This window comes from Saccopteryx bilineata, chromosome 6, assembly GCF_036850765.1.
Source record: "Saccopteryx bilineata isolate mSacBil1 chromosome 6, mSacBil1_pri_phased_curated, whole genome shotgun sequence".
Taxonomy (NCBI): Eukaryota; Metazoa; Chordata; class Mammalia; order Chiroptera; family Emballonuridae; genus Saccopteryx; species Saccopteryx bilineata.
The window spans coordinates 125118290-125368901 of NC_089495.1; the positions used below are offsets into that span (position 1 = coordinate 125118290).

The 250612-nt window shown below is 51.5% G+C and overlaps 3 protein-coding genes, 1 long non-coding RNA gene and 2 other non-coding genes across 8 annotated transcripts; 3 read left to right on the top strand and 3 right to left on the bottom strand.

Annotated features, from left to right (window-relative positions):
* Nucleotides 1-15432: 15432 nt before the first annotated feature.
* On the bottom strand, nucleotides 15433-18679 carry SOCS3 (suppressor of cytokine signaling 3). The gene is made up of 2 exons (XM_066236698.1): nucleotides 18384-18679; nucleotides 15433-17810 (listed from the first exon to the last, which is right to left on the bottom strand). The coding sequence occupies exon 2, from the start codon at nucleotides 17723-17725 to the stop codon at nucleotides 17036-17038; it is 690 nt and encodes a 229-aa protein (XP_066092795.1). The 5' UTR covers nucleotides 17726-17810; nucleotides 18384-18679; the 3' UTR covers nucleotides 15433-17035.
* A 12228-nt stretch (nucleotides 18680-30907) lies between these two features.
* On the top strand, nucleotides 30908-31014 carry LOC136309716 (U6 spliceosomal RNA). The gene has a single exon (XR_010726368.1). It is a non-coding gene; the product is annotated as a U6 spliceosomal RNA (small nuclear RNA).
* Nucleotides 31015-34066: 3052 nt separating this feature from the next.
* Nucleotides 34067-82131, top strand: PGS1 (phosphatidylglycerophosphate synthase 1). The gene is made up of 10 exons (XM_066237600.1): nucleotides 34067-34206; nucleotides 46389-46578; nucleotides 50781-50858; nucleotides 53223-53322; nucleotides 54604-54793; nucleotides 56902-57080; nucleotides 58932-59453; nucleotides 68412-68560; nucleotides 73974-74102; nucleotides 81438-82131. The coding sequence occupies exons 1-9, from the start codon at nucleotides 34073-34075 to the stop codon at nucleotides 74091-74093; spliced, it is 1662 nt and encodes a 553-aa protein (XP_066093697.1). The 5' UTR covers nucleotides 34067-34072; the 3' UTR covers nucleotides 74094-74102; nucleotides 81438-82131.
* DNAH17 (dynein axonemal heavy chain 17) lies at nucleotides 81283-187720 on the bottom strand. 2 transcript variants are annotated; one of them, XM_066237599.1, is made up of 80 exons: nucleotides 187376-187720; nucleotides 185991-186184; nucleotides 184623-184815; nucleotides 184289-184388; nucleotides 183936-184021; nucleotides 183636-183761; nucleotides 182806-182958; nucleotides 182548-182634; nucleotides 180200-180367; nucleotides 179811-179927; nucleotides 175256-175521; nucleotides 174381-174576; nucleotides 171969-172115; nucleotides 169050-169158; nucleotides 168040-168143; nucleotides 166231-166371; nucleotides 163850-163993; nucleotides 162659-162829; nucleotides 160559-160813; nucleotides 159338-159507; nucleotides 158545-158767; nucleotides 156939-157055; nucleotides 156759-156845; nucleotides 151064-151216; nucleotides 146476-146724; nucleotides 145102-145224; nucleotides 143707-144054; nucleotides 143518-143609; nucleotides 142997-143123; nucleotides 142078-142230; nucleotides 140693-140818; nucleotides 140492-140599; nucleotides 139268-139399; nucleotides 138874-139034; nucleotides 138186-138342; nucleotides 136964-137068; nucleotides 134791-134948; nucleotides 134212-134350; nucleotides 133759-133986; nucleotides 133263-133400; nucleotides 130153-130285; nucleotides 127674-127801; nucleotides 126831-126979; nucleotides 123191-123473; nucleotides 122938-123111; nucleotides 122511-122718; nucleotides 121878-122043; nucleotides 121163-121265; nucleotides 120461-120608; nucleotides 119995-120086; nucleotides 118455-118616; nucleotides 117035-117199; nucleotides 116675-116866; nucleotides 115033-115299; nucleotides 113644-113805; nucleotides 111703-111936; nucleotides 110951-111115; nucleotides 108592-108687; nucleotides 108227-108444; nucleotides 106016-106223; nucleotides 105665-105780; nucleotides 103999-104191; nucleotides 103483-103718; nucleotides 102800-102922; nucleotides 100490-100694; nucleotides 99765-99929; nucleotides 99410-99550; nucleotides 99123-99293; nucleotides 98225-98347; nucleotides 97397-97590; nucleotides 95482-95630; nucleotides 93966-94093; nucleotides 93026-93253; nucleotides 91031-91222; nucleotides 87162-87341; nucleotides 86621-86803; nucleotides 85089-85271; nucleotides 84118-84261; nucleotides 82745-82970; nucleotides 81283-81530 (listed from the first exon to the last, which is right to left on the bottom strand). In XM_066237599.1, the coding sequence occupies exons 1-80, from the start codon at nucleotides 187718-187720 to the stop codon at nucleotides 81283-81285; spliced, it is 13377 nt and encodes a 4458-aa protein (XP_066093696.1). The 2 variants fall into 2 exon arrangements, with proteins under 2 accessions (XP_066093696.1, XP_066093694.1); XM_066237597.1 differs by having other exon boundaries at nucleotides 182548-182637.
* Nucleotides 103699-106021, top strand: LOC136309463 (uncharacterized). Of its 2 annotated transcripts, XR_010726272.1 has the most exons (4): nucleotides 103699-103932; nucleotides 104019-104207; nucleotides 105214-105391; nucleotides 105757-106021. It is a non-coding gene; the product is annotated as an uncharacterized lncRNA (long non-coding RNA). The 2 variants fall into 2 exon arrangements; XR_010726271.1 differs by having other exon boundaries at nucleotides 104019-105391.
* A 25124-nt stretch (nucleotides 187721-212844) lies between the features above and the next one.
* TRNAT-GGU (transfer RNA threonine (anticodon GGU)) lies at nucleotides 212845-212920 on the bottom strand. The gene has a single exon. It is a non-coding gene; the product is annotated as a tRNA-Thr (tRNA).
* Nucleotides 212921-250612: the final 37692 nt, after the last annotated feature.

The following is a 250612-nucleotide window of genomic DNA, read 5'->3' on the forward strand; positions in this document are numbered from 1 at the left end:
AGTTATGAGACAGAGGGCTATGGGTGCTCAATGTTTATAACCCACAAAGCAGAAGTGAGATGGGTGAGATTTCCCAGTTCTCCCTACTCCTTTCCCACCCCTTCTCACTCTGCCCCACCCCTACCCCATGTGGCCCTGTTCTTTCCCTCTCAGAAATGAGACCTGTGATTTTCCCCAGTTACCCAAGCCTGAGAAAATATCTGTCTTTAAAGGAAACTCGATGTGTAAGGCTCCTTTCGGACCCACACGTGACCTCCACCACCACATTTGGATGGAGCAACTCCGGATTCCCAGCAACTTCCACTTTTAATTAATCGTCAATTGATCACACTTCCACTTACACGGGGCAGGCAGGCTTGTGAAGACCCTAGTGTCTCTGTCAAGAAGCAAACTATCTATTGACAAGTGAGTCAAAGCATTGATGGCTCTTACTATTTCATAAACCAGGGTGTTGGCACAGCTGGGTTTCCCCTCACCTTGTCCAGCTTGCCCTGAAAGATGGAAGGAGAGGGCCCTGGGGAGAAAGTGGTTTCCTCACTCTTCCTGGGACCACGTTTGAACCACACTTTCTTCTCTCGCTCACCCAATCACTTGCTCACAAGATTTCCACCCCAGGCTAGGAGGCTTTGTGCCTATCCTTTCCTCCACCTCTGGCGCTGACTCTGGCCAACCCAAGGAGGAAACAAAACAATGCGATATTCACGAAAGAATTGGCAGTATTGCTTTCTCTGGGGAGTGAGAGAGAAATGGTGCATGTGCTAAGTTTCACTTTTTATTCACATATAATTTAATTTTTATTTGTTTTAATTAGATCAAGTATACATTTAATATACACATGCTTTACCAGACACAGATATTATGCAATAATTTGAAAGAAAAAGAAAGGAAGCTAAGGGCTGTAAACTAGGGGTGGGGTGGGAAAGGACCTAGGTGGAGCACCTGAGGCTCCAGGGCCAGGGGACATTCTGGGCCTGGGCGCTGGTCTTACCACCTTAAGCAAGCTGAGTACCCTCTCCCAACGGCAGATTCCTCATCTGAACCAGGTAGACTGCTGTGTGGACTCTCCCTCCTTCCTCCTCGCCAATGGGGTGGAGTGCTGGCAGGTGGAGGCCTGGGGCTGTAAGAGAGGCAACATCTTGGGCTCCACCTGAGCATAAGGGATCTGTCTGCATTCTTAAATTTTTTTATTTATTTATTGATTTTAGAGAGGGAGGAACGAGATGGGGGAAAGAGAGAGAGAGAAACATCAATTTGTTGTTCCACTTATTTGTGCATTCATTGATTGATTCTTGTATGTGCCTTAACCGGGAATTGAACCTGCAACCTTGGCATGTGGCAATGATGCTTTATCCAACTGAGTTACCTGGCCAGTGCCAGTCTGTATTTTAACAAGATCCAAGTGTTTCACACTGACTAAAGTTTGAGAGGTGCTGGGTAAATGGCATGCCATATTTAAGACATCTGGAGCAGATTGCGCTGGGTGAAAGTTGGGGCTGGGTGAATGTACATCCCCCACCTTCTTCCCTGAGCCTTCAGAGACACTCTCCTTGGGAACTTTTAGTTCTGGAGGAAGGGTTTGAGTTAGACAAATAGAGATTGAGTAGCAGCTTGCATTCTGATGATGTTGCCTATATTTTGTCTCCTTAGACAGTGGACATGGGACAGACTGTAGGTACTTTTATGCTGGCTCACAGATGTGGCCCTGAGGAGTCCAACAGTTGGTCCTAAGGTCACAGAGTAAACCCAAGGGGACCTGGGTCAGGTGTGCAAATACCTCAGGCTTTTCCATCAAGCTGAGGCCACCCATGGAAGTGGTCTCTCCCTCTGGTGGGTCAAAGAATCCTATGACCATCAGAAGGGTTTACTGGACAGGATGTGGGGAAAAAAACCCAACAAGGGATTGGAGCTTGGTGTCCTAAATGGAACATAAAATGTGAAAGTTTAACAACTTTTAAGAGTATTTTTGGGGCACCCACCGAGAGGTTACAGTCAGGAAGGGCAGGCCAATGGAACAGATGGGGACAAAGGCTGTGCCCAGACAAGCACAGGGTGCTGGGAAGATCACCCCAGACAGAGAGGTGGGAGCAGAGAATAGAGAGGCTCACGTGCCAGCACCTGCATGGTGGACACTGAAGGAAGGAACACTGTGGCCACAGGCTCTGGGACACTATCAGTAACCTAGCACCAGAGAATGTTCGCGGTTTAGGGAAGGGCCTGGGTCTGGTCGAAAAGGGGTGGGAACTGAACACGGCCTGGGTGGAAGGTGGGGATAGAGGGGAGGAGGGGAGCCCTGCCCTAGGGTGCCCTCTGTCCCGTCCGCATACCCTGCCGGGAAGCCCGGGCCCCAGCTGCTAGCGCCGGCCGGCCCAGAATAGCCTCCCTTCCGGGCAGGGCTGCCCCGGCCCGCAGCGCCAGCACTCGAAATAGGGCTCGCCCGGAGGCCCGCGGGCGGCGGGCGCGAGGGGCCGCTCCATCTCCGGGATGTGCACAGGCTTGGGGACCCCGGGCGCGCGGTGGGGACCTGGAGCGGGGACCCGAAGGGGGACCCGGGGACCCAGGTGGAGCGCAGGCCAAAATCCTGGAGCCGGGGCCCGGAGGGGGCAGGGGGCAGGGGTCGGGGTAGGGGCCGAGCACCAGGGGCGGGGAATCGGGCTCCGGGACCGGGTTTAGGACGGCGAAGCTGGGGGCCAGGATCTTGGGCGCAGGGCCAGCTGGAGGCGGCGGGCGGGGCGCTGACCTCACTGCTTGTGAGGAAGCCCGACCGGGGCCGGCCGCGCTGATGGAAGGACTGAGGAATTCGCAGCTGGCGGCACGGTGGGGCGGTTTTCTGTGTGTTCCCTTCCCCTTTACACGTCGCCGGGATAGGAGCGGTTGCCATGGGCACGGGCAGGCTGGGGGACTCAGGCGTGCCCAAGAGTCCCGCGGCAGGAATCTTCCAGCCCCACCTCGGCACCCTGCTCCGGCCCGTGGAGAAGCTGGAAAAGCGGTGTCGCAGTCAGCGGCAGACCTGGAGCCAGCTGGGTCCGGGAGGCTGTAGAGTGTAGACCCACCTCTCGCCGGTTACCCGCTTACCTCCGTGGACACTGAGGCTGAGCGAGTTTAAAAGGCGTCTAACCTCACATTCGGCCTGGGCAGCCCCACCTCTCACCAACCAACCTTCCCCCCACACACTAATCTCCTTAACCAGCCTCAGTTTCCCCATCTATAACCAGCGATTAATCCTATCTATCATGCAGGGTTGGTATGATTAGAATAATTATGTAACATGGCCTGTGCTCTATAAATGGGGTCCTCTCTCTCCCCTTCCTCTTCAATCAAGGCTGGGATCAATTAGGCCTTCCTATGGCACTATCCTGTGCCCTCCCCCTTCTCTTCAGCTGCTGTGCACCAACAACACCCTTGCCAGGGCCTTCCCTTCCCCCCTCCCATAGGGTTACCTTGAAACCCGCTTCACAAGAGGATAGTCGGAACCTGCAGGAATCCCGGGCTGAGGTCCAAGAATATTAATGGAGGGCCCAGTCTGGCTGAAGTGAGTCAGCCTCTCCTAACATTAGTTGCTGCTTCAGCTGCCCTTTGCTGGTGGTTGCCAGGATAAGGTGGCCCATGGAAATCTCCGGGAAGATCAGCATGTCCTGGGGGTGGGGTCAAGAGCCCATGGGTGCACCAGGCTGAGAAGGGGCTCTGATCCCTCCCTCTCCTCCTCTATGAAAACCAAAGCTTGGACTAGACCAGGAGCAGTGGTACCCCATGTGAGGAAGGGCGGGCCTGACTTACTGTAACTGCCTGGCTCAAAGCCTGATTGTCCTGTGGTTGGGCAGGCCAGCCAGAGAGGGGCCCTGGTGTAGTAAGAGCTGGATCGCTCCATGTGAGAAGTGGAGGAGGACCTCCCTGCTCTCCCAGGGACAGTTAGAGACCAGGTAGGGCTTCCTGGATGTTGCCAAGACTTCTGCTTTCTCCCCTAAGCAGGTCAGGCTACCACTTAAATGCCAGATTACTTGCAAAAAAGAGAGTCTGTCCAGGGTCCCAGCCCCTTCCCAGGAGCCTCAAAGTAGCCAGTGTTGACAGAGTGAGTACTCACTACCTACTAGGCAATGTGGGTGCTCACTCACTGAACTGTCACAACAACTCTAGGAAGTGGGGACTGTTTATCCCCATTGTACAGATGGGGAGCAGGTTGTTTTGAGACCTGCCTGGGTCTCCTAGCTGTGAGGTGGTGGATGTACCCTGATGAAAATCCAGGCTTGGATTCCCCACTCCCTCTGGTCTCCTGACTGTGACCAGGAAGAGCCTGGGACAGCCCAGCTGACCACCCAGGTGCTGGAGCCCCACCCCCAGGCAGCTGCTTGCTTGGTACTCAGCTGACTTCCTGTCCCTGGAAGTGCAGCTTCGGGTAAGCTGGGTCAGGGCAGTCCCCTTCCTGTGGTTCAGGTAAGAGCATAACCCAATGCGTTCTTGGCATCCTTCCTCTCTCTTTTCCTGGGCTCTAGAAGTCAGATCTGGGTCCCCCAAAGAGCCCCTCAGGGCCAGAGGTTTGTCCAGAGTCCCTGGCTACAGGTGAGGGGCAGCGTCTGCAGTGAGAATGGCTGCAGGCCCTGACTGAGGAAGTGAGAACCTGAGAGCTCTCAAGGACCACCTGGAGGCTTCTTTCATCAAGCCCCCTCTCTGAGATGATGAAGATGCAGTGATAAAAGGTGCAATGATAAAGCCTCTTAACATCATATCCCAGCTCTCCCTAACCTGAATTTAAAACGTATATTTGAGGGATGTAGGCTGCTGAGCGCCTGTGTCCACTTCACCATCAGACTTCCAGGGCTTTGCAAAGAGCTGGCTGTTGGGCATCCCCTAGACTTTTCCCTAGGTGACATTGCCAAGGAACTGTGACACTAGCCAGGTTTCCCACACCAGCCCCATGGCTCCACATCCGCCCTTCCCCTTGCCCATGGATTCTCCAAATACGCTTTGCAGAAGACGCTCATTCTTCTGTGAAGAGTCATCTAAGGTTACTAAGACGGCAGCTCTCCTCCAGAGACATGCAGAAAGCATCCTCGCAGCTAAATGAGGCCGTGTCTGTGGAGGATTGGGTCATGCCAGGCAGGCTACAGACATGTGCTCCCTCCCCAGGAGGAACTGCCCTTAGCTCTGAACTTTGCTCAGCCATTTGCTAGGTTCCATCCATGGGAAACTTTCAACCTGTCCTTTGCTCAGGGTGCCTTTCATATAAAGGGGCATGCTACTTGTCCCTCTGCTTGAGAGCAAAGGAGGACACATTTTTCAAGCTCTTCCTGGAAGATGCAAAGGAGAAAATGTTCCTAACTAGAGATCCTGCAGGACCAACCAGCAGTACTGGATTGAGCAGTGCCCCCCAAAATCCTTGTCCATGTGGAGCCTGTACATGTGACCTTATTTGGAAATAAAGTCTTCACAGATGTGATTAGTTAAGATGAGGTTATACTGGATCAGTTTGGGCCCTAATACAATGACTGATGTCTTTACAAGAACAGGGAGGTCCTGGCCAGTTGGCTCAGTGATAGAGTGTCGGCTCAGTGTGTGGAGGTCCCGGGTTCGATTCCCAGTCAGGGCACACAGAAGAAGCGCCCATCTGCTTCTCCACCCTTCTCCCTCTCTTTCCTCTCTATCTTTTTCTTGCCCTCCCGTAGCCAAGGTTCCTTTGGAGCAAAAGTTGGCCCGGGCACTGAGGCAGCTCCATGGCCTCTGCCTCTGGCACTAAAATGGCTCTGGCTGCAAGAGAGCATCACCCCAGGTGGGCAGAGCATTGCCCCCTGGTGGGCATGCCAGGTGGATCCTGGTTGGGTGCATGCAGAGGTCTGACTGTCTGACTGCCTCCCCCTTCTAATTTCAGAAAAATACAAAAATAAAATAAAATAAAAATTTAAAAATTAAAAAAAAAAGAATAGGAAGATTTGAACACAGACATATGAGGAAGACAGCCGTGTGAAGTGGAGGCAGAGACTGAGTGATGTTTCTAGAAGCCAAGAAATGCTAAGGATTGCAGCAACCACAAAAATCTGGGAAGAGGCGGCCTGACCTGTGGTGGCGCAGTGGATAAAGCGTCGTCCTGGAAATGCTGAGGTCGCCGGTTCAAAACCCTGGGCTTGCCTGGTCAAGGCACATATGGGAGTTGATGCTTCCTGCTCCTCCCTTCTCTCTCTCTCTCTCTCTCTCTCTCTCATTCTCTCTCTCTCATTCTCTCTCTCTCTCTCTCTCTCCTGTCTAAAATGAATAAATAAAGTCTTTTAAAAAAAATTTAAAAAAAAATCTGGGAAGAGGCAACAAAGGATCCTCTCCTTGAGACTTTAGAGGGACACCTTGACTTTGGACTTCCAGCTTCCAGAACTGTGAAAAAGTCAAGTCAATGTCTGTTGTTTTCAACCCCCTGGTCTGTGGCCCTTTGTTACTGCAGCCCTAGGCTCCTCATAGAGCCACCTGGTGTCAAAGAGAGGGCAGTTGAGGAAAGCAAGAAGGAAATGCAGCTGGCACATAACACAGAGACTCCGAAAAAACTGAGGAGGAGACAGGAAGGAATGCTTCCTCTCAGCATCTTCCTCTCACCCAGAACAGGAAACCGTGGACCCAGAAGCTGAGTGTTGCCTATTGCTGCTTCCCTCCTCAGCAGGAGTGTGCAGCATTGGATGACAGGTGGATGGGAGGTGTCCGGTCTTGCTGGTCCCAGGGAGGCCCTTCCAATAACAATAATCTTGGACATGTTCTTGTCTCAACCTTACAACTCGTGAAGCAGCTTTGTCTGAGATCCCCATGTATAGGATAGGAACCAAGGCAAGTTAATTAAGTAGTCTGCCCTCTGTCAGTCCGGGGCTTCTTGGTGGGGTCAGCAGACGCTGATGCCACAGGAAAGGATGCTGATGCCAGACTGCCTGGGTTTGGATGTTTGATCTGTTCCTGGCCAGCTGTGTGACCATGAGTAAGTCACATTACATCTGTTTCACAGTCATCCCTCTCCCTCACTAAAAAAATGGAACAACAATAAGACCTAACTCATGAGTTGCTGGAGAAGGAAATGAGTGTGCATGTTTCTAGTACTTGGCATATCGGAAGCCTGACCATATAAGTCTGAAATAAATTAGACCCAATGGCCGAGGTCCTTCTTCCTCCCGGAGAGGGCTGCAGGATAGAGAATCTGAGTTACTCTCACTCCAGAGGCCAGGGGCAACCAAGACCAAAAACAGTCTCATGTAGCATTTGTTTGTTTCTCATAGACCTTTTTAGAGACCAGCAAGGAGGGGCCCGAGACCAGGGAGCCGAGTCCGCTGACAACCTGGGCAGGCTGATTTAGTTGCTTGAATCCCATCTCTGAAGCCAAGAGCACTTTTGATCCTAGTCTAGGCCAACTTTCTCCTCCCAGAGGAAAACTCGGACCCAAGCCATCTCTTCCACCCTGAATCCCAGCTAATTCCAGTTAGCTGTGTTGCTCACAGTGGTAACCTAGACTGGTGTGATTCACCGTCATGTATCACCCCATAGAGAGGGACTCCACAGTGCATATCCAAGGGATGCTACTGTCTGACTCATTTACAGCAGGAGCTCAGAATGTGCTGAAGAACACATGCGTGCCGCAATGTGTCCACCCCATGCATGTCCAGGAAGTCCTCTAGTCTTCCCTGGCCATTTCCTCATCTTTCTATTGGGGGCCAGCTCCTCTACCTGGGGTTTGGCCCTTTTAACAGGCTCCTCCCCAGATATCTCTCCTACCAGCCAGAGTCTGGGCCAATGGTCCCATGGCCTTGTACACTCTGCCCAGGTTGAGAGTCCTCCCCTCCTCACCCCCAGGATTGGCCAGCTCAGTCCTCATCCTGGTGTGAGTACAAGGTCTTTTGCCGAAGCTTGGCCCCTTGGCTGACCTTCTCTCAGCTCCTTCTCTTAGACTGAACAAACTTGGAATTGTGCCTGTGGGAGGGCCTGGCCGCTCTCCTGGTCTCCTCCCCTTCGCTCCAGGGATCTGGCCCAAGCCTGGTCAGGGTCCTTGCTGAGTTCTCAGTGAAACCCTGAAGATGGCCCGAGGAACCCAATGGGGAAGCCCCCATGTGCAGAGCAGTATTTCATAGCCAATGACTGTTCCCACCCACACTGGGCAATGCCGGCTGGGCTCCGAATATCTTTTGAGTGGCTTCCTGTCAGGCCAGGTGCCAAGGGACACTGGAAAGCTTGGAGAAGCCACCCTGCCTCCCTCCCAGCATTGGCTTCTCTCCCTCCAGCCTCCTTTTCCAGAATTTTGTAAGAGAAAGGAGAGGTCATTTCATCCATCCCTTAGCTTCCAGAAAGGCCAGTTTAGAGCAACACTGGGGTTCTCTGAGGCTTCAGGCAAAACCCTGCACACTGGGTTGGCTTGAGGTCTTGCTGGAATATCCCAGGGAATTCTACATCCATTGAAACCACCAACCCTGAACAGCTGAGGCTCCCATTGCTGGAAGACAGAATGACGCTGATGATCTCTGCCACCCACCCGAGGTCTGGATGGGTGGGAGGCCAATCCCAACAATGTCTCCCAGGGCTGAGCTGGTTTCTGAAGAGAGGCAAATGTGGACTCAGTCACCTCTTGGGTCCCTTGGGGAGCCCTTCATGGTAGCTGCTAAGGGGAGGTCCTGAATGCTGGACTTCTGACACACAGATACAAGCCGCAGTGAACAGGGAGCTAGGTTTGAAGTCCATGGAGCAGTATTCCAATTCTGCTTCTACCACTAATTGTGGGCCTTGAGGCAAGTCTCAGTTTCCTTTGCTCCTTAGTGTGCTCATCTGGAAAATGTAGTGTGGTCCATTGTATCTGCCTCACTTCCATCCAAGGCATGTAGGGAAGAGGTGACGAGATAACATACTAGGATGGGTTTTGAAAAAAACCCGAAAAACATAGAAGGTCTATTTATGCAAACATAACATACAAAAAGGATGCCTGTTTACTTCCCAAAGTAAAAAAGTTGTGAATGATTTAAATCATATTTTAACGACTTCTGAAACCCCCTTATTTAGACACGTTTCTTCTCTGGTACGGCCATGGGTCAAGTGGATGGGGGTGGGGGGTGGGAAGGCTTCTGCTGGGTACTCCCCCCACTCTGCTGGATTTTGTGAAAAACTTAGAAAAGAGAAGATCCAGTGTCTGGTACCAAGTAGGCATTCAATAAATAATTGTTATTAAAGAAATGAATAAGAGTGAGTTTCTCTCTTCAAAGAGTTTGAGAGAAATCAGAGTCAGTAACACCATGTGACAAAGTGATAGCAAATAGCACAGGAGAAGCCTTCTAAGGGAACAGAAGTCTCCAGGACTCTGGGAGTCCTGGAGGGCTTTAGGGCAGAGGCAAGAAAGGGAAACGAGGCAGCCTAGAAAGAGAAGCAGAATTCCGAGAGGGGAAAAGGCTGTCTGCGCAGGCAGGGTAACCCTGACATGACCTGGCTCATGGATGAGCAGAGTGAAGCATGCAATGGGCAGGTGAGGAGATCATGATGGGAGGAAGTTTGTTTCCCAGTGTGGGGTAAAGCGGGTAGGAGTTGAAGAAGATAAATGTTGCACTTGGGTGAGACCCTGAAGCTTATTGGAACCTACTTAGAGGAAAGTGCCAAGGGGAACCAGCATGGTTCCTACGGGGATGAGCTGTGTGTGTGACATGATGCAAGCAGTATTTTTAGAAAATGAGTCCAGCATGTATGTACCCAGTGGGGACATACCAAACTTCTTGAAGTTCCCCAAAGATTTTTCCCTTTTCCGGATCATTTCCCTGTTTCTGGTCATTAGAATGCCCCACTGTCCCATGCCTGCCAAGGGAACACCTGCTGTTTTGCCTTAGCTCAAGAGTCACCTCTGCTGGAAGGCCACTGTAGGTCATTCCTTCTGCCCCCCCCACCCCCGCCCTGGCCCGCTGTACCTTGTATACCATTTTATTTTTATACCCACTCCTTTTTAGGATACTTCTTGGTTTTCTTGTCTGGTTCCCCTTTCAGACTGTAAGCCTATTGAGTTGGAATGTTTCCTGGTTGGCACTGATACCCAGCACTGGGCAGTGTCCAGAACAGAGGACCTACCTATGATGGTATCACCTGGGGTGCTGTTAAGGCAAGCGTCAGGTGCCACTAAATGCACCCTAAAGTTCAGAAACATCGCAGCACCCCTGTCACACAATGTCACAGGACACCATCCACAAAGATCACAATCTAAAGAGTGCCCCCTGGAGTTGTGCAATACAGTGGCCTCCTGGAGGACCAGGTGGTTATAATTCATGTCTCTACCTTCAATATCCTGAACTTTTTTTTTTCCTTTTTTTCACTTTTCCAAAGCTGGAAACGGGGAGGCAGTCAGACAGACTCCCGCATGCGCCTGACCAACTGGGATCCACCTGGCACGCCCACCAGGGGGCGACGCCCTGCCCCTCTGGGGCGTGGCTCCGGTGCATCCAGAGCCACTCCAGCGCCTGAGGCAGAGGCCACAGAGCCATCCCCAGCGCCTGGGCCATCCTTGCTCCAATGGAGCCTCAGCTGCCGGAGGGGAAGAGAGAGACAGAGAGGAAGGAGAGGGGGAGGGGTGGAGAAGCAGATGGGCACCCCTCCTGTGTGCCCTGGCCTGGAATCGAACCCGGGACTCCCGACGCTCCACCACTGAGCCAACCGGCCAGGGCCAATATCCTGAACTTTATAGCTCCTAAGTAATGTTTTCTGTATGCAAAGAAGATTTGAGATTTAGGGGAAGGGAGGTGAGAGAGAGGAAATACATTTTCTTGTGTAATGTAAATAACAAACTTGCATCCTGTTTTGTTTTGTTGTTTGTTTGTTTTTTCAAGTTTAGGTTTTTAGCCTCTTTGTCAAGTTGGGCCGGATGACTGCTATGAATACCGGCAGTGATGGCATTCATGATGATTGCATGAAGTTTTAGCATTCAGAGCCCTGGCTTCTTTTCAGGAGACAGCTGGGGGGTGGAGGCTTGGGGTGGGAAAGCCTCAGATTCTCTCTGCCGCATAGCCTTCCAGGCTACTGCTGTTGCTTAAGGCCATGCTGCAATCGGATGCTCAGGAGTAGGAAGTCCAGAGTTCTCCCCGATTCTGGGAACAGCTCCCCACCCCCTCCCTGCACTAGCTCCACCAGCAGTCCTCATGACAGTGGGTCAGGCTCACCCAAGTATTTCACAAATGCCTGGCCTGTTCCCAGCACTGCACAGCTGGGAGGGCTCAGATCTGGGTTGGGGAGGAGAGCCACCCCCCCCCCCCAGGCCCCTGTCCTCATCATTGGAGAGGGAAGGGCTGCACTTGTCCATGCTTGCCACAAAGTGGGTGGTGAACCCCGGCCTTCCCTCCCTGCTGACTTCCCAGTTCAGCTTAGTCAAAGTTCAAGGAGGAACAGAGGAGAATTCAGGCTTGTCTTCTCCGAAGGCAGCAGTGGTCTCAGAGTCACCTTGGTAGCCGTTGAGTATTGAAATTCCTGGACTGTCCTCAGGGCTTCTGATTCAGAAGAGCTGGGGTAGGTAGGAGTCCAGGCATCAGTAATTTCATCCACTGCCTAAGGGGCCTGCAGGTGGTTCTGTACATTCAGGGGCCTGGCAGGGAAGGGGACCTGGGCCTTGAAGAGTTCATAGTCTAAAGCTCTGGATTCTCAGGACCTCTAGTTCTTTCCAACCAGCAACTTGACCTTGTATTTCAGGCCTCAGTTTCTCCATCTCTGAAATGTATGTGTTCTGACTCCAGGGCAGGGTGATCAACTGTAACTGTCCTGATTTGCTGGACTTTCAGGTCTAAACTGGGACAGTGCTGGGCAAACCAGGACAAGCTGGTCATTCTACCTGAGGGTGAGACAAAATCGCAGATAAGTGATATACTGGAAATGGGACTTGAAGAAGCACCTCTGCGGCACTATAAAGAGCAGTCCCTGTTATTTATATATTTACCAGTAGTTTATTGTCTATCACTCCCACCAAATCTCACAAGAGTAGGTTGAGCGGGGCCTTGTCTTGCTCCATAAGCAGTTCCCTGACACACAGGCATTGTTCAGTAGATATTGGCTGAGTGACTAAATGAATGAGTGAATGAGAGACTGCGTGGCAGGGGACTATGTGGTTGCAAGAACAGGATCACTGGATACGAGTGTTGGTGGGTGGGGGGTGGGGGTGCGAGGCCTCTGCTGGCCTGGAGGGGGAACTCCGCTCCTCTGGGAAGAGAAAACTTGATCCACTCCCAGCCGGGAAAGAGTCGATGCTTTCTGAGCAGCCTCCCCTCCGAGGGGTCAGTGACCCTCAGTGACGAAGGACTCCCTCCCCCCAGGATCCCCGGGCGCGCTGGTCCACCCTCTCTCCTCCCTCTCTCGCTCCCCCCCCCCCCCCACTCCACTCCAGGGAGGTGCGCCTGGCAGCCTCCCCGCCCAATTTCCTGGCACTGGGCTGAGAATAAACAGCACTCTGCGCCTGTAATCCCGTTGCCATAGCGACCGCGCTTTGCGGGCGGCGCGGGGGGCGGGCTGGGGGTGTGGCCTGCCCTACGCGCTGCTCGGCTGGGTGGTGGTGGCGGTGGCCGTGGAGGCGGTGGCGGTGCGGGCCTGGTGTTGCCACCGTCCGCGCTCGGCGTGGACATTCTTCGCGTATATCCGCCAGGGCTTCTGCGGTGTCTGGGAAGTACCTCTTCGTGGCAGAGGGCGGCCTTGCAGCGACGCGCCCGCCCGCCCTCGGCTGCCCAAATGGGAGGGGCGGGACGCGGCAAGGAAGGTGTGCTCTGGTCCCAGCTCTACCCACCGTTAGCCTTGGTCTTCCCGGTCCTTCCCTGTGCACGTTGTTCCCCCCACCCCACAGACTTCTGTCTCTACTTAAGACTCCCTGTGTGGCTCTCTGCCTCTCCCCGTCGCCGTCCCTCCAACCCCCCCCCCCCCCCCCCCCCCCGCCACTCACTCCGATGGCGTCCGCTCCCAAATACCCTTACTCAACTAGTGCGGACATATTTTCCATCTTGCGCCCCTGTCGGGGGGCCTCCTTCCCTTCCTACCCCCAGAGCAGGCCTTAGATTTCCCATTCCAGGCTTTAAGTCCCAAAACAGCAACACCTGAGAAAGGATAGGGCCTGTTGGGGGTAGATTCTCACAGAGCCAAAAGCTGCTAGGGCACAGGGCTTGGGAGCAGCGATCTCCCCACTTCCCAGAGGCCAGGAGACCCCAGCTGGTCTCTTCTGAAGGTCCGAGCCATGGGTACCTGCTGAAGCCACAGGGAATTGTCCCCACGCTCTGCAGGATGCTTCTCAGCAAATCTTGGAACAGGTGCACTCCTCTGGCGCCAGAATAGAGGGCCCCCCATTAAGTCCTTTGGAGGAGGGGTGTCTGCCCCTGAAAGAACTGGGAAGTACAGAGAGATTTTGCCACTGGGAGGGTGAGAGGAGTAGGGACAGGTGGAGGAGCCCTGCTAGGCAGAGGATCTAAGGGAGGGATTCTTGCTTTGCTATTGCCACTAGCTTGCTGTGTGAGCTGAAGCAAGTTGCTTCCCTTCTATGGGACTGTTTTTTTGTGTGCAGAACCAGAGGGTTGCCCTAGTCTGTGGACAGAGACAGAGTCAGAGATGGGGAGAGACAGTAAGTTATGGGAAGAAGGCTGGAATAGGCACCAAGGGAAAAGAGTGGGGGGTCTTCCTGCCTCTGTGTTCAGCCAGGGGTCTGGGAGAGCAGCTTCCTCTGGGGCCAGAGAAGGCCACTCCCTTTAGTTAGGTACCTGTGAACACTGGACATTCTGGCTAAACAGCTGCCTTCTGGGGCAGGACTTGGTGAACTCCAGGTTACAGGTGTCTTGGAAGGCAAAGGGTGGCTGACTGGTAGACCCCAGGGCTGGGAAGAGCCTGCCAGTTTCCCAGGCTCTTATCCTCCCAGGAGGCACTGGGGACCCAGGCCCCACGGGGTTCCCTCACCTGACCTAGTGCTTTGGGAAGGTGACCTTATATCTGAGTCCCTGTTCCTAGTTGCAGGGGTGGTGGTCTCTCTAGTGTGGTTGCTACACGCTCTGTTCACTCAGCTAGCCTGGCCCTTGCTTGTCACTGTATTTTCCTCAAAAGGCCAGGAATTGGGAAAGAAAAAGGACTTTATTTTTTTTATTTTTTAAATTTTTTTTTTTAATTTATTCATTTTTTTAGAGAGGAGAGAGAGGGAGAGAGAGGAGAGAGAGAGACAGAGAGAGAAGGTGGGGAGGAGCTGGAAGCATCAACTCCCATATGTGCCTTGACCAGGCAAGCCCAGGGTTTCGAAAGAAAAAGGACTTTATTTACTCTCAGTTGCCTGTTGGACACTGATTCTTGGAGCAGCTTATTAGGGACCTGGCATTTGTTTTAGGCATCTGCGGCTCACAGATGAGGACTTAGCCTCTGACTTGAGGACAACAGTCATTTTTCCAGCTGTCAGGTCTAGGGGGTTGGGGTAGGAGGAAGCATGGAAGGAAAATGCCACAGAGAAGATATTTTTGTTTGTTTTTTAGCAGAAGCCTAGTGCTGAAACTTGAGTACTAGTAATGGAGTGGTACTCACCTCTTCGCTTTGCAGGAAGCACCCACCTGAGAGCAACCCTGAACATATACTTGGTGCTTAGGGAGGCAGAGTCCATGGGCTTTGGAAGTAAATGCTCCTAGGTTCAATCCTGTGTCTTTCCTACATTCCCAAATGGTTGTCCTTGGGCAGGTTGCTTAACTTCCATGAACCTGAGTGGCTGCCCCCACTGATCTGACAAATATTTACTGAGCACTGTCCTAGGCAAGTCCCTGCTCCCATGAATGCACAGTTGTGTCTGAGACCATGGGGGTGCTAACACCTGCCTTGTGGGAGTGGCTGGGAAGGTTATTCCAGGTGGTGTCCAAGTGCCCAGGGGGTGGGAGTGACTAAAAAATAGATGAATAGATGAGTGCTCTTCTTGGGAGGTCCTTGACCCCATCCACAGCTGGGGCTGGGGATCCTAGGAATTGGGTGGAGAGCTGGAGGTGTAGGGAGGCAGTACCTCTGGGGACGGCCCCACCTGCCTGCAGGGTTTGCATTGGAACTATCCCTTCCCCTTACCTCCCATGAACTCCCCTATACTGAGGTCAGGGGTCATCACCAGGACCCTGTAGTCTGGGCTTTCTTGGAACACCTCCCTGACAAGGGCCTCTAATAGCTCAGAGCCTCTAAAAGCTTTGACCACAGCTCAGCTCACTCCCTACAAGCTCTTTGAAGTGCTTCCTTTGAACTTGCTTTGCATATTCTGGTCAGATCTGAATCAGACTAGCAGGAATTACCCTCTCAGTACAGTCTAGGTGGCTGCCAGAGCTTGTAAGTGACGTGAAGAGGAGTTTGAGGATGCCAGGGCAGCAAGGGGACAGAGCCAGGAAGGGTGATGGTGCCCTCCCTCATCCCCTCCTGTGCAGAGTGTGGGTATGGGTGAAAGAGAAAAGGCCAAGGGAAAAAGGCTCAAGTCACATTTTTCATTAAAAAATAGTGCTCTTTATTATAAATTACTGAAATGTTTCCTTTTGAATATAAATATAAATATGTGCAAAGTTTGACTTGGACTGGTATTTTGTTGAGTTCAAGCATCTCCTACCAGCCTTGAAGGCCTGAATGGGGGGAAGGGAAAGGACTAGAGGTGGAATCTTTATAAAAGACAGAGTGATTGAGGCAGATTGTAAACATCATTTAAAAAACAAAACAAAAATCAAAGTAACAGAAGGAAAAAAACCACCCCAACACACAGCTGCCCCATCCAGACCTATACCTGACATAGAAAACTTTGTATTCCTCCCCCCTCCCCCCCAAAAAACAGTTCCAGGTAATTCCATCCTGCTACATTCCTGTAATTTTCACTGATCAGTGCTATTGCAGAACCAGCCAGGGTGGCAGGGGCCCTGGCCTCTTGATGACTCCCTGCATGCCCCCCCCCGCCCCCCCCCACTACCAGGTGAGGAAGGAGTGCTGTGCAGGGCCTGGGTTCATGCGGGACCTGGTAGCTGTGCTCTGGCCAGGGCCCAGGCACCATGAGGCACCTGTGACAGGTCAACAACAACTGGGCTAGCATTTTTCCAGTGCTCAGTTGAAAGGTGCAATCATCTATCTTTGTGCCCACCTCCCATGATGACTGGCCAGCTACCTGTCCTCCGAGAATCCCTTGACCTCTGCCTGGATTGGCAGAGTGTGTGGCTTCTTGTGTGCCAATCCCTATCCATGGGACAGGGAGCATTTAAGGCAAATCTCCAAACCAGACATAGGAGGGACAAAGTAGAATCTTCCCATCTTCTCTAGCCAGGGTCAGGGGTCAAAGATGGCTCATTTCCTACATTTCCCCCACCCCCAACTCCAGGGGCTGGAAGCTATAGCATGAGGAGAATAAAAACTGACCAGCCTGTCCATCCCCCTTAAAACGGGGGAAGGGGCACTCAATGGACTCTAGGACCTGTGTTTCCTGGTAGCTGTCCTAAGGAAGAGGGAGAAAAATGGTCCCCCCTTCAGGTCACCTCTTGGCTTTCTCCCCAGAGCCAGGGGAGGAGCACACAGCCACCCTCCTCACCTGGGCTGGGCAGCAGGAATGGCCACTTCCTTAGCCAGCCTGCAGCACTGGGCCCCTCTCTCATCCACCCTTTCCCAGGCCTGAGACTTGCTCAGGGTTAAAGCCATGTTTAAAATCAAATCAAAGAACAAACAAGTTCCCTTGGAAAGTTCGCAGATTCCCTGGCAGTTCTCACCAGTTCAGCACTCCTGCAGTGTCCCTGGTCTTGAAGTGCATGGGAGAGAGTCAAGGAAGCTAGGAACCCGAGAAGAGAACCAATCCACTGTTACCACTACTGTGGTCCCACCAGGCCATCTGGCTCCTCCAGAGAGGCTGGAGTGGGGGAGAGGCGCTCAGGTGACACTCCCCCCTTTTCCTTAAACACATTCCAGGTCCTGGCTGCCCCAGTGGGGGGGGGGGGGGGCAGAGGGAGGGGCTTGTCCACCCCTGGCTCACCCAGAGCTGCAGGACTCTCCAGGTTGGATTCTTGTGCTTGTGCCTTGTGCCACTGAGGAGAGGAGACCCAGGCCCCTTGCCCCGACCCCTGCCCTTTACTCATTAAAGTGGAGCATCGTACTGGTCCAAGAACTCCCGAATGGGTCCAGGCAGCTGGGCGACTTTCTCATAGGAATCCAGGTGGCCATTGACAGTCTTCCGACAAAGATGTTGGAGAGTGGCCACGTTGGAGGAGAGTGGCCTGCTCAACACCAGAGGGATCTTCTCGCCGCCCGAGTAGATGTAATAGGCTCTCCTAGGTGGGTTCCCTGGGAGAGGCTGGGCTGGAGGCTGTTCTGGCGCCTCGGAGGTGGGTGAGGAGGATGGTTCAGTCGGTGGCAAGGGGAAGGAGGGGGCGCTGGGGGGCGGCATGTAGTGATGCACCAGCTTGAGCACACAGTCGAAGCGGGGCACAGGTTGCGTGCTTCGGGGGTCGCTCTGCAGAGAGAAGCTGCCCCCCTCGCACTGAATGCGCAGGTTCTTGGTCCCCGACTGGGTCTTGACGCTGAGCGTGAAGAAGTGGCGCTGGTCCGAGCTGTCGCGGATGAGGAAGGTACCGGCGGGCTCTGCGCTAAGCAGCAGGTTCGCCTCGCCGCCGGTCACGGCACTCCAGTAGAAGCCGCTCTCCTGCAGTTTGCGCACTGCGTTCACTACCAGCTGGTACTCGCTCTTGGAGCTGAAGGTCTTGAGGCGCAGGCTGGTGTCCAGGGGGCGGCTCATCCCGGCGGCGGGAAACTTCCTGTGGGTGACCATGGCGCACGGAGCCAGCGTGGACCTGAACGGCGGCTGCAGCTGCTCGGTAGCCTCCGCACAGCGGCCGCTACCGCATCACCCGGGGCTGTAGGGAGGAAGGCGTGAGACCCGTCAGTGCCGGGAACTCTCCAGCGCGCCCGGCCCGCCCAGCTCCCCTGACTTAGCAGAGTGGCTGAGGCACCCACTGGCCCGGAGGCCTTCACCTAAGCACCTCGTTCCGTATCAGGCACCCCGTGGAGCCCGGCCAGCTCTTGTCCCCGCTGGCGGGGGTCGGAAAACCAGATAGCCCCTTCTCCACCGCGCACTGGCAGGGCGCCGAATGGGAAACTCAAGCGCGGAAGTTGGGTCTCCAGTAGTGTGGCCGGGGTGGGAAGTAGAGAAGGGCCCCCGGGACGCTCTGGGCTCCTCTCAGTCCGGAGGCTTCGGGTGGCGGGGACAGAGAAAGAAATTTGAGGTATGGGGGGGCGATGGACATGAGAAACCCAAGGGACCCCAGTCTGGGTATTCCAGGAACCTGGGATCTCCGACTTCCATCCGCTCTGTCTCTTACCTAGTCTCCTCCCTACCGGGAAAGACCCGGGAAAGGGAGGGAAAACCGGGAAAAGCTCCTGGGACTAGCAAGGGCCACCTCCCTCCACACCGCGCTTCTCCTTCCTACCTGATCCCAAACTGAAGTCTCGGGCCTTGAAGCTGCGCCTCCTACGGCCCCTAAGATGAGTCGGCGGCGCGGCGGCCAGCGGTGGCCCACGTTGCGCCCAGATGTTGGTGGCAGTGAAGTCCACAAAGGGGCCCTCGCGCGTTCGTCCCTCGGGCTTCGCCGGGGCGCACGCTCTGTCCCCTGCGCACCCCCGGTTGTCCCGGCGGAGAGAGGAGAGGGGCCGCGGGGCGAGCTGCAGGCGGGCGGCGTGTGGGCTGGAGTCGTGGTGGTGGCAACAGCAGCACGAAGAGTCCGTATCGGAGCCGCCGCGGAGGCCGCGCTCGCGGGTATATACGCGGCGGCTTCGCCCCGCCCCGCCCCCCCCCCCCCCCATTCCAGGAACCGTGTGGCTTCTTGTAATGTTTAGTCACTACTCGCAGCAATGAAAGGCTGCGCGCCGAGCGCGAGGGAGGGGCCGTAGGCCGAGGGCGGGCCGCCCGCCGCGCCTGGGACCCGCAGAGAAGCTCACCGAGACAAAGCGCGACGCTAGCGGCCAGGGCAGCGGGCGGGCGCAGCGCCAGCCCTAGCGGCGCGTTCCTGGCAGCGGCCCCTCCCCCGCGCGCGTTCCGCCCCCAACTTCTCATTCACACTTTCCCCCCTCCCTTCTAAGAAGGCCTGTTTCTGGCAGAGGCAAGGGCACTGCTTTGTGAGCGCGGGCAGTTCTAGGAGGCCGAGCGGGAGAGGCTCCCGGCTCCCCTTTCCTTCTCGGACCTCGGAGACACCCCTTAGCCCCCACCCGGGGCCGCCCGAAGTCCCGATCGCGGCCCCAGGAAGTCCCCACCTGCCGCAAGGGAACTGGGGCACCCCAAAGCCAGGCCGCGAAACTGGGGCCAGGTCTGGGAGCTGGAGGGTGTGGGGGCGCGCGACAGTCAACTGTGTTCATGTCCCCGAGGCGAAGCCTGAGTCTCAGGAGGGGACGCAGCTTGCATAGTAGCTGTCCGGCCTCAGCCCGTGGCCAACCGCCAGTTTCTCTGCTGACGCTGACAAGTATGCCACCTCCCACTAAAACAAAAACAAACAATAACCGCTATCATACATCTTGGTCTCCAAACCTGCGTGGTGCGGTGCAGGGCCGGCCAGGTGCTCTTCCTCCGCGGGACTGACCCGAGGACTAGCGATGGCCGCACCCCGCGCCGCGCGTCCGCTAGAGGGCGCCCTGGGGTCTCGTAGGTGTAGTGGAGTTGAGCGCTGCTTCCCCAAAGCCCTGGAATGGAAAGCGGAGGTGCCTGCGGAGAGGCTGGCTCAGGAACTCGGGCGCTGAACGTAATGAGGCACCGAGGAGAAGTCGCATCAGTCTGGAATTAGACAAGGAAATAAAAGTACAGCACGGGAGAATTTTCAGAAAGCAGTTTTCAGAAGTTGAGCCCACTTCCAGATGGCCTAACACAGCCTATAATGTGTTAGGCCCCACCTCTGAGTGTGAGGCTCTGCTCTCTCCTGGGATGGGGGGTGGGGTGGGAGGGGTGGGGGGAGGGTCGGTGAACTTGGGTTTCAGTGTGATCCAGCTGTCTGGTTGTCCACATCATCCCTTCCTTTCCAACTCTCTATCTTCAGATGTGTGGCATTGGAAAAGGGGGCAGGGCCCAAAGCCCACAGCCCCTGCGTTCTGAGAGATGTCTATCTGTCACTTAAGCTGGCTCTCAGGTGTTTGGAGACAGATTGAAAACCTTTCATCTTTCAAAAAGCTGGCCCTGGTTAGCCCAAACCACCCACACCCAGACAGCTTGGGAGTCTAGAACATGGAGACCTGGCCCCTTTGCTTCTGGGGGAGTCAATAGGACCTCACAGCCTTTCCCACGGTGTCTTCAGTCTGCGCCATCACGACTCTTGCCCCACAGATGTAGGGGGACTATGTGAGATTTGGGCAGCCTCTCTGAGATTGTTTTGCTATATGCAAAATAGAAATGGTAACCTTTTCCCATCAGAGATCTGAGATTAAAAAAAAGTAAGGTGGCGCAGTGGATAGAGTGTCGGACTGGGATGAGGAAGGATCTAGGTTCGAGACCCCGAGGTCGCCAGCTTGAGCGCAGGCTCATCTGGTTTGAGCAAAAAGCTCACCAGCTTGGACCCAAGGTCACTGGCTCGAGGTCTGCTGAAGGCACATATGAGAAAGCAATCAATGAACAACTAAGGTGTTGCAACAAAAACTGATAATTGATGCTTCTCATCTCTCTCTGTTCCTGTCTGTCTATCCCGCTCTCTGACTCTCTCTCTGTCCCTGTAAAAAAAAAAAAAAAAAAAAAAAAAAAATCAAAAGTGCTATAAATGGAAACAGTTCATCCCAATTCTCCCTTCAGGTTCTATTAGAGAGCAGTAGCAAGGAATCTTCTTGTAACTTCTGCAGCAGGGGAAGTTAATTTATTCAATACACTTCACAAAAAGTGGGCTGTCTGTAGCAGGCATTATGCTGGGCATTGAACTATAAAGGATGAATAAGACCTGGTCTTTGCCCTCAAGATGCTTGCGGGCTAATGGAATGGATTCTCCTTCTCTCCTATAATCAGGAGTCCATTCTTTATCTCATCCATTGATTATTAGGAGACTGCACCATAACCATACACTTCTGTGCTGAGCCTCATGGGGAACAAGGAAGACTCACAAGGAATAGCCCTTGAGTTAATGGATGAGAAAGTGCTTTGTAAATTATAATGCTCTGACACGAGTCAGGTTCATTCATCCATTCCACAAACCCTCATTGAGTGCCTGCCTTGCCAGGCATAGGGTGAAGTGATGGGAAGACAGAGTGCCGGGTGAATCCTGTAGGGAGACAGGCAAGGTGAGAGACACGGGATGTCCCCACCCCCACCCCCAAGTGATGAGTGCCATGAGAAAGGGAAGGCGTGGTTATGATCCTATGAGACTGTGATAGTTTCTTTTGGGGAAGGAGGAGTAGATCAAAGTGGGGAGAGATAAAGAGGAAGAAACAGCCCTGGAGCTCTGGTAATTCTAATCTGGTTGGAGAGACCTCTGAGACAGGTAATTCCTAACATCAAAAGTGTGGTATCAAAGTGAGCTGAAGCTCTGCAGAGGATCAGCAGCAAGGCTGCATGGCTGGGAGGGAGCTGAGAATGAGCCAAGCGTACAGGGATGATTTGGAGAGCAGAAAGGAGAGGCAGGGGCAGCAGGCATGCCCAGGATCCTGCAAGTGGCTGCCCAGCTAGAAAAGAACAGGTTAGTAGGAAGTAGACTGGTCTCCGTGCACACTGATTTAGGAGATTGAACTGCTGTGTCAGCTCTACTGCCCAGTAACTGTATGGCTCTGGGCAACTTACTTCCCCAGCAGTGCCTTGGTTTGCTTACTTGTAAAATGGGCTGATAATGGGTACCTACCAGTAGTTGTGAGGACTAAATGAACTAATGCGTGCAAAAATGCTTAAGAAAACATGTCTTGCACATATTAAGTGTTCAACACACTTTAGCTGTACTTATTTTGAAAGCCCTGGGGAGTCTGTGGAGAGAGCAGCTGGGACCACTAGAGCAGTGGTCCCCAACCCCTGGGCCGCAGACTGGTACCAGTCCGTGGGCCATTTGGTACCGGTCCGCAGAGAAAGAATAAATAACTTACATTATTTCTGTTTTATTTATATTTAAGTCTGAGCAATGTTTTATTTTTATTTTTTTATTTTTTTAGATTTTATTTATTCATTATAGAGAGGAGAGAGAGAGAGAGAGAGAAGGGGGAGGAGCAGGAAGCATCAACTCCCATATGCGCCTTGACCAGGCAAGCCTAGGGTTTCGAACCGGCAACCTCAGTGTTTCCAGGTCGACGCTTTATCCACTGCGCCACCACAGGTCAGGCGCAATGTTTTATTTTTAAAAAATGACCAGATTCCCTCTGTTATATCCGTCTAAGACTCACTCTTGATGCTTGTCTCGTAAGTTCGACAATTATATTTAAAAATACCACAGTTTTTACGCCGGTTGCATTATTTTATTTTGTGCATTTATCCATCCCACCCTAAAGGCCGGTCCGTGAAAATATTTTCTGACATTAAACCGGTCTGTGGCCCAAAAAAGGTTGGGGACCACTGGCTTAGAGGATAGACATGGCCATGAACATCTTTCTGTTTTGGAGAGCTATCTATCTCCTATGTAAGATACATGCCAAAAGTTGCTTGTCGTTTTGTTCAACCAGCCACCAAGTTTCTGTTTGGCTTTCTAGTAGCTCCAGGGGTTTCCAATCACTTTTGGGATGATCCCAACCCCTCCATGTGTATCTAAGGCTCACTGCTCCATTTCAGCCTCATCTGCAGCTTCTGATCCATGGACGTCTCATGCTGCAGCTACATGGAGCTCCAGTTGTCTCCAGAATGTTCTCCACACCGGGGTCTTTGCATGTTCACTTCCCGCTGGGTGAACTTACACAATGTATGGCCAGAAGCTGCCGCCATCATGGCCATGCACATGCAGGTTCTCATTGGATTCCGGCAGATGGTAAAGAAACAGTGGAGCCAAAAAATGGTGGGCCATTCCATTTATTAAAGTCTTGTACTGGCAGACAAGCAAACAAGCAGAGAAGACGGCTTCCCTCTCATTCAGAGCTCCCAAAACCCCGGGAGCATTCTCCGGTTCCACAACCCAGAAAATCTTTGGTTCCTCCTGGAATCCAAGGCCCCACCAGCCTCAGCAGAGCTCCCAAAGCCCCTGGGGGGGGGGGGGGGATCTCTTCTCCAGCAAACATTAGCGATACAATGGCCCCTCCCAAGCAGGAAGGTGTAATACGCAATCTGCTGCCCTGAGGGCAAGCACGGCAGCCTTTCACAGACCACACACATGGCGCTGCCCAGGCCAATAAAAGACACTAAACTTCCAGGGTAGCTCTTTCTACATTGACCAACACATCTGATGATTTGTGTGGTGAGAACCTTGAGAGAATGGGCATATTTGATGTTTTCTTTGTAAGCCTAGAATTTGGTACATAGAAAGAGCTCAATGAATTATTTATGTGTGTGTGTGTCTGTGTGTGTGTGTGTGTATGTGTGTGTGTGTGTGTGAGAGAGAGAGAGAGAGAGAGAGAGAGAAAGGGACAGTGATGAGAATCATCAACTCAGTTGAGGCACTTTAGTTGTTCACTGATTGCTTTTCATATGTGCCTTGACTGGAGGGCTCCAGCCGAGCCAGTGACCCCTTGCTCAAGCCAGCAACCTTTGGGCTCAAGCCAGTGACCATGGGGTCATGTTGATGAGCCTGCACTCAGGCCAGCAGCCCCAGGGTTCTGGACCTGGGACACTGATCCCAGGTTCATTCTCTATCCACTGCGCCACCACGGGTCAGACCCAGTGAATTTTTAAATAAGGTCTTGGATTGATTTCTGTTTTCCATCACTGTTAGATACCACTGTCTTTCCCCTAGAATAGCTTTTGGTTTCTTCCCACAGGGCTCAGGAGAGGCTGTGTAGATAGGATAGAGGGTGGGTGTGTGGATGGCAGAGATTAGTAGGCTGGTTTATCTGAAAACAAAGGGAGTGAAGACTCAAACTTTACTGGAAAAGTTGGGGGAGGAGATGCCGGGCCAACACAGGACACACTCCCAGGGACCCACTTCCAGGCAAGAGAGGTGCCCAGACCAGAGCAGATCATCTTGTTTCTCACCATCCCTGTCTGCTGGGGGCTCAAGGGGAGAGCAGCATTAGCAAGGTCTAGCCTCTCTGCCCTCTCCTGCTCTTTTCCTGACAAAGGGATTTAGGAGCACTCCCCACCCCCATCTTTTCCTAATCTCTCCCTTTGCAGAATTTCTATGAAGTCAGAATCCCATTTCCAGGCAAAGGTGCTTGGTCATAAAGATAATAGAAGTTCATTCACGGTGGAGGGGAAGTACACAGTGGTTTTAGCTGCTGTGGGTGCCACTTACTCATAGTGTGTGACAGATGGTGAGCTCTTCCCCAGACCTCAGAGATAGGAACCCTGGTGCCCAGGGACTGCTCATGGGAAGCTATGGTACAGTTTGGTGAACTCATACTTGCTCTGACATTCTTCTGTCCTCCAGCCAGCCCTGGGGGTGGACGTTAAGGTTGTCATTGTTTGGTGGCTAAGTTTGCAGCCAGAGGAATTGGGAGGCTGGCCTCAGACCACAGAGTTGCTCAACACCAAGCCCAGGGCCCCCAAGGTGGGCTTTCTTTGGCACAAAGAGGTAGCTTATGTTCAACTGCCCAGTGGTCTGATGTTACTTATTTCACACCGACTGGACCAGTTAGTTGGTAAGGCTTGGAGATACTGACAGTGGTGGGAGAATGATCTGGTTCCTTTTCTCTGAAGCTTTTCATGTGGTGATGGTGGTTAGAGGGGAGGCACCAGAGGCAGGGACGCCTCCCTTTCCTGCTCTCCACGTGAAGGTGATGCTGAGGAACCTGCACCACCCCTGACCTTGGAAGCCTGGATGCCTGTTGCCCCCAGTGTGGCTCATTGGGCATCAGGGCCCTGAGGCATCTCAGCTACTCTCTGCTGAAGCCCTTGTCCCTCCTTGGCAGCTGCTATGGCAGAGATGACCTTTGTGGGTAGAAGTCACACAGCAAGTTGACCCTAATCTCTGTCTTTCCCATTTCAGACAATGCTGGGCAGCTGGGCAGGCAGGCAAGGCTGGGACAATAGCTTACCACCAGGAAATGGCATTCCAGTTTGCAAGCCTTTGTTATTCCTGCCTGAGGGACCAAGAGTTGATGAAAAGGTTTGCAGCTAGGAGTCTGTGAGCAGTGGAGGAGTTCTTTCAAGCCTGACATCCAGGCCCAGCCGGCCTCTAGCATTTCCCAGAAAAAGTTCTGAGGGAGGGTAGAGAAAACACTCCACCAACCTACCCAGCCACCTACTGGCTCTGCCTTCTCAGATTCCTGTTCCCTCTGGGGTTGAACTGGGCCTGAGCTCCCTGATCCCGACTCCGGAGTGGGAGGAGGCATTCTTCCATGCTCAGAGTGTCTGGGGGTTGGGAGGGGGTGACTCCAGGAGAGTGCAGCGAGTTTGAACTGTGTAGGGTACAGAGGGAAGGGGAGGGACGCTTCCTCCTACTGGCTCTATGAGGAATTCACATCTGGTCCAAGTTTGGAGTTGGGGGGTAGAGAAAGAAGGCAGTTAGTTCCAGCCAGTTATCTCCCCTGACCCCAAACCAACAAACGTTGCTCTGTCTGGGGCTGGGAGAGGATAGTCTCTCTGCCCTGAAGGGGTGCTGCGCCTGCCTGTGACTTCACACCCTGGGAACAGACACCAGGGTAGCGGGCAGTTCTGGGAAGTGAGGCTGTGGTAAACCATCTGGGCTGCAATGCAAATGAGGCCTGGCCTGGTGCCTGGAGCTAAAATGGCAGTGTCCAGGAGAAGGAGAGAGCCCAAGAGGGGGTGAGAAGTGTGGCTGGCTCCCGGGACCCGTGCCCTGGGCTCCAGATGCCCTTAGATGGGGAGCTAGGGGCTGATGGGGGACCCGCTGGATGCACCTGTCTTGTTTGCCTACAGTAGACCAGAGGGCAGGGCACTTGAGCAAGGCAGCTGATGCTGGGGCTGCACACACACGCACACACACAGGTGTGACCTCCATGTGTGACACCTCTAGGATGGTCCCTGGCTCCTCCACATTGCAAAGAACATATGGGCACGGACTTTGTCATGAACTGACTTGGACAAATTCAAAGGGAAAATTATATTCCATTTTTCTGGTTCCTAAAGTCCCCAACCAGCCAAAATGGCAGAGAAGGGAGTAAGAGCGGGAGGTGGGAGTCACCATCAGGGACAGAGATGAGGTTCCACAGTGTGACACTGGGGTGCCTCTCCTGTGCTGCACTCACGGGGCCTTACAAGGTGCACTTCAGACTGTCTACACCCAGGCTAGGGAACTGCCCACTACAGTTGTGAACAAAGTGCTGGTGGCAGTCCAGGTTTCTGGGGCAGGTTGACCCACCCAAAGTCACTTTTTTAGTTTTATTTTTGCACCAGCAGACCTCTCATCAAAGTCCTGTTTTTATAAGGAGAGGGGAGCCTGACCAGGCGGTGGTTTAGTGGATAGAACATCGGACTGGGATGCAGAGGACCCAGGTTCGAGACCTTGAGGTCGCCAGCTTGAGCGCGGGCTCATCTGGCTTGAGCAAAAAGCTCACCAGCTTGGACCCAAGGTCGCTGGCTCAAGCAAGGGGTTACTCGGTTGGTTTGCCTGGTTTGCCGAGTCAAGGCACATATGAGAAAGCAAGCAATGAACAATTAAGGTGTCCCAAGGAAAAACTGATGGATAGAGACCAGCAAGACCCAGGCACCACATGCAGAGTCCTCTTAAGCAGGTCCTGCAGGCTGTTTACAGGCGGGAGGAAGACCATCAGGCCTGAGCACAGGTGAGTGCCATGGGGTGGTTCCAGGCTGGCATACCTGCGAGATCCTGGTGGACTTGGAGAGGCAGGAGGGTCTGGTGCCGGGGAGTTGGAGAGTGCCATGGGCAGAGAGCCAGACAGCCCCTCAGAGACATGCTGGCAGGGGTGAGTTCAGCCCTGGCCTCCCTCACACCGCCTGCAGGTGCTTTGACAGCAGTGCAAATATTGGGGGGAAGGTGGAGGTGGAGGTGCTGGCTGGCTCAGGACAGTAGGATTTACTGCCAATCTACATGAAGCAGGCGCTGGGGAGTCTACTGTCCTCCCCCCCCCCCCCCCCCCCGTCTCACCGTCTCATACTCCCAAGTCACTTCTTATTCCCCTGCAAGATTTATTTTAAAAAACCACTCATTCATTCATTACTTTAAGAGATAATTATCGAGCACTTACTAGGTGGAGCACTTACTAGGTGTCAAAGGTGGAGCAAGGTGTCTGAAGTTTATCAATCTGCTCTTGCAGCTTAGATTTTTTCCAGAAAGGCAAGATTTGATCACAGTTGATGTCACAAGTAGTTAATTTGTACTGCACTAAAAACAGGAAGGAGGAGAAGAAGCCTGCAGGGCTGTGGGAATGCATCATTGGGACCCAATCTATTGGGGGACAGAGAGGGAATTCCCTGAGGAGGTGACACACACAGGCTGATGGGAGCTGAGCTGTGGAGAGGTCACCTCCCCTCCCCAGGCCTCTCAGCTCGTAGGTGCAGCAACAAGCAGGGCCCAAGACCACCAGTGTCAGGGTGCCCGCTCTGCCACCACATGTCCTTTGTGCTGGTTTCTCCTGCCTCATTCTCCCACCCACCCACTGAAGTCCTCAGCCCCCTGCTTCCAGGTTCAACCTGCGGGGCTAGGAGTCCAGAAGATGAGAAGAGTCTACTCACTCCAAACGTGGAAGGTGGGTCAGGCACATTCTCTGCCATCTGGAACTATGTGTAAACGTAAAATGTGCTTTACAAATAGGCAATAGAGTCCCATGGTTCAACCTTCAAGAAGTACAAACAAGTAAACTGTGAGCTCCCATTATTACCCTGCCCCCTGTGGTGCCTGGGATATTTCTTTACAGACCAAAAGATGCTTGCAAAGTGGTATGCCACAGGAAGAATGCAGATCAAAGAGGCGTTGGTTGGCCTGTACAGAATTTTAAGAAAATGTTTGAGACAACAGTTAAAATCCGGACATTTTCACATCCACATCTGAATTGGGAGCTTTCTTTGGAAAAATCAGACGATCTGGCATCAGTGGCAGGTTTCCTTTGGTTCTTGAGATGGGACACGGGCTCTAGAGCTCATCACAGGCCCACCCCCAGGAGGACTGCTCTCCCCCCACCCCTCACCAGCACTCCCTTCTAGAAGCTTTGGGCATTGACGCAGCAAGCCTACCAGCCTCTGTCCTCCCACCTTCCCCTCTTTAGGCTAAAGGGCAAGAAGGACAATTGACTTCGGGGGATTTATTTTTGTCTCCTAAACTCCCGGAAATTGGAAATAAATCAAGCCTGGGCCTGGGAGTCCAGAGCCCCCGTCCCACCCACTGGGGGCCTGGTCTGCTTGGGGCTTCATCTCAAGCAGGACTTGTCCACATCAGGTTTCAGATGCTAGCCTGGGGTCACACTGCCTTTTGCTGTAATTCCCGGTGAAGGCTGGGCAGGGGGCTGTTCCACTAGGAAGCCCTCCAGCCCCTGGCCTCAGCCACCCAAGTGAGCCCCAGGGAGCCGGGATTCCCTGGGAGAGAGCTGGCCAATGGCCGCTGTGTTTCCCCCACATTGGGCTGCTGGGTCAGAAGGAGGCAAGGAGGCACGCAGCTCCTCGCTGGGGTGGTGCTGGCTGCCTGCCATGCCACAAGAAGCTGAGCTTCCCCTGAAAATGAGAGCTGCATTTATCTCTTACCAGGACAGAAACCAACCAGCATGCTCTGCCCAGGAGGCATTTCCAGAAATTTGGGCTCTGGCGTCTTGTTGATGAAATGCCAGCTGATCCCGGGCCTCTCTGCGGCCAGGGAGCCATTGTGCAATAGGTGTTTTGTTTTGCAGCTGACAAGATTTTTTGACATTGAAAAGTTTAAATGATAAATATGAGACCCTTTACAGGCTCCCACCCCTGCTGGGGAAATTGCTGATTTGAGCTTCAGTGTTTGGCAAATTTGTTCTTGACAACCTTCAACTCCTCCAGCCCTCCCTGCAGTTACTGGTGACTCAGGCCCCTGGTGCCAGAAGACCTCAATCTCTCCCAGCTTTGGGGCCATTCAGGGTAAGCTGTTTTCTAAAGCAGAGAATGGCAAATTATGGTGCATGAGCTGGCCTACTGTCTTTGTAAATAAAGTTTTATTGGAAACGCAGCTGCATTCATTTGTATCGCTTATGGCTGCTTTGCTCCAGAGTTGAGTAATTGCCATTTGGCCCACAAAGTGTAAAATATTTACTATTGGGCCTTTTAAGAAAATGTTTGCCTGGCCTGACCTGTGGTGGCGCAGTGGATAAAGCGTCGACTTGGAAATGCTGAGGTTGCCGGTTTGAAACCCTGGGCTTGCCTGGTCAAGGCACATATGGGAGTTGATGCTTCCTGCTCCTTCTCTCTCCTCTCTATCCCTCTCTGTCTCTCTCTCTCCTCTCTAAAAATGAATAAATAAAAAAATAATTTTAAAAAAGAAAGAAAATGTTTGCCAAGCCCTGCTTTGAGGGAACAGCAGGAAGGGCTGGGGTCGGGTCTTAGTTTTAGGGAAAGGGCCTCAAGGACTGGAAAAGAGGAGGGTCACTGAAGGAAGGAAAAGAGGAGGGTCACTGAAGGAAGGAAAAGGGCCTGCGGCCTGAGGGGAGAGAGACCTAGATAAGCCAGTCCCAAAAGGTAGGCCTGAGCTGCCAAGTTAGCAAACATTTGTGAAGCAGATCAGTAACCACCCCAGGAGGCTGAGCCGCCTCAGGGGGAGAGCACAACTGGACTAGCTCCCTACTGCAGCCTGGAGGCTCTGGAGTTGACCACCTCCTGCCACACATGTGTTTGTTAAACCAGCATCCATGGAGCCCATATCAGGTGCCAGGTTCTGTTCTGGGTGCTCAGAGAACAGGAAGCTTTAAGAGCTCACATGGGGGTGGGGAGAGGGAGACAAAACACACAACAATCAACAAATGAATAAGATTAGATCACAGCAAATATCGGGAAGAAAATAAAATTGTGTTATGGCTGGGAAGGCCTTTCTAAGGGAAGGTCAGAGCTTGGAGGATAAGCAGAGCTGGCAGAAGACACTTGTAAGCAGAGGGAGGGTACAGCTAATGCAAAGATCCCAAGGCAGCAACATATGTGGGGAGTGTAAGGCTGGTGAGGCCAGGCAGAGACCAAGTAGAAGAGTAGAGGGTGCGGTCAGCAGTGGCCCAAGGCTGCTTTCATCCCATCCTGAGTACCTGGGCTGTGATCCCTATAAAACCAGAGTACACTCCTCTGAAACAGCTGATCAGCCCCCAAGTCAAAGTGACCAAGGAACATTTCTGGTCACTGAGCCAGAGGATGGGCTGGCCAGCCTCATCTTCCCTCTTGAATTTGCTATCAGCCCTTTGTTGGGGAGAGACCCTTGCTCACAAAGCAAACTAGGGGAAGAGGGTCCTTCCTTTTGCATTGGCAGGATTTTCAGTTCAGGGAAAATCCTGAATCACAGACAGTGAGACATAGGCCCCTGGCTCAGGATTTCCTGGTATTTCCTGCCAGGGAGACCAGACCTGCCATCAAGGGCAGCAACCCACCACTCCCTGACGTCAACTCTCTGAATGGGTTTCCTTTTTCCTTTTGGGAAGATGCAGTCTCTGTCATCAGTCCATCGACCCTGTCATTCTAACCCTGGCACCTCCTGTTTGTGAAGAAGCAAATGGACTAACGAGAAGGCAGTGGGTGAAGGGGACTCGGCTGATGGGCTTCCGAGCCACCAGAGGGTCTCAGAGGACAGATGCCTTCTCCAAGGTTATCAAGGTGTGACTTGACTTGAGGACCCCCAGCAGCAGGAGTGGTGTCTGCCCAGACTGCTCACCCTTCCAAGCAGCATGGGGGGCTCTGAGGCTGACTCTCTGGGGCACCATCCTTATCTACTTATTATCAACAGCCAAGCTGATACCTCCTAGAGGAAAAAGTGTTTGGGCTGTCATCATGTAAATGGAACCATTAAAAAATTGCTCAGTGCTCGCTTCGGCAGCACATGTACTAAAATTGGAACGATACAGAGAAGATTAGCATGGCCCCTGCGCAAGGATGACACACAAATTCGTGAAGCGTTCCATATTTAAAAAAAAATAGATTGCTCAATCTCTGAAAACCATTATTTAAAATTTTTGCAATCTCTAAATGTGCATGTTCTGGGGCAAAGTTGTAATTGCTTCACTCTCGTTGTAGCTCTGACGGTTTCAAACTAGCCCTGAAGGCCAGAGGCTGTTAGTGTGTGGCTCAAAAGGCATGGGGTCATTGCTTGCTATTTATTTATTTATTTAAAAAAAAATTTTTGTTTTTGTATTTTTCTGAAGCTGGAAACGGGGAGGCAGTCAGACAGACTCCCGCATGCGCCCGACCGGGATCCACCCGGCAAGCCCACCAGGGGGCAATGCTCTGCCCATCCAGGGCGTCTCTCTGTTGAGACCAGAGCCACTCTAGCGCCTGAGGCAGAGGCCATGGAGCCATCCCCAGCGCCCCCGGCCATCCTTGCTCCAATGGAGCCTCGGCTGTGGGAGAGGAAGGAGAGGGGGAGGGGTGGAGAAGCAGATGGGCACTTCTCCTGTGTGCCCTGGCTGGGAATCGAACCCGGGACTTCCACACGCCAGGCCAACGCTCTACCACTGAGCCAACTGGCCAGGGCCGCTATTTATACTTAATGTAAATACTGTCCCAAATGTAGTCTCACAATATGTTGATTTATTTGAGATCAGAAATTCCCAGGGTGTCAGTACTATGATTGTCTCACTTCATACCTCACCCAGCAAAGGACCATAAGCAAAGAGAAGCAGCCAGCTCTTTTCAGGATGGTTAGGGTGCTTCTGTGGTCCACAAGGTGCTCACCACTGGGCATCATGGCATAGCCATTCAGCAACTTGACCCTGCCACTATCCTGTTCCAGGCACTGTGAAAAATGGAACCATGAAACAGATGGTTTCATTCTAGTTACTGGAAGTTAGGAAATTTGATGATTCACCATTTCTGACTTGGAAGAGTTGAATGAAATTCCACCTTGTATTTGTAAAGCTATCTAAACTTAATGGAAAAATTGAAATCAATTTGAAATACTCGTTGATTGTAAACAATTTGTAAATTCTTGAATAGCACCAAATAACCAATGTTAGCATGTTGGTGTATTTGCATTTAATCTGTCAGACATGCCCTCTTTTCCCTTTTTAACAAAACAAAGTAAGCTCGCCTGACCTGTGGTGGCGCAGTGGATAAAGCATCGACCTGGAAATGCTGAGGTCGCCGGTTCGAAACCCTGGGCTTGCCTGGTCAAGGCACATATGGGAGTTGATGCTTCCAGCTCCTCCCCCTTCTCTCTCTCTGTCTCCCCTCTCTCTCTCTCTCTCTCCACTCTAAAATGAATAAAAAAAAAAAAAAAAAAAACAAAGTAAGCTCTATACCAGTGGTCCCCAACCGTTTTTTTGGGCCACAGACCACTGCTCATACTACTCTTTGGTAATTTTTTTTAAAGATTTTATTTATTCATTATAGAGAGGGGGGTGAGAGAGAGAGAGAGAGAGAGAGAGAAGTGGGGAGGAGCAGGAAGCATCAACTCTCATATGTGCCTTGACCAGGCAAGTCCAGGGTTTTGAACTGGCAACCTCAGCGTTTCCAGGTTGACGCTTTATCCACTGCACCACCACAGGTCAGGCAGTAATTTGGTTTTAACCCAATGCCAACAAATGTTCTTCTATAACAAATATTCTTTAAGAACATAATTTTTTATGGAAGCATAGCTTTCCAACATAGTGAGGTACTATTATTCATGTGACCAATTACCCCATTGTTGTGTCCATGGTTTTGATATCATAACAAATGCTGAGATGAACATTCCTGTAGGGAATGTGGATAATTTGGTGTAAGTGGAATTTGGAATGTTTTGTATACAGTGTGTCGGCAGCCTTTTAACCCCCTCCCCCCCAATAAGTAGGAAATGGTCATTTCCTACAGTTTTCCAATTTCCAAGTCCCAGCCCACGTGGGTCCACCAAGGAGTCACATGTTACTGATCATAGTTAGTTTTTCCACCTCTCAGAATTCTGCAACGTTTTTCTTTTTACAAGTTAGCTGCAAAAAAAGTGTTCTTGGCGGTAGGGATGAACTCTGTTGGTCAAATAAGTTTGTAAACATGATATATATGTTTGCTCGCTTGTGACTTATAATGGGTGTGGGGGACAGGCTATAAGCAGGCCAGGTTGTTGTAGCCTGAGGTTTGGTTTTGGGACTAAGCTTTTCCCCACACACTTGACTGATTGTATGATCTGGGTGGTGCACTCTCATGAGAAATCCAATTATGCCTTGGATAAGTGACTTTGTATTGGAGACTTCCTTGTTTGTATATTGGATTAAGGGATTTTGGTTTTCTACACTATAAAGTGGGACAGACCAGGAGCTCAGACACACAGTTCCTGCTATCACAATTGCAGGGGCTCCCCTGATCCCTTGCCCTTCATGGGAAGAGCTGGTTTTCTGCTTTTCCCTTGTCTTCTTTTGTGGTTTGCCTGTCTTGGTGAGACACCAATAAATAGGATGGCCCCCCATCCTCTGACTCCGCCATTTCTTTATCGCCTGCCCGAATCCAATGGGAACCTGCATGTGAATGGTCATGATGACGGCTCCTGGCCTTACAAACTCCTTCAGCTTATCGGGCCACAGAACTGTCCCTTCCCGGGCGGGGGCTGGTGACAGCAGGAGTGTCCTTTGCCTGTCTGTATATTGGGGCTGCTCTGTACATCATCTGGGCGGCAGGACCAGGGCTGACAAGGTGAGAATGGCCTCGCCTACTCGGTGGGGATTTGCCGTGGTCCGCGCATGGAGTGAGTCAGCGGTCACCTAGGTTTGCACAGGTCTAACCCACACTTCCAGGCGGAGGGGTCCCTCGGCCTCAGGTTCAGTTCACACTGGATAGTGGGGTCCGAAAGGTAATGTCCCACTTGTGGATGCTGAGTCAGGGGGATGCTTCCAACGCACACCTGTGGCTACTTTCCGCCCCGCCGCGGACGGGGAGGGAAAACCGAGGCTGCGGGGGCGGGGCCGCCTCTAGGCCGCTGCCCGGGCGCGTGCCGCCCAGTGTCCGCGCGCTGTTATCAATAAAGTTCTCGCGCGCCGGAAGCGGAAGCGACGAGTCTCCATGGCGGCGGCGGTGGCTGGGCCAGTGTTCTGGAGGCGGCTGCTGGGTCTCCTGCCTGGGCGGCCCGGGCTGGCCGCGCTCCTGGGGCGCCTGTCCGACCGCCTCGGCAGGAACCGGGACGGCCGGCGCAGGAGGTGAGAGGGGCGGCGGGGCGGCGGGGCGCGCGCGGCCGTCCCCGAGTCTCCCGCGTCCCCGCGCCCCGGTGCCCGGACCCACCGTCCGCCCTCCCCGCCTCGGCGCCGACCTGCCTCGGAGATGGGCGGCCCGGGCCTACCAGCCTGCCTGCGCCCCGCGGTGCCCAGAGGCGAGCCGGTTTCTGGCCGCGAGCACTTGCCCTGGGGCGAGTTGCGCCTGGGTGTGTGCGCTTGGGGCCGGGGCTGAGCTCAAGTGTTGGTTTGGGCCTCACGGTGTGACCCGTCTGGTCGCGGGAGACTGTTGGAGCTCGGAGGGGATCTTTTCCTTACATAACCCCGCTGCGAGGTAACGGGGCGGCGTGAATCAGCCCTGCCGGGATATTGCGGGCCAGCGTTTCTCACATCCTGCGGGCGAGGGCTGTGAAGCAATCCTGCGTCAGTGCCACTGTGGCAGGGAAGAGGAACCACTCGAACCCCTTTTCGTGCTTTTCAAAGGGCCTGCGTCCTGGAAAAGCACTGAAGTGGGTTGTGTAAATGGTGAAGTAGGCTTTGAAGCAATCTGTTCAGGCAGTGGTCTTTCAGAGTAAACACTTGCCAAGAACATGCTGACCTAAGAGGCCTGCTGCTATTGCTGAGATTAAAAAAAAAAAAAGGTGTTTTTTTTGTGTTCAAGTACATTAAAAAAGAATTAGATTCGAGCCTTGCATTTGATCCTTAGGTGGAAATTTTTTTATAGAACTGTACCCTTGACTAGAGTTCGCATTGTCTTAGATTTTTATCTGTGCTACTTGGGTGAGATTTGACCTCCTGGCCTTGGGTACCAAGATCTGTGGTCCAGGCATGTGTGCTGATTCTAGGTATGGAAAAGAACGTAAACTTTCTTTGTATTGGGTGATGGTGGAAGATTTTCAGCAAAAGAGTTTGATGTAGGGGAACTTTTAGGTGACAGAATCAGGATAGGATGAAACTCTTGGAAGCCCGTTGATCAGACAGGCTTTTTAAGGTTCATAGCAGTGCACCCAGTGGGAGTGGTAGCGGCCTTTCCATTTTCTGTGACTGGTTCTCAGTAAAAACCAGTCCATTCCAGTGGGTAGTTGAAGTCCGACGACTTTGACATCTTGGTGTCAAGGTATTGAGAAATCTGGTTTAACATTTCAAGAAATACTCTCTCCCAGAAGATGTTTAGACTATTTTGTCATTTCCCTGTATGTACTTAAAGTATATGAAAACCACTTCATTATTAATCATTGTTTAATATGGGAGTTGATTACTAAAGGAAGTTGGATAGTCTACACAAATTCTTATAAAAAAGACATTCTGCCTGACCAGGCGGTGGCGCAGTGGATAGAGCGTTGGACTGGGATGCAGAAAGACCCAGGTTCGAGACCCCGAGGTCGCCAGCTTGAGCGTGGGCTCATCTGCCTTGAGCAAAAAGCTCACCAGCTTGGACCCAACGTCGCTGGCTCCAGCAAGAGGTTACTCAGTCTGCTGAAGGCCCGCGGTCAAGGCACATGTGAGAAAGCAATCAATGAACAATTAAGTCACAACGCGCAACGAAAAACTAATGATTGATGCTTCTCATCTCTCCGTTCCTGTCTGTCTGTCCCCGTCTATCCCTCTCTCTGACTCTCTCTCTGTCTCTGTGGAAAAAAAAAAAGACATTCCTCTTTTTTTTTTTTTAAATTTTATTTATTGATTTTTAGAGAGAGAGGAGTGAGAGAGAGAGAAGGGGGAGGAGCAGGAAGCATCAACTCCCATATGTGCCTTGACCAGGCAAGCCCAAGGTTTCGAAACGGCAACCTCAGTGTTCCAGGTCGACGCTTTATCCCACTGGGCCACCACAGGTCAGGCAAAAGACATTCCTCTAAGTATTTCTTTTGAGAGGGGAGTGGGCATTGTGTTGGTGGGGATAGTCCAAATTGACTTCTCAAAGCCCTTTTTGTAAATAGTGTCAGTGGGTGCATTGAATGTGGTCCTGTGTTTCTTTTTGAGTAAGCTGAGAGAGGCATTTTTTTATTCCAGGTCAACAGTTACACTAGAAACTCAGTTAAATCACAAAGGCAGAAGCACAAATGTCAGAAATTTGTTTTATAATCCTTGGAAACAGTGCCTGTTCTTTGACCAGTGTTGTCACCTTACTGTAGGTTCTGACCCTTTTTCGGTTTGCAAACTTTTTTTCCGACTCTCTGTGGCCGTGGTGGTTGGGGTTACTCATGTCTGCTTGGCCACACTCACCCTTGGCTGCCGGTTTCATTTCTGCTCCTTTGCTCAGCTGCACCTCCCAATTCCTCATTCCCCGAATGAATGTGGTTTCTTGTAATTCTGACCATTGATTCATTGATAATAGTTCTATGTAGTCATGAACTGAAATTCTTTTAGAGTTTAGCCTGTCAGCCTGACCCAGCTGTGGAGTGCCTGGTGAGTCCTCGTGGCTAGGAGGATGGCGGTGCAAGGGAATGGCTCATTCAACTGCAGTGGTTTTCATTTAGTTCAGAGACAGCCATTGGGACAGAACTCTTAACATTTCCTTTAATTAGTGATCCAGAAAATACTGTTGTTGGCTTTGAAGCAGGCACCTGACTCATTATTATGGACTGCTGGATTCCTTCATTTGGCATGTGTGTGTAGAGCACTGCGATTCTGTGCTAGTTCACTAAGAAACAAAGATAAGATATAAGATGCGCAGACCCTGCCTGACCGGGTGGTGGCGCAGTGGATAGAGCGTCGGACTGGGATGCCGAGGACCCAGGTTCGAGACCCCGAGGTCGCCAGCTTGAACACGGATTCATCTGGTTTGAGCAAAACTCACCAGCTTGGACCCAAAGGTTGCTGGCTTGAGCAAAGGGTTACTCCATCTGCTGAAGGCCCACGGTCAAGGCACCTATAAGAAAGCAATCAGTGAACAACTAAGGTGTTGCAATGCGCAATGAAAAACTAATGATTGATGCTTCTCATCTCTCCATTCCTGTCTGTCTGTCTGTCCCTGTCTATCCCTCTCTCTGACTCTGTCTCTGTCTCTGTGTCTGTAAAAAAAAAAAAAAAAAAAGATGCTCAGACCCTTAAGAAACAATAATAGTAAAGATAAAAAAAGTCATGGCAGTACCTAAGAGGCACACCTGGAAGTCACAGAAGGCTTCCTGGTAGTGGAGATCTCAGAGCCATGAGGTTTTTTTCCCAATTGATTTTAGAGAAGGGGGGGAGAGAGAGAGAGAGAAAGAAAAAGATCAATTTATTGCTCCACCTATCCATATACTCACTGGCTGATTCCTGTATGTGCCCTGATTATAGAACAGATCCACAACCAAGGTGCATTGGAATGATGCTCTAGCCAACTGAGCCGCCTCACCAGAGCAGAAGGCCATGTTTTTGGAAAGTAGGAGTAGACTGGGTGAAGAATGGGGAAACAGGTGTTTCAGGAAGGCTAATGAGTGACGTGGGTTGATGGTAATAGCAGGGATTGCATTTCTGAGATTCTGCAGGTTCTGAAACCATTTCCAGTAGGGAAAGTAGGGAGAGAGGAGCTGGGAGCGAGCCAGTCCTCTGGGCCAAGAACCAGGGAGGCAAGTGCTGGCATTCTGTGTAGTTTATTTTGCTAATGGTCTAGACCAGTGGTCCCCAACCCCCGGGCCGCGGACCGGTACCAGTCCGTGGGCCATTTGGTACCTGTCCGCAGAGAAAGAATAAATAGCTTACATTATTTCTGTTTTATTTATATTTAAGTCTGAACGATGTTTTATTTTAAAAAAATGACCAGACTCGCTCAGTTACATCCGTCTAAGACTCACTCTTAATGCTTGTCTTGGTCACGTAATACATTTATCTGTCCCACCCTAAAGGCCGGTTTGTGAAAATATTTTCTGACATTAAACCAGTCCGTGGCCCAAAAAAGGTTGGGGACCACTGGTCTAGACCCCTGGTTGGCAAACTGCGGCTTGCGAGCCACATGCGGCTCTTTGGCCCCTTGAGTGTGGCTCTTCCACAAAATACCATGTGCGGGCAGTACCTCGATAAGGAATGTACCTACCTATATAGTTAAAGTTTAAAAAATTTGGCTCTCCAAAGAAATTTCAATCGGTTGCACTGTTGATATTTGGCTCTGCTGACTAATGAGTTTGACCCCGACCACTGGGACTCTAGACCTAAAATAGGGCTGAAATGAAGTCAGGGACAGTGGGAACAATAGAGAAGGCCTCAGTAGAGTCAGCTTTGATGGGGTTGGGCAGAGGGGGGCATGCTGAGGAGGTAGGATTCTGACTCGGGTGACTGTGTGGATGGTGTGGCATGCTTCACTAAAACAGTAAGAAGGACCAGGTTTGGGGGCTGATGAGAGAGGGTGGGTATCCAGGTGCACTTAGTGGAGGTGTTCAGTTGACTATGGCAGATCTGGAGTCATCAGACTACGCAGAATTGACTTGTTATTTGGAATAGATGAGAGCTAGTGGGAAATGTGTCAAGAGGGCGTTTGTCATCGTGAGCTTGCCTGCCATACAAGGAAATATTTTTTTCTGTGGCCTCCTTAAAAAAACTGTTTTCAATTTGAGCTATATGTGCAAAGTCTTTGTTTTTGAAACAAGTCCTATTTTCTCTATTCTAGCTGTGTGTGTGTGTGTGTGTGTGTGTGTGTGTGTGTGTTTGCTGGGGGGGCTGACTTCTGTGAGTTATAAGAGGGAAACATAACTAGTAGATTTGTATTACATTTTCTTACATTGTGACGGCAGATCAGCATACTCTTATTCAACTTGGTATTAGTTTCTGCTCTGAGGGACCACCAGATTTCCAGAAATTACTTTTTCTTTGAACTCTATGATGCTGGGACCCAGTCCTCCTTACTCATTAGAGTTTAGTAGGGTCACCTCTTGGTATATTTATAGCAGTAGAATAAGTGGGAGGAGGAGATTTCAAATTAAAGTGTGATTTTCCCCGAATGATTCAAATCTGATTTTGTGGGGAATTAAAGTAAGATTTGCAATGGACTGATTTATAAAGTGGAGCTTTATTATGTTAATACCAATTTGCGTCTCCCCTGAGCCCACTGCTGCTGGCAGTGAGTCCGGCTGGCTCAGTTGTATGGATAGACAGACAGAAGACAGCGTAGGATGGAGCCTGGGATGGACCTGTTCTGGTAGATAATCCCCTTGTAAACACATGATCTGATTAATGTAATGAGTCCATTTCAAGGCTGCTGGGAAGTCAGGCTAGTCAAAGCTGCTTGGATTCCCAAAGCACTGATTGATTGGTTCTTGCCCAGCACTTTGATAGGCCTCGTGCAAGTGACTGGCTGAGGTGTGGTGTGGTTTATAGTCTAGATTTCTGGCCCGTTGATGTAATCATCTTCCTTTTGGGCAAATCCAAGAAGAGGCATCTGGCCAGTGCATGGCCAGCTGCTGGCAGCCTGGCTGCTTGGGCTGCACTTGTTGTGGAAGTTCCATGGGCCTGGGTCCGTTGTAACCTGTGGGAATCTGGTAATCTACTCACTTCCCTGGCAGTTTGGGTCTTGCGTTAGTCAGGAAGGGCTGCTGCTGGCCCAGGGCTCCAGGAAGTACGGTACATTCAGGTAGTTTCTTGAGCCTTTCTCAGGAAGTGCTATGACTGTTGCTCTTTTCTCATTAGTTCACTTTTTTTTTTTTTAATGTTTAAATGACTGAGAGGGAAGGGTGGGTTTTTCTTAAAAAAGTAGTTTCTGAAAATATGGCAGTCTGGAGAGCGCAGTTTCTCTTAAAAACTGTCTTTTTTTACGAATTTGAAGGGGACCCAAGTCACATAGTCTATACCATGAATCTTTTTTTTTTTTTTGGGTGGTAGAGACAGAGAGAGGGACAGACAGGAAGGGAGAGAGATGATAAGCATCAATTACTCGTTGCAGCACCTTAGTTCATTGATTGCTTTCTCATAGGTGCCTTGACTGGGGGGCCACAGCAGACTGAGTGACCCCTTTCTCAAGCCAGCAACCTTGGGTTCAAGCTGGTGAGCCTTGCTCAAACCTGATGAGCCTGCGCTCAATCCAGTGACCTCGAGGTTTCGAACCTGGGTCCTCTGCATCCCACTCCGATGCTCCATCCATTGTGCCACCGCCTGGTCAGGCTGTACTATGAATCTTATCTTAGAGTTCCCGAAGGCTCACAGAGCTTTTGACCGAGGCTCTGAGCCCACAGAGGGGGACAGTTAATGCCCATGTTCCATACAGAGGCTCAAAATCCTGCACTGTCCAGCGTGGAGTTGAGGTTAGCATCTGAGGACAGTTTTCTGGCATCACTCTATTCTTTGTTCAGTGTCCCATGCACACTGTTTTGAAAAAACCCTAGTAGACTGGCCTGCTTACTGTGTCTCACGTGTCTGCACTGACCACAAGGAGCTCCGTGAGACTCAGGTCCACTGTTGCACATCTGGACAAAGGAGAAATGCTGGCGGTGGCCATATTTTCCCATGGGTATGGGCAGCTTCAGTTTGGTAACCTGGAGGACTCCTGTCTGCCATGAAGAGCAGCACTGTCTGTGTCCCTGAGGCTCCCTGGAGGAGGTATGCCTGGAGGATCTCAGCTGTGGCTCTGCTCTAGCTGGCTCAGTGTGGCGGACTACTCTGAACTCACATCCCATGGCCGTCCCATGCCTCATGAGGTGGGTGGTCTTCATTGTCCTGTCTAGGGCCAGGTAGGCATCTACTTTCCTCGCTTAGTGGTGGCCCTCAGTCCAGGCGTTCAGGGACAAGAGCATCAGTACGCACTGTCCTTAGTCAAGGCAGCTTAGATGTGGATTCCTCTTGGTAAAGATGGGAAGAAGCTGCCGTCCTCTCAGCACCCCCTTCCTTCATACTCACTGTGCCCCCTAGAGTCACCTGGCTACCCACTCCCATCCTCTCACCCCACTCCCCAAAACCCTCTCTGGTGGTAGAATGGAGCCCCAGGTCAGAGGTCCTTGGTACTTAGGTCCAGTCCATCCCCCAGTTCAGGGAATTTGCACCTTCCAAGGGAAGCCTTAAACCACATGGCTGAGTCTTTACCCAAGTCAGGTGCGCTGTGGTTGCTAGAGCATGCCCTTTGGAAAGGATGCCAGTCCCATTTCACTGTAGAATTGCGGGCTAGGGGTCAGTTTGTATTGTTTGTTTGGAATTTGAATCCTGTTCCCAAAACGCCTCTGACATGCCAGAGTATGGAGGGGGCCGACAGAGAACCCTGGCCCTGCACTTTCTCCTCCCTGTGACTAGAAATGGGGGTTAGTGGTATCGAGAAGGGGTGACTTGGGAGCCCAGGTGTAGATGTGGGAATTGTGTGTGTGTACATATGTGTGCACTGTTTAGTTCCCTAAATGTGACTGTGCCAGGGCTGTATGTGTTTGGTAAAGTGAGCCCAACTTCCTGCCTCCTCAGATCCGTGGGGTGAGGTTTCTGACCCAGAACATGAGGTTTCTTAGGAAAGCTCCTTGGAGTGAAGGGAAGTCCTGGTGCAGGTGCTCAGCTCCTGGGGCCCAGGGTGACCGTGCAGTAGGCCTGCTGCGAGTGTGGGGGAAACCTTTTCTGGGAAGATTCCCAGCAGTTCCCTGTTGGAAAGTGGGAACTAAACCCATGGGTCCTGGCTGAGGTGGAAGGAAACGGGTCCCTGAGCAGACTCTGGAGAAGCCAGTGGAGGGCACTTAGGTGGGGCAGGCTGCCTGTGCCCTGCAGTGGCAGGTAGGTTTGACTGTTGCCAGTTCAGTTGCAGTCTCCTGGCAGCTGCCACTGAGGGCCTTTAGAAGACACCCTGCTCTTCCTCGCCCCCAGCACCTTTCTCTTTGGTTATGAAATTGCCACTAAGGTCTGGGTCTCTTCGCAGCAAATGCTTGAAACTTGATTGGCTTTTGGCTGCTACTCTAGAAGGAAAAGAAACCTGTCAGTCACAGATTAAACAGGAAGCTACCAGAAAAAGCCCTCAATAGATCTTGTACTGAAGCCCTGGTTGAACGTTCCCAGGGAGAGCTGCCTGGCAGGAGTGAGACCTGCCAATGGTGGCCGGAGCCCCTCTCACCCTAGCCTGCCAGAGCACCTCTCTCCCAGGCAGGACCGAGGTGGCTGTGGGCTGACACCTTTGTAGACTCCTGGGCTGCCTGTTGAGAACCTTTTGGGCTTTTCTGGTTACGGCGGCTTTGGCCTGTTCCTACTTACTCCTCTCCTTCCCTTTCTGGATCTTGCCAGGTTTTGAAAGCCCATTGTAAGACAGAGTGTGCAGGGAGTTGCAAAGCCTCCCATGTAGCTCAGGAATCACTCAAAGCACAGGGACTGTGTATCTTGACCCTCCTTAGTTAATTTTAGCATTCTCTTGTGTTCTTCCATAGTTTCAGGTGTGTAAGCTTGTGAGGCCACCAGGTTTGTGGGGGGCAGGGACTGTGCTGGCTCTTCATTTGTGCCCTCCTTGGTGCTCAGTAGGTACGTGGTGATTTGGATGGTGGTCCAGGTTTGCACTTGCCCTCTCCCAGATTGCCAAGGAGGTGTTTCCTCATCTTCCTTTTTGGGAGCCTATTGAGTCTCTTGGCTTGCAGGAAGAATGTATGGGGACTGACTGCCTGGGGCAGCAGGTGATGCCAGGTTCCTTTTTTATGGTCCAAGTGCTGATTAGCACTGGGAGGCCAGGCAGTAAGCTGATCTTAGCCCTGTGGGGTTGTCCACCTGAGGTGGACTGTGCTTGATTAGTGCATCTTGGGCTCTGGGCCCCTGTGGGCTTCACATTGATAGGCTCTCCTATGCACAGCTCTCCCATGTCTCTGGTTTTCTGTTGGACTGAAGGACCGCTGCTCTCTGGAAGGTAGCCTGGAGCACAGCAGGATGGCCTACAGTCTGGGAAACTGAAGCAGCAGTCCCTTGTTTAGCATCTAAGCCTTTTGTTTGCAGCTACTCATTACCTGGGAGCCAGAGAAACTTAGCAAGGTGATGCCATTCATGCGCATGTGTGTGCAGTCACCACCGGCTTAGAGACAGCGGGCAAGGACAGTTGGCTTTCTCACCTCTGCCTTCTGAGGCTTCCCAGGATCCAGGGAGTTGGTATCTTCCATGTTGACTAAAGTTTTCTTGACCCTGTGTTGGCAGTGACAGACCAGTGGGCTTTCTGGGAAGCCCAACTGTGGGCCATCTGGCTTCTGTAGGGCCATATGCAAACCCTGGGACGATTTAGCGCTTCATTAGGAGGCAAGTTCCTGTCGTCATCTTCCTGGAATCTGTGGCCTTTCATCCCGCCAGGTGTGTAAGTATCCTTTCCCCTAGTCCCTCTTGGAGGTGTGCAAAAAGGTCACACACTGAGGAGGATTTTCTTTTTTTTTTTAAATTTTATTTATTTTTTTACAGAGACAGAGAGAGTCAGAGAGAGGGATAGACAGGGACAGACAGACAGGAATGGAGAGAGATGAGAAGCATCAATCATTAGTTTTTCATTGCGCATTCTTCATCTTAGTTGTTCATTGATTGCTTTCTCACATGTGCCTTGACTGTGGGCCTTCAGCAGACCGAGTAACCCCTTGCTCGAGCCAGCGACCTTGGGTCCAAGCTAGTGAGCTTTTGCTCAAACCAGATGAGCCCGTGCTCAAGCTGGTGACCTCGGGGTCTCGAACCTGGGTCCTTCTGCATCCCAGTCCGACACTCCATCCACTGAGCCACTGCCTGGTCAGGCCTCAGGCGGATTTTCTTGCTGCAGTTTTTGGGAATTCAGATGAGGCCCAGGTTTGTGAGGGGCATGCTGCAGATGTTCCAATCCCAGAGCAGCAGAGATGTGGCTCCCTAGGCAGGGCTGTCCCCGGAGTCACAGCCACAGGGAACTGCAGGCCTGGGTGCAGTTTCCTGTGATTGGTCCGGCGCACCCAGAGGAGGGCTGTGACCTCTTGAGGAAGATGTGTCCAGTGGGGAAGGGACAATGTCGTCACTGCTGGCACTGCTGGATACAACCTCTCCCCACCATCTTCCTGCTCCAGCTTTTCTCTCCACAGCCGAGTATTAAAGAGAAAACTTGTTTTTACCCTTAAGAATATTTTGTAAGGCCGTGGCTGGTTGGCTCAGCGGTAGAGCATCGGCCTGGCATGCGGGGGACCCGGGTTTGATTTCCAGCCAGGGCACGTAGGAGAAGCGCCCATTTACTTCTCCACCCCCCACCCCCTCCTTCCTCTCTCTCTCTCTCTTCCCCTCCCGCAGCCAAGGCTCCATTGGAGCAAAGATGGCCCTGGCTCTGGGGATGGCTCCTTGGCCTCTGCCCCAGGCACTAGAGTGGCTCTGGTCTGGCAGAGCGAAGCCCCGGAGGGGCAGAGCATTGCCCCCTGGTGGGCAGAGCGTTGCCCCTGGTGGGCGTGCCGGGTGGATCCCGGTCGGGCGCATGCAGGAGTCTGTCTGACTGTCTCTCTGTTTCCAGCTTCAGAAAAATACAAAAAAAAGAATATTTTGTAAATTTTATTTTTGGGGTCAAGTATTGAATTAATTAAAATTTTGAGAAAATTTTTTCTTTTCTGGATCCTCGCCTAAGTGAAAGCCCCATTTATCTCAGTCACACTGGTGGGGGTCTGGTTGCAATCATCACTGACCCTGGACTTGCCCTATGCTCAGGAGCCCTCTTGGGCTCTTGCAGGCAGTGTGGGGGCGGCGTTAGCAGGGCTGAGGCTGCTGTGAGTTATTGTGGCCACTGTAAACCTGGACTTGTTTGGAAACGGCTTAAAGTCTGGGGCTTACCCACAGGCATTGCACTTCTCTAGTTGCTCAGCTAATACGGACTCACGGGAAAACTTTTCTGCAGGATTCGAGTTGGACTCACTTAAAATAGTTGAGAAAATCTGAAATGGGTCAACCCCTACCTCACACTCCTAGTAATTGAGAAAGACTTCTTTTCTTTTTATTAAGAGAGTGAGACAGACAGACAGGAAGGAAGAGAGATGAGAAGCATCAATTCTTTGTTGCGGCACCTTAGTTGTTCAATTGCTTTTTCATATGTGCCTTGACTTGGGGGCTCCAGCTGAGCCAGTGACCCCTTGCTCAAGCCAGCGTCCTTGGGATCCACGCTCAAGTCGGGGACCCCACACTGAAGCTGGTGAGCCCATGCTCAAGCTAGTGACCTCAGGGTTTCAAACCTGGGTCCTTAGAGTCCCAGGTTAATGCTCAATCCACTACGCCAGTGGTCCCCAACCTTTTTTGGGCCACGGACTGGTTTAATGTCAGAAAATATTTTCACGGACCGGCCTTTAGGGTGGGACGGATAAATATATCATGTAACTGAGACAAGTGTCAAGTGTGAGTCTTAGACGGATGTAACAGAGGGAATCTGGTCATTTTTTAAAAATAAAACATCATTCAGACTTAAATATAAATAAAATGGAAATAATGCAAGTTATTTATTCTTTCTCTGCAGACTGGTACCAGTCCACGGCCCAGGGGTTGGGGACCACTGCACTACGCCACCTCTAGTCAGGCTCTTTTTTTTTTTTTCTGAAGCTGGAAATGGGGAGGCAGTCAGACAGACTCCCAAATGCGCCTGATCGGGATCCACCGGGCATGCCCACCAGAGGGTGATGCTCTGTCCATTGGGGCGTTGCTCTGTTGCGACCAGAGCCACTCTAGTGCCTGAGGCAGAGGCCATGGGGCCACCCCCAGCGCCCGGGCCATCTTTGCTCCAATGGAGCCTTGGCTGCCGGAGGGGAAGCAAGAGACAGAGAGGAAGGAGAGGGGGAGGGGTGGAGAAGCAGATGGACGCTTCTCCTGTGTGCCCTGGCCGGGAATCGAACTGGGACTTCCGCATACCAGGCCAACGCTCTACCACTGAGCCAACTGGCCAGGGCCTTTTTTTTTTTTTTAAACTATATTTTACTTACTGATTTCAGAGAGACAGACAGAAATATTGGTCTTTTCCTGTATGTGTCGTGACGGGGGATTGAACCAGCAACTTTTACATATTGGCGATGCTCTAACCAGTGGTTGGCAAACTGTGACTCGCGAGCCACATGCAGCTCTTTGGCCAGCTTGGCAGTACCCTAATTAAATTAATAACAGTGTACCTACCTATATAGTTTAAGTTTAAAAAATTTGGCTCTCAAAAGAAATTTCAGTCGTTGTACTGTTGATATTTGGCTCTGCTGACTAATGAGTTTGCCGACCACTGCTCTAACCAACTGAGCTACCCGGCCAGGGCTGAGAGAGACTTCTAAGGAAGTATTTGAGAAGTATAGCCCTTTGCATGTCTCTTTAACCAGGTCACCATGGCTGCTGTTGGCTCCTTTGCTGTCCCCAGCTGTCCCCCAGGTGCCCTCCTCTCCGTGCTGCCTGTGTCCAGAAGGTGTGCACAGGTTCCAGTGGATCAGAAACCTGGTCCCAGAGTTCGGCGTCTGCAGCTCCCACATCCGTGTGCTTTCTTCCCCCACAGAGTTTTTTGAGCTCATGAAGGTAAGTTGTGTCTAAGGGAGGGCAGGATGGACATTTGAATATGGGATTCTGTTTGGAGGTTTTTGATAGCCACTCAGCCTACTTCCTGTGGGTTCTGCCTGTTGGGTTTCAGCTTTGCAGATGGCTAAGTTGAGCCATGATCAGAGCCCTCCCTGCATGGCTAATGGAGAGTAGCCCAGACTCAGGGTAGTGAGGGTCAGGTCCTGGGTTCTGATTCTGATGGACACATTATTTCCTCTGTTCTGTGGTGAAGTTGTAGCCCACTAGAAGGGAGGTGAGTGAGGGTGAGTACACGCAGCACCACCCTACTGAAGACAGCTGGGAAGAAATGGACCTGGTTCTAGTCAGGGCATGGTAGGCCCTGCCCATGGTGGGAGGTACTTCCAGAACAAGGAGCATCATCTCCGGAGATGTAATGTGCAGGAAGTGAACACCCCTCCTACTCACGAGTGGGATTCGGTACAGAAGAGGTGGCTAGAAGTCTCTTGTTCCATGAAGAGGTGTTTACAGTTAACTGCAAGATTTGAACTCTAGCTTTAGGCCCTTATAATCCACTTTTTTGCTATCTAAAGTTTGTGCGGGAGAGATGTGAACCTTTGCGCTTGAGGGTTCACTCAGGTGTTCATGCCGAATCTAGTTATTTGTGGTTAAACCACTAATTGGAATGAAGTAATTCATCGCTAATTATTGTTTACTAACATGAACTCTCTGAGTTCATATTAACACTGATGTTAAAATTCACGTATGGGAGCCTGACCTGTGGTGGTGCAGTGGATAAAGCGTCGACCTGGAAATGCTGAGGTCGCCGGTTCGAAACCCTGGGCTTGCCTGGTCAAGGCACATATGGGAGTTGGTGCTTCCAGCTCCTCCCCCCCCTTCTCTCTCTGTGTCTCTCTTTCCTCTCTCTCCCTCTCTGTCTCTCTCCTCTCTAAAAATGAATAAATAAAAAAATTAAAGAAGAAAATTCAGGTATGGCCTGACCAGGCGGTGGCGCAGTGGATAGAGCGTTGGACTGGGATGCGGAAGGACCCAGGTTCGAGACCCCCAGGGTTGCCATCTTGAGCGCGGGCTCATCTGGCTTGAGCAAAAAGCTCACTAGCATGGACCCAAGGTCACTGGCTCGAGTGGGGGGTTACTCAGTCTGAAGGCCCGTGGTCATGGCACATATGAGAAAGCAGTGAACAACTACGGTGTTGCAACGAAAAACTGATGATTGATGCTTCTCATCTCTGTTCCTGTCTGTCTGTCCCTATCTATCCCTCTATCTGACACTCTCTCTGTCCCTGTAAAAAAAAAATTCAGGTATGGCCTGACCAGGTGGTAGTGCTGTGGATAGAGCATTGGACTGGGATATGGAGGACCCAGGTTCGAGACCCCGAGGTCACCAGCTTGAGCATGGGCTCATCTGGTTTGAGCAAGGCTCACCAGCTTGAGTCCAAGGTCGCTGGCTTGAACAAGGGGTCACTCGCTTTTCCATAGGCCCCCCACCCCTGTCAAGGCACATATGAGAAAGCAATCTTTGAACAACTAAGGTGTCACAACAAAGAATTAATGCTTCTCATCTCTCTTCTGTTTATCTGTCCTTCTCTCTGTCACCAAAAAAAAAAAAATTGAGGTATGATGAGGTCAGACAGGTGGAATGCTGGGAGGTGGTGGGAGATGCATACAGAGTCATTATTGTGCTGAATGAACTCTGTTCACATGAATGCTCACACACTTCTCACGCTTGTTCTGTGGATCTGCACCTTGCTTAATTCCTGGCTGCTCATTTCTGAACGAATTATGTGTGAGTGTGTGCGTGTGCTCTCTTCACCCTCACTGCTCTGCCTTGCTCGCCTGTCCCCCCACATCCATGTTTGTGTAGCATTGATGCTCAGGCTGTTTTGCTTTTTGCTCTCGCTTTGTTCTGTACTTGACTGGAAGAATGGAAGAATCTGGCTCTTCTTTTTTTTTTACAGAGACAGAGTCAGAGAGAGGGACAGACAGACAGGAATGGAGAGAGATGAGAAGCATCAATCATTAGTTATTTTTATTTATTTAAAATTTATTTATTTATTCATTTTAGAGAGGAGAGAATGAGAGAGAGAGAGAGAAATAGAGAAAGAAAGAGAAAGGGGGGAGGAGCAGGAAGCATCAAGAGAGAGAGAGAGAAAGAGAGAAAGAAAGAGAAAGGGGGGAGGAGCAGGAAGCATCGAGAGAGAGAGAGAGAGAGAGAGAGAGAGAGAGAGAAAGAAAGAGAAAGGGGGGAGGAGCAGGAAGCATCAACTCCCATAAGTGCCTTGACCAGGCAAGTACAGGTTTCGAACCGGCGACCTCAGCATTCCAGATCGACGCTTTATCCACTGCGCCACCACAGGTCAGGCAATCATTAGTTTTTCATTGCAACACCTTAGTTCATTGATTGCTTTCTCATATGTGCCTTGACCGTGGGGCTACAGCAGACCAAGTGGACCCCTTGCTTGAGCCAGCGACCTTGGGTCCAAGCTGGTGAGCTTTTTTTTTTTTTTTAATTTTTTTTATTTTTATTTTTTTTACAGAGACAGAGAGTCAGAGGGAGGGATAGACAGGGACAGACAGACAGGAACGGAGAGATGAGAAGCATCAATCATTAGTTTTTCGTTGCACGTTGTGACATCTTAGTTGTTTATTGCTTGCTTTCTCATATGTGCCTTGACCGTGGGCCTTCAGCAGACCGAGTAACCCCTTGCTGGAGCCAGCGACCTTGGGTCCAAGCTTGTGAGCTTTGCTCAAACCAGATGAGCTTGTGCTCAAGCTGGCGACCTCGGGGTCTCGAACCTGGGTCCTCTGCATCCCAGTCCGTTGTTCTATGCACTGCGCCACCGCCTGGTCAGGCAAAATCCGGCTCTTTTTAAGTGTCCTGATCAACTCCAATGAAAGACTGAGTTTCAACGTGGTGATCCCCTGGCTAGGAGGCCAGACTGCACTGCGTACCTGCCTGGTGGGTGGGGCTGCCAAGGCCTGGAAGGAGCCAGGCCTTTTCCTGCCTTCTGAACCAGGTTGTGGGCTGGGTTTGGCACATGCTATGCTGGGTGGGATGTTCCTTCCCAGGATGGACAGAGTGGCTGTGTTCCCTGGGAACAGAATGCAGCTGAGTCCCACCTGGTCCCCATGCTGTCAGTATAGCGGGGCTGAGCCAGAGGACCTGGGGTTCCGCAGTGGGCAGTCAGGTGGTCTGGCTGCCTGACCTGAACTGCCTGGTGTTTTACAGTTGTCCTCCTTACTTTCTCTTTCTTCATAATCACTTTCCCTGCAAGCATTCATCTTAATAAATAACAAGACAAAGGAAACTTGGGAGATTCTCTTGTTTTCCCAGTGTGTAAGCCTTTTCCCATGGTATGTTTGTAAATTTATCTGGCAAGCTGCCCCTCTTATGCTGACAGTGCCAGCCATGGGTGTGATCCCTCCTTGATGGGAAAAAGGAACACCCTCTTAGTCTGCATGCCTCCTGCAAACCTCGCTGTCTTGTGTGGTGTGCTGCGCTTGGCTCTGGAGCATGCTTCTGTTCTTCTGGCCCTTCCCTGGTCACCTCCTCTAGGGCAGGACTGCCTTGAGTTCTGGTGATGGGGGCAGTTCTGCAGTGACTCAAGCAGGGCTAGGGCGAGGACACCAGCTGTCAGGACTATTGCGATGTGTCATCGTTGAGTGTTGGGATGTTCTGTTTATGTGTCTCGATACCTGTCTGTCTGCATTTCAATAGTAATATGTGCTTATTATAAAACCGCGCAGGTGGCGGTGGCATGGAGTGCAGGTTTGCACCTGCATCCTCCTTTAGCAGTGCTTCTCCATGTGCGTTCTGCATGCCCTGCACACACATGTGCAGGTGTGTGTGGTGTGGTGAGGGGTGGAAGCGTGGCTTGCGTGCTGTGCAGTGACTTGTGTCTGTCAGCACTGCCGTGTAGACGTCTCCCAGGCGTGGTACACAGTGTCCCCTCCTTAGTGGCTGCGTGGTATCTCGGGCAGTGCGGTCATGCTTTACTTCTAGGCAGGGCATTTTAGTGAGGATTGTGGGTCCTGTTTTGTAGGTTCCCATACACATTTTGGACTTGCTTTAAACATTGATTGGTGAAGATATAGAGTAGCTCAGCTTGAGGTGTTGTTTGCCTCAAGGTCACAGTACTATCTATATATTCTCAGCAAACTGTGAAATGGTGATTATGAATTCTGAATTGTCTTTCTTTCAGGGGCAGATAAAAGTAGCCAAGAGGCGGGTAGTGATGGCATCCCTCTACCTGGGGACAGGTCCTTTGGAACAGGAACTGGTAAGGGTTACAAGGGAGGTGGTCTTGGTTGAGCGGTGAACTACCTGCAGACCTTACGCTGTGTTGGGGTGGGCGCAGGGCGGCTCTTTCTCAGGCCCCATCTGTTTCATGGCCGTTCTGGCTGTTGTTGCCCCAGGTACTGGGGTATGTCAGGACAGTGAGGAGGGTGTGGGGAGCCCTGTGTGCCCCTCACCCCGGAAAGGGTCCCTGGCAGCTGTGTGCTAGTCTGGGGCTCACCAGATCTGGCTGCTGCCTGTGTTTGGGTGGCCTGTGAGCGGGGACTGGTTTTACGTTTCATATGATTGGAAAATAGCAAAAGAAGGTTAATAATTCATCCATTTAAAAAGCACACGAAATGCACATTTCTATTTCCATAAATAAAGCTTTTCTGCCCGCCAGGGCACATACAGGGACAGCATATTTCTCATTCTTTCGTTCTTTGTCTCAAAATCAATAAATATTTTTTTTTTTTAATTTTATTTATTTATTTATTTTTTTAGAGAGGAGAGGGAGAGACAGAGAGAGAGAGGAGAGACAGAGAGAGAGAAGGGGGGGAGGAGCTGGAAGCATCAACTCCCATATGTGCCTTGACCAGGCAAGCCCAGGGTTTCGAACCGGCGACCTCAGCATTTCCAGGTCGACGCTTTATCCACTGCGCCACCACAGGTCAGGCCCAATAAATATTTTTTTAAAAAGGTAAAGCTTTATTGGAACATTGCCACTCTCTCCCTCATGTTTTGTCATTGCTGCCTTCTCGCTCTAGTGGCAGAGCCAAGTGACTGTGGTGGAGCCCGCCTGGCCTGCGAAGCCCAGAGCACTTCCTTTCTGGCCCTTTACAGAAAGGGCGTTCTGTCTTCGTGCTAGCCAGTGGTTTTCAACCGCGTGCCGCAGAGACTTCCAAAGTATGGAATACCTGACAGTTTAGTTAGGCACTGACCTCTTTTTGTTGTCAACTTAAAAAATGACAACAGCTGCCTGACCTGTGGTGGCACAGTAGATAGAGTGTCGACCTGGAACCCTGAGGTCACCAGTTTGAAACCCTGGGTTTGCCTGGTCAAGGCACATATGGGAGTTGATGCTTCCTGCTCCTCCCCCCTCTTTCTGCCTTTCTCTCTCTCTCTCTTTCTCTCTCTCTCTCTTTCTCTCTCTCTCTCTTTCCCTAAAATGAATAAATAAAATGTTAAAAAAACAAAAACAAAAAAACCCCCTGAGTTTGCCCCATTGAGGCACATAGGAGAAGTACCTACTATGAGTTGATACTTCACACTTCTCTCCTTTCTCTCTCTAAAATCAATAAATAAAATCTAAAAAAACCCCAACAACCAACACAACAATAGCCATCCAGTGTGAATCAAAATTATACCTTTTTCTGGTCAGATTGGCAAAATGTGTATTTTTTGGTGTGCCGCAGAATTTTAGTAATTAGTTTATGTGCACTGTGAGATGAAAAAGGTTGAAAATTGCTGTACTAGACAAGTGAACTGGAGTGCTGGTGGGCTGTCAGATGCCAGGTCTGCGGCCAGCCTTGTTTCACTTGGACTGGCTGTTATGCCATGCCTGTCACCTGCAGTGGGACAGGCAGGGGTAGGAACAAACAGAAGTCACCAGGCTGGCACAGGGTATGTGGGTGCACAGGCGGACCTGTCAGTTGCATTGGAGTGAGCATGCGTGAGGTCAGCATATTGTCTCAGTCCCGCAGGCGGTTTCTGTGCTGAGGTAGTGAAGTGGGCCCATTGCCCACAGGAAGTGCTGTTCTTGGTTTGTCCCTGCTCAGAAGGCACAGGGAAGAGCCGGGCAGCAACGGGTTAGGGTGTGGGGAACGAGGGGTGGTGGTGGGTGAGCATAAGTGTCCCCCTCTTCTCTTACTCTGAGGTAGGGAGGAGGCCTCCTCTCGTTTCAGGACACTCTTACCACAAGGCTCTTTTGGAGAAGAATGTCATATCCAACCATGAGGAGTAGCTAGTGGGTGGGCTGAGTGTTGGACTCGTTTATTCAGCAAATAGTTACCAGCTGCTCCCATGTGTTGGGCATGGCTGGCCTGCTGTGTCTGGGAGGATGACCTGTGGAACATGTGTGGGAGCTGGTGTCTGGAGGGCCTCTCCAAGAGTGGCAGTGTCCAGACCACTCAGGTACCACACCTGACCCCCACACCGTCTCCCCAAGGCCAGGCTGGAGAGGACGTCAGGTGGTGTCTTCTGATGACCACTACCGAGGGGTTCTCAGATGAAGGCGTTCTGTGGAGTGGGCTTCTGAGTGCTGATGGGAGGGGGTGTTCAGAGGGGATGGTGGGGCATTGGCTGGTGAGGTGATTTATTCTTAATATGAAATCATCTTTCTGGATCTCATACTTCTGTTTCTTGGTAGGTGGATTGTCTGGAAAGCACTCTAGAAAAATCACTCCAAGCAAAGTTTCCTTCAGACCTCAAGGTGTCCATTCTCTTGGACTTCACGAGGGGCTCGAGAGGTAGGTCTGACACCCTCCCCATGCACCCCTGGGTTTCTTCTTTCTGAACTATTGCTCTTAGGAATTACGTTTGCTTCCCCACCCTCAGCACAGGGGAGGTGCTCTGCAGACTGTCTGCTGCCCCAGGGGGTCTGGCTGTGTAAGTCAGGATTCCTCACTAAAGACAACTTAGGGAAAATGATTTTATTAATTGATTATAGAGATAGGAGAGAAAGGGAGAAAAGGGGGAAAGGAGCGGGAAACATCAACTCGTAGTTGCTTCTTGGATGTGCCTTGACTGGGCAAGCCCAGGGTTTCAAACCAGCAACTTCAGCATTTCAGGTCAATGTGTTATCTATTGCACCACCATAGGTCAGGCAAAAAAGTATGGTTTTTTTTTTTTGTGTGTGACAGAGAGAGAGAGACAGAGAGGGGTAGGTACGGAAGGATAGACAGGAAGGGAAAGATGAGAAGCATCAATTCTTCATTGTGACACCTTAGTTGTTCATTGATTGCTTTTTCATATGTGCCTTGACCGTGAGGCTACAGCAGACCGAGTAACCCCTTGCTCAAGCCAGCGACCTTGGGTCCAAGCTGGTGAGCTTTGCTCAAACCAGATGAGCCCACGCTCAAGCTGGCAACCTTGGGGTTTCGAAACCCCTGACACTTATGCTCACCCACCACCCTGGTTCCTTCACGTCCCAGTCTGATGCTCTAACCACTGCGCCACCACTTGGTCAGGCAAAAAAGAGTGTTTTTGACTCCCATTGGCTGACCTGCTTCAGACTGTTTTTGATTTGGGATTTGGATATGTCAACGAGGACCCGTCTTCTGGCTCTGTGTCCTTTGGACTGGCTTATTCTGTGTAGTGGCCTCTGGCGGACAGGCCCATTTCACTACAACATCTTGTCTGTTGAAAGAGAGCTTCCCTGGTGGTCAGGCCAGAGTTTCCCCTGTGGAGCTGGGGGTGCAAACTCAGGGTGGGTGGAGTCATCTGCAGCCAGACAGAAATGCCAAGAGTGAGGCAGGGTGGCACTCCAAGAGGAGGGTGGATGGGAACTGGTGGGTAAATCAGCAGGTGGCTGCTGCATGGGCCACATCAGTCCTGTCCAGAGATATTGTGGGTGCCCAGGACAGAAGTTGGTCTGGAGCTCCTCTGGCTAGAAACAGCACCAGCCAGTGGCCAGTTTGGACAGGCAACACAACTATGGGCCTGCATAGGCGGCCTTACTTTGTTGGGCTGGCTGCTTTTTCCTGGTGTGACCTGTATGTTCATTTTCTTCTGCTTGCCTATGTGTTCAGGTAGGAAGAACTCTCGCACAATGCTGCTTCCGCTCTTACAGAGGTTTCCAGAACAGGTCCGAGTCTCCCTCTTTCACACCCCGAACCTCCGTGGACTCCTCCGGCTCCTGATCCCTGAGCGCTTCAATGAGACCATTGGCCTCCAGCACATTAAGGTGTACCTCTTTGACAACAACGTCATCCTGAGCGGGTGAGGCTTCCTTCCTGCAGGCTCTCCCGTTGATAGTCTCCAGGGTGGGACAGGGAGGGGACAAGCTTGTCCCCTTGAGCCTTGAGAGCCGCTCGTGCGTCGTGAGTCTGATTACCTTCCTCTAGGTCTCCTCGGCACTGTGTCTGCCGTGGACGCCCACAGAGGGTGAGTGGAAGGTAGCCAGGGTGCCAGGACATGGGAGCACCCTCGATGTCCCCGGATAAACGGTGGATAGAGAAGTGGTGTATATACACAATGGTATGTTGTTCAGCAATAAACGTGGACGGACCCAGAGGGCATTATGCTAAGTGAGATAAGTCAGAGAAAGACATGATCTCACTTAGATGTGGAATCTAAAAAAACCAAACAAAATAAACAAAACAGAACTGACCCACAGATCTAGAGAACAAGCTGATGGTTGCCAAAGGGGAGTGGGTGGGGGATGGGAATAAAATAAAAATAAATAAATCAGTAAATAAAATTATATCCTATTTTCTTCATTGTAAAAATAAATCATTGTAAAAATAAAAGGTAGGCAGGATCCCCTGAGCATACACCGTCTGCTGGCCACTACGCCAAGCCCCTTGCATGTGTCACTTAAATTTTCCCAGCTACCCTGGCTAGCACTTCTGTATGGCCAGCAGACGCAGCTGTCGTTGCCGTTCACATGCAGGTTCTCATTGGATTCGGGCAGATGGTAAAGAAACAGTGGAGGCAAAAGATGGTGGGCCATTCCTTTATTCAGGTCTCGCTCCAGCTGACAAGCAAACACACAGGGAAAACACTTCCCTCTTCATTCAGAGCTCACAAAGCCCTGACACATTCTTCGGTTCCACAACCAGGAGAATCTTCTCTGGTTTCTCCTAGAATCAAAGACCCCAACAGTCTCAGTGGAGCTCGCAAAAGCCCCTCAGCTCTGGTTCCCCACCTGCACACCTTCTCTTTCCCTGCCAACATGGCTTCTTTCTCTTTATTCTGCAGTTTCTGCTCCTTCTGTACCTCTTTGCAAACATGGCTTCTTTAGCACTCTGCATTCCCTCTGCTTTCACTCTGCAAACATGGCTTCTTTTTCTTTTCCTCCTTCTTCTCTCTCCTTTCAAAACTTTCTGATGCGAAAACCTCTTCTTCAGCAAACATTAGCAAAACAATGGCCCTTCCCAAGCAGGAAGGTAATTTGCAATTTTACAGACCACATATACCTGGTGCTGCCCAGCCCCCAATGCAGATTAAAAGTGAGCAAACATAAAAATCATATTTTACAAACTTTTTGTGTGTGTGTGTGTGTGTGTGTGTGTGTGTGTGTGTGTGTTTCTGAAGTTGGAAACAGGGAGGCGGTCAGACAGACTCCCGCATGCGCCCAACCGGGATCCACCCGGCATGCAACCAGGGGGCAATGCTCTGCCCATCTGGGGCTTGTCTCTGTTGCAACCAGAGCCAGTCTAGCTCCCGAGGCAGAGGCCATAGAGCCATCCTCAGCGCCCAGGCCAACTTTGCTCCAATGGAGCCTTGGCTGCAGGAGGGGAAGAGACAGACAGAGAGGAAGGAGAGGGGGAGGGGTGGAGAAGCAGATGGACGCTTCTCCTGTGTGCCCTGGTTGGGAATCGAACCCAGGACTCCTGCACGCCAGGCCAACGCTCTACCACTGAGCCAGCCGGCCAGGGCTACGAACTTATTTGACCAACAGCTTCCCTCCTTTTATGCGTGAGAAACCAGAGGGGGGAGTGGGATCTGTGTCGGGCAGAGCCTGCAAAACAGAAAAGACAGAGACAAGAGGGAGTCTCTGTCCTTCTGTGTCCAAACATGGGCACTGTCATTGCTCCGGGACCTGCTCCTGGACCAGCCCCGTGCTGGGGTCGGTGTCTCTTCTCTCAGCTGACTATCAGTGCTGTGAGGGGAGGGCCTTTGCTGATCATTTTCTTGTGTCACTTTTGTGCCACTCTCCCTGTGGTCAGCCTGTTCCTTGTGAGGGTCCTGTGCAGTAGTCGATTGTTGATTGGTTTGTGTCCTGATCTGAGTTGTTACCCTGCTCCTGCTGGCTACCTCAAGACCTGGTTGTAAGCCCGCTGCTGTACCACCTGCCTGAGTCCTCACCTGCTTTCCCCCTGCAGTGCCAACCTGAGTGACTCCTACTTCACCAACCGCCAGGACCGCTACGTGTTTTTGCAGGACTGTCCCGAGATTGCGGACTTCTTCACGGAGCTGGTGGATGCCGTGGGGGACGTGTCCCTGCAGCTGCAGGGCAATGACACGGTGCAGGTTGTTGAGGGCATGGTACATCCTTACAAAGGTAGGGCCCGGGCTATGCTGCCCTCCTGAGCCTGGGGGTGGGTTGGCATGAGGGCAAGGAGAGACCAGTGGCCTTACAATGGGTTTGGGAGGCTGAGGTGGCAGGGCCTGGTTCTGCTTTTGTCACTGGAGCCAGACGAGGTGACTCACTGGCCATCAGTCATGCTCTGCGGGTGAGGGAGCCAGGCAGGAAGGTGGAGCGTGGGCTTTGGGCCTGAGCCTGGCCGGCGAGTGAGAGCCTGCTTGCTCTTACAGGAAGTGTCTGAGATGTCTGCCCTCCTCAGGCCCGCCTCCTGCTGCTCACAGGGGCTCTGAGGCTCTTCCCCCATTGAGGTCTGTGGCCTCCTGCCTGGAAAATGAAACGGAGAGCCCACAGCCTGTTCATTGGCAAATCCTGGCAGCCAGCATTCCTGGGGGCATTCACATTCCTGTGATTCCTGTGGTTGTGATTTCCTGGTGGCCACTGCTGAATTTACAAGTGTCAGTGATGAGGGAAAGGGGTTAACTCAGAGCAGAGAAGAGCTCCTTAGGTCCCACCTAGAATGGAAACATCTGAGTGGCGACGTCTGTGGAAGCCCCATTGCCATATCAGGGGCCCCTGGGCTGCAGAGCTTGCCAGGTCGCTGTGCCAGTCAGCTACCTACCAGCCTGGATGCACAGTAACAAAGCTCAGTAACAGATAGTAAAATTACCGTTACTTTCTAAGTTTTGTCAATACAAAGTGTATAGAAATTTGTTTTCTCTTGTTATATAAACTAGTATCTACATATTAGTCTCAATTTGTCCTTTGGCTCACAGACCCTAAAATATTTACTCTCTGGATGGAAAACATCAGTTGACCTGGCCTAACTTAACAGGCCAGTATGCATGTGGAGAAAAGGCCCTGGCCTTCAGGGGAAGAGGAGGTCAGGGTGCTTGGGAGAGGAAGGGTGACTGGGCAGCTCTGAAGGAGCCATCTCCCAGCGTGAGCAGACAGAGGTGCACGGATGCTCAACCTGAGGCAGCGTAGGAGGGTGGCTGCCCGATGGCTGGTAGCGTCAGAAGCAAGGGACCATGCATGGGGCCATTCCTTCTCTTTAATGCCACCCACACGGCCTCGTGTGTGCCTGTCCTGGCTCAGGCCTGTGCAAGTAGGATGCCTAGAACGGTTGTTCATTGGTGTTTTCAGAGATTCCGCTTTTGACAATGTTTTCGTTCATTCCTGTGTCACTTCCTTTCTCGCACTGAGCTTTGGTCTTTCGCTGTCATTTCCCACTGACTTCTTGAGTTGGATGCTTAGCTCTTAATTTTCTCATCTAATAATAGCAGTTATAGTCCTTTCTTGCTCTTTAGCATGTCTGGATGGCTGCTCGTCACCAGGATCTTATGTAAATTAATATGAGAGTTGGGAGGCCCTCCTGCACGTCACCACCCACATGCCGCCAGCATGTTCCCCCCCATGCTGGTGTCTGTTGACTACTGTGTGGCTCACACCCCTTCTGTCTGCTTGTATTTACACGCCTTCTTATTGATAGATGTCTCGGTGACATCACAAGCATGTGGCTTGTGTGTGTGATCACCGTAGTTGACTCTGAGAAGCCCCCTCCGGTCTTGCCCCTGGCATTATCCCCCACGGTGCCCTCTGCCCTGGTCTCTGTAATCCTCAATGAGCCTGTCCTGTTTAGAAGTTTTTATAAGCTGTATGGACTGGACCTTTCCCCCTGCCCTGAGTGCAGGCTTCGTAAGACAAGGCTGCACCTGTGTTCAGCAGTGATCAGTGTGGCATGCTTGCTTGGCACGTGTTGTGTTCCCTGTGCTGGGCGGGAGTCCAGGGCCTCCATTTCTTTCCCTTCTCTTCCCCATGTCCCTGCAGGTGACCGGGCTGCGTATTGCAAGGCAGCCAACATGAGGGTCATGGACGTAATCAACTCGGCCCGGACCCGCCAGCAGATGCTGCATGCCCAGACCTTCCACGGTGACTCCCTCCTGATGCAGGGAGATGCAGCAGCCGCTGGTGACCGCAGGCCAGCACCCGACACCTGGATTTACCCACTGATACAGATGAAGCCTTTTGAAATTCAGATTGATGAGATTGTCACCGAGACCCTGCTGACTGAGGCCGAGCGAGGCGCCAAGGTTTACCTTACCACCGGCTATTTTAACCTGACCCAGGCCTACATGGACCTGGTCCTGGGCACGCGGGCCGAGTACCAGATCCTGCTGGCCTCCCCGGAGGTGAACGGTTTCTTCGGGGCCAAGGGGGTGGCGGGTGCCATCCCAGCAGCCTACGTGCACATCGAGCGGCAGTTCTACCGGGAGGTGTGCAGCCTGGGGCAGCAGGAGCGAGTCCAGCTGCAGGAGTACTGGCGGAGGGGCTGGACCTTTCATGCCAAAGGTACAGACAGCAGCCCACAGCCCTGCTGGCTCCTCAGTGCCAACAGAATCCTGTGGGCATGTCACCATGTCCAATTTAAGTGCACATCCCTCATGCAAAATCTCTCCTTATGCACCAAAAACTCAGAACCCGAATCATTGAGTGGCTGTGGTAAAACAGGTAGTTGTAGCTCCTCCATAAGTAGGTGATGCACCCTGATTTTGTCTCCTTGACTGTGGGCTTTTGCTGGTGTGGGCCAGGCCCTTCTCAGGGACAGAGATGGTTAGGGATCATGTATGGCACCGAACAACCCAGCTTTTCAGCCTTTTCCTCACCATTGCACTTTGTTCATAACGGAGGAAGTCAAGGCTATACTCTTATAGCACTCACATGGACAGTGCTGCCTCAGAATAGTCAGAGTCCCAGTAGCTGTCTTGTTATAACTTCTCAGGCAGCTGTAGAGTCTTTGGAGCAGCCCACAGGAGGAAGAGTCTCAGGTGCAGGATCTGAGGCCTGGATGGGCAAGTTAAACCTGTGCTTAGTGGTGCTATTGTCATTCGGGGAAATGCACAACCAAGTTGCTTAGTCATGAGTCCAGAGGGAGAGGGAATGGTGCAGAGGCCCTGAGCCATGAATGACATCCATGACCTTTCTGACTTCTCTTTAGTGGTTCAGTGGCCTGTTTTTCTCCTGTGCTGGTTCTAGAGGCTTCCAGAACAGCTGAGCGAGGGAGAAGGGGGTGGTGTTTGCTCCGTCTCCCATCCAGGTGGGGATCCCAGCTGCAGACTGCAGCAGCTCCTTGTCTGTGCTGTTAGACTTGAGGTCATCTTGGAATTCTCAGGTTGAATTTCTTTCTTTCTTCCTTTTTTTTTTTTTTTTTTTTACAGAGACAGAGAGTCAGAGAGAGGGATAGATAGGGACAGACAGGAACAGAGAGATGAGAAGTATCAATCATTAGTTTTTCGTTCCGACACCTTAGTTGTTCATTGATTGCTTTCTCATATGTGCCTTGACCGTGGGCCTTCAGCAGACCGAGTAACCCCTTGCTCGAGCTAGCGACCTTGGGTCCAAGCTGGTGAGCTTTGCTCAAACCAGATGAGCCCGCGCTCAAGCTGGCGACCTCGAGGTCTCGAACCTGGGACCTCTGCATCCCAGTCCAATGCTCTATCCACTGCGCCACTGCCTGGTCAGGCTGAATTCTTTTCTTAAACTTGTGTTTTCATGTAGGCTGAACTATAAGAGTTCCAGGCCGCCCCAGACCTGAGACTGGCTCTCCGGGGATGGGACCCAACATGGTGTTTTAAAAAAACTCCCCAGGAGATTCTAATGCCTCTTGGGTGGTTCCTGCTTCCTGCTTGGAGCCCCATGGGCCTGCTCAGGCAGGTGGCATTGTTTGGTGTGGGCAGGGAGCTGCCCCATTGTACTGATCCCAGCACGTGTCACTGGCTATGCCAGACTGGAGGTCATATGTTGCAACAGGTAGGCTGGCCAGTGGAAGGGTGTAGGAAATATTTTAGGGTTGGCTTTATTATTTCTGAGAATAATAGCAGTACCTAGGGGTAGAGTGTTGGAGACAGACAGCTGGACAGGGAGACAGACAGCTGGACAGTGACTTTCAGAGGTGATGTCTGTGTCCTGACAGTGCTGGCTTCTTGTCTGCCCTGTGGCTCTATCAGTGAGGGGATCCCTGTTGCTTTGGGTCCCCAGACTGGCTTGGCCCATCAGTTCTAACTGTGCTGGGGGTTATTTCCCTGAAGCTACATTGTGCAGTGACTCCCCAGTTACCGTGGAAACAGAAACACCCAACTGGCTTTTCCAGTGTGTCTTGCCTTTTCCCGGACTGGTGTGCTCCTGCCACACCCTCCCTTCACCCTGATGCGGGCGGGCCCTGCAGCCCAGGAGCACTGGATTACTGGGGAAAGCCAGGAATCCCGGGGCATGCGAGTGCATGTGCGAGGGGGGAGAGAGAGAGAATGATGGGGGAGGGGACATGAAGAAGGGGCCTCACCCTAAAGCGCAGAGCCAGGAGTCAGAGATCATAGAGTTGTAGTGAGAGGCCAGGGTCCTTTCCTGCCCAGTGGCTGTGATGAGAGGAGGGTCTTAAGCCAGCCTGCTTCTGGCTCTACTCTTTTTTTTTTTTGGTTTTTTTAAATTTTTTTGTTTTTGTTTTTTTTCCCTTCATTATTTACTCATTTTAGAGAGGAGAGAGAAAGAACGGGGGGGGGGGGGCAGAAAGCATCAACTCCCATATGTGCCTTGACCAGACAAGTGCAGGGTTTTGAACTGGCGACCTCAGCATTCCGGGTCGACGCTTTATCCACCGTACCACCACAGGTCAGGCCTGGCTCTGCTTTTGATGGTCACTTCCCCCACAGCCATCTAGGAGGGATGTGGGCTGTGTCGGATGAGCAGGGAGCCTAGGTGGTGGCGTGGTTGGAGCCACGAACCATTTCTTGACTGTCTATCCTTTCAAGGGCTGTGCTGGGCACAGATGGTGTGTCTATCTGGGTGTGTCTACATGTGGACCCTGAAAAATTCCCACCATGGCTGAGTAGCCTAAAGTACCATGATCCTTACTCAGGCTCCTGAGGACAGGACAGGCCAGGCCAGTCTCAGCTCCTCCTGCGAGCCCCTGGGCAAGGAGAGGAAGCTGGGCCCCCTGTTCGCTCTTTCTGGGTACCAGCATTGCACAACCTGGGCATCGGAGGACTGGCTGTGTGTGGAACCTGCTGGTATCCTGTGAGCCTGGTGATGCAAGAAATCTCTGCATGGTCCCCCCCCCCCCCCACTGGAAGGTGGTCAGCTAGGTGGGGAAAAACAGCCTTGCCATGGGAGGTGACCACACCGGGCAACAGGTGCCGCATGGCAGTGAATCTGGTGACCTGCACAACTGGGGTGTCCTCTGCAGTGTTTTCTGTGTTACTGTCAGGTCAAGCCATGCTGGAAAGGAGTGTGATCGCCTAGACTACAGAGTGGTTGGGCTCCCCTGGCGCACCTGGCCGGGTTCTCAGCAGACTTGAGTATATGTCACCGTTAATAAATTGAGCTGGAGGTCAGATGTCTCAAAGAACCAGAGGAGCCTCCCCTATTTAAAGGCATGTGCTAGAGACCTCTTGCAACATGGTTTGCCTGTTTACTTTTGGTTTAGATTTCTGCAAAGGATGCCTGCTCAGAGCTCTGAGAAGACCTGTGTAAACATGAGTCAGCCAAGAGGTTACCAGACCCGGAGTCTCAGAGCCTCGTCCTCGAGCCACGTTCACCTTTGGTTTAAAGGGCAGGACCTTTGGCAGAGGTTCAGTGTCTGTACAGTGGGGTGAGGGCACAGGTTTGCACTCGGGAGAGAAGGGTGGCGTGCTGTGCCTGGTGGACACACAGCGGGAGTCTTGGGTCCTTGGCGAGGAGAGGTGTCCTTGTTACCTGTAATTTCTGTTGCTGTTCTTCCTGTGTCATGAGGCCACAGGTCTTACCTGCATCTCAGCCTCTACAGAGGCCACTGGGGTAGGTGTGCACATTAGACCTCAGTCAGCTGGCTGCTCTAGGATTCCTGGTTTGTCATTTTCCTGGGGCCTGGCCCTGGCCTTTGCCCACGAAGCGTGGTGGGACAGTCCCTGGGAATAGGGGCAGCGTTCAGACTCCTGGTGGAGAGCTCCAGGAGTGCTGTAGGCAGGGCCTCCACGGTCGCTGGGTCTCTTTTTGTAACATTTGCAGATGTTAGCTGCTGGGCATTGCACTTTAAATATGGTAGCTCATGGGATTAATGTTTTTCTTAAAGCTGAAAATTTGTACCCTTTTGCCTATTTTACTTTATTTATTTTACTAAAGACAATTTGTTAGAGCAGTTTTAGGTTCATAGCAAAATTGAGCATAAGGTAGAGAGATTTCCCATTCTCCCCCTGCCCAGTACCTGCACAGCCTCCCCCATTGTCACCATCCGGCAACAGAGGTGCATTTGTTATAGCTGGTGACCCTGCGTGGACACATCAGTGTTGCATGAGTCCACAGTCTGTACTAGGTTCACCTTGGTGAGCTTTTTGGGGGTTTGGACAAATGCAAAGTGGCACAGGTCCACTGTCACTGTCATGCAGAGTGCTTTCACTGCCCTGACCTCTGATCTGTGTGTCATCACCCCGCCCGCCCCAAGGCTCAGGTTGCCATTGATTTCTTCACTGTCACCATAGTTTGGTCTTTTCTGGAATGTCAGAGAGCTTGAATCACACAGTGTGAAGCCTTCTCAGGTGGGTTTTCCTCACTTGGTAATGAGCATGTAAGGGTCTTCTGAGTCTCCACTGCAGTGACAGCTCATTGTGTTTACTGCTGAGAACATTCCTTTGTCTGAATGTGCCACAGCTTATCTGTTCCCCGGCTGAGGGCATCTCGGCTGCTTCCAGGGGTTCCCCTTTCTTTCTTCTTTCTTTCTTTTTTTAGAGAGAGAGAGAGGGAAATAGGAAGGGAGAGAGATGAGAAGCATCAACTCATAGTTGTATCACTTTAGTTGTTCATTGATTGCTTTCTCATACATACCTTGACTGGGGGGGCTTAAGCCAAGCCAGTGACCCCTTGCTCAAACCAACAACCTTGGCTTAAGCCAGCGACCATGAGATCATGTCCATGAACCCACACTCAAGCTGACAATCCTGCACTCAAGCTAGTGAGCCTGTGTTCAAGCCGTCAACTTTGGGGTTTCAAATCTGGGACCTCAGTGTTACAAGTTGACATTGTATGCACTACGCCACCACTGGTCAGGCCAGGGCTTCCCCTTTCAGACCTGGTCCTGGTGGAGAGGGGCCCAGGGGGCCAGGCACAGAATGGCTTTGTCACAGTTGTAAGTTCTATATCTATGTGTAGGCACACTAACCTCGAGGCAGCAGCTTCAGGGGAGCCCACGTGTGTGTAGGCGAGATCTGGTGGGCTCTGCTTTGTGGGGGGGGCAGCCTGAAGGGTGGAGTGTGAAGCTTGCAGCTCTCCTGGTCTTGCCCAGCCCCAGCCAGCAGCCCCCCCCCCCCCCCCCCCCAGGCTCCGGCCACATCCAGGCTGCGGCCACAGACTTGTAGGCATGCATTTCAAGGAAAGGCTCAGGAAGTAAGTGTGGGACATTGACTTTGATTCATCTGGACACAATGTTGTAGCGTTGGCACTCTGTGTGGCTAAGGCCTGGCCAGGCACAGATTAAGAGATTTCTGGCTCATACTGACAGAGAAACCTGTTAATGATTGTGAGAATTGTCACTGTTTTTACTGCCTTCCCGACAGGCTGCTTGGCACAATGCCCAAAAGTGATCTTGTAGTGAGAGCTGGGCAGCTCCACCCTGTGCACCTGGTCACATGGACTGTCCCCCCCACCCCCATGGCAGGCAGCAGGTGTGCTCCAGGGGCAAGGCCACAATTGCTCACCTGCGACTAGAGCCTGACCGACTTCCCAGCCTCCGGCGTGTTCCATGCTGTTCTGGCAATGGTACAGGTGACTAGGAGAGGACTGTGATGCCTCTTTCCCCTCCTGTTTTTAGTCTGAGAGCTCTCTGCTATTTACTGCAGAATATTGTGGGGGCAGGGGAAGGAAGGGTATGCAAGTTTGAATTGTTCTTGAAGTGATCATTAACAAAACTTCCAATTCAAAGTGTCCACAAGCTCCTGCTTTCAAGCCCCAGGGCATCCTGTGCTTAATTTAATCCTCACTTGTTGGAGGAGGCTGTACTGTTCAAACGGCATTACTGAGTGCCTGCTGTGTGCTAGCAGTGTTCAGAGCACTGGGGTCAGGACACCACACCAGACTCCCTGTCCTCCTGTGGCTTGTAGATAATAAGCAGATGAGTCTGTTCAAAACAGTGTCCTGTCATGGGGAGGGCTGTGAAGGAAACAGAGCAGGAGGGTGTCTCTGAGGAGGTGACATGTCAGGGACAGAAACATGAAGCCTGAGACCATGCTGGCTTGAAGAGCAGTGTGGGGCGGTGTGGTGGGTAGCCCAGTGAGGAGGGCTGGGAGTGGGGGGCGTAGGCCCGGGATATCAGCATCAGCAAGGGCTGGACCGTGGAGGTGAGTGCTGCGAGGGGCCTCTGGGTCACTTGGTTCCCGTCAGAATGAGGCTGCTAAATGGGGAGGGACTGTGGCTGTGAGAGGAGCAGGAACAGGTGTCCCCCTTTCTTAAGAGGGCTCAGTGGGCAGCAGGTTGCCTGGCCCAGAGCTGGGAAGCAGCAGTCTTGGGACCCCTGTCCAGGCACCCGTGGGCCCTATAGCACCCACACCTGCCTCGCCCTAACTTGGCGGTTCCTGGAATGGTGCAGGTGTGAGCAGCCCAAAGGTTAGGCCCTGGGTGAGGAGCTGGGGTTGATGACAGGTTTCTCGCCAGCTGGGAAGTGTTATGCTTCCCGACAGTGAGTTTGTCTGTAGTTACCTGGCTCCTAGCCCGAGGGATGAAACAGCTCACAAGGGCCTCTTGCCCCCCTCTTCCCGAAGTGAACACTCCCAGTCGTGGTCAGGCACAGGGTAGGAGCTGGATGCTCCTGACTGGCGAGCTTGGGTCTCGAGGACCTGGTTCCCAGCTCCTGTCGCACCATTTATGCTCTTTGATAGATCTCAGTGAGAGGAGACTGCAGGGCAGTGGGGGTGGTTGCAGCTCCCCAGCGTGGTCAGCGGGGTAAAAGTTGTGCTACCTGTATAATCCCAAGTGCTCAAGAGGAGTCCAGCCTGGGCCGGGGAGGCTGCGTCAGCAGGGAGAGGAGACAGGATGTTGGTGTGTCTCCCACTTCTGCAGGCTCCTGGGAGGTGTACATACTGTGTAAAAGATACAGTGTATCGGTGACACTCAAGTTCTGTTTTAGGGTGGCGGTTAGGATAAACGGGGGCAGGTTGGTCATGAGAACAGGTTAAAAAGCAGGGGTACATGTAGGGGACCTATGGATGGGCAGGCGATGGCTGCCTGCCCTGACAGCCGAGCCCTAGGCTGCCTTATGAGAGAGCAATCTATGTTTATTCAGATTTTACAAATAAAAGTGCCCATAGAATCAAGGCCCTTCGACTACCCCCACCAGACCCTGTGGTGCAGGAGCTGTGGATGGACAGTCAGTGAGGCATGGTCCACATTAGCTGTAACCATGTCTTCCATGTGAGGGTTGGGCCTCACTCTTTTTTGCCCTTGCCCACCCCTCTGTGAGCAGGCTTGGAGGGTGGGCTGATGAGTGCTGAGTGGACCCAGTGTGTAAGGGGCTACTCTTGGCATCAGAAGAGTTGGGACAGTAATGGCAGTTGGGTGGAGCTTTCTGCTTCTGAGTCTGGTGGAGGCCTGTGCCTTACCCATCCCTCCCAGCTCTAGGCTTTGTGGCCCAGGGGGGTGTGAGCCTGGTGGCAATGTAGAGGACAAGTGTGGCCATCTGGAACAGAGTGCCAGGGCCAGCCTGGCCACCCTGTGGTTTCCCAACACAGGGTAAGGTAGCCACCGTTTGCGACATGGCAGTGGCCCAGTAGGGCAGGACAGTTGATTGAGCAGTGTGCAAGTGGCTTTGATGTGGCTCCTGCATGCGTGTGCGTGTGCGTAAGCATGCGTGTGTGTGCACGCAGGTGACGTGTGCGTAGGTGTGCTTGTGCATGTGTGTAGGGGTCAGGCATATTACAGGAAGAGGCAGCTGAGCAGCAGCATCTCTTACCCAAGATGTTCTTGGAAACACTCTTGCCCTGAGTGAGAATTAGGCTTCTATTTTAGGAGCTCGGTGTGCATTACATGTTGTTCGCTTGTGACGACCATGTGTGGCCGTGGACCTTTTGAAAAGGTCATGTTGGCAGAGGAGAGACAATGGTGTGGGGGTGTCAGGAGGGTTGCCGCAAGCGAGGAGCCCTGTACAGAAGCCAGGTGGGTCAGTCACACTGACACAAGGCTGAGTGTCCTTGGTGCTGGTGAGGGTGCAGCATGGAGGGGAAGGTGGAGCCAGATCTAGGCTCTGACGGAGGAAGGAGTCGTCTTCAGGAGTAGTTCTGACGGTGCTGGGCTGTATGAGCAGGCCCTGGACTTGGGGGAGGAGGCAGAATGGGAGGACAGGATGCAGAGCTGGGGGCCTGCCTGTGCTCTCTTTCATGTGACATGGCAGTTTCTGAGAGGATCCATGACCACCTTTATAGAATGTCACCATGGTGTTTTCAGAGACTGCAAGTTCCCAGGGTGGCTGGACAGCAGCCCACGGCCACTCGGCCATGTGTACTGTGCCCTGCCTCAGCTCTGACTGTGTGTTGGCCTGCCAGCTCCTTTCTAGGGAAAAAGGGAAGCAGTGCTCCCTGGGGTGGGGGTGACTGGCAGGGCCTCTGCGGTTCTCTCTCCATGGCCTCCAGTGGGCGTTGCTGTTGGCTTAGAAGTCTGAGCTCCAGTAGGGACTCCTGGTGCCCATTTGTGTTTTGTCTGTTGTGGTACGTTCACAGGCTGAGATAGGGAGAGTTGTGTGTCCCTCGGAGTGAAGGGCCTGCTGGTCTTCAGGCGGATGCAGGATGGGGAAACCTGTCCTCACCCCATGTAACAGCCCCGTAATTGGTCCCTCGCCCGCCACGTCAGCACCACGTGGCTTCTTTCCCTTGGTGTGTGGAGGACGATGGTGCCTCTGGCTATGGGGCTGAGTTCTAGTGGCTAGTCTGCAGTGGAGGCAGTTCAGAGAGTGGGCCTCTGGATCTTCTAGGACGCCCTAGTAGTGTGGTGGGTGTAACAGCAGAGCCTGAGCCCGAGCGTCACCAGGTTCCCTCTAAGAACCCACTCGGCTTGGAAAAGGCAGTGTGGCAGAGGGGACAAGGACTGTCCCAGTGAGCCACTTGGGGGTGTATGTGCCAGGCTGCCCATGGACCCTGAGGTCTCTGCCCCTCCTGTGGTACCTGGGGATGGTTTGCAGCCTGTCTGTCTTCCCCCAGTGGTCTTGGGGTGGGCTGCTTTTTTCTTGGATTGCAGGGAGGTGTGGAGTGGCCCGGACAGATACTGTGCTCACTCCTGTCTGCATGTTTCCTTCTCCCGCAGGCCTCTGGCTGTACCTGGCGGGAAGCAGCCTGCCCTGTCTCACGCTGATTGGCTCTCCTAATTTTGGGTACAGGTCAGTCCACCGGGACCTGGAGGCCCAGATTGCCATTGTGACGGAGAGCCAGGCCCTGCAGCAGCAGCTTCACCAGGTTAGTTGGGCGAGTGGGATTTCCCAGGGTGAAAAAGGCATAGCTGGGTGCTCAGTACTGCCTGTGTCACTGGTCCCTTAGAGCCTTGGTCAGCAAACTGCGGCTCGCTAGCCACACGCGGTTCTTTGGCCCCTTGAGTGTGGCTCGTTGGCCAGCTTAGCAGTATCCTAATTAAGTTAATAACAATGTACCTACCTATATAGTTTAAGTTTAAAAAATTTGGCTCTGAAAAGAAATTTCATTGTACTGTTGATATTTGGCTCTGTTGACTAATGAATTTGCTGACCACTGCCTTAGACTGTCCCGCTGGGGGCTGAGAGTGAGAGAGAACCGAGTCCTTGACAGTCTGCTAGGGGTGAGGATGCTGCCGCCAAGGGAACCTGTAGTCCAGGGTGGCCACTCCTCCTGCAGGGGCTGCTTCCTGGAGGGGAGAGCCCTGTTCTCCCCTTCCTGGGATCTGAGTACAGCATGGTTCCCAGTCTCTTCTAGGAATACAGACTCACTGTGTAGGGTTGCAAGGGGAGGAGCCAGGCTTGCTCAGGATGTGGGCCCTAACTTTAGGGAGGAGCTCTAGGCAGCATCCTGTCATTTCTGTAAAAGACTGTGTGGGGGAGGCAGAAGAAGGCAGGTGGCCCAGGCAGAGAGACACATAGGGAGCAGTGTCTTTGCAAGGGGAGCCGAAGAAGCCGGAAGAGGAGGCCACCCTTGCAGAGATCCCGGAGGCTGTGCAGAGGGGTTCACAGAGAAGTGACCTCAGGGACTTTGACGTCTCTGCCCACAGATCTCCGTGCCCCAAGTCAGTCCTTTTGCAGGGGCACTTTGGGTCGGTTTATTTCAGAGTGGGTTCATTTGGTGATAGTGTGGCTTGAGTCAGTTTTGAGATTGAATATGGAGGTGGATTCAGTGCCTGGGGGAGTACCAGGCCAGGAGCAGGGCCCCTCCTGGCGTGTTTGCAGGGTCTGGACCAGAGGAAACTTATGGGCAGCCTCTTATCTCCCCACATGTCTGGGGGTGGTGCTTGAGCAAGGCAGGGTCTTTTTTTCTTGGGGAGTGCCAGAGTCTTGGAGCTCTGTGTTGCTCTTTTCGTGCTCATGGCTGTCGCAAGACTTCTTTCCCTGAAGCAGGCGTGATAGGAGAAGACCAGCACTCTCCCTGAGAGCGAGGGGCGGGGCCTGCGAGACCACCTGACTAGCTTGGGCTGGCTCGGCATGGTGGTTTAGACAGGTGATTGAGTGAGGGTGGTCCTCCACAGTCTTCCTCTCCTGTTTCCCTTGGGAGAGGCTCCCACAGCACCTGGTCGGTCTGTACTCTCAGCCATTTGGAAGTTGGTGGAGCAGCCCTTTTCCTGCGCTAGGGCTGAAGGGTGAGGGGCTCAGGCCCCTGCCCTCCATGCTGCTGGCAGGCTAGCGACCCTCTGCCAAGGCCAGAGAAGCAAGGTGAGAGCAACGCTTCCCTGCCAGGGTGGGGAGGCAGCCACTCCTCAAGGTCGGCAGTGGTCTCTGCCCTCGCTTTACACCAGTGGTCCCCAACCCCCGGTCCGTGGGCTATTTGGTACCGATCCACAGAGAAAGAATAAATAACTTACATTATTTCCGTTTTATTTATATTTAAGTCTGAACAACGTTTTATTTAAAAAAAAATGAGCAGATTCCCTCTGTTACATCCATCTAAGACTCACTCTTGACGCTTGTCTTGGTCACATGATACATTTATCCATCCCACCCTAAAGGCCGGTCCATGAAAATATTTTCTGACATTAAACTGGTCTGTGGCCCAAAAAAGGTTGGGGAGCACTGCTTTATGGCAGTCAGGTTTACTTTCTGTTTCAAGTGGAGTAGAGGAGTTGCTGGGAACCCATTAGTTCTTGTACATGCAAGTGTGTATCTGATGGACTTGTCATGCTGTTGAGACTCGGGAATGTAGCAGCGTGCCCATGGGCAGGAACCTGGATGGTGCCTTGGCCTCCTGCATCTGTGGTCCTTTTTTTTTTTTTTTTTTTTTTTTTTTGCATTTTTCTGAAGCTGGAAACAGGGAGAGATAGACAGACTCCCGCATGCGCCCGACCGGGATCCACCCGGCACGCCCACCATGGGGCGACGCTCTGCCCACCAGGGGGCCATGCTCTGCCCATCCTGGGCGTCGCCATGTTGCGACCAGAGCCACTCTAGCGCCTGGGGCAGAGGCCACAGAGCCATCCCCAGCGCCCGGGCCATCTTTGCTCCAATGGAGCCTTGGCTGCGGGAGGGGAAGAGAGAGACAGAGAGGAAGGCGCGGCGGAGGGGTGGAGAAGCAAATGGGCGCTTCTCCTGTGTGCCCTGGCCGGGAATTGAACCCGGGTCCTCTGCATGCTAGGCCGACGCTCTACCGCTGAGCCAACTGGCCAGGGCGCATCTATGGTCTTGACGAGGAAGCCTTTCTGTGGAAGGGGCCAGCTTCCCTTCAGAGGACACTGCTCAGAGGCCCACTGGTGACTGTGTGAGGCTTTTATTCTCCAGTGTTTGGGAATTACTGTTGCGAAATTGTTGGAGCCTTTGTTGACGGGAGGAAACGGTCACGGCCTTGTTGCCTGGGATCTGCCTCCTGTGATCTGGGAATCTTGTCTGGCTGAGTGGGGCCATGTGCCGGGAAGGACCCCACAACCAGGGGCAAGAGGAAGTGGCAATGGTCATGCTCTGGGTGGCCAGCGGAGAATGTGACCGGCTCAGCAGGTTTCTGGCTACAAGGAGGCTTCCAGCCAGGGACAGAGGAAGCCCCCACAGCCTCAGTTCCAGCAGGGGACACTGGTCTCAGGGCAGGCTGGTGCAGAAGGTCCTGACATGCAGCTGTCAGCAGCGGCTGTCCTGGCCTTTCTGCCTCAGCTGCACAGAAGCCTGGTCTGCACAGACTGAGGCAGAACCCCAGTCTAGGAGGCTCTGCCCCTGAAAGTAGAGCTGTTGGTGTGAATTTGACCTCAGGCCAGGACCAGCTGTCTGGACCTGGGCTGATTTGGGGGAACATGTCCCCCAGGCTGGTGCCCGCAGGTCCTGGTGCTGGCTTCTCACCCCACTTCCTGAGTCAGGGAACTGAGCCCACATCCTGGCTCTTGAGCAAAGCTGGGCCGGTTGTGGTCAGGAGCCGCTTTCCCAAGTGACATATTTGGGATATTTTCTTTTTCTTTCCAAACCTGACTCCCTGGGGCTTTTGATTGTGGGAGGTGGCAGTCTTTTCTATGGTGTGGCACTTCTATTCCTTACACTGATATTCCATGCTTTGAAGTGCAGAGATGTGTTTCTAGATAATTCTACCTATATGCTGATACTTTGGGACTGCAGCCTCCCTTAGGGAGGCCTGTCCAATGCCTGATCCTGGGACTGCCTGGCCACACAGCCTCTACACAGCCCAGAAAGTCCCTAAAACCCCGCTGCCCGGGTGTCTGCTCCCAGCAACCATCTCCGGAGCCCTCCTGGGTATGTAGGAAGGGCCCCGCTGGGGTCATATTGGGCACCAGGAATGGGAGATATTTTTATCAGAGTCCAAAGTTCCTCCCTTCACTTAGTACATACAATAAAAACTGACAGCTTCCTGGTTTTGTTCAGAGAGCACAGTTTACCAGTTGTGACCCCAGAAAGGTTCCCTGGAGCAGCAGTGTGACCTAGATCAGCTGACTTCCTTCTGCATCCCTGGAGTGGAGTCAGGGAGGAAACTCAAGGGTTTCTGGTAATTTAATTGAAATCTTGGTTGTGTATTCATTTGAAAACATAAAGCTGGAGCCAGTCTGTGTAGACTGCTGCAAACCAGCCCCCCCGAGACCGAGCTGGCTTGTCTGTCAGGCATGTCAGTCAGGGGTCCAGCTCCTTGCCTCAGCAACCAGGAACCGGGGACCAGAGCTGGGATGGGAAGGTCTGCCAGAGCGGGGGGCTACGTGGACCCAGGCCTGAGACCTTATCCTGTTTTCCTCCCTGGGTCAGGGAGGTTGTCCAGGGACATGCCTTCGTTCTGCCCACAGAGGAGAGCGCCTGCTCCCGTGCAGTCTGGGGCAGCAGGCAGTGTTGTCTGTGGTGCTGCTGGTCTGCAGTGCACAGAGCGTCTTCATAGCATGACTGTTGGGTTCCTGTGGTCTTGTGGGATGGTGGGCAGTTATAGCCAAGGGGATTCGAGGTCCAGAGAGGAGCTCAACCCCTGAAAGAGGGAACGGCACATGTAGTATGATGTTTAAGACAGCTTCTCCTTCACCGATCCTAAACACAGTTTATGATAAGATAACTTTTTAATATGAGAACACTAACATTCATTGGGAGAACTAGAAGACACTAGCTAGTGCTTGGTCCACAAAGCATCGCTGAGATCATGGTTGTCCCCTATCCTTTCCTGTGTGCAGGTGGGAGGTGTAGCTTGTTTTTTTTTTGTATATATATATATATTTTGGTATTTTTCTGAAGCTAGAAACGGGGAGAGACAGTCAGACAGACAGACTCCCGCATGCGCCCGACCGGGATCCACCCGGCACGCCCACCAGGGGGCGATGCTCTGCCGCTCCGGGGCGTCGCTTTATTGAGACCAGAGCCACTCTAGTGCCTGGGGCAGAGGCCAAGGAGTCATCCCCAGCGCCCGGGCCATATCTGTTCCAATGGAGCCTCGGCTGCGGGAGGGAAGAGAGAGACAGAAAGGAAGGAGAGGGGGAGGGGTGGAGAAGCAGATGGGCGCTTCTCCTGTGTGTCCTGGCCGGGAATCGAACCCGGGACCCCTGCACTCCAGGCCGATGATCTACCACTGAGCCAGCCGGCCAGGGCGTTTGTTTTGTTTTTTAATGAAATTGGAATCACATGGCATATGTCACGTCATGTGTACTTTCCGACGTTAAATAAACGTTCTAGAATGTGGGCACCTTGTGGAGTGTGCTGGTTGTCCCATGGGTTTATGGTTCACTGGTTGGTGGACACTCAGGTGCTTCCCAGTTTTTCCTCATTCTCAATGCTGCTGTGATGAAGGTCAGTATGAGCTCAGTCCGTGGCTCTGGGTGCAGTTATTTGGGTGAAGTCTTGCAAGCAAAGTTTTCTGAGGTTCTGAGACCTGCTGCCAGATTGCTCCCCACCAAGGTGCCTACACCTGTCCCAGCAGCTGTGTGCGCATGAGCCCTGCTGGCTGGGCCTTCGCTGGCACTGGGTGACAGTGCAAAAACTGTCTCCTTTAAAAGGTAACCCCCAGTCAGTGAGGGTGAACTCACTTTCTTCCACCAGCTGTATTTCTTCAACTCCAATTTGCCTGTTCCGTGCGTGTCTCAGTCTTAAAAATTTAGCTCTCACACTTCTTAGTTTTTCTGAGGAATGTTTAAAAGAAAACTTACAGGGCAGGCTCAACACGTGAAGTCGGGCCAGCAGGCGTGTCACCTGGTGCTGGAGGAGACCCCTCATTCCTGTCTGTTCCTCTTCCTCAGGAGCAGGAGCAGCTCTACCTGAGGTCAGGTGTGGTGTCCTCCGCCACCTTTAAGCAGCCAAGTCGGCAGGTGAAGCTGTGGGTGAAGATGGTGACTCCACTGATTAAGAACTTCTTCTGAGGATCACAGGTACTGCCTCTGTTGCCGCCTGGCGTGGTGCTCCAGGGACCATTAGTAGGTTGCTTTGCCCCAGTCAGGCTCCTGGAACCTGGCAGGAGCCCAGGGCTCCCGTTTGTTCACTGGTTGCACATGAGTGTATTTCTCTCAGGTCGTGGATGGTCATCAGGTGTTTGCAGCCTGGTGCTAAATGAGGCAGCCCTTTCTCTTCTGTCAGGTGCCTCTCCACTGAATCCCAGGACTGGCCGTGATGGGGTCAGCCTCACAGAGAAGGCCGTGTGACTGTGGGGATACAGAGGTAGACTCTGGGCTCCCTCCTTAAAGCCGAGCATGTGGTGTAGAGCACAAGGCGTGGTAGGGAAGGTGCTCTGCTCAGGGAGGGCCTGGCTCATGGCCTTGGCCAGCTGTGTCTTGCCAGGGGAAGATTGTGTGGCACCCAACCTTAGGGCTACGGCCGTCTCCTTGACGCTTCTATGATGTGCAGTTGGTAATAGGAGACACTGTGCCCACCAAGGAGCCCGCTGTTAGCGGGGGAGGCTGCCACTTTGCCCAGTGAGTAGTCCCAGTATGAACTCTCTAGACACCAGAAGCCTGGGCAGGGTGTGGCTGCCACTAGAGGTTGGGTTCTCTCCCAGTGACCCTCTGTGTTTCTGACCCCTTTCATACCCTGACCTCAGCCCCTCTGGCCCCACATGGGATCAGTCTTCTGGCTCCACTGATCCTGCCACACTGGGGTTGGCAGGTGAGAGTGGTTGGGCCTTTGATGGGTGGGGTGGAGAGAGTGAAGGACTGTGAGGCCAGGCATTCTCAGAGTTGGTGCTCTGTGTTCACAGTGTGGGTTCCCTCGGGTCCCCTTAAAATACATTAAAAAACCCCAAATCCGGCCCTGGCCGGTTGGCTCAGCGGTAGAGCGTCGGCCTAGCGTGCGGAGGACCCGGGTTCGATCCCGGCCAGGGCACATAGGAGAAGCGCCCATTTGCTTCTCCACCCCTCCGCCGCGCTTTCCTCTCTGTCTCTCTCTTCCCCTCCCGCAGCCAAGGCTCCATTGGCGCAAAGATGGCCCGGGCGCTGGGCATGGCTCTGTGGCCTCTGCCTCAGGCGCTAGAGTGGCTCTGGTCGCAATATGGCGACGCCCAGGATGGGCAGAGCATCGCCCCCTGGTGGGCGTGCCGGGTGGATCCCGGTCGGGCGCATGCGGGAGTCTGTCTGACTGTCTCTCCCTGTTTCCAGCTTCAGAAAAATGAAAAAAAAAAAAACAAAAAAAAAAAAACACCCAAATCCCCAGGCAAGGGAAACAAAAGAAAAAAATAAACAAATGGGACTACATAAAACGAAGAAGTTTTTGCACAGCAAAAGAAACCATCAACAAAATGAAAAGAAAATCCACTAAATGGAAGAACATAGTCACCAATGATACATATGATAAGGGGTTAATATCCAAAATTTATAAAGAACTTATAAAAGTCAAGACCAAAAAAACCCACACAATCCAATTAGAAAGTGGGCAAAGCACCTAAACAGACACTTCTTTAAAGAGGACAAACAGATGGCCAATAGACATACGAAAAGATGGTCAACATCACTAATCATCTGAGAAATGCAAATTAAAACCACAATGGAATAGCACCTCATACCTTTCAGAATGGCTATCAATAAATCAACAAATAGCAATTGTTGATGAGGATGTGGAGAAAAGGGAACACTTGTGTACTATTTTTGGAAATGCACATTGGTGCAGCCACTGTAGAAAGCAGTATGGAGTTACTTCAAAAAATTCAAAATGGAACTGCTTTATGACCTAGCAATTAAACTTCTAGGAATACACCTGAAGAAACCAAAACACTAATTTAAAAAAATGTGGCCTGACCAGGCGGTGGCACAGTGGATAGAGCATTGGACTGGGATGTGGAGGACCCAGGTTCGGGACCCCAAGGTCGCCAGCTTGAGCGCGGCTCATCTGGTTTGAGCAAAAGCTCACCAGCTTGAGCCCAAGGTCACTGGCTTGAGCAAGGGGTTACTCAGTCTGCTGAAGGACCACGGTCAAGGCACATATGAGAAAGTAATCAATGAACAACTAAGGTGTTGCAACGCACAACAAAAAACTAATGCTTGATGCTTCTTATCTCTCTGTTCCTGTCTGTCCCTGTCTATCCCTCTCTCTGACTCTCTCTCTCTCTCTCTAAAAAAAAAAAAAAGCAAAAAACAAAAAACAAAATATGTGGGCCTGACCTGTGGTGGCGCAGTGAATAAAGCGTCGACCTGGAAATGCTGAGGTCGCTGGTTCGAAACCCTGGGCTTGCCTGATCAAGGCACATATGGGAGTTGATGCTTCCAGCTCCTCCCTCCCTTCTCTCTCTCTGTCTTTTCTCTCTCTCTCTCTCTCTCTCCCTCTCCTCTCTAAAATGAATAAATAAAAAAAAACTAAGCTTTAAAAAAAATATATGTATACCCTTATGTTCATTGCAGCAATATCTACTATAGCCAAGATCCAGAAGCAACCCAAATGCCCATCAGTAGATGAGTGGATAAAAAAGCTGTGGTACATTTACTCAATAGACTAAGAAGGAAATCTTACCTTTTATGACAGCATGAATTGAAGAGTATCACGCTAAGTGAAATAAGCCAGTCAGAGAAAGACAAATACCATATGATTCAGTTTATATATGGAATCTAATGGACAAAATAAACTTACAAACAAAATAGAAACAGACTCATAGATTCAGAGAACAGACTAACAGCTGTCAGAGGGAAGGGGTTTGGGGGAGATTGCATGAAAAAGTGAAGAGATTAGCAGAGAAAAAACCCTCATAGACACAGACAACAGTATGGTGATTACCAGAAGGAAAGAAGGGTGGGAGGAAGTAGAAGGGGATAAAGGGGGGATAAATGGTGAAAGAAGGAAACTTGACTTTGGGTGGTAAACACACAATACAATATACAGATTATCTAATATAGAACTGTACACTTGAAATCTAGATAATTTTATTAACCAATGTCATCCCAATAAATTCAATAAATTTTTTTCTTCTTTTCCAAGTGAGAGGAGGGGAAATAGTGAGACAGACTCCCACATGCACCCTGACTGGATCCACCTAGCAACCCCTGTCTGAGACTGATGCTCTGCCCATCTGGGGTCATACTTGCAACTGAGCTATTTTTAGCACCTGAGGTGGAGACTCCACAGAGCCATCCTCAGTACCTGGGGCCAATGAGCTCAAACTGGCCAGGGCCTTAAAAAAAACAACAAAAAACAAAAAAAAACACCCAAATTCCCTAACATTATAGAAAGATCATACCTGATTAAAACATCAGCAATTATTTCTTAGTGTCATCAAATACTTAGGAGGTATTTACAATTCCAATTGCCTTATAAGTATCTTTTATTTTGTTTACATTTTTTTTTGTGTGTGTGTGTGACAGAGAAACAGATAGGGACAGACAGAAAGGGAGAGAGATGGGAAGCATCAATTCTTTGTTGCGGCACTTAGTTGTTCATTGATTGCTTTCTTATATGTGCCTTAACCGAGGGGCTGCAGCAGACTGAGTAACCCCTTGCTCAAGCCAGTGACCTTGGGCTCAATCGAGCTGGTGAGCTTTGCTCAAACCAGATGAGCTCAAGCCGGCGACCTCAGGGTTTCGAACCTGGGTCCTCCGCGTCCCAGTCCGATGCTCTATCTACTGCTCCGCCGCCTGGTCAGGCTTGTTACATTTTTTGATGCCTTTGACTCGAGGTGCCGGTAAGGTCTACATCTTGTGATTGTGACATGTCACCTAAGCCTCTTTTAATCTGTAGGCTCCCTCATTTTTCCCCATTGAAGCGTATTTGTTGAACAAACCTTATTTTTGGGGGGTTTATTTAAAACATTTTTTTTTTTAGAAAGAGATTAACTTGTTTTTTTTTGTGGGTTTTTTTTAAATTTATTTATTCATTTTAGGGGGGGAGAGAGAGAGAGAGAAAGAAGGGGGAGGAGCAGGAAGCATCAACTCCCATATGTGCCTTGACCAGGCAAGCCAGGGTTTTGAACCGGCAACCTCAGTGTTTCCAGGTTGACGCTTTATCCACTGCGCCACCACAGGTCAGGCTATTTAAAACATTTTTGTGATCACCTCACTTCATGGGTATTTATAAAGGCCAAGGTGCCCCCTTCCCCATGGGCCTTCCAGGGGTGAGACTGGTTTCATCCCTGCACGTGGCCCTGGGGCTGCTTCCTGTGTCCTTCCTGAGGGCTGGCAGCTCTGATGGTCTCTTCATGGATCCTGTAGCCCACGCAGGCTTGCACTCACTGCTAGGTGGCTGGTTTTAGACCAAGGGCATCTGCATCCTCCCCCAGGGCCAGGCTGCCCAAAGGGTTCAGTGGTTTGGAGTTGGGTGCTGGGCATGGCCACCCTGCCCTGGGGCCGCAGCACATCAGTTAACACTGTTTACCTTCCAACTACTTATTAAATTGTCCTGTGGGACAATTAGACCAGAGAAGCCAAAAGAATGTGCCCAGGCCCTGGGTTTTTGTTTGGAGGGAGTACTCGAGTACTTGTTTTGGTAAATAGTACTCGAGTTCCTGTAGGCTCAGGGGGACCAGAGCAAACCTGCGCTGCAGCTCTGCTTGAGCAACCCCGACTGTTCTCTCTGCTCCATCTCCCTTTAGAGAGCTGATGGTAATTCCCTCTGCTAATTACCTTCAGAGCTACCCTGGGCAGCTCTCCCCAGACCTCAGCACCCTGACTCTCCCAGGCAGTCAGCCAGGCAGAGAGCTGATGCAGAAAGTGACTTTAGATGCAAAGCAGGTTTGCCCAGTCCACTTCCCTGTCACTGTATTGCAGCCCAGAAGTGAATCATGTCTTGGGAAGTTTGGAGATAATTTCATCAGCTACCCACAATATGTAGTATTTCAGGCTCTGAAGGCAAATTTGGGAAACCTTCCCATTTTCTGGTTATTACCAGGGTTTGAAAATGAATTGTTCGGTGGCCACTGGCCATTTTATCTCCTCCTGTCTGAGCAGTGGCTTTCCTGTCCCTCATGGCCTGGAGATGAAGGGCTGTAGTGACCCCTTCTGGCTAGCAGAGGTGGTTGCTGGGCAGCCGGGCTCCTCCGCCCAAACTCTTGCCTTTCTGGCCATAGCCCAATTCTCTGGGCCCCATGGAGGGGTGGTTGAAGTGTTGCAGGAAAATGACACCCAAATGGAGGATAACAGACATCAGACAACTTAATAGAGGAAGAGGAATTTATTAGTATCCCGCGGAGCATGTGGGGTTGTTAGCACCAAAACACGAGCTCCCCGAAGTTAGATTTCTTACATCTTATAAACCTTTTATAGGGTCGGTGTAAGGGTACGTGGTTCCTTTGAGGTCCTATGTGTACCTCGTGGCTCAAGGCGGGGTGTGGGAGTTTTGGCGAGGCAGCAAGGGGGAAAGGGTTCCCAGACCCCTGTCTATTTAGTACGTGTCTCCAGGAGGTCAGTTAGACATCTCTAGATGTGTATGATCTTTAACTGGCTGAGCCAGTCATTCCTGCAGGCCTCTTCTGCATTCTTCTGGTTTCTCCCCTCTCAGAAGGATGTTTTTCTTTTTTCCTCCCTCTGACCGGCTCCACCGGGCCCAGTATTGTTGTGAATTATCAGCCTCAGAATTAGGGCTTCCAGAACCTCTTTACCCATGGTTTGGGTGAGAAAGTTTTTACAAAACTGCTGGATCAAGTGGAACTTAGAATGTGGCCAGATATTCCTAAGTGGCTGCCTTGACTTTGCTTTTAATCCTAAAAATACTATGGGTGCCAGCCTGTGGGCCCTATAAACTGCCTCCCTGTGCTGTTTCCCAGTGTATCTCCTCCTCTTGTCTGCACCCCACACCCTTACCAGCCTCCGAGGGCAGCCCAGGCTCTTTGCTGGAATGGCCTGCATCGGCAGGTCTCCCAGAGTCAGGTCTGTGGCTCGCTGGTGTCATTTGGCTGAGATGCTTCTGGTGGCATATGACACAGCCTCCTACCATGCCCCAGGTCTCAGCCAGCTCTGGCCCAGGGCAGCCCCCAAGTCGGCATCACAGTACCCCATTCCCTCAGGGCAGGAGCCCATGGAATGGGGAGGGATGACCGCTGGGCTACCACACACTCTCCCCACTGGCTTGGGAGTGGGATTCTGCGGCCTCTGTGTGCTGTCGGCTCTGTGCTGGGGCCTGCCTTTCCTTGTAGGGCACGGTGTTTTCCTTACCCCTGTCTCCTGGGCAGCTTCAGGGGCCTAAAACCTGAGAGGCTGAGTGACTTGTCTAGGAACAGGGCACTTGCCTTCCCCATGTCTCTGCAGTCTTGTTCCTAGGACTGCAGGGCATGGAGGAAGTCTCACTGGTTTGGGAGCCAGGGTATCTTGGCATCTGAGCAGCATCCCTGGACTGTTTCAGGGCATGTTTTGACCTGTGTCATGACCCCTCTCCCTTGCCCATCCAGGCTGCTGGAGGTAGGCAGCACACAGTGTAGGACAGGGAACAGAGGCAAAGACGTTGCCCCAGTGGTAAAAAGAGACTTGTAGACACACTTGGCTAAGCTGGTCCCTGAATCTGAGATCATTATTCCCAGTGTTTTCAGCAAGCAGGCTGTTGATGGGGATGTGTGTTAGCTGCATGGAAATGTTGCCTTTGTGGAGTGGGGGGGAGGGGGCGGCACCACCATACCTGAGGAAGGTTCTTGTCTCAGAGAAGGGGATAATAATGCTTTAGGAGGACTGTGTGGTGGCCGCAGCTCTGTCCCTTCATTGGTGGATCATTGGCATGCAGGGGTCAGGCCGAGAGTTGTGGCTGCTATACCCTAACCCTCCCTTGATGCTGCTAGTCGGAAGAACTTAACCCAGCTGGTCCTCTTGGGCAGTCAGGACATGGAACTTTGGTTCCTAGGACACTCATCTCGGCTGCTGGGAATCGGGGCTTATCCCCAAGCCTGTGCCAGGCCCTGGGGGCCACTAGGTACCGAGCTGAAGGCCAGCTCAGTTGACTCAGGCACAACTCAGTTATTTCATTGTTTTAATCCAACCTGCACCCCTTCCTTCATGCTGCCCTCCACCCTTGGCTAGTCAGATGCATGTGGTTCTAATGTGTTTTAATTATTTAGAACAGAAAACAACTTCAGTTCCTATAAAGATGAGTCCTAGTCACAGGGTGGAGTTTCCAGCCGTCAGTTAGGCCTTGTGGCTGGGTCTGGATGGGGAGCGGCTAGACCTGAAGGAGCAGGGCCACGGCCGCCAGGACCCACTTTGATGCCTTTTCTTTGGTCTTCAGGTTAAAGGTCCAGACGTAGGTGGGGCCGCGGATACGTGTTTTGTAAACAGGACACTCATATATGTTCTTGGTCTCCATGCGGTCTACAGGGATGGCCTTGATGAAGATGACAGGCATGGCTGGCGTCAGCTCCTTCAGCCGCGCTTCAGTGATGACTCCGGTCTGGGTGTCCCAGCGAGCTCCTGCAGGACAGTGCTGTCAGTGAGTGAGGGGAAGGGCCGGAAGGGAGACCCCTGGCTTAGCTCCGCCCCAAAGCACACAGGCCAGGTGCCGGGCACAGGAACTGCTACAGATGGAGTTGTAAACGGATGCTACTGGGTATTGTGACAGCCCATATCCCACGTGCACTGAGCACAGCCCGGCACTACCCACTTGGCCCATTGTTCAGATTGTGATGTCCTAGAGCCTCATCTGCCAGCCTCTTCTCAGTGCAAGAAAGCACCACTGCTGGTCCCTGCACCTGTGATGTCTGTGCACATGCAGTGTCTGTTGCCTCTACATACACGAAGCTGTCACTGTGCATATGCAGTGTCCACTATACACAGCTGTCACTGTGCGCATGCAGCATCGTCTATACACGCACACGGAGCTGTCACTGTCTGTGCATATGCAGCCTTGCCTAGACATGGAGCTGTCACTGTGCGTGCACAGGCAGTGTTGCCTACACATATGCACACGGAACTGACACTCTCCTTTATCCAGGCTGCTACTAGTTCCACACTCCCCGGTTAGTGATGTTTACATCTCCTGTCTGTAATTCCAAAATAAATCTGGAGGATGGCTGCCGCTGTGCTGTTTGTGGTGATGTGGGACCCAGAGGACCCTGACACCTCTGCAGAAGGAGTCATGTCACTCACTGAGTAGGACAGACACATGTGGTAGAGTAGTTGGCACTCAGAGTGGGGCTAAGGAAGTGGTTTGCCTGACGGTCCTGTCTGGCCAGGCTGCTCGGGCCTGGCCCTTTGGGCACCAGGACCTGGGCTAATAGGAGGTGGACAGCCAGGCCTCCCTGAAACCTGTGCCTGGGGCAGCAGCAGCTCAGAGAGAAAGTGGGATTTGGACAGCAGCTCTAGCCAAGGGAGGATCCTGAACTCCCCCCCCTCACCCACCAAATGCACATCTGTCCTGGGCTGGCTCCCTGTCCCCAGGTCTGGAAGGAGAGTCCTTCCTCACCTTGAAACAGGAACTCAGATTGAGGGTAAGCCTGCTGACTTCCGTTCCTTCCAAACCTCTTTTTGAGCCGATTGTCAGAACCTTGTCACTGTGTCCAGTCCACTCCAAGCTGCGAGCTAATGGGGCTGCTCTGAGCGCCTGTCCCACCCCCCCCTTGCAGTGCACAGCTGGTGGTTGCCAAGAGCACAATTCTGTAGGCACCATCGACTCTCTCTCTCCTCACCTTCCATGAAGAGCCCATACACATAGGAGCCCTCTCGTGGGGGGGCAGTCATATCCTCCCGGTTCTTCTTGGTCACTTCCACAGACAGACACATCTTGTCCAGCGGCCACTCATTCTTCCTGGCCATGGACTGCATGATGGCAGTGAGGAAGGATTGGGGGTTGAAGAAGCCAGCCAGCCACACTGTGGTGGGCAGGGCAAAGTCTGTCGTCCAAGCCTCGAGCTCCTGGGGAGGAAGACGAGCGGGTCATGCAGGGAACTCTCAGCAGAGCACAGAGAGTGCCTGACAGACCCATCAGAGTAGCTGCAGGCCCAAGACATGCTTTCCTGTCTGGCTCCATTTTTTTTTCTTTTCATTTTTCCGAAGCTGGAAACGGGGAGGCAGTCAGGCAGACTCCCACATGCGCCCGACCGGGATCCACCCGGCACGCCCACCAGGGGGCGATGTTCTGCCCCTCTGGGGCGTCGCTCTGTTGCATCCAGAGCCATTCTATAGTGCCTGAGGCAGAGGCCATGGAGCCATCCCCAACGCCCGGGCCATCTTTGCTCCAATGGAGCCTTGGTTGCGGGAGGGGAAGAGAGAGACAGAGAGGAAGGAGAGGGGGAGGGGTGGAGAAGCAGATGGGTGCCTCTCCTGTGTGCCCTGACCGGGAATCAAACCCGGGACTCCTGCACGCCAGGCCGATGCTCTACCGCTGAGCCAACCAGCCAGGGCCTGGCTCCATTTTTTTTTTTTTTGTTTTTTTTTAATTTTTTTAATTTTTTTATTTATTCATTTTAGAGGGGGGGGAGAGAGAGAGACAGGAGAGACAGAGAGAGAGAAGGGGGGAGGAGCTGGAAGCATCAACTCCCATATGTGCCTTGACCAGGCAAGCCCAGGGTTTCGAACCGGCGACCTCAACATTTCCAGGTCGACACTTTACCCACTGCGCCACCACAGGTCAGGCCCTGGCTCCATTTTAAATGAGGGACCAAGAGTAGGAGGACCAAGGAAGGCAGGCTAAACTTTGGGGAGAATTTGGGAACCCAAAAGAGGTTTCTGCTTTCATCATCTCGCCGCTTTCAGAAGGTGGCTCAACAGATGAGCATGTCAACTGGGCTTTCTGAGCCGTGTTGGCAAGAGCTCTATTTGTGTCACTAGAAGCTGCTTCTGCTTTAAGCCGGCTATTTTCTTCCTTTAGGGGAAATGGCCTACATTGTCAGGCGTCTGTGGGGTGTGGACCAGGCCCTTCTGGCCCTGCTCTGACAAAAGCCAGGCTAGCAGGGGCCTCTAAGCCTCTGGGGGGGGGCACGTTCCCCCTCACAGCCATGCTCCTGTAGGCTGTGGATGGGGTGGGGTATGCTGAGGCATACCTGGAGAACCCCATCCTTACCCTGATCCGGAGCAGCAGGTCGGCGTACCAGGCCGCCAAGCCCATCATGGAGGGGTAGGCTCGGGCCACCCACATATCGGGCACGGTGTCGTAGAACAGAGCCGTGGACAGATCTTCCATGTCAGTCGTGATGGTCAGCTCCCCCTAAGGGACAGAGAAACGGGTACTAAGGGGCCCTGGCTGTGACACTTGGCATGGTGCAGATCTAGTATTTCACAGGCCTTGTTTCACCGACTCTTGGCAAGGCCGGGAGCACCACCCATAAGTGTTGTGAGAATGTTTCACACAGGGTGTAGGTTACCATGGTGCTTTCTGCCAGGGACTAGTCTAGATCATGCAACATCAGGGCGGTTAAGTCTTTTGCAGACCAGCAGGAAATTTCTAGTGGACCAGCAGCAGTCCATGGACTGGCGGTTGAAAACCACTGTTCTGCCTGACCAGGCAGTGGCACAGTGGTAGAGTATTGGACTAGGATGCAGAGGACCCAGGTTCGAAACCCTGAGGTTGCTGGCTTGAATGTGAGCTCGTCTGGTTTGAACACAGCTCACCAGCTTGAGCCCAAGGTCGCTGGCTTGAGCAGGGGGTCACTTGGTCTGCTGTAGCCCCCCCCCCCCCCCCCCCCCCCGGTCAAGGCACATAAAAGAAAGCAGTCAATGAACACCTAAGGTGCCACAACGAAGAATTGATGCTTCTCATCTCTCTCCCTTCCTGTCTGTCCATCCTTATCTGTCCCTTTCTCTGTTTCTCTCTCTGTCTCTGTCACAAAAGAAAAAAAAAGGGAAAAAACCCACTGGTGTAGGTGATTTTGGTGGCCTGTTCTGGATGCCCACAAGTTCAAACTAGGACGTGGACGGGCTCATGCCGACGGGCCTGGGTTCGGCTGTTTGTTTTGCACTTGAGGGGTGAGTCCTCGTGCGCTGGCCAGCCCGCTTCCCGTCTGTTCCTGGGGCCCGGACAACCCATATTTTTACCTTCAGCCCCAAGTTGAGCTCCTTCAGTGAGCGACGCATCTCATTGGTTAGGATATTCATCCGTTCACATTCCTGAAAGGCAACCACTACGTAGGGTGTCTTTTCTGCTGCCTTCGCCATGATCTCGGCCATGTTGAATGCCTCCGGGATCTTCTCGAGGATGTCATCCAGCACGGCCTTCACCTGGAAGTCGGGCCCACCAGCCCTGTCACTGCGCTACGCTGGCAGTTCTGCCCCACACTCACAGCCCCGAGTCTGGGAGCAAAGACAAGTGCGATTGCTGGAAAAATGGGACCATGTCTGACAAGGGGTAAGGGTCTTGTCTAAGAAGCTGAGTGTCCAGTCCCCATTGTCAAGGCCATGTGGCTGTGGCCATGGGAGCATCAGGCCCCCCTCACCCAGTACTTTCAGACATGCATCAGCTTCCATGGCCCTGTGGGATCATCTGATAGCTGTGGCATTGTGACATTGTCCCCAGTGTCGGCTGTCTGCAGGGACCGTGCAATGAGTGGCCCACACGATGGCTGGGTACACTGCCTGCCCATCTATAGGCTTCTGGTGTAAAAATCATTAGACCAAGAAAACAGTCACAGGGCTTAAGAGCACTGAGGGTCTCCCAATCAAGAATGTGTTCTACTTACTGGGAAGCCCACTACTTAGCTGATTTTTAATAGACTGCACCCAGAATACATTGCAAAGTGCAAAGGTGCCCTGGCCGGTTGGCTCAGTGGTAGAGTGTTGGCCTGGCATGCAGAAGTTCTGGGTTTGATTCCCGGCCAGGGCACATAGGAGAAGCGCCCATCTGCTTCTCCACCCCTCCCCTTCTCCTTCCTCTCTGTCTCTCTCTTCCCCTCCCGCAGCCAAGGCTCCATTGGAGCAAAGATGGCCCGGGCGCTGGGGATGGCTCCTTGGCCTCTGCCCCAGGCGCTAGAGTGGCTCTGGTCTCAACAGAGTGACGCCCCCTGGTGGGCAGAGCGTCGCCCCCTGGTGGGCGTGCCGGGTGGATCCCGGTCAGGTGCATGCGGGAGTCTGTCTGACTGTCTCTCCCCGTTTCCAGCTTCAGAAAAATACAAAAAAAAAAAAAAAGTGCAAAGGTGCTGATGCATCCTGAGACACAGAGGTAACCCAGACCAGTGAAGATTTATTAAACGCTCTTATATTCTCTGACCTTTTCTGCTGCTGTGGGCGTTAATGGTTTCTGCCCACTGGCATCATTTAAGCTCCCCTGGAGGGGCTGTCCTGGGAGACCCTGCTGCTGCTCTCTGGGATCTCGGGCTCACACTAGCGCATGCAGACGGTGGCAGGGAGCCTGCCCAATGACCCGCGGATCCCGTGCTCCTCCTTGGGCCCGTGAACCTGCACCAGTGCCACTGAGACTTACTAGCAGGGGTCCACCCTAGAGCTCTTGATTCCAAGGTCTGGGGTAGGACCCAAGTGTGGTTGCTAACAGCTGCTGCCAATCAGGGCACATTTGTGACTCCAGATTCTGGGCCCTGCCCTTTGCTGTCATGGGTGGACCATGAGGCTCCTACCTTCTCTTCACGAGATACCCCAGTGCCGGCTCCCGAGTCTGTCTCTTTGGGCTGCATTTCCAAGACAGTGCGAAACAGCTTCTCCGAGGTGACCGTCAGAAAGCCAATCTCTGCGTTGGGATGCAGGCCGTATAGGTAGGGACTCTCGGGGGGCAGGTTCTCGTTGATGTATTCATGGTAACCCTGAGAAGGGGAAGGATGGTCAGCACGCTGCCAAGGTAGAGCAGTGTGAGCTGGAACTTCCTTAAGAGAATGATCTGCCCACGTCTTGCCCTCGGCGCCCACCCACTGATCCCCTGGCCCCTTCCTGGGCTGCTCCTCTTTCCTCCCCAGCTACCCAGCCGAAGCTCCCTCCGCAGAGGCTGTGCTTCAAACCCTTTCATCCTGGTTCCCTTGCTTCTTGCTCAATTACTGATACAACATTTGTGATTTGAGGCTCTCAGTGGGTAGTCAGCCAGAATACCATTAACCTCTGTGATTCTGCGTCACAGAGTGAGTTTGTGTTCAATTCGTGGCCTGTCCCTGAGAAAGCACTCCTCACCTTGTAATCCAGGTTGGGGGGGATCTGGAACCCTGGGGCCAGCTGGGTCTCTCCCTCCAGCATCTCCGCCCGGATGTATTCTACCAGGTAGGTCCTGCAGAGCCGGCGGTCCCAGTCATCCGTGATGTGGCCACCGTACATGATTTCGCCAAACAGGTAGCGGAGATCATCCCAGGGCACCTGGAGAGGGGACAGAGGCCTTTCCTGCTAACTGCCACTTTCTGTCTGTATTTAGTGTGAGAGCCAGCTCATATGTGGCAGGCCTGTAGGGTCACCTGCTGCCCTCATCCCCAGGCCCAAGGCTCACCTCCTCCCCGTATTCCACCATTCTTAGGTGTCTGACTCGGGTGGCAGGGGACAGCCTCTGGCCCTTGCCCACAGCCTGCTCTCTGTACTTTGTGACTTGGCTGGAACTCTGCCAGTGCCTCAAATCCCACAGGTCCACCCTCCGGCCCCAACTTGCCCCTTTGCCCATTCCTCTTTTATCCCCCACACTCTGAAACTCAGAGCCATCTGTGGCTCTGTCCCTCCATGTCTACTTTTACCAAAGCAGTTTAATTCTACATTGACTGGGTTTTGACTTTTGGCCATGAAGTCCAGTTCATCAGACCTTCAAGTGGGTCTTTCTTCGGATCCCACACAGAGTGCCCTGGCTCTGAGCTTCCTTGTGTATTCCTCCGTCCCAGTGGCTCTTACCCACCTGCATCTCAGGTCTTTGCAGCACAGACCCAATGGGGTGGGCAGTGTGACCTAGCAGACATACTCATCCTGGCTTTCTGGGCCCACAGTCTAACCAAGTGAGCCAGGTAGCCAGACCATGGGCTGTTTATTTCTCCGCTCATCCCACCCTCAGTGGCTGACTTGGCTGTCCTTTCTCGCTTACCTGTTACACGCTCTCCGACTGGGTGCCCGCTCCTCAGCTGCCACTATCCCCAAACATACCATGTAGCCTCCCCAGCAAGGCCGGAGCCCATTTTGCTAGTGTCCACGCCCTAGCGTGTACCAGTCCCTCCCACACAGCCATGCCCCACAGGGGGGCCATGGGGGCCACAGTGACAGCCACGTGGCATTTCAAGTTTTTTTGTTTTTTTTTTTGTATTTTTCTGAAGCTGGAAACGGGAAGAGACAGTCAGACAGACTCCCGCATGCGCCCGACCGGTATCCACCCAGCACGCCCACCAGGGGCGATGCTTTGCCCACCAGGGGGCGATGCTCTGCCCCTCCGGGGCGTCGCTCTGCCGTGACCAGAGCCACTCCAGCGCCTGGGGCAGAGGCCAAGGAGCCATCCCCAGCGCCCGGGCCATCTTTGCTCCAATGGAGCCTTGGCTGCGGGAGGGAAAGAGAGAGACAGAGGAAGGGGGAGGGTGGAGAAGCAGATGGGCGCTTCTCCTATGTGCCCTGGCCGGGAATCAAACCCGGGTCCCCCGCACGCCAGGCCGACGCTCTACCACTGAGCCAACTGGCCAGGGCCACATTTCAAGTTTTTTAGCAGCCACTTCAGTATGAAGTTCATTCCAAAGGTATCAGCATAAAAATTATTGTTTTACATTCTTTTTTTTTGTACCAAGCTTTCTAATCCAGGGTGTAGTTTGTACTTGCTGCGTGTCACATGTGGTTGGTGTGGCTGGTATGGATGGAGGCCAGCTACCCTGCGGGCCTCCTGGTGTGGGGCCTCTGGGCATGCACCCAGCCATGTTTGCAACCGTGTTTTCCCTGAGGGTTGTTGCTTCCACTGCGCCTGCCTGGAGCAGATGTTTACCAAATGCTGGCGAGGTCAAGTTCACTGAATAAGAACTTGTTGCTTAATCAATTGGCTCTTGAATTTATAGTAGTCAGAACATTAACATTCTCTAAGTTGTTTTGTGACAGCGTTTCTTCTCTGCTCAGTTATCTCTGTGTGCTTAGCAGCTGCTTCCATGGGGTTTTACTTATTTGCTGTGGGGGCAGTTGTCAGGCAGAGTGGGCACACCATACTCCGCCTCCCTGGCTCCCATGAGCTGCCTCCTGGCAAATGTCACTCCCCTTGGGTGGGGACAGTGGCCCAATCCCCAGAGACAGATGCCATCAGCATTCTCACACCTGCGATGATTCCCCAAGTGCCTGTCAGACACATCACCAGACCTCCCCCGAGAGTCTGAGCACATCTGTGTCCTAGTCCGGAGGATGGAAGGGCCCAGAGACACGGGCGAGTCTGTCAGTCAGGTTACTTGTTGCCTCCCTGGAGCTGGGACACAGGACAGTTCTCTGTCCTGATGGCCATCCTTACCCTTCTTCCCCATGGCAGGGAGCACACAGGACAGCCTGGGTTCTGCGTGTGCACAGTGGGGGAGCGTCTGAGCAGATGTCTGAGAAGATTCCGGCAAGACCGTTCCTCACAGCAGTGTACCCAGAGACAGCTGCCATGACAGAACTGTGGTGACAGGGGAAATACTTCCCATGGCCGATTTATGTGTGAGCGTTCAGAGCACAGAAAGCCTTCCAGGCTCAGACTTGGGTGACAGCAGTGCTTGAGGGAGGGAGGCGGAGCTGTGTTCCCCCAGGGTCTAGGCTGGTGGCTCCACTGTGGCTGCCTAGGCTGGGGCAGGGGAGTCCTCTCTGGGCTGTGGGCCAGGATGGTGCTTGACATCACAGGTCATCAGAGGCCAGACCCTCGTCAGGCTGCCCCAGGAGCTGTGCTCACTTCTCCTTGGCCTGGCCTGGCCTGGCCTGGCCTGAGGCCACACCTCTCCACCCTCCTCCAGATTCCTTACCATAGCTGGGAAACAGGGGAGGCTCCTAAAACTAGGGCTCCCAGGTCAGGCAGGGCACTTCCCACCTTTCCTCACTGAGCCCCCAAAGCTCGGAGACCGGGGTGTTGTCCCTAGGCTCCAGGAGGTCAGCTAGTGAGGGGCAAAACTGGGCCTCAAGCCCGGGTCCCTGGCCCCAGCACGCTTTCTGTCTGTGCCACAAGGGGGCAGGCAGCTCTGCTGCCCTTCCTCACCCCTCGCTGGGAGGGAGGGGTCTGCTCTGACCACCTACCTTGCTCCCTTGCCCCCAGGAGGTTTGGAGGAGCACTGCTCTTACTGCCCGTTCTCCTGTCTCACTCAATGTTGGATGGGCAAGCCACAGTCCTTGTCGCTGTTGCTTTAGGGGCCAGAGGAGGAACCCAAGTCTTGGGGTGGGGGGAACAGCCCTCTGCCTTCTGGGGCTCACAGAGGCAGGTTCTGGGTGAGCGCCAAGCTTCCTATAAGGAAGGTCCTGAGAGGGCCAAGCATGGTGGGAGACCCACCCAATTCCAGATGGTGGCCAAGCCTTAGGGTCTCTAGTCAGGCCTCTGGGCTGCCCATAGGGGCACAAGCCACTCACTGCTGGGCTTGGCCCCACATCTGTGGTCATACCTCCAGGCCACACTCGTTGCCTAGGCCTGCTAGTTCCCTCACGGCCAGGGACCATTCCTGGAGGGTGTGCTGGCTCTCTTTCCAGTCCTCTGTGGCGCTGTGTCCGACCACACATTTTATTTTCAATAAAATTGGCAAGAAGTGTTCCCATCCTTCCTCTCGTGGTGTCTGGGTTCCATGTCCAGACAGTGACCCAGCATTGGCCTTATTCAATCCAGATCACGCCACCCACAGGTGCTGGGATTCCTAGGGGCATCCCTACTCAGGTGTCGGACACCGGACCCCCGAGGAGTGTGATGACAAGCAGAGATGCTGCCAGATGGCTGGCACCTGTGGGGGGGGGTGGCCGATGTCCAGGTGCTGATCACGGAGCCAGGTTGGCGGGCTGGAGAGGCCCTTACTGCCTTGGCTGTGACTCAAGACAAAGAACAAAGAAGAGAGGGAGGGGGCGGGAGGAAGGAGGATTGAGCAGGGCACTAGCCCCACCCTCACCTTAGTGTTGGCCTCCAGGTAGTTGTACAGCACGTTGATGGAGATGGTGAGGTCCCCATTGTTGAAGGGGTATGACCTGTTCCAGCCCTGGGCCCCAAACTTGCGCCTTTCGGCCACCACAGCATGGAAGTAGCAGAGGGCAAACAGAATGCACTTGAACTCGAGCTCCTTGGTGCACATCTCCAGGGTGTCCTGCAGGGGGCGCACGCTCTGTCAGGAGGTATTCCAAAGCTTTTGCCCACTGGGACCAGGTCCCACCTGCCCACTCTTCACAGGGGATGGGGTGCAGATGGGGGAGCCATTGTCTGCTCCAGGTCTGCAAAGCCTAGGAGGGAACACTTGGAACACTGGCAGAAAGTGTTTCATCACTTATGAGGTATTTACAAGTCAAAATACTGACTTCCTAATAAAATAGTCCCCAACACAGGATCTGTTGGGGTGTACTTAACAAGTTACGAGCATTCCTCCTTGTTTACAGACAAACAGTACCCCACCTTCAGAACAATGGGTTGGGTCTTCCCATCGGGGGCAGGGTGCTCAGCAAGCCCTTTCTTTCCTGGGCCCAGGGAAAAGCAGTCCCAGCCCAAACTGGGATCAGGTTTGTGAAATGTTACTGATTATGCTTAGTCTTTGCTAAGTGGGTGGCTCTTAAACACATGGAGGCATCTGGAAGCTTAGCGGCATCTTTCTTATCCTGTGAGTGCCTCTGAGTGGGGAGGAAGGGCAGGTGGCTATCACATGGCCAGGATAAAGAGACAAGTGCCAGGAGGAAGTGCCCCGTGTCTGGAGAAGGGCCTTGGCTCGCTGCAGCTGGGCGCCCCCGCCCTGGGGACTTGCTCCAGGGTCTCGAATCCCCTGCACCTGGTGAACCCCTGCTCACCACTCTGGTCTTGGCTGTCTCTGCCCAGCAAACACTGGCTTGGATGTCCCCTGTGCCCACAACACCCCAGGGACACTACCGACTGCTTGGAGGGGGAGTGGGGGACCTTGTGTACCTCTCCTGCCTGTGGTTCTCTGTGACTTCACTCTGACCTTGGAAGGTCCCTTAAAAGCCAGCAGGGAATTTTTAGTTGATGAATCAGATAGTTTCATCTATGGTTTTCTATATTAAATCCATCAGATCTAGTTCTGCAGTGTTGGCACAGTGCGTTCTGCAAGTTGGTTGTTAGGTGTTACTGGAAAATATGGGGTTTCTTCTTCAAAAAAGTTTTAGACTCAAACTTGGAGACCAAGTGTGTGCACCCAGAGAGTTCTAGCGCAAGACAGGGTGGCGGGCCCAAAGAATAAACAGTGGTGCTGAGAATCTGCAGGAGGGAGCAAGGAAGACAGGGTGGTGGCTTGGGGACAGGCTTGGTTTGGAGGAAGGACTCGTGAGCCAAGACCCCAGTGGAAATGGAGGGGACAGGTCTTCAGACCAGGCAGGCTGAGGCCCCTGCAGCCCACTCTGGAAGACTAGGAAGCCCAGATTAGCATCCTCACTGAGAGCAGGTAGCAGGGGGAGACCTGGGCCTGGACAGGGTGCAGAGCCCAGTGAGGCCACAAGGAGGGAGAGCAGGGGCTGGGTGGGGGGCACTGTGGCCCCAGCAAAGCTGACTGACCACTGGAGAACTACCCTTGGGAGCTTGGCCCCTGCCTGAGGTCCTTGGTCAAACCAAGGACCTGGAACTGGTTTACCTGTGGACTTGAAGGTCATGACACTGATTAAACATGTGCATTTCTGTTTTATAAAGTGATGGGTTCTCCTACAGTTCTCTACTAGTCTTTCGGGAATATGCTGGCTGTGCAACGCGAGGCGTGTGTGAGTGTGCGTGTGTGCATGTGTGTGTGTGTGCGCTGCAGGCGGTGTGCATGGGAGAGAACCAGAGTGGAGCAACCTCACAGTTTGGAGTCTTATCCTCGGCCCAGGTGCCCAGAGATTCCATTTGCTCTGGGCGCTCGGGGCACTCAGACAAGGAACAGGCCCAGGGACGGCACACAGAAGGGAAGCCACCCTACCTGGGTGAACAGGTCCAAGGCCTTGTGCAGGTTGGCATGCATGCCAGTGGGTGGCTCATTGGTGATCTTGATGGCATTTTCCAGGATGCCCTGGGGGATGATGTGGGACTCGGGGCTAGGGGCAGGCTCGGCACTGATGAACACGCGGTAGTCCCCGTGGCTGCCCGAGCTGTACCGCTCCAGCTTCTTGTCCAGGGTACTCAGCCACCGGGCCACCAGGTGGATGTTCTGTGGCCAAGACCAGGGTTTAGCACCCACCCACACACTCTTCCCTTCCCTGGGTCCTTGGCCCTCTTCCTAACTGCACCTGCACTCCTCACCCTGCTGTCCACCCTTATGGGGCACTGGGCATATGGGATAATTTTAAGAAAGTGACTGTGGTCCCAGAGTTCATTCTTCTGCTCAATTACGTAATCCAAAACTCCAGGCTTTATAAAGCGAGTCCCACCCGCCCTCCGCTGGCATAGGGCTGAGAGTATATGGTACCTATCCCTCTTCTGGGCAATTTGGGTCAGGAAGAAATGACTAGGTGAGGCCTCAGGGATTGAGGTCAGCCTCACTGTGGGGTCAGGAGCCTGGAAGGCCTGGAGGAGTTAGTGGGACAGCCAGAAAGAGGATGGGCTAGGAAGCTGCAGGACCCAGGACGGGGGTGTGCTGGTCCTCCTGGCCTTTGGCTTGGGGGAGCAGGGGTGCTTTGTCACTAGAGTTTTGTGTTCTCTTTAGGAGCTCTCTGGCATAAAGCCCCGTGTCTTTCTCATCATTGAAGAATCCATGCTGTCACCGAGCAGTCTGATACCCGGCTGACACAGCTCTACTTGGCGTGGGCACCTCCCACCCGTCTGTGACTGTGAGCCCTGTGACCCACGGTCTTTCAGGCCAGGCCAATACCCACAGCCTCGCAGTGCGGGAGCCCTCACCCTGGAGGCCGGGGCCCCCATACCTGCAGGATGACCCAGTGTCCCTTCTCTGCAGCCAAATCCAGAGCATTCTCTGCCACCACCTCCTGCCCCTGCCCCAGGGACACATTATGGAGTTTCCCATTGTCAATGGTAAATCCCAGTTTTTTCCCTAAAAGGAAGAAAAACCGGGAAAGCTTGGGGATGATAGAATGACAAAGGTAGAGGTTCTGTGACCTTCAGCTGGGAATGCCTCATGCTCACCCTCCCTTGTTTTTATTGTGGTAAAATACATGCAACTCCAAATTTACCACTTTAAATACCATCTTAACATGCACAACTCAGTGACAGTCACTGTCCACCCCTCTTCCTCCAGCCCCCGGCAATCACTGGTCTGCTTTCTGTCTGTAGATTTACCGATTCTGAACGTTTCAGATAAATGGAATCATGTGACATGGGGCCTTTATGTCTGGCCTCTTCCCCTTGGCATCATGTTTCCAAGGTTTATCCATAGGGTGGGATATCAGTGCTTCACTCCTTTGTCATGGTTGAATAATATTTCACTGTGTGCACGAACCACATCAGGATTATCCCATCATCAGTTGATGGACATTTGGGCTGTATCTGCCTTTTGGCCATTGTGAATGAACATCTGTGTACAGCACTTGCTTGGACACCTGTTTTAATTCCTTTGGGGTCTGTACACAGAGTGGAGTTACTGGGTCACGGATAATTTTATGTGTAACTTATTCAGGAACTGCCACACTGTCTCCCATGGCAACCCCACCAATGGTGCATCAGGGCTCCAGTTTCTCCACCTTCCTCCAATGCTGGCTATTTTCTATACTGCTCGCAAAATATAGGGGATCAGGGAACACGCAGATACTCCAGTACTTTCAGCCTTTTGCATTTTTACCAATGAAATAAAAGTTGGTTTTGGATCTCTTTTGCATAATTGAACAACTTTCTTTGACTTGTCATTTGCTTTTCTGATGTTCTTGTTTAATAAAAAAAAAATCAAATGCTTTTTTTTGGTCCTGGCCAGTTGGCTCAGTAGTAGTGCGTCGGCCTGGTGTGCAGGAGTCCCGGGTTCGATTCCCGGCCAGGGCACACAGGAGAAGCACCCATCTGCTTCTCCACCCCGCCCCCTCTCCTTCCTCTCTGTCTCTCTCTCCCCCTCCTGCAGTCATGGCTCCATTGGAGCAAAGATGGCCCGGGCACCGAGGATGGCTCTGTAGCCTCTGCCTCAGGCGCTAGAATGGCTCTGGTTGCAACAGAGCGACGCCCCAGATGGGCAGAGCAGCCCCCCCTGGTGGGCATGCCGGGTGGGTCCTGGTTGGGCGCATGCGGGAGTCTGTCTGACTGCCTCCCCATTTCCAACTTCAGAAAAATACAAAAAAAATGCTTTTTTTTAATCGCTTCATAATCATTTTGAAATATCCCCTAATTTTTGTGAGCAGTATATTTTTGATAATGACCATCCCAGTGGGTGTGACATGTCGCCGTGGTTCTGATTGGCATCTCCCAGTGACTGAGGCCACACTGGCTGGCTACACTTACCCAGGGCTTCGACGTCTTTCAGGGGATCAACCCCTGGGGAAAGGATGAAGAAGATCGGAGTGGAGGGGCTGCTCTCCTCGTAAGACTTGGAGAACTCAACACTCCGTCCCTCCACAAACTTGCTGCCCATCTTCTCCTCCACAAAGTTCCTGAGGGAGACATGCTTGGTCAGCCCCAAGGGCGGGGGGCTGGTGGGCTATGACCCAGGGGAAGGGCTTTTTTCTGGTGGACTTCCTTCAGCAGAAAGGCCTGCTTTCCTTGTGTAGGGGAGCATGAGGAGGGTATGTGCTCTCCGCCTTGACTGTGTTTGCTCTGGGCACCCCTTGCTCCCTTGTACCCTGCAACCTGCCCCTCCTCAGAGTAGCTGCTGAGACCAGGTGAGAGGCGGTTCAGTGAGCTGATGCTGCCTATTTTCAAAGGCACACAAGGTCACCTGGGAGGGAATACAGGCCGAAATGGGGCTGCAACCTCAGTGCCAGGTAGCTGTGGACCCCGAGAGCCCTGAGTCCTCCTAAGGAAGGGCTCTGTTCTCAGCGAATTCCTGTTTCCCACTCATTTCCTGTTTGCTGTCTGGACAAGGAGCAGCAGGAACAGAATGTGGATGGGTCACTGCGTCTTGGTCATCTCACCTAATGGGGAATGCGGGGTCGGGGGGTGAGGAGGAAGAAAGCGTGAATCACAGCTGTTTTTTGAGGACAGGAAAAGGATGGGATTTACGTAAACACCTTTCTTTACAAGCACCTCTCCATTCCAAGTCCTGGACCCTTTCTATCTCGGTCTCACACACCTTTGGAGCTCAGCTGTCTGTCCCTCTTCTGTGACCACAAGTGGCTGAGCTTAGGAGGTAAAATTAGCAAGATTTAAATGTCCAGTTCAGTCTTTGAAAGGATGGTGGCAGCGTACCCAGGGAGAGCTGCTCACCCTCCGGCAGGTGGCTCTCAATCCTCTGAGCACCTTGGAGGCCCTCCAGGTGGGCCTGTTCACTTAGAGGCCACCCACAGCCCCACTCCTTACCCATTCAACAAGGAGTCTGCAGGTTGGTGCCAGAGCCCCCCACCCCATCTTCACTGTGTGGTTTCCAGACCAATGCTGACCACAGGTGGGAGTGGCTGGGGCTGCTCCTCCCAAGGCCTCCCATTATTGTACTGATTCTGGCTTTTGGAATGAAGTCAGAATGCAGGTGCTATAGGATCCTTGTCCAGGAAGGACTTTCGGAATGTACTAAGTCCTGCCCTGGGTGGGAATGTCATAAATTACTGCTAATGATATTGCAGGGCCACACGGGGACTCCCTGTAGATACATTACTGATGCTGCATGCCATTGGCCTGGGGCCCCACCACTGCCGGCACTGTGCCCTTGGCACAGGCTTACGGAGCCAGTGCCCATGGCATGCAGGATGCCAGCAGCCTGCTGGCAGCTGCAGTTTACACCACAGACAGTGGTGCAGCCATCAACATTTGGGGGCTTTTGACCTCTGGATGGTCACACCTGAAGGACAACTTTTCTTTCTGTCTGCTTGGCTCGTTTGCAGAGAGCTGTTCTAATTTTGTGAACAATTTCTCTGGACTGGAAGCCCCCCCAAAAACGGGAAAGCCAACGCGAGGGAGTCCTTTCTGCCCGTTTCTATCAGTTCCCTGTCAGGTCTGTCATGTCTTGGAGAGGTTCACTTCCTTGCTCAGGTTAGCAGAGGCCAAGGGGCCTGCCGACCACCTCTGAGACCCTGAGAGCTCAGGACTCAGAAATGGAGTCAGGTGGACAGAGAGGGTCCTGCCTCTGTCCCCAGCATAGGCAGCCTTTGGCTCCTCCGGGCCCCATTCCCCTGTGTGGAGTGGAGTCCTCAGAGCCCCGCCGTGGCCGTTAGCCCAGGGTGGTGGGGCAGCGTCCCCTGATGCCCCCGTTTAGCCAGACACTCACTTGACCGCATAGGTCATGCGGTCAGGCCGCATGCAGCGCACCATGCACAGCTTCTGCAACGCTGTCTTGTTTTTCCACTCCTTCGGGAAGATCTCCTTTTCTGGGGCTTCCGACTCCACAAGCTTTTTCCACCTCTTGGCAGATCCTTCAATGTCGTTATCCAGGTTTTTGAACTCATCCATTTCCGAGAGGGCCTGGAGGCAGATGACCCCTCCTGCTTTCCTTACAGAGGCACTTTCCCCCCATCCTCACCCCTGCAATGCAAAGTCCCTTAGGAGGAGCCCGGGCTCTGGGACAAGGATGACTATGGCCTGTTACTAAAACCAAGAGCCAGGAGGTTGACCCTGGGAAGTGGCGGGAATCTGGCGGGAACCTGGGAGGAGGCCTCTAATCCAGGACATGACTCTTGCTGTTTCTCCAGAGGGTTCTGGAATGAGGGTCAGGTTCTGGAATAGGGGTCAGTCTCCTGCAGGGTACTACCTTCTTCAGGTCTTTTTGAACAGAGACATTGAGGGCCCAAGTGTGTGTGCTCAGGAATCTGAGGAATAACCTTGACATTTTGCATTTTCTTGGAAACTGGAGGTAGGGGAGCTTTGGGGGGAGGGGATGACCCTTGGACTCGCCTGGCTGGCTGTGGCTCAGCATGTGGTATGTGGGGACATATGCACGGACCAAGGAATGTTGCTGTGTTCTGTTTGGATAGGAAGGCAGGCGGGCAGCCCCTCACTCTTGGCCTGTCCTCTGAGGCCTCGGGTTTACTGAATGTCATGGCCCATATGCCTTGTGACTGGCAGGGAACGAGGACCCTGCTCACACCTGACCACCAACCTTGATGCCGCCCCATCCTTGATTCTGCAGGAAGTCCACAGGCGACATGACCCCGGCCTTGAAGGGGAACCGCAAGAGGAAGTCCAGCTCAACTGGGTTCAGCTCTTTCTTCATGGACAAGACCTATGGGAAAAAGGGGGCTGCTCAGCGCCCTAGCCATCACTGCAGGGGGGCAGAGAGGAACCCCCAGCCAATGCCTACGGGGCAAGCACTGTCTTGCACCTTTCAGTTGGAGCAAAACTTTGTTTCACCTTGGTTTTAAAAGTCATATATTTTTATATTTTGTGACAGAGAGATACAGAGAGAGGGACAGATAGGGACAGACAGGGAGAGAGATGAGAAGAAGCATCAGTTCTTTGTTGTGGCACTTTAGTTGTTCATTGATTGATTTATCATATAAATCAATATTGATTTATGATATCAAGGTGCCTGGACCAGGGGTTACAGCAGAGCGAGTGACCCCTTGCTCAAGCCAGCGACCTTGGGCTCAAGCCAGTGACATTGGGCTTCAAGCCAGCGACCATGGGGTCACGTCTATGATCCCATGCTTAAGCCAGTGATGCTGCACTCAAGTCCGCAACCTTGGGGTTTTGAACCTGGGTCCTCTGCATCCCAGTCCAATGCCCTATCCATTGCACCACCACCTTGTCAGGCCACCTTATTTTTTCTAATTTTTTAAAAAATTTAAATTAACATAACAAAATCTACTACTTCCATCCGATTAAAGTGGAGCATCCAGTGGCATTTAGCACATTGACATTGCTGTGCAGCCATCACCCCTGTCTAGGTCTAGAACTCATCACAAAGGGAAGCCCTGTGCCCGTGAGCAGCCGCTTCCCACCCATTAGCTGCCGGGCACCGTGGCTGCCGCCAGTGGACCACGCTTTGAGTGCTTTACCTGAAACGTAACTTGTGCCAGGAAGATGAGTTTGTCTCGCTCGAAGAGCCCACGGGCCGTGTACATGTAGACGGAATAGGTGATCTCATCCGTGAGGTTGATCACTCTCTGTTTGACCTCATCAGCGGGGGCGGTCTTTAGGATGGCTTTTTCAAAGACCACGTTGAAGGCCTGGGAACGGAGTGTGGAGCTGGAGACTTGCAGGGCTGCGAGCCCTCCCTGGCGGGTTCCTGCACCCCCATCAGCTGCCCTCTGAGGTGGCCCAGAGTGCGCCAGTGCAGCCGCACCTTGAGGGAGAACTGGTAGATGGGGTTGATCTTATTCAGGTCGTTCAGGATGAAGTACAGCAGGGATGCTCTCTCTGCCGCCGGCCGGTAGTTCTCTCTCGCCTCATTAATTTTAACTTCTGTGATTTTTGCCTCTTGTACCTGAAAACAAGCAAAAGGGGCCGGAGTGAAACCAGCTGGTGGGCAACACTGGCAAGCAGATGGTCCCCTGCCACCCTGTCTGAAGCTCTTGGCCCCTTGGAAGCTGTCCCGGGAGCTTGCAGCAGACAGCCTGGGTGCTGGGGGCCTTTGCCCCTCGTCAGTGCCGCTACCGCCCCCGCTGCCCCCACATGCTGTGGCCCTGGGGACTGTCTACCTTCTCCTCAATCTCGCAGGCCGTGTGCTTGGTGGTCTCCAGATTCTCCACCAGGGCTGTGTCTCCCAGGAAGTTCCCTGAGGCAGCCGACAGACGGGCCAGCAGAGTGTCCTCCAGCTCTTTAAGGACGATCTTAAATTCATTTTGAGACTTGGTGAGGTTTGCCTGCAGGAGGGGCAGAGTCCGGGGGAGGGGGGCCAGTGGTGGGTCCAGTTCTGCCTCCACAGTCTGACCCTGGCCCATGGCCCTGACTCAGACGAGACAACAGTGAGCCTGAATGGAAGCCAGCCAGAGCGGAAGCCATAAGCAGGGCAGTGCCTGCCCCGGTCCCTGCAGCTGCCTGTCATTGCCCACGGTGTGGCAAAGGCTCAGGGACCAGGGGAGAACTGTGGGGCCCAGGATGCCTCTGAGCCATGTGTGTGATTGACCAGTGCTCGGGCTGGCACAAGGCCAATCTTGTGGGGCAGCAGGTAGGTCTTTAGGCTGTCTGGGCCCCACTGTGACTCCTGGTCTTTCACTGAAGCCATCCTTTGATTGAGAATTTTACGTGGGAGCAGCTGGGGAAGGATGACTTCTGTTGTATGACAAAAACAATTCAGTGTGACAAGCCAAGGTACTTGCCCAGAGAAGCCGAGAGCCAGGGAACCTCATGGTGGCCTGTCCCCATTTCTGTCTTTGAGCCAGCCAGCTCTGGGCCACCTGTGGCCGACACCAGGCCCTCGTACCTTCAGCTGCTCTAAATCTGGACGCTCTTTGGCCACCACAGCAGCCAACAGTTGGTCCTCGAGACCATCCCTGGTGACCAGGAAGTTGATCAAGGTGCACTGCGCCTGCATCTCAGGCTTGTAGTGAGGGTTGAAGTACTTGGTGTGTAGGATGAGGCGGAACTGGGGGTGGTACTCCACCTCTTTGTCACCGATCTTAATGAACCTGGTGATCAGTGCAGGAAGGGGTTAGAGGCGCTCCTGGTGACAGCAACACAGACACAGACCACTTTCCACACCAGCCTGGTGGCTGTCCCCACCCAAGCTGCCGCCTCGATCCTGCCTGTCCCTATCACTGCGAAGGGACTGTGACATTCCTTGTTCAGTCCTCCTCTCTGACCTGTGACTGGTCCTTCCATATAGATAGGGACAGACAGACAGGAATGGAGAGAGATGAGAAGCATCAATCATCAGTTTTTCGTTGCAAGACCTTAGTTGTTCATTGATTGCTTTCTCATATGTGCCTTGACTGGGGGCTACAGCAGACCAAGTAACCCCTTGCTCGAGCCAGCGACCTTGGGTCCAAGCTGGTGAGCTTTTGCTCAAACCAGATGAGCCCACACTCAAGCTGGCGACCTCGGGGTCTCGAACCTGGGTCCTCTGCATCCCAGTCCGACACTCTATCCAGGGGTCCCCAAACTATGGCCCGCGGGCCGCATGCGGCCCCCTGAGGCCATTTATCCGGCCCTCCGTCGCACTTCCGGAAGGGGCACCTCTTTCATTTGTGGTCAGTGAAAGGAGCACTGTATGTGGCAGCCCTCCAACGTCTGAGGGACAGTGAACTGGTCCCCTGTGCAAAAAGTTTGGGGACCCCTGCTCCACTGCACCACCGCCTGGTCAGGCTGATTTGTTTTGATCTTTACAACGGTGTTCACTCAACTGGCTCTGGGAGCCTCCACAGAAATACTGGGCCTGGGCTACACCCCAGAGCCCTTACATGAGAAAGACACCTGCGTCCCAATGCAGGTCACCAGCACACTCTGGGAGCTGCCAGCGTTGAGCCAGGTCTGCTGACTCTCTGTGGGGGCCACCTCTCTCTGGCTCCCCATGATGCTCCCCTCTTTCTGGTCAAGCTCACTTTTGGGGACCTAACATCACTCTGTGGGCATCAATATACCTGCCAGGACCTTCGCAAAGTCCAGACATCAGCATGTTTACTGGCCGCTTCTGCATGCACCCCCACATTTAACAGTGGCTCACATCAACTCTGAAAGTCTCACTTTTTTTGTTGGTTTAATTTCTCTATATTAGAAAGGTAACTACAAGCTCAGTGTATCCACCAGTGCTTGGAGAATCAAAATGCGGTACTGAAGCTGAACACCTGTCACAATGGGTGCACCTGGAAAGCATGACTCTGAGTGAAAGAAGCCAGACACGAGAGGCTACATGGTGTGTGATTCCATTGATGTGCATTGAAGTATCCAGAGCAGGCAAATTTGTGGACACAGAGAGCAGGGTGGGGGCTGCCTGGGGCTGGGGGAGGGGACAGAGTGACTGCCCTATGGGATGGGGTTTCTTTCTGGGGTGATGGAAATGTTCTGGAATGAGATAGAGCTGGTGGCTGCACAATGCTGAGAACACACTAGATGTCACTGAACTGTACACGTTAAAATAATTTTAAAGTGAAAGATACAGCCTGACCAGGCGGTGGCGCAGTGGATAGAGCATCAGACTGGGATGCGGGAGGACCCAGGTTCGAGACCCTGAGGTCACCAGCTTGAGTGCAGGCTCATCTGGTTTGAGCAGGACTCACCAGCTTGGACCCAAGGTCGCTGGCTCCAGCAAGGGGTTACTCAGTCTGCTGAAGGCCCACAGTCAAGGCACATATGAGAAAGCAATCAATGAACAACTAAGGTGTTGCAATGTGCAATGAAAAACTAATAATTGATGCTTCTCATCTCTCTCTGTTCCTGTCTGTCCCTCTCTCTCTCTCTCTGCCTCTGTAAAAAAATAAAAATAAAAATAAATAAAAAGAAAGATACAAACAACCTGAATTTTAAAAAAATTAAATTATGTTCCAGATCTGCAAAATGCATAAAAACAGAAAAACCTGACCACGGAGGTCGTCACTGATAAAATGGTGTTGATCTCCCCGACTGGGGTGGGGCCCCACTCTCTCCTTTCTCCCCGCTGAGTTGGGGTCCTTCACAGCTGGCAGCACTTCAGGGAGGCCCCTGCTGCCCACCAGGGAAGCTAAGGAAGTCTCCCACAATGAACCCCACCCCAGGGGGCTCACGTGGCTTAGACCGTAGAGAAGACCTGGAAACTCACTTTCCCTTTTTAATCGTGTTCCTGCCCAGGAGCGGGTCCAGCACAGGATCCACGGTTTCGCCAATGTTCTCAATGAGCAAGGTGTCCCCTTCTGAAATGGCCTGCTCAATAATGTCCAGGTAGCTGGAAGCACAGTGTGGGTGATGCTGAGTGACAGAGGGGCCAAGGGTGGCACCCTTACATGCCCCAGGACAGGTGCCCGAGGTCCAGCAGCCTGTGCACCTCCAAATACCTGTCCTTCCCTGAGGGGCGCTCAAGGCTCCTGTGTGAACTGCCCTGCGGGACTGCCCAGGCAAAGTTTCACACCTGCCAACGACCTCCCCCATGCACCTGGATGACACACAGGGTGGCCTTTATTATGCCCACTGTTCCGCATTGGTGTCGAAATAAACCACACGAGAGACAAGATGAGACAATGACCTGCCTACAGCCTTCTGGTCAGCAAACAGCTAGGTTGGAGTCAACCTGGGCTGGGAGCCCAGGTCAGTACCCCCTCCTTGCAGGAACCACAGGTAATGGGGGGGCAGAGCCCCAAGTTTAATTCTTTAATCTTGGTGTCATTCCCAGGGCCAGTATTTGTATTCGAAAGATCCACCCATCGGTTTAAGAAGTATGAACCACCTGGGTGGGATGCATGTCCCAGCCTGGCCAGCATCCCCCACCCACATGAGTGTGGCGGGCACCTCTTCTGTCCCAGGCGGATGGCTTTTAGCTCGCTCCCATATTTGTTTTTGATCCACTTAATTCCTTGCAGCTGGGCGTCCACAATGAGGGGCCACCGCTCTGTGTTGCACAAGATGGTGGCGTTCTCTGTGGACATGCGATCACTGGGGAGCCCCTGGTTGTTCCAAGTGGCCACGTCTGCATCATCGGTCAGCAGGGTCAATGGGTCCAGACCATCCGTGATGGGGATGGGGACCTGCCAAGGGAAAGCGCTTTCTCAGCAAGGGGTGACGTGGCCTTATTGCTCTGGGGAAATGGCCGTCCAGTGACGGGGTTCTGCTGTTGGACAGTGGGTGAGCTGGCCACTGCGAGGAGAGAGCCACTCCCATCCCCTGATGGATGTCAGCATTGGCCACCCCAGGCCACAGCCTTGACCTCAAATGGCCGGAGTGTCGGTCTGAGAATCAAAGGTGAGATTTGGCCTGGGCCTGCCCTGTGGGGACTTCCCCACATTTCCGAAGTGGTGAGCCACTTACCTTTAACTTGTTTATATAAGGGACCCAAAACTTCTCCATCAGCTCGTTTCGGTGCTTCTTGGTGAAGTAGCCCACATAGGAGACGAAGGCAGAGATCAGCAGGACATCCCCGCACAGGGTGACCCCTTGGAGCTTAAAGTTCTCCACTGACTCAGCCCAGCGGATGTTTTCAGACGCTAGTCCTCCCACCAGCCTGGAAGGGGACCAAGGTCAGTGGGGTCAAAGAAGGGACCATGTGTCTGGTGAACAAGAGGATTGGACAAGTGGAGCAAGGCAGATGTGCCCCCACCGCCAACCTCTGTGAACCCTCACATGCTTACTCTGTTCAGTGGTTCAACAATGAAAATGCTTGGGGGGAAATTTTGGGAAAACAAATGCTTTAGGGAAGCAGAACTAATGCTTTCTGGAGACAGGCACCTCCCCCAGGCCATCTGCGTTGATGCCACAGCTACTGACATTGTGACCACTTCACCCGTGTGCTGGAGTTGCTCCCTGGACACCACTGAGCACACACTCTGGCTAGCAGGAAGTCTGGGTGACAGCCACATGGCCACAGGACAATGCAGCAGCAGAGGGCACCTGGCCCTGTGTACCGCGGGGACTCTAGGTGTGCCTCCTGCCTCTTGGGCCACCAGCTCTAGGATTGGTCCCCCTAGCCCACACTGGCACACCACGTGTCCTGGATCATTGACACTAATTTGTTGGAAGTACAGCTTGTCTGATTTGGCCCACTGGGGTCTGTCCTGAGTGTCATCCAAGTAGCCCTACTTCCTGATGACCCACAGCAAGGTGATGACCCCACAATCTGGGGCCAGTCTCCTGCAGCCCGAGGATCTCCCAGGTCCCCATGTCACACTGACAATGATCACCCAGAGGTCCCCAACTGCAGGGGAGGAGAAAATACAGCCAGAGCCATGGCCTAGGACAGTCTCTGTCTACTGCTTATGCCAGGCTCCCAAGCTCACTTGGGAAAATATGAGAAGACCGCTCTACAGCCATGCTGTCCATGAGGGCAGCCGTGAACCTGGGCTGGCCAGCACCCCAAACGTGGCAGTCTGAGCTGAGGTGGCATGAGGTAAACACGTAAGGGGTTTCAAGGACTTGGGAGTTAAAACAAGCGTATAAATGTTTCATTGGTTGTTCTTATGTTGATCAGGTTTGGGGTTAAATATATTACCAAAAGCAATTTCATCTGTTTCTCTGTACTGTTTTAAGGTGGCAAATAGGACATTTTAAATAACATATGTGGCTCACGTCATGTCCCATGGGACAGCTCTAGAGTCCTTGTGCATTGGACACATGACACAGTATGAGAGGACCCTGCAAGCCTGCACCCAACTCTATGGTACAGGTGACTGGGATGGAACCGAATTCTGCCTGAGCAGGCACCTAGGTAAGTCGGGCACCTGGGATTCTGCACTGTGGGAGGTCATGGAATGCACAGGGGCTCAACCATGGAAGTGTGACCAGCTCTGGGAGGTGGGGACTTGGGTCAGTAATTAGTCTTTCTGTTTGTCCTCATGGCTATGTGCTCAGAGAGTGAAAGCTGGGACATTGCTGCCTCCCCTTGGGCTTATACCTCTTCCTCCAAAGGCCATTTGGTGGGCTCGTTCCTTTCAGGGGGTCTAAAGGACAGGAAGGGCGGCCTGTGGGGTTCAGGAGCTACCTGTTGGCCAGTGAGATCACCCTGTTAGTGGCATCAGCCTCCTGCTGGCACTTGATTTTCTCAGCCGTTGCCTTTTCAAATGCCGACGTTAGGTTGCTCAGGTTGGCGTTGAGTTCCTGGAAAAATGACGGGAAGATCCTGAAGTGGTTGAGGGCAGCAGCACCCTATGAGAGCTGGGCAAGGAGCAGGGCGGCCTTGTGTGTGCATCTGCCCATGTGTGCTCTGCCTCCCGCTGCTGAATAATTCATGACAGCTGCTGTGGCAGCCCCTTTCCAAAGGAGGTATGGACTGTCCACCTGTGGAAGCAGTAGTGGCCTTGCTTGCTGGACCAGGGCTTGCGTGAGCACTCACGGCAATCTTGTTTTTGATCCGGGAGAGCTTGTCCTGGGCCTCGGCCAGCTCTGCATTGGCCTCCTCCAGTGCCTGCCTCTTGGGGGCCACATCGCAGTAGACCTCGTAGAAGCGCACAATGTTAATGCACCAGGAGCACAGGCCTGCGGCCGCTGTGGACTTGGATCGGATGAACTCAGGATCAAATGTCGGGTTGCCTTGGTAGGGCCTGGAGAGGGAACAGGGGCGCTGGCCTAGGGTCCACAGGACGCAGGCCCAACGCCAGTCTGCTCCAGCCTAGGCTCCACAGGGGGTGTGACTGGCTGCTGACCACAACAGACAGTAGTGAGAGGAAGGAGAAGGAAAACAAAACGTAGACTTCTGGACTCTGGAGTGTGATTTGGGATATGAAGGGACCTGGAGGGCGGTGACTTAAGGCTCATGTCCCAGATGCAGGAAGGCAGGCAGGCAGGACTTTGTCCTCTGTTCTTGCTCTGACACAGCCATTCTCATTGTTGTTCTCTGACAGCGCCACTAGGCTTCAGAGGGGTCAGCCACTTGCCTAAAGTACCACCGACAGGCAGTGCTAGTACCAGGGGGCTGTGTGTCATCTTCCCAAACATCAGCTCCTGGAGCTGACCCTTGCCCTGCATGTGTCTTACCTGGGGCCCTGGTCGGCAAACTGTGGCTCGCAAGCCACATGCTGCTCTTTGACCCCTTGAGTGTGGCTCTTCCACAAAATACCACGTGCGGGTGCTACCTCGATAAGGAATGTACCTACCTATATAGTTTAAGTTTAAACAATTTGGCTCTCAAAAGAAATTTCAATTGTTGTACTGTTGATACTTGGCTCTGTTGACTAATGAGTTTGCCAACCACTGCCTGGGGAAACAGGCCTAGGGATGCTGACTCTCCCTCTTGGGATGACACAGCTCAGGAGGGGCAGAGCTGGGGTTCACACGGAGCCAGGTGCCCCCTGGAGCCACCTCACTCCCTACCTGACCGTGTTGCGTCCCCAGCTTTGCGCCCAGTGTCCCAGGATCGCCATGCAGCTACAGCTTAAAAGGCATGATGATGTGGGAGTTACCTTACCACAGAGACCAAGAGAGATGCCAACAAGTGCAGGATAGACACTCCAGAAACTAGTACTTAAAAAAAACACACATCCTTAAGCATCATCAACAGAACTACTTGCCAAAAATATTCTACGGATAATTCAAATTATGATTGACATGTGAGAATATGATTTTGACTGCAGCGGCTGTCCCCTCCCCCTCTGGCGCAGTGCACGCTTGTTTAGGCTGGTGTGTGTGGCTGTGTACACACCGGACAGTGTGGGCAGCGGTGGTCAGGGGAAGCCTGTCATGGGGCCACATTCTACGGTGGCAGAAATGGAGACAGCCTGAATCCCCTGTGGTGTGAGGACAGTGGCAAGATTATACAGCTGTTAAAAATGACATTTCCCTGTTTTAACACAGGGAAAGTGATTTCCCCCCAACAATGTTAAGTAGAAAAACAATAATAATAAAAGCAGAACAAATAATTGCATATACATAGTATTACTTTGACTTTGGGGGGAAAAACACAAAACTTTAGAAAAAGGACTAAAATTCCCTGCTGGTTGGCAGTGGCCGCCCCTGGGCGTGGGCTGCAGGGTCTCTGCTGCCTTTTCTCTGATACTTTAAACTATTTTGTTTATCAAGCACTTTTCAATTGTTCAGGTCTCTTCCTCAACACATGGGAGCTGGGAGATGTTGGGGTCTCCCCTGGGGTCACTGGGGCCATGGGTGTGCCCCTCTGTCGTGGTCAAGCAGCCCCTGAGGCCGAGCTGCTGAGGGGTGCCCAGGCAGGGGCCACACGAGAGGCAGATGGCAGTGTCTGGAGTTCTTACAAGTGCAGAACCTCGTGAGTAGCAGTGCATTGGAATTTATGGGTAAAACCTGGAGGCCCCTCCCCCGTACTCCCTTTTCAAGCCCCCCACCCAGAGGCAGCACTGCCAGCCAGGTCGAGTGTGTCCCTCCAGACGAGGTGTACTTACAGGGGCAGCCAGATTTGCCCGGGCCACCACCCACTGTGTGTGGGGTTCCCACCTTACTCTCCAGCCCAGGACCCTGCCCCAGCCCCAGTGAGTGGGAGAAGATTCCAGGACCTCGCAGTGCTTGGATGTATGTCAGGCTCCCGACAGGACCAAGAACTGTGCTGAGACCTCCGGGTCGACCGAGTCCGACTCACTTGAAGGCCTTCAGGCAGGCCTCGGGGATGTGCTCCTTGTCATACTTCTTCAAGGACTCTAGGAAGGTGTCCACTTTGCCCATCATGATCTTTGCCGCCTTCCAGCTCTTGTCCTTGGGGATCTTGCCCCCGGGCGCAGTCAGAATCATGACAGCGGCTGTGACATTGACCACGGCGTCCGGGGGGGATCCGAAGGACTTCAGCTCTGTCAGGTTGTTCTACAAATGACAGACGGAGCCGACCTAAAGGGGAGACCTGGAGGCCCCTGGTGATGGTCCCAGGGAACCCACTGCGAGTGAACTGACGGCCATGGCCTTGCCTCTTCACTCAGGCCAGGCTCCTCATGTCTCCTTTTCTTCTCTTACCTTATTCAGAGTGTCAAGAGCTTCCTGTGCGGCTAGCAGGGCTGGCTCTGCCTTGGCCAGGTCCGTTTCACAAGCCTTTTGTTTCTCGGTGACATTCTGGAAGGTACCAGACAGGAAAGATCAGTGCAGGGTGGGGGTCTTGTCTGGACAGTGTGTGTAAGGGGGGCGCTGGGCAGGGGCTGCAGGGAGTAAGGAGGCGGTGAGGTGGGGAGCCCTCTGCATGCTCCCCTTCATGCTCATTGAGTCACTGCCTGGAGGCCACCCTTGTCCTCCCTGCCTCCTTGGTTCTTGCCCCTAAATACGTGGGTTGCAATGAGCCAGCCAGGGCAGACTTAGGTTCAGGAATGCGAGCTGTTCCTCCCATTGGCTCCAGTTTCTAGGCTGAAGGGGAGCCTGGGGCCGTGCAGACCAACCCTGGCTATAGACCTTATTGTCTCTGGGGACATTTCAGAGGTACAGCTCATCCTCCCTGTAAGAAAATGAGAGTGTTTTCCATCGTGCACACAATCAGTCATTCATTTATTCATTCATACACTCAGTCATTCACAGTCATGCACTGTCATGCACACACTCAGTCACGCACACAGTCACGCACACACTCAGTCACGCACACAGTCACGCACACACTCAGTCACGCACACAGTCACGCACACAGTCACGCACACACTCAGTCACGCACACAGTCACGCACACAGTCACGCACATAGTCACGCACACACTCAGTCACGCACACAGTCACGCACACAGTCATGCACACACTCAGTCACGCACACAGTCATGCACACACTCAGTCATGCACACAGTCACGCACACAGTCGCACACACTCAGTCACGCACACAGTCACGCACACACTCAGTCACGCACACAGTCACGCACACAGTCATGCACACACTCAGTCACGCACACAGTCACGCACACAGTCATGCACACAGTCATGCACACACTCAGTCACGCACACAGTCACGCACACACTCAGTCACGCACACAGTCACGCACACAGTCACGCACACACTCAGTCACGCACACAGTCACGCACACACTCAGTCACGCACACAGTCATGCACACAGTCATGCACACACTCAGTCACGCACACAGTCACGCACACAGTCATGCACACAGTCATGCACACACTCAGTCACGCACACAGTCACGCACACACTCAGTCACGCACACAGTCACGCACACAGTCACGCACACACTCAGTCACGCACACAGTCACGCACACAGTCGCACACACTCAGTCACGCACACAGTCACGCACACACTCAGTCACGCACACACTCAGTCACGCACACAGTCACGCACACAGTCAGGCACACACTCAGTCACGCACACAGTCATGCACACAGTCATGCACACAGTCACACACACAGTCACGCACACACTCAGTCACGCACACAGTCACGCACACACTCAGTCACGCACACAGTCACGCACACAGTCACGCACACAGTCACGCACACACTCAGTCACGCACTCAGTCACGCACACAGTCACGCACACACTTAGTCACGCACACAGTCATGCACACACTCAGTCACGCACACAGTCACGCACACAGTCACGCACACACTCAGTCATGCACACAGTCACGCACACAGTCATGCACACAGTCACGCACACAGTCACGCACACACTCAGTCATGCACACAGTCACGCACACAGTCATGCACACAGTCACGCACACAGTCACGCACACACTCAGTCATGCACACAGTCACGCACACAGTCACGCACACACTCAGTCATGCACACAGTCACGCACACAGTCACGCACACACTCAGTCATGCACACAGTCACGCACACAGTCATGCACACAGTCACGCACACAGTCATGCACACAGTCACGCACACAGTCACGCACACACTCAGTCATGCACACAGTCACGCACACAGTCACGCACACACTCAGTCATGCACACAGTCACGCACACAGTCACGCACACACTCAGTCACGCACACAGTCACGCACACACTCAGTCACGCACACAGTCACGCACACAGTCACGCACACACTCAGTCACGCACACAGTCACGCACACAGTCACGCACACAGTCACGCACACACTCAGTCACGCACACAGTCACGCACACAGTCACGCACACAGTCATGCACACAGTCATGCACACACTCAGTCACACACACAGTCATGCACACACTCAGTCATGCACACAGTCATGCATTGTCATGCACACACTCAAGTCATGCATGCATTTACTCTTTGGGGCAGGATGAACCCCTCTAGGCCTTTGAGTGCCAAGCAGACAGATCTCCGTGGAAGCCTGGTATCTATAAATAAGAAACAGTTTCTACAGACATGTGCTGCCACTTCTGGAAAGCCAAGCACCTGCCCACCTTGTTGATGACCTCCACCTTGATCTCCTCCTCATCAGCAATGGCCTTCTCTTTGCTGACCTTCTCAGTCTCCACACCCACCACGTGGATCAGCTTATCCGTGTTCTCGTTCTTCTGCTTGAGCTCCGCCTCCTGAATTGCCAGCTTGGCTTTTAAATCATCCACCTTTGGGGGAGGGGGACACACCAGGGGACCAGGGGATGGACAAGCTCAGCACCGCCTTGCATGCTGCCCTCCACCCGGGGGGGCCAGTGGCCATGGCAGCCACAGACTGGCAGATTTGCGGGCCTGTCAGTTGCTTAGGACTCCCTGGGACTCATTTCGATGTACCTTTTCAACTTCTCTAAAGTAAGTGTTTATTAAGCACCTACTGCATACACGGGGTCACAAGGGTCAGACACATTCCCATTGCTCAGGGAGCTAGCCATCAGGGAGTTTGGTGAGGCTGCGGGTCAGCAGTGAGGGGAAGCCAGGGGTAAAACACTCCCTGGGGAGCAAGCATGCGTGAGGCCCCAGGCCTGGCCGGGCAGGGGCAGGAGCATGTCCTGGTAAACAGGAAGGGAGAGGATGGGGTATTCTCCCCCTTCTTGATGATTTCTACCACAAAGAGGTTGCTTGGCTGTTATGACCATCCTTGCCTGGGAGCATTGTCCCAGGGATGGCCTGGAAGGTACACGTAAGAAAAAGAAGTGGCCTGCTAGGCTGGCTCCCTGCACTCCCATCCCCACCCTGGTCCCTGCTGCCCCTCCTACCTGAGAAGCCGTGCTTTGCAGCTTCATGAGGCCATTTTCCAGTCTCTCGATCTTGGCCACCAGCTCCATTCTCTTCTTGGCCAGCAGGTTCTGGTAGAGTTTAATCTGCTCCAGGAAGGTTTTGGGCGTGGTGTAGTTGTAGCGCCTCTCGATGGCCAGATACACCTTGGACATCTCGTTGACAGTGGTGTGCACATAGGCCATGAACAGGCTGATGGAGGTCTTGACTTCTGGCTGCAAAAGCAAGCTGGACCCTTCATTCCCCATTCCCTGCTGGGCGTGACCACATTCCTGTAGGGGGCTCTGGCCACCCTCTCAGAAGGGCCCAGGGTAGAAGAGGCTGCTGGCCACAGCGAACCAGCAGGGTGGGGCTTTCCTTACTCTCTGGTGGGGAGGGCCTGGATGAGACACAGCCCCTTTCCCAATCCCAGCGGTTTCACTGTCAAATGAGACTCGAGACAGCAATGTCTCCAGGGGCAGCTGTGGGCACTGGTGACATTGCACCCCAAGGGCTGAGCTCAGTGTGGTCACAGCAGAGCTTATTGCTGCTGTCTCTCTGTGTCACACGCGCTCACACCCCTGCACCCCTGCCACAGCACAGGGCCTGCCACTGTGTTCAGAGAGCCCAGGTCATTCAGCAAGCACTCATTGTACGCTTCCTGTGCGGGGCCCTAGGGTGTTAGTAACTCCTCTGCAAGCTTCCTCTGTCCTCTGTCCACACCAGGGTCACATCTCCCACTACCCGCATCTGTCCCCACTGCCCGAAGACAGGCAGTGGGAGCTCTACCCCAAGAATTGACCAAGTGACATTAACTTTCATTCAGGTTAATTTGGAAATGCGTCATCCATCATGTTTCTTTGGCATATACTCTGTGCCCTTGCTGGTGCCAGCGGCGGGGCCCTTCCCTGATCCCAGAAGGCCCGTCCTGGAGGCTGGAAACCCATGTCTATCCCCGGAGTGAAACATTGTTTGGCTGCAGCATTCCTGGGGTGGCCTATCCTGCAAGGGAACACTGCGAAGGTGGCACATAGGGGATTTCACCCATCTTTAAACACTTGGGTAAAAGGTCATTTCAGGTTCCTTTTATCCTACAAAATAACCAAATATGTGTTCAAAACCTGATAACAAAGTGTGGTTAGTTCTGGGGCTACCCAGTGTTCACATCAGCCTGGTCAGGGCATAAGGGTGGCAGGGAACATGGGCACCGCCTTTGAATAAGGGAGCGGCAGCCTGGCCTGTGGGGCGCGGTGGGCACAGCGTTGGCCTGGAGTGCTGGGTCACTGGCTCGGAGCCCTGGGCTTGCCCAGCCAAGGTACATACAAGAAGCAACTACTACAACTTGATGCTTCCCGCTCCCCACACCCCCACTTTCTCTGTCCCTTTCTCCTTTCTTTAAAAATAAATACAAGAAAGGCGCTGTATAAGGGGACTACTCACATCTCCCCACATACTCCTTATGAGAAGGGCCGGTCAAGGGGAGGCAGAGCCACGCTGGAGCCCAAGGCAAAAGGAAAGTGTGTGCCTCGTGTCACTTATCACAGTGAACACAGGCTCTCTGATCCACTCCAGACAGGGCCAGTGTGTGAAGCCTGAGTCACCCAACCTGTCAGCACATCGGTGTCGGCCCTCCTGGACCGGCCTTGCAGGGCATAGCCATACAGGAACGTAGGGCCAAGAAACCAGCAAACGGCAACCCTGTCTTGGTTTACAATTTTGTTCACTGTAAATGTTTTAGTGTTAATGTTGATTTAAAAAAATATTGCATTAGAACATCACTGATCTTGATTACTGAGGTTCTTGGGGCCCCCTTAAATGTGCCCAAGGCGGGTGCCTCCCTTACCTTACCCTAATCCCAGCCCTGGAGGTAGATGTCCAGGATCCCTGTCTCCAGTGACCATTGGCACAGACACGGCAGAGGAAGCCGGGCCCCAGTGACTCACCTGAATCCCCTCAGTTTCCTCCAGGAAGCGGGCGCTGACAGACACCAGGGCGTCTTCTGGCCATTCATGGAACCAGTCGATGGCTGTGCAGTTGACCACAGCAGGGAATTTTCTTGCCCGGACACGCAGGACAGAGCCCACAGGGGAGAAACATAGGATCACCTGAGTGCGGGGCACAGAGGAGCCGCTCATGGGGGCTGGCAGAGCTGAGGCCAAGCACGCCACCATGCAGGAAGCTCCTCTAGAGAGAGGGTCCTCTGCGTGGGCTCAGCTCTGAGTGTGCAGGGAGTACATTCTGCTTCCAGTGTGAAGCGTGGCCACTGCTCCACAACAGACACACACTCAGCTGACTTCCCGATGCTCCCTAGCAATGTCAGGGTACAGGGGTCAGCCCCAAGCCCCCCTGAGTGATATTCGCAAAGGAGGATAAAGAAGTCTGGGTGAAAAATGGGTGGGCAATGGACATCCATGCTGGGCAGATGAGGCCCAAGAGGCCATACTCATATTAGCAGGTCTGGCCTCCAGAGACACAGAGCCTCCTCCAGACTCTCCAGAACCGTGGCTAACCCTCAGATAGGCTGGGACTCCCCAGGGCTCGGCCTTTCTGCAGGACTGGGAACTTCCTTCTCATGGAAGCCTCACTCTCATTCAGCCTGCTTCCCCTAAGAGGGAATGTTGAAGGTCAAGGTATACTGATCTATTTAACGTTGTATTTGTGAGTTCTGGCCGCTTGGCTCAGCAGTAGAGCATCGGCCCAGTGTGTGGAATTCCCAGGTTTGATTCCTGGTCAGGGCACACAAGAGAAGCACCCATCTGCTTCTCCATCCCTCCCCCTTTCTCCTCCTCCTCCTCCTCCTCCTCCTCCTCCTCCTCCTCCTCCTCCTCCTCTTCTTCTTCTTCTTCTTCTCTCTCTCTCTCTCTCTCTCTCTCTCTCTCTCTCTCCCTTCTCTCCTCCTGCAGCCATGGCTCAATTAGAATGAGTTGCCCCAAGCACTGGGGATGGCTTCATGGCTTCTGCCTCAGGTGCTCCTGTTGCAATGGAGCAAGGTTCCTAGATGGGCAGAGCATCGCCCCCTAGTGGCATGCCAGGTGGATCCCAGTCAGGGCGCATGCAGGAGTCTGTCTCTGCCTCCCCTCCTATCACTAAAAAAAAATAAATAAAATTGCTGTGTCTTTGTGTGTATATAAAACACCTCTTGTGGCCATGAGATACATTTAATGGCCCCCATCCATCCGGCAGCCCCACCTGTCTGTCCTCTCCTAACAGATTTCTACCTCCTGGGAGGGGCCAGCCTTCTTCTGTACACAGACTAAAGACCCGACCAATTCCTACAAGGCTATGAGGCACGGAGCTGGGCCCCTAGGATCCAGCAAAGATGGAGACGATACCTTAAGCTGCCTGCGGACTTTTTCAATGAAGAACTTCCAGCACATTTCCCGAGTGTCGGTCATGCCCATGGACTTCACTTGCGGCCGCATGGAGGAAATAATGTTCTCCAACTCCTCATCAGTGAACAGCCCCGGGATCTCCCCCGAGGCCAGCAGGTCATTGATCAGCACCAGAAACTGCTCCTCGGCCACCTGGGAGTCTGTCATCAGGAACACAGAGGGGATGTTCTTCACGGCTGACTTTATGTACTGAGTGCTCAGGTCAACCTGCAGTCACAGAGGAGGACATGCCACGCATCCTTACCAATAAGACGCTTGTTTGGAAGCGTCCCTGCAGCCCCCTGGGAAGCCACCCAATCAACAGCTTAAGAACTGTGCAAAGTCCATAGAGGGAGGTGCAAAACCATAGGCAGAGGTCAGCTGTGTCCCAGCAGCGCCTTTCACAACAGCCCAAGATGGGAACAACCCAGCATCCACCCAGGGATGCACAGGACACCCTGTGTGGGATGCCATTGAGCCCTGGCAACAAAGCCAGTTCTGACCCATGGTGGACCTGGAGAACATGGTGCTGTGTGAAATAAGCCAGCCTGCAGAGGACAAGGGCTGCATGACTCCACTGTGTGAGGTCCCTGCACAGTCAGGTCCACAGAGACAGGACATGGAAGGGAGCAACATTTTCAAAAGGATGGAGATGAGTATGACACAATCAGGAAAATAAGTCAATACGATCAGGTGAACCAACTAGCAACTTCAATGGAGAGAACTCAGCAATACAGTTGGCTAGTCCCTTGATAGAAGGAGTAGATTCCACTGCTCCACTGGGGACAATGACAATTGGAAGGCAGATGCTTATGCAGAGGCTGCTGTCCCTGGCACGGCCCAGTTGGCAGTGCCAGAGACAGCAGGGCTGAGAATAAAGGAGCTCACTGTCCCCGTCCTCCTTCCTTAGACCTCTGCCCGCAGAGCACCCTTGCCCTCTGAGACCAGGGCGCTGAGCTTGGGTAGGGCTCCAGACTCATCCCACAGAAGCCACCTGGCCAAGACTGCTAGGCTGTGTGAGGTGGGGAGGGCCCCCGGGCCTGGCATCATCCTGGCCTGCAGAGACAGCCCCAGCGCTGAGGCAGAGAGACGTGCTATGCAATGTGGCCAAATCAACTTCGTTCTCATCAGAGGTAGTGTGACGGTTCATTCTGGACAAGCAGCTCCCCGAGAGACCAAATTTTCGGGAAAAAGAAATCAATACAAAGCTTCAGTGGAGTGTCTTGGGGATGCAAATCATGAGGACACTAATGTTTATTTCATTAATTCAAAAAGTGGCCATTCAGAATGCCAAGCACATAGTTAGACTCTGAGGAACGGTTTTGAATGACTCTGTCTGGAGGCCAGTCCAGTGTCCAGGGCCAACAAGCAAATCCCTTGGCTGCTATTGTTTGCATTGATTTTACAGACTCCAGTCTACCGTCCCTGGGTGTGAGCACCTGCCTAGAAGTCCCTGACCTTTACTTTCTAAGATGCAGCCCCTGCTGGTGACAGACAGACCCTCTAGGCTGGAAATGGGGGTGGGGGAACGGGGGGGGGTAGGGGGTGATGGTGGTGGTGGTGGTGGCAGTGAGCATTTCCCCCCACGCCATCTCAGTCTCACCTTGAGGTCTGGAATCCCATAACCCTTCTTGAGGGTGATCTGGAATACATCCAGCGCGCTGATGTAGGCGGCCAGGCGTGAGAGGCTCTGCTTACCGCTGCCGCCCACGCCCACCAACAGGGCATTCCCCCGGGGTGACTCCAGGATGCGATTGATCCTGCAGATATGCGCCACTGCATCTTCAAACAGCACCTGCAGGGGCCAAACACCCCCCCAGTGTCTCACCTTGGGTGCACTGGCTGTCCCCAGCAGGGCACGGAGCCTCACCCTTCCCCCAGCAGCATCAACATTTGTGCAGCCCCGGGGTGAGGGTGGGGGTGCCATCAAGGCATTCCTGCTGTCAGCTCGAGCACCACGCACCAAGTTCATGACTGCGTTGACCTCATTGTAACTGTCCAGGATGTCCACCAGGAGCTTGTTCAGATGAGCCACATCCGTCACTGGGAAGTATTTGGGGTCGCCGATCCCTTGCGCAAAGTGGCTGAAGATATTTGGTTTGGCAAATAAAAGCTCCTCACCAAGTTCCTACAGATAAGAGATGAGATACTCTTGTCATTTGCCTCTGTGGACACATCATGGATAGGCTGTGGACACACCGTGGACAGGCTATGACACACTGTGGACATTGGTGCCCTAGCACCTTGCTATGCTGCCTCAGGAGACCAGGCCAAGGATACAGGCACCCAAATCAATGTCTCCAGGAGCCTTACAGAGAGCTGGCAAAATCCCCTAGGGGACGGCCTGTCTCCATCACAGAAGGAATCCACTGATGGCCCCCTCAAAAATGAGCCCGCCAAGGACACCCAGGGACTGCAGCGGAGCACGTGGGCCCCAGCAGGAGTCCGCCAAGAACACCCAGGGACTGCGGCAGAGCGCGTGGGCCCCAGCAGGGCTCCTCCAAGGACACCCAGGGGACTGCAGCGGAGCGCGTGGGCCCCAGCAGGAGTCCGCCAAGAACACCCAGGGACTGCGGCAGAGTGCGTGGGCCCCAGCAGGGCTCTGCCAAGGACATCCAGGGACTGCGGCGGAGCACGTGGGCCCCAGCAGGACACCCAGGGACTGCGGCAGAGCACGTGGGCCCCAGCAGGAGTCCACCAAGGACACCCGGGGACTGCGGCGGAGCGCGTGGGCCCCAGCAGGAGTCCGCCAAGGACACCCGGGGACTGCGGCGGAGCACGTGGGCCCCAGCAGGACACCCAGGGACTGCGGCAGAGCACGTGGGCCCCAGCAGGAGTCCGCCAAGGACACCCGGGGACTGCGGCGGAGCACGTGGGCCCCAGCAGGAGTCCGCCAAGGACACCCAGGGACTGCAGCGGAGCACGTGGGCCCCAGCAGGGCTCCGCCAAGGACACCCAGGGACTGCAGCGGAGCACGTGGGCCCCAGCAGGGCTCCGCCAAGGACACCCAGGGACTGCAGTGGAGCGCGTGGGCCCCAGCAGGAGTCTGCCAAGAACACCCAGGGACTGCGGCAGAGCGCGTGGGCCCCAGCAGGGCTCCGCCAAGGACACCCAGGGACTGCAGCGGAGCGCGTGGGCCCCAGCAGGCGTTCTCCTACTTCTTCATCCCTGGTGCATGGAGGGAGGGTGTCACTCCCTCTCCTGAGGGGTTACTTCCTTCTCACACAGATGCACATGTCAGAGTCATTTCGTGGAACCCGACATGGGCCTTCCCATCCCCACCCGAGGGCCTTTCTAAGAGGGTCAGGGTTATCATCAGCCTCAGGTGCCCTGCTCAATTGGAGCATGTCTGGCTCAGCAGCGGGGCCTGAGGCTGGACTTACATCAAAGAATTTCTTGGTGGATGCTATGGTGACCCGGTGCAACGTTTCCTGGTCTTTTCCATCAACCATTTTGTCTCCATACACTCTTTCTGCTTCATGCAGCCAGATGCGGACAAAGTCAAGTGGGGTTCTCAAGACCTCAGCTGTGGAGAACAAGAGCCCCTGCCCAGACATGGGAGGTCAGCGTCTTCAGCTGTGTCGGGAGGCAAGCCAGCCGAGGGCGATGCATAGGTGGAGCAGGAAAGTGGTCGCTTCCCCAGGGAGAGAGCCACTCAGCTGCTGGTGCAATGTCTTCTTGGGGCCAAGGCAGCCACTGGTTGCCCCGTCCATCTACACCCCAGATGCTGGAGGGTGTGTGGCCAGAGAGACGGGGGGCACTCTCCTCACCATACCAGGTTAAGGACTTCACCCTCTCATGGAGTGGATGAAGAAGGGGCAAGAGACGCTAATCGTGGGGGAACCAGCCCATCGAGGGCCTCAGAGCAGAGGTCACAAGTCCTGCCTCTGCAGCCAGCCTGCCTGGGCTCAGCTCTGGCTTGGCGTTTACTAACCTAGTGACCCGGGCAAGGGTCTCTCCTAGGCTCTGGGGACATGGTGATGACAAGACAGACCCTGCCTCTGCGGATTTGCGTTTGGGTAGGAGATATAACCAAGCAAACAAGGTAAACTACACACTGATGTGTTATGAATGACACAGACAGGGGGATCAAGATTGAATGTGTGGGGATGAGGAGGGGCCTCTTGAGAACATGACCTTGGAGCTGACCCTTGAAGTGGGAGGCAATGGGCATCACTTAGCCTCCTTGAGCCTCAGTCTCTCCCGGAAAATGTAAGAGCATCACATGTTTGGATGAGAAAAAATGGGGGTATAAGTGGCTGAACCCAGTGCCTGGTTCAGACTAAACAATAAATTAGAGGGAACGCCTGACCAGGCGGTGGCACAGTGGATAGAGCGTCGGACTGGGATGCAGAAGACCCAGGTTCCAGACCCCGAGGTCGCCAGCTTGAGCATGGGCTCATCTGGTTTGAGCAAAGCTCACCAGCTTGAGCCCAAGGTCGCTGGCTCCAGCAAGGGGTTACTCGGTCTGCTGAAGGCCCGCAGTCAAGGCACATATGAGAAAGCAATAAATGAACAACTAAGGTGTTGCAACGCGCAATGAAAAACTAATGATTGATTCTTCTCATCTCTCCATTCCTGTCTGTCTGTCCCTGTTATCTGTCTATCCCTCTCTCTGACTCTCTCTGTCTCTGTAAAAAAAAAAAAAAAAAAATTAGAGGGAACATCATCACTGTTATCATCGTCACCATCATTGTCATTATCATCACCATTATCATTGTCACCATCACCATCACCATCAACACCACCACCATCATCATCATCACCATTATCATCACTAACACTCCCATCATCACCATCATCACATCAGCAGAAGCACCATCACCCTCACTGTCATCCTCACTTGCATCAGCTGAGAAGGAGAGCACCAAAGGACCAGGGACTTGGCCAGAGGGTAGCTTGATGCAGAGCTAAGAGCAGTACCTGGAAAATATTGGAGAGGTCCCGGAGGTTGAAGACATAATGAAACCTAATGGCGGTGGGAAGAAATGTTGTTGTGACTTTCTGATGCAGGGCTGTTACAAGAAAAAAGACATCGATTAGGCACTCTTAATGGCCTCAGGAAGTACATGGCTTACAGTATAGTTTCTAAAGCAAATGGACAATGAGCTGGTGACAATTTAAGTAGGAAATCAGCAAGGCTGACCAGGAAGGAAGTTTGCTGCCCCAGTGATGTGTAAATCATTTCTGCATACTGAATTTCCACCCGCTGCTCCCCCTCAAGCAATTGGATTCCACAACATCTCCTGTCGAAACACAGTTTTATCTAAACAATATTGATTGAAATGTTTAAATAAAATATCTACCAGGGGAGCATGGGAAGCAGCTATCAGCCCCATAAAGCAGTAGGTTTTACCAACAAGAGACGGGGTGAGGTTGGCCAGCTTACCCAGGGCCGAGGCCACCAGCTGGCTGGTCATCCTCTGAACTACCATGGGGGCTGAGCGATAGGCCAGGTGCTGGGACAGGATGGTGCTGTAGATGGTCATTAGGGCCTCCTGGCCTGGGAAGCTCACAGCAAACACGCAAAAGTGTCGCTGCCAGAACAACCACAACCCCATGTCAGCAGCTCTTGAAGACCAACTTGTGGCCAGGCCGCCCTCCCGGAGAGCAGGGCCTATTCTAATCGCCCAATATCTGTGGGCGGGGCCAATATTTAATCATTAAATATTGATTGTATCTGAAACAGCCAAATTCACTTCCTGTGCTCAAGAAAAAGTTTGGTGGAGGCAAAAGCATGTCTCAGCTCCCAGACCTGGATTCATATTCCCGGTCTCTGTCTGTTCAGAGAATTCGGAGAGGCGACCCTTCCTGGGTAGGGAAGGACCTGTTATGCTGAACAAATATTTGTTGTTCATCTGAAATGCAGATTTGACAGGGCACCTGTATTTTCATTGACTAAATCTGCCAGCTTCGTCCCTGGGATCCCAGGGCCCAGCTGGCCGACCTTCTGACACCCCTGCCCCTGCCCCTGGGATGCTCTGAGAAGTCCAGGAGCTCTGCAGAGCGCCAGCCGGCAGCCCTGACTCCTCACTGGCCCAAGTGGCCCTCATGCCCTGGGGGCTGCCGGGTGACTCTGGTCACTGCCCACCTGGAGTCTGGGGTCGATGGTGAAGGAGCCCGCGGTGGGGTTCATACAGGCCACGTACTGGCAGTTGTGCACATCCTTCAGCGTCAGCTTCTGCCTGTCATACCTGCCCAGGGAGACCGGGGCTGCTGTCCTAACCCCAGCCTCCACCCCACCCCCAACAATGCCTTGCATGTGGCAGAAAGGTAAAAGAAATCTCAGTAAATATCAATTCTCTGTGAAAGAGCTGGTTTCATATCATGCACTCAAGAAAAATTTTGAAACGGGGTCAGCAGAGCAGTTCGGGTGCAGGTCTGGGTCCATACCCCAGCTCTTCCACCAAGTAGCAGCGGGCCTCTTGGTTAGCTGGTTAACTTCTCATGCCTTGGCATTCTTATCTGTGCAATGGGTCCTTATGGGGACCTTCACTGCAGCCTCCCCAGGGGTGTCCCTCTGTGCCTGCAAGGGGTGGAGGTGGCAGGGCAAGCAGCCCTGTCCCATACCATGAAAGCTCCAGGCCACAGCAGCCAGCTGAGGGCCCAGCAGACGCCTGTGGCATGCTCGTGGAATGGATGAGGGGAGGAGACCTTGATCCAACCCTCCTGCTCTGTGGCCCCATCCAAGCCCCACAGCCTGGTTCATTCCCACAGCCAGATCCCAAGGTCCCACGTCCCCACCCCAGCTGTGGCCTCACCCATCCTGGCTCCACCCCCACAGGCCCCCGTCACAGCCACATTACCAGTGCCCATGGTCCATGTGCTGCCGGATGAGGGTGTGGGGGGCCACCGTCCCATACTTGTCCACCTCGGGCATGTTCATATCATCGATGAAGTAGATCAGCTTCCTGGTGCCTGGCGGCCCGTAGTTCCTCCCTGACTTCTTCTCCAGAGGTTTCTCGAGAACCCCTGAGGAAGGGAGCGATTGGTCTTCAGTGTCCGGTAGATCCCAGCTGGAAGCTCTACCAGGCCTGGAGCCCTAGCACCAGAGGCTGGGCCCCGGGGAGTGACGCCGGAGGGCCCATCCACCCCCAGAGAAAGGAAGGAGGGCACCATGGGTGGGAAGCAAGGGCTGCAGAACCTGCACCCTATCGACCTTGGAGCCATCTCAGCTCAGTTATGACAGAAGCTCCCTGTGGGGTCTTCCAGGGAGCACCAGGAAGAGAGGGCCCCGCTATTACTCCATCCGTACTTTGGAGGCAGAGGCCAGTGGGGGGATGTGTGGGGAATGAAGAAGCAATGGCAAGCCCCTGGGTCTGTGGTGAGAGGGGACGAGAAATGTGGGGGAGCAGCCATGTGGTTGGGCGTGTCCAGGCCAGGCGATGAGGACCCAACCTGCCCCCGACCCCTGGCCTCATCCTGCCCCCCAGCCTCACCCTGCAGCATGGCTGAGGTTGTGTAGAAGTTGAAGGGCACAGCCTGCACGAGGTAGTGGTCGGTGTTCAGGCTCTCCAGCTTGTCTCCCATCAGCACTGACTTGCCTGTCCCCGCACTCCCCACCAGCATCACCGGCCATGACTTCTCCATGAGCAGGTCCATGAAGTAGCGGATGCGGATGGTTTCCATGGTGTGCACCAGGGAGGCCTGGGGTGGTGGGAGCAGAAGATGGGAGAGGAAGGAGGAGCCGTGACCCTCGGACATACCTGAGCCTCCAATCTCCAGACCCAAATGGCTGCTAAACCCCCACATTTACTTAATATGTCCTGCTGCTCAGAACCACTTGCACTTGGACATCCCACCCACAAATGTGGTGGAGCCTTCTCCCAAGCTGTCAGTAAACTGTCTCCATGCTGAGGCAGTTACCTGCAGCGGGACATCAGGGTCCAGCTCAAAGGACGGCACTTTTTCTGTCCAGGGCAGGAACTTTTTAGTGTCAGGGTCTAAGTAGTAGTCGAAGATGGTGCCCTGTGAGGGAAACTTGATCGTTTTGAATTCGTTGATCCACCATTTGCTGAACTCGACTCGGTAATCTATGAGCTGTGAAAATGCAGAAAGGTAAAAGGGGTGTGGGGAGACCTGGGCAGAGTGATGGGGTCCCTGTGCAGCTGGCACCCACCTGGTCCTGGAACATGGCACCCCCGAAAGCCCAGAAGCAGGCGAACACGAAGTAGAGCTCGTACAGCTCCTTAGGGGAGTCGGGCGGCGTGTTCTTCTCCGTGAGGAGGCACTCGAGCAGGTACAGGACCATCTGGATGACCGTGATCTCGGGCACTGGCGTGATCTTCTTAAACCCCACACGCACCTTGTCCAGGCACATGGGCAGGTACTTGTCAAAAAGGATCATCAGGTTGGCCTTTTCAGACTGAACCTTGCGCCTCTCAAGCCAGCTGTTCACCACCCTGGGGAAGAAGGGGAGATGCCGGGTGAGGACCGGACACCATGTTGGGTTGGCCCAGCATCTCTCCCCCTGGCAAATGCCTCTTGGCATCTCCACATGGTTCTGGTACACCTGCCTGTCCGTGCACACCACAAGAGGGTCTGATGAGGGTCCTGGCGCTGGGGGTGTGTGCTCTTTTTGTGATGTTCTAAATATGAGGGTGCTATAAGCCTAGAACAACTGAGAGCCAGCTATCCTTACTATCCCAAATGAAGCTAACCCTGGGTGCAGTAGAGCTGAGTATCGAAGAGGAGAGGAGAGGAGGGGAGGGGAAGGGAGGAGAGAGGAGAGAAGAGGAGAGGAGAGGGGAGGAGGGTTTCATGACATCGTCAGGTGGGGGAGGGGAGAGGAGGGAATGGGAGGGAAGAGCAAGGAGAGAAGAGGAAAGAAGCAGGAACATCTTATTGCATCATTTTGATTCCTGGATCAGCCACACCTGAAGCATGCATTGTGAATTGAGCCAATAGATTTATTTTTCCCCTTCAGTTACTTTGAGTTGAATTTGTCACATTTAGCAGGAGGGTCCAAACCAACACGACAGGCAACACAACAGGCAATGCTGAAGAGCTACATTGGGCTGTGTGGCACACACTGCCTCTGCGCTGGGTTGCAGAGAGGTGGCCTTCACACCGGCAAGGCTGTGGGCTCTAGAGCCAGGGCTTGAATCTGTTCTACCATGGCCACCAGCAGTGGCCTTAGTCAAGTTATACCACATGTCTGGGTCCCTGGGCACTCCCACCCCCACTTCAGAGGGTGGCCAGCCTGATATTTTTGTTTGTTTGTTTGTTTATTTATTTATTTATTTTTTGATATTTTTCTGAAGCTGGAAACGGAGAGAGACAGTCAGACAGACTCCCGCATGCGCCCGACTGGGATCCACCCGGCACGCCCACCAGGGGCAAAGCTCTGCCCACCAGAGGGCGTCGCTCTGTTGCGACCAGAGCCACTCTAGCGCCTGGGGCAGAGGCCAAGGAGCCATCCCCAGCACCCGGCCATCTTTGCTCCAATGGAGCCTTGGCTGAGGGAGGGGAAGAGAGAGACAGAGAGGAAGGAGAGGGGGAGGGGTGGAGAAGCAGATGGGTGCCTCTCCTGTGTGCCTTGGCCGGGAATCGAACCCAGGACCCCTGCACGCCAGGCCGATACTCTACTACTGAGCCAACCGGCCAGGGCTTGTTTGTTTATTTATTGACAGAGACAGAGAGAGGGACAGATAGGGACAGACAGGCAGGAAGGGAGAGAGATGAGAAGCATCAATTCTTTGTTGCGGCACCTTAGTGGTTCATTGATTGCTTTCTCATATGTGCCTTGACTGGGGGGCTACAGCAGAGCCCCCCAGCTTGCTCAAGCCAGCAACCTTGGGCTCAAGCTGGTGAGCTTTGCTCAAACCAGATGAGCCTGCGCTCAAGCCGGCAACCTCAGGGTTTTGAACCTGGGTCCTCCACGTCCCAGTCCAATGCTCTATCCACTGCGCCACCACCTGGTCAGGCACCAGGCTGATATTTTTAAAGCTCACAAGAAGGAGCTTGGGCCACAATGAGTGCTAAGAAAGTGCGTGCCAACAGCATAAGGAGTGTCCAGCTCCTTCGCAGGGCAGTGAGCGTGTCATTTCCAGGATGCCCAAGCATAAACAGGAAGCTCACGTCACCAAACACGGCTGGCCTGTCACCTGCAAGCCCTTTCCATACATGAGCACCAGTCCTAACAGCTCTGTTTCTTATTGACCTTTGGTCCAGAACAGAGAACTGAGGGCTATGGCCCCTGGGAACCCCGCATTATCCAGACAACAAAAGAAAACTTGGACAATCAATGTCTGCAAGTGAAACATGGTGCCCCCCACTGCCTGGCACAGTTAGGAACCAAATTCCAGCTACGTAGGCCTTCAGAATCGAGACCGTCTGCCAACCTACATGTAGACTGCTGCATTTGCCTTCTGTTTTGATGGTGTTTGTGTCAAATTTTACATTTGGCCTTGGTCAGAGTTAGTGTCTGCAAACATGCGTGCTGGCTTTGACTTCAGATACAGGCCTTGAGAGACACACTAGGAAGGAGGGTGGGTCTTTACTGCCCCAGGCCTGGGGGCTCCTGCCCTGCCTCTAGAGGCAGCTGGTGCACCAGGCCCTGAGCCTTGCTTCCCATCCTTCCCCAGGGTGTGCTCCGAGTCCTAGCCTGGAGTCACTGCTGACTCGGCTGTCGCCTGACGAGGGCTGTCCACCTCTCCTCCTGCAAAGCCTGCCCCCTCCTCCTTCCCAAGAAGCTGCTCACCCTCTCAGCCATTCCGGCCGTTCCACTGGGAGCCCCAAGGACCGTCGTGGATGAAGGGTGGGCAGTCTCTAGGTCCCACCTCTGCCCACACCTGCCTACCTTCTGGCTCCCTCCTCCCTGCCCCCGCTGGTGTTCCTCGAGCATCTCACGGTCCAGTCTTCCTGTCTCTCACGTGTTGGCAGCTCCCACCCAGATTCTGTTTCGTTCCTTTGCCATATCTGCTGCACACCCTGAAAACTCTCCCTGAAAACATTCTGGTGGGCAGAATGTGGCCTCTCAAGAGACATGTCTACCCAGGACCTGTGCATGTGATTTATTTAGAAAAAGTTTTGCAGGTGTGATCAAATTAAAGATTCAAGATGAGACCCTCCTGGATTGGGGTGGCCCTAACCCAATGACAGGTCCTTATTAGAAGAGGGAAGAGGAGGCTCACTGGCATGGACAGAGGGAAGAACATGTGAGACACAGAACAGTGGTCATGAGAGGCAGAGACTGGAATGATGTGTCCACAAGCCAAGGGTCACCAAGGATGGCCAGGGCCACCAGAACCAAGGAGACAGGCTGGGACAGATTCTCCCTCAGAGCCTCCACACGGAACCCAACGTCCTGACACCTTGATTTTGGACTCTGGCCTCCAGAACTGTGAGAGAATAAACTTCCATTGTTTGAAACCCCTTAGTTTGTGGACCTTTTCACTGCAGGCATCGGACATAAGTGGGGTGACAGGTGTTGCTGGAGAAGACAGCACAGCAGGGGCAGGTCAGTGGTTCCTCAGCTCCAGTCCCGGCCCTGCAGGGGTCACTGTGTGCAGGCAGCCCTCTCAAACCCCAGCCTCGCCACGCTGCCTCCGTCCCAGCAAACATCCTCGCTTCCCACTGCAGAGGCTGAGAGAGGACTCAGGCATGACTCGTACCCCCCCTCTCACTCCCTACCTCCAGCCCTGCCTGCACCTGCAGCACCACGAATGAACGCACACACAGATAGGCAGCTCTGGCATGCCGCCAACCCCTTCCCTCCCTGCCACAGTCTGGAGCCCAAGAACTAAAACCCAGCTCACGGGTTCCACCCCAGATCTGCAGGGTTGATGTAAAGGATGCCGGCCCTGGAGACGGTGGCTGGGGTGGCTGTCCTTAGATGGCTGATCTCGAACACGAGCCTCATGGTGCGGTTCAGGGGGATCCGCTCATTGCTGGCCAGGGTGAGGACCTAGTGAAGGAGGGGCCCATGGGCTTTCAGCAGCCAAGGTGCCACCATTCTGATGGTGTGTCACACGGGTGTGACTCAGGACAGGGAGGAGGGAGCCAGGGAACCCTGAGCCCAAGGTCCACCGCCACCGGCTCCCTCTGAGCCTGCATTACTGTGTCCTTAAGGCCAGCCCCGCAGCTGCCTCCTCCTGCCCTGGGACAGTGCAAAAGCCTTTCAGTTGCGGGTGCCTGGTTGTCATGGAGAACTCCACCATGGTAGCACATTGGCCCCGACCCCTCCCCTTCCTGGGAATTCTGGAGTTCCCTCCTCCACCCAAGTGAGAATCGTTTTCTTAAGCTGCTTCTAGATGATTCTTCCTCCCAAGGTATCAGATACCCTTTTCACGTTATGCCACGTGTAATTGGACATGAATGCCTTCCATGTCTGCATCCTCTGCCCATGCTGCTGCCAACACGTATCTAAGATGGGCTACCCATGGACCTGGGTCATACGAGGAGCACCTCTGTGACCAGGGACTTTCCCTTGATTGTAACTGTGTGGAGTTCCACACAGCCCTCCCCCCACCAAGTCCCAGTCTGTGGCTGGTTCTGTGTGTTGTGTGCAGCAGAAAGTGATGTGCGGCATTTCTCATGTCCCCTGCCCCCACTGCTGCGGTTCTGGGGGGTTTGCTCTAAAATCCAGGAGCCCTTTCAACCTTGTTGTCGTCCATGACGGTGTTGAGAGATTCAATCCACATTGGGTCAATGTCCCCATCCAGGATGATCCACTTGGGGCTGTCATGAGTGATGTTGGCCAGGTCCCGCATTATGGTAGAGAAAAGGCCTGTGTGTGAGCGGGGCCCATGTGAGCGAGCAGGCTCATGTGAGCGCGCGGGGTCGGTGTGAGCGCGCGGGGGTGGAATGAGCGAGGGGGGCTCTTGTGAATGAGCGGGGGTGGTGGTGTGAGCGAGCGGGGGCCGTGTGAGCACGCGGGGGCGGTGTGAGCGCACTGGGGCGGTGTGAGCGAGAGGGGCTCGTGTGAGCGAGAGGGGCCCGTTTGAGCGAGCGGGGCCCGTGTGAGCGAGCGGGGGCGGTGTGAGCGAGAGGGGCCCGTGTGAGCGAGAGGGGCCCGTGTGAGCGAGCGGGGGCGGTGTGAGCGAGCGGGGGCCCGTGTGAGCGAGTGGGGGGCGGTGTGAGCGAGAGGGGCCCGTGTGAGCGAGAGGGGCCCGTGTGAGCGAGTGGGGGCGGTGTGAGCGAGAGGGGCCCGTGTGAGCGAGAGGGGCCCGTGTGAGTGAGAGGGGCCCGTGTGAGCGAGCGGGGGCGGTGTGAGCGAGCGGGGGCCCGTGTGAGCGAGTGGGGGGGCGGTGTGAGCGAGAGGGGCCCGTGTGAGCGAGAGGGGCCCGTGTGAGCGAGCGGGGGCGGTGTGAGCGAGCGGGGGGCGGTGTGAGCGAGTGGGGGGCGGTGTGAGCGAGAGGGGCCCGTGTGAGCGAGAGGGGCCTGTGTGAGCGAGCGGGGGCGGTGTGAGCGAGCGGGGGGCGGTGTGAGCGAGTGGGGGGCGGTGTGAGCGAGAGGGGCCCGTGTGAGCGAGAGGGGCCCGTGTGAGCGAGCGGGGGCGGTGTGAGCGAGTGGGGGCGGTGTGAGCGAGAGGGGCCCGTGTGAGCGAGAGGGGCCCGTGTGAGCGAGCGGGGGCGGTGTGAGCGAGCGGGGCCCGTGTGAGCGAGCGGGGGCGGTGTGAGCGAGCGGGGGCGGTGTGAGCGAGAGGGGCCCGTGTGAGCGAGAGGGGCCCGTGTGAGCGAGTGGGGGCGGTGTGAGCGAGAGGGGCCCGTGTGAGCGAGAGGGGCCCGTGTGAGTGAGAGGGGCCCGTGTGAGCGAGCGGGGGCGGTGTGAGCGAGCGGGGGCCCGTGTGAGCGAGTGGGGGGCGGTGTGAGCGAGAGGGGCCCGTGTGAGCGAGAGGGGCCCGTGTGAGCGAGTGGGGGCGGTGTGAGCGAGAGGGGCCCGTGTGAGCGAGAGGGGCCCGTGTGAGTGAGAGGGGCCCGTGTGAGCGAGCGGGGGCGGTGTGAGCGAGCGGGGGCCCGTGTGAGCGAGTGGGGGGCGGTGTGAGCGAGAGGGGCCCGTGTGAGCGAGAGGGGCCCGTGTGAGCGAGCGGGGGCGGTGTGAGCGAGCGGGGGCGGTGTGAGCGAGAGGGGCCCGTGTGAGCGAGAGGGGCCCGTGTGAGCGAGCGGGGGCGGTGTGAGCGAGTGGGGGCGGTGTGAGCGAGAGGGGCCCGTGTGAGCGAGAGGGGCCCGTGTGAGCGAGCGGGGGCGGTGTGAGCGAGCGGGGGCAGTGTGAGCGAGAGGGGCCCGTGTGAGTGAGGGGGGCGGTGTGAGCGAGGGGGGCGGTGTGAGCGCGCGGGGGTGGTTGGAGCGAGAGGGGCCGTGTGAGCACGGGGCCCATGTGGAGTGGCAGATTCCCAGCCTCTTGGAGGCTACGGGGGGCTAAGACAACCTCTCCCCTTCAGTCCCTACCAAGCCTGACCTGGCATCCCTCCCCCGTTTAAGAGGACAGCAGAGGTCCTCAGGAGGTGACTGAGCTTATTTCCTGCCCTTTTCCTTGACCTTGAGGACCTTCCATCGGTCCCCTCATGCCCTCCTCTGACCCTGCCCCACTCCCTCTCTCAACCTGGTGCATTTCCTTAAGGTTCGACAGCCCTGTGCAGAACATAAGGCCTCTGCTCAGCGCTCTCATTTCTTCCTTAATTCCTTCAACAAAGGTTTGCTGAGTGCTCCCATATCACAAGGAGAAAGCTGGGCGAGGGGCAGAGAGGGATTGGGGGTGGGGAGCCCCTCACAGGTGGACGTGGGAGCAGAGGACTCTTCGGGTTCCAGCCTTGGAGGGGGACGCGTGGAAGCTTTGAAGGAGTAAGATGGGTCCCCAACAAGCAATGTGTGCCCACCCCATCTAGTACCTCAGGGTCTCTCCCTTCACCCAGACCATGCCTTGGCCCCCACCTGTGTTCTCACTGCTCTTCATAAGAACCATCATTATGCCCACAGGTATGGGGGCCCCTCCCCCAGATCTGCCTTCCTCCAGGGGCCGGCCAGGCACAGGCAATGTCTCAACACACGCTTACTGCACAGAGCTCGGTGAGCAGCCTGGGATGCCCGCAGTGACCCCATGCCCCTGGGCAGCCTGTGTTGGGGCTGCTGCTCCTGTTACCGTCTTTCCACTCCCTGGTTGCTGGGTTGATGATGCCAAAGAGCTCGTCGCAGGTGACGGCCTTGGGGTCTAGGTCCACTGTGACTGGCCTCCGCCTCATGTTCTGGTAGGTCTTGTTGAGAGACCTGAGGACCTGGGGGAAGGCAGGGGTCACTCAGTCTTGTTGAGAGACCTGAGGACCTGGGGGAAGGCAGGGGTCACTCAGTCTTGTTGAGAGACCTGAGGACCTGGGGGAAGGTAGGGGTCACTCAGTCTTGTTGAGAGACCTGAGGACCTGGGGGAAGGTAGGGGTCACTCAGTCTTGTTGAGAGACCTGAGGACCTGGGGGAAGGTAGGGGTCACTCAGTCTTGTTGAGAGACCTGAGGACCTGGGGGAAGGTAGGGGTCACTCAGTCTTGTTGAGAGACCTGAGGACCTGGGGGAAGGTAGGGGTCACTCAGTCTTGTTGAGAGACCTGAGGACCTGGGGGAAGGTAGGGGTCACTCAGTCTTGTTGAGAGACCTGAGGACCTGGGGGAAGGTAGGGGTCACTCAGTCTTGTTGAGAGACCTGAGGACCTGGGGGAAGGTAGGGGTCACTCAGTCTTGTTGAGAGACCTGAGGACCTGGGGGAAGGTAGGGGTCACTCAGTCTTGTTGAGAGACCTGAGGACCTGGGGGAAGGTAGGGGTCACTCAGTCTTGTTGAGAGACCTGAGGACCTGGGGGAAGGTAGGGGTCACTCAGTCTTGTTGAGAGACCTGAGGACCTGGGGGAAGGTAGGGGTCACTCAGTCTTGTTGAGAGACCTGAGGACCTGGGGGAAGGTAGGGGTCACTCAGTCTTGTTGAGAGACCTGAGGACCTGGGGGAAGGTAGGGGTCACTCAGTCTTGTTGAGAGACCTGAGGACCTGGGGGAAGGTAGGGGTCACTCAGTCTTGTTGAGAGACCTGAGGACCTGGGGGAAGGTAGGGGTCACTCAGTCTTGTTGAGAGACCTGAGGACCTGGGGGAAGGTAGGGGTCACTCAGTCTTGTTGAGAGACCTGAGGACCTGGGGGAAGGTAGGGGTCACTCAGTCTTGTTGAGAGACCTGAGGACCTGGGGGAAGGCAGGGGTCACTCAGTCTTGTTGAGAGACCTGAGGACCTGGGGGAAGGTAGGGGTCACTCAGTCTTGTTGAGAGACCTGAGGACCTGGGGGAAGGTAGGGGTCACTCAGTCTTGTTGAGAGACCTGAGGACCTGGGGGAAGGTAGGGGTCACTCAGTCTTGTTGAGAGACCTGAGGACCTGGGGGAAGGTAGGGGTCACTCAGTCTTGTTGAGAGACCTGAGGACCTGGGGGAAGGTAGGGGTCACTCAGTCTTGTTGAGAGACCTGAGGACCTGGGGGAAGGTAGGGGTCACTCAGTCTTGTTGAGAGACCTGAGGACCTGGGGGAAGGCAGGGGTCACTCAGTCTTGTTGAGAGACCTGAGGACCTGGGGGAAGGTAGGGGTCACTCAGTCTTGTTGAGAGACCTGAGGACCTGGGGGAAGGTAGGGGTCACTCAGTCTTGTTGAGAGACCTGAGGACCTGGGGGAAGGTAGGGGTCACTCAGTCTTGTTGAGAGACCTGAGGACCTGGGGGAAGGTAGGGGTCACTCAGTCTTGTTGAGAGACCTGAGGACCTGGGGGAAGGTAGGGGTCACTCAGTCTTGTTGAGAGACCTGAGGACCTGGGGGAAGGTAGGGGTCACTCAGTCTTGTTGAGAGACCTGAGGACCTGGGGGAAGGTAGGGGTCACTCAGTCTTGTTGAGAGACCTGAGGACCTGGGGGAAGGTAGGGGTCACTCAGTCTTGTTGAGAGACCTGAGGACCTGGGGGAAGGTAGGGGTCACTCAGTCTTGTTGAGAGACCTGAGGACCTGGGGGAAGGTAGGGGTCACTCAGTCTTGTTGAGAGACCTGAGGACCTGGGGGAAGGTAGGGGTCACTCAGGATGGGGAGGGGCCCACACATGAACTCAGAACCCTAACTCCTTGCCCTGGGTTTGTTTTGCTTTAGTGACAGAGAGGCGAGTTTGCATCCCCAGATGAGGACTGGGGGATGGCAGGCATGCTGAAGTTCTTGTCTGCAGCACATTAAGACCGAGGAAAAGTCACTTTAGTTTCCTGGTGATGAAAGTAATCCATGCTCACACACACAAAAAATTTAAGGGACAAAAACAACCCCTGCCTGACCAGGCGGGGGCGCAGTGGATGGAGCATCAGACTGGGATGTGGAAGACCCAGGTTCGAAACCCCGAGGTCGCTGGCTTGAGCATGGCTCATTTGGTTTGAGCAAGGGTCACCAGCTTGAGCCCAAGATTGCTGGCTTGAGCAAGGGGTCACTTGCTCTGCTGTCGCCCCCTGGTCAAGGCACATATGAGAAAGCAATCAATGAACAACTAAGGTGCTGTAATGAGGAGTCGATGCTTCTCATCTCTCTCCGTTCATGATTTCTCTCTGTCCCTATCTGTTCCTCTCTCTGTCCCTGTCTGTCACAAACACACAAACACACACACAACAATAACAACAACAAAAACAACCCCTAATTCCTCCACCCAGAGAAAAAGATTCTCAAGGCCCATTGAGGCCATAGTATATGTATATATTATATATTCTTTTTTTGGTACATTGGGCTCAGACAGTTTCTGCCTTTTCAAAAATAACTCACTGTGAGCATCCCATGTCATCAGTTTTTGGACATGATCTTCACTAAGGGCATGACAGCCCATCCTGTGGGCAGCTAGCTGCTCACTGGCCGCTTTAGAACCTTCCAGTGTTTGTTATAGATACCGGTAAAACTGGTGCCACCCTCTGCTTTGACCATGCCCGGGGCAGTGGCAGCAGACAACAGGATGGGGCGGCTGCCTCCAGGGAGGCAGGTGAACCTGGCAGAAGGGCCCCATCCATGGGACCAGGGTCCCGTGGCAACTCTGTGACTCCTCCTCCACCCTCATCACAGTCTTCTTCCTGGCTCATGACACATTGCACCAGGTCGGGGTTCCGGGATGGGGATGTGACAGAGGGCCGGCCCTCCAGCAGCCCTGCACCACTGTGCTGGGTCTTTGCAGGGTCCTTCAGGTGGGGAAGGGACCAAGGCATCAGGAGATGGGGGCGTGCCTGAGACTTGCCGCTGCCCGCATTCCCGATGACGAACACCGAGTGGCGCACTTGCAGCAGTTCCTCGAGCTGCACTACTTTTAGCACAAAGCTGTCTTCTGCCTGCAGCTTCAGCTCCAGGATGCTCTGCTTGATGATCTAGGGGGTAAGGGGTACACAGGACAGGGCACTGGGCACGGATGGGGAGCCTCCTGTTCCCCGGGAGCTATCATAGTGGTTGCGTTTACAAACTCCACCACTGAGACCCTCAGGGGTTTGCCTGAATTCCCTAGGCTCATCTTGAGTCTCCCAGCACTGAGAGAGGACTGGCCAAGGTAGAGAGGCAGCTGGTGGCCTCAGGGAGCTGCGTGCCTGTGATCATCTTGGCCACCTACCCCAATGTTGTACCTGCCGCTCACGTACCAATCCAACACATGGCAGAAAGAAATGTCCTGGGCAGGCAGGAGGCCCAAGTGCGCTGGCTCCCAGGCCAGACTCGAGGCCTAGCAGCCCCTACCTTTTCAAAGTGCAGGTCCCGCTTGCGGGGCACATCTAGAGCTGGGAAGAGGTCCCCGATCAGCCCCATGAACACAGGCAGGTCATCAGTCACGATCTTGGGGATGTTAAAGTCCCTCAGCGCCCTCATGAGCACCTGGTCCTCTGCCCGGCTGGGGTCACCCCTCTTCAAGGAGCCAGCCACTACCAGCACAGACTTGATGGCTCGTAAGCCCCAGTCATAATGATCCTGCAGTCAGAGAGTGTGACGTAAGCGCATCTTCCCAGGCCAGTTGGGTGGTGGTGTCCATCCCAAGATGGGTCTGGGGTCAAGGAGGGCCAGACCAAGGCTGGCTTACTGCTGGGATGTGTGCAACCTTTTATGAGGCCAGTCTGGAAGGCAGCCCAGGCCACCTGTATTGTTAACCCATCGCACACCCCGGCTCTGTGGGTCCAGGATGCTGGCAACACATACCTGTTTCGAGAGCAGCTCTTTGCACAAGGTGTAGAGCGTGATGAACTTCCGGGCCAGAAGGCGGGCATCCAGGAAGCCCTCAGCCACCAGCATTATCTCGCATATGAGTTCAAAGTCAGGGACAACCATAGCACAGGGCCTGGGGAGGTCAGCGGGGTCTGCCTTGGCTTCTCCCCTTCTTCCACCCCGGTCCTACTTGTCCCTTCCCACTCAGCATCACACCTCATCTGCTGGGGGGACCACAACATCACTCGTCTAGATCCTAGGACTGGAGCTGGGCTTCCAGTCCCCTCCCCTCCTCTCTCCTACCTTCTCTGTTCCTCCTCTGTCTTCTGCACAGGGTGTCACCATTTGGTCTCCCCCAACCTTCTCTGAGAATCCCCAGAACCCTGCCTTCCACCGTCTCCAGTGGAGACCCTGTGCTGGGAAGACAGAGCAGGAGACGCCGTCTGCTCTTCAGGGGGCCTGGCCTGCTGGGTCCGGTCTGGATCAGGTGCCCCGTCTGTACCCTGTCATGTCTCTCCTGGCTCCGCCCCCCTCTGCTCCTCTCCTGGCACACCTTGCCCTCCCACTACACACCTGAACAAGGCCTTCAGGTTCTCAGGCAGCTCCGTGCGCCCTGCATACCCTGGGTTCATGGTGATGAAGATGCCAACGGTGGGGATGAGGCTTATCATCTCCCCAAGGAAGCTGAACATCTTCTTCTTGGCCCGAATGGCATCCTGGACACATTTGACCTAAACGGTTGGCCCACAGACACGTCAGCGTGGGAACAACCAGATTCATGTGAGTTGAAGTGTGTGGTTACAGATTCACGGAGGACCCTGCTGGTCTACCATGTTTCAATTAAACTTAAAATTCTGCAACAATCGCAGAGTCCATGTATCCCCACCCAGCGACCCCCAAGGTGACACCTCGCACAACTGTGGTGCAGCATCACAACAGGGACATGGACGTGGATAGTCAAGACCTGGGACCTTTCTGTCACTGAGAGGACCCCTCACGTCACCTCTACAGCCACACCCCTCCTTCCCGCTCCCAGCCTCTCCTTGACCTGTGCAACCTATGTCTGTGATTCTGCCGTCTCACGGATCATACAGGGTGTGAAATGGGCTTCTTGTCACCAGCACAACGCCCTGGAGATTCACCCCATGTTGCTGACGTGTCTGTGGTTTGTTCCTTGTCATTAGGTGTGCTGTCCCATCTCCCAGATGTTATGTGAGTCCTGCTTCTGCTCTGGAAGTGACTATGCCCACCTCCACATCAGACAGTGTGTGCGAAGCTAGCTAGCATGAGGTGACACCTGAAGTTCAGGGACTATTTATGCCTGTAGAGGTGGCTGCAAACTTCCCAACCACCACGTGAGGGCGCCCCACATTCATAGTTAAAACCTTTCAAAGGCCTGACTTCCAAAGTCACTGCTGGACTCTCCCAGACTGGGGCTGGGAGCTGGGGTAGGACCCTTTAGAATTCTTTACTGCGTTTCCTCTGTGCAAAGTCTCTCCTTACCTTCTGTTCCAGTTCTTGCTCCTTCATTCCAGGCAACAAACACTCAGGGCCTGAGACAGTCTCTATGTTAAGTATTCTGGGTCTCACTTTGGGGAGGCTAGTAACTCTGCTACTGCATTGAGGTTGGGGGTTCCCAAGGCAATGACAAGCACCACCCGCAGGCCCAGGGGAACTGGCTACCCTCATTTTCTATTTGTCTTATTGGCCTCCTGCTCTGGGGTTCGGGGATAATTCCACACAGAGCAGGGTAACCTTAGTGGAGAGTGCCAGCTCCCCACATTCACTCCTAATCTTGCCAGCAAACCTGTGTCATTGAACTGATCTTACAAATTAGAGAGCAGAGGCACAGAGACTTTAAATCACTGGCAAACACAGAGTCAGGGAGTCAAATTAGTATATTTAAGCCAGGCTTTACCCCAGGTTATGGGTCTTGAGTGCCCAGGTCCTCCCCTGCTCCTCCCACTGCCTATGAAACCAGAGGGGCTGTCCGGCCCTGCCCACAGCCTCGCCTCCCCTGTGGTCCACAAGGTCTGGCTCCAGTGGGCTCCTATGTACTCATCTATTGTGGGGTTTGAGGGGGGTCTCAGCAGCAGCAGCAGCAGCATCCTGATTCCCAGAGCCTTTTGGAATAGAGAAGTTGATTCCGGACTTCAAGGTTGGCCCCAGCTCCCCTGAGAGAGCTCAGTGGTGCACAGGATGGCCTGAGGCATTTGTCCAAAATACAGACATGCTCCTCCAAGCATGTGGGGCAGAGTGCACACAGGTGACAAGATGATGCTTTCCCCATCTGAGAGCCCTGCTTCACCATGTCCCAGCCTCTTCATCTCGTGTCCTGCACTCTGGACTGAATGTCCCCAAACACCAGGGCACATTTCCTCCTTCCCTTCTTTCCCCCATCTTCCCATTCCCACCTAGCAACCTTGTCTAACTGACAAACTCCTAAGCATCCTTGAACACCCAGCTCCCTTGACATCTACAAGAAACCCTGTGTCCTGGTTCCCCAAGCAACATTAATCCTCCCCTTATCTCTAGTCAGTCACATACAGGCCACCGTAGCTGATTCTCACTCTTTCTACCTCTGTTCGCCCAACAAGGGTGTGGGCTCCTGAGGGACAGGACTGGGGTCTCGCACATCCTTGTGCCCTCTGGTCAGGCTGAATGAACAGACAACAGGAAAGCTGATGGCCCCAAGTTACCAAAGCAGTGAGTCCCATACTTGGCCCAGAGGCCACGGTGGTCCTACCTGCACGGCAATCACAGACAAGACTTCCACTGAGATGCGGTTAAATTCATCGAAGCAGCCCCAGGCTCCTGTCTGGGACAGGCCCTTGTAGATGTTGCCGCAGGACTGGAAAGGCAAAATTGGAGAAGAGAGAGAAAGATATGCTCACTGCAAGCTGGTCCAAACCCCACTGGGAGTCCCACCTCCTCCTCCAGTCACACTCGGGGGACCTAGGGTTAGGCTCAGGGGTGTTAGAGTCCTCAGGAGGCTAGCAGGTAGGATGGCCCATTCCCAGAAGGGGTAAATACCTTGGCACCCAGACCCTCCTGGGATGGGGGCTTAGCCTGGGTCCCCTAACTAGATGGCTCAGATGATCATATTTGTTTAAAATCCAGTCTTTGCTCCTCCCTAGCAACAAAGGAGGGGCTCCCCTTGAAACGGGGACAGGGAACACTCCCTCCCCAGCTGGGTAATCAGGATGGTTCTTCCGCGTTTACAGGAGGATTTCAGGTGAAGATTTAATTCCTTCTAGGGGAGCCAACTTTAGGTTTCATTTCTGAAAATCCAGGAGGCTGGTGCAAACCTGCGGCCTAGACCGTCAGGAGGGGCAGCTGGCCCCTCCCTCAATCTCAGGACGGGACCTCTCACATTGGGGCTCAGACATTGGTGGGGACGGCAGGCCCCTGCAGGCCCAGGCTCTGACCTCTGTGCCCACCCTCACCCCTCCTGCCAGAGGCTTTTGGCTGGGACCTTGAGGGTGTCCTGTCTCCCGGGGTCTTTCAGAGGTGAAGCTGTCATGCAGTCTCTGGTGACTGGGGACCGTTGGGACCTGGCCCTCCCTCCCTAGCCAACCTGGCATTTTCCCCAGAACCCCCGCAGAGGCGCTCAATGGTGGCCTGGGCAAGCTTGGAGCCCGGCGGGGTGCAGTTACCTCCACAGGTAGGACTTTGGGGCTGGTTTTTCAACCCCGAGATCCTCTCCCAGAGGTGCTACTCATGCTCAAGAGGCCCCACCCAGCTCCCCAGGAGGCCTAGCCCACTGCAGGAGTTCTGCTGTCGGCCTGTCCATCTCTGCTGGTGGCCATCAGAGAACTGGAGACCTGGTGCCTCTTCCCCGACTTGGGCCAGCAGCCTGCAGACATCTAGAGCTTAGTTGGGGCATGGAGGCTCCAGCCTCCAGGCCAGGGGGCCCTGTGCGTCCTCCTTGGGAAGCTCGGGCCCCACCTCCAGGCTGGAGTGCATACCTTGTAGTCCATCTGTTCGGAGCAGTTGAAGACATACACCATGGTGCCCAGGGCCCTGCCCAGGTCCTTCGTCGTCTCTGTCTTGCCAGTCCCGGCCGGGCCAGCGGGGGCTCCACCCATGATCAGGTGCAAGGACTGAGTCAAGGTTATATAGCATCTGCAAGGGACCCTCGGTTAACTCCTATGCCAGGAATCCCACAACTGTCCACTTTTCTTCCACTGTGGTTTCAGGGACACCCGCTCAGCCCCACAGGCAGGGATGGGCTTGAGACGTGATGGAGGAGCAAGCCCCGAGCCAGGTCATGGGCATCACATCATATTCCTTGAGGTTTTACTCTGAGTGTGCTGCTCTGAGTGCTTTTTGTTGTTAAATAATTTGCTCATGAGGATTCATACAATATTATCTCTACTTTGGAGGCCCTCAGAGAGGTGAAGCAACTCCTCCAAGGTCACACAGTGAGTGACAGGATTAGAACTCTGTGCCTAAGGCTGGGCACCGGACAGGCAGCTCTGAATATAGGCCCCCCTGGCCTAAGTGCCTGGTTCTTTCAGCCTCAGCAGGGACATTGGGGTCTGACAGTGCAAAGAATTGTGGGGAAGAGCCCCACAAAAACCTGTGATTTCCTTCCCTGAGTCGTTCAGGGTCAGGCAGGGTGGCCCCTGACTCAGGCTGGCAGTGGGTCTTCACCTGTCGGTGAGTGGGGTGATGACCAGCCGCGGAGTGTTGCCTAGATACTCGTACGAATACTGGATTTGGGCATCACAGATGTTGGCGAAGCAATGCCTCTTCTCTTCATCCCAGCGATGCCGAAGCTGGGACTGCCAGGTGAAGGCCTGGGAGCTCTCCACCTGCAGGGCCACCCAGATGGCCTGCTTGTCATCAGGCCCATCCCATCCCCAAGCCCAGTGGATGCTCCTGCCATCCGCTCCTTCTCCAGTGCAGGGGTGAGTCGCAGTGAAGGGTAAGGGGAGGGCACCACCAGGAACAAAGTTGCCTCCCAGGAAGAGGCGGTAATGAGGGCCTGAGTCCCCAAATGCCAGGCCCCTAACCTGGTTCCCTGGCCTACCCCCAGCGCTCGTGCCTTGGCTGTGATCATTTTGGCCACCACGTCTCGTGCATGCACGTCGATGGTGCAGATGGTCATGATCTTCATCCTGTCACCAGCGTTGAGGTTTCCGATGAGCAGGGTGATGAGCGCATTGAGCTGACTGATCTGCAGGAGCAAAGGCACTTTCAATGGGACACTAGGTGGATCCCACCACTCATCGGATTGTCCCTGGGCTGCAGGGGCCCCTGGGAGCTCAGAGCTGGGTAGGGAAGACCACTGTGCCCTTGCTCACAATAATGGAACACAGAAAAATGTTCTCAATAGCCCCCCACTTGGGATGGGGTAGCTGTGGGGCAGCCCCTGATGGATACCATGGAGCCAATAAAGATGACATAGTAGAAGAAAATCTGGTACCTTATAGGTGGTGGGTAGTGAGTGAAAATGGTAGATTTTAAAGCATTGGAAAGCAAACAAACAAAAAATACCCCTAGAAAGTAAGGCGTTGGGGATACATAGTTTTACATATGAGTCAATTATATGAACACAAAAAGATTACAATAGCAATATTAATATTATATATTTAATATATACTATTGACATAGTATACATTAGGTAATATAAAAATATTAGAATAACAATAGTATTATAATAATAATTAGGCAATAATATGTTCTTTTTTGTGTGACACAGAGAGAGAGAGAGACAGGGAGAGGGACAGATAGGGACAGACAGGAAGGGAGAGAGATGAGAAGCATCAATTGTTTGTTGCGGCACCTTAGTTGTTAATTGATTGCTTTTTTCATATGTGCTACAGTAGAGTGAATGACCCCTTGCTCAAGCCATCGACCTTGGGTTCAAACCAGTGAGCCCGCGCTCAAGCGGGATGAGCCTGTGCTCAGGCTGGTGAGCTTAGGGTTTCGAACCTCGGCCCTCTGCGTCCCATTTTATCCACTGTGCCACTGCCTAGGGCCCTAGGCATAATATGTTGACAGAGGTCTCTCTGGGGATGGGTTATGGGTAGCTTTTCCTTCTTCCATTTAAAAATTATCTCTAGTTTTAAAATTCCTAACCAGGAATCTTTAAACACAAACTCGCGGTAGCCATTCAAGCACCTCCAGTTAAGAAGTTAAGGTCATGTCTCTGTAAAGCTGTTGCCGGGGCAGGACCGCCGGGGCAGGACCTCTGGGGCGGGACCTCCGGGGCGGGCGCGCAAGGTGGGCTCGGGCTTGGGGCGGAGCCTCCCGCGTGCGCGCGCACCTGCTTTTTGTTGTAGTCCTTTATGGCGTTCTCGTAGCCCTCCTCCAGCCGCGCGAACGCCAGGCCCACCTCCGTGGTCCACCAGATCTGCGTGCACGTGAGCGCCACCTGCCGGCAGACGGCGCGCCGCGCGCGGTGAGCCGGGTTTGCCCAGGTTCCCGCTCTCGGGCCGCGTCCTCGCCCCGCACACCTGCGCCAGACCTGGGCCGGATAGTCGAAGATCCACTGCTCTCTGGGCTTCTCCTCGTATGTCACCACGGCCTCGGGGATCTCGTGTCGGAGCGTGGCGCACATGCGGTCCAGCACCCGGTTCAGCCAGACTTCCACCTGCAGGCGGGAGCTGTGAGCGCATCTTAATTTCTACGATGGGCTTGTTTTTTTAAAAATCTAGTATTTGTCATTATCTTCATATCCGGGCGGAAATGGCAAGGTTTTTCTAGAGCAGTAAGAATGACCACCTTGATAAACGGGGTTGGGAAGCCCGCGGACGCCGGGCACAACTTGTGCTCCAGGCATTCTGTGCATGCGTTGCTTGTAGGCAGAGAAGGGAGGGGAACCGGAGAAAAATCTAGAAGCGAAGACAGGCTGCGTCTGAGCCTGAGGTGTTGCTGGTGGTCCCAGACTGTGCATCTTTGTGCCTTGACTCCGCCGCCCCACCCCTCATGTTCCTGGGGGGTTCTGACCAGTGGAGCCCCACCTGCTCCCCAAGGGCATTGTCTCTAGGTCTAAGATCTTCACTCAGGACAAATTTGCCCAGAAGTCTCGTGTGTATTTTAAATACACAAATCTCAGGTGCTACTGGGGGGGAAGCCAAATGGGATCCTCGGGTCACTATTTCCTTTTAATTACAGACCCAGAGCAGGCAGCCCTTGCTGTAGCTTGTGGTCACATCTGAGCTTGGAGCGGGGAGCAAGTCTGAGCAAACGGACAGATACATCTAGCCACTGCTGCCCACCCTGTCAGATCCCACCAGGGCCCAGCACAGCAGCCAACACTGGTCCATGCTGCTGGAACGCAGGGGTTCTTAAATGAGACTTACCCCCCCAAGCTGACTTACCTCCAAATTACATTTTGCTTAGGTTAATGTCAAAATTGGTTTGGTTGCTTGATCCATACTTGGGCAGTGAGGTAGGAGGGTGGGGGGGAACCAGGACATTTGCTGTCAGCAGGAGCCAGCCTTCTGGGAGGAAGGCAGGCTACCCAAGGGCGGGAGACCTCTGTGAACTCTCAAAGCGACGAGGCCAGTGATCCTTTCTGAACAGGTTTTAGAACTTGGGTCAGGTGTGTGTGAGCCCCTTCAAAGCCACAGAAAAATTTCATGGCACCCATAAACTCTTTTCTCCCCTTCTCTCCTTTCTTTTCTCTTTTTTTCAAGATACACCTCACCCTATATGGGTGAAGCTGTGCTGGAAATTCTAGAAGTTAGTTTTTTAAGCACTCTGTAAAGGCAGGGTAAAGAGGAGAGAGGGACAAACACGGACTGGAGGTGACACCCCTTGAGGGCACATGGCTCTTACACCTGCTGCCCTCCCGTCCCAGGGGTGGTGTCTCCGTCTGGTCACTCTGTGACCTGGGCATGTGCTCACCTGCCCCGAGAGGTCACACTCGCGATCAAAGTCCATGTATTCATCCTCCTTGCTGTACATGCCCAGGCCAAACTTGAGCGGTTTCTCATTGGCATCGAGCTGGAACTTCAGCTTGCACAGGCTGTCAAAGAGCTTGGACAGGTGGCGGCTCACCTGGGTGTGTGTGTGGGGGAGACACTGGAATTATGTGACCAAGAGGCTCCAAGGGGTACATGCAGCCCACATGCCTTGGCAGTATGAAGCATCTTTCCTTTTGGGGGATACACTCCTCCCTCCCTGGTCAATGTTAACTAAACATACTCAGCCAACAAAAGGCAGTGGGGAGAACTCCTCTCAGGGCAGACCAGACCAGGAGTACTCCAGGGATCCTAGCCTCAGAGACAGGTGTCTGTTCCCAAAGATTTCTTTTCCCTGAGAAGTTCTGACCCAGCCACCAGGCCTGTTTCTGTAAGTCACACGCTCAGATCTTACGCTTCGGGCCACCCTTGTGTATCCCATCTTGTATGTCCCACAATTTTATGGTTAAAATAAAATATAGTTGCTTTCCCTTCGCCTGGTTGGTTAATCCTTCCCTCTTGCAGGAGAGCCTTGAGTAACCTTCTCCCTGGTCCTGGGCCGGGGGTTTTATAGGAGGAGCTAGAGGGCCCCTAGTGAATGAGCATCCCCTCAGAAACAGCATCTGGCTCAACCCCTGGCATGAGACCCACTTTCCAGATGAGGAAAATGAGGCACAGTGTGTGTGTGTGTGGGGGGGGGGTAAAAGGCAAGGCAAGGTCCATGGTGAGCCCATGGTCTTCCGTCAAGTCTGGGCCCTGGTCAGTTTCTGGTGTGGACAACCTCATGGAGGTGATACAGGGACATCAGGACACTCCACAATCCCAGAGCTACTCAGCCGTGGGCTGAGCACAAGGCCGCTTACCTCTACGGGGTCATTCCCATTGGAGAGAATGTCCAGGAGGTCAGCTGAGGACACAAAATAAAACCTTGGAAAGGCCAGTCTCTTTGTCTCTAAGTATTCAGCCAACGCCTTCTCACACATGGCCAGCCTAGGGCAGGGGGGAAACCTGGCTGTGGAGGCCAGTGGTGCAGAGGGTTCCTTCTGGGCCACCCTGTGTGAACTGGCATGTGAAGACGCTCAGTCTGCTGGTCACAGCCCCTGTTTGATTCAGACCTTCCAACCTGACGCACCCCTGCTCGGTCAGCCCCAGACCTGTTGGTGTCCCTAGGTCAGAGGGAACATAGTTTCATCACCACAGTTGTTGCTTCCTCCGATATGGCTGGCGTGGCAAGGTGTGGCTGGGCAGCACCCGCTCCCAAGGAAAAGATGTGAAAACCCATGACCTGGGATTTTTTGGTTGTTTGTTTTGCTTTGTCCTGGCCAGCACGCAGGTTCCTACACTCTGACATCGCTAGTCTAGACAGACAGGCATGGGGACCCACCTCTTCTTCAGATCCTCAAGTTTGTTGTAGAGATCAGGCTTGTTGGTGGCTTCCACCACGTTGGGCGTCTTCACCGCATCTTCCATCAAGGCCTGTGAAGAGAAGGGGACCGCCCAGGCAGTAGAAGCCCCACTCTCTCCAGGTAGCCATTTCTGGAATGACCAGCAGGAGTGAGACAGCCACACTCACCTTGAACTCCATGTCAATGTCATCAAAGCTCTTGGAGTCCTCCGGCAGCTGGGCGCGGATGTCCTCGGAACCTACGAAGATGCTCTCCAGATGGCTCCAGGTTCTCTGGACCTCGAACCAGATGGAGATGACAGAGTCTGCTGTGGACAGCTTCTGCTGCCAACTCGTCACCTCCTTCAGGAAGTGAGACAGGTACTTGGACATCATCAGGTTCTGCAGCTGCACCTGGTTGTCCTCTAGTGTTTCCACCAGCAGTTCATCTGACTTGAGCATCATGGTACCTGTTCGTGGGTGTGGCTCATGTTCAAACTCCATGGTGGACCAGGTGCTGTCCAGCACTTTCAGCACCTGCCAGGGAAAAGAAATCAGGTTGCTGGGGGGCTGAGAAGGAGCCATAGTTTCCTGGAACTTGGAAAGGGCCCCTCTTTTCAAAAAGCCAAAATGTCCATACCAACATTGTTCACAACGGCCAAAAGATGGAAACTACCAAAATGTCCATCAACAGATGATGGATAAACAAAATGTGGCACATCTCCACACAATGAAATGTCACTCAGCCATAAAAAGAATGAAGTCCTGACACAAGCCACTATGTGGATGGGCCTCCAAAACATTCTGCCCAGGGAAAGAAGCTAGACACAAAGGTCATGTGAGTCCACTTATGTGAAATGTCCAGAACAGACAAACCTGTAGAGACAGAGAGTGGGTGAGTGGTTGCTTAGCGTGGGTCAGAGGGGTTTGAGAAGATGCGGGGCAGGGGATAATCACCAAAAGGCATAGGCTTCTTTTTTTGAGATGATGAAGTATTCTAAAATTGGCTAATTATAACATGGATGATTGTGCACATCTGTGAATTGCTGAAAGCCACCAAATTGTACACTCTCCATGGGTGAATGGTATGGTTTGTGAGTTATAGCTGAATAAAACCATTGTGGGGGATACAAAATATGACAATTCAAAGTCCCACAGCAGGTAGGTGAGGAGAGAGGTTTGGATTGCAAAGGAGCCCTCCAGGGTGTCCCTGTGGCCTGGGTCTCTGTAACAGCCCAGGCACTGGCTGCACAGCAGCCCTCTTGCTCCCCCCCCCCAGGACAGAGGGAGGAGGGGCAGACAGGGTGTAGATTGGGGTGCTCCAGGTCAAGAGAGTGCTCAGGGCACTTTGAAATGTGCACACTGCTTTGGGCAGGAAGGCAAAGCTGTAGCCAGGAGCTGATTTTCTCCCCTAGTAATAAAGTTTGGAAATATAAGATTTCTGTTGTGGGCTGCGTCAGATAAGGCCCAAGGCACTTTCCTTTCATGTTAAGGGAGCGCTGGCTCCGCATGAGGGAAGAGACCCACACAGCTGGCACGGCAGCCCCAGCAGCATCCCAGACAAAGGACACATGCCAAGGGTACCTTCTCCATCCCGGACTCCTTCACCGCCTTGTCCACAATATTCCGGACCTCGTCCTCATACTTGTGTAGGTTCAGCTGGAGCAACTCCGCCAGGGTCGTGTTCTCTGACATCTCAAATTTCACCTGGGGCAGGAAAACAGGCACATCACCTGCACTCCAACGAGGACAACTTTGTCCTTCACAGAGGGGCAGGTCAGTAAGTATCCCAGGCCACAGAGGGAGCAGGCAAGTTCTCCTAGCCTCGACTTTTCTCCCTGTAAAACTGTGATCAGTCCTGGCCAGATAGCTCAGTTGGTTAGAGCATCATCCTACACAAAGATTGTGGGTTCAATCCTAGGTCAGGGCACAAACAAGAACAGAATGAAGTTTCTCTCTCTCTCTCTCTCTCTCTCTCTCTCTCCCTCCCTCCCTCCCTCCCTCCCTCTCTTTCCCTTCTCTCTTTAAAATCAATTTTCATGTGTAATTGCAGTAGGTTGAGCAGTGTCCTCTCAAATTCATGTCCACCCACCCATACCTCAGAATGCAGCCTTATTTGGAGATAGGAGTCTTTGCAGATGTTAAGGATCATGTGAAACCATCCTGAGTAACTGTATGGGCCCAAGTCCAAGGGCAGGTGCTCTTATAAGAGAATGGAGAGGGAGTTTGGAAGGCAAAAGGAGGCCATGTGTCCATGAGGCAGCAATGCAGCACGGCCATGCCACACACACTCTGGAAACTGTTCTCTTCCCTCCCCTTGGAGGCACTGCCTCCTCCCAACAATTAGAGTCACCACACACTCTCGGTTCCACCTGTCATCCCCAACAAGGTCGTGTGTCTCTTTGCTTCTGTGAGAGCAGAAGCCATGTTTCTCTCTTTGTTCCCTGGCATTTACATGGGGTCTCTGTGGGGGGGCGGTGGCTGAGTGTCGCTTGGCTCAGTGTTTGCTGACATTTGTCTTCCGTGGCTGTCTGGGCCAGACCCCCCTCCCACTGGGGGGTGTGGCCCTGAGGAGATTTGGGCTCTAGGACTGTGCATGGGGGACCTGGGAGCTGTTCATCCACCCCAAACTTCCTGAGCTCTGTGCACATTCAACATTTAACCAGAGCAGGCTACACATTTTGCAGGGTGCAGGTCACAGTGAAAATGGTGAGGGCCTTGGTTTAAAAATAAAGAATTTCAAGGTGGCAACAGCAGAACATACAACCCCGCGTAGGGCCATTCTGAGCACAGAGCCCTGTCACTGCTCAGGTCACATGTGCGTGGAGCCGGCCTTGTCTACACAGGTCTCTATCAGCACTGGGCTGGGCACTCGATGGAGCAGCCCCGGCCAGCCCACCCTGCAGCACAGCCACTGGCCATGGGGGCAGCACCCTCCACTCCCATAGCAGGCAGTACCTGGGTGGCCTGCATGAGCTGCTGCCAGTGGCGATCCCGAATGGCGGGGTTCTGCAGCTCGCTCACAGCACGCAGGGAGGTGATCATGTTCTTCACGGTGTTGTCCAGCCCCACGAAGGCGTCCCAGGTTCTCATCTCCTTGTCCAGGGACCGCACATCTTTGGCGAACTTCTTACAGTCAATGTCCATCTGCTCCACGTTGATGTGTTTCCACTTGGTGGTCTTCCAGTCATCAATGCTGGTGTTTACCTAAAAGGGAGCACTCATCATCTGCCCTGCTCTGGGGAGAGGGCTCGGGATGGCACCCGGCTGCCTACACCTGTGTTCCACTGCTCGTGGGAGCACACACCGAGGGGACTACTTAAAGCTCAAAACAGTGGGTGGATGGAAGGAAAAACCAGCCCTTCTGCAAAGAGACAACAGATGAAACAGTCAAACTGTTAAAGACACTGTGTAAGTCAGCAGTTAAAATATATTTTGGTAGAAAATTAGTTAGGACACAGAAGGACTGGACAGTACCACCACCCCACAGGGTCTAACTGCCATAATAGAACTGTCCATCCAACAACCGAAGACATGTTCTCTTTTCTCAAGAGCCCATGGGACACTCACCAAGATAAATCACATCCCGAGCCATAAAATAAGCCTTAAAAAATTAAAAAGAGTCAAAGTCAGAAAGGTGTTCTCTGGCTGTATAGACTCAAACTAGAAATCAATAGCAGAGAGGCAACAGGAAAATCCTCAAACATCTAGAAATTAAAACACTCTTCTAAATAACCCAGGGCTCCAAAGGAAACCTCAGGAGAAATAAAACATATAGAACTGCAAGAAACAGCAGAGTAAATGGGACCTGGCTCAAGCAGTGAGGCAGAGGTGGCAATACTGCATGTTTACACTGGAAGATATGGGATGTCTCAAATCAATAAAAAAAATCAAATCAAGAAACAAACAAAAAGCAAATAGAAGGAAGGAAATGATAAAGATAAGACCAGGCACCAATGAAAATGGAAGTAGTAAAACAATAAAGAAAAAAAGTGTTGAGTAAAAAGCTGGTTCTTTGAAAAGTCAAAGATGCCTGACTAAGTGGTGGCACAGTGGATAGAGCATCGGACTTAGATGTGGAGGATTCAAGTTCGAGACCCCAAGGTCGCCAACTTGAGCACGGGCTCATCTGGTTTGAGCAAGGCTCACCAGCTTGAGCCCAAGATTGCTGGCTTGAGCAGGGGTCACTCGGTCTGCTGTAGCCCCCCGGTCAAGGCACATATGAGAAAGCAATCAATGAACAACTAAGGAGCCGCAATGAAGAATTGATGCTTCTCATCTCTCTCCCTTCCTGTCTGTCCCTTTCTGTCCCTCTCTCTGGCTCTCTCTGTCTCTGTCACACAAAAAAAAGTCAAAGAAGCTTAGAATTTATATACCTCTAGGACTGCTGACAGAGATGACAAGAGGGAAGCCATGAGTCAGCAAATATGAGGAGACACCACTAAAAAGGGTAATAAGGGAACACTGTGACAGCTGCAGCCTTATGAACCAAACTGTGGCAGAAGTGGGCCAGTTCCTTGAAGAACACAAATTATCCAATTCACTACCAAACTTTTTCACAAAATTGGAACAGGCAACAGGAATGGGGTTATACTCACTAAAGAATCAATTTTATAACTGAAAATCTCCCCAAAGAAAAATCTCCAGACCCATGTTTTCAGTGAAATTTTACCAAACATTTAAAGAAGAATTAACACCAATTTTATACAATTTCTTCAAGAAAACAAAAGAAGGGAGAACATTTGTCAAGTTGTCTCATGAGTCTAGTATTATCCTGGTACCAAAACCAAAGATATCTCAAGAAAACTATAGACCAAACCACTCATAAACTCAGATATAAAAATTCTCAACAAAAAATCAGCAAATAAAATCTAGCAATATACACAAAGAATTATAAGCCACAATCAAATAGGGTTTATGCAATAGTCGAAAATCAATCTGTGCAGTCCACCATATTAACAGACTAAAGGGAAAAAAAAATCCTACAATCACCTCACCTGGTACAGAAAAAACATTTGACAAAATCCAGCACCCATTCATGATAAAAACTCTCAAAAAACAGTAGAGAACTTCAACTTGAAAAGTTAGAGCTAGCATCTTACTTAATAGTGAAATACTTTCCCTAAGACTCCAAACAAGGCCTTGGCTTGTAACTCAGTGGATAGAGGATTGGCCTGGTTGTATGGACATCCTGGGTTTGTTCCTGATCAGGGCACACAGGAGAAGTGACCATCTGCTTCTTCCCCTTCCCCCTTCTCTCCCTCTTTCCCTCCCACAGCCAGTGGTTCAATTGGTTTGAGCATCAACCCTAGGTGCTGAGGATAGCTCAGTTGGTCCGAGTGCATCAGTCACAGGTGTTAAAAATAGCTTGGTACTTGAGCATCAGCCCAAGATGGGGTTGCCAAGTGGATCCTGGTCAGGGCACATGCGGAGTCTGCCTCACTATCTCCTCTCCTCTCACCTAAAAAAAGAAAAAAAGACTCCAAACAAGGCAAGGACATTTTCTCCCACTACTCTTATTCAACATAGTACAGTACTGAAGTTCTAGCCACTGTAATATGCAAGAAAAATAAATAAAAGACGTGCAGATTGGAAATGAAGAAGAATGCATTATCTATGTATAAAAATCCCTAAGGAATCTATAAAAATCACTCCTAAAACTAAGTGACTTCATCAAGGTTACAAGATACAAAAAAAAAAAAAAATCAACACATACAGTTCCATCACATTTGCACACACCAAAGCAAACGTGAAAACACATTACTTTTCACCATCACATCAAGAAAGAAAAAATTTAGACATGTAGGTCTAAATCTCACAAAACATACATAGGATCTGTATGTTGAAATTACTAATTAGAAGAAACCAAAAAAAAAGCCAGGTAAATGGAGGGGCATACTATGTTCATGGACTGAAAGACACAACATAGTGAAGATGTCAATTTTCCCCAGAATAATCTATAGGTTTAATGCAATTCCTATAGAAATCTTAACAAGGTTTTTGGGTTGTTGTTGCTGTGTTTTTTTTTTGTAGGCATAACAAGTATATTCTAAAATTTATATGGAAAAGTGCAAGTCCTGGAAATAGCAAAGCAATCTTGAAAAAGAAGAGTAAAATGAGCAGAACCACTCACTCCCCTGACATGAAGGCTTTGCAGTTAGCTGCAGTAACAAGATCGTGCAGTGTTGCGGAGGGACAATACAGCTCAATGGGGTAGAAGAGAGTGCTCACAAAGAGCCCTACACAAACAGGCCCAACTGACTTTTGACAAGGATGTGAAAGCAACTCAACGAAGGACGAGTAGCCTTCTCAACAAGTGGTGCTGGATCCGACATCTGTAGGCAAAAAAATGAACCTCAATCTACATCTCACTCCTTATGCAGAGATTAACTGAAAGATGGATCACAGATTTACATTAAAACATGACAGTAAAACTTTTTAGAAAAGAAACATAGGAGAGATCTTCAGGATCTAGGCAACAGGCCCTTTGACTGGACACAAAAGGCATGACCCATGAAAATAAAAACTGATCAACTGGACATCATCAAAACTAAAAATGTTTGCTCATCAGAAGTTCCTGTCAATGGGAACAGCCAAGCTACAGTCTGGAAGAAGCTATTTGCAAATCACAGATCTGACAAAGGACTAGCATCGAGACCATGTAAAGAAATCTCAAAACTCAAGAGTGAAAAAAAAAATCCAGCCCTGGCTGGTTGGCTCAGTAGTAGAGCATCGGCTCAGTGTGTGGATGTCCCAGGTTTGATTCCTGGTCAGGGCACACAGGAGAAGTGCCCATTTGCTTCTTCACACCTCCCCCACTAACTTCTCTCCCTTCCTGCCCCACAGCCATGGCCCAATTGGAGCAATTGGAGCGAGTTGGCCCGGGTGCTGAGGATGGCTCCATAGCCTCCTTCTCAGGTGCTAAGAAAAGCTCGGTTGGAGCAACAGAGCAATGTCCCAGATGGGCAGAGCATTGCCCCCTAGTGGGCTTGCCGGGTGGATCTTGGTTTGAGGCGCATGCAGGAATCTGTCTCTTCCTCCCCTCCTCTCACTGAATTAAAAAGAAAAGAAAGAAAGAAAATAAAAGAAAAAAAAACCCAATTGCAAAAAGGACCAAAAGTGTGTACAGTTTACAGAAGAGGATGCACAGATGTTAAATAAGCCCATGAAGAGATATTCCCCATCACCAGTCAGTGTGAAATGCTGCTCCCTTTCCAACAGATTGGGTGGTATTCCTTACTTTAAAAATTTTTTAAAGAGAATGAGATGTGAATGAGGATAAGGGAGGAAAAGGAAGAGAAGGAGGGAGAGAAGAGAGAGGGAGAGAGTGATGCGTGAGGCAGCATCCATGCACAGAAAAAAGGTAACCAGATGCCTGAGTAGTCAAGTGGCCTGTCTTGGATACCTGGGTATCTCCATCAAAGACCAGGAAGCCTCTTGTTGCAATTTCACAGCCAAAGAATACCAGGAGCATCCCCTCTTGGTGCCGAGGTCCCCCAGCTGGGAACACCCCCACCCACATCCTGGGACTTGCTGCCCTGCTCACCATGACAATCATGTCCCAGAGCTCCTTCAGCAGGTACACCTCTTTGCGACAGGCCTTGAGCTGCTTATAATCTGGCACAGAGACTTCAAACAGGCTCCCGGACTTACATAGTCCCTCCATGATGCCCTCCATGGCCACGATGCTCTTTTGTTGCTGGGGGTAGGTAAGGAAGGAGGTAAATAGAGCTGCCCGTGCACAGTGGTGCCCTGCCCCTTTCTCTGCTGTATCTTCTGAGCTGCAAGCATGCTCCACTCCAATCCTTCTGACCTACATTCTCCAGCCAGGGTACAGCCTTCTTCCCTTCTTGCTTTCAAACCCCCCTTGCTTCTGATCTGATGGAAAGGGGACTTATCTTTGTGAGTTCAGGCCTGAGGGCTGACTTTTCATAGATGTTGTATGAATACCAAATTTCCTTCTGAGATTTCGTGATTTCCCAGAAATCTTCCCCATTTTCATGCTATGTGTATCTTTTTAATCTTTTGTTTTTATTTATTAATTTTAGAGAAGAGAGAGAGAGAGAGAAAGAAGGGGGGGAGGAGCAGGAAGCATCAACTTCCATATATGCCTTGACCGGGCAAGCCCAGGGTTTTGAACTGGCAACCTCAGCATTCCAGGTTGACGCTTTATCCACTGTGCCACCACAGGTCAGGTTATCTTTTTAATCTTATTAAAAATTATATAGAGTCCTGCCCAGGCTGTGGAGCCAAGGCTTGCAGCCATCCCACGAGCGGGCTCCTCCTGCAAGGGTGGGATGAAAGCTCAGAATCAGGCGGAGACCTGCAGCTGAGCAAAAGTGCTCACCCCTGCCCTCAGGGCTGAGCATAATGCCACCCACGGGGGCGGGGCAAAGGCCAAGGCCATTGAGGCTTGTATACCCGAGCACATGATCAAAGCCACTCCTGTGAAAGAAAGGCAGAAACCACAGCAACAGCCCCAGTGGGCAGGCACCAGCAACACCCATACCCAAACACCCTAGGCAGCAACAGCAGAGGGGGTGGTGGGTCTGCAGACAGACCACACCTAGGTAACACAGAGGCCACACCCAGTGGACTCCAGTGGCCAAACCCTTCTTTTACACAGACAAAATGAGAAGGCAGAGAAATGCAACACAAATGAATCAAGAGAAATCCCCAGAAAAGGACCTGAATGAGTCAGATATAACCAAATTACCGGATGCAGAGTTTAAAATAACGATTGTTAGAATGCTCAAAGATATTAGAACAACAATAGATGGTCATTACGAACACCTAAATAAAGAGATAGCAAATATAAAAAAGGACATTGAAATAATAAAAAAGAATCAGTCAGAAATGACAAATACAATATCAGAAATGAAGAACACAATGGAAGGAATTAAAAGTAGTATGAATGAAGCTGAGAATCAAATCAGCGAGTTAGAGGTCAAGATAAATAAAGACACGGAAGCAGAGCACAAAAAAGAAAAGAGACTCAAAAAAAGTCTGAGGAAACTCTAAGAGAGCTCTGTGACAACATGAAGAGAAATAACATCCGCATCATAGGGGTTCCTGAAGAAGAAGAGAAAGAACAAGGGATAGAGACTTTGTTCAAACATATCATAGCTGAAAACTTCCCTCAATTAAGGCAGGAAAACATCTCACAAGTTCAAGAAGCACAGAGAACTCCATTAAAGAGAAACCCAAAGAAATCTACACCAAGACACATCATAATTAAAACACCAAAGCTAAGTGATAAAGAGGAAATATTAAAAAGCTGCTAGAGAAAAAAAGACTATCACCTGCAAAGGAGTCCCCATAAGGATGACTTCCGACTTCTCAACAGAAACACTTGAGGCCAGAAGGGAATGGCAAGAAATATTCAAAGTAATGCAGAACAAGAGCCTACAACCAAGACTACTTTATCTAGCAAGGCTATCATTTAAAATTGAAGGAGAAATAAAAAGCTTTCCAGACAAAAAAAACCCTGAAGGAATTCACTACAACCAAACCAAGGCTACAAGAAATGCTAAGGGGCCCATTGTAAACAGATCAAAAGAGAAAAAGAATATAGTAAAAGAGGAATACAGTTTTAAAGAATAAAATGGCAATAAACAACTACATATCAATAATAACCTTAAATGTAAATGGATTAAATGATCCGATCAAAAGACATAGGGTAGCTGCATGGATAAGAAAACAGGACCCGTACATATGCTGTCTACAAGAGACACACCTTAAAACAAAAGATGTACATAGACTGAAGATAAAAGGGTGGAATATAATTCTGATTCTAAAACCAGGCAAAGACAACACAAAGAAAGAAAATTATAGGCCAATATCTCTGATGAATTTAGATGTTAAAATCCTCAACAAAATATTAGCAAACCGATCCAGCAATATATGAAAAAAATCATACACCATGATCAAGTGGGATTTATTCTTGGGAGGCAAGGCTGGTGCAATATTTGCAAATCAATCAATGTGATTCATCACATAAACAAAAGGAAGGAGAAAAACCACATGATAATTTCAATAGATGCAGAAAAAGCATTTGATAAAATCCAGCACCCATTCATGATCAAAACTCTCAGCAAAGTTGGAATACAGGGCACATACCTCAACATGATAAAGGCCATCTATCACAAACCCACAGCTAATATCATACTCAATGGGCAAAAGTCAAAAGCAATCCCCTTACGATCAGGAACAAGGCAGGGGTGCCCCCTTTCACCACCCTTATTCAACATAGTTCTGGAAGTCCTAGCCACAGCAATTAGACAAGAAAAAGAAATAAAAGGCATCCAAATTGGAAAAGAAGTAAAACTATCATTTTTTGCAGATGATATGATATTGTATATAGAAAACCCTAAAGTCTCAGTCAAAAAACTACTGGACCTGATAAACCAATTCAGCAAGGTGGCAGGATATAAAATTAATACTCAGAAATCAGAGGCATTTTTATACACTAACAATGAACTGTCAGAAAGAGAAATTAAAGAAGCAATCCCCTTCACCGTTGCAACCAAAAAAATAAAGTACCTAGGAATAAATTTAACCAGGGAGATTAAAGACTTGTACTTGGAAAATTATAAAACATTAATAAAAGAAATCAGGGAAGATACAAACATGTGGAAGCATATACCGTGCTCATGGTTAGGAAGAATAAACATCATTAAAATGTCTCTATTACCTAAAACAATTTATAAATTCAATGCAATACCGATTAAAATACCAATGAGTTACTTCAAAGATATAGAACACATATTCCAAAAATTTATATGGAACCAAAAGAGAACACGAATAGCCTCAGCAATCTTGAAAAGGAAGAATAAAGTGGGAGGTATCACACTTTCTGATAATCAAGTTATACTACAAGGCCATTGTACTCAAAACAGCCTGGTAGTGGCATAAGAACAGGCATATAGATCAATGGAACAGAACTGAGAACCCAGAAATAAACCCACACTTTTATGGACAACTGATATTAGACAAAGGAGGTAAGAGCATACATTGGAGTAAAGACAGCCTCTTCAACAAATGGTGTTGGGAAAATTGGACAGCTACCTGCAAAAAAATGAAACTAGACCACTAACTTACACCATTCACAAAAATAAACTCAAAATGGATAAAAGACTTAAATGTAAGCCGTAAAACCATAAGTATCTTAGAAGAAAACATAGGCAGTAAGCTTTCTGACATCTCTCGCAGCAATATATTTGCTGATTTATCTCCACGGGCAAGTGAAATAAAAGACAGGATAAACAAATGGGACTATAGCAAACTAAAAAGCTTCTGCACAGCTAAAGACAATAAGAACAGAATAAAAAGACAAACTACACAATGGGAGAATATATTTGACAATACGTCTGATAAGGGGTTAATAACCAAAATTTATAAAGAACTTGTAAAACTCAATATCAGGAAGACAAACAATCCAATCAAAAAATGGGCAAAAGAAATGAATAGACACTTCTCCAAAGAGGAAATACAGATGGCCAATAGGCATATGAAAAAATGCTCAACATCACTATCATTAGAGAAATGCAAATTAAAACCACAATGAGATATCTCACACCAGTCAGAATGGCGCTCATCAACAAAACAACACAGAATAAGTGCTGGCGAGGAAGTGGAGAAAAGGGAACCCTCCTGCACTGCTGGTGGGAATGCAGACTGGTGCAGCCACTGTGGAAAACAGTATGGGGATTCCTCAAAAAATTAAAAAATCGAACTGCCTTTTGACCCAGCTATCCCACTTTTAGGAATATACCCCAAGAACACCATAGCACTGTTTGAAAAGAAGAAATGCACCCCCATGTTTATGGCAGCATTGTTCACACTAGCGAAGATCTGGAAACAGCCCAAGTGTCTGTCAGTGGACGAGTGGATTAAAAAGCTTTGGTACATATATACTATGGAATACTACTCAGCCTTAAGAAATGATGACATCGGATCATTTACAACAACATGGATGGACCTTGATAACATTATACGGAGTGAAATAAGTAAATCAGAAAAAACTAAGAACTATATGATTCCATACATAGGTGGGACATAAAAATGAGATTCAGAGACATGGACAAGAGTGTGGGGGTTACAGGGTGGGGGGAGAGGAGAGGGAGGGGGAGGGGAGGGTTACAAGAAAACCAGATAGAAGGTGACAGAAGACAATTGGACTTTGGGCGATGGGAATGCAGCATAATCAAATGTCAAAATAACCTGGAGATGTTTTCTCTGAACATATGTACCCTGATTTATCAATGTCACTCCATTAAAATTAATTTAAAAAAAAGAAAAAAAATTATATAGGTTGCTTTAAAAATTAGAAAAGTCTAGATAAGCAAAGAAGAGGGGGGAAAAAGAGTCATCTCAAACCCCAGGACTAAGCGGGGAGCACTATGAATGAGTTGGTGTGGAGATTGTTCATGTGTTCGCACAGTTACAAAGGCAGGCACCGGAGTGTGTGCACGCACCTCTGAACGAAGGTCACCTGGGAGCCCGTCAGGTCCAGCCTGGGGCCTGTCAATAAGGACTCTGGGGATCCAAGGAGAGAATGGGCCTGTCTGCACTGTGGCTTGGGGAACCGGAGGATAGGAAACGACTACAAACAAAGGGTAGGACCTTGAACTTCAGAATGGTAGGGTTCGAAGCTGAGCAAGCAGAACAGCAGAGACTTGGGGAAGGGAAAGCGTAGGGTGATCCTGAAGAACATCTTGGGGTTCCCTTGTGCTAATGCCTGTAGTACTGTGGGGTGAGGCAGAGGTGCAGGCTGAGTGTGGTGCTGAGAGCAGAGGCATGGGCAGTGCCCAGAATGCTCTGGGACCTCCCTGTTGGCCCTGAGGAGTCCATGAGATCCAAGCCTGAGTGGGTGCCAGGCCCAGGGCCATGGAACGTGCATGGTGGACCCCAACCACAAACTTAACAGTGGGGACAGAGGGGACAAGGGTGAGGCTTGGCCACTGGCTACATACAATGGGCCAGGGACAGGAAGGCATCAGGGATGCTGAGTGAGTGCTAAGCCCAGGAACAGGAAATTGCTGAGGGTGACCAGGGTGGAGGACCTAGGAGGTGCAGCAGGGTGAGGGACAGGATGGGTTTGCAGGATATTTAGATGGGTGGAGCAGAGGCCAGTTCCCCTGGGGCCCTGTATCTGGACTCCAAGAATGACTGCTTGAGAAAGGACAGAAGGTAAGGAGGTTCCCAGAGTCACTCCCCAGCTCCACCTTGAGCCAAAGTACCTTATCCAGGGACTTGTAGGGCTCGGGGCTGCTGAAGGTGAACGGGGCTTCTTGCCTGAACTTCTCCCTGAAGACATGCTGCTTGAGCTGTAGAACAGCCACGCCGAGGTGTCACTGCTGGTCCCCCCATATGGCAGCCCCTCTCTCATGGCCCTGCCCCACCCCCAGGTGCCGTGGGACCTCGAACTGCTGGCACTTCCTCCTCAGGATGTTGACCTCGTTGGCCTGCAGGGGAGCCACGTTCTGTTTGACCTGAATGGCCAGCTTCTTGGTGTTTGTCCACTGCTCCCGCAGTTCCTACGACAGCAAAAGCTGGGATGTCTCCTTTCTCTGTTTTTTGTCAAACTTTCTATCTTGAGATAGTTACAGGCCCACGGGGGTGGCACAGACAGCACAGAGTCCTGGACGCCTCCTAGCCTCCAGGGCAGCATCTGCACGGCTGTGGTTCAATGCCACCCAGGCACTGCACATCTGTTACCCAGACAACCCGAATCCATGTGTGCATGTGTGTGTGTGCATGTGCAAGCAGTGCCTGCATGTGTGCACACGTGTGCATGTGGTGTGTGTGTGAATGTATACATGCGAGTGTGTGCTGTGTGTGCCTGTAGCCCTAGGCACTTTTATTCTATGTATAGACTTCTGCAGCTACTGCCGTGGTCCCCACACAACTGTCACTGGGAAGGAATGCTTATGTCACCTCTCTATCTGTACCCCTGGCACCCTGTCCCCAGCGGCCACTACCTTGCTCTCCATTTCCCTATGTTTGCCATTTCAGGAATGTCTTCACACTCAAGTGAATGTTTGTATTTTCCAGGTTCTTCATTCCTGGGCACATGCTGTACATGCAACCACAAAATATTTAAAGAAAAAAAAATCCCAAGCCCATGAACTCTTTGCCCACAAATGGATGTGGCTTCACTTCCTTCTGTGATTAACTAATAGTTTTCATTGGCAGTGGTGCACCTCTAACACCATCGTATCACACAGCTGTCCCCCACCGCTACTTTGTCCATGGCCCCGGAGCCCCTGGAGACAGGCCACACACCCTTCTAGTCCTCAGCACAGGTCACCGTCCCCCTTTGCCCCACAGTCTGGTCCCCATGTCCCCATCTCAGCTGTGGGGTCTTGGGCACTAGTTGGAGTTGGTGTCTAGCAGGGAGCAGGCTTGTGTGACTGGACAGAGTCATCACAGGGGGAAAGAGGGAAGGAGGCAGAGGATCTGGGAGAGCACTGAGTCGGTACTGGGGCTTCAGGACCCATTTCCTCCATCCTCCCACCCCCAGCCCAGCTGCTTTGAGACTGAAACAGCTGAGAAGTTCTAGGGGAGCCTGTGTGTCCCACATGGAGACTGGAACTGGCCTGGACATTCCCAGAACAGCTGACCTACTGCCCCCAGAGTGAGGGCGGGCCCCTCTCTCAGCCCTTCTGCTGTGCCCCAATCTCCACAGTCTCCATAATCTCCACGGGGCCTGTGCTGCAGCGTTCTCTGTCCACTGTCCCTCACACCCAGGGCTGACCCAGCACTCAGGAGGAGGAGTGGGGTGTGAAGGCATTTTTAGCCCAAGGGAACAGCAATCAAATGGAGGAAGCCCTGGCCCAGCCTCGAGGCTGTCTCACTGTTCCTCCTGCCCAGGGAGCCTTCTTCTCCACCTTCTCCTCCAGGAGATCCGGGGTAGAGGAGGTCTGGAATGTGAGGCCTGTCCCCAGTGACAACAGCCCTCCTTGGCCATGGCCCAGGTCCCTGGCCTCTCCCCCACTGACACACAAGGCGGCTGGTTGCGTCCACCTGCAGCTTCACATGTGTCTCCTCTGGCATCTCCTCCCCGTACGTCTTAAGCAGCTCGATGGTTTGCTTCAGGGGCTCGAACATGGTGTCGGTCACCACCTGTCTCTCCTTGACCTTCATCAGGTGCCCCATCATCTCCACGAGACCGTCATAATCCCCTTCCTTGAGGGGCTTCGTGAGGCCCGTCCTGGAAACTTTCATGAAGGCTTCCAGGTCATCAAGGCTAAGGGACAGAGAGCTGCCTGTGACAGGCGCCACCTCCACAGAGGAGAGAGGGTGCGTGTCCATCTCAGGGCATCTGCTGCTTCCCCACCTGAACGGCACCCCACGCCTTGCCAGCTCCCCTCAAACCTGATCGGCAAATCCCAGCATCAGGCCACATCTCAGAGAAGCCTTTGCTGGCCTCTCAGTTGGCACTCAGCTTGATGACACTCTTTCATGACCCTGTCACCTGTAACTGCACAGTCACTGGTGCACTTGTCACATGTCTGGCCTCCCCACCAGGCTGTGGGTTCCTAAGGGTTTCCTCGGCACCTGGCGCCCACACACTGAGTGCTCAGTGCACAGGCATCAGGGGAAGAAGCAGAGCACCCCACAGCAGCCAGGTGACCCTGTGATTGGGGGCCACCCTCAGTGGGGCCACTGGCCCCAATGCTGGACCTTCATCCCCACATCTGTCCTGGAGGAGTTATCCAACAGACACCAGCACTTCCGTGGATGGTCATGTAGTGCCCCCCACAAGTCCCTTGAGCTCCCTTGGGGTGTCGTCTGGACAGCAGCAGGGGGCACCCACCTGCTGATGACATGGTTGCTCAGGTGGCGCTTAAACATGAAGCTCCAGCGCTTGATGGTGTTGAGCAGGGCCTGCTTGAAGGGGCGGCAGTCACACTGCAGCCAGCCGCTGAACACCTTGGTGTTCTCACACCTGGACACTTCCTCATATAGCTTCTCGTAGGAGTCGATCTGGAATACAAGTCTCTGGTCATTTGCTGGGCTGCCGTGAGGCTGTGCCCTGAGCACCCTGAGCTGGCCTCCTCCCCGCACCAGGGTTCCTGGGGCCTGGTCATGGATCCCTGCTTAGAAGAGCCTGTCAGGGATGTCATTGGCAAGGCCGGCAAGGCTACCCAGGACAAAGCTGTGAGAGGTGGCCTGGCCTGCGGAGTCGACCTGGAACATTGAGGTTGCCGGTTCAAAACATTGAGCTTGCTTGGTCAGGGCACAAATGGGAGTTGATGCTTCCTGCTCCCCCCCACCTCTCTCTCCTCTCTAAAATGAACTTTAAAAAATCAAAGCTGAGAGAGGTGAAGTGTTCACCCAGCCCTCCTCAGGCTGCTCCATGTCTGAGGCTCTCAAATGCCAGCAGCAGGCCCCACCTCCTGAAGCAAAATGTGCCCACCTGAGCATCCCCCTGTGGGTGGGTAACTCCCACTCAAATGGGGGAGGGGAGGTTGGGGAAAGCACTGACCATGGAGGTATCCCCCTTCCAGGGCTGGCTAATCCTTATAGATAGTGACAACTCCCCAGGGAGCCATCTTTCATATAAAAGCCTACCCACCCAGAGCCCGCACCCCTCCTGGAGCGCACACCCCAGGCCACTGTCCCGCTGCCCTAATCACCCAGGACCAGAATCCAGTCCACCAGGGTAGCTCTTACCCCCGGAGTCCACTGCAATGATTCAAAGTGGCAAACCCTAAGCCCTCCTGCCCTGTCTCCCCCACTCCTTCCCACTGAAGCCACACCAAGGAGCTCTCCCACATTTCTCTGTCCCTCTGCATCCTGACCACCTTGCTGCTCCCTGTGTGGCCCTTCAGGGCATAGCACACCCCACCTGTCAGGAACTGTGAGTCACAAACTCTTGTTTTCAGTGGCAGCTGTCTCCTGATTGGCCAGCTTCACCAGACCAGAATAATAATAATAAAACCTACATTGTACAGCCAGGTTCTAAATCAAGCCCCACAACCCTCCAAGGTGGGGGTCTGAAGGTGAGGGAGCCGAGGGCAGGGCTGCCACACACCTGCTGCTGGAACTGCGTGAGGCTGGGCGGTGTCTTGGGGACCAACTCCTCGGCCCGGAAGTCCAAGTCCTCCGGGGTGAAGGCACAGCCGTAGGTGAGGAAGTTCTTCATGGACTCCTGGAGGTTGTCCAGCCAGAGATAGGAGTATCTCTCGAAGGAGTCCTGGTATTCCTCTGCCTCCTTCAGGGCGCTGAGCACTGTGTTGGACATCTCCTCTCGCATCTCGTTGAGGTCGGCCATGTCTTCCAGATCTGACTGCAGGGGGCAAGGGAGAAGCAACAGTTGAGCATCTCGCTTGTGGTCACAACTTGGATATGACTTCCCTGCCCTAGAGAGTATCTCTCTGTTGGTAGACGTGTCACTGACCTCTCAAGGTGGGAAGTAGGGACATTCACTGATGTGCAATCCCCCTCAAGGAGGTATGCTGAATGTGACTTTTGCCCAGGGAACACTGGATGACTGGAACATTCATCCATCCATCCATCCATCCATCCATCCATCCATCCATCCATTCATTTGTTTGTTATTCAGAGCCTGCCGTGTGCCAGGTGGGGGTGCGGGCACTGGGGCTGCAGACAGAGTTCACATGGAGGGTGCAGTACCGGGGTGGGGTGTTGGAGACTGAATAAGCCAACAGGGTATTTTGCAGTTTGGATATCTTGGGGACAGAGGTGCTGGGCCCAACCCCCACCTCACCTGCCTAGTTAACAAAGAGCTGTGCTTTACTGCCCTTTCTGCCTACCCACGTTCTCTGAAAGAGACAGGAAGCTAGTTTTTTAATGGTATAAAGTTAGATTGAATGGTATGGTGGGGGTTCTCTTTGAGTTGCCTTGGAAACATCATTGAATTACTAATGGACCACGGTTTTCCATGAATAAAGACGGAAGTCTTTCTAGGGGAGCCATTGTTGCTGCCGCCGGAGAACAGTAGTGACTGTTGGCCGTGGCATCCTCCCGAACCCATCTGTATGTTATATATCTTTAAGTCTCTGTCTATCTTTAATTCAATTTCATACCTTTTTCTGCTCAGGACCCCAGAATAGACTTGTTGTGGCTAGTTCGTGACAGTGGGGGTCATCAAAGAACCACAGAAATGTGGCGTCACAACTCTGGCCTTTGCCTATTGGGAGGAGGCTGGGGAATGCTCCTTGAGAGCTGATAGACAAGTAGGCAAATGGCAGGAGAAGCAGCAAAGCCCGTGCAAAGACCCTGTGCTGGGAAGTAGCAGATAATTGAGGAACTGAAAGAAGACAACCAGGATAGCTAGAGCAGGGAGCATGAGAGGCCTATGGTAGACAGGATTGTCTGAGTTTCAACTGACAAAACCGAACCCACATTGCTGTAAGCAAAAAGATGACTGCTGGCTCGTGAGAAGCTTGAAGCAAGCACTGTTAACAGTTTGGAGTGTAGCCAGAGAAAGACAAACTTTTGCTTTTTTTTTAAATGAGTGAAGTCACATCCTAAATATTGTTCCACCAGTTGATAAACACTTGATAACACATCACGCACATCTTTCTGGCCCTGGCTCATTTCTGTGACTCATATGGATGCCTTCATATGGATAGGCTACAGTCTACTGAACGATTCCTGTCTGACGAACATTCAAGTCTTTCCCAATTTTTGTTTTATAGTCATACAAACCATGCTCCGGCACAGCCCCCCTCAGCAGGAGTCAAATTTCCTATGCCCAGACTTTGTTCTGACCGCACTGTACTTGTGGGCAGGATTGGGATGCAGGAGTCAGTGTAGGCACAGGTGTCAGAGTGCTGGGTGCAGAGAATCGCAGTGCTCCCATTACAGAAGGGAGAGAAACACTAGGAAGGGGTAAGAAATGCTCTGGCTGTCCAGGGGGTGGGGATGGGCAGGCATCAGGGAAGGAAAACTAGGCTCACAGAGGAGTAACCTCTTTGGGAGGAAGGGTGGGATTTCAGGAATGGGGAGAGAAATCCCATCTGCAGTCCAGGGGAACCTGATTGCATAGAAACCTCTGGGGCCCTGGACCCATTCCAAACCACTGTCACTTAAAATGTAAATAACCAGGCACTGCTGAGTTAGGAAAGATGATGGTGCCCAAGCAGGGAAAGCGGTAAGACCAACTGACCTTGTAGTTCAGCCTGCCCTTGGCCAAGCGGGGGATGAGCTTGGCTGTGTTATAGATGTCATTGACCAGGCTCTCAATCAGTGCCAGGAAGCCCACCTCCAGGGACGGATGGAAGGATATCCCATCATCGTCCAGTTCCATGTGGATCTCAAAGAGTGGCATGATGTTCTCCTGCAACGGCCGTCACAGGAGTCAATGCCTCGCCCTTGGGGTAAGCGTTCCCCATGCCCAGATGTTTACTGTGGGGTACAGGGCTAACTCCCGCTGACCAGGACCACTTGGAGAGTATGCTTCTCAGTGGCCTCTGGAGCAGGTGTCTCCCTAGACCAAATGCATGGCTGCAGGGCCAAAAGCAGGCTGGAGCAGCTCTGGGCAAGACAAAACAGTGATGGGAAATGTAGACCAGAGGTCAACACCCTCAGTTCAAAGCCTGTATCTTCCAATTACTAGCTGGGTGGTCTTGACCTCCCAGTGACCCCAGATTTGTAAAAGGAGAAAAATCGTTTTATAGAACAGACACAATAGCCCCCACCTCTTTGGGTTATTGTGAGGTCTATGTGAACCAAGAACCTATGAAGCGTGTAGAGTGGTAGCTGGCTCACGTCTAAGGACTGGGGGACATGGCCGCAGTGCACTGTGGGGTCACAGCCAGGCAGGACGGCTTCAGCCATGTGTGCTCTAGAAGAGACAAGTCCTCATATCCGTTGGAGGTTCCCATCTAAAAAGCACGTGCGCAGGGTAACTCCGTCTGTTCTGGGATCCCCCTCGTGAGGCTGCAAGGCTGAGGGTGCTGGTCTCATTGCCAGGTGACAGGAGGGCAGCCCCTCATCCTCCCAATCAACATGAGGAGGAGGCAGGGGTACCTGCTTTCCTTCACCTGGCAGCAAGATCGGATGACTCTCAGATCCGGGAGGTGTTCTATAGCCCATTTCCTGTACGGCAGATTGAAGGTGACCAGATGTCCCGAATGCCTGGGACTGAGGACAGTATGGGGTACAGGACTTTCAATTTTAAAACTGGGATAAGTTGGTCACCCTGCCAGATTTTAATAATCCTGTTTATCTGTAATAAGATAGCCTATTCTATCATCAGGAGACTGTACTCTACAGATGCCAACATAAACTCGTATTTATGATGCATATATATGCTAATACATATTCACACACCGCATGTTTTATATTTATAACTTACATCCAAAACCATGTTGTTCATCAGGTAATTTAGAGATTTGCGGATGAAGTTGTCAAATTCGTCTAAGACCATGTTGTCAATGTAGTTGACATACTCTTTCCAGGACTGGCTCACCGTGTCCACTCTGAACAGCTGTGCGTTTTCCTGCAAACAGAACCACACGATTGGCTACCCTCACACTGGCCCGTTCATGCCCTCTCCAGTCAGTGTGTGCAACGGCTCTGGGCCACCCACGTCTTGTCCTCACTCCAGACACACAGGTTGGTTCTCGCTTCTTGAGGGTTCCAGGCTCTCTCCTACATTGGTCTTTGATAGGCTGTCCCTCACACTCTTGCCAGGTTTGGCTTCCTGTCATCTTTTAGGTTTCAGCTCAGAGGTCACCTCTTCACAAGGGCCCTCCTTGACTACCCCCCACTCATCTCAGGTTTGAGTCCTGTCCCTGCCCCTACCTGAATTCCCTCTAGCAAGTCATTACTTGTGTCATGGGCACAGGTGACAACGCTGAATTATTTTATTTGTCTTTGGTCTGTATTCTCCCTTGGTGCCAAGCTTCATGGGGACGAGATTGATATTGACTATCCTTCCCACCACTGTACCTCCAACACTCAGTAGTATGCCTGGGACAGAGCATGAGCTGGTGGGTGGATGGAAGGATGGATGGATGGATGGATGAGGAATGAGTGGATGGGTGGATGGGTGGATGGTGAGTGGATAAAGGATAGACAGCTAGTAAATGGATGAAAGATGGATGAATAAATGGCTGGATGGATGGGTGAATCTGTAAGACACCAAGTGCCGCAGGAGAACACAAAGATGACAATGACCAGGGCTGCCCCCTCAGACAGTTCTATTCTAACAGGGGAGAGAAGACACAGGTTCAAATAACTTCAGTGTCAGATAGCAAGAAATGGTTCAAATGACTATCATGGGAGCCGAGGACTCTGGCAATGTATGTGACAACAAAGCCTCCTCTGGTTGGCGTGCTGGCCTCTTCCTGCCCAGCTCCTGCCCCCGCTGCCAGCCTCCTCACATGCCCTTTTTTTTTTTTTTTTTTTTTTACAGAGACAGAGAGTCAGAGAGAGGGATAGATAGGACAGACAGGAACGGAGAGAGATGAGAAGCATCAATCATCAGTTTTTTGTTGCAGCACCTTAATTGTTCATTGATGGCTTTCTCATATGTGCCTTGACCGTGGGCCTTCAGCAGACCGAGTAACCCCTTGCTCAAGCCAGCGACCTTGGGTCCAAGCTGGTGAGCTTTGCTCAAACCAGATGAGCCCACGCTCAAGCTGGCGACCTCGGAGACCCGAACCTGGGTCCTCCACATCCCAGTCCAATGCTCTAGCCACTGCGCCACCACCTGGTCAGGCTCACATGCCCTCTTGCTGTGTTCTGATGTGTGAACCTCTTTCTAACCCTGAGCCCCATTTCTCTGTCTTGTGCTCTGTTTCCAACATATCTGAGAGCACTAACAGGTTAATTGGTTAACTCTTCCAACTAATATTTTTTCAGTTTAACATTTTAATTTGGTGGGACCATCTAGCACCATGGAAAAAGGGGGAGGAAGAACAATGACTTGATTCTGAGCACAGTGCATGCTAGGCCCCCTGGCCTGCCTGGGTGGGGTGAACCACCATTAAAGTCCACCCCAGTGATTTGCACCGCCTACTGGGACACCCCAAACATGGCTCTGAACACCTCTTGTGCCCGTGGTAGAATTTTCTCTTTTTCAGACCGAGGCAGAGCTCTGCCTTTCATATTCATGTCAGAAACAAACTACAGCTCAAGCTGGGTGAAACGGCAGCCAAGTGAGAAAAGCGTGAGGTCCTGCGCCATCGGGGATCCAGGCAGCGCTCCCAGGACACGGGCCACACACCCACAGGGACACGGGTCCACAGATCCCTGAGACTGTTGGCCAAAGGAGTAACCCACGTGGCAGGCAGCACAGCGGGCTGTGACAGAACACGGTGCCCTGACTGAAGTGTGTGGGCACCGGCTTGCCGGTTGCTCGCACTCAGGGAGCCCCCCTCTCCCAGGCTGCTGGTGCCTCCTCGGGAAGGTCCAGAGCACACGGGGCTGGCCCTCCAGCAGCTCAGCCCAGGGAAACGAGCTCTGGGGACCTTGTAGGAAGACATCCCTTGTCTTCCCCCATTTTGTGCAGGGTAGGGGCGCTGACCTCCTTAGCACAGAGAAGGGCAGACACAGAACAAGAGGAACCAGCTTCAGAGACCATGTTTAGGATCGTCTCCGGTTTTCATGTAAGCCTCTGGGATTAGAAAGTGCAGATTCTGCCGCTGCTGGCACCACTGTGAAGGAATCTCTACCCTGCCCATCCATTAAAGGCAAGCAGGCTGTCCAAGGCCCTCCTGGGCAGCCCCATACCGCGACCATGGCCTGGATCTTCAGACCGGCCTCCTTGACCGCAGTGTAGCGTTTGTTGAGGTTGACTAGCCTCCCATCCAAGTCTAACAGCGCCTCTTTCTTGTTGTCCTTTCTTTCAAACATCGGGTTGGCCGACCAGTCCTAAAAAGAAGACAGGAAACATTTCTGGTCTCACTCCTTTACCTCATGCTCTTTTTTTTTTTTTTAAGTTTTTTTTTTTAAGTTTTTTTTTTAATTTTATTTATTCATTTTTAGAGAGGAGAGAGAAAGGGAGAGAGAGAGACAGAGAGGGAGAGAGAGAGGAGAGAGAGACAGAGAGAGAAGATGGGGAGGAGCTAGAAGCATCAACTCCCATATGTGCCTTGACCAGGCAAGCCCAGGGTTTCGAACCGGCAACCTCAGCATTTCCAGGTCGACGTTCTATCCACTGTGCCACCACAGGTCAGGCCTACCTCATGCTCTTTGAAGTGCATGTCCTTGCCCCCTGCTGACCTCTGAGAGGACCTGGGGCCTCTGAGGACTGTAGACCAGAGAGCCTTTGACATTGGAGCTCGAAACTAGTCAGGGTCTCCAAGGACGACTTCAGCTCCTCCTTTGGGAGGCTACCTCCCACCCCCTGGGCAACCTGAGACTCTCTGTCAGGTTTAGCCAGCTCTGCACCATCTATCTCTGTGACACCAGTGTGACCTGTGAAGGCTTAGCTCACCTGCCTCCCCCCTCGGCCCGGTATTTTATATTTACATATACCTTAAAAAAAACCCAACCTTTATTTAGTTCAGGTCTGATGGGCTGACCTGCATTGCTTCTTTTCCATAACTTGGTTTTCTCATTAGTCTAAGGAGTCAGATGACACCTGTCTGGGTCTTGTTACCAATTCTCAGATGGGGTCATATGTGGGAGGGCACATGGCTGGGAGAGCCAGCCTTCTTCCGGACACCACTTCTGCACCTAACAGTGAGCGCACCAGCCCCTCCACCACTGCCCCCCTCTTCTTACTTAAAAAATAAATTAAAAATAAAAATAAAAAATACAATAGAGGATCCTGGCTGGTTGGCTCGGGGGTAGAGCATCGGCCTGGCTTGTGAAAGTCCCAGGTTTTATTCCCGGTCAGGGCACACAGGAGAAGTGACCATCTGCTTCTCCACCTCTCCCCCTCCTCCTTTTCATTCTCTCTCTTTCTCTCTTTCTTCCCCTCCTCAGCCATGGCTGGAATGGCTTGAGCAAGTTGGCCCCAGGCACTGAGGATGGCTCCATGGCCTCACCTCAGGTGCTAAAATAGCTTGGTTTCCAAGCAACAGAGCAAACCCCAGATGAGCAGAGCATTGCCCCAGAGAAGGCCTGCCAGGTGGATTCTGGTCAGGGTATATGGGGAGTCTGTCTCTGCCTGTCCTCCTCCCGCATAAAAAAATAATAAAATAGAGTTCCACAGTAGACACTGCAAATTAATGGGAGGGGTGGGGAGGAGGTTTTTAAAAACTTCTTGTGGGAAAACGTGCTGCAGGTGCCTTGGCAGATCGGGGTATGGGTGACAGACCCTGGAGAGGCCAGTGGTGGGTCTCTGTTTCTTGGACTGGGCCCGCTCCAGGCACGGCTGAGTCTCAACGAATCTTTCTGCCCCTTGTCCCTGGTGCTGGTCTGGCTCAGAGGGGACCCTGAGAACCCACCTGCTGAGCCTAATGGGACACAGGAGGACTGAGTTCCACAGAGGGGCTGGGGACAGGTTCTCGCTGCCCCTGGCACTTTCTGGGAGCGTGTCTGTGGCCCCAGTTCCACCAGGACCCCTCTGTGCTGGGCAGTGTGTGTGCTCACCTGCATGGCCTGGGAAATGCTCTCAATGTTTTGCTTGGTTTTCTGCATCCTGTTCTGCAGGTCATGTAGAATTTTTCTCATCTCCTGAATATATTCAAACACACCTGAAACAGAAGTGGAATCTTACAGCAATGAATGATTCAGCAGAATGAAAACTTCCCATGGGCTTGCTTAACTGACTTGTCATTAGGAGACAGCACTTGGAAAATTCATCTACACTCCAGAACATGAAGCAGAGGTCCCTGAGAGGCCACGCGGAAGGACAATGCCTGCAGTGCCTCTAGAAGCAGCACCTCCCTGTCCACCCAGCACTCCAGATCCCTGATGTTAAGGGTCTTCCCATGCGCCCGGCCCTCAGACCACAACAGTATGCTGGAGACGTGAGCTCCCTTACAGAGCTCTCAGCGGCCTGGATCCAAGCAGCTGAAGACATGTGCTTTCCGGCAGAAACGAGAGAAAAGAATGATGGGACTCTTTTGCCCAGAAAAGTCCCAGCAGACCTTGGTTAAACTAAGTGGATAGTCCATCTTCTCATTAAGAGAGTGGAGGTGGGATACAGAGGTGGTGGGCTGACAAGAGGGCAGAAGGCAAGTGGAGAGGTCCTGATGGAGGGGAGTACCCACCCAGAGTGGGTCCCAGTGATGAGGGGAGTCGGGGAGGGCACTTCTGCCAGGTCCAGTGGTGGGGGGAAGTGCATTTCATTCTACTTCTCAGATGCCTGCCCTGAGCTAGCTGCCAGGGGCATGGGCTCTACTATCCACACTGCCCGCCCCAGCCTCAGTAAGCCTAGTTGGGAAAATCTGAGATCCTTAGTATTTTCCAAGGAGTCTCTGCCAGAGTCTACTCGTAAGCACCACAAACCAGCTGTCTGGGAGTGGGTGAGCAGCTGGAACCACCCTGAAACCAGACACATCATCCTGGTGCAGCCCAAGTGGGTCCCCAGCTGGAAGGCAGAATTGGCCACCTCCCTCCAAGTTTCACCCAGGGTGACAGAACCATGGCCTTGGTACCTTCGCCATTCCAGAACAATGTCGTTTCAGCGCTCAGTAATTTGACATCAATTGCTCCAAGTTCTGACTTTATTAGTGGAAACTCTACGCCCATCAAGGTGGTCGTTATCTGCAAAACAAGACAGTTTCACATCCACCCAGATCTAAAGTGTTGTCATGGCGAGGATGTTTATTGTTTGGTACAGACCAAACCCATTCCCATTAGGTGTTACTTGGTGGAGAATTATGGAGAGCTCAAATTCTGGGACATTTCAACTTTCAAAGTTATTTTTATCACCGAGGATTTATGTATACACTTACCTCTCAATTACCCACGTGATGGGGTAAAAAAAAGAAGAAAATATGAAAGAGCAAGAACAGTAGGTGCATATAATCCAGAAACTTTATTTGGCTTAGAAGCGTGCGAAGAAAGTCAGAGAAATAGGCATGAGAAACCAGGGCATTTTGGGGCTCAGACCCTCCCCTTAGTCACAAGTCCGAGCCTCGACATTACTTTATCCAGGAGGGATTGGAGTCCAAGAGGGATCAGAGTTAACAATATACAGTGTGTCTGTAAAGTCATGGTGCACTTTTGACCGGTCACAGGAAAGCAACAAAAGACGATAGAAATGTGAAATCTGCACCAAATAAAAGGAAAACCCTCCCAGTTTCTGTAGGATGATGTGGCAGCATGTGCACATGTGCAGATGATGATGTAACACCGTGTATACAGCGGAGCAGCCCACGGCCATGCCAGTTGAGATGTGGACAGTACAGAGGAAAGTTCAGTGTGTTCTGTGGCTCGCTAAATTCAAATCCGTGACCAAAATGCAACGTGAATATCGGTGCATTTATAACGAATACCACCACATAGGAATAACATTACTCGGTGGGTTAAGCAGTTGAAGGAAACCGGCAGTTTGGTGGAGAAACCCCGTTCTGGTAGGCCATCAGTCAGTGACGAGTCTGTAGAGGCTATACGAGATAACCTAAGGAGCCCTAAAAAATCTGTGCATGAGCCCACATTGAACTGCACTGAATAGGTATGAAACTGGGAGAGTTTTCCTTTTATTTGGTGCAGATTTCACATTTCTATTGTCTTTTATTGCTTTCCTGTGACCAGTCAAAAGTGCACCATGATTTTACGGACACACTGTAGTATCGGCTCTCTATGGTCCTGATACCATACCACTTGCTCTATGAAATCAATTTAATGCTTGAAAATCTCCACTCTCCAAAGAGGAAAAAGGAGCATGTGCACGGTCTATCAAGTACTCCTTTAAGGAACAAGCAGGGTTTGAACTTCCGTCCAGCAACAGTTTGATTTATATGTAGCTCTTTAGGGACACTTGGGCTCTACAAGGGAGGGACGTGCACAAAACTAAAATGGTCCATTAGGCTTTGACAACTTGCCTCTCAGAATCATTCTGGACATCTATCTGGTTCTTCAAATGGTCCACCACTCCTCCTCCCCCACCCCACCAATGCCTTCAAGTGTTTTCAGACGGCAGACACTTAGAGAAGATGGGCACAGGCAGAGAGAGAGAGCATGAGAGCCACAACTAGTGGAAACCAGACAGAAGTAGGAGAAAGCGTGCTTGTGGTTACAAAGCGGGCCAGTGTGAGATGGGATCCCAGTTACTGGGGTTTGGTTCAGGAGTGCACCCATGAAGCAGCGCTCTCCTGTGACCGGTGCCCTGGCTCTGAGCATGCCTCTTGCCACTCACCACACGTTTCTTTAGTATGTTTGCAACTAAGTTACTGTGACTGCTGTTCAGAGGGGAGCCCTTTATGCCAAATTTAACCAGCTGGAAAATGCCACTGAACTTTTAGTGACTGGGTCCTAGGCAAGGGCCATCTCACAGTCAGCATGTGGGGCCAGCCTGGTCAGGGCGGCTGTGGATACAGTGTGGCTGTAGAAGCAGTGTCCTTCCTCAGCTCACTTGGGTACTTAAGGTAATTTATGGACTTATGGTAATTTATGGTATTTCTCAGAGAGATAGCTCAGAAGAGTAGCTAAATATTATCACACACTTGTAAATGCCAGAGTAAACAAGGAGCACGGTGATAAGATCTGTTTAACATGCCCTGTTTATTATTTTTCAATAGCCTATGTTACAAAGCCACGCCTTCAGGGCATTTTTGCCAAAAGTGGGCAGGGGCAAGGGTCCTGCACTTCTTCTGGAAACCGTGGGTGGGGACCTGCAAGGGAGAGGGTGTCCAGACCTGCCCTCTGTGCCCCAACCGACTCTATGCTCCCCGCCCCCATCTGATCACTGGTTCAGCTTCTGGGGCTTCCGGTAACAGGAGGGGACAATCTAACCAAAAAGCCCTGTGACTAGAAGGGCTTGCCCCCCAAGGCTCGTCAATCATCAGGAACTCATACTGAGAATCAAAGTCCTTAACAATTACTTGTCAGGCCCCAGGTCTGCTCAGCATTGTGAGTCAAGATCTCACAGAAATTGTGGAGCTGTAGAGTGGAGGGCAGACCTGCATCCCCATCCCCCAGGTACCTATTGAGTTCATCTCTAGGGCCACACCTCACACTCAGTTCTTCCCCCGAGGCCACAGGCCGCTGGGAAATCTGTAATCCAGTCAGATTCCAGGAACTGCCCCTGTCCCACATGGGTGACAATCACGCAAGTGATCTTGAATGACTTTGAAATAGCCCAAAGCAACATCTGTTTAGGAGAGTGACGTGTCTACCCACAGTCATGCAACAAGAGCTGGAGTCCAGTGGAGACGAGGTTTGTGGTGTCAGCCGCCCAAGCCGTTGCTTTTGTGCAGCTGGTAGCATGTGAATTTCGGAGGGTGTCTGGGGCCGCCACTGGCTATGAAGACACATGTGTGTTTCCTCCTCTATCAGGAGGTCTTACGCCTGTGTGCACTAGCACAGAAAACTGGAACTTGGCAAACAGAACACGGAAGACACCCGCTCACCTCGTTGTACCAGCCGACGATGAGCTCCAAGTTGCCCACAAACTTCCGGAAGGTCTCATACTGTGAAAACAGGTTCTCAGCACTTTTCGGGATTGCTTCCTGTTGCTGGAAGTTCAAGTACTTGACTTCTCTCAGAACTGCCACCAACTAAGGCCGACAAAGATCACAGAGATGGTCAGGTGATGGCCTCAGTGGGACACTTAGCAACACAAGGGAGAGTCTGAACTGATGCCTCTACAGCCTGGGAGTTTGAGTTAGGGGAGACGTGTGTGGGTGGGGGCTGCTGGCCAGATAGGGACATCCTCATCCCACTTATCGGTCAGTGTGGTTGGACATATCATCATACCTCCCTGCCCGGCTTGTGTGGGAAAAAGAGCAGGGCCTCACCTGGCTCTTCCCTGGGACCTCGCCTCCCCTGCCCGTTTCCTCCTATCTGTCACCACCCAGGAGGTCAATAGCACACCCCTTCCCACAGAGCTGCTCATCCCAGGCTGTTCCCAATGAAGTCTCAGTAACTTCCGTGTTGCTGAGCCCACTGGTCATTTCATAGGCCTCATCTCATGTGACCTCGTAGCAGCTGGTCACCCCCCTTCCTGGACACCAGATGCTCCTGGTCACCCCATCAGTCTCTTTTGGTGCTTTCGAGATGTGCGCGTTGGAGAGCCACAGAACGCCGTCTGTCTCCATCTCCTCTCCTCTGGTGCCCCTCTCCCCAACATCATGGCTTTAAGAACCATTTGTGTGTGAATGATTCCCACATTTGTGTGTCTAGCTGACCTCAACATGGCCCACACAGAGCAGTTGGTCTGGCCAGGCAGCCATTTCCTCCTGCAGCCTCAGCTACCCACCCCCACCCCCATGGGAGTCAACTCCTCTCTCTCTCACAGACTCCTTTCCAACCGTCCACAATCCCACTGGCTCCGATCAAAGCCCAAGTCGGTCTTCACACCCTCTCTGCTGCCACTCTGGTCCAGCCACCACTCTCTCATACTCATTTTCTGGGTTCCAAATTCTCTTAATGGGGCTTCTGGCTTCTTACCTTGTCTCCCCCAAACCTATTCACACACAGTGCCTGGAGGGGTCCTTAAAAAAATCAAGCCTGCTCGAAACCAGTGATGGCTACTGTCTCCCTCATTACAGAAGCCCAAGTGCCCTCGCTGGCCCAGGAGGCTCGCGGTGCTATGTCCCCACCTCCGCCATCTTCCCCTTCACCTCCTCTCCCACCCTTGGCTCTCTCCACCGGCCCTCACTGGCCTCCACACTACTCCTGGGACATGAGGACACGCCAGGCACACTCACATGCCCTGGCCCTCACTTCACCCGTGTGCTTTCTCTCCTCAGAGGCTTTCCCGCAGGGCGCTTCTGGGCCCAAACCAGGGCGGTTCAGACACCCACGGAAGACCAGAAGGAAGCAGGAGCAACCTGAATTTCTGCATAACAGGGATTTTACTAAAACTCGTTCTTCCTTTCATTGGATAAATGTGTACTGAGTGCCTTCCTTGTGTATGTGCTTGGGATAAAGTAGCAAACCAGACAGACAGGGACTGCTGTCCTCCCACAGGAGTAGAAACATAGGTTAGCATTACAAAAGAGCTGAAGAAGGTGACACAGGTCCCCCAAAGACCTGGAAGGGCAGGTGAAGGGGGAGCTGTGGAGCTGGAGGAAGGGGGTGCGAGCTGGTTTGGGCCCAGAAGCGCCCTGCCCACCGTTATAGTGTGAATTCTCTGCAGCTCACTGGACTTGGCCAGACTGTCCATTTGTTTAGATCCTGCAAAAATTTTTTCTTTGTTTGTTTGTTTGTTTCTTTCTTTCTTTTTTCCCTCTCTCTCTTGCTTTCAATCTCTCTTTCTAAATATATAAATCCTCAAATGGATGTTTCCTCTTAAGATCCCATGAAAGGCGGCCCGACTTTAAACAGTACACTCGATGAACCCATTTGTAAGGATGCTACTACAAGGGGGTCCTCCAGTTACGACCATCTCAACATAGACATTTCAAGTTTACGATGCTCACTCCCATAAAAACTTTAAAAAATTGACATGAGTGTTTTGGCTTACACCATTAGCATGGTATTTATAGCCTATGTGGCCAAACTAGTTTGGTTGTGCCGGCGGAAGACTATACAGTAACCGGCGTAGAGTGAGGGAGTTGGCGCCCCCAGTACACTTACCTACGCCATTTTGGACTGTTAGAAGCGCAAGTGTTCTGTTTGTGTTAGGCTAGGGTGTGTTTCAACGTACACCAAAACCCGGGTTATGTCACTGTCATAGGAATGCAACTGTGTTGTAACCCCATTGTGTCTCAGATCTGAACTCTATCCTGAGCATATTTTTAAAAAAATACTTCCATAAGAAAGCTTTAGCTCAATGTGACATATCGAACCCCCTCCCAAGCCACAGAGGACACACCCACCGCTCTGTTGAAGTTGACCCGGAGGAGGCCAGTGGTGCGGTCCCGCTGGATCAGGGGCTGCCCCAGGTTGAAGCGGCAGTCCTCGTCCACACCGGACACCCACTGCAGGTAGATCCTCTCGCGATAACTCCGCAGCAGCTCCATCATCTCGTCATATTTCTGGTAGATGAGCTTGGCCTCCACACTGGACATGATCCTGGGATCAGAGTGACACGGCGGGGTGAGGCAGCAGCACCCCCAGGGAGTGTGACATGCACCACTCTTCCGGGGCTCCTCAGGCGCCTGGACTGTGGCTGCCAGATCTTGTGGTGCCAGACACGGACCGCAGCTTCCTGCTTCTTCTTGGCTGAGAAACAGCACTGCAAAGTGTCCCTCACCTTCCGCAAACAGCCTGGGAAGTTAAGCCATCACCCCGGCAGCCACAGCCCCCTAATTTTCTCCGTCCCTTCTGGCGCTGGGCCAACGGGAGAAAGCCAAATGCGTTGCCCTGGGCCTAGGCGATCTTGTGGGACATCCTTCTCCTTAGTCCCCAGTCGGGCACACCTGAGCCCTTGCAGGTTCTGCTGGGAGCCCTCCCACTCCTCTGCCTGCCTTCAAGTCGATGCAGAGCACAGGGCCCAGTGGCCCATTCCTGACACACAAGCTCTGAGCAAGCAGCCTGTGCCTGCTCTCACCAGGGTATGGTCTTTGCTAATTTGCACCACACTGACGGTCAAAGCGGAGGGCAAGTCAAACAGCACCCAGAGGTAAAGGGACATGCACGGGATTCCCTGGGAATTTTGTGTCTGGGAAGTTGTTTGGCCGATAGGCATGGGGTTGCCTGGCAGTTGGACCAGACCCTCCCCTCTCGGCAGCCGGCTGCAGCCCTGACTCACGGGTGCTCAATGTGCTTGAGGTCCTTCATGGGCACCTCCAGCCGCTCCTGCAGCTCCAGGCTCCATTTGAGCTGCCCGGCCACAGGGGGCATGTTTTTGTGGATTGGCGGGATTTTCCCGTCTGCGGAGGCTGTGATCTGGGCATCATACAAGACCTTGGTGTTGTCTAGCTCAGCGTCAAATAGCTCCAGCATGACCGAGTACCTGGGCACCACCTCGGTGAGGATCAGGGGCCTCTCCAGGAGGTTCCCACACATGTACAGAAGCTGGGGAGAGATGAGAAATAGGCCTTCACCAGGGTCCTGGCTGCCTGCCCCAGCCCCAACCCTCGGCAGACCCAGCCTGCTGACACAGTGATCTGGCTAAGCCTCAGGACAGAGAAAACACACGGCCTGCCAAGACAAAGAACCTTTGTCTGTGTAGCCACTGGTTAGACCAGGGCCTCAGTGATCCTTATGTTGACGTACCCTGTGTCTCAAAACACTTGGCTTGTAAACCAACAGCCCAAGGTCCAAGGTCAGGAAGCACGCATTCTAAGCCCAGGAGAATTAAGGCTTAGTCGAACAGTTAAAAATTCCAATTTGAAAAACTATAGAAATAGCTGCAATACTGCATTTAGATAACCAGGACTTTCTCTGACAACCAGATGGAGAAATGTTTGAGTCACAAGACTTATTCCTCTTAGCAGGAGAAATAACATGCCCAGACACAGAAAGCCGCCCTTGGGAAGTGTGTGTTCTGCAGTGGGGAGAAAGGGGAGCCAGGATGAAGAGGCCCGCCTCAGACAACGTGGGTCTCCAAATGACAACACTCACCCGCTGGGTGTGGGCACAGACCTGCAAGAGTATCCTGGGGCTGTGGTCACAAAGGACCACGGACTGGGCGGGTTAATCCACAGCACTGTGAGTGCCCACAGGTCTACAGGCTGGAGCTCACAGTCAAGAGAGGCGTGGGCAGGGCCACTGACTCTGAAGGCTGGGGTGGTGGTAGGGGCAGATCTGTGGCGGCCTCTCTGGGGGCTCCTGAGGGTGCTTGGCCACACTTGGCGTTCCTTGGCTTATACACAGATCATGTCACTCTCTACCTCATCATCACATAGCCTGTACCCTGTGTGTGTGTCTGTGTGTCTTTTCCCCTCATTATATAAGGACTCCAAACATACACGATTAAGGGTCCACACCACTGCTGGGGGACCTCATCTTAATCACATCTACAAAAACTGTTTCCAGGCAAGCTCACAGGCAATAGGGTGGAGACTTCACCTATTTTTCTGGAGGATACAGTTCAACCCACCCACAAAGGGGGCACATTTCAGTCTTGGGCTGGCGGAGGGTAGAGGGGATGAGAGCCCGGGGGAGTATGTGTATGCCCAGCGTGGGGAGCCCCTCCTTCCTCCAGGTACTTGCAGGGGCCCTCTCGATGTACTAGGTCACCAGTGTCATAAAAAAGAAAAAAAAAACATGTGACAAATAGAAATGTTCTCTTTGCTGCTTTATGACCCTCTGACTACTTGTCTCTCTTCCCATGCCTCTTTCATATTTACTTTTTTTTTTTTAGCTGATGGTATCTGGGAAGGAAGCTGATGTTATTTTCTTCCAGGAGGAGATAGTGGGAAAATTGCTCTAGAACTTTCCCAGCTGTGTGCGAATCACTGACAGTGAGGAATGACAGGGAGGCAGGTGGGGAGCAGGCAGGGGACAGAGGGGTAAGGGGGAGGGAGGGGAACCCAGGGGCCTGTCCTAATTGGAGCACTGGGGTGGCCAAAAGTTCTCAGGTGGAGGGAGATGAGCAGACAGAGATGGAAACGGGTTATTAAGGGACGGCTTCCTCCCTTGTTTCCCTTCTGGCATTTTCTTTTTGATCTAGCACAAACATGGAGTGAACATTTAGGAGGCAGCTTTTCCTGATGGAGGACAAAAGGCCTGCACAGCAGAGGGTGTGCACACTGGGAAACTTGGAGGCAGAACAGGCTGTCTGTCAGATGAGCTCAGGTGGGGCGGCAGCAATCCCACAGGTGTGGCAGAAGGGCCCCTCCTGGACCTCCTCCTCCCTCAGTGGGGACCTATACTCTAAATCACACAGGGCACCAGTGTCCACGTGAGGCAACCACCCAGCTCCTGCCCCATTCCTGGGAAACAGCACGGGGTCCCTCCTGTCAGCAGGGGGTCGGGTGCCCCTTCACCTGCCTGTGCTTTTACAGCACACCCAGGCCTCCACGGTTAGTTCCAGCATGGTCTTTGACTTTTGGGGACTCCATCCCAGAGGAGAACCTGGTGTCTCCAGGTGAAAGGACTGGCTGGAGCCCTCTGGTGCTGTGTGTGGGTGTGGGAGGTCCTCACCTACCATCTGTGCCAGACAAACCTGCCTCCCTAAGATCCCATTAATAGCTCCATCCTCTCAGCTAGAGATACTTCCTTCTAAGGGAGAGCTCAAAAACACCTACTGTGTGCTGGGCCCAGTTCTGAGAGAATCCAAAGCAAACACCAGCCCTCAGGGAGTTTATGGTCTAGTAGGAAAGACAATGAACACAGAGAAATCAACACCAAGGACACTGAGCAGGTTGGCCCCAGCCCTGGAGAGGGAGGATGGGAAGGGAGGCCCTCCTTCCAGGTGGCCACGGCAGCTACCTGGGGGACAAGTGAGTGCTCCAGTGATGGGAATGACTTGGAGGTAGGTGTTGTGTTCATTTGCATGCATTGACATTTGCCCAAACACCAAGTCAGCCCAGGACTGAATTGAGCATCACACTGGCAGAGCTCCAAGTCCCCAGGCCTTTGTATTTTTAAGAAGAATGTCTAAGGCACAAAGGAACATCTTGGCATTGGCATTGGGGAGACTTTTGTGCTCAGGGTGGCTGGTCCCCAGCTCAGCCCCAGGAAGCCCAGGTCTGACATCGTCAGAAAGATGGCCTGGCCCCCACCCTGGGCTGCCAAGGCCAGTGTTACTGCCCTGCTGGCCTTGACCCTGGAAGCCCATCTGGCTGAGTGGTTTGGAACAGGGACGCTGGAAGCAAGCAAGCTTGGGGTTGGCTTGAAGACCTGGTTCATCCATTTGCTGGTGAGATGTGTGACCTTGAGCAGGTTTCTTGCCTTGTCTGAGCTGGTAAAATGGGATGGACAACATAGGCAATGACTGTGGTAAAGAGCTTGGGTTGTTGTTAGAATCAAATGAGGTAATACAGTGCTTAGGAAAGTGCTTCCTAGAAACCTATCATAATCACTGGGCATTGCCTGTGAGCAACAACACAGAGGTTTACAAAAGGGAGGAAAGAGGTAGTTCTGACCTGCAGAGACTCATAGTCGACAGACGTGCATGAAGCTAGGCAAAGAAATAAAACAGTTGCCCAAGCAGATATGTAATGTACATTGACTCACTTTAATGCTCAATGCCCATTCTCCATATAAACTGTAGCTGAACACACCATACCCTGCAGAGATCCCTCACTCTTCTGTAGGGCGGGTCACATAAGTGCACTAGGACAACAAGGAGTGGTGGGTACTGGGGCAAACTGGCCACCAGGTTCTGTAACTGCTCACCTGTGGCCACTTGTTACTGTAAGGGACTGTGTGCCCAGTGTGGCCAGATCTACTTTTCCAAGAAAAGGTGAAAATCTTGAGTTTAATGCACACTTTCTCAATTTTTAGATGTAGTGATTAATTTAAAATTTTAGAAAAGTACCGTACAACAACAGGCAAATCTCTAGAGAGATGAAGTGCCGTGTGAGCCAGAGATAACCCACCAGTTGTCTTTGTGCAGCCCAAGCCATCAGTTTGTGACTCTGATGAGTGGTCATAAGTGCCCACCATTCTCTCTGTAGGACAGAGAACCAGCATGCAGGCCCTGACAGCAGGCTGCATGTGGGCTTGGATGGGAAGGTCCAGGGCCTGACTCCATGCACTACTCAGGGATCCTCGGGGAAGGCGCCCCTGTCAGTCAGCAGCAGGGAGGAGGGTGTTTAGCTCCTCATGATTCTAACAAACTTCATGGTGATATCAGCAACTTGCTGTCTCTGATTGTGAAGCCAAGCTTAAAACCATGTTGAGCCATTGTTAAATTCTGATTTGCTAGGTATCACTCTGTATCCAAACAGACCGCAGGGTCTTTCTAAAGTGGTCATCTGTGCTAACGCAGTCCCACTCACTGGCTCTCACTTTGGCCTCCAGGCTTCCTGACCATGGTTGGTGAATGTGCAAATTGAGCATGGCGGTCAACACGTAGATGGGTCCTATTGTTATAGCTCTTTGCCCCTCTCTGGCCTTTGTCCTTGCTAAGTGGAGGGCGAGCTAACTTGACTCAAGATAGGGAGCAGCTTTACCAAGCCAGCACCATGATAACCAGGAGAGGAACTGTCTCCCGCCACTTTCTTCTCTTACTTTAGGTCGTGGCCAGAGAACCTGGCAGAAGCTACTCAAGGGGTCACTGCCCACTTGCCCTGAGATACTGAGAAAGGCTCCACTCCACACACAGGCATTCGATTAGACGGTTTCTGAGATCATTCTTGGCACTACCGGGTGCTGCAGGGCCGGATCTCCCGCACACACCCCTCCTCACATACCTTCGCGCAGGACTTGATGCAATTGCAGTCATCAAAGCCTTGGCAGAAGATTGTGGCCAGCCTCCTGTCCAGATCTTGAATTTTGGTCTCAAAATCAGCGTAATCGTCATCGAAACTCTAAAAGCAAATTGCAGTGTCAACCTCTTCATCGGCACGTGAACCGAGGAGGTGCTGAGGTGCCCCCCCCCCCCCCCCCCCCCCCCCGCCACTGGCCCAGCTCGGGTTGTGTCTCAGCTGAGAGTGCTCACTGGCTGGGCCTTCTCCATGTACAGAGTGGTCGCTCCATCTTTAAGAAGAGTGTTGGGATTGGCTACCCCACAGGCCCCCCTCTCTGTGGCTCCCCACTCTTGGGGCATCTGTCATGGCTCCAGCCAAGGCCCCAGACCTACCGAATCTTCCGGGTCCAAGGGGTCATATTTACAGTCGGCAAACACCTTCACCAGGTCAAAGACCTCCTCATAAATCTGGGTGACCACGCTACCCAGGATGTTCCCCCGCACTCCCCCAATCTCGATTTTCTCCAGCTTCAGAAACTCGATAGCTGTTTTATAAAGTTCCTGGTGAATGAGAAACCAGGGACACCCTGTCAGTTTGTCCTCATAACCAAACTCAAGCAACGGTTCAGCCTCTGATCGAGCTCTGAGCCCAGCAGGGAGGAGCCAGGAGGTGCGCGAGGGACCCTAGGGCCATGGGACAATGGGACAATGGGGCTCTGTTTATTTGAGTCAGTGTTCTCCAACATCCAGTGTTGTTTCAGGAACCCAAGGAGAGAGGACGGGAAGGAGGGTTCCATGAATCATCTCTGAGTTGTGACTGCGGAGGAGCAGGAAGTGGGCTTGGGCTCTTGTCCTGACCCAGCGCTGGCTGAAGCAAAGCACACTGAGCGGGGCCCCGCTTCCTCAGCCGCCATGGAAAGGCTGACGGAAAGGCCACAGTGGTTTTCAAAGCTCTTGCTACGCTTCAAAGTCTCTGCTTTCTGGGAAAACCGTCCCACACTCAGTGCCCTTGCGTACAGGACACCCAATGGGCACACACAGAAAGTCTACTTCCTCTGACATGCACCTCATTCTGGGATCCCAACCTGCTACCTATGTTCTCCATTTTGACATCTGCTCACGTTCATTAACACTTCTATAGGGAGCTCTAATTTTCTGCTCAAGATCCCAAAGGCTCCTTGAGGTCTCCAGCAGGATCCGATGCAGGTAGATCAGAGGACAGGCACTGATCTTAGTGGGCATATCAGTCCACTAAGCTGGAACCAAGGTGGGCACCATTTTCCCAAAGTACCCAGGTGTGTTGTTACAGCCAAAGCAAACGCAGCGAAAGCAACGCACGGCTGTGCCCTGGCTGTCGACTCCTCTCTCCAAGGAGGAGGCATGGCCGACACGGCCCACGTGGCAGAGGGTGGACTGCACGTCTATTTCTCCCCCCCTCAAAGGCCCTCTTTCCCAGAAACTTCATCCTGATTCAGAATCTGTAATTGCCGCAGCCTTACTTTGGGTTGAGGGCTGGTGGGAAGCAGCTCAGTGTCCTGAAAACCACCCAGAGGTGGACAGACAGGCTGTGCCCTGAGAAGCCAGGTCATGGTGCCCTGAGAAGCCGGGTCATGGTCCCAAGGTAGGGACCAACTGCTATGTGGCCAGAAACTGGGAACCTAGGGTCCCTTTGGGCACAAAGACACCCTCTGTGATGGAGACTTAAGAGTCCTAAGTGGGCTTCTCCCCTGCCTCCTGGAGGCCATGGCTGAGACCCAGACTGGCCTTCCCAAAGCCACTGCAAATGGTGCCCATCACATAGTCAACGTCGGTGGTTCAAGGATGGTGTTTCCCCTTTTTTATGATGTGCGTAATATGTTCACAACATTTAAAAAACTGTACCATACACCCTGGCCGGTTGGCTCAGCGGTAGAGCGTCGGCCTAGCGTGCGGAGGACCCGGGTTCGATTCCCGGCCAGGGCACACAGGAGAAGCGCCCATTTGCTTCTCCACCCCTCCGCCGCGCTTTCCTCTCTGTCTCTCTCTTCCCCTCCCGCAGCCAAGGCTCCATTGGAGCAAAGATGGCCCGGGCGCTGGGGATGGCTCTGTGGCCTCTACCTCAGGCGCTAGAGTGGCTCTGGTCGCAACATGGCGACGCCCAGGATGGGCAGAGCATCACCCCCTGGTGGGCAGAGCGTCGCCCCTGGTGGGCGTGCCAGGTGGATCCCGGTCGGGCGCATGCGGGAGTCTGTCTGACTGTCTCTCCCCGTTTCCAGCTTCAGAAAAATGAAAAACAAACAAACAAACAAAAAAAATAATAAAAAAAATAAAAAACTGTACCATACAAAAGATTGCAAAATAAAGGCAAAGCTTTCTGACCCTACACGCCCCCCTGTTCTCCCGAGGGAGACACCTGGAACCATTGCTAAACTTAATTTGCTCTGCAGAGTCCCTCTCAAGTCTTCGTGTGTGCTGACCCAGTCACCCCCACCCTCTCCCTTTAGTCTCCAGGCTGCTGGACCATGGTCATCTCATGTGCAAATAGCCTGCCATAGGCAGAAGGCATGAGCTAAGGGGAGAAGCCACCAGCATGGGTCACTTCTGTTCTTGGCTAACAGCTCCGGGTGTGGAAGAAGCTGGCCCGGTGGCTTGGTTTCTCCATGACATGGATTTGTGGGGAAATGAGGGAGGAAGAAAAAGCTATCCTCAGATGAGGGCAGCCTGGGACATGCAGGCAGAGTTGGGCCCAACTTTTCCTTTACCTCGATGGTCTGGATGCGATGGAAGAAAGCATTCATTCTGGAAAATGCTAGAGAAGATGGGAATTCCCAAAGCACCAGCTCCTTGTCCTTCTGGGGAGGGAGAGAGAGAGAGAGAGAGAGAGAGAGAGAGAGAGAGTCACATCTGCCTCACAGTCTGCCTCACACATTCTCATGTCGTCCCATGCTGAGGTCAACACCCCCCCCCCCCCGCCCGGCCCCGGCCGCGCCTTGGCTCTGGTCCCATAGGCCAGGCCAGACCTTGAAGAAAAGCTTCATGTTTGTACAGCAGAAGTCATAGGTCCGGTACAGTTCCCTCAAAACCATCACCGACAGGGAGATGCCGTTCAGAACCTCCTCGATCTCACCCTGCAAGCCTTTCAGCACCTCTTCTGGGCCCAGGTACATCCGTGTCTGGGGGAAGGAAGAGACATCACACAGCTCGGACGTGCGGACGTGGGGCCATGTCCAGGAGCATTGCCCATGAGCAGGCCAGTTAGAAACCAGCCACCGCGGGGCCCCATGACCTGCTTCTCAGGGCACAGCCTGTCTGTCTACCACTGGGTGGTTTTCAGGACACTGAGCTGCTCTCCACCAGCCCTCATCCCAAGGTAAGGCTGCAGCAAATGGATTTTGGTCACAGGTGACTACGCCCCTCTAGGGGTGAGACAGGAACACTTTTCTATGGGCAGCAGAGTCCCAGGCCATGATTTGAACATCCTCAGGCTACTCAGGCCAGCTGCTGCGTGCTTGTGGAAAGGAAGAAGAAGAAAATTCGTGTTGAGGGAGACTGGAGGCAGTTGGGCGCAGGAACAGAGGACCCCACAAAATCCCCGGCCGAGCCTGGGCACTGACACTTGGGAAGCAGAGTCCCCTGCCTTTTCTCCTCCCTCCAACATGGGGTAGGCTGGGCTGGCACAGCCTGGGCCTTGGGAGAGCTCTGTTTGACCACCAAGAGGCTCCAACTGAACCCAGGGTCTGAAAACCCCTGTGCCCACAACTCTGCCCATTTTAAAGCTCCAGGGGAACATGGGCAGGGGGAGATGGACGTGAGAGGGAGGAGAGGAGCCAGTCAGTAGAGGGGAGGCTACCATCTCGATGAGCTGGTTGCAGAACTCCTGCAGGACGACGATGACCCTGGAGGGTGTGTTGTAGTACTTGGAGTTGGCCCAGATGAAACAGATAGTGTGCAGCACCTTAGCGATGAAGGTCGGGAGCTGAGGAGAGATGGCCACGCATTCCAACGTGATACCTCAGCTCTCCTGTCCCCACCCCTGCAGGAGGACACCCCCAAGGTGGAGGGAGAGGCACCCCAGCCAAGTGGCCTACAGCTCCTGCCCCCCAGGACACAAGAACGGCCCCTGTGAGTGGCCTTTCTCTCGCTATCTCACCACCGGGAAGTCAGCCTGCTCCATCTCCTCCAGCAGGATATGCAGAGGCAGCAGGTATAGGACAATGTCGTTGGCTTCCTTCAGCCCTGCACAGAAGAACAAGGTCCAGGTTACTGTGCATCTGCACAGGAGTCAACACCGCCCCCACCTCCACTGGTCAGACGTGATGCCAGAGCAGCTTGCTTGTGTTAGGGAGACTTGCCCCCTCAAAAGACAGGTACTTCCTCACGAGGTAGGGGCCAGGGAGCTGCTGCCCATGGGGGAGTCCCCTCTAGGGTTGGCGACCCACCTCAGACCCTCCAAGAAAGCATCAGACAGCTTGCTTAGGGGCTCCTGGAGGGTCCCTGGCTCACCTTCAGTGACATTCATATATACATTTTGCAGGGCTGGCCAGTAGCAGCTTTGGGCTTTTTCTAGGATCTCAACTATTTTGTTCACTTTGGGCCTGTTTAGCTGAGAAGAAGAGAACATTAGCTTCTTAGCAGAGACCCACAGACCCCAGATGGAGCAGCCTGACCCTGCAGTGGTGGGAGCTGAGGCATGGACTCGGGGGAGTGGGTCCTCTCGGTGCTCGTGGGGGGTCAGCACAGAGAGGTCAAGGCCTTATGAATTTGCCTGGTAAGGACATGGCCATCTGGCCACCGAGCAGCTGAGTGCCCAGTTACCACCGTGAAGGACAGGGGTCACCTGGTCATGGATGCACTTGAGATTCATCAGCCGGGCATCCCAGAACTCAAACTCGACCTGGGGCAAGGGGTGCAACCCATCCAGCAGGGCCTGCGCTGAGTCTCTGCTCAGCACATCCCTAATCTGGTGGGACCAGTCAATGATGATGGTTTCAATGGCGTGCAGCAGCGAGTTGTCCAGGGAGGAAGGGATCCTGCAAAGCAGAGGGTCTGGGAAGATGCTCTCCTGGCCACACATATGGGGCTCCAACAGCCCCCCCCCAGGCCCCAGCCAAGCCCCAAACACCCCCCCCCCAGCCTGGAGTCTTGCCTCATGCCCTCGGGCTCCTCACAGCCACAGGGGTGGGGGATGAAAGACTCCCGCCCAAATCTCCTGGTGAGGAGAGACCCTACACAAGTGGTGGGTATTGTCAGAGATGTCAGCTCCCCCAACTCCCAGAAAGAGAATAAAATGTTCAGATGGCTCCTCCTGGCAGTTCTTATTGGGGTTGCGTGGGGTACATGCTACTCATATGGTGGGTCTCCTGGGACAGTCACCCTCTGCTGTATTTCTTAATTTTATTTATTTATTTGTTTGTTTGTTTGTTTGTTTATTTGTTTTTATTCAGTGAGAGAAGGGGAGGCAGAGAGACAGACTCTCTCATGTGCCTCAACTAGGATCCACCCAGCAAACACACTAGAGGGCGATGCTCTGCCCATCTGGGGCATTGCTACCTTTCTCAACAATCAAGCTCTTGTTAGCGCCTGAGGCGGAGGCCATGGAGCCATCCTCAGCACCTAGAGCCAGTTCGCTTTAATAGAGTCATGGCTGCAGGAAGGGAGAAGAAAGAGAGAGAAGCAAGGTGGGGGGGGGAGGGAGAAGCAGATGGGCACTTCTTCTGTGTGCCCTGACTGAGAATCGAACCCAGGACACCCACATGCTGGGCTGATGCTCTATCCCTGAGCCAACCGACTAGGGCCTGATGTGAGTAAAAGAAACAAGCCATCACCCTGTGTAGCTCCCAGAGCCTCATGTACCAGGCAGTTGCTAAAGGTGTTTGGGCATGCGCAGGGCTCCTGGGACATCACAGCCCTCCCTTCCAAACATCACTCCCATGCCTCTCAGTGCCTGAGTACCCACGCCCTAAAGCTGGCATCCCTTTCCTGGCTGTGTGACATGCGTGGAAGTGTGACACTGGGTATACTGTGTGACGTCTGGGTCAGCCCACATGTATGGTGGGGGCGGGGCTTCATGCCGGTGCTGTCCTGCCCTGTGCCCTCAGCATCAGATGCAGAGCCATAAGCCAGTGTGCCGTGGGACCCTTTATCCTCACTGGCCACAGGCCAGCTGCTGAGCCACCCAGCCAGTTCCCAGGTAGGGCCCACCTACTTCTCCATGGACTCCAACGTGCCGTCCAGACTCTCCAGGTGCTCAGGAATGGGCAGCAGAGTCTTCCCCTTGATCTTGCCCCCCATCACAAACATCTCATTCTTCAGCCTGTGCACCTGCTTCACAATGTCTTCTGAAACGACCTGGGGCCACCCGCTTATGTTCTTGCTTTGGTTTAACAGAGAATAGAGGACCTGAAATAAAGAATTGAGTTCGCCTGGCCCTTCTCTGACTCCATAACCCCTGGGAGGAATGGTGAGTCCTTGGTGCCCGGAACCTGGGAAACTGTCCTCCTCCATGCCAGGAGGTGGGGCCGGTGATCAGACCTCAGCCTGTCTTCACGATGGGAGACCTAGGTCCTACAACAACCACTCACACTCCTTGGTGGAAGCAATTGTTCTGAGCTGCTTGTGAGGCCGCAGGGGTTCAATCGTGCCCCCTAAATTTTTATGTTGAAACCCTAACCACTAGCATCTTAGGATGTGACTGTATTTGAAGAGAGGGTCTTGAAAGATGTGATTGAGTAAAAAGGAGGTCATTGGTGTGGGCCCTAACCCAATATGATGGGTGTTCCTATAAGAAGAGGCAATAGGGACACAGATACACACAGTGGGACGAATGTGCAAGGACACAGGGAGAGGACAGTTGTCTAGAAGCCAATGAGAGAAGCCCCAGAAGAAACCAAGCCTGCCCACACCTTGACCTTGGACTTCATCATGGCCACCGAGAAGATTAATACAAATGCCCGGCGAGCTTCAGCTTTGGGCCCACCAGGCTCCCTATTCAGATGCACAGGATGCTGGCCCAGGCCCTAGGTTTGCATAAGGCAGGGGTGTGAGCCTGTTTTACACACAGGGACAGCGATGACTAGAAAAGCTAAGTCACTGGCACCTTCACTGGTCTGACTGCCCAGAGTGGGCTGCACCTGCCGTACCTGTCAGGGCGATGCTGGGGGGGACACAGGAAACAGAGAGATGCACGCAACAACATCCCGCTGTCTCCTTTCCTCACTCCAAGTCTCAGAATTGGGGAAACTCATCTACCTATTCTCACATGGCCCGCACCTTCTGCAGCCATGAGAAGGGACTGTCTCTGGCACGGTGCAGGAGTTCTAATGATAGCAAGAGAGAACAAGGTGAGGGTCAGGGCCTCTCAGATTTCAGGTGCACAGTAGCACCTGGAGGTCTACCTAGAATGTAGGTCTGTCTCAGCCATCGGGCAGGCTGGGCCTGGTTTCCTGCCAGCTCCCACACCATACTGGTGACCCATGGACTGCCCTTCGGGCACTGGGGCTCTGGGCCAGTCACTAAAAGTATGAGGAACAGAACTTGTTCCCCCTGAGCCCTTCACCCCTCAGCCCAGTGCAGCCTGCTGGCCGCACCCACCTCCTCCACGATGGCGATCAGCTGGTCCACAGGTGTAGTGCTGATGTCCCCGTAGATCAGAGCCTCTTTGCAGTTGTCCTTAGTGATATTCCCAGGCTTCTTCTTGATGAAATAAAGCCCTTTGGACTTGAGGGACACTGGGAAACCCAGGCAGGGTAAGATCATGCCAGTGGGATTGAGCGTCAACACCAGAACCAAGACGTCTGTCTTCTCAAAGAACTCCGTGAAGAGGGTCAGATTCTCTTCTGCTCCGAGCATCTTGCCCCACTTGTCGGGCTTAAACTTCAGGATGATGGAAGCGACTTCCTCCATATACTCTAATCTGATGTCTGGTGTGATTGTCATCTTGGCATTTGCTTAGACCACAGTCATCTGTTCAGGGGACAGACACACAGATGCAACACACTCCCTGGGGCTGTCACCTCCCACCTGCTGCTGCGACCATTTCAAACCTTGCTCTAACCAAGCAAGGGGAAAAGGGTTCATCCTGAATGTTTTCAGCTGTGGGTGGGGGAGAAATGCAGTCATATCTTCCTGCTCTGGCTGGACAGCTGTTCCCGCCCCTCTGTGGACTGTCACTGAGAGAGCCCAGCCCACAGCAGCGGTGAAGGTCTGTATTAGTTGTGACCACGAGGTAGCAGGCCAGAAATAGAGAGATGGGTGCTGAGGGGCGGGGGGGAAGCGTAAAGCAGACGACTGCTGCAGGGTCGTCTGAAGGTGAAGGCAGGAAGACCAGAGAAGGTCAGGTTGAAGGACCCCAGGAAAGCAAAAATCAAGACAGAGCACCCCTGGAATATGTGGGGAAACACAGAAAGGGGGGGCAAACTCGATGTGCAGGGAGAAGCCCATCACGCCCCCCTGTTCTGACCCAGCCAGAGTACACTCCAACTTCTCCCTGCTCCCTTCTCCCTCCCCCCATGCCAAGCGCCCAGTCAGGGGTCCTGCTGCTGACTCCCCTCAGACTCCACTGCCCCTCCTCATGTCTCCCCTGGAAGAATGCCACATGGCTCTTCCTGGGTTACCTGGAGCATTGGGGAAGGGGGAATCCCCTTAAAGAAGACCCTGAAGTCTCAAGGGGTCAAGGCTAGGGTGAGGTCAGTGAGGCACTCCCTGTAGACACAAAATTTAAACGGATGCCCAAAATTTCAGTAATCAAAATAAATGGTATTTCAATATTTTTAGTCAGCAAAATTAGTGTAACTTCATGATCAACAAAATTATCAAAGTCCCAAATAAAGACAGGCTCCTTTGAGAGGGTAGCACTGGGGGAGGTGTGTGGGTGAGTTCCTGCACTGGATGCAAAGTTAAACCTGACACTGGCTCCATTCCACCCTGAGAGGCATGCAGCACCCTGACTCAGGGGAACCTGAGACCACTCAGCTCCTTTGGGGACCAGGAGAGACAGTCCACAGCTGTGGCCCTCCCGCCCAAATTCCTAGGAGCTCTTTCCTGCAGGCCTGGCAACTGCACCTCCCTCAAGTGTCTGCATCAATGGACGATTCTGGAAACACTCACAGATTCTCAGCTCTTGGTTTGACCAAAGCTATTGCTTTTGGGATGGTTACAGTCTACAAGTCCCTGAAAAGATACTAATACCAGGTCATTATATTATGGCAAGAAACAAAAAAACACAACCCCCGTCCCAGACTGCGTGATGGGGAACAGTGGCCTATCATGTCTTATTCTCCCTGTGAGAACTCAGGGAGCACATACAATGAGCCACAGGGACACTTGGTGGCCAGTGGGCAAACCCATGTCCTATAGACCTGTCAGTGAATGAAAGGGGGTGGGCCGGGCACCCGGGCACATCAGAGGAGCACCCACTGCCTGCCAGGCCTCCTGGGGGCCCCATGCGTTGCTGAACCCATAGGTTCTCCTGTTAGAGATGAGGGAATGGGACCAGGATTTGCATGTTTGAAGGAACCTCACTGTGAGTCTTGCCAAGATGGAGAATTGAAGAAAGCCTCATGCGGTTTATGATTTCGTAGATTTGGGCTTTCACAAAATCAACTTGTCTTCCAAGAATGGCATTGAGGTGGGCTCCCTCCAGAGCCACACTGTGCTGTATATGATTTGAGAGACCCCACTGTCCCCCATCTCCAATTTCCATCTCACCTTATTTTGGGGTGAAAGCCAGGGGTCCCAGGTGATGTTTCTGGAGGGGGCAAGAACAGCCACAAGAGGGGACAGGGACAGCTTCTCAGGGAGGTGGCCCTATGCTGGGCCTTCAGGATCAGACAGGAGAAACCAGGGTTGGGGCTCCCAGGAGAGGACAGTGGCCCAAGGCAAGTGGACAGCGGTGAGTGGGTGGAGTGGAAACCCGGGGCAGGGGAGCCTGAGAAGGGGCTGGGCACTGTGGGCAGCCTGCACGCAAGGCCCAGGCCCCTGACCGGCTCCGAGAGGGAGCAGAGCTACTTCCTGGTGAGGGACGGGTCTCCTGTCACCAAGGTCTGGGTGCCACCCCTCCCTCAATGAAGGGCCACTCACCAGCTGACAGCCAATGGCTGCTCCTGTAGCCAGGAGGGAGAACTGACAGACAGTCGCTCCCCAGACCAGTGAAGAAAATGGCTCCCTTCCCTTGAAGGGCTCCAACTGTCATAGAACTTCTGCAAGTCCCTTCGGGATCTGGGTGTTCTAGAACTTTCTCCTCCAGACCTGAGGGACCGAGGTGGCAGAGCAAACAAGCGACGCCCCCGCCACAGTGGAAAGCCTCTTGGACTGTAATAGTGATAAACTCCATTGAACAATCTCTGCCTTTGAACTGAAGCATTAGGCCATTTCATGTCATTGCTATTACCTTACTAAGAGCTCACGACTTGTCTTACCTCTCAAAAGGTCCCTTTTGTTCTAGATTTAGCTGCTTTTATTATTCCATCTCCCCCCATGGTTGATTATGGCACCTGGTCTGTTTTCCTCCAGAGACTTTGTAACAGCATCTGCCTTGTTACACAGTAATACTTGGTGCTCTTAGCCTTGCGGCTGGGACCCCATGCACTTCTCTCCCAACTCACATAAAGTTGTCATAAACATTAGTTCTAAAACGTTATTGTCATTAATAATGTAATTAAGTAGCTGGGAGACAGGTAGCTAGCTATTCATTAGATTTCTCTCAGAATTACCTTTTTTTCCCTCCCTGGGATCAATGGCTTTGTGCCTCTCTTGGCTGTTTCCCTTCACCTTCTGGAAAAGCCAGTGTTAGTGGTGACATGGGGGCAAGGGATGCTCGCCCTGGTCTCTGGCGCACTCCCCGCAGCCAGCCCGGCTCAGGACTGTGGTGAAGAGGTCCTCTTGGTCCCTTCTGCTCAACATCATCACACTGCGGTTTCCAGAGAAGAAAAAGAAAAGAGGCATTCAAACTGGAAAGGAAGAAGCAGAACTATTTCTTCCCGCCAAGACATAATCCTGTATCTAGAAAATCCCGAAAACTGCCCTGGCCGGTTGGCTCAGCGGTAGAGCGTCGGCCTGACATGTGGGGGACCCGGGTTCGATTCTCGGCCACGGCACATAGGAGAAGAGCCCATTGCTTCTCCACCTCCCCTTCCTCTCTGTCTCTCTCTTCCCCTCCTGCAGCCAAAGCTCCATTGGAGCAAAGATGGCCCGGGTGCTGGGGATGGCTCCTTGGCCTCTGCCTCAGGCGCTAGAGTGGCTCTGGTCGCAACAGAGCGACGCCCCGGAGGGGCAGAGCATCGCCCCCTGGTGGGCAGAGCATCGCCCCCTGGTGGGTGTGCCGGGTGGATCCCGGTCGGGCGCATGCTGGAGTCTGTCTGACTGTCTCTCCCCATTTCCAGCTTCAGAAAAATACAAAAAAAAAAAAAAGTCCCAAAAACCCACACGATGACTATTACAGATAATAAAAGAACTCAGCAAGTTTATAGGACACGATATTGGCCTGTGAGAAGCAATTGTGTTTTTTGTTTGTTTGTTTTTGTTTTTTGTTTTTTTTTTTGTATTTTTCTGAAGCTGGAAACGGGGAGAGACAGTCAGACAGACTCCCGCATGTGCCTGACCGGGATCCACCCAGCACGCCCACCAGGGGGTGACGCTCTGCCCACCAGGGGGCGTCGCTCTGTTGCTACCAGAGCCACTCTAGCGCCTGGGGCAGAGGCCAAGGAGCCATCCCCAGCACCCGGGCCATCTTTGCTCTAATGGAGCCTCGGCTGCGGGAGGGGAAGAGAGAGACAGAAAGGAAGGAGAGGGGGAGGGGAGGAGAAGCAGATGGGCGCTTCTCCTGTGTGCCCTGGCCGGGAATCGAACCCAGGACCTCCACACGCCAGGCTGACGTTCTACCACTGAGCCAACCGGCCAGGGCCGCAATTGTGTTTTTAAATATAAGCACTGAACAACCAGGTGATGACATTCAGGAAACAATTTCATTTACAATAGCGTAAGAAGAATAAAAACATTTAGGAATGATTTTTTTTAATTAAGCACAAGATTTGTACATGAAAAACCGCAAAATGTCATTGGAAGAAATTAAAGAAGGTTTTAATTAAATGGAACAACATCCTGTGATCTTGGTCTTGGATCGGAAGAAGTAATATTAAGATAACAATTCTCGTCAAATTGATTTACAGATTTGACACAGTACCTGTCAAAATCCCAGGTGGGGTTTTTTTGTTTTCAGGAACGGAGCAGCTGATCCTCAGTTCCACAGGGAATTGTGAGGGACCGAGAACAGCCAAAACGTCCTCGAAAAAGAACAAAATCGGTGGAGTTGTACTTCCCAATTTCAAAATTTACTGCAAAGCTCGGTGATCAGCGCTGGAGGTGCGGGCACAAGGACAGACGGGCAGATTGACAGACTAGAACTGAGGTCCAGAAACACGCATACGGGCAACTGATTTTAGACAAAGATGCCAAGATGATGCAATGGGGGAAAGAACAGTCTTTTCAATGAACGATGTTGGACAGCCACATGCCACGGAATAAAGCTGGACCCTCACCTCACACCGCCTACAAAAAGTAACTTAATAAATGGGTCATAGACCTAAATGTAAGAGCTAACATTATAAAACTCTTAGCATAAAGCACAGGAGATCTTCATGACCTTGGACAAGGCAGCAGTTTCTTAAATGTGACATCAAACATGTAAGTGGGTGAGGGAAAACAGATGAATCGGGCATCATCAAAATGTAACAATTTTGTGCTTCATAGGATGCTGTAAGGAGGGCAAGAAGAGACCCCACAGGATGGGGGGAAATAGTTGCAAATTGTACAGTGGAGAAAGGACCTGAATTCAGAATATTGCTAGAATTCAAAGCACATTATAAAAACACAAACAGGCCTTGGACAGTTGGCTCAGTGGTAGAGCATTGGCCCGGTGTATGGACATCCTGGGTTTGATCCCTGGTCAGGGCACACATGAGAAGCCACCACCTGCTTTTCTTCCCCTTCCTCTCCCACTTCTCTCTCTTCCCCTCTGGCAGCCAGTGGCTCAATTGGTTTGAGCATGGCCCTGGGCACTGATGGCTTGGTTGATTCGAGCATCAGCCCCAGATGGGGTTGCCAGGTGGATCCTGGTCAGGGCACATGTGGGAGTCTGTCCCTTTATCTTCCCTCCTCTCACTAAAAAACAAACAAACAAACAAACAACCCCCCCCCACACACACACAAACAACATACTTAAAAACAGGTGCAGGAAACAGACATTTCTCCACAACAGAAATACATATGACCAATAAATAAATGCACAGAGAGATGCCCAACACCATTAGTCATCAGGGAAGTGCATATCCTCAGGAAGTGGACTCAGGCAAGGTCCCCACAAAGGCCAAGTTCACAGACGCAGGAGGTAGGTGGTGGCGGCTGGGGGTGGGGGTGGGGCTGGTGTTTCATGGGTCTGAAGTTGGGTTTCAGACGCTGAAGAGAGGTCTGGAGATGGATGGTGGTGATGGCGGCACAACAGTGTGAGTGTGCACATCGCCCTGCACTAGACACTCAAACATGGCTAACTCGGTAAGTTTGTATATCGTGTGTATTTTTCCACACATACACAAAGCCCCACTCCATGTTGAGACCAGGCTGCCCAGCCATTCTGCTTCCTGCTTCCCCTCCTCACTCCAGCCAGCCTGTATTCACTCATGACTCTGGGCTCTAGATTGCGACCAGGTTTTATTCCACCCCGCCCTGGGGACTTCAGTGCCCCACAGACGACCTCAGCAGCCCCCTGGGCTCCCTCCCTCCCAGGCTGCTGCTGTAGTAAGTTACCAAAATGCTGCAAAATTAATATCGATATTTTAGGAGGAAAGGTCAGGCTTTCCTGTCCCGTCCCTCCTTTGGGAAGGGGAGGGAGAAGAATGTAGAAGTTTCTGGCTTGTAAGAACAATGGGTCATTTAGTTTTAAATCTAAAATAAAGGTTAACCAAAAACTTCTTCTCTTTCAATGCAAGAGAGAATTTACATACCACCTTGCATTGATTGTAGTTCTTCCCCTTTCCTGGAATCCTGAGAGTAACATACCTCTAGACAAAGGAGGGAAGATGAACCCTAAAAGATTGTAAACATCTCGCCTGACCAGGCGGTGGCGCAGTGGATAGAGTGTCAGACTGGGATGCGGAAGGACCCAGGTTCGAGACCCCAGGATAGCCAGCTTGAGCGTGGGCTCATCTGGCTTGAGCAAAAAAGCTCACTAGCATGGACCCAAGGTCACTGGCTCGAGCGAGGGGTTACTCAGTCTGCTGAAGGCCATCGGTCATGGCCCATATGAGAAAGCAATCAATGAACAACTAAGGTGTCGCAACGAAAAACTAATGATTGATGCTTCTCATCTCTCTCTGTTCCTGTCTGTCTGTCCCTATCTATCCCTCTCTCTGACTCACTCTCTGTCCCTGTAAAAAAATTTAAAAAAATTAAAAAAAAAAGATTGTAAACATCTTTAGTAATGTTACCTTGAAAATCTTAATGTTTCTGTGTATCCCCGAAACAAACGTTTTAAGCTTGTGCCACAATGTCATGCTCTCCCCTGCCTGTGTGTGATCAAGGGTATGTAAGCAGCCCCTGAGATGTATTTGGCGCACATGATTTGGGTTTGTAACTGCCCCATGTCAGCCATATGCAGCCAGCATATTTAATAAATCTCCTTTAATAAAACCCTTCTGGCCCTGGCCGGTTGGCTCAGTGGTAGAGCGTCGGCCTAGCGTGCGGAGGACCCGGGTTCGATTCCCGGCCAGGGCACACAGGAGAAGCGCCCATTTGCTTCTCCACCCCTCCGCCGTGCCTTCCTCTCTGTCTCTCTCTTCCCCTCCCGCAGCCAAGGTTCCATTGGAGCAAAGATGGCCCGGGCGCTGGGGATGGCTCCTTGGCCTCTGCCCCAGGCGCTACAGTGGCTCTGGTTGCAATATGGCGACGCCCAGGATGGGCAGAGCATCGCCCCCTGGTGGGCAGAGCTTCGCCCCTGGTGGGCGTGCCGGGTGGATCCTGGTCGGGTGCATGCGGGAGTCTGTCTGACTGTCTCTCCCTGTTTCCAGCTTCAGAAAAAATCAAAAACAAACAAAAAACAAAAACCTTCTGTATGGCCAGGATCCACGGCCACCATCACAGCTGCCTGGCCCATGCAGGTTCGCATTGAATTTGGACAGTCAGTAAAGAAACAACGGAGCCAAAAACTGGTGGGCCATCATCTTTAATCCTAGCTTGCACCTGGTGGGCAAGTAAAAACACACACTGGGCTCCAAAACCCACTCACATTCAGTGCTCACAAAGCTACTGACTTAACCAAATTTCCTAGAACCAAAGGTTTCTAGCTCACCAGATTTATTCACCTCTGTTCCCCATCTCCTTCCTTCTCCCTGCACAAACTCTGCACTAACTGGCTTCTCCCTCAGCATTCCACCATCTTGGCTGCTTCTCCTGGCCTCCTCTATGTGGTCCTTCTCTGCTCTCCTCTCTAATGCTAATCTCAGGAACCGATAGAGCAGGGGTCCCCAAACTTTTTACACAGGGGGCCAGTTCACTGTCCCTCAGACCGTTGGAGGGCCGGACTATAAAAAAAACTATGAATAAATCCCTATGCACACTGCACATACCTTATTTTAAAGTAAAAAAAACAAAAACAAAATGGGAACAAATACAATATTTAAAATAAAGACCAAGTAAATTTAAATCAACAAACTGACCAGTATTTCAATAGGAACTAGGCTCCTCTCACTGACCACCAATGAAAGAGGTGCCCCTTCTGAAGTGCGGCAGGGGCCGGATAGATGGCCTCAGGGGGCTGCATGCGGCCTGCGGGCCGTAGTTTGGGGACCCCTGCGATAGAGCAAGCTCCCGGTCTGCCTCACTTTATAGTGCAGAAATCAAAACCTTTAATCCAATATACAAATAGGAAAGTCTCTGATACAAAGTCCACCCCACATCAAAAAGGGTGGGAAAGGCTTAGTCCTAGAACCAAGCCCTGGGCTACAAGGATCCTGCCTGCCCACAGCCTGCCCCCAACACACATTAATATAATTAAGCCCATTCCAAGCATAAGGGCAACTAATATCATCACCTAGGAGACGGGCTTCCACGTGGGCAGCGCCATCTTTAACAAAGTGAGCATAATATATTTTATTTGTCCAACACCTTCAAAATTCACCTGGACTTGGTGTCTCTATGTGAACCTGCGGAAGTGATGTATAGGTACTTTACAACATTTGGCGCCCAATGCAGGGCTGCGGTGTTTCGCATCATTGGGTAGAAACACCCCAAATTGGCTGGTCTCTGGGCAGCTGCCCGACCCTGCTTGAATCTCGAGGAGAGGCACCACCTGAGATATTTTCAAGGCTCTCGGTTTTCCTGTGGGTCCAACAGTTCTTCAGTAGACACCTCCCGGTTCCCAAATTCAACAGTTTGGACAATTCGGCAGAGAAATCAAGGAGGTAGGTAAGGCAACTCTTTTGCTTTACTGAATTCTGGCTTTCCTCTGAATTCTTGCTTTTGCTTTTCTGTTTGGGACTGGGACTGGTCAGATTTGTTTGGAACTAGGTTGTAGGTAGGGTAAATTTGTGGCTTTGCTGATTTGTAAATCTGGAGATGTGTAACTCTGTTGTGTAAGTAGGGCCAATCTTCTGCTTTGCTGTTTGGAACTAGTCTGTCTGGATTGGATTCTCCAAGGCCGAGATGTCAATGGAGAGTTTTGGGTCCTGCCTCGGGCTTTGCTGGGAGACATCTGGTTATACTCTCGAAGGACGATCAGAGTCCTGCCTCGGACTCTCAGGGATATCTGCTCATACTCTAGAGCAGTGGTCCCCAACCCCCAGGCCGTGGACCACTACCAGTCTGTGGGTCATTTGGTACCGGTCCGCAGAGAAAGAATAAATAACTTACATTATTTCTGTTTTATTTATATTTAAGTCTAAACGATGTTTTATTTTTTAAAAAATGACCAAATTCCCTCTGTTACATCCATCTAAGACTCACTCTTGATGCTTGTCTCGGTCATGTGATACATTTATCTGTCCCACCCTAAAGGCCGGTTCGTGAAAATATTTTCTGACATTAAACCGGTCCATGTCCCAAAAAGGGTTGGGGACCACAGTTCTAGAGGGACATTAGTGGGAACTGAAATAATCAGGTTAGTCAGTTCTGCCTCGGGCCTTCAGAGATGTCTGTTTCTCAGTAAAAGACATTAGTGGGGACATTTGGTGGTGCTACATTTGGTGGTGCTCTCAGGAAGAAACCTGAGTAGGGACCGAGTTGATACTGAGCTGATCAGCTTCGTCTCAGGACTTTAAGGGACACCTTTGTATTTGTCGAGATCTCGGTCTTTGCTTTCATTGTTTCTGTCCAAAACCCCTGAGTTTGAGTCTAAAGTCCTTCCAGGAACGCAGCCTGCAAGCACCTGAGAGGCCACTAGGGGGAAACCTTCCCTCATCTATGGAGTTTTGTCTTCGTTTGTCAGAAAAGTTAAAATAAATAAAGCACACTTGTTATTTGTCTGTGAAGTCTTTGTTTAATGTCTAAATGTGTCTGTTTTTAAGGCCTGGTTTGAGTTTTTGTGTCAAAAACTGAAGGTTTCTGACTAGAAGGCAATCATAAATGGTGAATTGTTTATTCTCTTTGTTCTTGGATTCAAGAGCTTCAGGGTGCTCTGTCTGATTTCTCCCCTGAAGAAATTATTCTCTTCTGTGGGCTTCTTCCCCTTGTCTTGTGTAATAATTAATCTCTATAGTCAAACACCCTTTATTCTGGGTGCTAGTTAATTATCTGTCTTATTTTCTTTGCTTTTATTAGTGCACTAATTTCTGTATTTTCCTGGAGTAGTTTTAATTTTGTAATCAGTGGCCTTAGCTATTAAATATGGGAGGAGGGTCCAGTTCACAGAAGACCCCTAGGTTGTCTCTTAAAGCATTTTCAAGGCCCTGGCCAGTTGGCTCAGTGGTAGAGCGTCGGCCTGGCGTGTGGGGGACCCGGATTCGATTCCCGGCCAGGGCACATAGGAGAAGTGCCCGTTTGCTTCTCCACCCCCACCCCCTCCTTCCTCTCTGTCTCTCTCTTCCCCTCCCGCAGCCAAGGCTCCATTGAAGCAAGGATGGCCCGGGCACTGGGGATGGCTCCTTGGCCTCTGCCCCAGGCGCTAGAGTGGCTCTGGTCGCAACAGAGCGATGCCCCGGAGGGGCAGAGCATCGCCCCCTGGTGGGCAGAGCGTCGCCCCTGGTTGGCGTGCCGGGTGGATCCCGGTCGGGCGCATGCGGGAGTCTGTCTGACTGTCTCTCCCCATTTCCAGCTTCAGAAAAATACAAAAAAAAAAAAAAAGCAATTTCAAGAAGCTTATGGAGACGGCCATGAATAGGGAATTAAATGGTCCAAGAGAAGGCTATGCTCTCTCTGTGAATCAGAATGGCCCACTTTTGGGGTTGGGTGGCCAGTGACCGGAACTTTTCATCTCCAGCTAGTAAGGGCAGTTTGGAACATCATAACTGAAGATCCAGGCCACCCTGATTAGTTTCCATACATTGATCAACGGCTAAATTTAACAATGAATCTGCCACAATGGCTAAAAGCTTGTTCAATACAGAAAGGGCATTACATCTTCCTAGTCCAGCCATATTTATATCTAGGACAGAAAGGTGATTCGAGAGAAAGAATTTAAACTCCGCTAGGAAAAAATCAATGCATTATTGCAATAGGGAATATGCCCAGGAAAGTGTTTCTCCAGCCTCTAGGAGGAAGGGCTGGCAAGTAAGCGATTTAGCTGGAAAAAGAGTAAAAAGCCAAGCAGGGACGTGTGTAGGGATGCGACCGCGGAGAAGCAAGTGAAAGCCTGCTCCTTCTCCACCCCGCCACGCTCCTGCCTCAGCCACCACAGCATACCCGAGTGGAAAGCAAACAGCAAACAGCAGACCGAGCACTAAGAGGCGAGCCCCGCAGCCGCCTCCCAGCGCTCTGCCACGCTAGGGTTCAGTCTGCCTCCGGTTACACAAGGCAGTTAGTTACAAGTAATGGATTGGATTATGCAGGACAAATGGCAGAAAAAAAGGTAAAAGCAGCAGTCTCCAAGTCTCCCAGGTCCTGGAGTCTGCTTCCCCCTTGGGCACTCCACCTCTCATATTGACATAATAGTGTAAATTACTGTGGGTCAAAAGAGAGTTAGTATCTCTTTGATAGCACAACTGAATAGTTTGTGCTAAAGATCCCTTATTGTGTAAAAAGTATTTTCCATGTTAGAAATGTATGTTATTTCAAAGGCCTTTTGTTAATTTTTTTATTTACTGTTTTATAGCCCTGTGATATTGAAATCTTGGTTTAAATATTAGGAATTGTTGATAATGTCTTTTTATGTCATGTTTAGTTTACTGTCATTTTGAAACAGTATTGTTAAAAATTTCTTTTGAATGCTAATGCACTGAGTTATTCAGCAGTGGAGAGACTCTGGAATCCTGAAGGAGATGACAAACCTGTTTCTCTTGCAAATCTCTACGCTTTTTTATTTGATCCAGCTAATAACACTGTTTTTGTCTTTTTCCAAGAGTTTATATAGACAGTAAAGGGCCCCCAAACCCCTCAGAGAGATCTTCTGAGCATGACTTTTAAGGTCTTTAATGACCAAGAAGGGACAGAAAAGGCAAATAGAGCCCAAAAGAGATCAGGAAAAATACCAGCTCTTGGCATATGCCCTTAAAGGCTCCAGCCCACTGAAGGGGCTTCATAAAATTCCATCAGGGCCCTGCTTCAAGAGTGAAAAGAAAGGTAATTGAGCTAAAGCCTGCCAGGCTTCTTGGTCCCACCAGGAGACATGCCCTTGTTGTGGAAAAAAGGGACACAAGAAGGTAAGCTGCCCCCTTGCTCCACGGAAGGAGGGTTCAGTCTCTTCCAGCCCTAATCCAGCTACCTGTGACCTGGTCTTGCTCAGCCTGCTGGGACTTGCCACTGAAGGTTAAAGGTGCCCAGTGCTGTTGGCCCCCATCTCACATCACTGTTACCATGAACGAGTCTAGGGTATTTCTTCCAAGTAGCCGGTAACTGATCTCATTTCTTGTAAACACGAAGGCAATTTACACTATACCTTGCCTAATATTCGAGTTTTATTTATCCCTCGAAGATCTCTATTGTGGGTATTGACAGTCTTATTTCTGTTGCTTTGTTTAATGTATAGTGTCTCCTTTATTCCTCTTGTCTGAATGCCCCATGCCTATTGTAAGCTGGGACCTGCTCCTAATGCCAGCTGGAAACAGTGGCCATTGGGACTTGGACTCTAGCTACAGAGTGTGGAAATGTGACCACAACTCCAGTGCCTTGTGGACTTTTCCTAAATATGTGTGAATCCTGCTCATTGGGACATTTCTCAGATTGAAGTGAGATTGGGTTACATTTGCAAATAATATAAAGCAGTGATGGTGCCAACATAGACTTAGAAAAATTACATTAACATGTTAAGGACATTTAAGACTGTAAGAATTTATAAGTGCTGGTAAGGATGTGGAGAAAAGGGAACCCTCCTGCACTGCTGGTGGGAATGCAGACTGGTGCAGCCACATTGAAAAACAGTATGGAGATCCCTCAAAAAACTAAAAATTGAACTGCCTTTTGACGCAGCTATCCCACTGTTAGGAATATATCCCAAGAACACCATAGCACTGTATGAAAAGAAGAAATGCACCCTTATGTTTATGGCAGCATTGTTCACAATAGCAAAGATCTGGAAACAGCCCAACTGTCCATCAGAGGACGAGTGGATTAAAAAGCTTTGGTACATATATACTATGGAATACTACTCAGCCATAAGAAATGATGACATTAGATCATTTACAACAACATGGATGAACCTTGATAACATTATACTGAGTGAAATAATAAATCAGAAAAAACTAAGAACTATATGATTCCATACATAGGTGGGACATAAAAATGAGACTCAGAGACATGGACAAGATTGTGGGAGTTACGGGGTGGGGGAGAGGAGAGGGAAGGAGATGGGAGGAGGGACACAAAGAAAACCAGTTAGAAGGTGAGGAAAGACAATTGGACTTTGGATGATGGGAATGCAGCATAAGCAAATGGCAAAATAACCTAGAGCTGTTTTCTCTGAACATATGTACCCTGATTTATCAATGTCACCCCATTAAAATTAATAATAAAAAAAAGAGAATTTGTCTCAGGGCTAATTCAGACAGTTAGAAGAATAGTATAAGGATGCTAATTCTGCTTCTCTGGCCACATCCTGCAAAAGGGGCCCCAAGAAAATTGGTGATTTGGCTCTTCTGACTTTGTCAATTGGATTAAAAAAAAAAGAAGGCCAGGAACGTCCTGAAATGGAACTAACAATACAAGGGCATAAATTTAAAGGACTTTTAGATACTGGAGCTGATGTATCTGTTATTACTAAGCTACATTGGCCTCCTTCCTGGCCCACTCATGCAGCAGCCACAGAATTACAAGGTATAGGACAGAGTAAATCCCCTCAACAAAGTTCTAGTTTTCTAAATTGGGAAGATTAAGAAGGTCATTCTGGATTTTTTAAGCCTTATGTGCTCCCTGGATGGACAGTTAATTTGTGAGGTAGAGCTGTTTTGAAAAACACAGGAGCATTGCTTGTCAGTTCTAATGGTTTAGTCAGTACTCAGATGCTTGATTGGGGATTTTTGCCCACTAAGGGACTAAAGAAAGAACAGCGAGGAATTCTCACCCCCATAGAAGTGGCACCCAATATCAGAAGGCGTGGATTAGGATATCAAAATTTAGCATAGGAGCCTTGGTAACTTCTGCTACCTCAATAATGCATTGTGCAGACCCAATTACTTGGAAATCAGATAATTCTGTATGGGTAGACCAATGGCCCCTTTCTCAGGAGAAACTTAGGGCAGCTGCTCAATTGGTACAAGAGCAGTTACAGCTTGGGCACATTGGATCCTCTAATAGCCCATGGAATACACTTCCATATTTTGGTCTTGTCATCTCTTTGATTATCAAGGGGCATAGGTGACCCTTACAGCTTATAGGTTTTGAACCTCAAAATTATTATTGTTCCTTTTTTCAAAGGATCAACAACAATGGCTCTGGGAAACTTCCACTAAATGGCAAATCGCTTTTGCAAAGCAGTGGACAACTTTATACTGAAAGTTAACTTAAAATCGGCTCAAAGTCTAGAAATATATGCCATTATCATGGCTTTTCAGCATTCAGCATACCTTTAATCTAGATACAGACAGCAAATATTAATATTTACTTATGGTTGTTTCCACTATAAAGACTGCTGTCTTAGGGACAACTGCTGATGAACTATTTCAACAGTTCCTCCGTCTTCGAAGACTTGTATCTCAACATAGAGCTCCATGTTTTATAGGACATACTCAAGCTCACTCCATGCTCCCTGGAGCTTTAGCACAAGGGAATGCCCTTGTTGATCAAGCTACCAAAAGAAAATTATTTGGAGCAACCATGACAGGTCGAGCAATTCAGTCTCATACTATTCATTACCAGAACGCTGCAGCCCTGTGTAAACAGTTTCAACTATCTCGGGAAGCAGCACGGCAGATTGGGAAATCCTGTCCAAGGGGTCCTATACAACAATCTGTCCCTCCATTTGGAGTTAACCCTCAAGGACACCTGCCAGGACAACTTTGGCAAATGGATGTTACTCATATACCTTCATTTGGCAAACAGTCTTATGTCCACGTTACAGTGGATACCTATTCTGGATTTATAGTAACCTCTGTCAGAACAGGAGAGGCTGCTAAGCAGGTTATAGCTCATTGTCTGTATGCATTGTTCTATTATTGGTTTTCCTAAACTGGTTAAACTGACAATGCTCCTGCATATGTAGCAAAAGCATTTACTGTATTTTGTCAAACCTCTCGAATTATGGGTATCTCTTACAATCGTTAAAGTCAAGGTATTATTAAAGTGTACCCAGCAAATATTTTAAGGTCAATTAAAAAAATTTTTAAAGGGGGGAGTCATATCCTGGAACTCCTACAGGCCTACCATGTCATGCTTTTCACTTAAAAAAATTTAAATTTCTTTTGAATGCAGAACAAGAGACGCCAAATCTTCTCCTGCAACTTCTACCTTCTTTTACTTGATCCAGCTAATAACATTGTTTTGTCTTTTTCCAAATAGCTCCAGATATACGGAAAAGGTTTATATAGGCAGATGGGGATCCTCAAATCCCTCAGCGAGATCTTCTGAACATGGCCTTTAAGGTACCAAGAGGCAGAAAAAGCCCAATAGAGATCAGGTGAATTACCAGCTTTTAGGATATGCCCTTAAAGGCTCCAACGCCCCAAAGGGGTCTCATAGGACTCCATCTGGGTCCTGCTTCAATAGTGAAAAGAAAGGTCATTGAGCTAAAGCCTGCCAGGCTTACATGCCTCTGCTGTGAGGAAAAGGGACACTGGAAGGTAGACTTCTCCCTCGCTCCTCTAAAGGAGGGTTCAGTCTCTTCCAGCCCTGCTCCAGCCACCTATGACCTAACCTTGCCCAGAATGCTGGGTTTGCCACAGGGCCATCGGCCCCATCTACGACACTGTGGATGAGCCTAGGGTATTTCTTCCAAGAAGCAGGTAAACTGATCTCATTTGCACAAGGGCCACTTAACTATGTCTTGCCTGAATAGTCAGGTTTTTTTATTCTTCCCTCGAAGATCTCTGTTGTGAGTGTTGATAGTCCTATTTTCTGATGCTTTGTTCAATATATAGTGTTTCTTTTATTCCTCCTACCTCAATTCCCCACTCATATTTCAGGCTGGGACCTACTCCTAATTTAGAGCTCTCTCTCCCCCTTTTGCCAACTTCTATTGTGAATTTACCTTTGCCACCCAACTTAGTGTATCTCAAGGTTCTCTTTACCACGCCACAGTTGCAGAGCTCCAGGGAAAAACACCCTGGTCTCATCTCTCCAGGCAGAGGAGAACAGAAGCTCCATATCCACGCATGCTGCAAATGGCTTTTCCAGTCTACCTGAATCATTACCAGCTAGAAGCAGTGGTCATTGGGACTTGGACATGAGCTGCAAAGAATAGAATTGTGACAACAATTCCAGTGCCATGCGGACTTTTCCTGGATGTGGACTTTTTCTGGACTCCTGCTCCTTGTGACAGCTCCTAATGGACTAAACTGGGGTTGGGTTGCATTCGCAGGGATTTGGAATGGTGTTGGTGCCAACTTGGACTTGGTGAACATGTTAAGGACACTACTCTTTTATGGATTCTTGTTGTATTGGCTGACAGTTTGCTTAAAGGCTTTAATCACAGTAAAAAATATATATATATATTATATATATAAATAATATATATATAAATATATATGACTGGATAAAGAAGATGTGGCACATATATACTATGGTATACTACTCAGCCATAACAAATGATGACATCGGATCATCTACAACAAAATGGTGGGATCTTGATAACATTGTATGGGGTGAAATAGGTAAATCAGAAAAAACCAGTAACTGCATGATTTCATACATTGGTGGGACATAAAAGCGAGACTAAGAGACATGGACAACAGTGTGGTGGTTATGGGGGGGGAGGAAAGGAGGGAGAGGGGGAGGGGGAGGGGCACAAAGAAAACTAGATAGAAGGTGATGGAGGACAATCTGATTTTGGGTGATGGGTATGCAACATAATTGAATGACAAGATAACCTGGACATGTTTTCTTTGAATATATGTACCCTGATTTATTGATGTCACCCCATTAAAATTAATAAAAATTTATGTATAAAAAAACTGTAAGAATTTTATTTTGAATCCTATTATATTGGTTAAGACTTTGTTTAATAATATAGTAGGCTTTAGTCATTTTAAAGACTTTATTTATTCCATTTTTAGAGAGGAGAGAGATAGAGAGAGAGAGAGAGGAGCAGGAAGCATCAACTCCCATATGTGCCTTGACCAGGCAAGCCCAGGGTTTCAAACCAGCAACCTCAGCATTCCAGATTGATGCCCTATCCCATTGCGCTACCACAGGTCAGGCTCTGGTCATTTTATTATATTAGGACACTTGTTATAAGTATCTGTTAGCATTGGCTGTTTTAATTTTGTTGTTTATTTTATATTTTTCCAGTCTGCCTAAAAATCGGAACATAGGAATTCAGAATTCAAATGAGTAGGAAGATGCCACCCAAAACCAGTGGGGTTTTGGGACCCTTCTTGCCAAAGGTTTATTTGAAAACAATTAAAAAAATATTTTGCCAACAGGAAAAGAATAATTTAAAAAGCCAAACTTAAAATCTATTACAGAAGGCATAATATCTGAATGTTTAATTTATGTCCAAATAAATACTAAACAAAGTAAGGACATTATAGAAATAGACTTTAATAAAATAACTGACAAATAGATAAAAAGCTTTTTCTTCTAAAAATGGGGGCACAGTGACAGTTATTAGGAAGTTGCTATATAGAATTCTTTCCAGATTCAGCTTGCCCATTCTGGTGTTGGGCCTGCATTTGTGTCCAGAGTCTCACAGCTTATAGAAAAGGAAACCAGTATTAATTAGAAACTAATTTGAAGTTACATTGTTCCCACAGGCACCAAAAGGTTCAAGGCAAATAAAATGCACAAATCAAATTATAAAGGGAACATAACCAGCTTTTCCTTAATTACTTGCAGGGTTTGCAGATTACACAGCAAACTGTTCAAAAGACTGTCCGAGAGGCACTTCCAGCAATGCCAGGTGATTCAGTATATCCTTTTCAGCCTAGAGACTCAGTCCTGGACTGACTTCCACATGGATGGGTCCACACACCATGATCCTGACCACTCCCACTGCTGCCAAGGTAGAAGGCGTGCCCTACTCCAACCACAAACCGGAAGCTGGTTGGTTTATGTAATGCATGGAGAAACTTACTAATCACTCCCTTTTTAATCAGACTTTGGGGAAAAGGGAAACTAGGGTAAAACAAAAGCCAGTTAATTTTATGTAAGTTACAAAAGATTTGTGTAATTTATAGGAATTGATCAGTAACATTTGTTTCTTTAGTTAACTGTATTGCTATTAATGCTGTCTATTAAATATCTGTTACATGTTATAAGTTAATTTCCTACAACAGCCTCATGCTCTTCAGTAAATTAAGTCAAGGATTTGACTTAGGAAATAAAACCAGTGGGGAATGTAGTAAGGTACCTAAAAGCTGCAAAATTAAAATTGATATTTTAGGAGGAAAGATCAGGCTTTCCTGTCCCATACCTCCTTTGGGGAGGGGAGGGAGAAAAATGTAGAAGTTTCTAGCTTGTAAGAACAATGGGTCATTTAGTTTTAAATATAAAATAAAGGTTAACCAAAAACTTCTCTTTCAATGGGAGACAGAATTTACATACCACCCTACATTGATTGTAGTTCCTCTTCCTTTTTGGAGTCCTGAGAGTAACATACCTCTAGGCAAAGGAGGGAAGATGAATCCTGAAAGATTGTAAACATCTTTAGTAGTGTTACCTTGAAAGTCTTAATGTTTCTGTGTATCCCCTAAACAAATGTTGTAAGCTTGTGCCATGTTATCATGCTCTTCCCCACTCTTGTGTGTGATCAAGGGTATATAAGCAGCCCCTGAGATGTATTTGGCGCATATGATTTGGGTTTGCAACTGCCCCATGTCAGCCATATGTGGCCAGCATATTTAATAAATCTCCTTTAATAAAACCTTTCAAAATTCATCCGGACTTGGTGTCTCTACGTGAACCCGCGGAATTGAGGTATGGTACTTTAAAACATTACTCTCTGGCCCATACTACTGTCATTGATCCCCTAGGCCTTGGAGAACCTGGGATAAAAGCCAAATAAACTTCAAACGACCCTCTTGGCCCTGCCTCCTTCATACAGGGGTGGGCAAAAGTACGTTTACAGTTGTGAGTGCACAAAACAGAGTTTATTCCTCTTATTATTACTTATTAACTATTGTATTATTACAATAATTAAGTAATTATTAATTACTTATGAATTAATTTGTATTACAACTGTAAACCTACCTTTGCTCAACCCTGTATTGCTCTCTCCCTGACGTGACCTGACCGAACCGGACCTGATGGGGCCTGTGTTCCCGCCACCCTGACCTTCTGTCAGCTCCTCTATGACATCTGCTCCCCCAAGGGCCTCCTGCCCAGCCTAGAATCCTCTGTACATGTGGGTGGAGCGCAGAGCACATTCCTAGCAGCTGTGGCTGATGCAATGCTGTGAGAACACTCCAGCTCCCAGAAGCCTCCTGGGCACACCCAGGAAGGAAGCTCGCCCGCTATAAGAAAGTGACTCAGCACCAACCACGCAGCTCCCTGATCTTTTCAGCCACTGGCTTTGAGGAACATGTTGTGACACCGTATAGGCTGAACCTGTGTATATAAGCTAGCCTACTTCCTGAATAAAGTGGGTCTGCCTCACTGAACCTGGTCCCCAGAGTCGGGTCTTTGCTTCTCTGTCGTCCTCGCCCCCGGCAGGACTTTTCCACACGTACACACACTCACATACACACACACACATGTATGCACACACTCATGTGCACACACACTCACACCTGTCCCATTCCTACCCACTGTCAACATAAAACAACTTCCAAACCTGTAAGAATTTTTATGAGTTTATTTGAGCCAAACTGTCAACAACTGCTGAGAAGCAAAGTCTCAACAGATTGAGAAAGTGCTCCAAAAAATGGCGGTTTTACCACTTATTTTATACATCAGAATCAAAGGGGAAGACGTAAGGGGTTCCATGAAATTGACTGGTGATAGAATAGGGAGATGGGAGAAGGCAAAGCAGGGAAATCTCTGGGACTGGGTCAAAGTGAAATGTAGACACTAAAACCTCTCTTACACAGGGAGGCACAAGACAGGTTAAGTTAATTAGCATGATAATAATAATAATAATAAAAGGGTTTGTTGATTCCTGCTTTGGTGGGATGCCTTCCCTGAGGGGGCAGAGAAAAGATCACCCCCACACCTCAAAGGCATGTTATCGGGTACATTGGTGTAGATGTAAAAGGCAGCAGACAGGCTTCAGAGCAAGCACTGACCTTGTTCAGACAGAGAATAACTCCCTAGTGGGTAGGACATGACTACCCACCTTAAACAGCTTTTAGTTAAAAAGTTTCCATTTCAGACCATCCTGTGTGTTTACTTTAGGTCCCAGCATCTGTAAGGACACCAGGCAGGTTTCTGAGCTTGTCAGGTTCAGCATGTGGCCCCTTTATCATCCACACCACCCTTAGGTGTTCAGCTAGGTATGTTCTCTACTATGTGTCCCCCTACCACCACCACGGGCTGCTTATCACTTTGGTCTCTATGAAGCCCTCTGAACCCCAGGCCTTACTCCTCTGAGTCACAAGGACAATAGCAATGATTCTACCACATAACTAGGCATCAGCTATGCACTTCCCCCATTCCTAGTGCCCACCCTTTGATGAGCACAACCACCCCAGAACCTGGCCCTGGGCTTGGCCCACAGGCAGCCTCCACTAAATGTCACTGAAGGGACATGTGAGGTTGGTTGTCAATGGGGGAAGGTCACGTGAGGAACAAGGCCCGGGAACTTTGGCTGGAACTACCCACACTCATGCACGCCAAAAGAAACTTTCCAGGAGCCCTTTGAAAAAGAACGACCGTCAGTCAGCCAATGAAATTTCGCCACGTCATTTCAACTTGCCATCACCCTACCGACCCTGTAAATTACCTCCCAGTGAAAGAATATGCACGACTTCTCGGGCCCACATGGCCCGTTTTACGGACCAGAGAACCTCATCCGGAATGTGCTCTACTAAATTAAACTTTTGCTGCTCCACACTTGGTGGCTGCGCCCTTCCTTCTTCCTCAGCAGGGAAAATACCTTACAGTTCAGAAGCTCTGAGACGTCCTGTTGTACGGAGCTCTCCTCATCATCATCTAACTCAGTGCTCCGCAAACTTACCTGCCCATGGAGCACTCCTTTCCTTTAAACCTCACCTCTCCTTCGAGGCACAGTCAGAGACCCTGGGTCAGGTTATAGCCAGCCCCACTTCCACCAACATCACGTTCCCCAGGTGCTGTGTCCTGAGACACAAGGATCACACATGTGAGCATGAAATCATGGATGTGGCAGGGACTCTGGGGGACCTCCGTTGGCTTTCAAACCACAGCACCTGGGCTTTAGGGCATACACTCCGCCTGGCATAAGGAGACTGTTGGGCAAATAAGTGTGTTAGGCTTGCTTGCTTGCACTTTGCCTGATTGATGCATGAACACAGGGAAGCACCTCCTGTGTATAGTCTGTGTAAGGCTGCAGGTGCTTGCCCTCAGGGCAGCAGACTGTAGATTGCAGATTGCCTACCGCCATTGGGAGGGACCATTTCTGCTGTTGTTTACAGAAAAAGGGGTTTTCCACCCCCTCCTCCCCACCCCTCACCCCTACCCCCACCTGTTTGCCGGTGAGCCCAGAGAGAGGGAAGCAGTTTTCCCTGCCTACTTGCTAGTCCGCCATTGCTAGACTCTAGTAAACAAAATGGCCCACCATTTTCTGGTTCTGCAGTTTCTCTACTATTTCAGGAAGCAACCTCGATGGAGGATATTGAAGAAAATGTTTAACTAATGTTCTTTTCTTCCACTAATTCCCAACACCATTCACTTGGATTTCTCCAACCGAAGAACAGAATGAGAAATAGCTAACTTGTCTACCAACCCCCCAACCCCCTTTGTCCGGTCATCCGGTTGTTTCCGACCATTCTTCAACCCCCTTACCTAGTTAATTATATCCCCATCTCTCCCTTCCACGTTGGTGCCGCTATTCAAACTAGCCAATGGAGAAAAAAATAACATTGTATGGTCAATGCTCCAGCCGGTGGAGCAAAACCAGGCATCCTAGGGCCTGTGTTAGGGATAAAAACAGAATTTGCCCTCTGCCCGCGGGCTGGCTGGCTGGCTTTCGATAGTGGCAGCATGCCCTTCCGCAGAAGTTATTAGAGTTGCCTTGCTGAGATATTTTGTCTCCACAAGTCTTCCTTAATTTCATCTCTAACAATAAGACACCCAGACAACATGATCAAGAATCTAGGATCTGGCAGTTGCATCCAGCTGCCCTTTAAATTCTTTTGCCCTTCTTTTTCCATCCACCTTTTCTCTCCCTCAGAATATTTGGGTGCAAGATCCGGGGCCCACGAGACGAGAGAGGTTATAGTAGCCTTGTGGTAGGGCAGAGTAGAAGTGCTCTTTGCCTCTCCGTCTGGTCTGGCTTTACCCTGGGCTCCTACCATTCCTCCCTTCTGGTGTCCACGGCAGTGGATCACTGCTACTTGTTTTGGCTTCCAGACTGCTTCCAGCAGCTGGAGAATTTCTCCTGGATATTTGAGGTCCTTGCCCCTGGCTGTCAGGAGCCCTCTTTCCTTATATATGGCCCCATGGACTTGCAGAGTAAGAAAGGCTAAGTGGGAATTGGTAAAAAAAAAAAAAAAAAAAAAGTTTGTCCTTTTTCCTTCACTGAGCTCTAGAGCCCGAGTCAGAGCAATCAGTTCTGTCCACTGAGCAGAGGTGCCTTGGGGCAGAGGCCGCACCCCCACAGTCTCTGTTAGAGTGACCCCTGCATACCCTGCTTGCCCTTCCCCTCCTGAGTTGACAGAGCTGCTTCCATGTACAGACAACTCCCAATCTGGGTCTCTGGTGGGCTGGTCTAACAGGTCTGGCTGGCTGGCGTACATGGAGTCAAGCACTTCTAAGCAGTTGTGCAGCTGCTGTCCCTCCTCCACTGGGAGCAGTGTCACTGCGTTTAAAGTGGTACACACCTCCATTGCCAGCCTTGGGTTTCACAGAGTAAACTCTGGTATTTGGTAAGATGAGCATTTGTGAGCCAACGATGCCCTTTTGCATTCGTTAGAGTTACTACTGCATGAGGTACCCGCACCTTCAAGTTTTGTCCCAAAGTCAATTTGTCCGCCTCTTGTACCAGCATGGCTGTGGCTGCTAAGGCTCTCAGGCATGGTGGCCAGCCCTTAGCAACTCCATCCAATTGTTTGGAGAGGTAGGCTACCGGTCTAGGCCATGACCCCAAGTCCTGGGTTAGTACACCCACTGCCGTCTTGCTCCTCTCCGAGACGTACAGCACAAAAGGTTTTGCTAAATTAAGAAGACCTGGCCCTGGCTGGTTGGCTCAGTGGTAGAGCATCGGCCTGGCGTGCAGAAGTCCTGGGTTCGATTCCCGGCCAGGGCACACAGGAGAGGCACCCATCTGCTTCTCCACCCCTCCCCCTCTCCTTCCTCTCTGTCTCTCTCTTCCCCTCCCGCAGCCAAGGCTCCATTGGAGCAAAGATGGCCCAGGGGCTGGGGATGGCTCCTTGGCCTCTGCCCCAGGTGCTAGAGTGGCTCTGGTCACAACAGAGCGATGCCCCGGAGGGGCAGAGCATCGCCCCCTGGTGGGCATGCCGGGTGGATCCTGGTCGGGCACATGCGGGAGTCTGTCTGACTGTCTCTCCCCGTTTCCAGCTTCAGAAAAATACAAAAAAAAAAAAAAAAAAAAAAAAAGAAAGAAAGAAAGAAGACCTAGTGCCAGGCAACTTGTAATTCTTTTTTAAGAGTCTGAAAAGCACAGTCCTGTTCCACTCCATGCGCTCTTTTCTCCCCTCTTTGTGACTTCGTAGAGGGGCTTGGCTATATAAAGCCAGTAGCCATGGCCACCATCACAGCTGTCTGGCCCATGCAGGTTTGCATTTGATTCAGACAGACGGTAATGAAACAATGGAGCCAACAACTAGTAGGCCATTACCTTTAATCCTAGCTCGCACCTGGTGGGCGAGGAAAACACACAGTGGGAAAACACTTCCCTTTCCATTCAGGGCTCCCAAAGCCACTGACTCATCTGAGTTTCCTAGAATCAAAGGTTTCTACCTCACCAGCCTTATTCACCTGTGTTCCCCATCTCCTCCTCTCTGCACAAACTCTGCACAAACTGGCTTCTTCTTCAGCACTCTACCATCTTGGCTGCCTATCCTCTGCAATGCTGACAGCACGATCTGAGCAACAGAACCCTCCCCACCCACCCCCCACCCCGGTCTGCCTTATCTTATAGTGTAGAAATTAAAGCCTTTAAGCCTATATACAAATAAGGAAGTCTCTGATACAAAGTCATTTATCTGAGGCATAAATGGGATTCCTCATAAGAGTGCACCACCCCACATCATGCAACAGTCAAGGGTGTGGGGAAAAGCTTAGTTTTGAGAAGATCTTAGTATTAGAAGGATGTTGAAAAGATCTTAGTATTAAAAGTGTGGGAAAGGCTTAGTTTTAAGACTAAGCCTCAGGCTATAAGGACCCTGCCAACTTACAGCTTGTCTCTCACACACAATGCAAACTATAAGCGAGCAAACATATATCATATTTACAAACTAATTTGACCAACAGGCTAGTGCTGCAAAGTTGGGGATCCACAAACAGTAGAATCCTACTGCACCCAGGAACTCTCTAACTTGTCTCCTTGTGGGGGCTGGAATGTTCTGAATAACCTGTTTCTGTTCTGCTCTAGCCTCCTCTCCCCCTGCTGGAGAATGATCCCAAGTATTTTACTTGCCTTTGGCAAATCTGCGCCTTCTTCTTCCAGACCTTGTAACCATTCTTCTCTAGATGGCATGGAAGCTCATCTGTTCCTTGAGCACATCTCTGGAGAGTCTTGTGACCCAGCAACTGGTCATCCATGTACTCAAGGAAGACACATCCAATGTCCTGTGCAAGAAACTGCTTTGGGGAGCAAGGCCTTCCTGGAGATGGTAAGGGAGTTCTTTTTTTTTTTAAATATATTTATTTATTTATTTATTATTATTATTTTTTTGTATTTTTCTGAAGCTGGAAACGGGGAGGCAGTTAGACAGACTCCCGCATGCGCCCGACCAAGATCCACCTGGCACGCCCACCAGGGGGCGATGCTCTGCCCATCCGGGGCGTTGCTCTGTCGCAACCAGAGTCACTAGCGCCTGGGGCAGAGGCCAAGGAGCCATCCCCAGCGCCCGGGGCCATCTTTGCTCCAGTGGAGCTTCGGCTGCGGGAGGGGAAGAGAGAGACAGAGAGGAAGGAGAGGGGGAGGGGTGGAGAAGCAGATGGGCGCTTCTCCTGTATGCCCTGGCCGGGAATCGAACCCGGGACTTCCGCACACCAGGCCGACGCTCTACCACTGAGCCAACCGGCCAGGGCCGATAGGGGAGTTCTTGAACCCTTGCAGGAGCCTAGTCCAGGTGTACTGCACCTTTGTCCCTGTAGCCGGGTCCTCCCAGTGGAAGGGAAACAGCTCCCGGTTTTCAGGAATCTGCCTTATATTAAAGAAAGCATCTTTAAATCTAAGCAAGTGATCCAGGAGACTTGGGCAGGGAAGAGGCTTAGGAGAGTGTAGGGGTTTGGTACTGTCGGGCATAGAGTCACTGCTGCCTCGTTGACTACTCTCAAGTCCTGTACTGGCCAGTAATCATTGGCTCCTGGTTTTCTGACAGGGAGCAAAGGAGTATTCCAGGGAGACTGGCGTGGGATAATAATGCCATGCTCCTTGAGCCTCTGTAAATGCAGCTGGATTCCTTCCAAGGCTTCTCTAGGAATTGGGTATTGTCTTTGGCTGACAGGCAGTGTCCAGGCTTTACCTCTATCTGCACTGGCAACTGGTTTATTGCCATCCCAGGAGGGTTTTCTTCCATCCACACCCACGGCCATTTCTGGGTTAGCCTCTGTCTGGGTGGCTTCCCAGATTTGGTAGCAAAAATTCTCCATTCATCCTCTCTGGGGATGGTTAGAGTTAAAACAAACTTAGGCTTTGGCACCAGCAAGTCTAGCCAGTCATTGTCAGCAAAAGATACAGTAGCCCTTAGTTTATTTAGCAGATCGTGTCCTAACAGGGGCACTGGACAGTCAGGCATGTACAAAACCTGATGCATAACTTCATGACCTCCTATAGGACATTTACGGGGCAGGCAGAATGCCTGTTCTGCCTGTTTTCATGTGGCCCCTACAATGTCCACCCTATGGGTGGAGAGCGGTGCTACTGGCCGAGTCACCACCGAGTGTTCAGCTCTCGTATCGGTCAGGAAGTCCATCTGTTGGCCCCCTACCATCAGGCGTCCCCAAACTATGGCCCGTGGGACATACGGTCTGAGGGACAGTGAACTGGCCCCCTGTGTAAAAAGTTTGGGGACCCCTGATATAGACTATAGACTCATCGGGGGCCCCTGAGTCTGGTCGCCCTCAGTCTAGGAGGAATTCTCCAGCTACGTTGAACAGTGTGTCTGCCCCTTTGGAGGCGATGGGAAGGCACGCCTCCCTCTTGTCCCGGTTGGGACATTCATTTTTCCAGTGATGGGTTCCCCGGCAGATGGCACACTGATCATGCCGCAAGGGCGCCCTGCCTGTCCTTTCTTCCCTTTACCTGTCTTCTTTCCGTTTTCAAATGAGGGTGGCTTTCCTTAGCCCTGGTGCTGAAGGGCAGCAGCTATGAGCTCAGCCTTCTTCACTCCGTGCTCATCCTCCCGTCTGCTTGCAACCTCTCTGTTGACATAGACCTTGCTGGCTACTTCCAGGAGTTGGGAAATGTTCATCCCAGCAAAGCCTGGTAATTTCTGGAGCTTCCTTTTTATATCTCCTGCACTCTGGCTCACAAAGGCCATATTAACCATTCTCTGGTTTTCTGGGCTTTCTGGATCAAAAGGAGTATAGATCCTGTAGGCTTCACATAACCTCTCATAAAAGTTACGCGGACTTTCATCCTTCCTTTGCAACGTCTCTGCCACTTTGTTGATATTAGTGGCCTTTTGGCTTCCCTTCTGAAGACCTTGGAGGAGAGCCTGGACCTGGTTCCAGTGGGGCAGTGAGAGGCACCCCCTGCTCAGGCGAGCTTATGCCGGGGCTTGATAGACCTTGCAGTGACGGGCCTGAGCTAGCAGCTGTCTCTGTGGGGGGGGGGGGGGGCAGGTGTGGAAGGGTGAAGCCTTGCAGGTACATGGAGCGGGGAGCCAAAGTTTCTGCTTCTTCTGGCTCACCAGGGGTAAAAGTTTCTGGCACCAGTGGCTGCAGCGGCTCTCCGGGATTGGTGGAAAGCTTCCCTGGCTTTGCTACTAACACATTGGAAACCTGACCTCTAAGCCAAGGGAGTGGGTGAAATATTAGCATGAGCACTGGTTGGGGTGGCCTGGAATTTTAGTAACTATCTGCCATACCTTCTGCACAAAGGATCAATCCAACCTTCCTTCTGCTGGCCACTCCACCCCGAAAGTAGGCCATTCCAGTTCACACAAGGTCCTCAGTTTTCCTGGGGACATAGTAACTCCGTAATCCCTGAGAACTCTTTCTTAAAGTTCTTGATCATCCTGGCCAGGGGAGTAGGTTTTCCCTGTGAACCTCTTATGCCTCCCAGATAAACACCAGTTATGCCACCAGAAGGGATTGGGGGAAGGTAAGGGAAATTTGGAGGGGACGCCACTTGCTTCAGTCTGTCACCCTTCGTGGAGATAGTGGACCCTCTTGGTTTATGGCAGGCTGATATAAACCGTCAGCACACAATTGTGCCTCTTAGCCATACAAGGAGCCCTATGGAACTGCAGTTCGGAACCCAACAGTCTCTTCAGCCCTATGGGGAGGAGTCAGAACTCCTCCCTAGTGTCCGTCTCGTTCACCCACACTCACACTCTTTCACACAGCCTCCCACACCTGTGGAGGGTGGCACGTCACCACTCCTAACTTGTGGGGCCCATTCCCCATAACCTGTGGAGGGTGGCACGTCACCACTCCTAACTGGGGCCCATTCCCCATAACCTGTGGAGGGTGACGAGTCACCACTCCTAACTGGGGCCCATTCCCCATAACCTGTGGAGGGTGATGAGTCACCACTCCCAACTGGGGCCCATTCCCCATAACCTGTGGAGGGTGATGAGTCACCACTCCTAACTGGGGCCCATTCCCCATAACCTGTGGAGGGTGATGAGTCACCACTCCCATGCGGACCACTCCTCACACCTATGGAGGGTGATTTGTCACCCTACCCTTGACCGGTTTTCCTTGCTGTGGCTCTGATACGCCCTCATTTCCTCGTTCGTCCATTGTCTGGTCCTTGCTGGGACCAGCTGATGGGGTTTTCCCTTCTGAATTGTGAGGCGTCCACATGTGGAAATCCCTGGTGTGCACGAAGTGGGCGTTCTACAGGGCGGCTTGGGAGCCCCCCAGTGGGGTACCCGAAGTCTGCCAAATCCAGGTGTCTTTCCTCCATGCTTCCCAGCCAATTCACCAAAAATCTGTTGTAGGAAGCAACCCCAATGGAGGATAAGACACCCAGACAACTTGATCAAGGATGTAGGATTTACTGGTAGCCAGCGGAGCACATGGAGCTAGTAGCACCCAAAACACGAGCTCTCCGAAGTTAGATTTCTTACATCTTATATATCTTCACAGCTTTAGCTTTCACGAAACAAGTGCCTGATTTCTTTGACTTCTTTGCAGACCTACTTGACTTTTGTGTCTCCAGGAGGGGAGGGGGTAAGAGAGGAGGCTGGAGGGTCTGTCCTTGACTACCATACAACTCATTCTTCTTGCAGGTGCTGCAAGTTTATTTCAGGGAATTGCTAACAAGGAAGGGCCACAGCTGTGGTTTGTTATTTTTCAAATTTTCTCAGTCAGCCCTTGAGACCTCAGTCCAAGATGCTGAGGTCTCTGACTTGAGTGTAAGATCACAGACATTGCTGGCCTCCCTCTCCTGCATTCTTCTGGTTTCTCCTATCTCACTGCCATCTGCATGAATCCAGTGTGAGCCTACATGGCCACAGCCACTGGCCTTACAGGGACTCACAAGCGATGTGATTGATGAAGGGCATTTCCAGGTTCCCCAGCTTCCTGGCAGGTCAGACCTGAGGTTCCATCAAGCAAAGGGTATGGAGAAGGACCAGGTTTTCTAGGTGGCACTCCACACTCTTCTCTGTGCATATACTGCCCACGTTGTGGTGGACATGGTGAGGCCCCCAGAGACAGCCAGGGGAACTTCCAAACTGGAAGTTGTGCCTGGGGCGCAGTGGGTGTCTGCCTGCCGTGGCCTGCCGGGGCGGGCCACCAGCTGAGGTACACCTTTCACTCTGTCCCTCCCTGGCTCAGGCAGCCACAGCCCCTCAGGCTCATCCTCTGCTTCCAGACCCCTGGGGAGCCCTTCCTCCCCCTGAGTTCCCTTGGCAGACATGGAAAGTCTCAGGACAGACATGACCCATCATTAACCACAATTCCAGGACAATTTTCCCTGCTGGGGATGCAGGCAGTCGGTGGGAGCCAGGCCATCTGGGTCTTGTCACTCCTCTAGCACACACATGTCCTCCCTCTGGCCTTTCCACATGTCCTCATTCTGAGTTCCCAGCAAAGGGAACAGGATGACAATGGCCTTTGTCCTCTTGCCCAGGTGTACCTTTGCTCCTGCTGATGAGAGGGCCCAATTCTGCCTGCCAGGCAGATCCAGCAGGGGGCTCTTGCTTCACAAAGAAAGCAGTGTGGCCAGAGAGATATCTCTGGCTCACTAGGTTCCCAAAGGTCATCACTAGGGTAGATAGGCCCTGTGAAGGCCTGGGGTCATGCCTCATTTGAGGTCTCTATGTGATGAGCCCTGGGAGAGGTCCTCACAAGATACAGATATGCGTGGCTTCCAAACCACCCTGTCTGGAACACAGGGCAGGACAGTGTGAGGACTCTACAGAGAAATGTGGTGTCTGGCCCCACCCCAGAGGGTCAGGGCCTAAAGTCCAGGTTTTCAAAGCCTACTCTGGGTCCAAGTGCAGGAACCCCTAGTCTGGGAGGGGGCCAGTGCCTTTCAGAGGTGGGTCTTGCTGCTCTTGGCCCATCAAAGTGGAACAATCATGAACAAAACAAATGAGAAATTTGGGCAGATGGGCTCAGATAAATGCTGCTCAGACACGCAGGGCACACAGCAGAACCACAGTGGCTCTGGGGCAGGGCGGGGGGACTCCTAACCTACAGAAGATCTAAGCTCAAAGCCCTGACAGGGGGGATCCTTGACTGCTCTGACTGTCCCCTAAGGGGACAGATCTTGGACATCACTTGGGGTTCTTCCAGAAGAGGTCAGTCCTAGGCCGTGTGGTTTTTGTGTCCCTGCCCAGCTCCTAACTGTCCTCCTTTCCCATGCTGGCTGCTCATGACCTCACCTACTTCTACACACTCTCTATTTGGGGGGTGAGGCAGTCGAGGTCAGGCTGGGCTTTAAGACATCCATAGTTCCTCCAAGTGCTTCCTGATACACAGAAGTTGTGGGTTTGATCCTCGGTCAAGGCACACGTAGGAACAGATTCATATTTCTGTCTCTCTCTCTCTTCCTTCCTCTCTCTCTCAAGTCAATAAATAAATTTTTTTTTTTTAAAAGTTATAATTCAACTCCTACTGGAGACCTGGATATAGCAAATATTTCTTCCTTCTTCCTTAAAAGGACAAAGACCCTTTTTCTTTGAACTATTAAAAAAAATCAAACTGTGTTATAGAAGAATCTCTTCCCTGACTTACTTTGTAACATCTCACATTGGAAACAGTCTCCTCAAGATGAACACCAAGTGCTCTAAGTAATATATGAGCATAGGGTAGGGGCAGAGGCTGTGGGACATGGAGCTCTTCCCGTTCAGACAGCACCACAGTCCTGCACGCTCCACCTTGAGGCTGACGCATGCTCAAGTCTAACCTGGAATTTCCATGAGGGAGAGGCATGGCCTGGAGGCTGGGCCTCTACTGGAGGGGCTTCTCTGCTTCGTTACAAAAACAGACTGCACTTGGAATGTAATGAGTCAGGAAAGAAGAATTTGAATGAGCTCTGGAAATTAAATTTCCTGTCTGTGGTTTGACTCAGCCTATCTGTCTTTAAATCTACCCCTAAGGACATTCATTACACTGGGACGAGTTGTCCCTGCAGCCCCTAGATTCCTCGGGCAGGCGGAGCATGTGAGGGGTGGGGATGGGAGCTGAGAGAAGCCTCTTTTTTTTTTTTTTTTTTTTTTTTTTTTTTTGAGAGAAGCCTCTCTTGACACCCCTGGAGGTCTGGGGCACTTACCACCCAGGGCACATCCATCCCCTTCAGTCTGGCCTCAGTCCCTGAAGGCTTCTTAATAAATAATGAACTTGAATCTCAGCCATCCTCTTGTCTTCTATGTCTTTCTAACCAAGGGCGTGCAACTGTCTTCTGTGCTCAGGACCGAGGGGTTTTCTGGGACCGTACAGACACACTGGGACCAGTTGGTCACAGCACTGTGCTGACTCGTGTGGTTGAGACAGGGCTGGAGGTTTCCGGGGACCTGGCAGGAGTCTAGAAGCCCCTTGTGGTTTTCTGAGAGGTGGGGATTTTGCCAGGAGCCCCCAGTTTGTAGGTAGTGAAGTCAGGTTTGGAATCTGGTCTTCCAGTTCACCAAAATCCTGCTGGCCCAGCCCCTCCAGGGACCCCTTTCAAGGCAAAGCTTTGTGTTAAGGTCTGCAAACCCCAGAGCCTCCAACTTGAAGGGCAAAGGGGGGTTCTCTGACCTGACCCCTAGGAAGCAGTTGGAAAGGGAGAGCCTCACCACCCCATGTCTCTGCCAGAGCCTTGGTCACATCCTGTCCCCAGGAGGTTTGGACACGAGTAGGCTGTGGGAAGCTCTGCTCCAGAGGGCAGGGCAGTAGGGAGCTGGAGGCATAGATGACACTATTTAAAGCCACAGGAAAATGCTACATTCACCTATTAGAAGCCGGCACAAGCTACCATATGTACATACGTAATTCAGTCTGGTTATTGTCTACTGTTAATCGGTCTCACGTTAACGTAGTTACTACTAGTCCAGCCAGAAGAATTTAGAAAGGGAGGAGGAAATTCTTTAAAAATATTCTGCTATGACAGACTTTATTTTTTGGAGCAGTTTTAGGTTTATAGGAAAATTGGGCAGAAAGTACATAGTTCCAGAAAACCTCTGCCACCTGTCACCACTACCCCGTCCCTATTTTTTCCTGTTATTAACGCCTTGTATTCACGTAGGACATGTTACAACTGATGAGCCAATATTAATATATTATTATTAACTGAAGCCTGTGAGGGTTCACGTTGGTGTTGCACAGCTCTAGGTTTGGACAGATGGGAGTGACACGTATCCACCATCTTAATGCCCCACACAGCGTGTTCTCACAGCTGTACAAACTCTCTGAGCTCTGCACGTCCATCCTGCCCTCCTCTTGGCCATCATGGACCTCTTTGCTGTCTCCATAGCTGGGCCTTGTCTAGGACGTCAGACAGCTAGAATCGCACAGTGAGCAGCCTTTCTAGGTTGGCGCCTTGCACTTGGCAATGCACATTTCAAGATTCCTCTATCTTTTTTCATGGCTGGACAGCTCACTTCTGTTTACTGCTTGTTGGGCAAACAAGTGTGTTAGGCTTTTTTGCTTGCATTTTGCCTGATTGGTGCATGAGCACGGGCAGCACCTCCTGTGTATAGCCTGTGTAAGGCTGCAGGTGCTTGCCCTTAGCTTGTAGATTGCAGATTACCTGCCGCCATTAGGATGGGCCATTTTTTGCTATTATTTGCAGGAGAAGGGGTTTTCCTTCCCAGCCTGTTTGCTCATCAGCTCTGAGAGAACAGGAAGTAGTCTTCTCTGCCTGTTTGCTTATCCGCTGTTGCAAGATTCTAATAAACGGAATGGCCCACCATTTTTCGGCTCCATAGTTCCTTTACTGTCTGCCCGAATCCAATGCAAGTCTGCATGGCCATGGCCACCGGCCTTATACTGCTGAATAATATTCTGTGGTCTGTGTGGACCCCAGTTTGTTTATCGGTCGTGTGCTGAGGAACATCTAGTGGCTCCCATGTTTTAACAATGATAAAAATAAAGCCACTAGAAACATCTGCATGCAGGTTTTGTGTGGACAAAAGTTTTTGACTCCTCTGGATAAATAACAAGGAGTGCGATGGCTGAACCATACGGTACAGTAAGCTTAGTTTTGTAAGAAACTGCCAGACTGTCTTCCACAGTGGCTGTCCATATTGCATCCCCATAGTAACAACTGAGCATTCTTGGTGCTCTCCCTGTCAGTGTTCAGGTTCTGGCCATTCTGACAGGTGTGTGGTAGTGTCTCGCTGCTGTTTAAACGGGCACTTCCCCGATGACACAGGGTGTGGTGCATCGTTTATTCTTCCTCTGTATCTTCTCTGGTGAAGTATTTATTTATGTCCTTTGCCCATTTTTTTTTATAAGGAAGAGAGATCTTTTAAAACATGATTTTTATATATAAATTTTTTTTTTATTTTATACTTTTATTTTTTTAATGGGGTGACATCAATAAATCAGGATACATATATTCAAAGAAAACATGTCCAGGTTATCGTGTCGTTCAATTATGTTGCATACACATCACCCAAAGTCAGATTGTCCTCTGTCACCTTCTATCTAGTTTTCTTTGTGCCCTTCCCCCTCCCCCTTTCCCTCTCCCTCTCCCTCCTCCCCCCGTAACCACCACACTCTTATCAATGTCTCTTAGTATCACTTTTATGTCCCACCTACGTATGGAATAATGCAGTTCCTGTTTTTTTCTGATTTACTTATTTCACTTCGTATAATGTTATCAAGATCCCACCATTTTGCTGTAAATGATCCAATGTCATCATTTCTTATGGCTGAGTAGTATTCCATAGTATATATGTGCCACATCTTCTTTATCCAGTCATCTATTGACGGGCTTTTTGGTTGTTTCCATGTCCTGGCCACTGTGAACAATGCTGCAATGAACATGGGGCTGCATGTGTCTTTACGTATCAATGTTTCTGAGTTTTGGGGGTATATACCCAGTAGAGGGATTGCTGGGTCATAAGGTAGTTCTATTTTCAGTTTTTTGAGGAACCACCATACTTTCTTCCATAATGGTTGTACTACTTTACATTCCCACCAACAGTGAATGAGGGTTCCTTTTTCTCCACAGCCTCTCCAACATTTGCTATTACCTGTCTTGCTAATAATAGCTAATCTAACAGGTGTGAGGTGGTATCTCATTGTAGTTTTGATTTGCATTTCTCTAATAACTAAAGAAGATGAGCATCTTTTCATATATCTGTTGGCCATTTGTATTTCTTCCTGGGAGAAGTGTCTGTTCATGTCCTCTTCCCATTTTTTTATTGGATTGTTTGTTTGTTTGTTGTTGAGTTTTATGAGTTCTTTGTATATTTTAGATATTAGGCCCTTATTTGAGCAGTTGTTTGAAAATATCATTTCCCATTTAGTTGGATGTCTGTTTATTTTATTATCAGTTTCTCTTGCTGAACAAAAACTTCTTAGTCTGATGTAGTCCCATTCATTAATTTTTGCCTTCACTTCTCTTGCTTTTGGAGTCAAATTCATAAAATGTTCTTTAAAACCCAGGTCCATGAGTTTAGTACTTATGTCTTCTTCTATGTACTTTATTGTTTCAGGTCTTATGTTTAGATCTTTGATTCATTTTGAGTTAATTTTAGTACAAGGGGGACAAACTGTAGTCCAGTTTCATTCTTTTGCATGTGGCTTTCCAGTTTTCCCAGCACGATTTGTTGAAGAGGCTTTCTTTTCTCCATTGTGTGTTGTTGGCCCTTTATCAAAAATTATTTGACTATATATATGTGGTTTTATTTCTGGGCTTTCTATTCTCTTCCATTGGTCTGAATGTCTATTTCTGCCAATACCATGCTGTTTTGATTGTCATGGCCCTATAATATAGTTTGAAGTCAGGTATTGTAATGCCCCCAGCTTCATTCTTTTTCTTTGGGATTGCTTTGGCTATTCGGGGTTTTTTATAGTTCTATATAAATCTGATGATTTTTTGCTCCATTTCTTTAAAAAATCTCAATGGAGAGGCCCTGGCTGGTTGGCTCAGCGGTAGAGCGTTGGCCTGGTGTGCGGGGGACCCGGGTTCGATTCCCGGCCAGGGCACATAGGAGAAGCGCCCATTTGCTTCTCCACCCTCCCCTCCTTCCTCTCTGTCTCTCTCTTCCCCTCCCGCAGCCAAGGTTCCATTGGAGCAAAGATGGCCCGGGCGCTGGGGATGGCTCCTTGGCCTCTGCCCCAGGCGCTAGAGTGGCTCTGGTTGCAACAGAGCGACGCCCCGGAGGGGCAGAGCATCGCCCCCTGGTGGGCAGAGCTTCGCCCCTGGTGGGCGCGCTGGGTGGATCCTGGTGGGGCGCATGCAGGAGTCTGTCTGTCTCTCCCCGTTTCCAGCTCCAGAAAAAATACAAAAAAAAAAAATCTCAATGGAATTTTGATGGGAATTGCATTAAATTTGTATATTGCTTTGGGTAATATGGCCATCTTGATTATATTTATTCTTCTTATCCAAGAACAAGGAATATTCTTCCATCTCATTATATCTTTTTTGATTTCCCTTAACAATGGTTTATAGTTTTCATTATGTAAGTCCTTTACATTCTTTGTTATGTTTATTCCTAGGTATTTTTGTTGTTGTTGTTGCAATCGTGAAGGGGATTATTCTTTTGAGTTCGTTCTCAAATGTTTCATTGTTGGCATATAGAAAGGCTATGGACTTCTGTATGTTAATTTTGTATCCTGCGACCTTACTGTATTGGCTTATTGTTTCTAATAGTCTTTTTGTGGAATCTTTGGGGTTTTCGATGTATAGGATCATATCATCTGCAAAAAGTGATACCTTTACTTCTTCTTTTCCGATATGGATGCCTTTTATTTCTTTGTCTTGTCTGATTGCTCTGGCTAGAACCTCTAGTACCACATTAAATAAGAGTGGAGAGAGTGGACAACCCTGTCTTGTTCCTGATTTAAGGGGGAAAGCCTTCAGTTTTGTGCCATTTAATATGATGTTAGCTGATGGTTTATCATATATGGCCTTTATCATGTTGAGATATTTTCCTTCTGTACCCATTTTGTTGAGAGTCTTAAACATAAAATTGTGTTGTATTTTATCAAATGCCTTTTCTGCCTCTATTGATAAGATCATGTGGTTTTTGTTCTTTGTTTTGTTGATATGGTGTATTACGTTAACCGTTTTACGTATGTTGAAATATCCTTGAGATTCTGGGATGAATCCCACTTGATCATGATGTATTATTTTTTTAATATGTTGTTGTATTCGATTTGCTAGTATTTTGTTTAGTATTTTAGCATCTGTATTCATTAGAGATATTGGTCTTTAGTTTTCTTTTTTTGTGCCATCCTTGCCTGGTTTTGGTATGAGGGTTATGTTGTCCTCATAAAATGTGTTTGGAAGTATTGCTTCTTCTTCAATTTTTTGGAAGACTTTGAGTAGAATAGGAACCAAGTCTTCTTTGAATGTTTGATAAAATTCACTGGTATAGCCGTTTGGGCCTGGACTTTTATTTTTGGGGAGGTTTTTAATGGTTTTTTCTATTTCTTCTCTACTAATAGGTCTGTTTAGGCTTTCTGCTTCTTCTTGACTCAGTCTAGGAAGGTTGTATTGTTCTAGGAATTTATCCATTTCTTCTAGGTTGTTGAATTTAGTGGCATAAAGTTTTTCATAATACAATAATTCTTTGTATATCTACGGTGTCCGTGGTGATTTCTCCTCTTTCATTTTGGATTTTGTTTATATGAGTTCTTTCTCTTTTTTCCTTGGTAAGTCTTGCCAAGGGTTTGTCAATTTTGTTGATCTTTTCAAAGAACCAGCTCTTTGTTCTATTAATTTTTTCTATAGTTTTTCTGTTCTCTATTTCATTTATTTCTGCTCTGATTTTTATTATCTCCTTTCTTCGGCTGGTTTTGGGTTGTCTTTGTTCTTCTTTTTCCAGTTCCTTAAGGTGTGAAGTTAAGTGGTTCACTTGTGCTTTCTCTTGTTTGTTCATATATGCCTGAAGTGATATGAACTCCCTCTTATCACTGCTTTTGCTGCATCCCATAGATTCTGATATGTTGTATTGTCATTTTCATTTGTCTGTATATATCTTTTGATCTCTGCACTTATTTCTTCTTTGACCCATTCATTTTTTAAAAGTATGCCTGACCAGGCGGTGGCACAGTGGATAGAGCATCAGACTGGGATGCAGAGGACCCAGGTTCGAGACCCTGAGGTTGCCAGCTTAAGTGCAGCTTCATCTGGTTTGAACAAAGCTCACCAGCTTGGACCCAAGGTCGCTGGCTCGAGCAAGGGGTTACTCGGTCTGCTGAAGTCCCCCGGTCAAGGCACATATGAGAAAGCAATCAATGAACAACTAAGGTATAGCAATGAAAAACTAATGATTGATGCTTCTCATCTCTCTCCATTTCTGTCTGTCCCTATCTATCCCTCTCTCTGACTCTCTCTGTGTCTCTGTAAAAAGAAAAAAAAAGAAAAGTATGTTGTTTAGTTTCCACATTTTTGTGGGGTTTGTTTCCTCTTTTTTGCAGTTGAATTCTAGTTTCAAGGCTTTATGATCAGAAAATATGCTTGGTACAACTTTGATTTTTCTGAATTTGCTGATGTTGTTTTTGTGGCCCAACATATGGTCAATTCTTGAGAATGATCCATGTACACTGGAGAAAAATGTATACTCTGTCACTTTGGGATGAAATGTCCTGTAGATGTCTATCATATCCAGGTGCTCTAGTGTTTTGTTTAAGACCAATATATCTTTGTTGATTCTCTGTTTGGATGACCGATCTAGAGCTGTTAGCAGTGTATTGAGGTCTCCAAGTATGATTGTATTTTTGTCAGTTTTTGTTTTAAGGTCAATAAGTAGCTGTCTTATATATTTTGGTGCTCCTTGGTTTGGTGCATATATATTAAGAATTGTTATGTCTTCTTGATTCAGTGTCCCCTTAGCCATTATGAAATGGCCATTTTTTGTCTCTGAGTACTTTTGCTGTCTTGTAGTCAGCATTATCAGATATGAGTATTGCTACGCCTGCTTTTTTTTGCATGTTATTTGCTTGGAGTATTGTTTTCCAGCCTTTCACTTTGAATTTGTTTTTATCTTTGTTGCTTAGATGAGTTTCTTGTAGGCAGCATATAGTTGGATTTTATTTTTTAATCCATTCTGCTACTCTGTGCCTTTTTATTGGTGAGTTTAATCCATTTACATTTAGTGTAATTATTGACACTTGTGAGTTCCCAATTGCCATTTTATACATTGCTTTCTGTTAGTTTTGTGTCTTGTTTGATCCTTCTCTTTCGTTTTTCTATCTTTTGTTTTTATTTGGTTGTATTCCATACATTTTTCCTCTGTTGCTATCTTTTTTAAATCATGTGCTTCTGTGGTGGTTTTTCAATGGTGGTTACCATTAAGTTATGAAAAGGGTTTCTACCCTGTTCATTGTAGTGCACTATCTTGTGAGTACTTTTGCACTCCATCGTCCTTTGCTACTGTTAATCTCCATCCTCTGCCCTCCCCTTTCTTTTTGTTGTTGTCACAGTTTAAATTTGGTTTTATTGTGTTCTTCTTGGAGCTTTTACTTGTGGCTTTGCTTTTTTTTTTGTTCTTTTTATCTGATTGAAGAACCCCCTTTAGTAATTCCTGGTGTGGGGGTTTTCTGATGATAAATTCCCTCATCTTTTCTGTATCTGTGAATGTTTTTATTTCTCCTTCATATTTGAAGGATAGCTTTGATGGATATAGTATTAGTGGCTGAAAGTTCCTCTCTTTCAGGACTTTAAATATTAGGGTCCACTCTCTTTTAGCTTGTAGAGTTTCTGTTGAGAAATCTGATGATAATCTAATGGGCCTTCCTTTATATTCTTCTTTTGTATTCTTCTTTTCCCTGGCTGCCTTGAGAATTTTTTCTTTGCTGTTGGTTTGTGCCAATTTCATTATGATGTGCCTTGGAGTAGGTTTGTTGGGGTTAAGAAAACTCGAAGTTCTGTTTGCTTCTTGAATTTGAGGCTTTAGTTCTTTCCACAGGCTTGGGAAGCTCTCATCTATTATTTGTTTGAGTATGTTCTCCATTCCATTTTCTCTCTCTTCTCCCTCTGATATACCTATTATTCTTATGTTATTCTTTTTGATGGAGTCAGATAATTCCTGTAGGGCTATCTCATTTTTTTTTTTAATTTTTGAGTCTCTTTCTTCTTCTCTCTGTTGTGCCTCAAGTTGCTTGTCTTCTATTTCACTAATCCTGTCTTCTATCTGGCCTGTTCTATTAGCTAAGCTTGTTACCTCGTTTTTCAGCTTGTGAATTGAGTTTTTCATCTCTGTTTGATTTGTTTTTATAGTTTCAATTTCCTTGGAAATATATTCTTTGTGTTCATTGAGTTGTTTTCTGAGCTCCCTAAATTGCCTTTCTGTGTTTTCTTGTATATCTCTGAGTATTTTTAGGATTTCTATTTTAAATTCTCTGTCATTTAACTCCAAGGTTTCCAATATATTAAATTTTTTCTCCATAGATTTTTCCTCATCTATCTGTGTTACCTCTCTTTTGTATCCATGATATTTGATTTTCTCTTCCTTAATGGCATCTGAGGGTGGTTTTGTTGATAGTATTAATAAAATTTAATAAAGAATAAAAAGTTAAAAAAATAAAAATAAAAAATAGAAGTTTATTTTTAAAAAATTAAAATTAAAAAATAAAATAAAGGAAATGATCCCCCCTCTCCTTTTTTCCTCTCCTCTCCACTCCCCTCTTTCTTGAGAAAATCTTGTGGTGAACTGTGAATAATATTGTACTAAATAGAACAAACAATTCCTGTAATGGAGGGCCTGAATTGGGGAGAAATAATAAAGGGGCAAAAAAAAGGGGTATGGACCCACAAAAAGCAAATAAGGAAAAAATTTGGATCAAGAATAAAATGATTTGCTTTTAGGTGTTGGTTGACTAAGAGATATGATGAGAGGAATAAGAGGGAAACAGGAAAATGGGGGGGGAGAATTAAAAAATTACTATTGTAGGCCCTGGCCGGTTGGCTCAGCGGTAGAGCGTCTGCCTGGCGTGCGGGGGACCCGGGTTCGATTCCCGGCCAGGGCACATAGCAGAGGTGCCCATTTGCTTCTCCACCCCCCTCCTTCCTCTCTGTCTCTCTCTTCCCCTCCCGCAGCCAAGGCTCCATTGGAGCAAAGATGGCCCGGGCACTGGGGATGGCTCCTTGGCCTCTGCCCCAGGCGCTAGAGTGGCTCTGGTCGCAACAGAGCGATGCCCCAGAGGGGCAGAGCATCGCCCCCTGGTGGGCAGAGCGTCGCTCCTGGTGGGCGTGCTGGGTGGATCCTGGTCGGGCGCATGCGGGAGTCTGTCTGACTGTCTCTCCCCGTTTCCAGCTTCAGAAAAATACAAAAAAAAATAGTATTGTATTTAGTGGAACAAGAACTAGATAAAATGGAGAGCCAGGGATGGGAGCACTGCTAGTGAGTTAAAAAAGTGAAGTAAAACCCCCCCAAAATGCCACAAACATAAGTTTGAGTCCCAGATAAGATAATTTGTTCGTTATTGAGGATTGAATGAGAGGAGATGTAAAGGAGAAAAGAAGAAACTAATATAGAGGGAGAAAAGAAAGAGAGAGAGAAAAAAAAGAGGGAACCACTAAAAGAAGAAAAAAGAAAAGAGAGAGAGAGAGAGTTAAAGGTTTTGGAGTGCAATCCTCATAGAGAGAAAGAAAGAGGAAAGAAAAGATAATGGGAAATGTAACACTTATGGGCAGTGTAGTTCAAGGAGAGGAGAGAGTAAGACCGGCAGAGAATTAAATGACCAAATTGGAAGAGGAAAAAAAAAATCACGAGTGAAGATAAGAGAAACAAACAAATATAATAAAATGGGGTAGGTTATAAAGTCTGTGGATTATTCTTGATTTTGAGAGGTTATCTTCTTACTTTTTCTTTCCTCTCCTTCTTCCTGGTTGGTGACTCTGTATCCCGGGTTCTGCCCTTGTGGCATGCTCAGGTAGAGGTTTGCAGTTGAAAAGTCTCTATGGCAATGTCATGTATTGGGCTTCAGTCTCATTGGCAGTTGAGGCTCATTAGCATTTGTAGGCTCCAACAGTGAGAGAGTCCGTGTTCCTGGAGCCTCTCTCCTAGTCTTTCCTTCCTCAATTAGTAGCCTGATAATCCAGCTATGGGGTTGCTGCTGCCTCTGCCTGGATAGTAAGAGGCTCAAAGAGCTGGCAACTCCCCACTCTATTCCCACTCCGCACAGGGCTCTGGGCAAGGCTCAGTCAGTCAGAGCTGCTAGCATAATCAGGTGGGGCTTCCGCCCACTCAAAGACCTCTGGCTCTGCCACTCTGTCCAGTAACACGGCAGGCGCCCACTCCCGGGGTGCTTGGAGGAAACTCTCGCTCACTATCTGTGCGCAGACCAGGATATCAGGCCGGCAGTCTCACACTCTGAGTGAAACCCCCGCCCGCACGGAAAAGCTCCAGTGTTAGAATTTAGCTCTCGCTCCCTCCCTGTGCGCGGCTTTTTGAGGGTGCTGGGGTGGCCCGAAATTCTGCTTTCAGCCCACAGAAAGGTCCCTGACTCTGCCTCTCTGTGGGGTAACACGGGCGCCCACTCTTGAGGTGCTCAGAGGAATCTCTTGCCTACTCTCCATGCCGACCAGGATATCAGGCTGGCTGCCACACACTTTGAGTGAAACCCCCACCCACACGGAAAAGTTCCAGCATTGGAATTGGCTCTCGCTCCCTCCCCATGTGCGGCTTTTTCAGGGAGCTGGGGCAGCCCGGAGATCCCGCTTTCGGCCCACACAAAGGCCTCTGACTCTGCCTCTCTGTGGGGTAACACGGGCGCCCACTCCCGGGGCTTTCGAAGGAATCTCTCACCCACTATCTGTGCGCGTCGACCAAGAGATCATGGCGAATGGCTGCCCCACTTGTCTTTCTTTGTCTGGGTTTGGCGCAAGTGTTAGCTTGTATTGACTGGGTTGCCACAGGCACAGTTTTTCCTCAGCTTGGATCTCCGTGCCACAGCCTGGTTCAGCCGTTTGTGCTGCAGCCTGGATCTATTCACCCCCTTTGCCTGCCTCAGTTTCTATACTCTCAGTTCCCAATGAAAGCAGCCCTATTTAGGTTAGTGAGGAAGGCGGAGCATTTCTTACTCCCTATTTCCTTCGGGGTTTGATTATATATTTAGCCCATTTTTCACTCGACCATACTTTCGGGTGTATTGTGGAACATCTGGAGGCTCCAAGGATAGATTTTTCTGTTTCTGGTTGAAGATCTTGTTGGGTTTTTGGGGAGATTTATCGGTATCACTTCCTACCGCGCCATTACTCTGACGTCATCTCTCGATTTTTTTTTTTTAAACCACAGCCACATACTGTGTGATTCTATTTATATGAAGTGTCTAGAACAGGCAAAACCTCAGAGGCAGGTTCCTGGTGGTCAGGGCTAAGGTGTGGCAGGGAGTGACTGCTGAAGGGTTCAGGGCTTTCCTGGGTGGGGGGGGGACAAGGAAGTTCTGGAGCCAGACACAGGTGGTGGCCACACAGCATCATGAATACACTGAATGGCTCTCTGCTAGAGTGGCTAAGACAGGCCTGACCTGAGGTGGCACAGTGGAGAAAGGGTCGCCCTGGAACCCTGAGGTCACTGGTTTGAAACTTGCTTGGCCAAGGCACATATGGAAGTTGATGCTTCCTGTTTCTTACCCACTTTTCTCTCTCTTTCTCTCTCAAAATGAATAAATAATAAGTAAATAAATATTTATTTTAAAAAATGCTTAAGACAGTACATTTTTGCTTTGTGTATTATTATCACAACAAAACTTAAAGAGAAAAAACTATTGAAAGAAAAGGCTGCCTCTGTGACAGGGGTGTGGTGAGCACCGAGCTGAGCCCAGGGCTTTGCGGGACAGAAAAGGTAAAGTGGAATTTGAAGTTCTGCATGCCCCCCGTGACCCCAGAACTGGAACAGGGCTCACGGACTTTCCTCCATTTCCCCTTTACGATTCTACTGTCTCCCCCCACACACCTGGCCATACTCAGGTCACTGTCCTTGGGATAGACCCCTCCCTTTGTGCAAGTCTGGGCCAGCAATCCAGGTGTGATTACATCTCCATAAAGTCACTGGAAGTAGCTCCAGGCTGAAGTGCCACAGTGTTCGCAGGGCAGCAGCGAAGTCCTGACTCCTGCCCGGCCACAGTGCAGCCATGCACCCCCAGCACTCTGCCGTCCCGATGTTGAAGGCCAGCCCTCCCCCGACACACACACGCAGGTCCCGGTCACAGGAGACAAACAAGGGGATTACAGGTGTTTATTCCCTTATCCCTTTGCCATGATTAAAAACTTCTTTGCATTTAAAGAGCTCACTGCAAGACCAAAGCCACCTTAACTGAAAACGACATGTTCACTGTTCAAGTGAAACTCAAGCCACCAGCCCCGGCTCTCTGTTGCTCCTCCACACCGCTGGGTTATCCTGGCCCAGGAGCATCTGCTCTGCACGTGCTCAGCTCCAGTGGCTTCAGAGCCTCCCTGACAGTCACTCTGGACTGGGCACCTCCTCACCAAATAGCAGGTGTTGGGCTGGCTTGGGGGTGGCCCAGCTCTGAGGACACTCACCACAGCCACCAGGCTCCTGCCTCAAAAAGACCCTCCAACCCTCCACCACAGCCAGCTCGGACTCCTCCTCCTTGAGGAAAGAGCATTTGCCAAGAAGTTGCCAGGCCCCACTGCTGGGCACTCACTGTTGGTCTGCTTAGGGTCTCATTGAGTAAACAGGGGTGGGGACAGGAACGGGGTGCTGGTCTACACACAGCACCAGCAGGCGCACAGCTCACCACCATAAACTGTAAAGACCTTGGCACGTCCCCACTCCCCAGCTGACTCTGGAGGTGCCAGAGTGCTGACTCTGAGGGTCTGTCCTTCACTTTGAAAGGAGAGAAACCAGAAGAATACAAGAGGGGCCTGCAGGAATGACTGGTTCAGCCAGTTAAAGATCATACACATTTTTAACTCTAACAGGAGATCTCTATCTGATCTCCTGGAGACTCTTAAAATACTCACAAGAGAAACAAAATCTGCAAATAGATAGGGCCAGGGGTCCAGAAGTACCTTCCCCCTTACTGACCCACCCAAACTGCCCTGCCTCACCTTGAGCCACGAGGTGCACACAGGATCTCAGACAGAGAATCACACACCCCTTGCATGCACACTGTAAAAAGGTTATAAGATGTAAGAAATCTAACTTTGGGGATTTCGTGCTTTGGTGCTACTAGCTTCATGTGCTCCACCAGCAACTAATAAATTCTTCCTCCATTAAGTTGTCTGGGCGCCTATTATCCTCTGTTTTGGTGGCATTTTCCTGCAACAGATTTTTGGTGCATGGGCCAGGGAGGGAAGAGGAAAGGGCCTGTGACTGGTGGACTTGAGGCACCCTACTGGGGAGCGCCCCCCCCCCCCCGAAGCCCCCCTTCAGCAGCCGTGTAGATGCGCCTGCTGAGCTCATGCCGGGGATTTCCCCGTGTGAGGAAATGCTTCTGTAGGACAGAAGGGGGATCCCCTTCGCCGGTCCCAGCGAGGGTCAGACAAAGGAGGAACAGGAAAATGGGGCACGCCAGAATCATGGTAAGGCATACTGGACAATGGCAGCTAGCTGAGGTCCTGCCTCACTGGGCAGAAGGGAAGCCTGGTCACCTTCCAGAATAGTGACTGATCACTCTCCACAGGAAAAGGTTAGGAGTGGTGACTTGTCACCCTCCATGGGTTGTGGGAGGTTGTGTGAAAGAGAGTGAGTATGGAGTAAACGAGACGAACAACAGGAGAGGGTTCTGACTCCCTCCCACAGGGCTGAAGCCAGTGGCGTCCCCTCCAAATTTTTCTTCCCCTTCCCCAATCCCTTCTTATAGCATGATGGTGTCTGTCATGGGAGGTATGGGGGGTTCACAAGGAAAACCCACTCCCTTGACCAGGATGATTAAGAACTTTAAGAAAAGGGTCTCACGCCACATGGCACAGTCCCAGGACTCAGGCAGGAAGTGGAACAGAGACTAGTGGGACCTCAGAGCTGGAATAGAGAGCAGGCAGAGCATTTGGTTTAGATGCCAAAGGGAATGAGGTCCAGGCTGGGGGGGGGGCTCCAACTGGTGAGTGGCATGGCTACAGTTCAGGAAAGGAGTCTAGGGGCACCCACACAGGGGTGGTCTCCATGGTGGTGGGACCTGGGAGCGTGGTAGGCTGAGAACTCTTTCTGCAGAGGTGGTGTGGGTAGAGCAGCTCGGCACTCACCAGATGCAAGGCCAGTCTGGGTGCCCTGCAGACCCCCGAGAACTCAGGGCTGGGCCAGACCCCTCGTGGAAGCACAGGACTGGCTTAAGGGGTATCCCCAGAGGACCAGGGCTCTCTGGAGCCACCCAGTGGTTATGTGTGGGTGCCTCGGGGCTGGCCCCCTGCAGAAGGTATGCTGTAGTGTGGGTATGCTGCATGGGGGAGGCAACTGGGTATGGTATGAGTGGTGTCCCTGGTCCGGGCAACTGCTGTGCAGCCAGATAGGGTCTGGACTTTATGTTAAGAGTTCTCAGGGGATTGCAGAGTCACCATGTCTCCAGGGAAATTGAGAACCTTGTGTGAACTGGATGGCCCATGTTTGGGGTTGGGTGGCAAGTAGGAGGGAGCTTAGATAAGTCCATTGTGCAGAAAGTATAGCAGGTAGTCACTGGAGATCCAGGCCACCCCAACCAGCTTCCCTGCATAATTTTGCACCCTCCTCCTTGTCTCAGGGCTCAGGCATCCTCTGTACTGGCAGTAAAGGCGGGGAAACCTTCCACCTAACCCAAGAAGCAATTGTCACTGCTGCTACAAGAAATTTCAGTACCTAGTGAACAAAAAGGAAGCTCCAGAAATTAGAAGGCTTTGCTGGGATGAACATTTCCCAACTCCTGGAAGTAGCCAACAAAGTCTATGTCAACAGAGAGGTTGCAAGCAGACGGGAGGATGAGAGCTGAGTGAAGAGGAAGAGTTCAGCACAAGGGAAAAGAAAAGCGTCCCCCACCTGAAAATGGGAAGAAGGAACACAAGGGAAAGAAAGGACAGGCAGGGCCCCTTGCAGCATGATCAGTGTGCCATCTGCCGGGGAACCCATCACTGGAAAAATGAATGTCACAACCGGGACAAGAGGGAGGTGTGCCTTCCCATCGCCTCCAAAGGGGAAGACACACTGTTCAACGTAGCTGGAGAATTCCTCCTAGACTGAGGGCGACCAGACTCAGGGGCCCCCGATGAGTCTATATGATGGTAGGGGGCCAACAGATGGACTTCCTGACCGATACGAGAGCTGAACACTCGGTGGTGACTCGGCCAGTAGCACCGCTCTCCACCCATAGGGTGGACATTGTAGGGGCCACATGAAAACAGGCAGAACAGGCATTCTGCCTGCCCCGTAAATGTCCTATAGGAGGTCATGAAGTTATGCATCAGGTTTTGTACATGCCTGACTGTCCAGTGCCCCGTTGGAGTGTAATCTGCTAAACAAACTAAGGGCTACTGTATCTTTTGCTGACAATGGCTGGCTAGACTTGCAGGTGCCTAAGCCTAGGCTTGTTCTAACTCTAACCATTCCCAGATAGGAGCAGTGGAGGATTTTTTGTGTGTGTGTGTGTATTTTTTCCAAAGTTAGAAGCCGGGAGGCAGTCAGACAGACTCCCGCATGTGCCAGACCAGGATCCACCTGGCATGCCCAACAGGGGTCGATGCTCTGCCCATCAGGGGCATGGCCCCACTGCAATGGAGCCATTTTAGCACCTGAGGTGGAAGCCATGGAGCCGTCCCCAGTGCCCGGGCCAACTTTGCTCCAATGGAGCCTTGGCTGTGGGAGGGGAAGAGAGAGACAGAGAGGAAGGAGAGGAGAAAGGATGGAGAAGCAGATGGGCGCTTCTCCTGTGTGCCCTGGCCGGGAATCAAACCCAGGACTTCCACACGCCAGGCCGACGCTCTACCACTGAGCCAACTGGCCAGGGCTAAGGAGTGCAGGATTTTTGCTACCGAGTTTGGGAAGCTGCCCAGCCAGAGACTAACCCAGAAATGGCCTGGAGTATGGGCTGAAGAGAGTCCTCCCGAGCTGGCAATAAACCAAGTGCCAGTGGGAATAGAGGTAAAGCCTGGGCACTGCCTGTCAGCCAAAGACAATACCCAATTCCTAGAGAAGCCTTGGAAGGAATCCAGCTGCATTTACAGAGGCTCAAGGAGCATGGCATTATTATCCCACGCCAGTCTCCCTGGAATACTCCTTTGCTCCCTGTCAGAAAACCAGGAGCCAATGATTACTGGCCAGTACAGGACTTGAGAGTAGTCAACGAGGCAGCAGTGACTCTATGCCCGACAGTACCAAACCCCTACACTCTCCTAAGCCTCTTCCCTGCCCAAGTCTCCTGGATCACTTGCTTAGATTTAAAGATGCTTTCTTTAATATAAGGCAGATTCCTGAAAACCGGGAGCTGTTTCCCTTCCACTGGGAGGACCCGGCTACAGGGACAAAGGTGCAGTACACCTGGACTAGGCTCCTGCAAGGGTTCAAGAACTCCCCTATCGGCCCTGGCCGGTTGGCTCAGTGGTAGAGCATCAGCCTGGCGTGTGGAAGTCCCGGGTTCGATTCGCGGCCAGGGCACACAGGAGAAGCGCCCATCTGCTTCTCCACCCCTCCCCCTCTCCTTCCTCTCTGTCTCTCTCTTCCCCTCCCGCAGCCGAAGCTCCACTGGAGCAAAGATGGCCCCGGGCGCTGGGGATGGCTCCTTGACCTCTGCCCCAGGCGCTAGTGACTCTGGTCGCGACAGAGCAACGCCCCGGATGGGCAGAGCACCGCCCCCTGGTGGGCGTGCCAGGTGGATCTTGGTCGGGCGCATGCGGGAGTCTGTCTGACTGCCTCCCCGTTTCCAGCTTCAGAAAAATACAAAAAAATAATAATAATAAATAAATAAATATATTTAAAAAAAAAGAACTCCCTTACCATCTCCAGGAAGGCCTTGCTCCCCAAAGCAGTTTCTTGCACAGGACATTGGATGTGTCTTCCTTGAGTACATGGATGACCAGTTGCTGGGTCACAAGACTCTCCAGAGATGTGCTCAAGGAACAGATGAGCTTCCATGCCATCTAGAGAAGAATGGTTACAAGGTCTGGAAGAAGAAGGCGCAGATTTGCCAAAGGCAAGTAAAATACTTGGGATCATTCTCCAGCAGGGGGAGAGGAGGCTAGAGCAGAACAGAAACAGGTTATTCAGAACATTCCAGCCCCCACAAGGAGACAAGTTAGAGAGTTCCTGGGTGCAGTAGGATTCTACTGTTTGTGGATCCCCAACTTTGCAGCACTAGCCTGTTGGTCAAATTAGTTTGTAAATATGATATATGTTTGCTCGCTTATAGTTTGCATTGTGTGTGAGAGACAAGCTGTAAGTTGGCAGGGTCCTTATAGCCTGAGGCTTAGTCTTAAAACTAAGCCTTTCCCACACTTTTAATACTAAGATCTTTTCAACATCCTTCTAATACTAAGATCTTCTCAAAACTAAGCTTTTCCCCACACCCTTGACTGTTGCATGATGTGGGGTGGTGCACTTTTATGAGGAATCCCATTTATGCCTCAGATAAATGACTTTGTATCAGAGACTTCCTTATTTGTATATAGGCTTAAAGGCTTTAATTTCTACACTATAAGATAAGGCAGACCGGGGTGGGTGGTGGGTGGGGAGGGTTCTGTTGCTCAGATCGTGCTGTCAGCATTGCAGAGGAGAGGCAGCCAAGATGGTAGAGTGCTGAAGAAGAAGCCAGTTTGTGCAGAGTTTGTGCAGAGAGGAGGAGATGGGGAACACAGGTGAATAAGGCTGGTGAGGTAGAAACCTTTGATTCTAGGAAACTCAGATGAGTCAGTGGCTTTGGGAGCCCTGAATGGAAAGGGAAGTGTTCTCCCACTGTGTGTTTTCCTCGCCCACCAGGTGCGAGCTAGGATTAAAGGTAATGGCCTACTAGTTGTTGGCTCCATTGTTTCATTACCGTCTGTCTGAATCAAATGCAAACCTGCATGGGCCAGACAGCTGTGATGGTGGCCATGGCTACTGGCTTTATATAGCCAAGCCCCTCTACGAAGTCACAAAGAGGGGAGAAAAGAGCGCATGGAGTGGAACAGGACTGTGCTTTTCAGACTCTTAAAAAAGAATTACAAGTTGCCTGGCACTAGGTCTTCTTTCTTTCTTTCTTTTTTCTTTTTTTTTTTTTTTTGTATTTTTCTGAAGCTGGAAACGGGGAGAGACAGTCAGACAGACTCCCGCATGTGCCCGACCGGGATCCACCCGGCATGCCCACCAGGGGGCGATGCTCTGCCCCTCCGGGGCATCGCTCTGTTGTGACCAGAGCCACTCTAGCGCCTGGGGCAGAGGCCAAGGAGCCATCCCCAGCGCCTGGGCCATCTTTGCTCCAATGGAGCCTTGGCTGCGGGAGGGGAAGAGAGAGACAGAGAGGAAGGAGAGGGGGAGGGGTGGAGAAGCAGATGGGTGCCTCTCCTGTGTGCCCTGGCCGGGAATCGAACCCAGGACTTCTGCACGCCAGGCCGATGCTCTACCACTGAGCCAACCGGCCAGGGCCAGGTCTTCTTAATTTAGCAAAACCTTTTGTGCTGTACGTCTCGGAGAGGAGCAAGACGGCAGTGGGTGTACTAACCCAAGACTTGGGGTCATGGCCTAGACCGGTAGCCTACCTCTCCAAACAATTGGATGGAGTTGCTAAGGGCTGGCCACCATGCCTGAGAGCCTTAGCAGCCACAGCCATGCTGGTACAAGAGGCGGACAAATTGACTTTGGGACAAAACTTGAAGGTGCGGGTACCTCATGCAGTAGTAACTCTAACGAATGCAAAAGGGCATCGTTGGCTCACAAATGCTCATCTTACCAAATACCAGAGTTTACTCTGTGAAACCCAAGGCTGGCAATGGAGGTGTGTACCACTTTAAACGCAGTGACACTGCTCCCAGTGGAGGAGGGACAGCAGCTGCACAACTGCTTAGAAGTGCTTGACTCCATGTACGCCAGCCAGCCAGACCTGTTAGACCAGCCCACCAGAGACCCAGATTGGGAATTGTCTGTACATGGAAGCAGCTCTGTCAACTCAGGAGGGGAAGGGCAAGCAGGGTATGCAGGGGTCACTCTAACAGAGACTGTGGGGGTGCGGCCTCTGCCCCAAGGCACCTCTGCTCAGTGGGCAGAACTGATTGCTCTGACTCGGGCTCTAGAGCTCAGTGAAGGAAAAAGGACAAACTTTTTTTTTTTTTTTTTTTTTTTTTACCAATTCCCACTTAGCCTTTCTTACTCTGCAAGTCCATGGGGCCATATATAAGGAAAGAGGGCTCCTGACAGCCAGGGGCAAGGACCTCAAATATCCAGGAGAAATTCTCCAGCTGCTGGAAGCAGTCTGGAAGCCAAAACAAGTAGCAGTGATCCACTGCCGTGGACACCAGAAGGGAGGAATGGTAGGAGCCCAGGGTAAAGCCAGACCAGACGGAGAGGCAAAGAGCACTTCTACCCTGGCCTTCCACGAGGCTACTATAACCTCTCTCGTCCCATGGGCCCCGGATCTTGCACCCAAATATTCTGAGGGAGAGAAAAGGCGGATGGAAAAAGAAAGGCAAAAGAATTAAAGGGCAGCTGGGTGCAACTGCCAGATGGTGGAGTTGTCGTCCCCCCGCTGTTGGGACCGACAGTAGTCCAGGCTTTACACACTGCCACCCATATGGGACAAGAAAAAACAGAAAAACTTCTAGGAAGGTATTTTTACACTCCTCTTCTAACATCTTTAGCCAAAGGAGTCAGCTTGTGCTGCCCAGCCTGCCGCCAGAACAATGCCAAACAGGAACCCTCGATGCCTCCAGGTGTGCAGTCCTAAGGGGCAGCTCCCCTTTGAGGATGTACAAGCAGACTTCACCAAAATGCCCTGAAGCCAAGGTTGCCGGTACTTGTTAGTGCTCGAGTGCACCTACGCTGGATGAATAGAAGCCTATCCCACCCAGACTGAAAAGGCCCGAGAAGTAACAAAGCCATTGCTCAGAGAAGTCTTCCCAAGGTTTGGACTGTCACTCCGGATAGGCTCTGACAGCGGCCCTGCCTTTGTGTCTAAGGTGGTACAAGAAACAGCACAAGCCTTGGGCATCACCTGAAAGCTTCATTCGGCGTACAGACCTCAGAGTTCAGGGAAGGTAGAACGCATGAATTGGACTCTAAAGTTAGGACTTGGCAAGTTATGTCAGAGGACCAATCTTAAATAGGTGCAAGCGTTACCTTTAATTCTGTTTAAAATTTGGTGTGCTCCATCCAAGAACACTGGGTACTCATCTTATGAGATATTATACAATAGGCCTTCTCTAATATTACTCAGTTTGCCAGGAACCACCTGAGAACTAGAAGAAACAGAACTACACAGACAACTACAGGCTTTAGGCAAGGTAGCCTGTATCATATCCAAGCGGGTGTTGGATAGGGATCAGATCAGTCTGTTTACTCCTGTTCATCCTTTCCCCCCAGGTAACCAGGTGTGAGTCAAGGATTGGAATCCAGCACCCCTCCAACCCCAGTGGAGAGGACGCTACACTGTGATCCTGACCACTCCAACAGCTGCCAAAGTAGAGGGAATACCTGCCTGGGTTCACTACAGACTGAAGCCTGCAGCTCCCACAGAGACCCCCTCATGGATGGTGCAGACAGATCACACCAACCCCTGTAAGTTGACCCTGAGAAGGACAACATGCTCTGCTCCAGCCACAAACTGGGAGCTGGCTGGTCCACGTCTGACCAAAGCCTGAGGAACCTCGCTGTGGGGCTCCTGGGGAGGGAGGGGAGCTAGGGCAGAGGACTGCGAACTCTGTATCCGTATCACCAAGGAAGGTCAAAAGGCCTCCACCACCTTGCTTTTCTATAGTTTCGGTAAGTGTAAGGGAACTCAGAAAGGGACTTATACCTATAGTCAGATTCAATGTTCAGTATCTGACCCAGGAAATGACCAACCTTGTATCTGTTATAACCCCACAGACCCTCCCACCGAAGTAGTGTTCAAGGTAAAAGTAGCGAAGGGAAGAGGAGTTTAGGGATGGAATGATGGGCCAACCATGGCACAAACTAGAGTCAAAGAAAGTCCAGAACAAGTCATCTTAAGGTTTGATGCATGTGCCGCTATGAATCACGCAGAAATGGGGTATGGGTCTCTTGGCTGGGGGAGAAGCTACAGAGTAAATGAAAAGGATATATGTGCTCATAGCTACCCCTGTGGAATAATCTGTGAATATTGGTCATGTGTCCGATGGGCTACTTGGGGAAAGGACACCTCTAAAAATAAAGAAATATATTTTAAGAAAGTGGAAGCTCTGTCAAACTGCACCAGCCATGGGTGCAATCCCTTAGAGCTAATCATAACCAGCCCCTAAACCCCAGTTGGAAGGCTGGAGCAGTGCTAACACGTGGCATTGACGAGAAGGGGCTAGATCCCATTGTTCCGATCCTTATCAGAGGTCAGGTACTGGACCACCCTGCTCAAGCCTTCCAAGTATATTAAGTCCTTTTATGAGGAAGCAACTGAACCCTTACCCCCACCACCACAGTCAACTAAGTAAGAACTTATTCCTCAGGATGGCTGAAGGAATAGCACATTCCCCTAACGTCACCTCCTGCTGTGTATGTGGGGAAACTCTAATAGAGGATAGATGGCCATGAGAAGCCAAAGAATTGGTTCCCACCAGGGCTATGCCAAATATAAAGGCCCCCGCACTTCTGATGACAGCCAATGGGTTTTAAAACTTACTATTATAGGACAATACTGCTTGGCCAGAGGGGGAGGAAATTTCACTGAATCAGTCAGGGATTTAACTTGCCTTGGCCAATGGTATTATGATGCCACCTCCAAACAAAGCATGTGGTGGGGAAACCAGACAGAGAACTATCCATTGGCCAGGTTCCCAGTGTTAACTGGAGCCTGGCAGGACCTTGGCAAGGCCCACGACTGGATAGCACCGCGTGGACCAGGGGTCCCCAAACTACGGCCCGCGGGCTGCATGCGGCCCCCTGAGGCCATTTATCTGGCCCCCACCGCACTTCTGGAAGGGGCACCTCTTTCATTGGTGGTCGGTGAGAGGAGCATAGTTCTCACTGAAATACTGGTCAGTTTGTTGATTTAAATTTACTTGTTTTTTATTTTAAATATTGGATTTGTTTGTTTTGTTTTTTTACTTTAAAATAAGATATGTGCAGTGTGCATAGGGATTTGTTCATAGTTTTTTTTATAGTCCGGCCCTCCAACGGTGAGGGACAGTGAACTGGCCCCCTGTGTAAAAAGTTTGGGGACCCCTGGCGTGGACTTTACTGGATCTGCAGAAACAGGGCCTCTATCTGCCTTCACAGGAATTGGGAAGGGAACCGTATAATTGGTATGATAAAGCCATCTTTCCTCCTCTTGCCTCTGAAAACAGGGGAACTGCTTGGCTATCGGCCCCACAGCCCTCACAATGGGTGAAAAGAGAATTTCAGATAGGAAACTGGAAAGATGATGAGTGGCCCCCAGAACAGATAATCCAATACTATGGACCTGACACCTGGGCAGAAGTTGGGGATAACATATCCCCATTTACATGTTAAACTGATTATCCAGCTTCAGGCAGTCTTAGAAATCATTACCAATGAGACTGTGAGAGCCTTAACCCTCGCTGCACAGACTCCGATGAGAAACGCCATCTACCAAAACAGGTTGGTGCTAGACTATCTGTTAGCAGCAGCAGGAGAGTATGTGGGAAATTCAGTCTCACCAATTGTTGGCTGCAGATAGATGACCAGGGCCAGGAATCGGGCTGCTGTCTGTTGCTTGGCAACTAAGCTATCTTTAGCACCTGAGGAAAAGCCATGGTGCCGTCCTCAGTGCCTAGGGCCAACTTACTTGAACCATTTGAGCCATGGTTGTGGGAGAGGAAGAGTAAGAGGGGGGGAGAGAGAGAGAAGGAGCAGAAGGGGTGGAGAAACTGATGGTCACTTCTCCTGTGTACCCTGACCAGGAATCAAACCCAGGATTCCCACATGCCAGGCTGATGCTCTACTGCTGAGCTAACTGGCCAGGGCCAAGGCTAGGGCTTCAATGTACAAATTTTGACCAGACACAATTCGGCCCATAACAGACAGTAAGAGAGATGACCCAGAAGAGGGATGAGTGCCCTCCCCTTACATCACGGCCACAAATTTGTGCTGCCTTTGTTGGGCAAGGAATCACTTGCTGATTTCTGCTCTTAGGGGAACATCCAGCAAGCAGAATCCAGAATCCCATTCTCAGAGCCAGAATCCCATCCTCAGAACCAAGAACCTCATCCTCAGAACTAGGAACCGCATCCTCAGAACCAAGAATTGCATCCTCAGAGCTCAAATCTCACCCTCAGAACCTGAATCTCACTCTCAGAACCAGGAATCTCACCCTCAGAACCAGGAATCTCACCCTCAGAGCCTGAAATACTGGTTTCTGCCAAGGATGATCTAGGCCAGTGGTTTTCAACCTTTCTGCAAGTGGGGACCAGTAAAATAGGAGAATAATTTTGGGGACCACTAAGGCAGAAATCACCCTGAGCTTAAGCAAATTTGACCCAGATCACTAGATCTATAATCTTCATACAACATCAGGGTGGTTAACTCTTTCACGGATCGGCATAAAATTTCTGACTGATTGGCACCAGGCCCTAAATCAGTGGTTGAGAAACACTGGCCTGGCCCTGTCTGGTTGGCTCAGTGGTCGAGTGTCAGCCTGCAGGCTACAGACAACCCCTCAGAGCATCTGCTCAGAAAAGCAGAGAAATGGCAGGGCTGGGGGACACGCACAGGCCTCATCTGACTTTAAAAATGGTTTTTGTATAGAAGACAGCATATGTGCAGAAATCTGCAGGAGTCACAGTGCAGGAAGCGGCGTCAGGGAATGGGGCCTGGACTGGTCCCAAGGAGATGTCACAGAGGACAAACACCCCTTCAGGAGCTACGGCAATGGCAGAGAGGTGGTGTTGGCAGAGAGAGGGTGTCGACTGAGAAGAGGTATCCGGACAGGGGGACAGCTGGCAAATCTTTTATAGGTGTAGGGATTTGGTCAGCGTGAGTGAACAGTGAGGAGCCCTCAAGGTTAATGCAGCAGATGGAAGGGTGTTGAGATCCCAGCTCTTCTCCTGCACATTTGCCTAGACTCATTTCAGCAAATGCCTCCTCTAAGAAGTGTCTCCACCACTGGGATTAGTCAGGGTGCTCCAGAAAAAACAGCCAACAGACCACAAGAGAGTGTCCCCTACCCCACCACCTGAGGACACATCCAGAACAAACAGGGCTCTCACCAGGCTGAGTCTGCCAGCACCTTGAGCTTGCACTTCCAGCCTCCAGACTGTGAGGAATAAATTTCTGTTCTTTAACCACCCCCTGGTCCATGGTATTTTTGTTATAGTAGCTCAAGTAGACTAAGACCAATAGGTCTAATATTTTAAAAAATATCTGCTCCCTAAGGGGGGGGGGAGAGAATATTTACTCTTTAAATAAATGTTGACCATATAGGGAACAGAATAGAAAAACTTTATATGAGTGGAAATGCAAGACTTCCCAGTTTCCAAATAAGTAGGGGTGCCCATGAATGACGACATGTGGGCAGGCTTCAATCAGAGCCCAGGAAGGGCTCATAACTATGGGGCTCCGCCAGCTTTGCACTTGGGGCTGTGTAACTCTCTGGGGAGATTGTCTGCAGCTTACATGGCTTCACAGAGGGACCGTGACCCATGAAGAACAAGAACCACTTCCTGGAGGTTCTGGGAAATACAGAGACATAAGTTTTTGCCAGATGTGGACCTTTCCCTGCCAAGAAATCACAGTTTATCACGTCGGGAGGGCTGATTTATGAAGACTAGAGTTCTCAACAGTGAGTGGTATCTTCACTTGATTCAGGAAATGAGACTCAGCTCTGGCTTCTAGAAGGTGAGAGAGGTAAGTTGTGAGGCTCCCAGGAGACTTGGGCTTGGGGTGAAGAGAACAGGGGAGGATTAAACATCAGGTGCAGTCTGGCTCTGACGTGTGCTGTCAGAATCTTGTTGGTGGCACAACATAACCCGATGTGTCCCATGATGCTGTTACGTCCATGTGTCTGACCAAAAGAGGATTCCATCCCTGCTGTCCCATCAACATAGGGTGACCCTGTTTGAGAGGCTGCCTGCTTCGTTTCCAAGGGATCACATCCTGTGGTGGCCAGATAGTACACTGAGGCCAACAGGTTCCACCCACATGTCCCATTTACCAGCATCCAGCCATTTCAGAGAGGGAAGGTCAAAGCCGCACCAGAATGATCTGAGTCAAATGATTAAGATAGGCCCTGTGGGAGCAGCTGGTCCTGTCACAGGTGATACATCAAGGAACACAAAGGCCCTCTTGAGCGCTGGGCCACTTTCCTGTCTCTGGATGGCTCTCAGGAAGAGCTCTCTGCCACTAGTTCCCAGAATCACATCATTATTGTAAAGACAGTGATGGAAATTGTGACCTTATTTCCTCGTTATCTGTTACTGTCTAGTCTTCCGAGAAAAGTCATTCATTGGCAGAGGCCCACAGCTTTTCAGAGGGTGTCCCCCCAAACCACAGGGTTTCTAGCAAAACCCAAGGCAGAGAGGGGACAGAATGTGAAACCACAATGCTTACTCCTAGGGCAACATGGAGAAGGACTGCTCAGCCCCGTTACACTGGTGGGAAGCCCAACCCCCTCACCCCATCCCCGGCCATAGACAGAACTGTCAGTGCTGCATTCTGAATGCCTGGCAGGCCCCTCCTGTCCTGGTAAGAGGCTGCAGCTGGAAATGGTGTCATCACCATGCCCGACCTCAGAACCTACCCCAGGAAGTTGCCCTGTGTCTCCTGAATGCCATGTGCTCTGTAGTCAACTGCTCCACCTCCTTTTTTAAATACAACAAAGAAAAAAACTAATTTTTTTTTTCTGAAGCGAGAAGCAGGGAGGCAGCCAGACTCCTGCATGCACCCTACTGGGATCCACCCGGCATGCCCACCAGGGGGTGATGCTCTGCCCATCTGGGGTGTTGCTCCATTGCAACTGGAGCCATTCCAGGGCCTGAGGCGGAGGCCATGGAGCCATCCTCAATGCCCGGGCCAACTTTGCTCCAATGGAGCCCTGGCTGTGGGAGGGGAGGAGAGAGACAGAGAGGAAGGAGAGAGGGAGGGGTGGAGAAGCAGATGGGCACTTCTCCTGTGTGCCCTGGCCTGGAATCGAACCCGGGACTTCCACATACCGGGCCAACACTCTACCACTGAGTCAACCAGCCAGGGCCACTATTAACTCTTAAAGGGCACAAAACCAATTGTCCAATAGGCTCAACACTGGACGCTTGTTCTGGAAATTTTTAAAGATTTTCTTCCTAAATTTCCTCTTTAAAAAAAAAAGTGAATGAATTTATAAATTCAGACTTATACTATGGTAGTAACAAAGCAGCACAATGGGTCAAAAACACGATGACATCCAGAGTACAGGCAGCATGCTGTCTGACCCAACTCTGTGACATTCCGGGAAAGTCAGACCTGGGGAGACAGTGACTGATGGAAGATCAGCAGATGTCAGGGGTTTGGCAGGGTTGGGGAGCAGGCAGAGCAGAGGTCAGGCAGTGAAAGCACTCTGCATGACAGTGACAGTGGACCTGTGCCACTTTGCATTTGTCCAAACCCCCCAAAAGCTCACCAAGGTGAACCTAGTACAGACTGTGGACTCATGCAACACTGATGTGTCCACGCAGGGTCACCAGCTATAACAAATGCACCTCTGTTGCCGGATGTTGACAATGGGGGAGGCTGTGCAGGTGCTGGGCAGGGGGAGAATGGGAAATCTCTCTACCTTACGCTCAATTTTTATTAATTAGAAAGAAAAGGAAAGAAAAGCAGGGTTAACTTGAATTGCCTGAGGACATGTGCCTCTGACTCTGGGCTTCCTGGCAGCAAAGGTAAAAAGCCAAACAGTTCCCCAAAATGCCAGGTTCCCCTCACCCAGTCCTGCACAGCCGGGTCTGTGGGCCCTCCCAGTCCAACAGGACAGAACCAGGCTTGGCGAGGCTGGCTGCGCTCACGAGGCACCAGTGGCTTTGCAGAGTCTGCCCAGACTACTCCTGCCCACCAGCCGTACCCACAGAGCATTGGGATGGGGGATCTATCTGGCCCTAAATCTAGACGTTTTCACTAAGCTGGGAGAGTGTTTGGATCACATGCCGTCCATCCTCCCTCTTCCTCTGTCCCTCATAAAACAGGCCAGGGACCTTTCTCAAAAAGGCCTAAGAGTGAGGTAGCCCTCAGGAAATATCATGCCATTGAATGGTGCAGGAGCCCCGCAGAACTTCCAGAGAGGCCTGCGGCAGGGCAGGCCTCAAGTCCACCAACCTCTCTGGGTCTTCAAGTCCCCACGTGTGTGGCCAGGCCTGTCCCTCCCTCTCTGTGAGATGGGGAACGCTCTCGTGGAATTTTCCTAGTGAGACACAAACTGCTGTAGAATTAAATACAGCGTGATCACGTGAAACCTGGTGAGCTGTACAATTAAGAGCATTACTTTTCAAACAGAAGAGTCCGGGCAGTGGGGACGGTGGTAGAGGCAGTACAGGGTGCTGGCAGGGGGTAAGGGCAAGGGTCAAGGGTGGGGGACTCACTGGGATCTTAGGGACAGGCAGAAGCAGCCCAGGGAAGATGGAAGAGAGGAAACTTCCACAGGTAGGCACAGCAAGAACTCAGAGCTGGGGGAAAAGGAACCTGGATGGGGCAAGGGTGAGCCAGGCTGGAGGTGAGCAGGGGCTGGACCCCCGGGCCTGGGGAGCTGGCCAGCAAAGTCAGGAAGGGCAGGGCTTTAACAGGTGGTCTGGGAACAAGGGGAGGACCGGATGAGGGCAGTGCTGACCCACAGCAGGCCAAAGAATGGAGGGTCCTCCCTAGATGCCACTCGCAAAGTGCACCACAGCGCAGAAGTTCAAGAGATACAACATGCTCCAGACATGCAGGGAGATAGACAAGCCTGAAGTTAAGAGCTGGCTGTGTGGCCAGAGCTATCTGCATCACATGCAGGAACACCTGGGAACAGTTGGCAAGATGCAGCTCCTCAGGTGACAGTGTAAAAATACAATACATACCGTCACAGAACAAAGGAAACCCAGACACCCCAAGGTGTCTAGAGGGTGCCGGCAGCCACCTCCAGGCTCCCTGTGGGGAAGCACAGCTGGGACCCACCCAAGGGCCCCTGTGGGGCGCCTGCAATCAGACACACACCAGACACCGTGAAGTGGCTTCAGAGTGTGGCCACACCTCGTGGATCTGGACTAGTGGAAGGTACAGCAGAGGAGCTGGTGACCACTGTGCAGTTTCTGCTTGGAAGTCAGACCTGGATGTAAATCCTGTTCACATATGAGCCCCCTAGGAACCTTGTTTGACACCTGGCCCCTCACCTGCTTCCTGGGAACCATCAGCCTGTTTCTCACTGAGAACGCAGCTCTGGAACACAGGGCCCTCAATAGACTGTAATCATGTCTTTCTTAAGATCATCAAGAAATGAGGGTTCTGGTGTCTCATCATTGACGTGTTTATTATGCTGGTCGTGAAGGTGGAAAGCAGTTTCAAGCAGGGGTTGAGCATGCAGGACACCCCCAGGTTTGTTTTGACTGAATATAAGCAAAAATGTGCCAGGAAAAGACAAGTAAATTTCCTGAAACATACTGTGAATGTGAGGAGTGGATGAAGGTGGGCCACGCGTCTCACTGTAAGCATGACTGTCTCTGGGCACAGGACACATGTCTGGTATCTGGTGCAGGGTTGCATGACTGTCAGTAAACTAACAGGGCCACACTGTTCATAACTGAACCACCCTGTGAATATAGTGAAACCAAGGAATTGTACACTTTAAATGTGTGCATATTATGTAATTATGTTAATAAAGTGTGCCCTCTCTCACACTCACACACACACACACACACACACACACGCAGGTACACACGGCCCAGCAATGAAGAGAAGGAAATGGAAAGCTAGTTGAGACAATGGTTCTCAGACATCAGTGAGCATCCAGTTCCTCGAGAACTTGGTTAACCATGTCAGGCCCCAGTGCAAGGTTCTGACTCAGTGGGTGGGCCAGGGCTTGTTTAGTGGTGTTTCTAACACACTCCAATGCTGATCCGGGAACTGCACTTTGAGAACCAGTGAAGCCATTGGAAGGGATGGTATTTATTTCAGAATTGAGATAGGATTCACTCACCACAGAATTCACTCCTGCAACATGTCCAATTCACAATGCTTTGAGCGCATTCACAAGGCTGCACATCCATCACCACCAACTCCAGAATACTTTCAATACCCCCAAAAGATATCCTGTCCTCATGAGTGGTCACTCTCATTCTCCTCAGCATCTCCAGCCTCTCCCACTACCAAGCTATCTTCTGTCTCCACAGATCTGCCATTTTGTGTGAACAGAATCACACAATGCATGGGCCTTTGTGTCGGCTTCCTTCACGGAGCCGCACATTGTCCAGGCACAGCCACTGGTAACCTGGTAACCTCAATCTGGGCTCCGTGCCTTCCTGTGGTGGCATGCGATTCCACTGCATGGATACAACCATGTTTGTCTATCTACCAATCAGCTGACAGGCGCCTGGGCGATCTCCACATTTTTGCTCTTATAAATCACACTGCTATAAACATTCGTTGGAAAGATTTTGTGGGGATATGCTTTCTGTTCTCTTGGGCACAAGCCTAGAACTCCTGGATCACATGTAACTGCATATGTCACTATCTGATGGACTGCCACACTTTCCCACGGCAACGCCACCATCTCACCGTCCCACGGTCTTCTGAGGGGTCTTTGTGAACGAATGCGTCTGTCCTTTTGATGACCAACCGCTATCCTAGTGGGGGTGGTGTCTCACTGTGCTTTTGATTTTCATTTCCTGATGACTAATGATGTTGAGCATCTTTTCATGTGCTTATTGACCACTTGCACATCTTCTATGGAGAAATGCCCACTCAAAACATGGTCCAGTATTTAACTAGGTTGTCTTATTACTGAGGTCTAAGAGTTTTTCATGCATTAGACTCTTACCTATGATTTGCAGATATTTTCTTTTTTTTTTTTTTTTTTTTTTTTTTTTTTTTTTTTTTGTATTTTTCTGAAGCTAGAAACGGGGAGAGACAGTCAGACAGACTCCCGCATGCGCCCGACCGGGATCCACCCGGCACGCCCACCAGGGGGCGACGCTCTGCCCACCAGGGGGCGACGCTCTGCCCACCAGGGGGCGATGCTCTGCCCCTCCGGGGCGTCGCTCTGTTGAGACCAGAGCCACTCTAGCGCCTGGGACAGAGGCCAAGGAGCCATCCCCAGCGCCCGGGCATCTTTGCTCCAATGGAGCCTCGCTGCGGGAGGGGAAGAGAGAGACAAGAGAGGAAGGAGAGGGGGAGGGGTGGAGAAGCAGATGGGCGCTTCTCCTGTGTGCCCTGGCCGGGAATCGAACCTGGTACTTCTGCACGCCAGGTCGACGCTCTACCACTGAGCCAACCGGCCAGGGCCAGATATTTTCTCTTATCCTGGGGGTTTTTCCTTTCTTAATAGAGCACTACATGTTTAATTTTGATGAAGTCCGATTTATCTTTTTTTTCTTTTTTCTTTTTTTTGGTTGTTGGTAGTTTGGTGTCATATCTTAAAAAAACAACAACAGTGTCCAAGGCAATGAAGATTTGTATCGGTTTTCTTCTTGTTCTATTGTCCGATCTTTAGTACGTAGGTCTTCAATCCATAGAGTTAACTGTTGTGGACAGTGAGATAAGGGCCCAGCTCTATTTTTCTGCATGTGGATAACCACTTGCCCCATAACCGTCTGAAGACTGTTATTCCCCCCCATTGAACTGTGGCACTCTGGTCCATGGCCAGCTGCCCATCAATGGATGGGTTGGTTTCTGGACTTTCGACTCTGTTCCACCGACCTGTCTCTGTGTGGGCAGCATCATGACTACGGTGAGTTCTGAGATCAGGAAGTGTGAGTCCTCCAACTTCGTTCTTTTTCAACATAGTTTTGGCAAACCTTGCTCCCTTGGGTTTTTCCATTTCTGCAAAAAGCCAGCTGGGATTGTGACAGGGCCTGTGTTGAGTCTGTAGAACAATTTGGGGAGCACTGTCACCTTAACAATATTGTCTTCCAACCCATGGATACTGGAACTTTCCATTTGAGTCTTAACTTCTTTCTACAATGTTTTGTACATCTGTGTTCATCTTGGACTTAAAAAAGAAAAAACTGATTCCTAAGTAGTTTATTCTTTTTGATGCTATTGTAAATCAAACTTTCTTCGTTTTATTTTTAGGTTATTGCCAGTGTATTGAAAAAAAAATTGGTTTTTGTCTATTGATCTTATATCCTGCAATCCTGCTGAATTCACATAAGCTCTAATGGTATTTTTGTAAATACCTTAGGATTTTAGAAATGTAGGGTGATGTCATCTGCAAATGAAGTTAGCTTCAGTTCTTCCTTTCTTGTCTGGGTGTTGTCTCTTTTTCCTGCCTGGTCACACTACGAGAACCTTCAGCACAATGCCCAATAGCAGTGGCCAGAGCAGAGACATCTGTCTTGTTCCCGAGCTGAGCGATGTTTTGCAAGTGACAGACTTGTCCACTTTTGTAGTGTGAAGGGCATGCACGAGAGGGTAATGGCCCAAGACCCAGGAAGGAGGAGGCCACTTTCTCTAGAAGGGAGGAAGTAGAAAAGAAATAATAGAGTTAAGTGTGGTATCAGAAGGGAGGGCAGAAAGCTGTTCTTCACATCTAGTGATCTCTCCTCTGGATGGACTGGAGGTCACTGGGGGGATGCAAGGTGGGGCTAGGGGCTTGAAGCAAGAAGCAGAGAAGGGAACTTGCTGCTGTTGGCAGGGTAACAGGCCCGGGTGGTCATCTCCGTGTTCAGTGGTGCTATGCGGAGTACCTTCTTGGCCTCGAGCTATTTCACTGGGACTCTCCCTGGCATTATGCGGGCCTAGCCTGAGCCTGATGTGCACTGAAAAT

Bases quoted from the DNA above. Each gene is read 5' to 3' on its own strand.
- PGS1 (XM_066237600.1), top strand. From the start codon at position 34,073: ATGGCGGCGGCGGTGGCTGGGCCAGTGTTCTGGAGGCGGCTGCTGGGT. The intron at 34,207-46,388 runs GTGAGAGGGGCG...CTCTTTAACCAG, and splicing joins CGGGACGGCCGGCGCAGGAG to GTCACCATGGCTGCTGTTGG. The intron at 57,081-58,931 runs GTAGGGCCCGGG...ATGTCCCTGCAG, and splicing joins CATGGTACATCCTTACAAAG to GTGACCGGGCTGCGTATTGC.
- DNAH17 (XM_066237597.1), bottom strand. From the start codon at position 187,720: ATGACAATCACACCAGACATCAGATTAGAGTATATGGAGGAAGTCGCT. The intron at 108,445-108,591 runs GTAAGAGAAGAA...TGTCATTTGTAG, and splicing joins CTCTTGACACTCTGAATAAG to AACAACCTGACAGAGCTGAA. The intron at 91,223-93,025 runs GTAGGGTGGCTT...CGCCCCCTGCAG, and splicing joins CCTTGGACCTGTTCACCCAG to GACACCCTGGAGATGTGCAC.
- SOCS3 (XM_066236698.1), bottom strand. From the start codon at position 17,725: ATGGTCACCCACAGGAAGTTTCCCGCCGCCGGGATGAGCCGCCCCCTG.